The sequence below is a fragment of the Eschrichtius robustus genome, chromosome 1 (assembly GCF_028021215.1).
Source record: "Eschrichtius robustus isolate mEscRob2 chromosome 1, mEscRob2.pri, whole genome shotgun sequence".
Taxonomy (NCBI): domain Eukaryota; kingdom Metazoa; phylum Chordata; class Mammalia; order Artiodactyla; family Eschrichtiidae; genus Eschrichtius; species Eschrichtius robustus.
This window is the reverse complement of record NC_090824.1, coordinates 12,599,700-12,832,656: the sequence shown is the minus strand read 5'-3', so window position 1 is coordinate 12,832,656 and position 232,957 is coordinate 12,599,700. Positions and strand designations below refer to the sequence as shown.

At 37.6% G+C, this 232,957-nt stretch overlaps 1 protein-coding gene and 2 pseudogenes across 1 annotated transcript; 1 reads left to right on the top strand and 2 right to left on the bottom strand.

Annotated features, from left to right (window-relative positions):
• Positions 1-38,064: 38,064 nt before the first annotated feature.
• Positions 38,065-39,440, bottom strand: LOC137771641 (acetyl-CoA acetyltransferase, mitochondrial pseudogene; annotated as a pseudogene).
• A 2-nt stretch (positions 39,441-39,442) lies between these two features.
• Positions 39,443-190,046, bottom strand: CATSPERB (cation channel sperm associated auxiliary subunit beta). Its single transcript, XM_068547781.1, has 30 exons — positions 189,968-190,046; positions 179,670-179,758; positions 177,360-177,500; positions 173,109-173,169; positions 156,927-157,022; positions 144,814-144,963; positions 138,795-138,890; positions 138,537-138,655; positions 137,185-137,217; positions 133,334-133,400; positions 133,000-133,046; positions 132,440-132,592; positions 131,922-131,924; positions 130,915-131,067; positions 123,201-123,345; positions 108,805-108,959; positions 106,480-106,634; positions 92,882-93,072; positions 88,450-88,782; positions 78,549-78,688; positions 76,180-76,377; positions 75,330-75,440; positions 71,918-72,028; positions 65,407-65,542; positions 62,813-62,913; positions 62,036-62,110; positions 56,929-57,087; positions 42,428-42,499; positions 41,698-42,010; positions 39,443-39,558 (listed from the first exon to the last, which is right to left on the bottom strand). Exons 1-30 carry the CDS (start codon positions 190,044-190,046, stop codon positions 39,443-39,445), a joined length of 3,798 nt encoding a protein of 1,265 aa, XP_068403882.1.
• Positions 157,840-158,997, top strand: LOC137761989 (pyruvate dehydrogenase (acetyl-transferring) kinase isozyme 3, mitochondrial pseudogene; annotated as a pseudogene).
• Positions 190,047-232,957: the final 42,911 nt, after the last annotated feature.

Sequence of the window (232,957 nt, the reverse complement as noted above, 5' to 3'; positions counted from 1 at the left end):
GTGTTACCTCCTTTAAACTAAAAACCCTGGAGAGAACAGGGACAAGGATGCTGGATTATGCACTGCCCAACTCCAGAATGCTCCATCCCTATAGATAACCCCCATGTTAGGCCATGAAGATAATGGTGTCTGTATGGGGGGAAGGGCACAGCACCAATGCTGGAACTGTTGAACCCTAATTGTGGTTCAGCCAATAAACTGGTGGCCTAGGATAAGACACTTAACCTCCTTGGGCCTCAGTTTTCTAATTCCGATGAGAAGATCTTTAAGGATACTTCTAGCTTTCAAATTCCATAACTGTGGAGCAATGATGGTAAGAATAATAGAAATTATTAAATTCTCCCCATAAAGGCAATAAAAAAGATGTGGTATGTATGTATGTATGTGTGTGTGTGTATATATATATATATATATATATATATATATATATATATATATATATATATATATATATATATATATATATAGTGGAATACTACTCAGCCATAAAAAAGAATGAAATAATGTCATTTGCAGCAACTTGGATGGACCTAGAGATTATCATACTAAATGAAGTAAGTCAGAAAGAGAAAGACAAATACCATATGATATTTATATGTGTAATCTAAAATATGACACAAATGAACTTACCTATGAAACAGAAACCGACTCAGATATAGAGAACAGACTTGTGTTCGCCAAGGGGGGGGGTGGGGGAGGGATGGACTGGGAGTCTGGGATTAGCAGATGCAAACTATTATGTATAGAATGGATAAAGAACAAGGTCCTACTGTATAACACAAGGGAACTATATTCAATATCCTGTACTAAACCATAATGGAAAGGAATACAAAAAATAATATATAACTGAATCACTTTGCTGTACAGTAGAAATTAATACAATATATAAATCAACTATACTTCAATAAATTTTTAAAAAATTCTCCCCATAAATGCAGATGCTCATATGAGCATACATAAGCATTTTCATGACATTCATGAGCATTTTATTACATAGCACCATGTAATATAAACAGCTGAAAATAATCAGAAAAAACACTCAGCAGAAAAATGTTCCATCAGTCATCCATTTTTGTTCTAAACTATTTTCATAAGTTAGATAAATATTTAATTTGCTATATAATACTTCTGAAAAAAAAGTTAGTTTCTCTTATCCTACCCTCAACATAATGTAATCATGAACAAATCAGAAAATGAAGGTAATTTTAGATAAACCCTGCAGCAACAACAGACTTTGACCAGCTGAGAACTCACTACCACCCACAATTCATTTCTTTAAATATAAAAACTACCTTACAAAATGCTGAATAGCAACTCTTCATGGGTTAACAACAAGCAAAACAAGTGTTAAATTTATTTACAAAAAACAAGTTAAATTGAAAACAAAATTCCCTAAGTCTGTCATTCAATTTGCATGCTTGGGAATCATTTAAGATACTTCTAGGGAATGGAAATCACAATTGGGATTACTATGATTTGTTCCCTGTTCTTTTCATTGTTCAGGATTCTATCCACCTCCCCTCCCCTCACCAAAAAATATTGAAAGAAAGAGGAAGGTAGTTTGTCCTCTCTCTTGAAAAGCTTTTAATATGAATTCCATATGTGTTTATTATTCCTTTCCATCAAAAATTTGATAAAGACAAGCCCTCCCAGAAGTACAGCTGTTGTAGCAAGATAAGCTTTCCTGCTGGAAACCCAACTGGTACTTCATTAACATAGATCTGTAATAAAAGGAGCGAAAATCTGTGATGTTGCTTAATTTTTATTAACCAACCAAGAGCTTTATTCATGTTCAATTGTCAATAAATGTATCAGTCTAGTCCTAGAAATAGTCATTTACGTGTGTGCCCCAGTGAATAATAATATAAGCAGGATAAATAGAAGTCATTATTTTACTAATGATGTATATTAAAATGAACAGGTGGGTAGCTTAAATATTTGGGTACTTTTTACTTTTATTTTTTTAAATTTTATATTTATTTATTTATTGGCTGTGTTGGGTCTTCGTTGCTGCACGCAGGCTTCATCTAGTTGCAGCAAGTGGGGGCTACTCTTCATTGTGGTGCGCGGGCTTCTCATTGTGGTGGCTTCTCTTGTTGTGGAGCAAGAGCTCTAGGTGCGCGGGCTTCAGTAGTTGCGGCACACGGGCTCTAGAGTGCAGGCTCAGTAGTTGTGGCGCACGGGCTTAGTTGCTCCACGGCATGTGGGATCTTCCCAGACCAGGGCTGGAACTCATGTCCCCTGCATTGGCAGGCGGATTCTTAACTACTGGGCCACCAGGGAAGTCCTGGGTACTTTTTAATTTCAAAGCTTCCCCCTTCACTCCAATCCAGGCAATGCCCTGCTACCAGAATTACATATGTTTGATATACGTATCCCTATATACAGTGATATATAACAGGGCTCCCCAACCCCTGGGCCGCAGACCGGTGCTAGAACCGGGCTGCACAGCAGGAGGTGAGTGGTGGGTGAGTGAGTGAAACTTCATCTGCCGCTCCCCATCGCTGGCATGACCGCCTGAACCATCCCCCCCTTCCCCACCCCCGCCCGTGGAAAACCTGTCTTCCATAAAACCAGTCCTTGGTGCCAAAAGGGTTGGGGGCCACTGCTATGGGATATGCTGGAAACTCTTCAGCAGATTACTATTTTGCCTAAAAGTTCAAAGGCTGAAACAGTCAGCATCTCCCTTCATGATCTGTTACTTGCCCCTTGAATTTTAACACCACTCCAGGGATGTTGACTGCTTCTAGTTCCCTAAATATTAGCTTTTGCTTTGTGTCTTAAGCCTTGTGCCTCTGTCTAGAATGTTCTTTCCATCTTGTTTCCTTTTAAATTCTGTATAGGTATCACCTACTCTGTTAGACCTCCCCTGACAGCTCCCATCCCAGACAGCCTTAGCCATCCTCTCTTTTATAACAATCTGTGTCTTTTCAATACTTAAACTATCACCTGTGCACTATTGGTTTATTAACATGCCTGATTCTTCTACTAGCTTGTGAAGCTCCTTGAATGCAGGACTTTCTCTCATTCTTATGTATACTCAATGGTCAAGTACATTGCCTGGAATTTGGTTAATGTTCAGTAGATATTTGTTGAACTGAATGCTAAACTGTCTAATTAGGAAAGTCACCTGGTAATTGAGCACAGATTAGCTACAAGGAAATAAGTGTTAAACTAAGGCAAAGGTCATGTTGAATGAACACAGAAGTTGTGGTAAAATTGATGATTGCAGGGGTCAGAGAAGAGTTTTGTGGAAGAGGCAGCATTGGGATGAGACTTGAAGAGTTTGATGTCAAAAGAATGGGAAAAATAGCATCTGAGGCTGCAGGATTAAGAGAAAAAATATTTATAGCAAGGAGATATGAACATATATGGAAATTCAGGAAACTGTAAGCAGATCAGCATGACTGGGGAGCCCAAACTGAGGGAAAGTAGGAAATTAGGCAGAAAAGGGAGTTTGGGCCAAGATTATGAAAGCCTGAAATGTCATTTGGATATTTGTTTGGATGTAATTCTGAAGATGAATGGAGAGACATGAAAAGTTTCTGGGGCAGAAAAGTGACAGGATAAAAATCTACACTTTGAAAAAACAACTACATTTACAGTAGCATCGAAAAGAATAAAATAGGAATAAACTTAGCCAAGGAGGAGAAAGACTTGTACACTGAAAACTACAAAATATTACTGAAAGAAATTTTAAAATACATAAATAAATGGAAAGATAGCTCATGTTCATTGATTGGAAGACTTAATATTGTTAAGATGACAATACTACCCAAAGCAATCTACAGGTCCAATGCAATCCCTATCAAAATTCTAATGCCTTTCTTGTTGTTGCAGAAATTGAAATATCCATCCTAAAATTCATATGGAAGCTGAAGGGACCCTGAATAGCCAAAATAGTCTTAAGAAAGAATAAAATAGGAGGACTCACACTTCCTTATTTCAAAACTAACTACAAATCTACAGTAATCAAAACAGTGTAGCACTGGCATAAGACAGACATCCAGACCAACAGAATAGAATAGAGAGCCCAGAAATAAGCTCTTGCACGTATGATCAAGTGATTTTCAACAAGGATGCCAAGACCATTCAATGGGGGGGGGGGTGGGTGGGGGGATGGCAGGGTGGGAGACAGTCTTTTCAACAAATGAAGAAGAATGAAGTTGGACATGTAAAAAGATATCCACATGTAAAAAGAATGAAGTTGGACCCTTACCTTACACCATATGCAAAAATTACCTCAAAATAGATCAAAGACTAAACATAAGAGCTAAAACTATGAAACTCCTAGAAAAGACCTTAGGACATGACATTGGATTTGACAATGATTTCTTGGACATCAAAAGCATAGGCAACAAAAGAAAAAATAGATACATCAGACTGAATAAAAATTTAAAACTTTTATGCAAAGGATACTATCAAGAGAGTGAAAAGGCAACCCATAGAATGAAACAAAGTATTTGCAAATCATATCTGATAAGGGATTAATATCTAAAATATGTAAAGAACTCCTACAACTCAGCAACAACAACAACAAAAAACACGCTATAAAAAAAAATGGGCAAGGGTTTGAACAGATGTTTCTCCAAGGAAGATATGTAAATGGCCAATAAGCACATGAAAAGATGCTTAACATCACTAGTCATTAGGGAACTGGAAATCAAAACCACAATCAGACACCACTTCACACACACTAGGAGGGCTGTTGTTGGCCAGGATGTGAAGAAATTGGAACTCTTTTGTGCATTGCTGGTGGAACTATGAAATGGTGCAGCTGCTATGGAAAACAGAATGGCATGTCCTTCAAAAAATTAAACAAAGAATTTACCATATGATCCAGCAATTCTACTTTAGGTATATACCCAAGAGAATTGAAAGCAGGGACTTGAACAACTATTTATACATCCTTGTTTGTTGCAGCATTATTCACAATAGCTGAAAGGTAGAAACAACCCAAAAGTCTATTGACAGATAAATGGATAAACAAAATGTGGTGTACACATACAATGGAATATTATTCAGCCTTAAAAAGGAAAGAAATTTTGTCACGTGCTACAACATAGATGAACCTTGAGGACATCATACTAGGTGAAAGAAACCAAACACAAAAGGACAAATATTGTATGATTCCACTTGTATGAGGTACCCAGAATAGTCAAATTCATAGAGATGGAAAGTAGAGTAGTGGTTACTAGGGGCTGGGGAAGGTGGGAATGGGGAGTTATTGTTTATTGGGTACAGAGTTTCAGTTTCTGATGATGAAGAATTTCTGGAGCTGGATGGTGGTGATGGTTGCACAACAATTAATGTACTTAATGCTACTGTATGCTTAAAAATGATTAAAATAGTAAAATTTTGATACATATATTTTACCACAATAAAAAAAGTCTACAGTTTAGAAGCTGAATTCTGGTGGCACTGCTGAAGATAGATTGAAGAAGGTAAAAACTGGAGTCTGGGAGGCCTGCTTGCAGATTATGTAATAACAATCAGAGTTTCTCAGGAGGGTCTACATCAGCACCAGGGCAGAGTAATGGAAAGAGAAGGGTAGTTACAAGGGCTATTTTAGATGTACAATCAATAGGAGTTAGACACTAACTGAATACTGAGGTGGAGATGAGTTATGGATGATCAAGGTTTCTAGGTCATATGACAATAAGAAGATAGGAAAGGGATTGCAGGAGAAAATTTGATAGGTATTTGTGTCATTTACAAAATATGAAATCAATGTAAATTAAAGGAATATAAAGCAATCATTTGCCCCTTTATCTAGATGCAGCGTGGTCAGCTCTTTCTGTTCTGGTTTATTTGTACTGCCAGCGCTCAGTAACGTGGCTAAGAGCCAGGTTCCAGATTTGGACTGCATTTTGCCACGTTTTGTTCTTTCTATCCCTAAATTTCATGACATCCGAGGTACAGGAGATAAGAGCTTTATCAGATGAGCCTAAATTCTATATTATTTAAATTATGAGATAATCATACATACAGAAAAGTATATAAACATAATATACAGTTTACTGAGTAATAATAAAATGAAAAACTGTACCACCATCTAAAATGATCTCAGAAGTACTCTGTGTCACCTTCCCCCTCCATCTTCCCTCAGGAGGATCACTTGTTCCTTTGCTTTTCTTTTTAGCTTTACCTCCAATGTATGGATTTCTAAGCAATATGCTGTTTAGATTTGAAAACTGAGTAAGAAGCACAAATTTAGCTGTGCACAGAAAGAAGACAAAAGTGCCACTGTTAGACTCAGTCGTTGCTATGGACTAAATGTGTTCCCCCCAAATTCATATGTTGAAGCCCTGACCTCCACGGTGTGACAGTATTTGGAGATGGGGCCTTTGGGAGGTAATTAGGTAGTTAAAGTGAGGCTTTCATGGTGGGATTAGTGCCATTATAAGAAGAGACAAGAGAGAGCTTGCTTTCTCTCTCTGTTCTCTGTCATGTGAGGACACAACCAGACATCTGCAAACCAGAAAGTAGGCTCTCACCAGACAGGGATCTGTTGGCACCTTGATCTTGGACTTCTCAGCCTCCTGAACTGTGAGTAATAAATGTCTGTTGTTGAAGCCACCCAGTCTATAGCATTTTGTTACAGCAGCCCGAGCAGACTAAGGTCATCATAGTCTGCGGGCATTAAATGGATTCAGGTTTCCTGAAAATTCAGAAGGGCCCTTTCGGGGAATTCAGGGAGCAAGGCTGTGAACGAGTCCGGGAAATGAAAGATTTCCATTTGGGGGGCATCTGGTGGGGCTGAGCAGAGGCCAGGCACTGATGCCTGACATGAGCACAGTCATTTTCTGCTCGTAAGTAGACCATGGTCTAGCTCTAGTCCTCCTGTATCTGTGCCCTCTCTTTCTTGTTTTACCCTCTGGTTTTGGTAGACCACATTCTTTGGTAGCTTCTTGAAACAAGTTCATGGGAAGGGAATCTTTTTTGAAACTTTTTCATGTCTGACTCAATATTACTTGAAGGTTTAGTTCAGTATCAAATTCCAAGTTAGAGGTAATTTTCTTTCAGAATTTTGAGTGTTTCACCATTGTCTTCTTGTTTCTGGTGCAACTGTTGCAAAGTCTGGAGCCATTTTGATTCCTAATGCTTTGTATTTTTTTCTCTCTGGAAGCACAACTACATTTTGAGGTAATTTGCTACATAGCAATAGTAACTAGGACATGTATTTGCTTGGGTAATTGATTCTAAGCTCAAAGAGATGGGGGTAGTAGTATATTTTCCAAGGATAGAATAGATGGGATTGAAATAGTTTTGCATGTTTAAACAACTTTCTTCTGATATGCTCCTTATCTCTTATGGAAGAACTCTTTACTTAAGTAGATACAATGACTGTATGAACTGGATTTTTTTTTTTTAAGTTTAATTTTTTTAATTTATTTATGGCTGTGTTGGGTTTTCGTTTCTGTGCGAGGGCTTTCTCTAGTTGTGGCAAGTGGGGTCCACTCTTCATCGCGGTGCGCGGGCCTCTCATTATCGCGGCCTCTCTTGTTGCGGAGCACAGGCTCCAGACGCGCAGGCTCAGCAATTGTGGCTCACGGGCCTAGTTGCTCCGCGGCATGTGGGATCTTCCCAGAACAGGGCTCGAACCCGTGTCCCCTGCACTGGCAGGCAGACTCTCAACCACTGCGCCACCAGGGAAGCCCCTGAAATGGATTTTTGAGCACAGTCTATATCTCAAACATCTGACTCTCGTTCTGAGATTTGATTTGGGAAATATGGATCAGATCTGATTAAACCAACCTTATAGGGACTGTATAGATATTTTATACTATACTGAAATTCTGTGGTATCTTTTTCCCCCCTTAGGTGGTCTCAAAATTTCTGTTTAGTTAAACTTAACTTTTACTTATACTGGTATTATTATTATATTTCTACTTGAAGTTGTCAAAGGAAAAAAATGAAGGGAGTAAATATGATAAAGAATGAGAATAGGACTTTCCTTTGATCAAAGACTAAACGAGAACACTGTGTTTTCTCTGAATGGCAGTTAAGAGTCAGTGTTACTTTCTCAGGCTCTGTGCAGGACTGATTAAAACTGAGAGCCTGGGCTTGCAAGATCAGTGTGGGAAAGGGGAGAGTTGAAGCACAGTTGAAGCTGAGGTGTCTTAGCTAAGGTATCTCAGGAAGCAGAGTCTGAGACAAAGACTTGGGAATGAGTATTTTGTTGGGAAGTGTGATCTCATGGAGAAAAGCAATGAAGAGGGGTACAAGGCAGAAAAGGAGAAGAAGCCAGTATGGGGAGGTGTTAGCCAACATGGCCCCTGCTGTGTGTGGATGATTGCTTGATCCTACAGGGCCATTAGTCTGAGGGGAGAGATGGAAAGCATTTATTCATTAGTTCCCGTGTCGCTCAGTCAAAACTTTACCCCATGGAGTGTTAATTCCACTACACTTCTGGGTTTTGCCTGCATGGGCATAGAGCAGGTCATCATGGCATCCCCACATTATAGCATCAGAGAGGCCCTGGGAGGGAGGTGAGAAGCATATGATACAGGGCTACGGTGAGGCTTGTTAAGTTGCATCTGTGGGAATGTGATGAGTGCCCAAGCAGCACTGGTCACCACAGCAGTGCCTGGAATAAGAGAGAGATGAGTCTGAGAGTATGGGGGCGGGGGGGGGGGGACTAATCTGAAAACATAGTTAATAAGTGGAAGTTTTCATATTGAATCATGGGACCCCTGAGAAGACTTTCCCCCTTTCTAGGCAAAAGGTGGCAGACTTCTCTGCACAATCTGATCATAAAGGGAAAAAATTTTAAAGATGCTAAATCACTGGGTTTCTCAACAAAATGGTCTAGCCAGGTCATTCCACAATGCGTCCACAGTTGACAAACCCAACCCATTCGCATAATTTCCAAACAGCTTTTTAGTTTCTTACTCTTAAATATGAGTAGAGATCTTAGGCCCACAAGAGAAAAGCTCATAACATGTCATACGGATGCCGAAGCAACAAGCAAGCAGGGAAAAGCAACTTGGAGGAAACAGGAACTATTCTTAGAAAAGGAAATTTCTAAAAACCTATTAATATCCTCAGAGATAGAGGATGTGGCACCTATGAAACAAAAATGGGGTGCTTTTAAAAAGGAACATTCAGAGAACAAAGTATAATAACAAAAATGAAAAATTCAATAGATGAGTGGGAAAGAAAAGTTAAGACTATCTCCTGAAAGTAGATCAAAAGAACATGTATAGGAAGAAATGATAAGAAAATCAGAGGAGCTTCCAGAAAGAAGAAAGCCTGAATATTAGGAGTTACAGAGAGAACAGAGAAAATGGAAGGAAAATAATTATTAAAATTATTGATTCAGAAAGATTTACCAGAACTGACAGACATGAGTGTCCAGACTGAAAGGCCCACCATGGTGTCTGACCCATAACGTGCGTATAGAGCAAAACCAAAGCACATCATTACAAAATATCAGAACCCTAGGGACAACAGAAAGATATTTAAGTCTTCCCACACAAAAGAATCAGGAAAAATAATGGCATTAGACGTCTCAACAGCAATACAGCAAACTAGGGAACAATAGAGCAATGCTTTCAAAATTTTGAGGAAAAATGGTTTCTAATATAGAATTCTATACCTAGCCAATCAAGTGGAAAGTAAATAGACACTTGCAGACATGAAAGATCTCAGAAAATTGGCCACCCATATATTTTTTCTCTGGAAGGTACTGCAAGATGTGCCCCACAAAAAGAGGTATTAAACTAATAAAGCGGAATATATGGGAGCCAGGAAACAGAAGATCCAGCAAAGGGAGGTTATGGGGATAAAATAGTAAAAAGTGCAACGAAAACTAAAAGCAGGGGCTTCCCTGGTGGTGCAGTAGTTAAGAGTCCGCCTGCCAATGCAGGGGACATGGGTTCGAGCCCTGGTCCAGGAAGATCCCACATGCCATGGAGCAACTAAGCCAGTGTGCCACAACTACTGAGCCTGCGCTCTAGAGCCCACGAGCCACAACTACTGAGCCCATGTGCTACAACTACTGAAGCCTGCGCACCTAGAGCCCGTGCTCCGCAACAAGAGAAGCCACCACAATGAGAAGCCCGCGCACCACAATGAAGAGTAGCCCCCGCTCGCCACAACTAGAGAAAGCCCGTGTGCAGCAACAAAGACCCAATGCAGCCAAAAATAAAAAATAAATTAAATAAATTTATTTTTAAAAAAATCTTAAAAAAAAAGAAAACTAAAAGCAAGAAAAACGAAAAGATTTTCAGAGAAGGAAAAGAAACACGGCTTAGTTGTGAAAGTGGTTTACATTGTTCAAGTAATGTAAACAGTGAATAATGATCTGACTAAATTTTGATAAAACTATAGTGGGGGCGTGGGAAGAGTGAGCGTTAATGTATGGTGGCCATGGTGGGGGCTCATGAGAAAGCTAAACTCCCTTTTCCAAGGTGGAAAGTTAATAGATTATAACTTTTTAAAAAGTGGCAATAGGGAATTCCCTGGTGGTCCCATGGTTAGCACTCGGCGCTTTCCCTACTGAGGGCCTGGGTTCAATCCCTGGTTAGGGAACTAAGATCCCACAACCTGCGGGTGCGGTCAAAAAAACCACAAAAGTGGCAATAAAAGCAGGTTTTTTAGAAATACAGGGGGTAAATATTCAAACAGCTAAAAGAATTTTATGTGGTTGCCTCTAAGGGAAAAGAAATGGGGAGAATGTTGTCTACAGGGAACTGTTACTTATCATAATATTTGTGGAATTATTTGAATTTTTTGAACTATATGGAGGTACACATTTAATAACAATTCTAACTAAATGAAAAACTTAAAAAGAGCAGGCTAGAGCTAACTCAGGTTGGTGAATGATTTTTTAAAAGCCAGTAACATGTGAAATTACCTGTGAAGTTATTTACTAAATGTCTATTTGGTGGAATCCCCTGTTATTCAATTGTGATTAGTCTAAGAAATATTGCTTTCAAGTTTATTGACAGTGTAAGTGCTTAATCTTCACTCTTAAAATATTAAAGTTCATTTTAAAAATTCATTTTTAATATTTACTTAGTATCCAAAGTATATAGTACAAGTTGTTCTACTTATGGATTCTAGCAGCTATTGTGCAGCATTTAACCACATATAATGACAAGATTATCTATTTGTTTAAAAGTCCACTGTGTGGATTTAAATGATTCTGCTGGAGAATAATGTTTTCCCTGAAAATAATAAAAAACATTCTACATCCTAGGAAATGGCTATCGTAAGTGGCATGAGAAGATGTTTTGGTCAGTGAGAATACTTGGGGATGTATTTAACCAACTGTATTATATTAACCAGATTATGATTACAGGTATAATTATTTAATTCTTTTTTGAGATATGAAGAATTTTTTAAAATTAATTAATTAATTTATTTATGGCTGTGTTGGATCTTCGTTTCTGTGCGAGGGCTTTCTCTAGTTGCAGAGAGCGGGGGCCACTCTTCATCGCGGTGCGCGGGCCTCTCACTATCGCGGCCTCTCGTTGTGGAGCACAGGCTCCAGATGCGCAGGCTCAGCAATTGTGGCTCACGGGCCTAGTCGCTCCGCGGCATGTGGGATCCTCCCAGACCAGGGCTCGAACCCGTGTCCCCTGCATTGGCAGGCAGATTCTCAACCACTGCGCCACCAGGGAAGCCCAGAGATATGAAGAATGCTGAAAGCATAGAGAGCAAAATAATGATGCTACCCACACAATGAAAAGGGAATTTTGTATAACACGCTTACAATTGCATTGAGACCTGGGATGCTGGTATTTACACACTGATGAACTCTATTAGAAAATTTTATGATCTTGGGGGATAAGAATGGCATTTGGCAATTTGAGACTATTGGTTCATAGCTGCTCTAAAACTTAGATTGACTTGAAGTTCAATGTGCTGGTTACTCTCCATCTGGCTGCTCCTCCCCAGCCACATCCATTCTTTACCCTTCCCTTCCCTGCTCTGTGGCCTGGGGGACCAATCTCCATGGAGTTTTTTACCAGGCTCTCTTGCCCTCTGGCTTCTTCCTTCTGGTTGGATTTAGTCCGTAGGAGGAATGGCAAGAGACTGTTGAGGGGGAGGAGATGCGAGGAAAAAGTGAATGTGTTATTTTTTCTCTTGTTTTCTTATTGCCTCATGGCCTCAGTTCTGTCAGGGCCCACATCCCAGGAAAAATGGTTTGTTGCGGATGGAGTACAGAGATATATAGTGGACTGAGATGGTGCTGGAAAACTCAGTTGGACCCAAATCCTGAAGGCCTCTATTTGTTTTGGATTTTATTCTGGAGGGTACAGGGATTTATGAAAGAATTCTAAGTAGAGGAATATTTGTGTTTTCTAAAGATCTGGAAGCATTGTGGAGGAAGGATCAGAGAGAGGAGATACCAAAGGTGGGGGGGGGGATCCTATTTATGAAGTAACTGTCCCAGACCAGACAAGAAATGCCAAATTATAGAATTAAAGCAGTTCTGGTGAGTATAGAGGGGAAGGAATAGATTTCAAGTACTCCTATCACTCCCAGGAAGGAAGGTATGAGTGGAGGCCTGTAGGGAGGCTGGAACTCCCACCTCCACCCAGCAGTAATGAGAAGTACCCCAGCTTGGATGTCAGAGGAGGCCAAGTGGGTACCTGGACTTTTACCTCCACCTGGTAGTAACAAGGCACCACTCCTTCTGTCTCCCGGAGTGCAGTCAGAAAAAAGCAGCCAAAACGAAGGCCTAAAGAATATCCAGAGTCTCATAACATGTTAACCAAAATGTCCCAAATTAAATTGAAAAGTCATTGTCATCCCAAGAACCAGGTAGAGCTCAAATTGAATGAAAAAATACATTCAACAGATGCTAACACCAAGGTGATAGAGATGTTAGAATCATCTGAGAAAGATTATAGAGTAACCATCATAAAAATGCCTGAACTAGCAATTACAAACACACTTGCACAAGTGAAAAAGTAGAAAGTCACCCAATATGAAACAGATCATTGGAATAGCTCTATGATTATTAAGCCCTATGAACTTGTAATTAAAATCTCCTCCAAAAGAAATCTTCAACCCAAGAAACTAGGGGTTCACTGGAAACTTCCTCTCAAGATCCTTAACTTAATCACACCTTTTGGCATGTAAGATAATATTCACCCTTTTGCCATATAAAGTGATATTCATGGGTTCTGGGGATTAGGATGTGGCCATATTTTGAGAGGAGCCACCATTCAGCCTACTACATATAGCCATAGTAATCAAGATGTGTGATACTGATGCAGAAGTAAACGTAAAGATCAATGAAACAGAATAGAAAACCCAGAAACAGATGCACACAAATAAGCTCCACTGATGTTATACAAAAAGAAAGAAAGCCTCTTCAACAAATAGCGCTGGAGATTTAGAACATCCATGAGGGGAGAAAAGAACCTCTCTCCAAGTTTCACACCTTATTAAAAACTAACTCTAAATGGATCCTGTACTTTAAAATGTAAAACTACACAGCTTTTAGCAAAAAAACACAGGAGAAATTATTTGGGACCTAGGAGAAGGGAAAGAATTCTTGGACTCAACTCCGAAATCACAGTTTATAAGAGGAAAAATGGACAAATCAGACTTTATCAAAATTAGAACTTCCTCTGTGACAGATCCTGTTAACAGAATGAAAAGATACGCAACAGACTGGGAGGATTTATTTGCATACCACATCATCTGACAGACGATTTTTTTCTAGAATATACAAAGAATGCTCAAAACTCAACAGTACAACACACACACAATCCACTTAGAAAATGACCAAAGATATGAACAGACATTCACCAAAGAGGATATACAGCTGGCAAATACACGAAAAGATGTTCAACACCATTAGCCATTAGGGAAATGCAAATTAAACCCACAATGAGATATCATGTGCACCTAACAATGACTAAGATTAAAAAATAGTGACAACACCAAATGCTAGTGAGGATGCAGAGAAATAGGATCACTCATATATTACTAGTGAAAATAGTTTGCCATTTTCTTAAAAAACTAAAATGAAGTATGACCCAGAAATTGCACTCCTGGGCATTTATCCCACAGAATTGAAAACTTATGTTCACACAAAACCTGTACACAATTATTTATAGAAGTTTCTTTGTAATAGTTAAAAACTTCAAACAACCCTCATGAACTTTTATGGGTGAATGGTTAAACAAACTATAGTTTAAAAAAAAAACCTCAAATCTGTCTAAAAACCAAGTCATACCTTATTAAAAAATTAACTCAAAATGGATCAGGGACTTAAATGTAAGATGTAAAACTATAAAACTTCTAGCAAAAGACATAGGAGAAAAATCGATAAATTGGACTTCAAAATTAGAAACTTCCATGGTAAACTATGGAATACTATGCAACAATAAAGAGGAATGAACTACGGATACACCCAACAACCTGGATAAATATCCAGAGAATTATGCTGAGTGAAAAAAGCCAAAGGATGCATACCTTATGGTTCCATTCACATAACATTCTTGAAATGATAAAATGATTGAAATGGAAAACAGATCAGTGGTTGCCAGGGGTTGAGGAGGTGGGTGTGTGTGGAGCTGGAAGGAAGTGGGTGTGGTTATAAAGAGCAACAGGAGGCATCCTGTGGTGATGGAAATGTTCTGTATCTTAACTGTATCCATGTCAATATCCCAACTGTGGTATTGCGCTATATATAGTTTTACAAGTTGTTTCCTTAGAGGAAACTGGGTAAAAAGTACTTGGGATCCCTCTGTATTATTTATAATAACTACATGTAAATCCGTAGTGTTCTCAAAATAAAAATTTTAATAATAGTATTATTATGAAGCAAACAACTGTGTAACTACCCTATATAGTTGGCCAGCATCTCAGAAGCCCTCTGCCCGCCTCATCCCATTCAAAATTACTCCTTCCCCTAAAAGTAACCTCTGTTCTGACTTTTTATGGTACTAACCTTCTAGCTTATGTTTATAGTTTTACCACCTAAGTTTGCATCCTCCAAGATAGCAGAGTTTTTCCTGTGTGTTTTTTTTTTTCCTGTTTACTGCATGCTTACTTCCCGGCTTATTTATTTCTGTTTACTTTTTAGTTTTTTCATTCCTTCTATTTTATATGAGTTTACATTGTTGTTCTCTCTCTAACTTCAAGAGATGAATGCTTATCTCATTTATTTGCAGACTTTGTCCTTTTCAAAGGCCAGTATACACTTTTAAGATGAAATGTTTTCCTCTAAATACTGCTTTAGCTGCATCCCCAACCAGGTTTGATATGAAGTATTTTCATTATCACTGTGTTAAAAACATCTTATAAGATCACTATGATTTCTTTTATGATTTCTTTTTTGACTCCCACACAGGGATTAACTTTTATGTTGTTGTTTTGTAATTGATTTCTAATTTAACTGCAGTGTGGTGAGGGAACAGAGTTTGATTAATTACAATCCTTTTAAATTTGCTGAGACTGCTTTATAGCCAGTATATTGTCAATTTTCATAACTTATCTGTATGTGCTTTAGAAGTATTTGTAATATGGTAGTAGTTATGGTCAGTATTTTATATATGACCATTAGGTCAACTTTGCTCATTTTGCCATTCAAATCATATATTCTTACAGATTTTTGTCTGCTGTTCTTTTAATTACTGAGACTTAAAAATCTCCCATTATGCTGGTGGATTCCTCTATTTCTCAGCTTTCACTTTTTTTGAGGTCATCTTATTAAGGGCTTACGCATTTTAACTGGCTATAGCTTCCTGGTTAATTGATCTTTTATTACTGTAAAGTGACTGTCATTAATTTAGTATTGATTCTTGCCTTAAAGTCAATTTCATCTGATATTAATACAGCATGCCAGCTTTCTTACTGTTAACGTTTGCATAGTATATCTATTCACAACCCTGCAAGACATTCTTTTTATTATTTAATACATTTGGAGTTACCCATCTATGTGTTAGCTTTTTACCCTTTATTTTTTCTCCCAACTCGGACTTTCCATCTGGGATCATTTTCTTTTTGCCTAAAAGACACCTTTTAGTAATTTCCTATAGTGAGACTGTGCTCTTGGCAAACTCTCTTAGTTTTTGTCTGAAAAAAATTTTTTTTCCTGATCTCTGGTAGATATTTTTGGTTGCTGTAGAATTCTAGGTTGATGGTTATTTTCTTTTAGATATATTAAAGATATTTTTCCATTGTCTTATGCCTTTTGTTGTTCTGCTGAAGAAATCAGATAATTTCTGATTGCTACTAATGGTTGCCTTTTTGAGGATAATATATTTCATTTTCTCTGGCCACTTTTTAACGCTTTATTTTTTGGTTTTCTTTAGTTTCGCTATTTATTTCACTTTTATTTGTATTGCTTGGGATGTGTTGAGCTTCTTGAGTCAGAACTCCTGTTTTTCATCATTTGCTTGACAACATCAACCATCCTTTCTTCAAGTATTGCCCTCTGCCCTCTTATCCTCCCCTTGGGGGACTCCATCTGATTGTATTTTAGATTTTCATACTGCTTCTTCGAAGTCTACCATATCTTCTGTATTTTCTATCTTTTTGTCTTTCTAATATAGTCTGACATTATTTTCTTTCTACTGGATTGCTTAGTTATAACAACCTATGATCCAGTTAACTAACCCTTTCTTTTCCTAGCTATATCGTCACACTTGTTTCTCATTTATTTAAACTTATTTTGCACAGCTGTTTTATAGTATGTACCTGTTAAATCCAATGCCTGAAGATGCTGTGGGTCTGGTCTGGTTTATTTCTGCTTCCTTTTGCTTATAGTCTGATTTGGGGGGGGGGGTTCTTGTTATTCGTTGGCTACAGTTTGGACATTGTATTTGAAAAATTATTTGTAGAAATAAGTTAAGGCCATGAATTGAGGTGCTTTACTTCAGAGAAGAGTTGCATTTGCCTCTGCCAGATTCCTGGGTTACTACTAATTCAGAATCATTTTAAAGCAAGTTTAAGCCTTGTCAAGACAGGTGATTTGAAAACTGGCCATAATTCTCTGAGGGCTGTTGTACTTCTGGTTCGTCCTGTCTTATTAGACTCCCTGCTAATGTCCTGGGCTTGATTCTGTCCTTCTATCCTGGATAAATGTTTCTCTTCAATTTTGGCCTCATAATTTCTTACTGTATTATATGTTTTCATGCTATGAAGATCTTTAAAAATGTTTTACCCACACTTTTTGTTGTTTTCACCATATAAATTAGCCTTCAATGACAGGATGACATATGGTATCTTCTTTTATCAGTTATATAAAGTTCTTAATAGCTACAAAGTTCTAAAGTTAAAGAATGGGATCTGAAGAAAAAAAATCCACAATTAAAACTTCATTTGATAAGATCAGGAAGCATTATGATTTCTCATCATAGATTAAAACATCTTTGAGTCCAAAATATAATCGTCCTCTCTTGAGTGCTCTTTTAAGTTTCTATTAGTAGAACAAATAAATATAAGCAACAATGGAAGACCAGAAAATTTAAAAGCAGTTGAAGTTCTAGAAACACATCAGAAAGTAGTGTAACTAAGGTAATGTATTAGTTTCCTAGAGCTGCTAAGAACAAATTACCATAAACTGTGTGGCTTAGAACCACAGAAACTCATCTCTTACAGTTCTGGAGGCCAGAAGTCTGGAATCAAGGTGTCAGCAGGGTGGTGCTCCCTCCAGAGGCTCTACCGGAGAGAACCTGTCCCTCGCCTTTTCTAGCTTCTAGTGGCTGCAGGTGTCCCTGGCTTGTGGCCGCCTCAGTCCAATCTCCCTCACGGTCATATGGCTTCCTCCTCTTCTGAGTCTTCTGTGTGTCTATCAAATCTCCCTCTGCCTTTCTCTTATAAGGACACTTGTGATGGCATTAGGGCTCATTCACGTAATCTAGGATAATCTCCCCATCCCTAAATCCTTAACTTAATTACATCTGCAAAGGCTTTTTTTTTCCCCCCACATAAGGTCACATTCACAGGTTCCAGGGATTAAGACATGGATTATCTTTTTAAGGGCCGCCACTGAGCCCACTACAGGTGCTATGATGCAAAACAAAATTAAATATAGCTATTGTGATAAAATCTTGTTAAGATGAATAATAGTTGCTAAGAAATAAATTTGAATATTGCTCCAGGTCAAATTTGGAGTGTCCAAGTTATTCTTTATACTTTTTTCATTCTTCCACCTTCCCTTAGTGTCTCTTACTTAAATCATGACAGTCAGATCCTCCTCTCACATCCAGTTACCTAAAAAAGAGAGTGGTTACATGTGTGTTTGTCTTCCATACAAAAATATCTAAGGCTGCATGGAAACTGGGCATATTAACTCTGAAATGTTAGCAGTGATTGCTCTAGGGAGAACCGGATATGCATTCAGAATACATTGAGTACCCTCCCGTATTACAGACTGCAAGCAACCATCCTTTATGTTTTCTTCTTGCTTCTTTTGGGTGTTTACCAAACTAACATTAGAACCATGTGGGACATGGATTATAGAGTTTCCTCTTTTCCACAGTAGGGATAGAGTTCTAAGGATACGCATACAGTAAGTCCCCTACATATGAACCTAAGAACATTTTATGTACGCAGTTAGTCAAAATGTATACATACTAAAATTCCAATTTTATAGTCATTTCAAAAAGCCTTCAGTCCTTGAGTGCTTTGGCACCAAAGGGGCTCCCTGTAGTGTTTTCTGTTGCATTTCCCATCTGAGCCAGAAGGTGGCGATGGTTCTCATTAGAGTGGTCACCCCTCCGCCCCTTCCTGACCCAGGAAGTTCAGCGTTCTCTTTTGGAATTAGGGAGTCAGCTTTTTGAAAATTCATAATGGCATTCACTTCTTGAATTTTAAAACATTAAATAATATAACAAGCACTAAATGAATGTTGGCTCATTTGATAAACTACATGTGAGATTGCTTGGCAGAGAGCTGCATTTTTAAAAGACATTTGAAATTGGGACTATATGGTTCTAAAGGAAAAGAGATTTCATAGCATTGGACCACTAGTATCAGTTAACGTTCTAGTAATCAACATGCTTCTGATTTCTGCATGCTTAACCTCTTAGGTCGCTTACCAGGAGAAATTTTTGTCCTCTGATTAGAGGTTGCAAACTGCTAATCTGAGGGTCAAATCCAGTTCACTGACCTATTAAGTTTGCCTGAATAGTTTAAAAATTGGGAAAACTTACATAAAAATCTTGATTTCTGACTTCTCTTGAGGGACTGGGAAATCTGACCACATTGCTTACATTCCCACAGGACAACAATGGGTTGGTGATACACAGTAGAAACTAGCTTTGGAGAGGACACCCCAGCTCCAGTCAGCTACTATGTGTACCGTGCCCATCAAGTTTTACTTTTCCTGCTTCCTTATTGATGCCTGGCTCCTGTAGGTCCTTAAGTTTCTGACTGTTCTTAGCAGATCAGTAAGTGCCTTGCTGCCGAGGAGACAGATAACTACATTTTATATAGATGAGCCAGCAGAACAGTTTTTGAAAGTTTGTGTGTGTGTGTTTACTATAACTGCAAGAAAATTAAGTTCCAAACATTCAACAGACTTAAAAAGAAGAAAAATTTCCCTAGGTTATGTGATTTATATCACTTTTGAAGTTCCTTAATTCTTTCATTAGTTAATTTATCTATTATCTATCTATCATCTATATATCTATCTAATTTGTCTTTCTTTTGCTAAAGACATTGGAAAATTTAACTGAAACTAAGAATTAAACCAAACTAATAAAAACTTTACCAAGGCTATTTTTTCTTTCTAAAGTGATTAATAATAATTTTTTTTAACATATTGAACTGTGAACCAAGCAGGCATGTTGCCTGATAGTATTTACTAGAAGCTATTATTTCCACTGTGTAGCTGTGTGTATCATCCCAATAAGTTTTGATTTTTATTTCAAGCACATTCAGATTTCCAACTAACACTTGAATAAATGGTACATACAACACGTCGGCAGCCACTGCTGTGACGAAGAACAACTATTAACGTTACCCTGGCAAGATAATGAAAAACTAACTATGTTTTTAAAAAGTCAACATTATACTCAGTGGCAAAATGCTAGAGCAGAGGCCATAAACTGGTAGCCCTACTACTATATCTGTCCCACACACTGTATTCAAAAATTTTGAATTACCGTAGTTGCAAACACTGAAAATCGCAACACTATAGTGCAGCCTCCACAAGGGGGCGCTTCCAGGACACTTGACTGGGTTAAATGACATGCCTGGCCTTATAGGGCAGTAGAGTTTGTGACCTGTGCTCCAGGTATTCTTTTTCAATTCAGAAATATTACAAGGAGGCTCATTTTCACCATTTCCCCCTATTTTTAAAAAGTATTGGTAATATATGAAGGCATGAAAAAAATACCAAGAAGCAGCTGTTGGAAATGATGAAGCTAAAATGTGACATCATCGTAGGGTATAAAATCCAAATAAATTAGCAAACTATCAGAACTAATCAGTAGATTTAATAAAATGACTGTGAATCGATAAATGTAGCTATTAATAATGCTCTAGTATTTCAGCAAGATAATTTCTCTCTCACCTCATCTTTTTTTTTTAATTGCAGTATAGTTGATTTACAATGTTGTGTTAGTTTCACCTCATCTTTTTAAAAATGTGTGCTAAATACAGTTGGTTCTTGTTATGTCTGGTAGTTAAGTTCTATAAAGTTGCCACGAACTCTGAATTAGTGAATATTGAACCACTGCTTCTAGGGGAAACACAGGGATGGGTTTCCGTGAGCCTCTGGTCACAACATTTTTGTTGACTGATCAATACATGACCTTGCTTTTTGTGTGTTTCTGTTTAAAGACACTTTATTTAATATATAGTGTTGACTCACTAACACTGATCTCACAGCCAACAACACTGTCTCTCAGGGGACTTCCCTGGTGGTGCAGTGGCTAAGACTCCACACTCCCAATGCAGTGGGCCCGGTTTCAATCCCTGGTCAGGGAACTAGATCCTGCATGCTGCAACTAAGAAGTCCGCATGCCACAACAAAGATCCTGTGCGCTGCAACTAAGACCCGGCACAGCCAAAATAAAAAAATTTTTTTTATTAAAAAAAAGGCTGTCACTCATGCCTGTAGGAAGCTTACCTAACACATATTTTCTCTGTAAGGTAATCACAGCCTTGCACTTAGGAACACAAAAGACAGCACTTCTGCTTAGGGCCATTTTAAACAGCAAAATCACCCACAAAAAGCACAAAAATGTGAAAACCATGGCACTAAATAGATTGTGAAAAGGACATTTGTTGACATTTTGAGAGCTGACACAGAAGGCAGAGGGTCACCTTGTTCTGACCTAGCTGGGAAGGTGCACATTCGGTGACTCAAACATTTTCCCCAGTCTGAGCATTTGTGTGTCTGAATGACCTGAAAGTGTTCTAAGTAGTGGTTTGTGGTTACAAATAAATTTTAGTAAGTAAGCAAATTAAAAAATACAGAATCTGCAAACACTGGGGATTGGCTGTATGTAAACTTACAAGCACACACATAATTTTACAGAAATACATATGTACTTTTTTTTAAATGCAGTTTTTCCTTTAGCTTTTTGGTTCCTTCCCCTTCTCATCCTCCTTCCTCTCCTCTATTACGTACTCCTCTATTTTCACCCCTCCCCCAGAGTAATTTATGTTGGTAACTTAATTGACATCATTCCTTCTTTTCCTTATGCTTATTTAATCATATTAAAAAACCGACATGCACATAAACATATATTGTTTTACAAAACTAGAATCTTAAACAAATCAAAACTAGAATATTAAACATTCTTATCTCCATCTTGCTTTTCTTACTCAACAATATCTCATGGAAATTCATCCAAGTCAACCAGTGTGTCTCTAACCCAATCTTTACAATAGCTGTGTCATATTCCATATTCCATAGTTGGGGGGGGTGTATCTATTTCCTTCTTGATAAACATTCACTTTGCTAGAACAAATAAAGCTGCAATAAAATTCATAGGACATATATTCCTTTATTTCTATCAGCTAGGTCATCAGGAAAGGGACTGCTGGCTGTTGTCAGATAATTTTCCAAAAGGTCTCTAACAGCTGACATTTCTATCAGCAGCATATGAGAGTACTCTTAACACACGTCCCTATAAGGAAGAGATGTTATATGTCTTTTTTATTTTTGCCAGGATGCTAGTAAGAGAGTAATCTAACTCATTATCATTTTAGTTTGTATTTCCTTGACTACCACTGGGTTTTTTGTTTGTTTTCATTTGGATTTGCTTATCTGAGGACAACCTAATTTTCCACTGTTCTGTCTAATCCCTTCTTGTTGAAATGTAAGAGTTCCTTATATATCAGAGATCTTAAATTTGTTTTCTAATTTAAAAATATTTTTCCAAATTATTAGACTTTGATTATGGTATTTTTCCTAAACATGATTTTAACTTTAATATAGTCAAAATGTTCAACTTTCCCTTTTTTTTTTTTTTTTTCTTAAACAACAAACTTTAATTATTTACAGTTCTGGAGGCTGGAAAGTCCAGATCAGAGTGCCAGCAGGGTCAAGTTCTGGTGAGAGCACTTTTCCTGAGAAAGAGAAAGTAAGTACTCTTTCTCTCTCTCTCTCATATAAGGGATGTGTCTCTTCTTATAAGGGCACTAATATATAGGGCAGGCCATCAGGAAGGGCAGGCTGGGGCTCTCCTGCACAGTCTAAAGCTGCTATCCAAAGGCAGAATTTCTTTTTCTTCTTCTTTTTTTTTTTTTTAAATTTAATTTAATTTTATTTTCATACAGCAGGTTCTTATTAGCTATCTATTTTATACATACTAGTATATATATATATGTCAATCCCAATCTCCCAGTTCATCCCCAACCCCTCGCTTTCCACCCTAGGTGTCCATATGTTTGTTCTCTACATCTGTGTCTCTATTTCTGCCTTGCAAGCTGGGTCATCCATAACATTTTTCTAGATTCCACATATATACGTTAATATGCAATATTTGTTTTTCTCTTTCTGACTTACTTCACTCTGTATGACACTCTCTAGGTCCATCCACAGCTCTACAAATTACCCAATTTTGTTCCTTTTTATGGCTGAGTAATATTCCATTGTATATATGTACCACATTTTCTTTATCCATTCGTCTGTTGACGGACATTTACATTGCTTCCATGACCTGGCTATTGTAAATAGTGCTGCAGTGAACATTGGGGTGCATGTGTCCTTTTGAATTATGATTTTCTCTGGGTATATGCCCAGTAATGGGATTGCTGGGTCATATGGTACTTGTATTTTTAGTTTTTTAAGGAACCTCCGTACTGTTCTCCATAGTGGCTGTATCAATTTACATTCCCACCAACAGTGCAAGAGGGTTCCCTTTTCTCCACATCCTCTCCAGCATTTATTGCTTGTAGATTTTCTGATGGTGGCCATTCTGACCAGTGTGAGGAGATACCTCATTGTACTTTTGATTTGCATTTCTCTAATAATTAGTGATGTTAAGCAGCTTTTCATGTGGCTCTTGGCCATTTGTATGTCTTCTTTGGAGAACTGTCTATTTAAGTCTTCTGCCCATTTTTGGATTGGGTTCTTTGTTTTTTTAATATTGAGCTGCATGGGCTGTTTATATATTTTGGAGATTAATCCTTTGTCCATTGATTCTTTTGCAAATATTTTCTCTCATTCTGAGGGTTGTCTTTTCATCTTGTTTATAGTTTCCTTTGCTGTGCAAAAACTTTTAAGTTTCATTACGTCCCATTTGTTTATTTTTGTTTTTACTTCCATTATTCTAGGGGGTGGGTCAAAAAAGGTCTTGCTGTGATTTATGTCAAAAAGTGTTCTTCCTACGTTTTCCTCTAAGAGTTTTATAGTGTCCGGTCTTACATTTAGGTCTTTAATCCATTTTGAGTTTATTTTTGTGTATGGTGTGAGGGAGTGTTCTAATTTCATTCTTTCACAAGTAGCTGTCCAGTTTTCCCAGCACCATTTATTGAAGAGACTGTCTTTTCTCCATTGTATATCCTTGCCTCCTTTGTCATAGATTAGTTGACCATAGGTGTGTGGGTTTATCTCTGGGCTTTCTATCCTGTTCCATCGATCCATATTTCTTTTTTTTTTGCCAGTACCATATTGTCTTGATTACTGTAGCTTTGTAGTATAGTCTGAAGTCAGGGAGTCTGATTCCTCCAGCTCTGCTTTTTTCCCTCAAGACTGTTTTGGCTATTAGGAGTCTTTTGTGTCTCCATACAAATTTTAAGACTTTTTGTTCTAGTTCTGTAAAAAATGCCATTGGTAATTTGATAGGGATTGCATTGAATCTGTAGATTGCTTTGGTTGTATAGTCATTTTCACAATATTGATTCTTCCAATCTAAGAACATGGTATATCTCTCCATCTGTTTGTGTCATCTTTGATTTCTTTCATCAGTGTCTTATAGTTTTCTGAGTACAGGTCTTTTACCTTCATAGGTAGGTTTATTCCTAGGTATTTTCTTCTTTTTGTTGCAATGGTGAATGGGATTGTTTCCTTAATTTCTCTTTCTGATCTTTTGTTGTTAGTGTATAGGAATGCAAGAGATTTCTGTGTATCAATTTTGTATCCTGCAACTTTACCAAATTCATTGATTAGCTCTAGTAGTATTCTGGTGGCATCTTTAGGATTCTCTATGTATAGTATCAAGTCATCTGCAAACAGTGACAGTTTTACTTCTTGCTTTCCAATTTGTATTCCTTTCATTTCTTTTTCTTCTCTGATTACTATGTATAGGACTTCCAAAACTATGTTGAATAATAGTGGCAAGAGTGGACATCCTTGTCTTGTTCCTGATGTTAGAGGAAATGGTTTCAGTTTTTCACCATTGAGAATGATGTTTGCTGTGCGTTTGTCATATATGGGTTTATTATTTTGAGGTAGGTTCCCTCTATGCCCACTTTCTGGAGAGTTTTCATCATAAATGTGTGTTGAATTTTGTCAAAAGCTTTTTCTGCATCTATTGAGATGATCATATGGTTTTTATTCTTCAATTTGTTAATATGGTGTATCACATTGATTGATTTGCATACATTTAAGAATCTTTGCATCCCTGGGATAAACCCCACTTGATCATGGTGTATGATCTTTTTAATGTGTTGTTGGATTCTGTTTGCTAGTATTTTGTTGAGGATTTTTCATCTATATTCATCAGTGATATTGGTCTGTAATTTTCTTTTTTTGTAGTATCTTTGTCTGGTTTTGGTAACAAGGTGATGGTGGCCTTGTAGAATAAATTTAGGAGTGTTCCTTCCTCTGCAATTTTTTGGAAGAGTTTGAGAAGGATGGGTGTTAGCTCCTCTCTAAATTTTTGACAGGATTCACCTGTGAAGCCATCTGGTCCTGGACTTTTGTTTGTTGGAAGATTTTTAATCACAGTTTCAATTTCATTACTTGTGATTGGTCTGTTCATATTTTCTATTTCTTCCTGGTTCAGTCTTGGAAGGTTATACCTTTCTAAGAATTTGTCCATTTCTTCCAGGTTATCCATTTTATTGGCATAGAGTTGCTTGTAGTAGTCTCTTAGGATGCTTTGTATTTCTGTGGTGTCCATTGTAACTTCTCCTTTTTCATTTCTAATTTTATTGATTTGAGTCCTCTCCCTCTTTTTCTTGATGAGTCTGGCTAAAGGTTTATCAATTTAGTTTATCTTCTCAAAGAACCAGGTTTTAGTTTTATTGATCTTTGCTACTGTTTTCTTTGTTTCTATTTCCTTTATTTTGGCTCTGATCTTTATGATTACTTTCCTTCTACTAACTTTGGGTTTTGTTTGTTCTTCTTTCTCTAGTTCCTTTAGGTGTAAGGTTAGATTGTTTATTTGAGATTTTTCTTGTTTCTTGAGGTAGGATTGTATTGCTATAAACTTCCCTCTTAGAACTTCTTTTGCCGCATCCCATAGGTTTTGGATCATTGTGTTTTCGTTGTCATGTGTCTCGAGGTATTTTTTGATTTTCTGTTTGATTTCTTCAGTGATCTCTTGGCTATTTAGTAATGTATTGTTTAGCCTCCATGTGTTTGTATATTTTACGTTTTTTCCCCTGTAATTTATTTCTAATCTCATACTGCTGTGGTCGAAAAAGATGCTTGATATTATTTCAGTTTTCTTAAATTTACCGAGGCTTGATTTGTGACCCAAGATGTGATCTATCGTGGAGAATGTTTCATGTGCATTTGAGAAGAAAGTGTAATCTGCTGTTTTTGGATGGAATGTCCTATAAATATCAATTAAATCTATCTGGTCTATTGTGTCATTTAAAGCTTGTGTTTCCTTATTAATTTTCTGTCTGGATGATCTGTCCATTGGTGTAAGTGAGGTGTTAAAGTCCCCCACTATTATTGTGTTACTGTCGATTTCCTCTTTTAGAGCTGTTAGCAGTTGCCTTATATATTGAGGTGCTCCTATGTTGGGTGCATATATATTTATAATTGTTATATCTTCTTCTTGGATTGATCCCTTGATCATTATGTAGTGTCCTTCCTTGTCTCTTGTAACATTCTTTATTTTAAAGTCTATTTTATCTGATATGAGTATTGCTACTCCAGCTTTCTTTTGATTTCCATTTGCATGGAATATCTTTTTCCATCCCCTCACTTTCAGTCTGTATGTGTCCCTAGGTCCGAAGTGGGTCTCTTGTAGACAGCATATATGTGGGTCTTGTTTTTGTATCCATTCAGCAAGCCTGTGTCTTTTGGTTGGAGCATTTAATCCATTCACGTTTAAGGTAATTATCGATATGTATGTTCCTATGACCATTTTCTTAATTGTTTTGTGTTTGTTTTTGTAGGTCCTTTTCTTCTCTTGTGTTTCCCAGTTAGAGAAGTTCCTTTAGCATTTGTTGTAGAGCTGGTTTGGTGGTGCTGAATTCTCTTAGCTTTTGCTTGTCTGTAAAGCTTTTGATTTTTCCATCAAATCTGAATGAGATCCTTGCCAGGTAGTCTTGGTTGTAGCTTCTTCCCTTTCATCACTTTAAATATATCATGCCACCCCCTTCTGGCTTGTAGAATTTCTGCTGAGAAATCAGCTGTTAACCTTATGGGAGTTCCCTTGTATGTTATTTGTCATTTTTCCCTTGTTGCTTTTAATAATTTTTCTTTGTCTTTAATTTTTGTCAAATTAATTAAACAAACATGCTGAGATTTCTATGTATCTCGGCGTGTTTATCCTTGGATTTATCCTGCTTGGGACTCTGCGCTTCCTGGACTTGGGTGGCTATTTCCTTTCCCATGTTAGGGAAGTTTTCAACTATAATCTCTTCAAATATTTTCTCGGGTCCTTTCTCTCTCTCTTCTCCTTCTGGGACCCCTATAATGCGAATGTTGTTGCGGTTAATGATGTCCCAGAGGTCTCTTAGGCTGTCTTCATTTCTTTTCATTCTTTTTTCTTTATTCTGTTCCATGGCAGTGAATTCCACCATTCTGTCTTCCAGGTCACTTATCCATTCTTCTGCCTCAGTTATTCTGCTATTGATTCCTTCTAGTGTATTTTCCATTTCAGTTATTGTATTGCTCATCTCTGTTTGTTTGTTCTGTAATTCTTCTACGTCTTTGCTAAACATTTCTTGCTTCTTCTTGATCTTTGTCTCCATTCTTTTTCCGAGGTCCTGGATCATCTTCACTATCATTATTCTGAATTCTTTTTCTGGAAGGCTGCCTATCTCCACTTCATTCAGTTGTTTTTCTGGGGTTTTATCTTGTTCCTTCATCTGGTACATAGTTCTCTACCTTTTCATTTTGTCTATCTGTCTGTGAATGTGTTTTTCGTTCCGCAGGCTTCAGGACTGTAGTTCTTCTTGCTTCTGCTGTCTGCCCTCTGTTGGATGAGGCTATCTAAGAGGCTTGTGCATGCTTCCTGATGGGAGGGACTGGTGGTTGGTAGAGCTGGGTGTTGCTCTGGTGGGCAGAGCTCAGTAGAACTTTAATCCACTTGTCTGCTAATGGGTGGGGCTGAATTCCCTCTCCATTGGTTGTTTGGCCTGAGGCAACCCAGCACTGGAGCCTATAGGCTCTTTGGTGGGGCTAGTGGTGGACTCCGGAGGGCTCAAGCTAAGGAGTACTTCCCAGAACTTCTGCTGCCAGTGTCTTTGTCCCCATGGTGAGCCACAGCCGCCCCCCCCCGACTCTGCAGGAGACCCTCTAACACTAGCAGGTAGGTCTGGTTCAGTCTCCTATGGGGTCACTGCTCCTTCCCCCTGGGTCCTGATGCACACACTACTTTGTGTGTGCCCTTTAATAGTGGAATCTCTGTTTCTCCCAGTCCTGTCGAATAGCAATCAAATTCCACTAGCCTTCAAAGTCTGATTCTCTGGGAATTCCTCCTCCTGTTGTCAGACCCCCCAGGTTGGGAAGCCTGATGTGGGGCTCAGAACCTTCACTCCAGTGGGTGGATGTCTGTGGTATAATTGTTCTCCAGTTTGTGAGTCACCCACCCAGCAGTTATGGGATTTGATTTTATTGTGATTGCGCCCCTCCTACTGTCTCATTGCAGCTTCTCCTTTGTCTTTGGATGTGGGGTATCTTTTTTTGTGAGTTCCAGTGTCTTCCTTTCGATGATTGTTCAGCAGTTAGTTGTGATTCCGGTGCTCTTGCAAGAGGGAGTGAGCGCACGTCCTTCTACTCCACCATCTTGAACCAATCCTCGACATTTTAAAATTACGTTTTCCCAGTCAAGAACATGATGCCTCTTTCCATTTGTTCAAACATTATTTGATGGCTCTCAAAGAGGTTTTAGTTTCCTTCATGTAGATCCCAGTCTTGTTAAATTTATTTCCAAGTACTTGACAGATGTTGCTGCTATTATGAATGGAAAAATTCCATTTCTTTTCCTAGGAAATTATTATTAAAATAGAGAAAGGTTATTGACTTTATTACTTATAGGCCACCTTATGAAATTTATTAACACTAATGCATTTTCTTATTAGAATCTTTTAGGCTTCCTTGGTATAATATAATATCATCAGCAAATAGATGGTTTTTATCTCTGCTTTTCCAGTGTTAAACCAGTCATTTCATTTCTTCACCCTACTCTTCTTGCTGTAACTTCCAAAACAACGTTGAGTATTATGGTAGTAGCATGTAGTCCTGTTTTGTTCCTGATGGTTTTGAACACCCAGTGAATGTTTGCTGAGAATCAGGCAGTGTCCTAGGGCCTGAGAGTACTCTGGGGAATAAAACAAAAGTCTCTGGACACATGGTGTTTACATTCTAGAAGGGGGTCCATGGAGGGACTTTGAGTACCTTTGTTCCACAAATGTTTGTTCATGTTTCTGATTTTCATCTTGTGGCTTTAGTGTTTTGCCATTTAAAGACATTATTTGCTATTGATTTTTCATAACGATTCATTCCTATTTTTTAAAAGGAAGAGCTGCCAAATTTTATCAAATGCTTTTTAAGGATGAAATGATATAATTATTTAATTTTTCTCTTTTTAACTTGTTGATGGATCTGTAATGAAATATATTGATTAGCTTCCTGATACTGAATTATCCCTGCATTCCTGGAAGATACGACTTGGTCATGTTGTACTATTCATTTATTATACTACTGGATTCTATTTACTAATATTTTATTTGAAATTTTGCATCAACTTTCAAAAGTGCATTTGCTCATTTTTGTTACTAAAGTTATGTAAGCTTTATAAAAAGATCTGAGATTTCCCACCTTTTTCCTACAGTGGGTAAATGTTCAAATAACATTGGAATTATGTTATCTATTCCTAATTGGTTAAATAAATCTCAGGTGTTAATTAATCCTCTGATTCTGGTCTTATTTCAGTGGTAGCCATTGGCCTTTTGGGCACTTTAAGCTCATTCTAGCTCCAGTGGCTCAGGCGCTTTCCTTCTATTTGTGAGCGTTACCAAATTGGTCCAGAGCTTCCATAAGTTACCTATCATGATAGAGGAAATCTTAAAAGTCTCCTCTGCAAATATTGGTGGGGATGCTTCAGCTCTCATACTGAACAGGTAATCTCAATTTGTCCCATCTGCCAGAAACACAATCCTGTTAAAAAGGTAAAGGTGGGGCAAGGATGCCAGCCAGCTCCCTCAGGCCCCTTTCTCCATTGGCAAATGGATTTTGTCAAACTCCCATGGTCTCATGGGTACAAATATGTTCTAACCATAGTCTGCATTCTAAAAATAATGCTTGGAAGCTTTGTCCTGCAAATAGGCTACTGCCACAGCTTGAGCTAAATTGCTGCTAGAATTTTTCCCACCTGGGGAATCCCTCTGTTCCTCTCTAGTGACAGAGGAACTCACCACATTGCTGAGTAGTTCCACTCCCACAAAAACGGCAGTGTCCTTACCATCCTTAATCTGCAAAAGAAAAAAGAATGAGCCAACGGAACACTCAAGTTAGTCAAATGCTGAGGAACTCAACCTAACTTGACCCGAAGTCTTGCCATTAACCCTGATAATACTTTGATTCTCACTTTCCTCTCAACATTGAGTATCCCTTTATGAAATAATTACTGGCAGGCCCATGAAGATTCCTTACCCTTGTTGGACCATAGGAGGTTCAAATATGATCCAGACTGGTATTCTTAAATACTGCCAAGGTCTCATTCAATACACTCATATTTATTACTGATAGTTCAAGTGTACCTTTCCCCCAGACCTCCCACCTCAGCCCTTACATGATCTTCATGTTGAAGACCTGGTCTTCTGGAAAAAAATACCATCAAAAGACCAATCTTGAACCCAGGTGGAAGGAACCTTATACTGTCTTCTTAACCAGTTGTACTGCTGCAAAACTATAAGGAATACAACCTTTCATGTTTTAATATCTTAACAATACAAGTCTTATTTTGAAGTTAGGAAAATTCACCCTAGCAGCAGACCTTAAACTGAGGGTCCTTGAGAGCTCCCAGAAGCAGATGATGACATGAGACAAACTGCTTTCTCATGAATTTTGGAACAAGCAGATGGCACCACAATGGGGTCAGCTTCCACCCACAATGCTGGAACACAATTGCCTGGGATTCCCCTATCCAGTGCTCTCCATGTTCCTCCTTTGTATCCTTCTCATCATTCTGTAATTTTTCTATTGTCCATTAGTTTCAGAACTTCCTGAGCCATGTCTTCCCTATTCCTTCCCATTTCTGGCCTCCTTACCATTTCCTTCTCTATTCCTCATTTATCTACGGACATGCAGGGTCCCCAATTGTTTCACGTTTGCTCCCACAAACCTCTCTGACCTCTACATCATAAGCAAGAACATGTGAGATGCTAACCAAAAAATTCACTGCATTGCCTCCACAATCCTGACCCCATCCTTGAAGGATCTCCACACCAGTTTCCTGGAATCCACTAGACTGGTTCTCGCTGGCCTTGGGTCTTGGTTTTACTCCTTATCATAGCCTCTAATGATCGATCTTCTGCTTTCTTTTATAAGTATCCTAATTAAGTGCTTTTTCTTCAGAACACTTTCTCAGCTTCAGACCACCATCAGAGCTCAACAGATGATTAAGCTAGTGCTCCAAGGGGAGTGCCAACAAGAAACTACTGACTCCATGGACAATTTCACTTAGCCTTGACCAAAACCCATGGAAATTACTGAGATTGTTCTAAGACAGATTGTTCTAAGACAGATGATGTTTGTATGGAGCACTGACCAGGCCAAATACAGACCTTTCCCCTTTTGCCTGAATCTGATGAGGCCAGATACTGACCCTCCAATTTCCCATTCTCTGTCTCATGATTGATTTCCTAAGATTAAAATTATTTGTCCTCTGAAACTAGCTAACCACAGAGAAAACCATTTCCTCTTCACATAATTGACTGAGACTTCTGCTGGAAAAACAACCCCAAGTATAAATCACCCCTTCTGCAACTTGTTTACTCCTCACCATAAAAGTCTAAGGCAGAATCACCCTGCAGAGACATTCTGATCTTTGGATCTTCGATGCTCCCCCTATTGCCTGAAAACAACCTATCTCCTTACTTGACTGACTTCTGTCTTTGATATAAATCACACTAAAAGTGAACAGACAATAGAGTAGTAGGGCAAAATCAAATGGACCAAGAAACAGAAATCAATCTCTGTTATGTGTAAATTTGATATATGATAAATAAGGTACCACCAAGGAATGGCAAAAAAAATTTTTTTATTCGATGGTAGTGGGCAAATTAGCTCACTACATGGAGAAAAGTAAAGAAAATAAAGTTGAACCTTTAACTTATATTAAATAAAAAGGGTGGGTCTCAGACTGAAGTCCTAAATTCAAAAGGTAAATTTAAAAATCTAATTGAAGAAAATGTAGGAGAATATCCATGTGAACTAGAAGTGTGGGGAAATTTCCTAACCAAGACTCAAATAATGAATAAATTTGACTGCATCAAAATTAAAAATTTCTGATAAACAATGTAACCATTTGGCAAAATTAACAGAGACATGACAAACCAGGAGATGTTTGCAAATCTATAACTAACCAGGGATTATATCAAGGACAATTGATTTTAGATTATGATTTGTAGACCATTACTGAGTGATAAATTCAACTGAGAGAACTGCAAGCATAATTTAAAAAAATAAAGTAGGAAAGAATAGAAAATATCAGAGTGCATAACAAGTATTAGGAGAAAATACTCATCAGCCTTTTGTTTACATCATGTAAATGAAAATGTAAAATTAAAAATGCACATATATACAATAGTGTGTATTTGTTGGGAATATATATATTCACATATATAGTACATTAATACATATTAATAATTAATCATATATTTAATTATATAGACTTAATAGACACTTATATAATTATATATTACTGATATAATCAATATATACTCTAATTAATTAATAATATATTGATATATAACATGTATACTCATATATGCATGTATGTATGTATGTACATAAGTATATACGTATACTTATAAGATTATAAATATACATCTTATATATTAATATATTAATGTATTATATATTATATATAATGTGTGTTGGTTGTGATGTAACATATACTTCTTACTGTTGATTATGATCAAAACAGTGAAACACTCAATATTTAAGGGGCTCAAGCAAATCACTGAGAAAAAGATAATGATACTCAACAGAAAATTGGGCAAAGTATATGAACAGGCAATAAATAGAGAGGGAAGCCTGAACAGCTAACGAGTATATGAAGAGATTCTCAAACTTACTAGTAATCAGGGAGATATATTTTAAAACTATAGACACCATGTTACACCCATCAGAATGGCAAAAATAAAAAAGATGTCTGCTATTAAGTGTTGGAGAAGATGGGGTATATGGGAACTCTTGCAGTTTTGACGAAAGTATAAACTGGTAAGGTCATTCTAAAAATAATCATCTGGAGGTCCTTAGAGACATTAAGAATGTGAATTCTCTTTGACCCAGCAAATCCACTTCAAGGGCTATATGTGATGGATATCTCCACTCATGCCCTTAGGATGGCACGTACTGGGGTGCTTCTTATGGTGGTGTTTATGGTTGGGGAAGTTGGAGGAAATCTAGGTTTTATCATTAGGGAAATGGATACCTGAAATGTGGTCAATGCACACTTATAACATGAATTACAATCCACTAGTTGGGAGCAACAGACTTGTCTCCAAACAAAGGCTGATTACTTAAGAAAAACACAAAATATGAAAAGTATCTTTTCATAATATGGTTAAATATATTTGTCTTTTATAAAATTAATACAAGCTCATTGTAAAGTTTATAAAACATAAAAAGTAGAAACAGCTAGTATTCTCTTACCCAGAGTATAACCACTATTAATTTTGTGGTCTATAGTCTCAATTTTTATGTCTTAAATAAAAGTTGCATTGTATTGCATATTTGAGTCTATAGTATGTAGTATTTTATAATTTTTTTATTTCCTTAACTCTGTATTAAATGAGTTTATGATGTGATTTTTTCCTTAAAAACCTGACTTTGTTGCATTCTGCCATATGGACATATCAAAGCAAATCTAACCAATTTCCTATTGTACATTTAAGTGGTTTCTAACTGATTACTATTATAAACAACCCTGCAGTGAACACCCTCTAATAGAGGCTGACATTTGGCTCATAGGCATTGGTATAAGAAAAGTGGATGTTTACAAGCAGCAACTCTTCTGATTTAATAGATGTTCATGCTAGCTGGCGATCCTATACTACCAGTGGTTGAATATCACCCCTGCTTCTACCTAATTCTTAGTGTTTAGTTAATGTTGTTTCATTAGGATAAATTCATTGAAGTGGAACTGCTGAGACAAACAGTATGAATATATTGCCAACTTACCTTCCGGTAAGATTCTACCAGGTTAGACTCAGACAGCCATTCTCATTAACACTAGGTATTATTATGTTTTCGATCTTTACCAATTTCTTGTTACATTTTAATGTTAAGATCCTGTACATCTCAGCACTTCAGTAACTCCAAATGATTATTTCCTCAAATGGCAAAGTCCAGATCACTCTCCTTTGCCACACTGTCTTTCACTCTGAAAAAAAGTCTGACAAGTTAAACACCTTATATCCAAAGTGTTCTGTTCCCTGTTGCTCCTTTAGAACTAAATAAACTTTTAAAACAATTATCATTTCCTTCAGCATTTGAGAGATTTTTTTTAATTTATTTTATTGAAGTATAGTTGATTTCTCATGTTGTGGAAAGATTATTTAATTATACGCCTCAAAACAAATTTTTAAAATTTGCTCATAGGTTAAATATTATTTTCTGAGGGAACTCTTGCCTAGCGCACAAGCACTGGTTTAGCTCACCTCTCAGGGTCTGGTGGGGGACAGGGGTTGACTTTCTATGTAGGCACATGTTAGAGGTAGTTGGACCAATGAGGATTCTCTCACTGTGTAATCATTGGCCTAACATAGCTCCATTCCAGGGCCTTTGAGCAAGGGTGCCATCAGCCTGCTGCCCAATTCTTATAAAAATAAGAGGCATTTCTCTAAAGGACTGACTGATTGTCCATTGTTATAGATCCTCTGATTTTAACCTTGGATTAAGCATACATTCAGAGAGTTACTCTATTTTTTCTTTTCTTCTGATTTTCTCACATTAAAAAATCTTTGGAAACCAGACAGTATCCTTCTGAAACTAATTTTTTTTGGGTGGATCCCAAATTGTCATTTGTATAATTTTTTTTAGATTCCACAAATAGGTGATATCATATGATATTTGTCTGTCTCTGTCTCACTTACTTCACTTAATATGATAATCTCTAGGTCCATCCATGTTGCTGCAAATGGCATTATTTCATTCTCTTTTATGGCTGAGTAATATTCCATGGTATGTATACATACCACAACTTTTTTATTCATTCATCTGTTGATGGACATTTAGGTTGCTTGCACGTCTTCTTGCCTATTGTAAGTAGTTCTGCAATGAACACTGGGCTGTGTGTACCTTTTCAAATTATGGTTTTCTCCAGATATATGCCCAGGAGTGGGATTGCAGGATCATATGGTAGCTGTATTTTTAGTTTTTTAAGGAATCTCCATACTGTTCTCTATAGTGGCTGCACCAATTTACATTCCCACCAACAGTGTAGGAAGGTTCCTATTGGTTTTGTTTCTTTTTTTTTTTTTCTACTGGTTTTCTTTAACAAAGGACACATCATAAAAGGGTTTATAATCTTAATAGCACCTGTTTATAGACAATAGTAAAAGTAAATGAATCAGATTGCACGTATTACTCTTTTGTTCTGTATAAAGTGGGTGGGGAAAGGACATATTTTGATAAAAAGTGACCTAGAGAGCCATGATGAAGGTCAGCATTGCTATGAATGGGAGGGCTTCTAACTCCATTTGTCTTTTTATTTCTAGGAAGGTTAACAGTGCCCAAACATTATTCAAAATCTAACCATAATCTGGAAAAAAATACCATAGGGAGAAAGCAAAAACAATGACAATAACTTACTCTTTTCGTGTGTCAGTACCCTTCCTTCTTCACATTCAAGACTCAGCTCATATGCACACCATTCCCTGGTAAGTATAGATAGGGGAAGGCCTTTCCCTTACCTAAGCTCTTGGCTAATTTTATTGACTTGAAATCCTCCTTTCCTTTTAACTTATGCAATTTCCTTATGATGGCATCATATCTGAATATTTTGGTTAAACTTATGTTTTTCCCTCACAGTAGATTCCAGGTTCTATAAGGGAAGAGAACACACTTCCAGCATCTTTATAGCCCTAACAGCCAACACGTGGCCTGGTACACAGAACATACTAAATAAACAAATTAAGAATCACTAAACGAATGAATGGATATGTGTGAATAAGTAGTTATCAACACCCTCAAGTTAGGAAAGAAAACAAAAGGAAAATTATTTTACAAAATTAAAACTATCAGAATCCCAAAGTTTTGTTGCTTCATGATGTATATGCTATTTCTAAACTCCAAAATGAAAGAAAATGAGCACTTCAACCCTGAAATAGATATTACTGTATTAGGGAAAAAGAGAAGTATTTTTAGTATGGAATAAAAATAAAATTAAAGACAGAAGTATTACAAATAAACATATCTGTTCTAATATAAAACAGGGGTTCAACCAAGGGACAAAATGTCACTACCGTCACTGAGGGAAAAAGAACTATTCGAGTCCTTATAAAGGTCTATACAGATTAGTGAGTGTCCAGAGCAGTGCGTGACACTCAATAAATATTTGTCAAATAAGTGAATAATATCAAATCAAGAAAGTCAATATAATGGGAATAAATGACCAAACTGATAGTTGAAGAAGAAAGCAGTAAGCTAGGGGATCAAGAGAAGAAACGTTCCTAGAAGGCACTGCAGTAGAAAATGGGGATTAAAAAAACAGTACTTAGTAAAATTAAAAATAAATCAATCCAGGAAGTTGTGTAAAGTAGAAAGAAGAGTGAAGCCTAGTGAGGCCTACCATCGATATTTTATTGGTGAGCTTATAAAATCTTAATGGAACAGATAATCCATACCTTAAATGAACACTTCCATAAAAGAGGGAAAACTGCCAAACTCATTTTATGACTGAACTGCTTTTATGCCAAAACTAGATACAGACAGTACCAGAAAAGAAAATAATAGGTTCATTTCACTTACATTTATAGTTGTGAAAATCCAGAATAAAATATTAGCTAGCCAGACTCAACAGTGTGTTAGCAATCAAGGAATGCAAGAAGGGTTCAAGTGAGGTCAAATTGCAAGTCTACAAGGCAGAAAGACTGGTCATAATTTTTCCTCTGCCAGAAAAGAACTTTTCCATTAGAAAAATAAACCTTTTCTTCAACATGCCCAAGAGACTAGTCAGCATAATTAACTAGCAACCTCTCCAAGGCCAGAGAGGAGGCTTCCCTCATTATAAATACTGAGATCCTGAGGATCACTAGCTTTCTACTAAATACACTAGTGTATTCACTACGTCCTGAATTGAAGAGGGGGAAAATGTTTTGCCAGTCTAGAAAGGAGAGTGCTGGTTGCCACAAACTGGATAAGGTTAGCTATGATCAAAACAAAGGGCCTTGGGCTTCCCTCGTGGCGCAGTGGTTGAGAATCTGCCTGCCAATGCAGGGGACACGGGTTCGAGCCCCGGTCTGGGAAGATCCCACATGCCACGGAGCAACTAGGCCCGTGAGCCACAACTACTGAGCCTGCGCGTCTGGAGCCTGTGCTCTGCAACAAGAGAGGCTGCGATAGTGAGAGGCCCGCGCACCGCGATGAAGAGTGGCCCCCGCTTGCCGCAACTAGAGGAAGCCCTGGCACAGAAACGGAGACCCAACACAGCCAAAAATAAATAATAAATAAATAATAAATTAATTTAAAAAAACAAAAAAAAACAAAGGGCCTTAATGTCATTACTGCTATGACCCTAAAGTTTTACCATTATGCTAAAAATTTAAGTGTCCCTACATACTAAGTACTTATCTATGTTCCCTATGGTTTTTTAAAAAATGTAAATTAAGATTTATTCTCTAAAATGGAAGCTTCTAGCTACTTATAAGTCACTAATATTGCACAATGGTATTTTAAGCAGTATAGCTTTATAACAAAAATGTGTTCAAGATTATAAAAACTGTAAAGTAGAAGAAAAAATTATTTTGTAATCTCAACAGGTTTTAGGATTTGATCTTTTTATCTTATTTTTTAAAAAGAGTTGAAAATAATAAAAAGTGAAACAGATTATTTTCATACAAGCTGACCCAGGGTAATCAGTCACCCTGATTACAGCAGGCCTTTCTGGCTACATAGGGTTGTTGCCTTAGACAACAGAAGTTGTCTACAGCTTTTGGATCAGCATGGCAGAAGCACCTCCTCCTCCGCTGCAAATGCTGGCAAGACCATATTCTCCTTGCTTCAAGGCATGAGCCAAATGGACGACAATCCTGACTCCACACATCCCAACTGGATGTCCAAGAGAAATAGCTCCTCCATTGATATTCACTTTGGGGGGATCAATCTCTAGCATTTTAATGTTTACTAGTACGACTACACTAAAGGCTTCCTTTATTTCCCACATTGTAATACCTTTTTTTCAATCCTGCATCTTTAAGAACCTTAGGTACAGCATATGCAGGTGCAATTGGAAAATCAATAGGTTCTACAGCAGCATCAGCAAATGCTGCTATTCTTGCCAGTGGTTTAACATTGAGCCTCTTGGTTGCATCTGCAGTCATCAGAACCATAGCAGCTGCTCCATCATTCAGTGTGCCGGCATTGGGAGCTGTTACTGTACCATTTTCTTTTTGGAAAACCGTCTTCAGCTTTGGAACTCTGCTAAAGTCAACATGTTTACATTCTTCATCTTCTTTCACCACTACATCTGGTTTACCTTTTACTGTAATTGTGACAGGAACAACTTCACTTCCAAATTTTCCAGCTTCTCAGGCTGCTTTACTTCTGGTATAGGAGTTAACAGCATACGTATCCTGTTCATCTCGTGCAATATTCAGCTTCTTTGCAGTATTTTCAGCACAGTTGCCCATAGGAATTTTACTGTAGACATCAGTTAGCCCATCTTTTACAATCAAATCTTCAAGCTTTACCCCACCATATGGCGTTGCTCCTCTGTTTATTACGTAGGGAACATTGGACATGCTCTCCATCCCACCTGCCACCACCACATCCTGATGTCCACACATAAGATTCTGAGAGGCCATCATGATGGCTTTCAGTCCTGAGACACAAACTTTACAGTTTACAGTGGTACATGGAGTAGAAATATGTAAGCCTGCACCCAGTACTGCTTGCCTTGTAGGGGCTTGTCCTCCACCTCCTTGTAGGACATGAGCCACGTATGCTTCTTTCACTGCTTCTTTTGGAAACCCTGCCTTTTCAATGGCTCCCTGAATTGCAATGGAACCAAGCTCAGTGGCTGGCAGAGAGGAAAGGCTGCCTAGAAAGGACCCAATGGGCGTTCTTGTAGCACTTACTATGACCACTTCATTCAAAGTGGGTTTTGATCATAACTTCGTACCACATATCTTCTTTCCTGCATCCGCCTCCGAAGCAGGGGTCTGCGCCCGCGGGCGCCACCGCGCAGAAGGGCCGCCAGCACAGCCATGGTCACCAAGCGCGGGGCGGAGAGTTACCAGCGGAGAGATGTGGTCGCGCGCGGCGGGTCCCTGATCCCGCTTCCTCTATGGTTTTAAAGGTGTTCCAGTGATGCTTATATCTTTTACCTGGAATGATGTGTGTAACAAAAAAAAAATTATGCATGAGAACAGCCCTGTTTAGAATATGGAATGAACTAAAATTTATTCATAAAAATGAACTAAGAGGGCTTCCCTGGTGGCGCAGTGGTTGAGAATCTGCCTGCTAATGCAGGGGACACCGGTTCGAGCCCTGGTCTGGGAAGATCCCACATGCCACGGAGCGGCTGGGCCCGTGAGCCACAACTACTGAGCCTGCGCGTCTGGAGCCTGTGCCCCGCAACGGGAGGGGCCGCGATAGTGAAAGGCCCGCGCACCGCGATGAAGAGCGGTCCCCGCACCGCGATGAAGAGTGGCCCCCACTTGCCGCAACTAGAGAAAGCCCTCGCACGAACCGAAGACCCAACACAGCCAAAAATAAAATAAATAAATAAATAAAGTAGCTATAAAAAAAAAAAATTAAAAAAAAAAAAAAAAAAAAATGAACTAAGAAACTCCTCGAAGGCAATGACTGTGACTGACTTCTTCAGTTTTCCCTCCAGATACCAAACTAGTGCTGGATGCACAAATGAGTGATTAGTACTTGTTAAAATTGATTTCAGTTTGAGGGCAAATTTGAATATTTTCTATGAGTAGGACAGCAGCCACTTTATTAAGAGGTTTAAATGTATGGGTCCTACTAAAAATGTTGAAGTCAAGGCCTTCCACCTCAACTGAAAGCTGGAAGATATAGCAGCAATCTAACAGATGCTGGAGTATAAATTTTTTTTATTGACATGGAAAAAGTACAAGATCATTGCAAATAGAGCCTGCATTCATTTATTCCCACAATCACTCCTTTCAAAGCCATTCAGTTCAGTTATGCTGGGCTGGTGGGACTATACACACACAGAAAAAGAGGCATAGAAGGGTCCTCACAAGGTTGTTTACATTTATAATAGGAGCAGGGGACAGCTCCTATTTCTGTTTTCATTGTTAGAAAAGCTTAGATCATTTGGCATCTTTTTTCAGACATGCAAACTGAGAGTAAATAATGTTTTTTAATAAAAAATTTTTATTGAGTTATAATTAACTTACCACATTAAATTAGTTTCAGGTGTATAACATAGTGATTCTATATTTTTATACATTATGAAATGATCAGTGCAATAAGACCAGTTGCCATCTGTCACCATACAAAGTTGTTACAACATTATTGACTATATTCCCTGTGCTGTATTTTACATCCCCATGACTTATTTATTTTAGAGCTGGAAGTCTGTACCTCTTAACCCTCTTCACCTATTTCGTTTGCTGCCCTCCAGCCCCTCCCCTCTGGCAACCACTAGTTTGTTCTCTGTAACTATGAGTCTGTTTCTGTTTTGTTTTGTTTGTTTGTTTATTTATTTTTTTAAGATTCCACGTGTAAGCGAAATCATATGGTATTTGTTTTTCTCTGACTTATTTCATTTAGCATAATACCCTCTAGATCCATCCACGTTGTCACAAATGACAAGATTTCATTCTTTTTTAGGGCTTACTAGTATTTCAGTGTGTGTGTGTATCACATGTTCTTCATCCCTTCATCTACTGATGGATGCTTAGGTTGATTCCATATCTTGGCTATTGTAAATAATGGTGCAATGAACATAGGGGTACATATATCTTTTCTAATTAGTGTTTTCATTTTCTTCAAATAAGTAGCAGAAATGGAATTGCTGGATTGTACAGTAGTTCTATTTTTAGTTTTTTGAGGAATCTGCATACTATTTTCCACAGTGGCTGCACAATTTACATTCCCACCAACAGTGCACAAGCGTTCCCTTAAGAGATTCAAATCCATACACAGCCTCAAATATTTTGCACACATCCTACCATGCTCTCCTGTACTACACAAGGCTGCTCAATGTTCATTTCCTTGAATTTCTTTCTTCTACACCTTTGTTACTGTTGTTTCTTCTGCCTGCATTCTGCTCTGTTTTTGACCTCTCAAAACCTTTATCATCCTTCAAGATTCAATTCAAACATCACTGAACTGTTTCTTCCTCTCTGCTGCAATAACACCTCCTTTTCACTTTGTTACTACGTTGAGCACAAGTGTCTTATAAGAAATTACTTTTTGGAGGGCAGAGTCAAGATGTCGTACTAGGAGATGCGGGATTCGCGTCTCCTCACAACTAGGGCACCTACCAGGCACCGGTGGGGGACCACGGACACCTAAGGGGGCAGGAGGAGCCGCCAGTGACCGGGTAGGATGTGGGGTGTGAGGGGGAGTGAAAGGGGAGGAGAAGTGGAGGCGGGACGGGTCTGGTGGCCCTGAGGGGCGGCTGGGGGACGGGAAGGGATCCCACGCCCGAAGGGGGAAACTGGGGAACCGTTGGGAGGGCAGAGGATCAAAAGGGAGCGTAGCCAGGTTTCTGCTGCCCACTTGGGCCCCCAGGAACCTGCTGAGATCCTGGGCCTGATCCTCTGCCCGCCTAGGCTCCCTCCAGCCACGTGGGTCCTGAGGGAGTGGGAGGGAGGAGAGAGGGAGCAAAAGTAAAGGCCGGACCTCCGGGACCTGCACCCCTGAGGGGTGGCTGGGGGAGGGGAGGAGTTCCTACACCCAGAGGGATCCACCCATGGTTAGGGGTCCAGTGGCGATGGGGGAGAACCTGGGGGAGACGGTAGGGGAGGGGCACAAAGGAACGGAAGGGAACGGGACCAGTGCTTTCCCTGTCCACTTAGGCACCGGGGAGCCTGTTGGGCTCCTGGGCCTAATCCTCTGCCCTCAGAGCCTCCCTCCTGCCATGCAGATCCCAAGCCCTGCCCCTACACCCCCAACTCAGGGCCCCACCTCTACACTCGGAGACCCCCTCTGAGATGCCCTCCAACACAATAGGCCTAAACCCCGCCCACACACCCTCATACAGGGCCTTACCTCCAAACTCCGGAACTCCACACTCCAGAGGTCCTCCTTTCCAACTGCTGCCTCTCCCCTTCTGCGCAGGTCCTAAGCAGAGGCCCCGCCCCATGCTTGAACGTCACCCGCCTAGGCCCCGCCCCACGTGCAAATGTCACTCCCCCACCCGCCTAGGTCCCACCCCACCCTAAACCCCGCCGCTGCCTAAGTTCCACCCCCGCCTAAATTCCGCCCCCATAGCCAAGGCTTTTTTTTTTTCTTTTTTCCTCTTTTAGATTGGGCTTCTGTTTTACCTTGTTGATTCATTGTTGTTGATTCTTTTACATTTTTATTTTCCTAATAAATCTTGTATTTTTCTAATTTTATTTTATTCTTTATACTTTGTTAGTGATCTCTCCTTTTGGCTTGTTCCCCCCCAACCCCCGCTTTTTTTTTTTCTTTTTCCTGTTGTGGTTTTATTTTACCTTGCTGCAGTTGTTTCAATTATAGTTTTATTTTTCCTAATTTTTTTTTTTTAATCTTTCTAATTTTATTTTGTTTTTTATTCTTTGGTATTATACTGTTCCTTTTTTTCTTTCTTCCTTTTATTTATTTATTTATTTTTAACAGCACCATGAAGCTTGCAGGATCTTGGTTCCCAGGCCAGAGGTCAGACCCGAGCTCCTGTGGTGGGAGCTCTGAGTCCAAACTGCTGGACTAACAGAGAACCTCAGACCAGGGAATATCAATCGGAGTGGGGCCTCCCAGAGGTCCTCATCTCAACACCAAGACCCAGCTCTATCCAACTGCCTGCAAACTCCAGTGCTGGATGTCTCAGGCCAAACAACCAGTAAGACAGGAATACAGCACCACCCATCAAAAAAAAAAAGAAAAAAAAACTGAAATGACAAAAAAAAATGTTACAGACGAGGGAGCAAGGTAAAAACCTACAGGACCAAATAAGATGAAATAGGCAACCTACCTGAAAAAGAATTCAGAATAAGGATAGTAACCATGATCCAAAATCTCAGAAACAAAATGGAGAAAATACAAGAAACATTTAACGAGGATCTAGAAGAACTAAAGAGCAAACAAACAATGATGAACAACACAACTACTGAAATTAAAAATACTCTAGAAGGAATCAATAACACAATAACTGAGGCAGAAGAACGGATAAGTGAGCTGGAAGATAAAATGGTGGAAATAACTTCCAGGGAGCAGAATAAAGAAAAAAGAATGAAAAGCATTGAGGACAGTCTCAGAGACCTCTGAGACAACATTAAACATTCAAATTATAGGGGTCCCAAAAGAAGAGGAGAAAAAGAAAGGGTCCGAGAAAATATTTGAAGAGATTATAGTTGAAAACTTCCCTAACATGGGAAAGGAAATAGTCAATCAAGTCCAGGAAGCACAGAGAGTCCCATACAGGATAAAACCAAAGAGAAACACACCAAGACACATATTAATCAAACAATCAAAAATTAAATACAAGGAAAAAATATTAAAAGCAGCAGGGAAAAGCAACAAATAACATACAACGGAATCCCCATAAAGTTAACAGCTGATTTTTCAGCAGAAACTCTGCAAGCCAGAAGGGAGTGGCAGGACATATTTAAAGTGATGAAAGGGAAAAACCTACAACCAAGATTACTCTACCCAGCAAGGATCTCATTCAGATTCAATGGAGAAATTAAAACCTTTACAGGTAAGCAAAAGCTAAGAGAATTCAGCACCACCAAACAAGCTTTACAACAAATGCTAAAGGAACTTCTCTAGGCAGGAAACACAAGAGAAGGAAAAGACCTACAAAAACAAACCCGAAACAATTAAGAAAATGGTCATAGGAACATACATATCAATAATTACCTGAAATGTAAATGGACTAAATGCTCCAACCAAAAGACATAGACTGGCTGAACGGATACAAAAACAAGACCTGTACATATGCTACCTACAGTAGACTCACTTCAGACCTAGGGACACATACAGACTGAAAGTGAGGGGATGGAAAAAGATATTCCATGCAAATGGAAATCAAAAGAAAGATGGAGCAGCAATTCTCACATCAGACAAAATAGACTTTAAAATAAAGACTATTACAAGAGACAAAGAAGGACACTACATAATGATCAAGGGATCAATCCAAGAAGAAGATATAACAATTGTAAATATTTATGCACCCAACATAGGAGCACCTCAATACATAAGGCAAATGCTAACAGCCATAAAAGGGGACATCGACAGTAACACAATAATAGTAGGGGACTTTAACATCCCACTTTCACCAATGGACAGATCATCCAGACAGAAAATAAATAAGGAAACACAAGCTTTAAATGACACATTAAACAAGATGGACTTAATTGATATTTATAGGACATTCCATCCAAAAACAACAGGATACACTTTCTTCTCAAGTGCTCATGGAACATTCTCCAGGATAGATCATATCTTGGGTCACAAATCAAACCTTGGTAAATTTAAGAAAATTGAAATCATATCAAGTATCTTTTCTGACCACAACACTATGAGACTAGATATCAATTACAGGAAAAAATAAACTGTAAAAAGTACAAACACATGGAAGCTAAACAATACGCTACTAAATAACCAAGAGATCACTGAATAAATCAAAGAGGAAATTAAAAAATACCTAGAAACAAATGACAATGAAAACACGATGACCCAAAACCTATGGGATGCAGCAAAAGCAGTTCTAAGAGGGAAGTTTATAGCAATACAATCCTACCTCAGGAAACAAGAAACATCTCAAATAAACAACCTAACCTTACACCTAAAGCAATTAGAAAAAGAAGTACAAAAAACCCCCAAAGTTAGTAGAAGGAAAGAAATCATAAACATCAGATCAGAAATAAATGAAAAAGAAATGAAGGAAACAATAGCAAAGATCAATAAAACTAAAAGCTGGTTCTTTGAGAAGATAAACAGAAATGATAAACCATTAGCCAGACACCAAGAAAAAAAGGGAGAAGACTCAAATCAACAGAATTAGAAATGAAAAAGGAGAAGTAACAACTGACACTGCAGAAATACAAAGCATCCTAAGAGATTACTACAAGCAACTATATGCCAATAAAATGGAAAACCTGGAAGAAATGGACAAATTCCTAGAAAAGCACAACCTTCTGAACTGAACCAGGAAGAAATAGAAAATATGAACAGACCAATCACAATCACTGAAATTGAAACTGAGATTAAAAATCTTCCAACAAACAAAAGCCAAGGACCACATGGCTTCACAGGCAAATTCTATCAAACATTTAGAGAAGAGCTAACACCTATCCATCTCAAACTCTTCCAAAATATAGCAGAGGAAGGAACACTCCCAAACTCATTCTACAAGGCCCCCATCACCGTGATACCCAAACCAGACAAAGATGTCACAAAGAAAGAAAACTACAGGCCAATATATCTGATGAACATAGATGCAAAAATCCTCCACAAAATACTAGCAAACAGAATCCAACAGCACATTAAAAGGATCATACACCATGAATAAGTGGGGTTTATCCCAGGAATGCAAGGATTCTTCAATATATGCAAATCAATCAGTGTGATACACCATATTAACAAATTGAAGGATAAAAACCATATGATAATCGCAATAGATGCAGAAAAAGCTTCTGACAAAATTCAACACCAATTTATGATAAAAACTCTCCAGAAAGTGGGCATAGAGGGAACTTTCCCCAACATAATAAAGGCCATATATGACAAACCCACAGCCAACATCATTCTCAATGGTGAAAAACTGAAACCATTTCCTCTAAGATCAGGAACAAGACAACGTTGCCCACTCTCACCACTATTACTCAACATAGTTTTGGAAGTTTTAGCCACAGCAGTCAGAGAAGAAAAAGAAATAAAAGGAATCCAAATCAGAAAAGAAGTAAAACTGTCACTGTTTGCAGATGACATGATACTATACATAGAGAATCCTAAAGATGTTACCAGAAAACTACTGCAGCTAATCAATGAATTTGGTAGAGTAGCAGGATACAAAATTAATGCACAGAAATCTCTTGCATTCCTATACACTAATGATGAAATATCTGAAAGAGATATTAAGGAAACGCTCCCATTTACCATTGCAACAAAAAGAATAAAATATCTAGGAATAAACCTACCTAAGTAGAGAAAAGACCTGTATGCAGAAAACTATAAGACACTGATGAAAGAAATTAAAGATGATATAAACAGATGGAGAGATATACTATGTTCTTGGATTGGAAGATTCAACATTGTAAAAATGACTATACTACCCAAAGTAATCTACAGATTCAATGCAATCCCTATCAAATTACCAATGGCATTTTTCACAGAACTAGAGCAAAAAATTGCACAATTTGTATGGAAACACAAAAGACCCTGAATAGCCAAAGCAATCTTGAGAGAGAAAAACAGAGCTGGAGGAATCAGGCTCCCTGACTTCAGACTATACTACAAAGCTACAGTAATCAAGACAGTATGGTACTGGCACAAAAACAGAAATATAGACCAATGGAACAGGATAGAAAGCCCAGAGATAAATCCACACACCTATGGTCACCGTATCTTTGATAAAGGAGGTAAGAGTATACAATGGAGAAAAGACAGCCTCTTCAATAAGTGGTGCTGGGAAACCTGGACAGCTACATGTAAAAGAATGAAATTAGAACACTTCCTAACACCATACAAAAAATAAACTCAAAATGGCTTAAAGACCTAAATGTAAGGCCAGACACTATCAAACTCTTAGAGGAAAACATAGGCAGAACACTATGACATAAATCACAGCAAGATCGTTTTTGACCCACCTCCTAGAGAAATGGAAATAAAAACAAAAATAAACAAATGGGACCTAATGAAACGTAAAAGCTTTTGCACAGCAAAGGAAACCATAAACAAGACCAAAAGACAACCCTCAGAATGGGAGAAAATATTTACAAACGAAGCAACTGACAAAGGATTAATCTCCAAAATATACAATTAGCTCATGCAGCTCAATAACAAAAAAACAAACAACCCAATCCAAAAATGGGCAGAAGACCTAAACAGACATTTCTCCAAAGAAGATACACAGATTGCCAACAAACACATAAAAAGATGCTCAACATCACTAATCATTAGATGCAATCATTAAATGCAAATCAAAACTACAACAGGGTATCACCTCACACGGATCAGAATGGCCATCATCAAAAAGTCTACAAACAATAAACGCTGGCGAGGGTGTGGAGAAAAGGGAACCCTCTTGTGCTGTTGGTGGGAATGTAAATTGATATAGCCACTATGGAGAACAGTATGGAGGTTCCTTAAAAAACTAAAAATAGAACTACCATATGACCCAGCAATCCCACTACTGGCATATACCCTGAGAAAACCATAATTCAAAAAGAGTCATGTACCACAATGTTCATTGCAGCTCTATCTACAATAGCCAGGACATGGAAGCAACCTAAGTGTCCATCGACAGATGAATGGATAAAGAAGATGTGGCACATATACACAATGGAATATTACTCAGCCATAAAAAGAAACAAAATTGAATTATTTGTAGTGAGGTGGATCGACCTAGAGTAGGGTAGGAAAAGTTAAATAACTAGAGAGAAGAGTACACCATATTTATCCTTAAATAAGGGAGAGATTTTAAAGTACATATAAACAAGAGACAGTTATTGCTATTAATATGTCTAATTCAAGTTAACAAAAAATAACCTTTACAATTACAGTTTCAGAATTACAGATTATGTTACTAAAACTGACAGAGTGAAAAGACATGGGCTTTTAGAACAAGGCAATCTTTTGTGAATTTTAGCTCTGCAAAATACAGGCTGAGGACCTTAGGAAAAATAGTTAACTTTATTCTAGTAAAGATTCAAGCTAACAGATATTTTTTTGAAAACATCTTACTTGTGTCTGTAACATAAGTGGTGTACAGTAAATGTTAGTCCTTGTCATTTACATTTTATAATGTTATGTAGTTTTCAAAGCATTATCGTATGTATTCTAATCTTGTATCCTTATCCTAACACTATGAGTACTAGCAGGTAATATTATCCCCAGGTCAGATAACTAATAAGTAGGAGAGCTAGTTAAAGGGATTAGAACCTATATTTTCTACTTCTAACAGTACTGCTTTCACTATACCGTGATATGATTCAGAATAAAAGGATGGAAGCTGTAGTAAAATGCCCTCATTTTATAGACGATGGGCTAGAGACCCAGAAAGTGATTGCTCAAAACATGTAGCTAGTTAGTGGCAGAACTAGATTAGAACCAATGGGTAAAGCGTTAACAAAATTCTTTCATGAGGTTAACAAAAACCTTCTGCATGAGCATTTGAACTCCTGTTAACTTTCTAACTCTGTTTCCTTGGTAACCTGCTCAATAAGATGTGTTAACTGTGTTATTAGACAGTGTTGCTTATGGTAAAAATGATTCCTTACTGGTAAGCTGCATCCAGGCTGTGAGAACTATAAATACCTGATATCCTTGGGCTTCCCTCAGTGTGGTGACTCTAGTCACCTGGAAGATATGCCTATAAAGTTGTCACAAGCAATATTGCTCCTCTAGGAAGTGGGGCTTCTAAGGCAGGGCAGCTCCACTCCCCCTGATGTGAGTCATTAGGCAGTAAGCTCTTCTTCGTGTTACCTTCCATTTAGGCACCAATTACTTTCTATACTGGGTATGCTTAATGTACACTTTTACACACACACACACACACACACACACACAACGTAAAAGACTAAGAAAACATACCAAAATTTTAAGTGGTATAATTTTAAGTTTTCTTCCTCATACTTTTGTTTTCTAAATTTCCCAGTTACTACTCTTAAAATCAAAAAGACTAAAAAGAAACACTCCCTTATAATTTTATACAGATCATGTATGATCTTCAAACCCTCTTCCTTTGAATCTTCTCTTTGTATTCATCTGTTTTTTCACTTTTCAACAAATATTTGAGTGCTTACTTTGTGCCTGTGGGATGTAGGTATAGTGCTACTTTATCTGAACTTCTCTCATAGAAAGACGCTCTTGTATCGTCTTTATGTTCTCCTGTTCACGCCTGAGTTTGATAATAAAGGGGTTTTACTCTTCAGTCACTTATTGAACGCTGACCATGTATTAGTCACTATACTGGACAGGCATTAAAAAGAAATGTGACAGAAAATTAGCACCATACCTAGTGCAGAGGATAAAGTATGTAAATAGCAGAACCAGGTTAATAGGGGTGATGACCTAGAAATGTGCACAGTGTTATGCTACTCAAAGGAAAGAAAAACTCATTACCAAAGAAAGTTGGGAGAGAATTTCTAAGTAGAGGAGATATTTCAACTGGGCCTTGAATGATGGGTCAAATGATCGTGGATGAAAAAGGAGGAGGCTGGCAGGGAGGAGGAGGCTGGCAAGAGGCTCTGTGGGGCGAGCTGGGGGTGGTAGGGAGGGCTCCCAACTCCAAGACAGGCAGAGATTCTAATAACACTGGCTGGCATCTACCACCAAAGGCATGGAGGGGGCCGATGGGGTTGGAGCACACATGCTTGTTTGGAGGTGGCAGGAGTGTTTGCTGACCCTTCCAGCCTTGTCCAGTCACCCACCAATCCCAGCTCTTTTCCCTTCCTTTCCATCTGAATTGCATTGCAATTTGCCCAGTGCCCCCATGTTTCAGTCACTGACACTCACCATGCTCAGTCATCCTCTCTGTTCTCCATAGGCTGCAACCAAGTTTTTGTTCCTCACCAATTGGAGGGATTGCCAAGCTAATCAATGGTTTTTCCTTTTCTGGGAATGGTGCATGACCCTGTCCCTGGCCATGGCTGATTAATCTAGGGATAACCATCTGATTTAGACACCTTCAGCCAGTCAGGTTCCTGCTGAGGACTTTTAACCTGAATCAGAGACCCGAGATGGAAGTTGTAGGTGTGTGTATTTGTGGTGAGTTTAGTCACCTGATGGTAGCATGTCAGAAGGTCAGTCAAGAACTCCTGCTGCTGTGGCCTGGAGCTGCCTGGGTTAGTTCAGGGTCATGGACCCCCTGAGTGTGACATGAGATGGGGTTGGGCAGGAGGAGGGGGTGGATATTAGTTGACCACTGAAAGAGGCATGTTGGAACTTAGGTTAGGATGTTTGCTTCTAGTGGTGCTGAGAGACTCAAATCCCAATAATATTGATATAGACAAAACAGTCTTCCTCAGAACTGTCTTGTGACCCTTCTGAATGAAGCTCTCATGGCTGTGGCCAAAAGTTGAGACAATGAAAACCCAGTTTAGAACTGATTTTGAGGATTTCCGAAGTAGATTGCCAGTTGAGTTCACAGCCCAAGTAGATTTCTTTAATGAACATCAAAGTGGCAGATTACAATTCCACAGATGACTACAATGATCCTCTCAACCCTTAGGTTCTTTTGTCATGTCGCCTTGCCACTCAAAAGAGGTGGAGTTTATTTCTCCTGCCTTTGAATCTGAGCTGGCCCTGGGACCACCTTGACCAATAGAATGAAGCAGAGTTGATATTCTGAGATTTTGAAGTCCTAGTATTAAAGAAAACCTGGCAGTTCTCACCTTTGTGTTCTGGGGGAAGCCAACCGCCATGTAAGAAATCCAATCACCATGATACTACAAGTCTGTGAGTAGGAAGACAGATGCCTCCTGGACAGACCCCAGCTGCTCCAGCCAGCCCAGTGGAGGAGCCAGACATGTGAGTTAGGAAGCCATCTTGGACGTTCCAGCCCCAGCATACAAAGGAACCTCAACTTCTTCCTTTGGAGGAGGGTGCTTTCTGATAAGTCTGCTGCATTGGTGGCCTTCAGTGAACCTCATCTCTCGATATGCACGATCATGCACAGTCCTCCTCCCTTAAATCTGGGCTAGGCTGGTGACTTGCTTTAGCCAATAGAATGTGGATGGTGTTGTACCACTACTAGGCCTAAGTGTGGCAGCTTCCCCTTTTGCATTTTTAGGAGCCCTGAGCTGCCATGTAAGAGGTCCTGCTACCCTGGTAGAGAAGCTACATAGAGAGGCCATGTGGAAAAGGGAGAGGCCCTGAGACTACCTGGAGAGAGAAAGAAGCTCAGAAATCAGGTGCCCAGCTGAGCCCAGCCCCCAGCCAACGTGCCAGCTGAAGGATGTGCAAGAGGGACCATTGGCAAGACCAGCAGAGTCACCCAGCCAAGTCCAGCCCAGGCTACCATCTTGAACAAATAAAATGGTTGCTGTTTTTAGTCACTAAATTGTGGAGTTGGTTACACAGCAATAGATGATCAAAGCAATGAGGTAAGAGTGAGATCTTAATACTTGACGTCTAGAATGAGAGTAGTAACCATCCCTGTCCTGCCGGTGTTGGGCTTGGCCATGTGATTTGATCTCATAATGGAATATGAGCAGACGTGATGTACATCCCTCACGGGCTTCAGATAGTTCAGATGGTTTGGCTGGGTCTCTTGTGTCTGGACCTGTGCCATTAGAAGAGCTGCCCTGGTGGGCCCTGCTCTTTAGCCTGTGTTCCAGAATGACTGACATGTGGGGCAGATCTAGCGGGTGCAGAACCAGCAGAGCCGATCCAGAGACCGGTGAGCAAGAAACAGATGCTTGTTGTCACAAGCCACTGAGAGTTGGGGTTTGAGGGTTGACACTGCTGTAAAAACTGACTAATATGCTCGGCCAACCAAGTATCATCTAAATTCTTCCCTCAGTGAAATCTTTGCCACTTCCTGATGTGCCTCCCTTTGTAGACGAAATCTCAAAATCCGTCCTTTTGTCAAATGGTGGATTCTGACTCAAGCAGGAGAGTGTTAAGCATAATCAGAATAGAAAAGAGTTACACCATAGAATTGCCAATTATAGAATGTGTTCATTTCATTGTTAAAACTCCAAGGAAATTTTTATGGACGAGGACTTTTGAAATGTTTGACCAAAGATTGAAGAATATAATATGTGATCATTCTCAATTCATTGTCATAGTGATACTGTATTTGATATGCTAGCTAAGGCTGCTGGCTGGGGTTCTAAGGGACTGGACTGACTAATGCAAATCTGGCCCAATACCTGCACCACGCTAGGTGACACTGAAAGGCCAGAAAGCACCTGACCCAGCAGAGAGAGAAGAGTTCAAAGACTGACAGCACCCAGAAGTCTCTCTCCCCTTTCTTGTCATTAGGGGCAGATTGATAAGAGAAGCATCTGAACCTTTTAAGATGTGCTCCCTGTCTTTCCCTGTATAATAGCTAACACTTCCACAGCACTTTCTAGGGTCGAGGCTCTGTTCTAAGCACGTTACATATATTAACTCCTTCAATTCCCAAGGAATCAAATGAGGCAAGTAACAACTATTATATTGGCAAAGAAACTGAGACACAGAGAAATTAAATAACTTTCTCAAGATGACACAGTTGGAAACTGGATCCCTGATACTGATAGAAATGAGAGGTGCCTAAGATGACTACACCCTGTGTGCTCATTATAGTGACAGCAGAGTGGGCACAGTAATCATGGTACAGAGACAACCATGAAGGGCCCTGGCATATTGCTCCATGTCAAGCACAGGCCTTCCCCTGGCTGGGTAGCAGTACACTGTTACTATTCTGCCAGTCTGGCTCTGTGTCCCAGTCTAGTGGGGAGCAAGGTGATCACTTCATTATGCAATAGGACATTATGTTGCAAGGACCTGAAGAGCATAAAGAAACAACTTCCTAAGACATCTTGGTAAGATTCATGTGTGATGAGATAGAAGATCAAAGTTGATAAGAATATGCTGTAGCAAAGTTTGGATTAATTCAGTATTATGGAGCCTGTGAGGATCTCCCATTCCAAAGTAAAGAACAGGCCAGAGCACCACGCATTCCCTACCACGAAGACAAACAACATCTGGAAATGTGAGGCCGTACATACCGCATACCATTTAGAATTCCTGCTCTAATAATTTTGGTTCAAAAATGGACAGGTTTGAGTGGGCCCTAGCCCAATTCAGGCTGCAGTACAAATTGGTTACTCTTCTCTCATGACCCAGCAGACCTGTGAACAAATTTAAGCCTTGTTTGTGTCAAGAACTGTGAAGGATCTGAGGTTTTTATCCTACTTGTTAACTAATGAGGTAGTTCTGGGAATGCTGGGTGAGGACAGAAGACACCTGAGACAAAACAAAGGACTGTTTATTACCTTCAACAACAGCAGTAGCCAGAGTATTAGCATCTTTGCAGCACCCTGAGCCCCAGGGCAACACAAAGTGGGCCAGATGACACGTGCACATATGGTGAGTTGCATTACCTGAAAGGAACCCTGAACTTAGGGAACTAGGATCTTTTTTTTTTGGCTGCGTTGGGTCTTCATTGCGGTATGCGGGCTTCTCAGTGCGGTGGCTTCTCTTGTTGCAGAGCATGGGCTCGAGGCATGCGGGCTTCAGTAGTTGTGGCATGAGGGCTCAGTAGTTGTGGCTTGCGGGCTCTAGAGTGCAGGCTCAGTAGTTGTGGCACACAGGCTTAGTTGCTCCGTGGAATGTAGGATCTTCCCAGACCAGGGCTCGAACCTGTGTCCCCTGCATTGGCAGGCGGACTCTTAACCACTGCGTCACCAGGGAAGCCCTATTCAGAATTTTCCAATCAGAAAATCTGGAAAGAAGTTACTCTAATTTCCACATATATTTAAGTGCTGTGTTATAATCAAACATTTAAAATTTTAATTACCCATAGGGAGACACAATAATCTTTTCAGCACGTTGGGACTCTAAACAGTTTAATCCCTCACAATTTGCCTCTGGCCCTATCCTCAACTCACTTCATAAAAAGAAGTGAGGCAATGTTTGGGGGATTTTTTGCATTACTGTTCTGGGGATTTACAGGATGTTTTGGGGATTAATTGCATTACTGTTACTCTCTCATCCAGAAACAGGTGGTCTTATGATATAAGGAAGCCTATTGAACGTTCATGCACAGTGGTCTCTTGGACACTGCGATTTCTCTGGCTGGATGAAATATGTGTTCCATGTTGGAAATCCCCAGTATACAGGGATGTTTGCTAGCTAGAACACATTAATCTGGGAAATAAGGGGTGGAGAGTGAATGGTTATTTTTAGATTTCACTTAATAAACCTACCAAAATTTTTGTTTTTTTGTGTTCTAAACTTTGAGCTCTGATAATCAAGTGGCCTATCTCACCAATGTAGAAATACCAGTGAAAGCAATAATGATCCCACTGAATTGGAAACCAAGACAGCCATGTAGCCATTTTTGGTTCCTGGTGTATTAGGAAAACAGGCACAAAAGAGGATAATCAACCTTACTGAGGAAAAATAGAGATGCTATAACACACTGAGGACCAAGATTAATTGGGTGGATCCAAGGCCACAAACTTCTACTACCGAGGATAACCCCGGATATCCTTGGTAAACTTCAATGGATAAAATCAATGGAAAAAAATCAATGGAAAAAATAAAAATCAATGGAAAGTAACTTACAGAGTAATAGATATCTGATTACCAAAGGGCAGATTTACCAAAGGCTTGGATCCTTCACAAATGAAGACATTTCATTCTGCTGGGCAAAGGATCCTAATCAGGCGAGGTGCTGTTCAGAGGCAGGGCAGCACATGGAATGTGTGGTGGAGAGAGAAATCTAATGCCAGCTTTAGTGTTAGTTACAGGGTCATAAACAATTCACATTTCTTGACTTTTGCTAAAGTTTAATAATCATCACCATTTCCTCCTTTTCAACCGAAATTAAGAGAAATTGATAGCACCTAGAGATTCTGGACTCCCAAGAACAGTGGCTCTGTGACGTTACTTCTGGACCCCATCATTAGATATGACCTTGGATGGTGTTTTTTGGGGGAAGAGGTGAATGAATTTGTGGTTACATGTAGAATGAATTATCTTAGCAGGGGCATCTTTGAACACACAGGAAGACAGATGTGTACATGGCATGCATCTACATGCTCAAATAGCCAAAAGATGACATGTATAGACCACAGTACAGAATCTTAGGTTAAATAACTTTCCCAAGATCACACAGCTAGTAGGTGATGGAGCTAGATAAAAACCAGGCTGTAAGACATTAATACTAGGGGCAAATGCGTGTGGGTTATACGAGAACCCTCTGTACCACCTTCACAACTTTTCGGTAAATCTTGAACTATTCTAAAAAGACAGTTTATTAAAAGAAGAAACACAGGTTGTTAGACTCTGGAGCTTACACTTTTAACTTCTGTGCCATGTTTTATCTCTAGAGCCCTGGCCCAAGTGATGTTCTGAGGTGTTGACAAACTCCTGTTTTCCTAGGTCTCCAGAATGGTTCTCATTCCTCCCCATGGACAAGAACTGATTGTCCAGATTTTGCTTTGATTTTCTGGCTTTATCTAGTATCTGGCTTTTCTAGTATCCTTCCAATAAATGTCCCTTTTTATTATAATTAGACAAAATGGCTTTCTATCACTTACAACCTAACAACAACAGCTAACACTTAGAGTATTCACAGAGCCAGGCACTGTTCTGATTACTTTGCATGTATTAATTCATTTGACCCTCACAACAGCCCTATTAGGTAGGTATTAATATTATCCCCATTTTAGAGGTGAAAACACTTAGGCACACAGAAATTAAATAATTTGCTCAGGTCACACATCTAGGAAGTGGCAAACCTGGGACGTCTGGCTCCGGAGTCTAACTGTTGGATCTACCTTGCCCACTATCCTCTCAAAAGAACTTTCATGATACACAGGTACGGCCACGGTTTACAGTTCTCAGAGCTGGGCTCTCCTGGACCGGATGCCTAGCCTCTCCCTATGTTGTCAAGAGCAGATGCGGCTCCTCCTGAGCTTTTCCAGGAGGGTGTCACTCTCTGATCTCCAAATGCATTGGCCATCTTCTGACTACCTGGGGGCAGGTGCTCTGAGAGTACACAGAGGTGAATCTTTTGGAATTCTACATGTTGCATGTAGTTTTGTAAATAAGTACCTCACCCAGACCCCGTGTTCGTCCAACCCCACGATGGGGTCACAATTCATTCTCTTTAGGTGTTACAATCTGGTTTTGAAGTTGCCTCAAGAAACCCAAATGGTTTCATCTTTAATTTCCATGAGGCTCTGAAAGCACACATGGACAGGAGCCTCCTTTATCACCTATCTTTCCCAGGCAGGATTGCATTCTACTCATATTCCAATCTGAAAAGGGCAAGGCCCAGAATGGGCTCCAGTCAACAAAAGCTGAAAAATACAGAAAACCCATTCCACACAGAGATGGTTATCATTTTGTATTTTTCTAAAAACCTCAAGGAAAATCCTCTATTATAAGTGTTGACATAAGAAATTTTCCATGTATTCAAAATAAGAGAATGGAATGGTAAACATGTTGACAAATAGCAATTTGAGTTAACATGGTAATTCTATAGTATTTTAGCTAGTTTTTACATTAACATTTAAATATATTTTTTTCTAGGAGTTGTCTAATGAAACTAGGAAATAAAGAGAAAATTATGATTACCATTTGTTCACTATTCAGATTTTCAGTTGATGAGCCAGCTAATTAGCAGTAATATTTGTTGAATTCACATTGTTTGTCCTCATCAATTTTTTGCATGTATCCCATGGGTGGATGTTACGTATTTGGAACATAAATGCTATAAAAATTAATCCCCCTAGCAGTACAGCTGCTGCGAGGGCAATAAGTGTGTGTCCTGGAAATGGCAGAGGGGCTTCGTCAACATAAATCTGCAACAGAAAAAGCAAAGTCTTTAAGCTTTCTGAACCCAGTAATTCAAAACGCTGAACTTGACATGATTCCCACAGTGGTGGAGACATTGTTAGTCATTTAGCAACATTCCGTCCAGACTGATATAGATATTTAGCTTCCACAAAGCTTACAGTCTCTTGACAATTTGACACGTGGTGAATTTCCACATGATACACAGGGAATAGGAATTCGATTTATATCCTATTCCTTTATCCTATGTCTTTAGTGGCAGAGGCGGGCAGATAGAACACTTACACAGCAGGAAAACATTCTGTGTTCAGTTACAGAGGAACAGGTAAAGTGCTGTGGGAACATGCTTAGAAGTGCCTAACTGCTTAGCGTTATCAGGTAATGTGCTTCCTGAGCTGGGTCTTGAAGAATAAGAGAAGAAGGAGAAGGTACATTCAAGGTAGAGGGAATAAGCATGGGCTCTTCCAAACTATCCTCTCTTTAGAAATCCTCTGTACAAGTGCTGACATTGGGAAATTTCTGTAGATTCAAAATGTTTCCTCTGCCTGAATGGCTAATTAATAAAAACAAGTTCCTGGAGGGGAGACAGGATCATTGACAGAGGCACAGAGTCGTCTTTTTCTCTGAGACTAGAGGCAAAGATGGGTGCCATAGATGTTATAAGTAGAAGTGGGGGCATATGGAGAATAAGGTGGTTCAAGCTTATGTTTTCCCAGTGAAGTAGGAAGGAAGATCATCTTTGGAGGTAGAAGAAAGTAGAGATGAATGAAAACAGGATGGCAGGAATGTGGGAAAATGCCAGGACAAGATAAAGGATTAAAAAGCTGCTTTAGGGTATAGATCAAGTTAAAGGTATCTCCATCCTCCCAGTGACCTAAGGATGTATCTGGTTTTTAAGAAACAGTCCCATAAGCTATGAATTCTTTTATAATTTCTCTCACGTTCATTCTTTCTATTCCACTTTTGTTACTGCTATTGTGAGTTTTAATACCTCACTTTGTATAAATAAGCTCCCCTAACAGCTTTCCATGCTGTCAATCCATGTTGACATAATAACATTGCCAGATTAATCTTTATAAAACATCAGTCTGTCTATAAAAATTTTTTTTAAACAAAGAGAGATTGCTTCATTTGTGACGAGAAGAATCTTGACTATATAGAACTGGTACCAGAAATGGAGTATTGTAAGCAACAGAATTTAGAAGGTGGATCTGGCCAAGTGGTGTGGAAAGCAGTGAGAAACTGTGCTTTCCAATCTGGGAAGATAATTATCTTCACGGTAATGGACCAGCTGGTTTAACCATGTCCTATTGTACTTGGAGGCTCAGACAATGTGCCCAATGCTACTGGAATTATTGGGGATTTGATAGACAAATATTACATATTGGATATGATATGCTACTTGTGGTTTTCAATATGGTGCTACAAGATACCAAAAATCTTTCTTTTAAAGGTGGCCCATCAGAGGAGGTTGGATAATTAGCTTTGTAAGAATGATCTAGTCTGTTTGTGGTAAATGAGAGAGACAATTGTGCGCTACCTGTAATCTCAAAACTGAATTTTCTTTTCTATGCTAAAGTTAGGAAGAGCCAGAGGAAACCACCCATTGTAATCATAATCTATCTTTTTCTCTGTTCTGCTTCCTCAGTGTTGGATAACTCCCTCCATAGTCCCAACAGTCCTTATGGCTGACAGTAGCTCCTGGGGCTGCAAACTTCCTTGTTCAATGTCATTAAGAAAGAGCAAGTCCATGTCCCAGCACTTTGAGCAAAAGTCCTGTGATTCACTCTGACTGGGCAGGCGTAGGATCATGTGCTCATCCCTGAACACCCCTTTTCAAAAATGTTTAATAGTTTCTCATTGTTGACAGGAATGTTCCAAAGTTCTCATTCGGACATTCAAGGTCTCCCACAATGGGACCCTAACCTACCCACTTTCTTATATATAACCTTACATTCCAGCCAAATGGATCTACTATTGAAGAGATTGCTTTATGACTTCCTATATCTGTATCTTTGCTGCTGTTATTCTTTCCACCCAGAATGCCTTCCTTACCCATTTCTGCCTAAAACAAAATTTCAGTCACCTTATCAGAAAATATAAAAATTTCACGAGCTTAAGTCGTCTATTATATTTCTAAGAGTAGAAACCTCTATCACCTGTGAATCCTGCGTTCTCCAGCTAAACTGCTATCTCTAAAGTTCTTGAAAACAGTTTTTTCTTAAATGTTTCCCTCCCAATCTTCTATGATTATCTAAATATTCCATGCCATGTCTAAAAAAAGAGTTGAACCCCAGAATCATAAAAGAGTATGTTCTAGACACAATGTCTTTTTATCATCAAAATACTTCAATTTGTGCTTCTTTAACGCAAAGAATTCACTTAACCAGAGTGCAGTTATCAAAACCAGGATATTAACTCTGAGACAACGCTATTATCTAATCTCCAGATTTTACTCAAATTTTATCAATGATTCCAATAATGTCCTTTAGAATGAGAGAAAATCCAAGATCATGCTTTGCATTCCATTGTTTCAGGATACTTGCAAAAGTAGATTTCAGGAACCTTTGTCTTTTTCTATTGTTTCTTAATGATTCTCTTCCTTTATTAACTATGCAATCACTTCCTATTTTTCTTGTATTCATTTTCGTGGTTCTTCCTTCATTCCTGAAGCTTTGTTTCTCTCTGTTGACACTTCTTTTTAGCCTGAAGAACTTCCTTAGGCATTTTTTCAAAGAAGTTCTGCCTACAGTGGATTATCTTATTTTTCCTTCATCTGAAAATGACCTTTATTTCCCCCTCATTCCTCAAGGATATTTTCACTAGCTATAGAGTTCTGGGTTGACAGTCCTTCTTCCCTACACTACAACTGTCACCAGTACATTAAGGATGTTGTACAACTTTCTTCTTCTGTGGTTTCTGATGAGAAATCAGCAGTCATTCAAATTGTTGTTCACTTACATGTAGTGTTTTTCTCTGGCTGTTTTTCTTTGTCTTTGATTTTTAGTAGTTTGATTATGATTTAGGCATTCAGGTGTAGTGTTTAGGCATGATTTTTTTTAAGTTCACTTGTTTGGGATTCATTAAGCTTCTTGAATTTGTCAATTTTGTGTTCACCAAATTTAGGACATTTTCAGCCTTAATTTCTTCAGCTTTTTCTTCTTTTTTTTCCCTGTACTAATCTCTTTTTTCCTCTCCTTCATGGACTCTGGTGACATAAATGTTAGACCTTTTGATACTGTCGCATAGATCCTTGAGGCTATTCTTTTTAAAATCTTTTTTCTTCAGGGTGAATTTTTACTGATTTATTTTCAAATTCACTGATTCTTTTCTCTGCAATACCCATTCTGCTATTGAGTCCATCCAGTGATTTTAAAATTTTAAATATTTGTATTTTTCAGTTCTAAAATTTCCATTGGGTTTTTTTTTTTTAAATAGCTTCTATTTCTCTGCTGAGAATTTCTTCCTTTCCCTTTCCATTCATTTCAAAAGTGCTTGCCTTTACCTAGAGCATGGTTATAATAGCTGGTTTAAAATATCTGTCTTGATAATTCCATTTGCTATCATTTGCTGATTGTCTTTTCTTTCCCTGAATTGCTTATATTTTCTTAATTCTTGGTATACTGAGTAACTTTGGATTGTATCCTGGATATTTAAGATATTATGTTTAGAGACTTTGGGTCCTGTTAAAAATTCTCTGGAAAATGTTGAATTTTTTGTCTGTTTCAGCAGTCAATCACACTGGTTGCATTCAGATCACAAGTAATGCCTTACTGTCTGTGGGTATGGCTCCAATGTCTGCTCAGTTTTCAAAAAAAGCCTTAGCTATGCTATCATGTCTTCCTGTCTCCTTTGCCACTTAGGGGAACTTAAGTGGGTGTTTATATTGTCGTTTTATTTTGAAGCCTTTGCTAAGCTTCTTTAGGTGTGTTCTACTCATGTGCTGCTTGGTACTTGCACTAGTACATATACACAATTAGGAATCTCCTCCTCCAGCTCTCTTCTCTTAGGGATTTCCCCCACACTCTCTACTCCTAGAGGCCCTTTTCCTTAGTCCTCTGGGAAGAAAGCTGGGATTCATTAGAGTTTTAGCCTTCTGTACTACTGTGCTGTTCCATGAAACTGGGGCTGACCTTGGGACAAAGAGATGAGAAAAAAGAGAGAAAAATAATGGGGATTTTCTCTCATGCTCCTCATATGACAGATGCTTCTTTTCCTAGATCTAGTGGGATGGATTTTTTCTCAGGGTCTTAGATGTCTGCATTGCTGCCATGGCACCCATCACCACAGTTGTGCAGATTCATTACTGAGGCAGGGCCAGGATAGAAAAAGGAAAAAAGAGAGAGTAAGAGATTTTGTTTTTGATAATGTGGTACCAGTATTTGACAATGAATGAGCCATTAATCAATTTAATCAAATCCTTATTCCTTCCCACCCGCCACAGGCAGCAGATATCATTACATGAATAAACAAAAATGAGTCATTGAACATCATAGGATGATTTGGAGAGACTGATTTTGGTTTCCAATTCTTTTGGATCTTGACGGCTTTGGGAGTATTTAAGACTCTACCGTTACAATGCAAATAACCAAAGGGAGGGTAATACTGGAAACTAAAGTGTTACAGACATAGGTCTCTGTGGGGAGTTGGCGGGGTGGGGGGTTGTGTCAGAAAACCAAGCTAAATATGGAAGGTGGAGAGGGAACAAAAACAAATACAGGCACTTATTAAAATTTTCCCAGCATTAACTGGTCTTGCAACCTATCAAGGGCCCTAACTTCAGCACTGCTGATAATGTCACCACCAGTCTCCAGGGTCCCCCATCTCCAGGTCTTGTCTATCATACAAATTCTGCCATTTTTTTCTCTTAAGTATCTCCTGGACGGATGCCTGTCATATTACATCCCCAGCCATCACTCCCTTGGATACCACTGGATACCTGTGCCTTCACTATACCTGAAATTCTTCACCTAAGTTACAAAACGAGACCCCCGGAACAACAGACACTCTGAAGTGAAAGAGCTCAGAGCCCTGTGGAAGAAACACACCAGGCATTAGCAACATTGACATGTATGTTCCTTTAAGTAAAAATATACACTGGGGCCACTTTCCCTACAGATTCTGCATAGAAAAATTCCAACCTCTTTTCTAAGGTTCTTGGGCATATACTTCATGTATCAAAATAAAAATGGAGGGAGAAGGACAAGAGTTAGAAACAGAGGGATTCGATAGCTGACACTTTTTTCTTTTTGAATGAGGAAACAGAAACATAAAATCTAACATGGCCTTGATGAGTACTTTGGGCTAATCCACATATTCATGGTTTTGAGATGTCCCCTAACTTTTATTGGCTTTCACAACAATCACCTAGATTATGTCAACTTGATGTGTTCTTAGGGGCAGCTGAACCCAGAAGACATGTGTCTGTACATCTCCAGGTGAAGAATACTGAGCCCATTTCCCCCTAACTTTTGGAAACACCTTTTCTGCTCCACCTTGATAATCTATTAGTCTTGCATTTTAGCTCAAAAAATGGTAAGTTAATGTTAAATTCAACATTCAGATATCTTTAGAAATATTATAATAGCATCACGGGAAATGGAGGAAAAATAAACTCCAAATAGCGATGCTCTTTCCACCATTCACGGATACCTATCCTTTAAAACTAAAACCAAAGACATACAGGTTTTATGTAAACTCAAAACAGGAAAAATAAAAATGCTGTCAACTTACCTTTATACTTAGGTTGAGGCCTAAAGGATTATACACTGGAGCATGAAGAATCGATTCTAAGTAGTCCTTCATTTTTTTTACATTTTCTGGCACAGTGTGTTCTAAAATTACACAAAGTATATTTTAAGCACATGTATGCTATTTTCGCATTCTGTGTAAAGCTTCTTAAATACAGTAAGGTACAATGAAAGATTCCACTCCACAACATGGCTAAATTATACATAATTTTAGTTCTGCTTGACTCTGTGGAGAATATATTTAGAGGAAATTAGGCCTAGCATCTGACACTGCATCTTCTCAGGGGCATCGTCAAGAAGGATGACCTCTTACCACCCTAGTTCAGGCTGACCTTTCTTTCCTGCCCTATGCTTATGACTATCCTGACCTGCAGATATTTTGGGTATTTGGCAATGAGATAATTTCAGGACTACCTTAGCAGTTGGTAAATGATTTCCAGTAAGGTAGCAGAGAAGTTCCACAATAAGACCACTTAAATCTTTTCTGAAAGAAGTGATCAGTTACTCCTATCTTCTTGTAATTCTCTCTAAAACCACACATGTAGTGTGGGGGTTAGAAATGGCAGTGGTGTAAAGGTACATGGGATCTAGAGGGGTAAAAAAAAAGCTCCGACTGTAGCGTTTGCCAATTTTCAGGGTGTGAATTTTTTAATTGAAGTATAGTTGATTTACAATGTTATGTTAGTTTCTGGTATATAGCAAAGTAATTCAGTTATATATATATATATTTATATATATAAATAATTTTTCATATTCTTCTCTAAGTTATTATAGGATATTGAGTATAGTTCCCTGTGCTATACAGTAGGACTTGTTATTTATTTATTTAGTTTGTATACAGTAGTGTGTATCTGCTAATCTCAAACTCCTAATTTATCCCTCTCCCACCTCCTTTCCCCTTTGGTGACCATAAATTTGTTTTCTATGTCTGTGAGTCTGTTTCTGTTTTGTAAATAAGTTCATTTGTGTCATATTCTAGATTCCACACATAAGTGATATCATATGATATTTGTCTTTTTCTTACTTCGCTTAGTATGATAATCTCTAGGTCCATCCACATTGCTGCAAATGGCATTATTTCATTCTTTTTTATAGCTGAGTAATATTCCATTGTGTGTGTGTATGTATATATGTATGTGTGTGTGTGTGTGTGTGTGTGTATATATATATATATATATATATATATATATATATATATATATATATATATGTCACATCTTCTTCATCCGTCCGTGGACATTTAGCTTGCTTCCATGTCTTGGCTATTGCAAATAGTGCTGCTATGAAAATAGGGGTGCATGTATCTTTTTGAATTATAGTTTTGTTGGGTTACATGCCCAGGAGTGGGATTGCTGGGTCATATGGTAGTTCTAGTTTTAGGTTTTTGAGGAACCTCCATACTGTTCTCCATAGTGGCTGCACCAATTTTCATTCCCATCAACAGTGTAGGAGGGTTCCCTTTTCTCCATACAGGATGTGAATATCATCATGGCTAATTTTAAGCAATGAATGGTTTAACAACCAGTATGCCATATGCTTGAATATTTAACAATCAGTGCTCAAAAAGAGCAGGCTCCAGCACACCACAGAAAATGAGGATGTTAGTTAAAGCAAAATATTTACTAATTCTCTTTGCTCAATTTTTCAATTCAAAAATGCATATGTTGGGCAGAGTAAGACTCTTACTGAATACCAAATGTCTGGATGTTTGATAACATTTGGAAATTTCATTTAACTCTATCTATTGATCTATCAATCTATCTACCTATTTATCTCCTTAAAAGTACACATTCGTGAACAAACACAAATGTGCAACAAAAAATTATATATTTGAGGTAAAACTGAATTGTGGTAGATTTCATTTTACTTATTTAGAAATACTTCTGCATCCTTTCAATTATTTTACCATAAAATATTTAAGAAACTTTTCTCATATAATTAGAAGATAGATCTTATAGATAATGTGGCAACACGTTTTATATCTTCCTTCATAACATTGCAAAAGCAATGAAAGGAGACACCAGACCAACGTGTAGCACAAATTCAATCATTTTTGCTGCTAATCTACATAATGGCTCTGAGTCCAGGTCACTGGAAGTGATGATGAAATAAGTGTGAGACACACAGACATAGAAAACAAACTTATGGTTACCAAAGGGGAAGCAGGTGGAGAGGGGATAAATTAGAAGGTGGGGATTAACATATACACAGTACTATATATAAAATAGGTAACCAACAAGGACCTACTGTATAGCACAGGGAACTCTACTCAATACTTTTTAACAACTTATAAGGGAAAAGAATCTGAAAAAGAATATATATATGTATGTATAACTGAATCACTGTGCTGTACACCTGAAACTAACATGATATTGTAAATCACCTATACGTCAAAAAAAAAAAAAAAAGAAGTGTGAGATGATAGAAGCAGCGTGAACAGCAACATGACAACTGATTCGACTTCTTTTCCAAAGAACTCTCGGCTATCTTTTGTGTAAACAGTTTTGTAAACCACTTCTCTACATAATAACAATAGTACGCATAGCTGTAATAATTGTAGAAGAAAGCAAACCTTACTTAGGTTCCAGTTTTCCCTGTTATTCACTTCAGTCACAGTAACCAGGTATGGAGTTTCCACTGGGATATGTCCATCCTCACTGTAAATTTTCAAAGAAATTGGATATTGTGTAACTGGAAACTTAAAACGAGGAACCTAAAATGCAAATGCCAAGAATGAATGTAAATTTGGAAAATTCAATACTAACTCTTCATTTCCTGGTAAAGAATGAATAGATGTATTCCCAAGAATTTGTCTATTCTATATGAAATGTGCTTCTGAGGGTTTCTGCCTTCTCAGAGTATAAAAAAAAAAAATCTGTCTTATAGTAGAATCACTGTGAACTCCAAAAGTAGTGCACAAAGACTGTGGTAACAAAACTCATGACTTTCTGTCGGCCTTTTTTCACAGGAATTTGCTATTATGGTATCCACACTTTTTCGGCCAACCCATATACCCTAAGATACTGCATGAACTGGGTCTTGCCCAAATCCCTTAACGGCCCTCTCCCTGCCAGTCATGATCTTTTTATTTTTTAATTTAATTTAATTTTATTTATTATTTTAGACAGCAGGTTCTTATTAGTCATCCATTTTATACACATCAGTGTATACATGTCAATCCCAATCTCCCAATTCATCCCACCATCACCACCGCCCCTTGCCACTTTCCCCCCTTGGTGTCCATACTTTTGTTCTCTACATCTGTGTCTCAATTTCTGCCCTACAAACCGGTTCATCTGTGCCATTCTTCTAGGTTCCACATATATGCGTTAATATACGATATTTGTTTTTCTTTCTGACTTACTTCACTCTGTATGAAAGTCTCTAGATCCATCCACGTCTCTATAAATGACCCAATTTCATTCCTTTTTATGGCTGAGTAATATTTCAATGTATATATGTACCACAACTTCTTTATCCATTCGTCTGTCGACAGGCATTTAGGTTGCTTCCATGTCCTGGCTATTGTAAATAGTGCTGCAGTGAACGTTGCGGTGCATGTGTCTTTTTGAATTATGGTTTTCTCTGGGTATATGCCCAGTAGTGGGATTGCTGGGTCAATATGGTAATTCTATTTTTAGTTTTTTAAGGAACCTCCATACTGTTCTCCATAGTGGCTGTATCAATTTACATTCCCACCAACAGTGCAAGAGAGTTCCCTTTTCTCCACACCCTCTCCAGCATTTGTTGTTTGTAGATTTTCTGATGATGTCCATTCTAACTGGTGTGAGGTGATACCTCATTGTAGTTTTGATTTGCATTTCTCTAATAATTAGTGATGTTGAGCTTTTCATGTGCTTCTTGGCCATCTGTATGTCTTCTTTGGAGAAATGTCTATTTAGGTCTTCTGCTCATTTTTGGATTGGGTTGTTTGTTTCTTTAATATTGAGCTGCATGAGCTGTTTATATATTTAGGAGATTAATCCTTTGTCCGTTGATTCATTTGCAAATATTTTCTCGGATTCTGAGGGGTGTCTTTTCGTCTTGTTTATGGTTTCCTTTGCTGTGCAAAAGCTTTTAAGTTTCATTAGATCCCATTTGTTTATTTTTGTTTTTATTTCCATTACTCTAGGAGGTGGATCAAAAAATATCTTGCTGTGATTTATGTCAAAGAGTGTTCTTCCTATGTTTTCCTCTAAGAGTTTTATAGTGTTCGGACTTACATTTAGGTCTCTAATCCATTTTGAGTTTATTTTTGTGTATGGTGTGAGGGAGTGTTCTAATTTCATTCTTTTACTTGTAGCTGTCCAGTTTTCCCAGCACCACTTATTGAAGAGACTGTCTTTTCTCCATTGTATATCCTTGCCTCCTTTGTCATAGATTAGTTGACCACAGGTGCTTGGGTTTATCTCTGGGCTTTCTATCTTGTTCCATTGATCTATATTTCTGTTTTTGTGCCAGTGCCATATTGTCTTGATTACTGTAGCTTTGTAGTATAGTCTGAAGTCAGAGACTCTGATTCCTCCAGCTCCGCTTTTTTCCCTCAAGACTGCTTTGGCTATTCAGGGTCTTTCGTGTCTCCATACAAATTTTAAGATTTTTTGTTCTAGTTCTGTAAAAAATGCCATTGGTAATTTGATAGGGATTGCATTGAATCTGTAGATTGCTTTGGGTAGTAGAGTCATTTTCACAATATTGATTCTTCCAATCTAAGAACATGGTATATCTCTCCATCTGTTTGTATCATCTTTAATTTCTTTCATCAGTGTCTTATAGTTTTCTGCATACAAGTCTTTTGTTTCCCTAGGTAGGTTTATTCCTAGGTATTTTATTCTTTTTGTTGCAGTGGTAAATGGGAGTGTTCCCTTAATTTCTCTTTCAGATTTTTCATCATTAGTATATAGGAATGCAAGAGATTTCTGTGCATTAATTTTGTATCCTGCAACTTTACCAAATTCATTGATTAGCTCTGGTAGTTTTCTGGTGGCATCTTTAGGATTCTCTATGTATAGTATCATGTCATCTGCAAACAGTGACAGTTTTACTTCTTCTTTTCCAATTTGTATTCCTTTTATTTCTTTTTCTTCTCTGATTGCCGAGGCTAGGACTTCTAAAACTATGTTGAATAATAGTGGTGAGCGTGGACATCTTTTTCTTGTTCCTGATCTTAGAGGAAATGCTTGCAATTTTTCACCATTGAGAATGATGTTTGCTGTGGGTTTGTCATATATGGCCTTTATTATGTTGAGGCAGGTTCCCTCTATGCCTACTTTCTGGAGAGTTTTTTTTTTTTTTTTAACATAAATGGGTGTTGAATTTTGTCAAAAGCTTTTTCTGCATCTATTGAGATGATCATATGGGTTTTATTCTTCAATTTGTTAATATGGTGTATCACATTGATTGATTTGCATATATTGAAGAATCCTTGCATCCCTGGGATAAATCCCACTTGATCATGGTGTATGATCCTTTCAATGTGTTGTTGGATTCTGTTTGCTAGTATTTTGTTGAGGATATTTGCATCTATATTCATCAGTGATATTGGTCTGTAATTTTCTTTTTTTGTAGTATCTTTGTCTGATTTTGGTATCAGGGTGATGGTGGCCTCATAGAATGAGTTTGGGAGTGTTCCTTCCTCTGCAATTTTTTGGAAGAGTTTGAGAAGGATGGGTGTTAGCTCTTCTCTAAATGTTTGATAGAATTCACCTGTGAAGCCATCTGGTCCTGGACTTTTGTTTGTTGGAAGATTTTTAATCACAGTTTCAATTTCATTACTTGTAACTGGTCTGTTCATATTTTCTATTTCTTCCTGGTTCAGTCTTGACAGGTTATACCTTTCTAAGAATTTGTCCATTTCTTCCAGGTTGTCCATTTTATTGGCATAGAGTTGCTTGTAGTAGTCTCTTAGAATGCTTTGTATTTCTGTGGTGCCTGTTGTAACTTCTCCTTTTTCATCTCTAATTTTATTGATTTGAGTCCTCTCCCTCTTTTTCTTGATGAGTCTGGCTAATGGTTTATCAATTTTGTTTATCTTCTCAAAGAAGCAGCTTTTAGTTTTATTGATCTTTGCTATTGTTTTCTTTGTTTCTATTTCATTTATTTCTGCTCTGATCTTTATGATTTCTTTCCTTCTGCTAACTTTGGGTTTTGTTTGTTCTTCTTTCTCTAGTTCCTTTAGGTGTAAGGTTAGATTGTTTACTTGAGATTTTTCTTGTTTCTTGAGGTAGGCTTGTAGAGCTATAATCTTCCCTCTTAGAACTGCTTTTGCCGCATCCCATAGGTTTTGGAATGTCGTGTTTTCATTGTCACTTGTCACTAGGTATTTTTTGATTTCCTCTTTGATTTCTTCAGTGATCTCTTGGTTATTTAGTAACGTATTGTTTAGCCTCCATGTGTTTGTGTATTTTCCGTTTTTTCCCCTGTAATTGATTTCTGATCTCATAGCATTGTGGTCAGAAAAGATGCTTGATATGACTTCAATTTTCTTAAATTTACTCAGGCTTGATTTGTGACCCAAGATGTGATCTATCCTGGAGAATGTTCTGTGCGCACTTGAGAAGAACGTGTAATCTGCTGTTTTGAGATGGAATGTCCTATAAATATCGATTAAATCTATCTGGTCTATTGTGTCATTTAAAGCTTGTGTTTCCTTAGTAATTTTCTGTTTGGATGATCTGTCCATTGGTGTAGGTGAGGTGTTAAAATCCCCCACTATTATTGTGTTACTGCTGTTTTCCTCTTTTAGAGCTGTTAGCAGTTGCCTTACGTATTGAGGTGCTCCTATGTTGGGTGCATATATATTTATAATTGTTATATCTTCTTCTTCTTCAATTGATCCCTTTATCATTATGTAGTGTCCTTCCTTGTCTCTTGTAACATTCTTCATTTTAAAGTATGTTTTATCTGATATGAGAATTGCTACTCCAGCTTTCTTTTGATTTCCATCTGCATGGAATATCTTTTTCCATCCCCCTCACTTTCAGTCTGTATGTGTCCCTAGGTCTGAAGTGGGTCTCTTGTAGACAGCATATAGATGGGTATTGTTTTTGTATCCATTCAGCAAGCCTGTGTCTTTTGGTTGGAGCATTTAATCCATTCACGTTTAAGGTAATTATCAATATGTATGTTCCTATGACCATTTTATTAATTGTTTTGTGTTTGTTTTTGCAGGTCCTTTTCTTCTCTTGTGTTTCCCACTTAGAGAAGTTCCTTTAGCGTTTGTTGTAGAGCTGGTCTGGTGGTGCTGAATTCTCTTAGCTTTTGCTTGTCTGTAAAGCTTTTGATTTCTCCATCAAATCTGAATGAGATCCTTGCCGAGTAGAGTAATCTTGGTTTTAGGTTCTTCCCTTTCATCACTTTAAGTATATCATGCCACTCCCTTCTGGCTTGTAGAGTTTCTGCTGAGCAATCAGCTGTTAACCTTATGGGCATTCCCTTGTATGTTATTTGTCGTTTTTCCCTTGCTGCTTTCAATAATTTTTCTTTGTCTTTAATTTTTGCCAATTTGATTACTATGTGTCTCGGAGTGTTTCTCCTTGGGTTTATCCTGTATGGGACCTGCTGTGCTTCCTGGACTTGGGTGGCTATTTCCTTTCCCATGTTAGGGAAGTTTTTGACTATAATCTCTTCAAATATTTTCTCGGGTCCTTTCTCTCTCTCTTCACCTTCTGGGACCCCTATAATGCAACTATTGTTGTGTTTAATGTTGTCCCAGAGGTCTCTTAGGCTGTCTTCATTTCTTTTCATTCTTTTCTCTTTATTCTGTTCCATGGCAGTGAATTCCACCATTCTGTCTTCCAGGTCACTTATCCGTTCTTCTGCCTCAGTTATTCTGCTATTGATTCCTTCTAGTGTAGTTTTCATTTCAGTTATTGTATTGGTCATCTCTGTTTGTTTGTTCTTTAATTCTTCTAGGTCTTTGTTAAACATTTCTTGCATCTTCTTGATCTTTGCCTCCATTGTTTTTCCGAGGTCCTGGATCATCTTCACTATCATTATTCTGAATTCTTTTTCTGGAAGGTTGCCTATCTCCACTTCATTTAGTTGTTTTTCTGGGGTTTTATCTCGTTCCTTCATCTGGTACATAGCCCTCTGTCTTTTCATCTTGTCTATCTTTCTGTGAATGTGGTTTTTGTTCCACAGGTTGCAGGATTGTAGTTCTTCTTGCTTTTGCTGGCTGCTCTCCCAGTCATGATCTTTCAACCACACTCATTAAACTCAGGCTCTGGAGTTCAAATCTAGCTCCATCACATATTAATGATGTGGTCTTTGGCAAATTACCAGGCTTCTCTGTGCCTCAAATGAAATGAGACAAGTTATGGAGAAGCCTTAGAGCAGTACATGGTAGACAGTAAATGCTCAAGAAATACTGGAATTCAGCAAGGGTGGAGTTGTGGAGGTATACAATAGCAACCCTCATAGTTTATTGACTGCTGACTCTATGCCCAATATTATAGTAAGCGATTTTATCTTTGTATAAAGTAATTTAAAATAATGCCATATACAGTCCAACAAGGCCTTTGAAATAGATCTACTTGAAAGTTATACAAAGTGCACAGGTAAGTCAGCTAATGCAGATACCAACATCAACTTGATATATGTCTGAATGTTTGGAGCCTAACAGAATGAAGTATTTGACACAGAACCCATTCTCTTAACCAACATATTATACTGTCTTCTATTTTGTCACTAGTACCTTGAGCTTTAAGTTCTATGTTCTCAGAACCTGATACACGTTTGATAGTCAATACTTTTTTAAATGAATCAATATTCACCATAATCTAGTGTAACGTTTGACAGGTTATACATTGTTTTCATATAGATATAAGCATGTGTGTGTGTGTATCTTTATAAGAACCTGTGAAATGAACAAGGCAATGCAGATATTATTCTATTCTACAGATGAGGTTAATTACCATGTCTGGGGACATTTAAATTCAAATATTTTTAGCTCTATGTCATATTTAATTCTATGTCATAATAAAACAGTATTTCTATGTCTTAGTTTTCATGTTTAACCAAAATGTGCATTTCAAAATCTTATTAATATGAAAATACTCTGTCTTCAGGAAATTAAAGATTATCTTACCTTTTCTCTGCAGTCTGAGAAAGCAACAGCATGTGAAAACTTCTGATTATTTGTGCAATTACACTCCTCCCGAGTAGACACATTTGCACACTGTTTGAATTTACCAGATTTCTGCAAATAGAATTAAAATAGGTTGATGTGCTTTTTTTGGTGGCAGGATTTCTGCAAACTGAGTAAATGTGCAATAAATATTTGTTGCCTGAATGAATAAAATCCCTGAGAAGTTAAAAAGGGAAAAAATCCATTAATAACAAGGTAAAAGCACAGTATTTCTGAATTTTGTCTCCTTGCTTGGAATGAACCCAAGTATCACTCAGCTGCTTGCCAGTTTACCTCAGGGCCATTGATAGTCAACATGCATGGGACCCAGAAAGCCTGTGTCTTTCTGAATGCAGTAATTAAGATGCCCACCTCCATCGCTGGCATGGAAACTGAGACCTAAAAGAACAGACTTGATATGATGGGCTGCCGACTATGGATACTCTCCAAACCTACTATTTTGTACTTATCTCTCCTCATAGCAGTCACTAAGGCTGTTTAAAATCTCCACTATAACCATCCACTTGTCATTCATTTTTTCATTTGATCACTCTTGCTAGAGATTGGTTTATTCGTTTTTTCAAAGAACTGGCTTTTGATTTTGATAATCAACTCTATTTCTAAAAACGTTATTCTTCTTTCTACTTCTTTTAAGATTACCATTCTCGTCCTCATTGCTTCTTTTTTTCTTCTTTTTATTGAGATAACATTTAGCATTTTCAAATGTACAATGCAGTGGGTTTTAGTATACTCACAATGTTATTCAGTCATCACCACTATCTAATTTCAGAACTAATTTGCTGCTTAGTTAGGTTCATTCAGCTCTTCCAATCTTTTGAGCTGTTTCACGATTACATTTTAAATTTCTGACATCTTTTTTTTGTGTGTGATGTCTGTCTCCAATTTTTTTTTCATGGTTGCAATATGACTGAAACTGTTCTGAAATAATTATTTTGCTTATTCTAAAGTTTGCTTGTATTTATGATACTGTTTTCCAAGGCATGAGTTTTTTAGTTGTTTAGATTTATGCTTCTTTTTTATTGTGGAAGTTTTCTTCAAATATTTGGTGTTTTACAGTTGTCTGCTTATCCTTGGAGAGTCTAACTGCCAACTCTGTATCTGGAATGACATCACACATGATTGCCTAGTAAGGGGATGATGCCAGCATAACAAGAAGTCACAGTGTTGGTTCAGATGTACTTTTTTCCCAGCCGTTATATTTTGAGGTGATCAGAGGCAGAATTACATAAATTTTGAGCAGTCTGCTCCACTAGATGATGCTATTTAATTTGTGTAACTTTTAAAGCTTATTCTCCCCCATTAAAGATCCACGAAGATGTCATGTTTATCTTGTTCACTGTTGTCTCCCCAGAGAATATCTGTTTGTACAGTGTCTGATAACTCTGGAAATGCTGAAATTAACATTTGTTGAATGTATAAAAGGTGCCCCCCCCAAAACCTGTTATTTACTTATGTGTAAATTAGATACATTTCCTATTCAACTCCCAAGAAACTCCAGAAGAAAAAAAAAATCCAAACGAAGGATTTCCATGTAAATATATTAAACTCATATTTCAATAGAGGAGGCTTGCATCTAGTGACATAACAGACTTTATCTTTGGAAGAAACTGCAACTGAAGAATTCAGTATTTGAGTTGCTCATTGCCTGGAGCAGAGCTGCTTACCCTGAAATCCAAGATTCAACAAGAAGTCAACCTCGTGTGTGTGTGTGTCTGTAATCATATGTGTATAAATGTGTATTATTTGTTTGTTGAACAATTTTTAAGCACTCCCTATGTCGGGCACTTTTCTGGGTACTAAAGATATTGTAGAGAATAAAATAGATTAAAAAAAACCCCAAAATAACCCTGCTTTATGTAGCTTACCTTTTAATGAAATACAATAAATAAATGGGTAAAATATTTAAAATTGTAAAAGTGCAGTGAAGAAAAATAAGGCAAGGAAGGGGGACAGGAGTGGGCATCAGTGGAGGTGGAGGTTACAATTCTAAATAGAGTGGCCAAGGAAGGTCTGACAATGATGGTGACATTTAAGCAAAAATCTGAAGATGGTGATGGAATGCGCTATGTGATATCTGGCACATTCCAGACAGAGGAAATTTTTGAAACTTAAAGACCCTGAGGTGGAAATAGGTCTGGTATACTTGAAGAACAGCAAGGAGGCCAATGTGTGCAGAACAGAGTGACCTGCGGGAAATCAGGTCAGATGTGAAGCCAAGGCTGAACCACAGAGGACCTTATAAACCATTGTAAGAATTTGGCTTTTACTCTGAATGAGATGGGAAGATGATGAAGAATTTTGAATAAAAGAAACAACCATTTTCTGTCTTTGTGTGTGTGTGTATGGTCATGAATGCATATGAATGTCTGCTTGTCCATATGTATATGCAGTTAGGTGCGTTTTTCTCGAGAGAGATGTTACAGGTATCTGTGAGGTTTCCTTGGGAAGCCACCCCATGATGTACTTTTCTTTTTTTAAAAAAAGTATTTATTTATTTATTTATTTTGGCTGCACTGGGTCTTTATTGCGGCACGCGGGATCTTTAGTTACATACGCATGTGGGCTTCTTAGTTGCGGCATGCATGCAGGACCTAGTTCCCCTGATTAGGGATCAAACCCAGGCCCCCTGCATTGGGAGCTTGGAGTCTTAACCACTGGACCACCAGGGAAGTCCTGATGTATTTTTCTTTTGAGTCTAGTGGTTTCTCTCTGTTCTACCTTGCTCACCCTGACTCCAGAGAGGCAGAGTGCTGCTGGGGTTTGGTTATGTTCTAGGCGGATCCTCGGCAGTTCAAATGAGTCTATGTTGGAGCAAACACTCTTCTCTCCTTTTGGACATCATTCCTTTCACAGAGCTGTGAGATGGGTCTGAGGCCCCTTTCATTTAAAAAACGATGTTCTCACTCTACCTATGCTCTTTGAAATTCAAATGGGAGCTAGGGAGAGGTCAAGGGGAAAAAGTCCATTTAGACCTCTTGGTTCCAAAACTGTATCCAGGAGTAGCAGTAAGAGAAGAAAAGGCTAAAGAAGTAGTAGGAGGAACAGGGATAGCAGTATTATTATTATTATTATTATTATTATTATTAGTAGTAGTAGTAGTAGTAGTAGTAGTAGTAATAGTAGTAGTAGTAGTAATGAGGGAGGAGGAGAGGGAAGGGGAGGGGGAGGAGATGGAGCGGGGAGGGGGAGAGGGAAGGTGAGGAGGAGAAAAAGTAGTGATGTTATCAGGGCGGATTATGATTAATGCACCTTCTCATTTAATCTCCACAGCTAGGTCTGTCCATCTGTAATTTTACTGAATGATTTCTTGAATTCAAATGAATACTAGTATATCTACAGAAAAAATATTTACCTTTGACTTGTGAAATAGATTTCTTGGTATGGGTTTGCTAGGATCTGCATGATAAAAATTATCTGTAAGTGGAATAGCTATTCCCATATTAGAGGGAGGCCTGTAGTTTATCTGAAAATGATTAAACAAAGTTAGTGTAAAGTTCATTATTATTTACTAAGTCTTTCATTTAAAAATCTTGATTTTCTAGAAAAGCATTCAAAACAAATATTTCACTTTCAGCTCCTGGTATTTAAGTAAATTTCTCTTTCTCCAGCACTCCCTCAACCCATGGTAATACAACTTGGACCGTGTAAATAAGTGAAAAAAGTTTTAGAACCTAAAGTAGCTGTCATAAAGTCAATGCAATAAAGTTTAAACACCTTATAAAGAGGCTTAGTGACATATTTAGTAAATAATTCTTCAAGTTTGGTTATTTTTTTGTCACAAAGAAAATTATAAGTAATAAGTTAACAAAGATATTTTTAAAAGAGTCACAGAGTCTGACAAGGCAAAAATTAAAATTGTTATTACATTGAAATGGGACCTGTAAGATATATCAGCTCAGGATGAGAATGAGTCAACTTAAGGGCAAATAACTGTATATATTGTGAAAGCCCAAGATTATGCCACCATAATATAGCATAAAACGTGATATTAATAATGATAAGACTAAGTTACCAAGAAAAATCATTATTTCAGAAAGTTCTCACATTTTAGTCATCATATCCTCCAAATGACATGAGGATTGAAAAATAACTGGGTTGTTTTGAGCATTTCAGGAAAGAAATGCTAAGACCGAATGGCCAGCCGATCATACAAAAGTAATCTATCACTGGTACCCTTCAAACAATCTGCTTAGGTTTCTTACTGGCAAAACTTTGATCATATTAAAACCCTGACTGTCCATGTGAACTCCACTGATCCAGTCCTCCAATGGGATAATTTCACTAGGAATGTGATGCATAGACTTGAGATAACTACAGCTGCTTTTCAACGTTGGCACGAATGTTGTAACAAGACACTCAGTCGATGCTCCCCAGACAATAAACGCCAGTGAAGTTGAACCCTGGAAATATCCAAATAAATGAAGGTTATTTAAAGTAACTGTTATCGGCTGAACTGTGTCTACTCCATATGTTGAAGTCTTAACCTCCAGTATCTCAGAATGTGATTGTATTTGGAGATAAGGCCTTTAAAGAGGCAAAAGTTAAGATGAGATCATTAGGGTAGGCTCTAATCCAATGTGATGAGTGTCATGTAACAACAGGAAATTTGAAAACAGACACACACAGAGGGAAGACCATGTGAAGACACAGGGAGAAGACAGCCATCTGCAGACCAAGGAGAGAGGCCTTAGAAGAAACCAACCCTGCCAATGCCTTGATCTTGGCTTCTAGCCTTTGGAACTGTGAGAAAATAAATTTCTGTTGTTTAAGCCACTCAGTCCATAGTATTTTGTTATGGCAGCCCTGGCAAACTAGCACAGTACCCAAGTAAAGAATACAGAAAATAAAAATGAAAAGAAATAGAAAAAGAATGATAATAGAAAACAGAAATAGAGTCATAAGTTTGATCATAACGATCTGTTTGAGGACAAATCTTAACAGAAGACATATTCTTTTCCAGGAAGAAATACATTCCAATCTAATTGCCTGTGGGTGACATTTGGAAATGAGCAAGGATCAAGTGTTTATTATTAAATAAACACTATTATTGGATGTAGTTGGATGTAAATCCAACTTAGAATGGCAAGGCTTCCCTCATTCATTGATGAGCATTGACATTTGCTTGGATAATACAAGTAAAATAACTTCCATTGGTATACATTTTGAAAAGAAGATACTCACTTAGCAATCACTGTATTTCACAAAGATATGTTTTTAGTAGAAATTTATGTACAAAAACCATATTTGAACCTTGCATGATATTAAACATTAACAAAATTTGATAAATTCTGTTTGAAATTTTTAAGTACTTCTTGAAATTAAAAAATGTAGAAATACTAATAATTATACTGATGTAGTAGACTCTAGTAGTTTTTCCCCCATCTCTATACTCTGTAAGCCATTAAAAATAATCTATTTTTAATGAATTTTTGCTAAAACACATTGAACCAGAATCTAAGCAGGGTTCTACTAATAAAGGAAATTTGGGGTGGGAGGAGGGGGGTGGCACAAGTTCAATAAGAAATAAGGAAGTAAACAGAAAAATCTAGAGTACTGGAGATTCTACAACATAACTGACTCAATTGCTACAATTCAATGGCAGGGGAAGAAAATGGAGTCATACCTACCTTAAACTAAAAGAAACTTAAGAGATTAATAAATAACCACATACTGTGTGACTCTTGTTTGGATCCCAATTCTAACAAACCAACCCTAAACTTTTTTTTTTTTGAGAAAATTGGGGGAATTTGATTATGGACTGGGTTTTATAGGATACCAAAAAAAAATTCGTTTAAAAAATTTCAGGGATGATAAGGGCATTCTTGTTATGTGAGAGATAATACACATATTTTTTGGAGATATGTATGGAAGCATATAGGAGTGAAATGACATAATGTCTGCTATTCATTTAAAAGTATGTCAGAATATAAACCAAAAAAAATTAAATAGAGATGATAAAACAGAAGTATCAAAACCTTGACTATTGTTTAATTTGAGAAATAGGTATATGGAAATTCTTCTTTTGTCTATATCTGAAAATTTTCATGATAAACAGATGGTAGAATTTGCAGAAAAATATTTGACATAAAAGGATTAAACTATATAATTAAGTGGAAGGAGCAAATTTTTAAAAATGTATATACAATGCTCTCCCAGTTTTAGGGGGAAAAAAAGGAAAATACTATAAATTCATAGTGATTGAGCATTTTCTATGTGCCAGACATTGTTTTAGATGGCCTAACTGAATTATCACATTTAATTCTCAAAACAATCCTATGAGGTAGGTATTATTAGTATCACTTCCATTTTATAGATGAGGAAACTTAGAGTAAAGTAACTTTCCTAAGCTCACAAAAACAGTACCAGCAGTGAAAACTAACTCAGGTAGTCTTTTCCAGAGCTCACTTTTTAAATCTCTATCACATACAGCATTTTCGTAATTCCCAAAATGTTAAAAGTGTTTAGTCATCCTTGATAGGTAGGATTATGCATGATTTTTCCTTTTTCTTAGCTTATATTCTAAATTTTCTATAATCAATAGATATTTTTTAATAATTAAAGAAAAACTTACTTGACGTAAAGTTTTGCTGGCTGCAGAAATTTCCATTAGATAACTATCAGTGCCATCAAAATAGCCTTCAACTTTAACTTCCAACAAATTTGGGTTTCCAATGACTACTTTCAGTAGTGGGATTTCAAGTGTTTGAACACCTTTGGAAACAAAGCCAAGAGTGAACATGAAATCATGAAAATTTTAAGCAATTTCATAATGACTGGCTGATCAGAATTCTAGAACATCTACAGAATCTATTTATACAGAGTTATCTTTAATGGTTCTTAGAAAAATTTAACTTTGCAAATACTTTCTCCTAATCTTTTTCAAAGAAATATTGCTCCCCTCCACCCCTCATTCCTCAGCCAGGTTCTCGAAGGCAGTCACTTGGATAGTCTTGGTCACACTGAGTTGGCTAACTCAGTAGAGAAACTGAGAATACACGCTCAATTTAAAGGGCTGTCAATCAGTTGCTGCCAAGAGAAAAACCCTAGGCAGTTAACACAATATGTCATTAGGCCACTTCCTGCCTTCAGGGCCCCTGTTTGCAATCTCTCCATACTGAGAAATTTAATGGAAAGAGAGATTTGAAAGACCATGTAATCTAACTGCCATCTTTGCTAATTAGTAAATCAGAGCTGAGTAGTAAATAAGTTGCCTCAAGTCTCAGCTCTAGCAGTTTCCCTTAAATCAAAGTGATCTGGCCAGTGCTTCCTAAACTATAACTGGGGATTTTGTTAGAATGCCAATTCTGACTTAACAGTTCTGAGGAGGGGGCTGAGATTCCACATCCTGTCCCCTTCATACCTTTATTGAGGTATACTGACAAATAAAATTGTATATTTTTAAAGTGTATAATGTGGAGATTTGTTGTACTTATACATTGTGAAATGATTACCACAATTAAGTTAATTAATACAGCCACCACCTCACATTGTGTGTGTGTGTGTGTGTGTGTGTGTGTGTGTGTGGTGGGAACACTTAAGATCTACTCTTTTAGCAAATTTCAACTATACAGTACAGTATTATTAACTATAGCTATCGTGCTATGTATTATATCCCCAAGACATTTATTTTATAACTGGAAGTTTGTACTCTTTGACCAACATCTGCCCATTTTCTCCATCCCCCAGCCCCTGGCAACCAGCACTCTATTTCTATGAGTTAGGCATTTTTTTTTTTAAGATTCCACATATGAGTGAGATCACACACTACTTGTCTTTCTCTGGCTTATTTCACTCAGCATAATGTCTTCCAGGTTCATCCATGTTGTTCATCCTTCTTTTTTATGGCTGTATAATATTTCTTTGTGCATATATACCACATTTCTTTATCCATTCATCTGTTGAAGGACCCTTACATTGTTTCCATACCTGGGCTATTGTGAGTAATGCTGCAATGAAAGTGGGAGTACAGATACCTCTTCAAGATACTGATTTTGTTTCCTTTAGATATATACCGAGAAGTGGGATTGTTAGATCATATGGTAGCTCTATTGTTAACTTTTTTGAGAAACTTCCATACTATTTTTCATAGTGACTGAACAAATTTATATTCCTACCAAGAGTGCAAAAGGGTTCCCTTTACTCCACATCCTCACCAGCACTTAACTATCTCTTGTCTATTTGATAACAGCCATTCTAACAGGTGTGAGGTGATATCTCATTATAGTTTGTTTGTTTGTTTTTCTTTTTTAAACATCTTTATTGGAGTATAATTGCTTTACAATGGTGTGTTAGTTTCTGCTTTATAACAAAGTGAATCAGTTATACATATACATATGTTCCCATATCTCTTCCCTCTTGCGTCTCCCTCCCTCCCACCCTCCCTATCCCACCCCTCTAGGTGATCACAAAGCACCGAGCTGATCTCCCTGTGCTATGCGGCTGCTTCCCACTAGCTATCTATTTTACATTTGGTAGTGTATATATGTCCATGCCACTCTCTCGCCCTGTCACATCTTACCCCTCCCCCTCCCCATATCCTCAACTCCATTCTCTAGTAGATCTGTGTCTTTATTCCCGTCTTGACACTAGGCTCTTCATGACCTTATTTTTTTTCTTTTTTCCTTAGATTCCATATATATGTGTTAGCATATTGTATTTGTTTTTCTCTTTCTGACTTACTTCACTCTGTATGACAGACTTTAACTCCATCCACCTCACTACAAATACCTCCATTTCGTTTCTTTTTATGGCTGAGTAATATTCCATTGTATATATGTGCCACATCTTCTTTATCCATTCATCCGATGATGGACACTTAGGTTGCTTCCATGTCCTGGCTATTGTAAATAGAGCTGCAGTGAATATTTTGGTACATGACTCTTTTTGAATTATGGTTTTCTCAGGGTATATGTCCAGTAGTGGGATTGCTGGGTCATATGGTAGTTCTATTTTTAGTTTTTTAAGGAACCTCCATACTGTTCTCCATAGTGACTGTATCAATTTACATTCCCACCAACAGTGCAAGAGGGTTCCCTTTTCTCCACACCCTCTCCAGCATTTATTGTTTGTAGATTTTTTGATGATGGCCATTCTGACTGGTGTGAGATGATATCTCATTGTAGTTTTGATTTGCATTTCTCTAATGATTAATGATGTTGAGCATTCTTTCATGTGTCTGTTGGCAATCTGTATATCTTCTTTGGAGAAATGTCTGTTTAGGTCTTCTGCCCATTTTTGGATTGGGTTGTTTGTTTTTTTGTTATTGAGCTGCATGAGCTGCTTGTAAATCTTGGAGATTAATCCTTTGTCAGTTGCTTCATTTGCAAATATTTTCTCTCATTCTGAGGGTTGTCTTTTGGTCTTGTTTATGGTTTCCTTTGCTGTGCAAAAGATTTTAAGTTTCATTAGGTCCCATTTGTTTATTTGTGTTTTTATTTCCATTTCTCTAGGAATTGGGTCAAAAAGGATCTTGCTGTGATTTATGTCATAGAGTGTTCTGCCTATGTTTTCCTCTAAGAGTTTGATAGTGTCTGGACTTACATTTAGGTCTTTAATCCATTTTGAGTTTATTTTTGTGTATGGTGTTAGGGAGTGTTCTAATTTCATTCTTTTACATGTACCTGTCCAGTTTTCTCAGCACCACTTATTGAAGAGGCTGTCTTTTCTCCACTGTATATGCTTGCCTCCTTTATCAAAGATAAGTTGACCATATGTGCGTGGGTTTATCTCTGGGCTTTCTATCCTGTTCCATTGATCTATGTTTCTGTTTTTGTGCCAGTATCATACTGTCTTGATTACTGTAGCTTTGTAATATAGTCTGAAGACAGGGAGCCTGATTCCTCCAGCTCTGTTTTTCTTTCTCAAGATTGCTTTGGCTATTCCAGGTCTTTTGAGTTTCCATACAAATTGTGAAATTTTTTGTTCTAGTTCTGTGAAAAATGCCATTGGTAGTTTGAAAGGGATTGCATTGAATCTATAGATTGCTTTGGGTAGTATAGTCATTTTCACAATGTTGATTCTTCCAATCCAAGAACATGGTATATCTCTCCATCTATTTGTATCATCTTTATTTTCTTTCATCAGTGTCTTATAATTTTCTGCATACAGGTCTTTTGTCTCCTCAGGTAGGTTTATTCCTAGATATTTTATTCTTTTTGTCGCAATGGTAAATGGGAGTGTTTTCTTAATTTCAGTTTCAGATTTTTCATCATTAGTGTATAGGAATGCAAGAGATTTCTGCGCAAATCAATCAACGTGACACATCATATTAACAAATTGAAGGAGAAAAACCATATGATCATCTCAATAGATGCAGAGAAAGCTTTTGACAAAATTCAACACCCATTTATGATAAAAGCCCTGCAGAAAGTAGGCATAGAGGGAACTTTCCTCAACACAATAAAGGCCATATATGACAAACCCACAGCCAACATTGTCCTCAATGGTGAAAAACTGAAACCATTTCCACTAAGATCAGGAACAAGACAAGGTTGCCCACTCTCACCACTATTATTCAACATAGTTTTGGAAGTGTTAGCCACAGCAATCAGAAAAGAAAAAGAAATAAAAGGAATCCAAATCAGAAAAGAAGAAGTAAAGCTGTCACTGTTTGCGGATGACATGATACTATACATATAGAATCCTAAAGATGCTACCAGAAAACAACTAGAACTAATCAATGAATTTGGTAAAGTAGCAGGATACAAAATTAATGCTCATTATAGTTTTGATTTGCATTTCCCTGATGATTAGTGATATTGAACACCTTTCCATATACCTGTTGGCCATTTGCATATCTTTGGAGAAATGTCTATTCAGGTCCTTAACACATTTTTAATTGGATTATTTGTTTGTTTGCTATTGAGCTGTATGAGTTCCTTTTATATTATAGATACTAACCCCTTATCAGATATATGGTTTGCAAATATTTTCTCCCACTCTATATGTTGCCTTTTCTTTTTTTTTTAACGTTTTTATTGGAGTATAATTGCTTTACAATGGTGTGTTAATTTCTGCTTTATAACAAAGTGAATCAGTTATACATATACATATATCCCATATCTCTTCCCTCTTGCTTCTCCCTCCCTCCCACCCTCCCTATCCTTCTAGCTGGTCACAAAGCACTGAGCTGATCTCCCTGTGCTATGCAACTGCTTCCCACTAGCTATCTATTTTACATTTGGTAGTGTTTATATGTCCATATATATACTACCACTCTCTCACTTTGTCCCAGCTTACCCTTCTCCCTCCCCGTGTCCTCAAGTCCATTCTCTAGTAGGTCTGTGTCTTTATTCCCGTCTTGCCCCTAGGTTCTTCATGAACTTTTTTTTTTTTAGATTCCATATATATGTGTTAGCATACAGTATTTGTTTTTCTCTTTCTGACTTACTTCACTTTGTATGACAGACTCTAGGTCCATCCACCTCACTACAAATAATTCAATTTCGTTTCTTTTTATGGCTGAGTAATATTCCATTGTATATATGTGCCACATCTTCTTTTTTTTTTTTTTTTAAACATCTTTATTGAAGTATAATTGCTTCACAATGGTGTGTTAGTTTCTGCTTTATAACAAAGTGAATCAGCTACACATATACACACGTTCCCATATCTCCTCCCTCCCGCATCTCTCTCCCTCCCACCCTCCCCATCCCACCCCCCCAGGCGGTCACAAAGCACCGAGCTGATCTCCCTGTGCTATGTGGCTGCTTCCCACTAGCTATCTATTTTACATTTGGTAGTGTATATATGTCCATGACACTCTCTCACCCTGTCACATCTCACCCCTCCCCCTCCCCATATCCTCAAGTCCATTCTTTAGTAGGTCTGTGTCTTTATTCTCATCTTGCCACTAGGTTCTTCATGACCTTTTTTTTCCCCTTAGATTCCATATATATGTGTTAGCATACTGTATTTGTTTTTCTCTTTCTGACTTACTTCACTCTGTATGACAGACTCTAACTCCATCCACCTCATTACAAATACCTCCATTTCATTTCTTTTTATGGCTGAGTAATATTCCATTGTATATGTGTGCCACATCTTCTTTATCCATTCATCCGATGATGGACACTTAGGTTGCTTCCATGTCCTGGCTATTGTAAATAGAGCTGCAATGAACATTTTGGTACATGACTCTTTTTGAATTATGGTTTTCTCAGGGTATATGCCCAGTAGTGGGATTGCTGGGTCATATGGTAGTTCTATTTTTAGTTTTTTAAGGAACCTCCATACTGTTCTCCATAGTGGCTGTATCAATTTACATTCCCACCAACAGTGCAAGAGAGTTCCCTTTTCTCCACACCCTCTCCAGCATTTATTGTTTGTAGATTTTTTGATGATGGCCATTCTGACCGGTGTGAGATGATACCTCATTGTAGTTTTGATTTGCATTTCTCTAATGATTAATGATGTTGAGCATTCTTTCATGTGTCTGTTGGCCATCTGCATATCTTCTCTGGAGAAATGTCTATTTAGGTCTTCTGCCCATTTTTGGATTGGGTTGTTTGTTTTTTTTGTTATTGAGCTGCATGAGCTGCTTGTAAATCTTGGAGATTAATCCTTTGTCAGTTGCTTCATTTGCAAATATTTTCTCCCATTCTGAGGGTTGTCTTTTGGTCTTGTTTATGGTTTCCTTTGCTGTGCAAAAGATTTTAAGTTTCATTAGGTCCCATTTGTTTATTTGTGTTTTTATTTCCATTTCTCTAGGAGTTGGGTCAAAAAGGATCTTGCTGTGATTTATGTCATAGAGTGTTCTGCCTATGTTTTCCTCTAAGAGTTTGATAGTGTCTGGACTTACATTTAGGTCTTTAATCCATTTTGAGTTTATTTTTGTGTATGGTGTTAGGGAGTGTTCTAATTTCATTCTTTTATATGTAGCTGTCCAGTTTTCCCAGCACCACTTATTGAAGATTGCCTTCTCATTTTGTTTTTTGTTTCCTTTGCTGTGCAAAAGTTTTTTAGTTTGATATAGTTCCATTTGTTTACTTTTGCTTTTATTTCCTTTGCTTGTGGTATCACATCCAAAAAGAATCATTGCCAAGACCAATGTCAAGGGGGTTTTTCCTTTATGTTTTTTTTTTTCTAGGATTTTTATGGTTTCAAGTCTTACATTTAAGTCTTTAATCCATTTTGAATTAATTTTTGTGAGTGGTGTAAGTTAGGGGTCCAGTTTTATTCTTTTGCACATGGTTGTCCAGTTTTCCCAACACCATTTATTGAAGAGACTATTCTTTCCCCATTGGCTCCCTTGTCAAAACTTAGTTGACTGTGTATGCATGGGTTTATTTCTGGGATCTCTACTCTGTTCCATTGGTTTATATGTCTGTTTTTATGACATTACCATAATGTTTTGGTTAATATAGCTTTGTAATAGAGTTTGAAATTAAGAAGTGTGCTTCCTCCAGCTTTGTTCTTTCTCAACATTGCTTTGGCTACTCAGGGTCTTTAATGTGAATACACCACATTAACAGAACGAAAGATAAAAATTATTATCTCAACAGATATAGAAAAAGCATTTGACAAAATTCAACATCCATTCATGAATAAAACTCTCAACAAATTAGGTTTAGAAGGAATGTCCTTCAACACAATATAGGCCATATGTGACAAGTCCATAGCTAACATCAGACTCATACTTATCATACTCAAGCTTAAAGCTTTTCCTCTAAGATGAAGAACAAGACAAGGATGTTCCCTCTCACCACTTCTACTCAACACAGTACTGGAAGACTTACCCAGAGCAATTAGGAAAGAAAAAAAGGCATCCAAATCAGAAGGGAAGAAGTAAAATTGTGTCTGTTTGCAGATGACAGAATATTATATTTAGAAAACCCTAACGGCTCTACCAAAACACTGTTAGAATAAAAAGTTTCAGCAAAGTTGCAGGATAAAAAATCAATGCAGGGCTTCCCTGGTGGCGCAGTGGTTGAGAATCTGCCTGCCAATGCAGGGGACACGGGTTCGAGCCCTGGTCTGGGAAGATCCCACGTGCCGCAGAGCAACTGGGCCCGTGAGCCACAGCTACTGAGCCTGCGCGTCTGGAGCCTGTGCTCCGCAACAAGAGAGGCCGCGATAGTGAGAGGCCCGCGCACCGCGATGAAGAGTGGCCCCCGCTTGCCACAACTAGAGAAAGCCCTCGCACAGAAACGAAGACCCAACACAGCCATAAAATAAATAAAAATAAATAAAAATTAAAAAAAAAATCAATGCAGAAAAATCAGTTGTGTTTCTATACACTAGCAATGAAGTAGCTGAAAGAGAAATTAAGAAAACGACCCCATTTATAGCACCATCAAAAAGAACAAAGTATTAGGAATAAATGTAACCAAGGAGGTGAAAGACATGTGCACTGAAAACTATGACACCAGTGAAAGAAACTGAAGATGACACAAATAAGCTGAAAGACATCTCATGTTCATGAATTGGAAGAATTAATACTGTTAAAGTGTCCATACCACCTAAAGCAATCTACAGATTGATTGTAATTCCTATCAAAATTCCATTGTCATTTTTCGCAGAAATACAAAAGAAAACCCTAAAATTTGTATGCAACCACCAAAGACTGTGCATTTCTTACAAGCACCCAGGTGATGCCAATGAAGCTGGTCCAGGGACCACATCTTGAATAGCATGGACTAGGTTTTTCTTCAAAGAGGCAACTGAGTTGATTTGCTGATTATTATTTGTTTCTTCAAACTGAACAAGTTTAAAATATAACAAATTAGTTGTTAAATACAATTAAAGCTAAAATAGTTAGAACATTTGGGATTTGTACTGGAATACAGAGAAATAACAAAGGAACAGAATTTTTAAAACCCAGAAATGGTCAAAATAATAGGTAAGTTGCATTGTTTTTAAAAATCAGTGAAGAAAAAATACATTATTCAATAAGTGATGTTGGAACAACTACCTAACCACCTGTAATACACCAAAACAAAGTGTAGATAAATTAAATAATTAGATGGAAAGTTAAAGCCATAAAATTAAAACCCTAAAATTACTTGAAGGAAATATGGACAATTAGTCATATAATCAAAGAGAAAGTTCTAAGGGTTTCAGAAAGAAGTTTTTTCAGAATATTTAGTCCACAATACTGACGGAAATAGAAATACATGTCTCCAATTTTTTTCAAAGCCTATAATTTTCATTTTTATAAATTGCACTTGGTTATGTTTTTCAAATAAGCTTTTTTTTTAAAATAGTGTTTTGTCCTTTCATTATGGTTCATATGCTTTCTTTTATCTCTTTAAGAGTTTTACATATTTTATACTTTACAATTGTTTTTATAGTGTCTTTCTGATTTTTCCATTAACTCAAGATTAAAACTTTGTTTCCTATGCTTGTTGAGCTTCTCTTATGTTGGGTCATTTCCTTACATGGTTTTAAAATTCTTTTCCTCAATTTATGTTCATGAAGATTGATTTTTCTGTGGAATTCCAAGTTACCTTGTTTATGAAAGTATTCCTACAGAGGGTTTTGTGCTTCCTTATGCTGGGACCCAGGCATTGTAATGATGTCTCAGTTTGGGATTCTTGTATTTGGTGGGTAGCGTCTAGGTGTTACACAGTCTTGGAGTTTGGGTTTTTTACAAGAAATTCTTTGAGTCCCGTGGAGATGACAATCTCCCTACCTCTTTCTTTGAGTTGTTGGGTAGTGTTTTCCTTATCCTCTCTTCACCCTTCATGATTTGATGGTTCCAGCTTTACTTAATGTTCTCATTTCCAACTTCCTACCACAAGGTAGAAATGTCTAAAGGTCTACATCTTCTACCAATGCTTGGGCATTAAAATTCATCCCACTGCCTATATGGCCCATGTCTGAGCCTCAAAACCTTCCAGGAGCCACATATTAGCTAATTTTTTCGACTTTGAGTTCCCTTTTCATTTCTGGTGACAGGATTTTCTATTTTCCCTCCCCTTCCTTCCATATTTTCCCCTCAATTTCTAGCTCAGTAATTTACTAAAATTTTTTGTTTTATTTCTTTCCAATATGCCATTTCCCCATCATTTTTAGTAAGTTTTATATTAGTTTTGTAATAAATAAATACCTTGAAAAATGGAGAAAAGTATAGAATTCTATTTAAAAGTCTTTTTTTTTTTTTGGCTTAAAAAAAATACTTGAAATGATTATAACACCACCAAGGTAATTATAATGTTTTCTATTCAGAGGGCAGCAAAAACCTAAACTAAAATCCTGTGTCTATTTGGGCTGATAATTTAAGCTTATTTATAAAATAAGGATTATAATCTAGCCTTTTAGGGTTGTTATAAACATTAAATTTTAAAATGAATTAAAAAATCATTTAATACAGAGCTTTGCATAAGTGCTCAATAATTAGAACTAATACTGTTATTGGTAGAATGCCACCTACTACAGAAACCAAAGATAAAGGAAATATCAAAGAGTATATTTTACATTCAAGAAAAGCAATAACATCTCCTTTTGATATTTCCCAATAAAAATAAACTTACCTTTTGTATTAGGTATGACTTTAATTTTTAAAGCATGAGATTTCCCCAGATCAATGTATTTCAGGACATTGAGGGATAGTGAATCATCATGTTGTTGAAACCAGTAATTACATGGTTTTGAATGTATGTTCCATGTTCGTCCATCCCTTTGTCCAAAGTTGTATAAGAACCAGGAGCCTTTTAGAAAGGTCATATTGTGGGGTACTGTTTCAGGCATGGTAGCGATAGCTAAAGCATTCTCATTATCTAAAATCCTTGTGATCAGGAAGCTGCTGTAACCAGGAATCACCACAGTCTTTTCTATATCCGAATCTTGAAATGAGGAAGTAACACCTGAAGCTAAAACAGGAATGATTTGGTATAAAATAAAACAGCCAATGTTCTGCAAGCAATACTGGTGGACATAACTGAGGAATACACTAGTTGAGTTTTTAAATTATGGTCTTAACTAGAGGATACATTTGCCAGATTTCAGGTTATAATTCAAATTATTTTGTAGAAAGTGTATTGCAAATATGCCAAGCACAGTTTTTACTGTGAAACTAGTTCTATAAAATTCTCAGCAGAAAAAAACCACATAGGGCTAAGTAATTATAAGAAATCTGATTTCTTTACCATAGAACTGGTAAGAGCCTTAATAACCCAGAGTCTTTACTGTGATTTTATAAGAGAAGGATAATGTAGCTAGTGTTTTCCCTAGGGCCTAAAGGTCTGCCTATTACATAGCAGATGCTCAATAAATATTTGTTGAATAAATGAATAATTGATTGCTTAAGAAGAGCATGAAGATTTAGAAGAAAAGAGGCTTGAGGGCAGGACCATAAGGAACACCATCATGTAAAAATGGGAAGGAAAAAAAAACTCCACAAAGGAGACAAAGAAGAAATGATTGGAGAAAATCCATCAGAGAGGATATGAGGGAAGCCAAAAGATGGCTGTTTGAAGGAGAGGGAAGTCATCATTTTAAATGTTTTTGAAACATGTCAACAATGATACTCACCTCGTTCTGAAAAAATAAGTAGAAGTAGTCAGAAGAGAATCTCATAGTTCCCTTTATTATGCACACACGCTCTAATTTTTCCCATTTCAACAAACCAACAAAAATCCTTTCCTACAATCCCTCCAACTACCACATCATCTCTCTCCTCCCCTTCATTGTGAAATTCCCTGAAAGGGCTGCCTTTATTCACTATCTTCAATTCCTCGCCTCTCATAAGTTTTTAAACCTAACCCAATCAGACTTTTGTCTACATGACTCCACCCAACAACAGCTTTTATCAAGGTTACCAATGACTTGACACAGATCCACTGGGCAGTTTTCTCTCCTCACCTTACCTCACCTCTTGGCAGCATGTAGCACAGCATCATTCCCTCCTTCTTGAAGTACCTTCTTCACTTGGTTTCTGAGACACACTCTCTTAGTTCTTCTCCTAGCAGACCATCTGGTCTTCCTGTTCTCTGACCACTAACTGTTGGACCTCAGACTTTTTCGTTTCTGTACCTACATTAGCTTTCCCAGTGATCTCATCTGATCTCATAGCATTAACTATCATATATGCTGACCACTTGATTCCCCCCCCCCCTTTTTGAGATATAATTGATATATAACATTAGTTTCAGGTGTACAACACAATTCGATATTTGTACATATTGCAAAATAATAACCACAAAAATCTAGCTAACGTCCGTCACCACACACAGTTACAACTTTTTTTCTTGTGAGGAAAACTTTTAAGATCTACTCTCTTAACAACTTTGAAATATACAACACAGTGTTAGCTATAGTCACCATGTTTTACATTACATTCCTATGACTTATTTATTTTATAATTACAAGTTTATATCTTTTGATCCCTTCACCGAACCCCCACCTCTGGCAACTACCAATCTATTCTGAGTTTATTTATTTGTTGTTTGCTTGTTTTTAGATTTCACATATAAGTGACGTCATACAGTATTTGTCTTTCTCTGTCTGACTTATCTCACAATAATGCCCTCAAAATTCATCCATGTTGTTGCAAGTGGCAAGATTTCCTCCTTTTTTATGGTTGAATAATATTTTACTCTCTCTCTCTCTCTCTCTCTCTCTATATATATATATATATATATACACACAAACTCAATTTTCTTTATCCATTCATCTATCAATGGACACAGGTTGCTTCTATATCTTGGCTACTGTAAATAATGCTGCAATGAACAAGGGGGAGTATATATCTTTTCAAGTTAGCATGCTCATTTTCTTTGGATAAATACTCAGATGTGGAACTGCTTGATCATATGGTAGTTCTATTTCTAATTTTTTGAGGAACCTTTATGTTGTCTTCCATAGTGACTGCACCAATTTACATTCCCACCAACAGTGCACAAGGATTCCCTTTTCTACACATCCTCCCCAACAATTTTTATTGTCTGTCTTTTTTTAAAAATATTTATTTATTTGGTTGCACTGAGTCTTAGTTGCAGCTCCAGGGTTCCTTAGTTGTGGCTCACCAGCTCCTTAGATGTGGCATGGGGGCTCCTTACTTGTGGCATGTGAACTCGTAGTTGCAGCATGCATGTGGGCTCTAGTTCCCTGACCAGGGATCGAACCTGGGCCCCCTGCATCGGGAGCACAGGGTCTTATCCACTGCACCACCAGGGAAGGCGAAGGTATGTATTTACTGGTGGATAAATACATACCTGCACCAAAGAACGTATATGTTAACATGTTAAGGCTGAATACATACCACCTTATATATTAAGGTGGATAGGTATGTACTTATTGGCAGTTTGTTAATTGTTTCCTAGGTGTTTTATACTTTCTCTGTTCCTTTCTTCTTTTGCTCTCTTTCTTTGTGATTTGATGATTTTCTGTGGTTATCTGTAGTGGCTTAGATTCCTGTTTATTTTGTGTATCTGCTATAGGTTTTTGCTTTGTGGTTACCACTGGGCTTACATAAAACAACTTATATTTATAATAGTCTATTTTAAGTTGATAACAACTTAAGTTTGAATGCATTCTAGGGCTCTACATTTCTACCCCCCCAATTTATGTTTTTGATATCACAATTTACATATTTTTATCTTGTGTACCCATTAACTAATCATTGTAGGTAGTTTTTTTTACTACCTTTGTCTTTAACTTTCATACTAGCTTTATAAGTGATTAACTACCACATTTACAACATAAGATTATTCTAAATTTTACTATATATTTGCCTTTACCAGTGAAATTTATACTTTCACATATTTTCCTGTTACTGATTAGCTCTCTTTTGTTTCACCTTAAAGAAATTCCTGTAACATTTCATGTAAAGCCAGTCTAGGATGATGAACTCGTTTGGTTTTTGCTTGTCTGGAAAACTCTTTATCTCTCCTTCAATTCTCCATGACAACGTTGCTGGTAGATAGATATACTTGGTTGGCAATTTTTTTCTTTCAGCACTTCGACTATATCATGTCATTCCCTTCTGATGTGCAAAGTTTCGGTTGAAAAATCTGCTGATAGTCTTATGGGGGGGTTCTACTGTAGGTAACAAGTTATTTTTCTCTTGCCACTTTTAAGATTCTCTTCTTGTCTTTAACTTTTGACACTTTAATTATAATGTGTCTTGGTGTGGGTCTCCCTGGGTTCATCTTATTTGGAACTCTATAGGCTTCCTGGATCTGGATGTCTGTTTCTTTCCCCAGGTTATAGAAGTTTTCAGCCATTATTTGTTCAAATAATTTTTCTGCTCCTTTCTCTCTCCTCCTTCTGACTGCTCAAATGTATTTCTCCAGTCCAGAGGTCTTTCCTGAACTCCAGACTTGTCTTTCTATATATCTACCTTATTTTTCCACTTGGATGAGTAACAGACATCTTACATTTAATATGATCTCTCACCTGATTATTGCAATAGCCTCTTAACTGATTTCTCTGCTTTCTTTCTTGCCCTCTCTCTGTCACATGCCCAGTCTGTTCTCAACAGAACAGCTAGTTCAATCATGTCACTTTCTGCTCAAAACACTCCAAAGGCTCATTTACTCAGAGTAAAACCCAAATCCTTGCAATAAACTATGCTAACTTTTGCTATGTATCTATCATATAATCCTTTGAAATAGAAATATGCTACATGACAGTGATTCAAAATTATTTCATTATGTAGGGTAAAGTCTGGACTTCTTGACTTTTCTCACTGTTCCTGAGCACGGTTTAAGACAAAATAACATCATATTATAGAAATAAATGATAGGTGTTACTATTGATGAAATATCAATGAAGTGATAGCTAGGTTTCATTATATTAGAAATAAAGAATTCCTCCAGGAATCTAAGTATATGTAGACTTCTGTAGATTACCAATTGGACTAAATTTTGAAATCTGTTGTTCTATAAAAGAGCATGAACACTCTTCCCAAAAGATAATTTCGCATTTTCCCCAGCCATCAGAGAGATATATTACTACACGTACTTTGTAATTGAAGACTAAGCTTATAGGAGAAATTTCCAGCTTGATTAATGGAAAGGGAACTAGACAAACAAGAGCTTTCATGCACTTCCTCTATTCCAAAAGGGTCTATAATTTCTGCAATAACTGACGACAAAAATCCTTCAGGAGTGTTATGTTGCAATATCTTTCTTATGTAAGCTGTTCCAGTTTTCCTAAAAACAAACCAACAAACATCATGCAACTTGGGTGAAACAGTGGCTTAAATTAGCAAGTTCATAACCGTATAATTTATAAATAAAATTTACCACAAATGGCTAACAAATGAATATTTGAGTAACATTTGTTCAACCTCATTAGTAATCAATGAAATGTCAATTACAGCAATGGGATATGATTTTACACCTATCAAATTATGAAAGGTTTTTAAAAGACAGTGTTTAATAGTGGTAAGAATTTAGTGGAGATAGGCACTAATGGGATTGTAAACTGGTACAAGATTCCTAGAAAGCAATTTGACATTATGCATTAAGAGCTCTAATATTATTTTTTTCACCCTCTGATTCCATAAATCTACTGATAGGGCTCTATCCTAAGGAAAGAACTTGAAACCCAGAAGGGGAGAAAAGCTTTCCATACAAAGATGTTCATCACAGCATTATGATAAGAGCTAGAAATAAAAATGCCAACAATAGGAAAATTAAGTAAATGATAATATCTGATCTACCTAGGCAAAATACATCTATTAAAATGCTACTTACAAAGAGTTTTTTAATTACCTAAGGAAAGTGGTCACATTATAATGTCAAAATGAAAGAAGCATAGTGAAGAATGTTGAAATGCATGTTGAAAAGGACTAATCAGTAATTCATCAAGGTGTTAACAGTCATGATTTCAATTGTCTTCTTTATATTTGCCTGTCTTTTAGGAAATTTCTACAGTGAGCATGTGCTTTATAATCAAGAAAAACAACCTATTTTTGAAACGTTAAGCTAAGATATCCATGTGCAAAAAATATATCTACACAGAGACCTTACACCCTTCACAAACAATTTAACTCAAAATAAATTACAGACTTAAACATAAAATGCAAAACTCTAAAACTCCTAGAAGAGAACATAGGAGAAAACCTAGATGAACTTGGGTATGGCGATGACTTTTTAGATACAACACTAAGGACACAATCCATGAAAGAAAAAAACTGACGAGCCATACTTTATTAAATTAAACACTTCTGCTCTGTGAAAGACACTGTCAAGAGAATTAGAAGACAAGCCATAGACTGGGAGAAAATAGTTGTGAAAAACATATCTGACAAAGGACTGTTATCCAAAATGAACTGTAGGGGAGGAATAAAACTTCTTTTTCCTCTGCCCTCTTAGGTTCTGTGCCTGGGACCCTAGAAATTAAACTGATGAAAGCCAGATTAACAATAAAAAATGAACACTTTATTAATGTGTGTCATGCTTACACAGGGGAGACACCTCAGTGATGAGTAACTCAAAGGGGTGGTTAGAACCTGGAGCTTGTCTAGCATTTAAATAAAGAACAATAAGTTTGTGGAGAAGTGACAAGATAAAGAAAAAGGGGCTAAGGCTTTTAGGGGTGGCAAACAGTGGAAAAGTAAATATATGGGAGAAACTATTGGAAGATAAGGGCTGTTTTTAGTAATCCTTGTTATGCAGATTCCTCTCAGTGTCTCTGGACTGGTAAGAGTCTCCAGTTGTCTCTGGTGATTAGGAATCATCCTGCCTTTCTTGGTAGAGAGGTGGAGGGCAAGGGATTTTTTCATATGTCTGCTTCTTCTTAATTGCCTTAGGCTAAAAATAATCTTTATGCCAAAGAGGTATATTTTGGATTGCCATATGCCAATCCCCTACAATACAAACAACTCTTAAAACTCAACAGTAAGGGGCTTCTCTGGTGGTGCAGTGGTTGAGAGTCTTCCTGCCAGTGCAGGGGACACGGGTTCGGGCCCTGGTCTGGGAAGATCCCACATGCCGCGGAGCAACTGGGCCTGTGAGCCACAACTACTGAGCCTGCGCATCTGGAGCCTGTGCTCCGCAACAAGAGAGGCCGCGATAGTGAGAGGCCCGCGCACCGCGATGAAGAGTGGTCCCCGCTCGCCGCAACTAGAGAAAGCCCTCGCACGGAAACGAAGACCCAACACAGCCAAAAATAAATAAATAAATAAATAAATTTAAAAAATAAACAAAAAAAACCTCAACAGTAAGAAAAGAAACAGCCCAGTTAAAAAGTGGGCAAAAGGTCTAAATAGACACCTCACTGAAGAAAACATGCAGATGGCAAATAAACATATGAAAAGATGCTTATATGCATCATATATCATCAGGAAATGCAAATTAAAGCAACAACGAGATACCACTGTATGCTTATTAGGATGGCAAAAGCCCAAAGTATTGACAACACCAAATATTGGTGAGGGTGTAGAGCAACAGGAGCAACTCTCATTTATTGCTGGTGGGAATGCAAAATGGTACAGGCACTTTGAAAGCCACTTACCATATGATCCAGCAATCAAATTCCTTGGTATCTATTCAAATGAGTTAAACACAAAACCTGAACAAGGATGTTTATGGCACCATTATTCAAAATTGCCCAAACTTGGAAGCAACCAAGACGTCCTTCAGTAGGTGAATGGACAAAAAAAACTGTGGTACATCCAGACAATGGAATGTCATTCAGTGGTAAACAGAAATGAGTTATCAAGTCGTGAAAAGACATGAAGGAAGCTGAAATGCATATTACTAAGTGAAAGAAGCCAATCTGAAAAGCTACACACTGTGTGATTCCAACTATATGACATTCTGAAAAAGGCAAAACTATGGAGACAGTATAGATGTCAGGGGTTAGTGGGGACGGAGGGATGAATAGGCAGAGCAGAGAGGACTTCTGGGAAGTGAAAGTATTCCGTATGATATTAATAGTATAAGGTGGATACATGTCATTACATAATTGTCAAAAGCCATAGAATGTACAACACCAAGAGTGAACCCTAATGTAAACTATGGGCTTCAGGTGACTGATGATGTGTCAATACAGGTTCATGGATTGTAACAAATGTACCTACATTATACTATAGTATAGTGTCCTACACTATGGTGTAGGACATCAATAGTGAGGGAGGTATGTATGTGTGGAGAGGGGGTATATGGGAACTCTACTTTCTGATCAGTTTTGCTATGATCCTAAAACTGCTCTTAAAAAATAAAGTTTATTACCGTAATTTAAAACAATTAACCTCTTTGTATCTGAAGTCATTGACCAATAGCCAGGCTATTACTGAACCTGTCTTCCCACTTCTCCCACCACTGGCGAGGTAAATGAGCCTCTTGTACTCAAGTGTCTAGGATGGCTCTTGGGGGTGATCAAGCTCCAGTCTTCCAGGAGAGGTAAGAAGTCAGCTTTTAAAGGAGGGAATGGGGTTTGGGCAATGACGGATGGGCTTAAAATTAGGAGTCAGGGAGTTCCTGAGGTGGAAAGGAATATCTGTTGAGGGGGGAAAACACTGCAAAAAGACAATCACCATCAAACTTAACTGCCTGTAACGCTAAGCTCCCATTCCAGTACTCATGCTGTTTCCCCAGCCCACTGCCCTCACCCCATGCTAATGAAGCTGCTTTAATCAAGGTTACTACAGCCTGGAATGTTGCCACATCCAAAGGTCACCTCACTTCTTCGTTCTTATTTTACTCAGTCTCTCAGCCGCATGGGTCACAGTGGTCCACTCCATACTTTCCAAAACACCCACCTCCCTTGGCTTATAGTATCCCACATTTCCCTGGTTTTTCTTCTATCTCACTGGCTGCTCCATCTTCGTTTTCTTGGCTGGGGCCTCCTCTTCTGCCTAATCTCTCTTCCTGAAGTGCCCAAGGCCTTTTCTTCTCTACAGACATCCATTTATACAGGAACAACTGCCAAATGCAGAGCTCCTGCTCTGACTTTGTGTGCTATGCATTAGTACATCCATGCAACTGCCAACTTCACATCTTCACTTGGGTACCTAACAGGCATTTCAAAGTTAATATTTCTAATATGGAACTCTCACTCACCCTGCCTAACTCTGCATTCCTCATCTCATGAAATGACAGCATGATCTACCTAGCTGCAAACCAAAAACCTAGATAGTTCTTGATTGCTCTCTTGCTAATACCCACACCAGGCAATCTGTCATCAAATCCTGTCTTTTCTCAAGTGCACCTGCTTCAACCACCTTCATTTCTCACCTGTATTACTTCAATAGCTTTCCAAGGGGCCTGGAAACTTTGACTTCTCATTCTGTCCTATACTTTTCACAGCAGAGTGATCTTTTCGAAAATAAAAATAATTTCACTCTCCTATGTAAAACTCTCCAATGGCTTCCCCTGGCACCAAGAATAACACGTAAACTCCTCATGCAGCCTACAATGCCTTATATGATCTGGCACTTACCTACCTCCTCGCTCACCTTCCACCACACCATCTCACTCTGCACCATCCACACCAGCCTCCTTCCTGTTTATTAAATACACCCACATATTTTCTTGCCTCACTGCATTTACACTTGCAGTTTCTTTTGCCTGGAAAGCTCTTTGCTCTTTGTTCTCAGCTGTTTGCTTATCCTTCTCACTCCCTCTGTCACCATGTTTACTTTCTTCATAGCATGTATTAGATCTAAAACTATTTTGTTTTTTGCTTACCTGTTTATCATCTGTCTCTCTTCATTAGAATGTCACCTCCATGCGGGCAAGGACCTTGTCTATCTTATTCACCACTATATTCCCAGTCTTAGCATAAGACTTGATGTGAAATCGTCACTCAATAATATTCATGGAATTAACAAATAGCTTTACCAAAACTTTGTGTAAATGTTGATGATGTTTTCTTTCTGAGCAATTTAGTAGAATTATTGACATTAAGTTATCACTTTTAGGATTTTGTGGAGATTCTCAAAAACAATTGACCTTGTTATGAAATGAGAGAAGTTCCTTCTCAATACTTCACCATTTGTGGAACGCCTATACTTCCCATTATCAAGCAGATACAGTTTTTTTACCTGTGGGTATATAATCAATTCCCACTGTGGAAAGGATTTTGATTCAGTATCCAACATCTCGTAGGTAGTGCCCCCAAAATCCAAAATCCTTGCTAATGTTCTGAATCCCTTGTGTTCCATCATCGAATCTTTCTTTAAACCATTTTTAAAAATTGAAGTATAGTTAATTTACAATGTTGTGTTAATTTCAGGGGGGTACAGCAAAGTAATTCAGTTATATATATATATATATATATACTTTCACCTTCTTTTCCATCATAGGTTATTACAAGATATTGAATATAGTTTCTTGTGCAATACAGTAGGTTCTTGTTGTTTGTCTGTTTCCATCATCTAACCTCAGTTCCTCTTATTCCTCAAATTCTCTTTTGAATTCCAAGCCTACTGTTTGTCATTTCCACACTGCATGATTCCTCACCCAACAGTCTGTCTACCACAAGTACCTGTCTTCTTAAGCACAATATGAGAACCTCAGCTTCCCTCACAATAATAAGACAAGATGTGGCTGGATGTGGCAGACAGAAGACAAGCATAGATGTGTTTTATAAAGCAAAGAGCCAGGCAATAGAGTAAAGGAATGGAAATTACTCTGGATCCATTGTCCTGTTGAGTCTACCTCCCAAATATCTCTCAAATCAATCCATTCCTCTCCATTTCTACTATCAACATCTTAGACTGAAACATGAAAAATTTTAGCCTATACTATTGTGAAATCCTTCTAACTGATCTCAGTGCATCCACAGTTGTTACCCTCTACTTCCTTCTCCCCATCTCAGCAGAGTGGTATTCTAAACAAAAGCTAGGCCATTTGAGATAAATGGGAGTTTATGAGTTTAAAGAAGGCAGGAGTAATGGTGTGTTGTGCATTTCATCTCTCATCTCCATTCTACCCTACATGGAGAAGAAGAAAGGGCTTCTCCTCATGATATGTCAAGGAGGGCTTCCAGGGGACCACTTTATAACTTGAAATATGCCTTCTGAGGTTTGAGGGACATAGGGACCAGAGTTGGACTTATCCTGAGAAATATAAGGAGTGGAGACAAATCAGACACCTAGAGTTTAAAGTTACATATGTGGTGGGAAAGGGAGAAAAACGTCAATACATTTTAGATTTTAAGTTAACACACATGTGAAAATCTTAGATAACACTAAAAAAAAGAAAGGAGTATGAAAGTCCCAATCCAGTAAAAGAAAATAAAATGGAAGAGGGGAAAAAAAGAACCTTAAAGTGAGGTAAACAAAGAGAACAAAAAAGGAAACATAAAAAAAGTAGGACAAATAGCACAAAAGAAGATGGTACGAATAAAGTCAAATACATTGGGTTGGCCAAAAAGTTCACTTGGGTTTTTCCATAACTCTCCAATTAAAAGACAGAGATTGGCTAAAAAAAGCCCACAAAACCTATATATGTCTTTCATGAGAGATACATAAGGAAGGTGGCAGTAAAAGGATCAAAATCATATACTAGACAAATATTACCCAAAGAAGGCTAGTGCAACTATATGAATAACAGATTAAAAACAACAAAAACAACAAAAATAAAACAAAAACTATGGTAACAACAAAAAGATAATCTGATTAAAAAGTGAGCAAAGGACTTAATTAGACATTTCTACAAAGAAGATATACAGATGGCCAATAAGCACATTAAAAGATGCTCAACATCACTAATAATTAGAGAAACAGAAATCAAAACCACAAGATATCATTAGGAATGGCTATTATAAAATAAAAGAATAGAGAATAACAAATGTTGGCAAAGATGTGGAGAAATTAGAACCCTTGTACATTGTTGGTGGGAATACAAAATGGTGCAGCTGCTGTGGAAAATGGAATGGAGTTTCCTCAAAATATTAAACATAGAATTACCATATGATATAGCAATTCCACTTCTTGGTATACCCAAAATAACTGAAAGTATGGTCTCGGAGAGATAGCTGTACACCCATGTTCATAGCGACATTATTCAGAATAGCCAAAAAGTGGAAGCAACCCATGCTCATCGATAGAGGAATGGAGGGGCTTCCCTGGTGGCGCAGTGGTTGAGAATCTGCCTGCTAAAGCAGGGGACATGGGTTCGAGCCCTGGTCTGGGAAGATCCCACATGCCGTGGAGCAACTAGGCCCGTGAGCCACAGCTACTGAGCCTGCGCGTCTGGAGCCTGTGCTCCGCAACAAGAGAGGCCGCGATAGTGAGAGGCCCGCGCACTGCGATGAAGAGTGGCCCCCACTCGCCGCAACTAGAGAAAGCCCTCGTACAGAAACGAAGACCCAACACAGCCAAAAATAAATAAATAAATAAAAACATGTTAATTCATTAAAAAAAAAAAAATAGAGGAATGGATAAGCAAAATGTGGCATATGCATACAACAGAATATTATTGTCTTAAAAATGAAGGAAATTCTGTCACATGCTATAACATGGATGAACTTTAAGGACAGTACGCTAATTGAAATAAGCCAGTCTCAAAAGATATATACTGTATGATTCCACCTATGTAACTGATCTAGGTGTATCCACAACTGTTCATAGTCAAATTCACAGAGACAGAAAGTAGAACAGAGGTTGCCAGAGGCTGTGGGGAGAGGGGAATGGGGAATGAACAGTTTAGTGGGTAGGAAGATGAGATAGTTCTGGAGATGGATAGTGGCAATGGTTGCACAACCATGTGAATATACTTAATGTCACAGAACTGCACTCTTAAAAATGGTTAAAATGGTAAATTTTATGTTATGTATATTTTACTACAGCCAAAGTACTATAATGCAAAAAAGCATTATAAATATAAAAATAATAATTAAATACCAATAAAATGTTCAACTCATCAAGAAGATGTAACAATTCTAAACTTAAATGTATCAAAAACAGCCTCAAAATATATAAGGCAAAATTGACAGAACTACAAAAGAAACTAACAAATTCAATATCACATCAGAAAAGTTTAACATAACTCAATAATTGATAGATCACACAGAAAAAAAATCAGTAAGGATACAGAAGATTGAAAAATCACAATTAACAAGATTAATCTAACAAATACTAACATTGCACTCAACAATGTACGAAATGTATAAACATAGATAATACACAATGACCAAGATAGGTTTACTCCATGACTTCAAGTCTGGTTCAGCATTAAATCCATAATATAATTTACAACATTAAGTAAAAAGTTAAAGGAAACAAATCTATAGATATGCTCAATAGATATAGAAGAAACATTTAAAAACAAAAATAAAACACCTCTTGGGCTTCCCTGGTGGCGCAGTGGTTGAGAATCTGCCTGCCAATGCAGGGGACACGGGTTCGAGCCCTAGACTGGGAAGATCCCACATGCCGTGGAGCAACCAGGCCCGTGAGCCACAATTACTGAGACTGCGCGTCTGGAGCCTGTGCTCCGCAACAAGAGAGGCCACGATAGTGAGAGGCCCACGCACCGCGATGAAGAGTGGCCCCCGCTTGCCGCAACTGGAGAAAGCCCTCATACAGAAACGAAGACCCAACACAGCCATAAATAAATAAAATAAATAAATAAATAAATAAAAATTTTAAAAAAATAAAATAAAATAAAACACCTCTTAAACTGAGAAAAAGATAACTGTCTATAAGTGAAAAAGAGTTTTAAAAATTTATGGAAAGGACAATACGTGATGGTGAAATGTTTAAAACATTCTTTTAAAAAGTCAGGAACAAGGAAGCCCACTGTTATGGTCTGAATGTTTGTATCCCTCTAAAATTCCTGTGTTGAAAACCTAAAGCCCAAAGTGATGGTATTCGGAGGTGAGGCTTTTGGGAGGCAATTTAGGTCATGAGGGTGAAGGCTTTGTGAATCAGTTTAGTACCCTTATAAAAGGGGCTCCAGAGCAATCCCCTGCCCCCTTCAACTATGCAAGGACAGGGCAAGAAGTTGGCAGTCTACAACCAGAAGAGAGCCTGCACAGAACCCAACCATGCTGGCACCCTAATCTTAGGCTTCCAGTCTTCAGAACTATGAGAAATACATTTCTGTTGTTTATAAGCCACCCAGCCTTTGATATTTGATTATAGCGGCCTGAACGGACTGACACCAACTATCTTCATTTCTATTTAATGAGCTCCTAGATACTGTGACAGAAAAACAAAAATGTATAATATGCTAAGAAATGTTAAAGAAACAAATTATTTGCAGGTGATGTGATTATCTGCTTAGAAAAATATTTACCTCTACTCAGAAAATCCAAAAGAATATATAGAAAAAGTGCTGGAATCATCAAAAGAATGTAGCAAATTTGAAATATTTAAGATTGCTGCACGAGGGCTTCCCTGGAGACACAGCGGTTGAGAGTCCTCCTGCCAATGCAGGGGACACGGGTTCGAGCCCTGGTCCGGGAAGATACCACATGCCGCGGAGCAACTAAGCCCGTATGCCACAACTACTGAGCCCGCGTGCTGCAACTACTAAAGCCCGCACGCCTAGAGCCCGTGCTCTCCAAGAGAAGCCACCACAATGAGAAGCCTGCGCACCACAATGAAGAGTACCCCTGCTCACCGCAATCAGAGAAAGCCCGTGCGCAGCAACGAACACCCAGTGCAGCCAAAAATAAATAAACAAAATAATTAAAAAAAAAAAAAGATTGTTACACAAAAGTCAATTACAAGACATCCGCTTTTGCTTTCAATGCAGAAGGAAGCAACCCAACAAGAAACAAAACAGATAAATCACTAAGTCATCATTTTCCTTAAGCCATCAGATAAGTAAAGTCACAAGATAACCAACTAACCTGAAATCCAAGGGCATAAGCCATTCCGAGGAGAATCTGAACACAGGAACAGTCTCACTTATGGAAGAGCATGAGAGGGAGAAACAGTGCTGGCCACAAAAGAAGCAAGTAAGAAATAGCTAAAATTGTAAACAACTGTCAAAGGTCAAGTATGTGCTGGTATGTGAGTCTGGAAATGCTGGGGCACCTTTCAAAATGGAGTCTGCACTCACTTGCAAGCTCCTTCCCATGGGTTTCCCTGGACGCTCAGGAGAGAGACTGGGGCAGGGAATAGACCAGAGAGTCCCTGCTGGTGGTGCAGGCGTCATGGGAGTGCGGGAGCGGTCACTGTGGAGGGTGGTTGGGGAGGATGGGAGCAAGCATCACTCGCTTCCCTGAACCTTCTTCCATAAGAAGCAAAAGCCTTAAGCTACAGGAGGTTGGGCATTCAACACTTGCACACAGGCCTCAAAAGAGGTGATCCATGCTGGGGGGAAGTGCTTGGAGGGTGCTGGCACTGAAGCCCTGGCTCCTTCCCTCCCTCTTTTCCCCTACGCAGCAGAAGCTTGAAGCTACTGAGAGAGAGGAAGCAAAGCCACCCATCACTGGGACACAGGCAAAGACACATTATGGATAAGGGAAGCTAAAATAATAACTCTCTATCCTTATGGAGAGTCAGGGAGCTGTCTTGGGCCTAAAATTCTAGGAGAACAAACAGAGTTATCTTGCTGCAAGAAGAATCAGGAATCTCCACCTAAGATCTAACTGCAGGTACAAGGCAGAATTTGGCTGCAAGAGGTAATTTTTATTAACAGGTTGTTATGCTTTTTTTTCTTAATGGAACTTGACAAGCTGAATCTAACATTTAAATGCAAGAACAAAGGCCAAGAAAATCCAAGAGGGGGTGCTATTCATAGGAGTTACCTGGTATTGTGATCTAGGGAAGGGCAAATACAGCAATGAAGGAGAAGAGAGACCGAGACAGATTGATGTACATGTGGAACTAGGATATATCACGGGGGTGACACTGCAGATCAGGGGCAAAGACGGGTCTTATTTGCACAATTGGTTATCTATATATATAAAAAAAGAAAGAAATCAGATTCCCACTTCATACTACACTCGACATCAACTCTAGACAGATTAAAAACTTAAAAATACAAAGCAAAAGTTAAAAACTACAAGACAAAATAGGAGAATAGCTAAATAGATTGTGGTATATTCATATGAGTGAATACAGACACATACATCAATACCAAATCATTTTTAAAGCATATGGGGTAATTTAAAAAGCATAAGGTTGTATGAAAAAGGCAAGTCACAGGAAAAGGTATACATTGCTAAGTAATACATCTGGCAAAACTAAACAATATATTTTGATACACATATATGTTAAAGCTATAGAGAAACATTTCTTAAAATGTTTACACAAAATTCAAGATAATGTTTATTTCTGAGGAGGCAGAGTGTTGAGGCAGGGAAGAGGCAGCAGAGAGAAGGAAAGCTACACAGAAGCACAGCTGGAAGGGTGCAGGGGCCCCAAAAGAGTGGAAGACTTCCAGAGGCCCAGAGGTGATGGGGGCAGTTGTCTCCAGGGAGAAGTGTCACCCCCATCAGCAGACCTCTTGCCCCTTTATCTCACCTCCATTTTCTCACCCAAACTCCGGAAGGGGCTGGAAACCATCAGCTATGAGGGAGGGGGGATATGAATCTAAAAATAATAAGAATGAGGAAATTCTCCACCTCCCCACATTCCAGGCTCCCCAGGCTGGGTCCGGCTAAAACTGGGGCTGGAAAACAAACTTAAATTGGATAAGGGTTTGAAGTTTCTTAAAACACTGGGCAGGAATGGAGTCATGTGGTAATTGACAGACTTAGACTTTTTTAAGCTAAGGAAATATTTATTTACTCTCTAAGGGAAAATCTATGGGACTTGCTGATACTTCATCTAGAGGCAGAAAGGAAATAGGTCCACAGAGGTGGTCTGAAGAGACAGGAGGAAAAAAAAGTTGATATCCAGCTGATTCAGTAAACAAATTATACATAATTCATCTGGTTATTCACCTAATTTGAAGCCTTCAATGCTTCCCCCTTCCTTAGAATAACATCCACATTCCCTACTGGGACTCAAAAGGCCCCACCTGACCTGGTCTCGAATGACTTTTCTCCTTGGTTCACAACACTGAAGTCACTCTGGTTTTTCTTGGGTTTCTCAAGCACACATCATGCTCCTTTTGGCCTGGGGGCCTTTTCCACGCTGTGCTCTCAGGCTGGAACCTTCCCCCCACCCTATCCCCTTCCTTCATCCTCATTTTCCTGATCTCATCATAAGCGTCACTGCCTCTGGGAAACCTTCCAAGATCCTCCAAATAAGGGCTCAACCCCCAGGAACTCACTCTCTTAATGCTCCATGCTCCTCTGTTGCAGACTTACATCAACGGTAATTACACAACTGTCCATGTCCTGTGCTAGAATACAAGTTCCGGGAGTACATGGGTTTGAACGTCTTCCTCACTCTCCATCACAGCACCTTCCAGAGTGCCTTGCATGCAGTAAGTGTTAAATAACTATTTGTGGAAGAGAAGAATGAAGGGCTCACCCTGCTTCACCTCCTGACTATCTAGATATCTGCCTTTGGCCCACAGCTGACCTCATAACTTCCGGCTCCGACATCCTTGACCTTCCTGCTTGAAGTCCCACTTGCTTCCAGTTCCCTGATCCTGGCTCTTTGCTCCCATTTCCTTCCTCGGAGATTTTCATTCTCTAGTTTCTGTGCAAGTGGAGCACAGTTATTGAATTTGATCTCAGAACATGCTATGCTGGTTTTCAAATATTCTGATCCTTTAGAGAATTATCATATGCTTTTAAAAATAATTAGGATATAAGAAATTGATATTAACGTTGAGATGATGTTAATCATATGTTAATTTTAAAGAGTGATTCTCTATGTTTTCTACAAGGACATACCTATGTAAACATGCACTAACTGATCTGGAATATCACACATCCAAAAGCCATCAAAAACAAATAGTTCTAGGTGATCACAGATACTTTTCTCAGAGGCTGAAGCTTCTACAGTCTTTGTGGAAGAAAACCCTAATGCCAGCATTTGCTATATTATGTTTGATTCTTGTCCCCATCTCTACCTCTGAGTGAGCTGTCCCGTAGAGCTGGAGTTGTTGGCTATGGGACAAGATCCGAGTTGACAGCCGAATGCATGTATAATAGATTTCAACCTGGTGGAACAGGGCTCACCACTTTGGAGATAGGTGAGTTTCTGGTAATCTGAAACTGTTTCTTTTCTGGTTGTTAGATGTGGGGGTGAGGGGTTATAGAATTTGTATTGTTTTTCAAAGAAAGATTTTAGGCCTTAAAGGCAGTTTTCAGGGTCCCTGGCTCTTGCCAACATCTTCAAAGTAAGCATTCCTCAGAACTCTGCATACCTTGCCATGCAGTATTTCATGCAGAATGGCCTCCTCTACGTTAGATGTGCTTGTCTTTAGGACATATGACAACTGCCATGGGAGTGAACTCAGAGGATAAGCAGTATCCAGTGTAGCCCAGACATTTTTGATACTCAGGACGACAAACATACATTTCTTTAGCTTGGCCAGATGGTGCTGATATAACTGGCCCCATGTTTCTCAAACTGGGGCATTGTGCAAGGCACCTTAGAGTCTATAAGTAAATGTATTTGGCCTTGCGAGGTGTCCAAAAAAGACTTACTCTCCTTGACTAGGAAAATTACTCCAAAAGATAGGCTCAAAATTTAGAATATCAATACTGGTGTGCAATCTAAGTAAAATGTGAAGATAATCAGTACCTACCTGGAGTGTATCAATTTTCCAAGGTGAATGTCGTTGAATTTCTTGGTGTATATACTTTCCTTCGGTTCATTCTCGGGCACATATGCATAAAAGATCATTTCATTTAAGGTGATATACTGTGGAGCAAGGACAGTCTCAAAGCCCATGTCAGGAGCCTGGAACACGAAAAAAGAAAATATTGAATTTAAATGAGCTTATATTTCCATTATGACAAAATGAAAATAAGATTTGCTTCCAGTTCACATCAAAACAATACTGCTTTGCTTATCAATAGGAGGAATATTTCAACACATTCTGTCTGAATATCTACGCATGTGCAAGGGAAAACACACTTTTCTGTTGAGGAGGAGAAGAAATTCTGAGAAGTAAAGTTCAGTTTAAGATTCCCGTGAAGAAGGCTGCAGTGGGAGATGTGAATGTCTTGCCTTGTGTGTGGGGGAGGAGTCTGGAGGTGCAGATTCTAGAACTCAGTTCCTATTTGGAGTTTTCTATAAGCGAGGGGCAGGGAAGAACCTCTCGTCACTTGAGAGCTGCCCCCCACCCCAATCTCACGCTGGTGACTCTGCACAGCTGCCGCTGAGTCCCCAACACTGGTGGTTCACAAGGCTTTCCCTCACTGTCAACACGGGCACCTTTGGACCAGATTTCTGACCCGCAGGTCTTCTTTCCAACACACCCTTCTCTGATCCTGATCTTGTCCAGATTTGGGAACTTGCAGGGGTGAGAAGACAGGTAGGGACCAGCCCCCAAGGGGATGCTGGAGTTGCCCTTGATGCTATGACAGGAGGAGGGGTGGTAGATGGTACAGACTGGTTGGGACGCCACCATCAAGTAGTGCCTTCCAGACCCATTTTCTGTCATGCCTTTTCCTCTGGCCTCTAAAAGTTGGGAACCCACAGAGAAGAAAGAGTGGGAAACAGATGCCAGGAGAATACATGTGGGACTGAACAGATGGCTTAAGGAGTCTTGAAAATTACTGACAATGCTTTAAGAGTTCTGCATGACATTCTAGCCGGGGAGTGCCAAGAACATCCCATGAAAAGAATGTGCAAGTCCAGGGAAAGGCAGCAGAATGACTGAAAGCATAGGCCTTGGAACTTGCTGCCTGATTTGATGTCTGATTCCAGTGACTAACCAGTGATGTGTGTAATTTGGGGTGAATTATTTAGCCTCCCTGCACTTCACTTTCCTTATGGGTAAAATGAGGGTAAATAATTGTTATAAAGATTAAGTGCTCATGACAGTGCCTGGCACCTAGTCAGAGCCAAATAAGGTCTAGGGATCATTTGTATCCAGAGACAGTACATGTATAGTTTGTTTTGGGAGAGGGAGGTCGTAATATTGAGTGTAAGTTCCTTGAACTCACTCGCCCTGAGTATAAAAACCCCCACTGGCTTTTGATTTTAATAATTTAAACTTTCACATAAGAGAACTAAGACATTTCCTACAAATTGTGAAGTTAGTGAAAACTGGGGTAACTGCTTTTATGGTTAGTGCTACCTTCCCGCTCGCGTGGTTTGATTTATTTCTATGCAGAGCCACACAACAGAAGGGCAAATAAATACACAAGGAGTCACGTAATGGCATCTTACTGTCACTAGAAAGTTCCACTTTACTCTCTACAAATATCTTGTACAGACAGGGAAGTTAAAACACCATGTTCTGAACCGCAGTTAAAACTAGAGTCATCCTTGAGTCCTCCTTTATTCTGTTTCCTTTAAGCCAAAGGGCAGGTTTTATTAAGTCCCAGTCAAAAAATCTGTTTGATTCTTTGCTGATACACTGATGAAAATTCATTATTAATTATTATTAATTCATGATTATGTGCCCCGTGATGAGTTCTTAGGCATATATACCTTCATAAGTGGCACATTATACATTAAAATTATTAGAAAAATCTGCATGAAGTATCTTTTGTGACACACATAACGCCTTTCTCTGTTAGCATTAGAAAAGGAAGAAACAAGGGGGGGCAGGGTTAATATGAAAGAAGAAAGGTCAAACATTGGGAAAAAACAGAACTCATGTTTCTTCAAGGTCAACCTTGAGAGGCAGAGAGTCAAACCCACCATGGACCTGGGTTGGATCTAGCTTAGAATATCTGGTGGCTTGCTGTGAAGACATTTATATGAAAATATTCTGGGTGGATGTAAATCTATATAGCTCTGTATGTGACTTGAAAGATTTTGGAGATGTTCCCTGATATATGGAGGTTTTTCCTTTAGTTAAATAGAGCAAAGAGCATTAATAAGAGTTTGTAAGGAAAACACTTTCCCATTTCCACTTAAAACAAGACAAACTGTTTCAATGCATTATATCACTGACCTGTCCAAAAATACCTTTAGAATTTCCAAAGGCAGCAAGTGACCCACCAGCTTCAAAATGATCCGGAGTCAGTTTATGTATGAATCCCATGTGGTCATAATATAATGTGAAAATTTTATCAGAAATAGATCCAATTTTACTATATCTTCCTAACCCTGTTAGGAAAGAAACAGACATCTCTTGATATTGGTACGATACAACTAGAGAACTTTATAAACTATACCTTATGAAAACTCTATTTAAACTAAGAGGTGGGAGAAGGGCTCTGAGACTCCAGAATTAGCAAAATTCATGTTAGTCTTTGGTAAGTCCCTGGAAAGTCTTTTTCAAGCTCCATTTCATTACAGAACCTGTTCGCTGAAGTAGGTGAAGGACAGAGTGAGGGGGTGTCTAGAGGTATAGAGGAAAAGAGGTTAGCTCCTCTGGCAGTGGGTTCTCTTCCTAACACTGAAATCAGACTCCTGAGTAGGTAGAAGGCAGTGAGAAAATAACCCTTGGGGAGGCAAGGGGGAATTATCAGTAGAGACCACTGGGTCATTAGCTATACTAGGATTAATATGTTGAACCAAACTTGGTGTTTTGCGTTTCTCTTGTGTCTTAGGGCAACACGTTGAGAGGAACTGGCAGTCATCTGGTGATGCAGCAACATTCACTGAACCAAACACTGATCCAGACAAAGAAAGCATCCTCTCCCCTGTATGGAGGATGGAGACAGAGTGAACGCTGAGGTCTCAGGATGAGAAAGGTTGATTTCCACATCCCGCTCCCCACCAAGCTCCCTAATCCTCCCTAGTTTCTCCTGTCCTGACCCCTAAACACTGGAGTGCCCCAGGACTCAGTTCTTAGATATCTTCTACCATTATCTCTGGAGATCTCATCCAGTTCCAGGATTTTATTTTATTTTTTAAAATTAATTTTTATTGGAGTATAGTTGCTTTACAACGTTGTATTAGTTTCTGCTGTACAGCAAAGTGAATCAGCTATACATATACATATATCCCCTCTTTTCTGGATTTCCTTCCCATTTAGGTCGCCACAGAGCACTGAGTAGAGTTCCCTGTGCTATACAGGAGGTTCTCATTAGTTATCTATTCTATATGTAGTAGTATATATATGTCAATCCCAATTTCCCAATTCATCCCACCTCCCCTTCCCCCCTTGGTATCCATACATTTGTTTTCTATCTCTGTGTCTCTATTTCTGCTTTCAGGATTTTAAATCCATTTTTATGTGGATGATTCCCAAATTTAAACCTCCCATCTCATTCTCTTCCCTGAACTCCAGACTTATCTAACTGCCTAATGACATCTCCATATGCATGTCAGCCAAGCATCTCACACGGAACTCATCCCAAACTGAACTCCCAATCCTCTCATAAACCTCCTCCATCCTCAGCCTTCCTCATTCCCAGTAAGGGCAACTGTGTTATTCCTGCTCCTCAGTCCAAAAACCATACAGCCGTTCTTAATTCCTCTCTTCCTCTCACACCCTGTATCTAATCCATCAGCAAATCCTACTGACTTTAGCCTCAAAATACATATAGAACCCAGTCACTTCTCACCACAATCACTCTGGACAAGCCAATATATATATTTATTTATTGTGAGATTTAGAACGAGGAATTAGCTCATGCAATTACAGAGGCTGAGAAGTTCTATGATCTGCTGTCTGTAAGGTAGAGAACCAAAGGCCCAACACCAGGGGAGCTGATGGTGTAACTCCCAGTTGAAGCCCAAAGGCCTGAGAACTGGGCTTGTGGGGTGGGAGGGCCAGAGAAGACCGATGATGTCCGAGCTCAAGCTGGCGGGCAAGAAGCAAAAGGGGTGAATTCCTCTTGCCTCCACCTTTTTGTTCTACTTAGGCCCTCAAGAGACTGGATGATGTCCACCCATACTGAGGAGGACAGTCTATGGATTCAAATGTTAATCTCATTCAGATACACCCTCACAGACACACACAGAAATAATGTTTAATCTGGGCACCCCTTGGCCCAGTCAAGTTGACACATAAAATTAACCATTACAGTTGTTAAGGTTCAATATGCCATATTTCATCTATAACCATAAGATACACTTTTTTTTTTCCTTCACATTTTAACATCTTGGAAATGGAGATATTTTATAATTGATCTGTCTTATAATCATTGTCCACTAGGTGGCACTCACGCCATAATGGTCAATTGGCTACACATGTACGTATTATACTCTGTCTCCGCTATTTATACTGTCATCACTTTCCTGAATCACTGGTATAATACATGTTGAGTTTTAATGCTGCTTAAAATGCCTTAAAATATTACATTATAATCTGGTATTGAAACAAAATTATTATGGGTTCAGCAAGAGAGAAAAACAAAGCAGGGCATAGATTTATCAATAAAGCAAAAGTAGCTAAAGAATTACCACACTGCCACATTTTCTTGTAGAACAATCACCAAGTATTTTATAAGACCTAAGAACAAAGAAACCTACAAGTAGATGAAATTACATTATGTTTTACTATGGAGATGCACATGAAATTATTGCCTTATCACACAGAATGCTGGGGAAATGTCAGCACAATCCATGCATCATCCACGATCACTGTTAAAACACTGTGTTAAAGTTTAATTGGAAGAGTTTTTCCTTTCTTTGTGTTAATAGAACAAAGTGTATCTTACACTCAATGAAGCTCACATTTGATGAAATATGTTTACAACATTCTTCTGTTGGTTTTGCATATGAACAACTAGTTGAGTTGGTTCTTAGGTAATATTTTTCTCTGAAAGTTCTTTAAAAGAATATGTGATGTTCATTGTTGCAGCAGAAAAATCCAAGGCTGGCTTGATTTTTTGATGTGCTTTAAAAAATTTTTTTTTTTTTGGCTGCGTTTGATCTTCATTGCTGTGCGCGGGCTTTCTATAGTTGCGGCGAGCGGAGGCTACTCTTTGTTGTGGTGTGCGGGCTTCTCATTGTGGTGGCTTCTCTTGTTGCAGAGCATGGGCTCAGTAGTTGTGGCTCACGGGCTCTAGAGCATACGGGTTTCAGTAGTTGTGGCGCACAGGCTCTAGATCACAGGCTCAGTAGTTGTGGCACACGGGCTTAGTTGCTCAGCGGCATGTGGGATCTTCCCAGGCCAGGGCTCAAACCCATGTTCCCTGCATTGGCAGGTGGATTCTTAACCACTGTGCCACCAGGGAAGTCCCTGGCTTTACATTTTCTATTTCAAATAATTCAGAAGTGTTTTTGCTTTTATTATTGGTTTTGCTTTTAGTTAAAAAAATTAATGTTTTATCAATTTTGGTTTCCTTTATTCTTCCTATTTTCAGTATTTATTCATCCATTCATTCATATCAGAGGGCTACAATGTGCCAGGAAGAGAAATACAGAGCCACCACCTTTGTTCATCACTGAAGATCCCTACCACTTGCAATTTCTCAATCTTTAGCATCTATATTTGTCATCCGAGATTCTTTCTAATTATCTATTCATTCTATATGTGGACATGTTTCTATAGTTTATATCTATAATTTGTAATAATTTATATTGCCAATTTAGTTTCGTTTTCGGAGGTATTAAATATTTTTACTATTTTCAAAGTAATCCTGCTTAGTCTATTTTGACTTCTGTTTCATAATATGTGTTTATTCTCTATTTGCCCATTCCCCTGGATACATTCTCAGACTTCCTCTTCCCTATTCGGTGCACTGAAAGGCTCACCTCTATGTATTTCAATACTTCCACTCTTTTTCCAACTGGCTTCTGAATGGGTTTGGCCAGTGAAGGGCACTAGCAGGAGATAAGAACAAGGGAAGGAAAGAGAAGTTTGTCTATCTGTCTATCTATCAATCTATCTATCATCTATTTATTTGCATTACCCCTTTAACTAAAGGGACTGTAATGGCTTTCTTCCATTGCTAGTCTCTGGATATTTTAATATTATTATTGGTTCCTTTAACTCTGTCCACCATTCTGCAAATAATTCCCTTATAAAGGCTCTTCAGGTGAAACACTTGAGTGGTATTAGGTTCTTGCCAGGATTATTACTGATACAGTATTTTTTTTTTTTTTTTGCCAGACATGTCCCTAGAAACAGTAGCAAAGTGGGATTCTGGGACTGAGTTGCTTATACATTTAAGGAATGCAAAGATGACTTCTTATGCCTGGCAGATATTGTGAACTGGCAATCCATACCAAGCAAGGGCAACACAATTACTCAAATTATATTGGATGGAGTAGGTCTGTGGAGGGCAAGACTTTAGGTGATCAAATGGGGTGGCTGTGCTTGATTATAATAACGATCATGGTTTTTAGCATGACTTATTGGATGTATTAGAAAGCTTACCAAAAACAACAACAATAACAACAACAAATATCTTGAATATCCAGCTCAAGGCCAGAGTAGAGAACCTGACAGCTGTATGGGGAAAAAGGAACCTTACCTCACCACACACAAAATTAGAAATTTTAAACAGACCTATATAAGCAATCTAAAACAATTAATCTCCTAGAAGAAAACAGGAGAATATCTTCATAAGTTTGGGATAGACAAAGATTTCTTAAACAGGATATAAGAAGCAAGAAGCACTAACTATAAAGAAAAGGCTGAGAAATTGATCTTTTAAAAATTAATAATTTTGGACTTCCCTGGTGGCGCGGTGGTTGGGAGTCTGCCTGCTGGTGCAGGGGACACGGGTTTAAGCCCTGGTCTGGGAAGATTCCACATGCTGCGGAGCAGCTTGGCCCATGTGCTGCAACTACTGAGCCTGCACTCTAGAGCCCGGGAGCCACAACTACTGAGCCTGCATGACACAACTACTGAAGCCCGCACGCCTAGAGCCCATGCTTCACAACAAGAGAAGCCACCGCAATGAGAAGCCCACGCACCACAATGAAGAGTAGCCCCCGCTTGATGCAACTAGAGAAAAGCCCATGTAGCCACGGAGACCCAATGCAGCCAAAAATAAATAAATAAATTTATTTTTTAAAAAATTAATAACTTTGTTCATCCAAAGACACCATGAAAAGAATAAAAATTACAAGCCACTAATTGGGAAAAGACGTTTGCAAATTATATTTCTAAAAAAGGCCTCATATCCATAATACATTAAAAACTCATAGAAATCAATAAGAAAAAAGGCAATCCAATAAAACTTGATTAAAAAGACTTGGAGAGATAATTTACAAAAAAGATACAAAGATTGGCCAATGAGGGACTTCCCTGGTGGCGTAGTGGTTGAGAATCCGCCTGCCAATACAGGGGACACGGGTTCGATCCCTGGTCCGGGAAGATCCCACATGCTGTGAGCAACTAAGCCTGTGTGCCACAACTACTGAGCCTGTACTCTAGAGCCCGTGAGCCACAACTACTGAGCCCACGTGCCACAACTACTGAAGACTTCACACCCTAGAGCCCGAGAGCTGCAACTACTGAAGCTTGCGTGTTGCAACTACTGAAGCCCCCACGCCTAGAGCCCATGCTCTGCAACAAGAGAAGCCACTGCAATGAGAAGCCCGAGCACCGCAACGAAGAGTAGCCCCCACTTGCCACAACTAGAGAAAGCCCACACATAGCAACGAAGACCCAATGCAGACAAAAAATAAATAAAATTTAAAAAAAAAGATTGGCCAGTGAACATGTGAAAATGTGCTCAACATTATTATTCATGGAAACTAAATCTTCAGTGAGATACCATTACATGCTCACCATAATGGCTAACTATTAAAAAGACAATACTAAGTGTTGACCAGAAGAGGGAGCAACTGGAATTCCTTCATATTGCTGGTGGGACAGTAAATTGATAAAATCATGTTGGAAAAATGTTGGCAGCACTTAATATTTTTTCTCACAAAAAGCTAAACAAACATATACTTTATGATGTAGTAATTCCATTCCGACATTTATACCCAACAGAAACGAAAGCGCTGTCTAGCAAAAGACTTATACAAGAATGTTCATAACTGCTTTATTCATAATAGGCTCCAAATGGAAGCAACTCAAATACCTACCAGCAGTGGAATGGATAAATAAATTGTTGTATATTCAGACCATGGAGGACCACGCAGCAGTGAAAAAGAGCAAATTACTAATACTTGTGACAATATGGAGGAATCTCAAAGTCATAATATTGACTGGAAAAAGTCAGACATAAAATATATACCACATAATTCTATTTATATGAAGTTCACAACCAGACAAAACTAATCTATGGTATTAGAAGTCAGGATAATGGCTACCCTTAGAGGTATACTGACAAGAAAGGGCATGTGGAACCCTTCCAGAGTACTGGGAATGTTCCATAGCTTGCTCTACTTTCCAACCCCTCCCAATGATACCAATAGTTATTTCTGTTTATTTCACAGTCACAGGATGCCTGATTGTCAGAATTCTAAATGCTACTACTGCACACCTGCTGTCTCAACAAATGATTCAGACAAATTAACCACAAGATTAACCTTGATACCAACATAAATTGAACAAAATTTTATTGACAGAAACTAGAATAAATAAACATTGTGGGGAAGATCTGAGGGAATAGAATCAGAATTTTGTGCTCTCTCCTTATCCTTGAATAAGGAAGGACCATTGAGGAGATTTTATGATGGTAAAACTGTCCCTGCTGGCGAGCATCAAGGACACAGGATCGAGGCCTTAGAAACCATGCTTTATGAAGTCATATCAGAAACCTTTAGAAAGCTTGTTGTTTAGAATCATATCATAGACTTACAAGATCAGAAGAACCTGGTTTTAAGCTTGGACAGTCAAGAATGCTGGCAATGTTAAAAACAAAGAAACAAACAAAAACCCCCAGACTCATTCTTGTCTTGGAGACAATTAGTACATTTCCTACTCTGGTTATACCTAATCAGGTATCTCCAAGTTTACCCCAATCTCCAAACTTACCCAATGATCTATAAAAGTGTACTTGAACATTGGGAGATCTACCTTTGGGGAGACTGTATTTCTTTTTTTTTTTTTAAACCTTTATTGGAATATAATTGCTTTACAATGTTGTGTTAGTTCCTGCTGTACAACAAAGTGAATCAGCTATATGTATACATACATCCCCATATCCCCTCCCTTGTGAGCCTCCCTCCCACCCTCCCCACCCCACCGCTCTAGGTCATCACAAAGCATCGAGCTGATCTCCCTGTGCTATGCAGTAGCTTCCTACTAGGGGAAGGGGAAGCTGGGATGAAGTGAGAAAATAGCATTGACATATATACACTACCAAATGTAAAATGGATGGCTAGTAGGAGACTAGTATTGAAGGTAGATCTTCCTTGTCTATTAAGTTATTGAATTTCAGCATTGTTTTTTTTTTTACAATTGGTAGTTTTATTATCTCATGAACACCTGAAAAAATGAACCTTAAAATGTATGAAAATATAAACCTCTCTGAAGAAAACATTAAGAGTAAAGCTTCATGTTCATGAATTAGGCAATGGTTTCTTAGATAAGACAGCAAAATCACAAACAACAAAAGGAAAAAGAGATTGGACTTGATGAAAATTTAAAACGTTTGTGCCACAAAAAACACCATCAGGAACGTAAAAAACCCATAGAATGAGAGAAAATACATGCAAATCATATATCTCTTAAGGGACTTACATTCAGAATATATAAAGTACTTTTATAACTCATGAATAAAAAAACAATTAACTCAATTTTAAATGGGCAAAGGATTTGAATAAGTATTTCTCCAAAGAAGATATATTAGTGGCCAATAAACACATGGAAAGATTCTTAATATCATTAGTCATTAGAGAAATGCAAATCAAAACCATGAGATACAGTTTCCCATCCACTACAGTAACTAAAATTTTAAAAAGACAGATAATAATAAGTGTTGGTGAGGATGTAGAGAAATAATCCTCATACATTGCTGGTGGGAATGTAAAATGGTACAGCCATAGTTTGACAGTTCTTCAAAATGTTAAACATAGAGTTACCATATGACCTAGCAATGAGAATCCTAAGTATATACCCAAAAGAACTGAAAGCATATGTCTACACAGAACTTGTACACAGATGTTCATAATAGTATTATTCATAATAGCCAAAAAAGTGTAAAAAACATCAAATGTCCATCAACCCAAATATCCTGATGAATGGATAAACAAAATGTGCCAAATCCATACAATAAAATATTATTCATCCATAAAAAGGAATGAAGTACTGATATACGCTACAACATGGATGAAACTTGAAGACATTATATTAAATCAATAAGTCAGTCACAAAAGGACAAATACTGTATGATTCTACTTATATGGGGTATCTAGAGTGGTCAGATTCAGAGAGAGAGAAAGTAGTTGCCTGGGACTGGAGGGAAGAGAGAATGGTGAGTTATTGTTTAATGGCTATGGAGTTTAAGTTTAGAAAGATGGAAACATTCTGGAGGGAGATGGATGGTGATGATGGTTGCACAACAATGTGAATATACCTAATGCTACTGAGCCATACCCTTAAAAGAAATTAAAATGTTAAAGTCTGTGTTGTGTATATTTTAACAAATAAATAAATTGGAGTAAACAAAACCACCAGCAGGAATCAAGAAAAAAAAAAAAAAAGAACCATATTATGCCAAAATGTAGAAAAGTATGAGCTAAGGAAAGGAAGAGAAAATTCTGATGTAACAGGTCACACTACTCTATGTCTAACCCTTTAAAGCAATATAGAGAGAAGGAAGGTAAATCAACAAAATCCTGAGGACTCTCAGTAATATCCTCCTAAGGAGACAGAGGTTGACAGAGGATGAGATGGTTTCCAAAGGAAAAGTAAAGGGAAAAACCAGCCCTCTTAAGTGAAGTCAGGTTCACCACCTTCCAAGGTCCTTTACTGAGTTGAGAGAATGAATCAAGTGCTACCTAGATGAGGTGAAGCAAACAGTCTCAAGAATAATTTACCCACATTGCATCAGAGCAAATTGAAGATCTACTAGTGTTGCACACTTTAGTGATGAACCAGAGAAAAAGAGGAGGAGGAGGAATAGAAGGAGGAGAAGATGTGAGGGAGGAAAGGGGTAAAGAAGAAGGTAGAATAGGGGAGGGAAGGGGACAGGAAAAGGCAGAATAGGAAGGTACTGATAGCATATAAGAGATATAAAGAATCCAGTCAGACAAAACATATCCCAAGATAAGGTAAAATTTCCTCTGTGTTTTGCATCAAAAGACTTTAATGAATTAATAGATTCAACAAGACAAGATCTCAAAGCCTCAATAACTGAATGACAACATGAAAAGGCAGATCACAGAGATAAAGAAATAAATTGAAAGCCATGTCCCTTTATCATTCTAGGCTCCAAGACAGGTTGACAAAATTTAACTGTGTTGGAAGGGGGGAGGCATCTGTCAATAAGGTCAATCAGTATGAATTTTTCCTTTCAACTGTGCAAACTGAGAGGAGCTATGTAGGCTTGATCAATGACATCACAAAATTACCAAACCAAGTAAATGGAGAGCCATATATCATTTACCCAACTCCACCTCTTACAAGCTGTGTGACTTTATTTTTTTTTTATTTTTATAAATTTATTTATTTATTTATTTATGGCTGCATTGGGTCTTCATTGCTGCGCATGGGCTTTCTCTAGTTGCGGTGAGCGGGGGCTACTCTTCATTGCAGTGTGCGGGTTTCTCACTGCGGTGGTTTCCCGTTGCAGAGCACGGGCTCTAGGCACATGGGCTTCAGTAGTTGTGGCTCGTGGGCTCTAGAGCACAGGCTCAGTAGTTGTGGCACACAAGCTTAGTTGCTCCGTGACATGTGGGATCTTCCTGGACCAGGGCTCGAACCCATGTCCCCTGCATTGGCAAGCAGATTCTTAACCACTGCACCACCAGGGAAGCCCAAGCTGTGTGAGTTTAATCATATCAATTTAAACTGTAAAAGTAATTTAACATTACCTATTTCAACTTGGTTGTTGTGAATATTAAATGAGATGATATTTGTAACATGCTGAGTACAACTATAGTAGCTCACTGAGTGGGAGCTATTATTATTTGTCTTTGGGGAGAGTAAAAAAAAATCACTGAAACTGTAAATGAGAATAAAGCATGATGTTTCAGAGTCCCCCTGCTTTAGGGTTGTTCATAGGATCCTATTTTTGTGGATCCTAAAAATCCATCATCACCACCCCACCCCCTGCCAGAGGATTCTGGGAAGATGGTAGAGTGGGATGCACTAGGAATCTCTCTCCCCACCTGGACAAAAATTGCACTGGAAGAATCTATCTGATGTAATTGTTTGGGAACTCTGGAGTCTATTGGAGGCTTGCAACTTCCCGAGGAAGACTTGGGTAGTAAATTGCGGTTAATTTCAGCCCTTAGCACAGTAGAAGCTACCCACCCCCCCCCCTCTAGCCTCAGGGCAGGCAGTTATGCATGTGTTCCTGGAGCAGTTGCACACAGCTTGCAGGAGCCAGTGTGGGCAAAAAGGACCTTGTCCTCCAAATATTGGGGATCTGTGCTCTGTTTGCTGATTGCAGCTTCTTATCACAGAGGTGCAGACAAAAAGGAGGGTGGCCATTCTTGTTGCACCTCTTTCAGTGTTGTAAGTCCACTCCCCACTGGCTGAAATGACTTCCAGGGAATTTAAAGGTCTGGGCCCTTCCCCCTTATCTACCCCTTCATTTGTCTCTTTTTTCCCTTTTGGGAACGAGACATTAAAGACTAGGACATTTGAGGTATTATCAAAAAGACAAGAGGTAACAAGTGTTGGTGAAGATGTGGAGAAAAGAGAACACTGTTGGTGGGCATGTAAATTGGTGCAGCCACTGTGGAAAACAGTGTGAAGACTCCACAAAAATTAAAAATAAAACTACCATATGATCCAGTGATTCAACTTTTGGGTATATATCCAAAGGAAATGAAATCACTATCTCAAAGAGATATCTGCATCCCCATTTTCATTGCAGCATTATTCAGAATAATCAAGACAGAAAAACAACCTAAGTGTTCACCAACAGATGAATGGATAAAGAAAATGTGGTATATATACACAATAGAATATTATTTGGCCATTAAAAAGACGGAAACCCTGCCATTTGCAACAATGGATGAAACAGAGGGTATTATGCTAAGTGAAATAAGTCAGAGAAAGACAAATACTGTATGACCTCACTTATATGTAGAATCCATAAAAAAGTCAAACTAATAGAAATTGAGAGCAGAATGGTGGTTGCCAGGGGTGTGGTGGCAGGGGAATGGGGAGGGGGTAATTGGTAAAGGTGGTTGAAGGGGACAAATTTCCAATTATAAGATGAATAAGTTCTCAGGATACAACATACAGTACAGTGACATAGTTAACAGTACTATACATATATTTGAAAGTTGCTAGGAGGGTAAGTCTAAAAAGTTCTCATCATACATATACCTGTAATGTACAGCATGGTTACTATAGTTATAATACTGTATTACATATGTGAAAGTTGCTCAGAGAGTAGATCTTAAAGTTCTCATGACAAGAAAAAAAAATTCGTAACTATGTATGGTAATGGATGTTAACTAGACTTATTGTGGTAATCATTTTGCAATGTCTACAAATATAAAATCATTATGTTGTATACCTAAAACTAATATAACGTTATATGTCAATTATACCTCAATTAAAATTGTTAAAACAAAAACCAAGAAATTTCTCAAATCAACAATTTAACTTTAAAACTTAAGGAACTAGAAAAAGAGGAACAAAGTAAACCAAAAGCTAGCAAGGAAAAAAGGAAATAATAAAGATTAGAGCAGAGATAAATGGAATAGAGAGTCGAAAAACAAGAAAGAAAATCAATAAAATCAAAAGTTGATTCTTTGAAAAGGTCAATAAACCTTTACCTAGATGAACTGAGAAAAAAAGAAAGACGACTCAAATTACTAAAATCAGAAGTGAAAGTGAGAACATTACTGCTACTTCTACAGAAGTAGAAAGGATTATAAGAGAGTATTATAAACAACTGTACACCAGTAAATTGGATAAGCTAAATAAAATGGAAAAATTCCTAGGAAAAAAAACCTACAAGACTAAGTAAATCATGAAGAAATAGAAAATCTGAATAGACCTAAAACTAGTAAGGAGATTGAATTAGTAATAAAAAAATCTCTCAACAAAGAAAAGCCCTGGACCTGACGGCTTCACTGGTGAATTCAACAAAACATTTAAAGAAGAGCTAATACTGATCCTTCTCAAACTTTTCCAAAAAATTGAAAAGGAGGGAACATTTCCCAACTCATTTCATGAGGCCAGTATTATCCTGATACCAAAGCCAAACAAAAACACTATCAAAAAAGAAAAAAGAAAACTGTAGACCAATATCCTTGATGAGTAATGATGCAAAAATCCTCAACAAAATACTAGCACACAGAATTCAGCAGCACATTAAAAGGATTATTCACTATGACTAAGTAGGGTTTATTCCTGGAATGCAAGGAACATTGAATGCAAACAACATATGAAAACTGATCAATGTAATATACCACATTAACAGAATGAAAGAAAAGAACCCACAACATCATCTTAACTGATACAAAAGAGCATTTGACAAAATTCAACATACTTTCATGATAAAACACTCAACAGACTAGAAATAGAAAAAAACTGTGGGGGGGTGAGCGGGATGAATTGGGAGATTGGGATTGAGATATATACACTATTGATACTACGTATAAAATAGATAACTAATGAGAACCTACTGTATAGCACAGGGAACTCTACTCAGTGCTCTGTGGTGACCTAAATGAGAAGGAAATCCAAAAGAAAAGGGGGTATATGTATATGTATAGCTGATTCACTTTGCTGTACAGTGTAAACTAACACAATATTGTAAAGCAACTATACTCCAATAAAAATTATAAAAAAAAAGAAGAAAACTACCTAAACATAATGAAAACCATATATGAGAAACCCACAGTGAACATTATACTCAAGGGTGAAAGACTTAAAGCTTTTCCTCTAAGATCAGGAACAAGGCAAGGAAGCCCACTCTCACCACTTCTATTCAATATAGTACTGGAAGTTCTAGCCAGAGCCATTAAGCAAGAGAAAGAAGTTAAAAGCATCAGAATTGAAAAGAAAGTAGTAAAATCATCTCTGTTCACAGATGATGTGATCTTATATGTAGAAATCCCTAAAGCTTCTACCAAAAAAAAAAAAAGACCTATTAGAACTAATAATGGAATTCAGCAACGTAGCAGGATATAAAATCATCACTCAAAAATCAGTTGCATTTCTGTACACTAACATGAATAATTAGAAGACAAAATTAGGAAAACAATTCCATTTACAATAGCATCAAAAAACTACTTAAGAAATAACCAAATTAGTTAAGGGTAACCCACAGAATGGGAGAAAATATTTGCAAATCATATATCTGACAAGGGATTAACATGCAGAATAAGTAGAAAACTCCTAAAACTCAACAATAAAAACAAGCAATCTGATTAACAAACAGGTAAAGGACTTCAAAAGACATTTCTCCAAAGAAGATATAAAAATGGTCAATAAGGACATAAAAAGATGCTCAACATCACTAATAATTAGGGAAATGCAATCAAAACTATAATGAAAAACCACTTCACATCCATTAGGATGATTACTATCAAAAGACCAGAAAATAACAAGGGTTGGCAATGATGTGGAGAAACTGGAACTCTTTTGCACTGGGGGTCAGAATGTAAAATGGTACAGTGCTGTGTAAAACAGTATTGCAGTTCCTCAAAAAATTAAAAATAGAATTATCATACGATCCAGCGATCCCACTTCTGAGTATATACCCAAAAGAAATAAAAGCAGGTCTCAAAGATATATCTGTATAGCCATGTTCATAGCAACACTATTCACAATAGCTAAAACATGGAAGCAACCCAACTGTCCACTGATGTATGAATGGACAAGCAAAATGTCATATATACCATACAACTGAATATTATTCAGCCTTAATGATGAAGAAAACTCTGACATACGCTATTACATGGATGACCCTTGAGGACATTATGCTAAGTGAAATAATCTAGTCACAAAGGACAAACACTGTATGATTCCACTTATATGAGGTACCAAAGTAGTCAAAGTCATAGAGACAGAAAGTAGAATGGTAGCTGTGAGAGGCTGTGGGGAAGAGAGGAGTGGGGATTTATTTTTTAAAGGGTATAGAGTTTCAAGATGAAAAGAGTTATGGAGACGGATGTTGGAGATGCTTGCAGAATATTTGCATGTATTTAATACCACTGAACTATACACTTAAAAATGGTTAAGATGGTAAATTTTGTTATGTTTCTTTTTATTACAGTAAAAAATTTTTTAAAATCCATCACCCCTAATAGGTCTGTGACCTTAGGATTAGTTCATTAATATGGCAGATTTTAAAATAAATCTTCTAATCCCTGGCTCACAGGTAGTGCTTATACCAATAAAAGTGAATTCCTCACCTGCCTTTGTCAAGTAAACCTTTCCACTTCGGGAAACAAAAGTAATATCTGAAGTATAAAAACTATGATAAGTATTCTTTATGATATCATCATCAAAGTCAGCTATAAATTCAAAGGTGTTGCCGCCATCAATTGAAAGCCATACCTAAGGGAATAAAAAGATAATACCTCACTAAAGAGCTGCCATGTAACAGTCATCAGTTACCTAATCTTCCTACATAAGAAAAGTCATGAACCATGACCATGCTCCCACATCCTTCACACACACACACACACACACACACACACACACACACACACACACACACACAGACCTACAGACAGACTCCTTACCTACTTGGTCAACCGTCTATTTCCTTCCTAGAGTTTGTGCAAAAGTGTACGTGGCAGTCTTCAGTTTTAAACAGTATGCATTGTGAATGTACCAAAGAACAAAGTTATTCCATCATCTCCCAACTGGGCCTCCTCCTATCAACCGATTTGATACATACTGGATGTATTTGGATATGGAGGAGAGTGTTTATCCATATTAAAATGAGACTTCTGTGCTGAATTCCTTTATTAGTTCTAATCAGGTTTTTTTGTTTTTGTTTTGTTTGTTTTGTAGAATCTTCAGAGTTTTCTACATACAAGATCATATCATCTGTGCATAGAGATAATTTTACTTCTTCCTTTTATATGCAGATACTTTTAAATTTCTTTTTCTTGTCTAATAGCTCTGGTTAGAACTTCCAGTACTATATTGAATAGAAGTGGTGAGAGTGGGCTTCCTTGCCTTGTTTCTGATCTTAGAGGAAAAGCTTTAAGTCTTTCACCATCAAGCATAATGCTCACTGTGGGTTTCTCATATATGGTTTTCATTATGTTTAGGTAGTTTTCTTCTATTTCTAGCCTGTTAAGTGTTTTTATCTTGAAAGTATGCTGAATTTTGTCAAATGCTCTTTTGTATCAATTGAGATGATGCTGTGATTTTTTTTTCTTTCATTCTGTTAATGTGGTGTATTATTACATTGATCAGTTTCATATGTTGAACCATCTCTGTGTTCTAGGAACAAATCCCACATGGTCACGGTATGTATAATCCTTTTAATGTGCTGTTGAATTCAGTTTCCTAGTATTTGGTTGAGAATTTTTGCATCAGTGTTTTCTAGGGATTTGGTCTCTAGTTTTCCTTTCTTGTAGTATCCTTGTCTGGCTTTGGTATCAGGATAATGGTGGCATCATAGAATGACCTTGGAAGTGTTCCTTCCTCTTCATTTTTTTTGGTATGAGTTTGAGGAGGATTGGTGTTAATTCTTCTTTAAATATAATATTTGGAACAACTCACCAATGAAGCCATCCCGTCTTGGGCTTTTCTTTGTTGGGAGGTTTGATTACTGATTCAATCTCCTAACTAGTTATTGGTCTGTTCAGATTTCCTATGCCTTCACAATTTAAGAATTAGGAGGTTGTATGTTTCTAGGAATTTACCCATTTCTTCTAGGTTATCCAGTTTGTTAGCATACAACTGTTCATAATATTCTCATATCCTCCTTATTTCTGTGGCATCAATTGTAATGTCCCCTCTTTCAATTTTAGTTGTCTTCTTTTTCTTAGTTAATCTAGCTAAGGCCCGTCAATAAAGCAGCTCAATTTCATTGCTTTTTTTCCTATTTTTCTATTCGTGATTACATTTATCTCTTCTCTAGTCTTTATTATTTCCTTCCATCTGCTAGCTTTGGTTTGGTGGGTCTTTTTTTCTAGTTCCTTAAGTCGTAAAATTAGGTTGTTAATTTGAGATTTTTCTTTTTAATATGTGTTTATAGCTATAAACTTCCCTGTTAGTACTGTTATTGCTGCATCCCGTAAGTTTTTTTTCACAGATTATTTTTTATTTTTCATTGAAGTATAGTTGATTTACAATATCATGTTAGTTTCAGGTGTACAGCACAGCGATTCAGTTATATATATATATATTCTTCAGATTCTCTTTCCTTATAGGTTATTACAAAACACTGGGTATAGTTCCATGTGCTAGACAGTAAGTCCTTGTTTATCTGTTTTATATATAGTAGTGTATATGTGTTAACCCCAACCTCTTAATTTATCCCTCTCCTCACCCCCTTTTCCCCTTTGGTAACCATAAATTTGTTTTCTATGTCTGTGAGTCTCTTTCTGTTTTTGAAATAAGTTCACTTGTATCCTTTTTTTTTTTTTTTTTTTCAGATTCCACATGTAAGCGATATTATATGATATTTATCTTTCTCTGTCTGGCTTACTTCATCTAGTATGATAATCTCTAGGTTGATCCATGTTACTGCAAATGGCATTATTTAATTATTTTTTATGGCGGAGTAGTATTCTATTGTGTATATATACACCACATCTTCTTTATTCATTCATTTACCTGTTGGTGGAAATTTAGGTTGCTTCCATGTCTCAGCTATTGTAAATAGTGCTGCAATATGTCTTGTTTTCATTTTAACTTTCTCAAGGTATTTTCTGATTTCCCTTATGACTACCTCTTTGACTCACTGGTTGTTTAAGAATGTGTTAATTTCCACATACTTGTGGATTTTCCAGTTTTCCTTCTATTGACTTCTAGTTTCATTCCACTGTGATTGGAAAATATACTTTGTATAATTTCAATCTTTTAAAATGTGTTGAGACTTGTTTTGTGGCTTCACATATGATCTATCCTAGAGAATGTTCTGTGTGTATTTGAGAAGAATTTATTCTGCAGTTGCTGGGTGCAGTATTCTGATTACATCGGTTAGGTGCAATTGGTCTACAGTGTTGTTCAAGTCTTCTGTTTCCTTATTTATCTTCTGTCTGGTTGTTCTATCCATTATTGAAAGTGGAGTATGAAGTCTCTTATGATTATGTTGCTATCGATTTCTCCCTTCATTCTTTCAAAGTTTGCTTCATATTTATATTTCAAAGTTTGCTCTGATGTTTCATGCATAAATATTTATAATGGTTATATCTTCTTGGTGAATTGACCTTTTATTCTTATATAATGTCTTTGTTTCTTGCAATGATTTCTGACTTAAAGTCTATTTTGTATGATTACAAAATAGTATAGCCATCCCTGATCTTTTGGATAACATTTGCATGAAATATTTTTTCAATCTTTTCGTTTTCAGCCTATGTCCTCAGATCTAAAGTGAGTCTCTTGTAGACAGACTATAATTGCATCCTGTTTTTTTTTTTAAATCCATTCAGCTAATTTGTCTTTTGATTGGGATATTTAGTCTATTTAAATGTAAAATAATTACTGACAGGAAAGGATTTACTATTACCATTTTATTTATTGTTTCATATGTCTTGTAGCTTTTTGTCCCTCCTTTCCTCTCTTACTGTCTTCCTTTGTGTTTTTTGTTTTTTTTTTTGTAGTGACATTCTTTCATTTCCTTCTTGTGTTCTTGTGTATATATTCCACATATATATTTTTCTTTGTAGTTACCACTGCAATTACATAAAATATTATATTCTATTTTTAATCTGATAACAACTTAACTTCAACTGTATACAAAATCACCTCCTATACAGCTCCACCCCCACACTTTATGTTATTGATGTCATAAATTACATGCTTTTATATTATATACTTGTTAACATATCTATAGTTTTAAAAATATTTTTCTCATGTAAATCCTATACAAGAATTAAAAGTGAACTTATGCACCAAAATAACATTAATACAAGTTACTGTATTTGTCCAAGTTTTTATATTATTGCAAAACTTTTTATTTTCATGTGACTTCATGTTGCTATCTAGCATCCTTTAGTTTTGTCTTGCAGGACTCTCTTCAGCATTTTTTTTGCAGAGCAGGTATAGTTGTAATGAACTCCTTCAGCTTTAGTTTATCTGGGAAAAATCTTAATTTCCCCTTCATTTTTGAATGACAGTTTACCAAATACAGTATTCTTGATTGACAGTTTTTTGGGGTTTTTTTTCCCTTTCAGCACTTTGAATATATCATCCCACTCCCTTCTGGCTTGCACTGCTTCTGCTGAGAAATCCACTGATAATTTTATGAAAGTTCCCTTGTATGTGACAAAGTCACTTTTCTCTTGCTGCTTACAAGATTCTGTCTTTGACTTTTGACAGTTTGATTATAATGTGTTTCAGTGTTGGTCTCTTTGGACTTATTCTGATTGGAATTTCTTTAATGTGTATGTCCATTTTCCCCCTCAAATTTGAGAAGTGTTTGACCATTATTTCTTTAAATAAGCTCTGTGTCCCTTTCTCTCTCTTTCTTCACCTTCTGGGACTCCCATAATGCATATGTAGGTCCATTTGATAGTATCTGTAAATTCCTGAGGTTCTCTTCACTTTTCTTCATTCTTTTTTCTTTTTGCTCCTCTGACTTGATGATTTCAAATAACCTCTCTTCAATTTGCTGATTCCTTCTTCTGCTTGATCTTGTCTGCTGTTAAACTTGTCTAGTGAGTTTTTCAGTTCAGTTACTGTATTTTTCAGTTCTGGAATTTCTGTTTGACCTTTTAAAATGATTTCTATCTCTTTTTGATATTCTCATTTTGTCCATGCATTATTTTCCTTATTTCTCTTAGTTATCTGTGTTCTTGTCTGACTCTTTGAGCACCTTTATGACAGTGGTTTTCAATTCTTTGTCAGGCATCTCATAGATCTGCATTTCTTTAGGGTCATTTTCTGGAGTTTTATTTTGTTCCTTTGATTGGATCATGTATGCCTGTTTCTTTGTATGCCTTCTGATGTTGCTGTTGTTGTTTTGAGACTTGGGCATCAGATAAAGCAACCACATTTCCAGTTTTTATGGACTGGCTTTATGCAGACCTCTACCAATCTGCCCAGTTAGAGATTCTAGGACCTCTGAAATCTTTTCTGAGGATGTGCCTTCTCTGGCTTGTTCTGTGCTTTTAGTTGTCTCAAATTCCCTAAACTGCTTATCCCTGCTTTTTCTCAGAAGCCCATAGCTCTTGCTGCCGCTGGCATCTGCCTGCAGAACTGCAATTCTAATGTGCTGCAGTGATCATATCTGTTTTCAGCAGTTTCCAAACAAGGCTACCAGTTCCATCGGTGCTTTCAGTCAAGTGAGACAGATTCCAGTCTGTCAGGCAGCCCCTGGTCTTGCCAGAACATTGGATGCACTGTTAGCTCTTTTGTTTCTGTCCTGAGGGAGGATCCTTGGTGTGGGAAGTTTCCTTCAAGTTGTGCTGCACTAAGTCAAATAGGAGGAGAGGCATGGATGTATGTGCAAAATGTTGCAAGTTTTTCTATCCCTTTTGCTGGAATCCCTTCTTGGTTTTAGCTTGGTTTGGGTGCTGTAGCTTCTCAACAGGCCTGTAGAGTCCTTGCAAAGGTATGCTGGTTTGTATATTGCTATCTTTGTGGTTCTGGGGGAAAGTGAGGGTCTGAAACTTCCTAGCCTGTCATCTTGTCAATATTACTCCCCCTTTTCAGCAGCTTCCAAACAATGCTGCATGTCGCATCAGTGTTCTGAGTTAGGCTAGACAGAAACCAGTCCCTTGAGCAGCCCCCAGACAAGCCAGAATGTTGGACACAAGGCCCACTCTTCTGTCTCTATTCCAAGGGAGGATCCCTGGTGTGGGAGGTTTCTTCCTGGTTGTGCCATGCTAAATTGAATGGGGGCAGGACAGATGGGCACACACTGCAAATTTTCCCACCCCTTTGTAGAATCCTTTTTTGGTTTTATGTTGGTCTGAGTGCTGTAGCTTCTCAACTGGTCTCTAAAGTTCTTGTAAAGGTACTCTGATCTGTATATTGTTGCTAACTCAGTGCCTCTGTGGAAGAGCAATGGCCTGAAGCTTCTTAGTCTGCCATCTTGCTGATCCAGAATTCTTCTTTTTAATGAAGGTGAAGTTCTCTTTTCTTTTATGGTTATTGGTTTTTTAGTCTTGTTTTAAAATGATTTCCCACACTGAGTTCAGAAAGATATTCATTTTTTTCCCTCTAAAAGTTTTGATATTTAAATTAGTAATCTGTCAGGACTTGAGCTTGATGTATGTTGCAATGTGGGGATATATTTCAACAGTTTCCATATGTATAACCAAACTTCCCATCCCATTTTGAGCAGTCTCTTATTTCCCCCTGTGATGTCACTTTGGCCTCTATCAATATTCTAGATTTGCATGGGTCTACTTGTGGGCTATTTTATCCCGTTGGTCAATTTGTCTACTCCTGGGCCAAAACTGCATTACCAAAATTATTACAACTTTTAAAATAGTGTTAATGTCTGGTAATACAAGTCCCTCCCCTTTATTCTTCTTCAGAAGTGTCTTGGTTACTCTTGGTCTTTTGTTTTTCCATGTATAATTATTTTTTTTCTTTTTGCTTTACTTAAAAAAATTTTTAATTGAGGTATAATTTACATATACCATATATATTTTAGAGTCAACTTAAACTCCACAACAAATCTTGGGATCTTGATTAGAGTTGTATTAGATCTACAGATTAATTTAAGGAAGAATTGATATTAATAGTCAAGTTTTCTTGTCCACAAGCATGTTTATGTTCATTTCTTTATAAAGTTTTAAATGTCCTTCAGTGAAGTTTATAATTTTCTACATATAGGTCTTAGAAATCTTAGATTTATTCTTAGGTACTTTATAGTTTTTGTTTGTGTATTTCTGTTTTGTTTTGCTTTGTTTCTGCTATTGTAAATAGTGTCTTAAAAATTATGTTTTCAAATTTATTGTTGATCGTGTGCAGAAATGAGATTGACTTTACCTCCTGCCTAGTTTAACTTTAACTCCCATCTTGTTTTAGTAATTTGTATGTATCTTTTAGATTTTCTATAAAGACAATCAGATCTTCTGCAAGTAAATAGATTTTGTTTGCTACTTTTTAATATTCATGCCTTTGATTTCTTAATTTTTTTTCTTTGTCTTATTGCATTCCCCTCTGTATACTTTTTCACTTCTTAATAATTTCTTGGTAGAACTCCAAGAAACTGTTGTATTGTGGTTAATACAAACCCCTGCCTTTTCCACAGTTGAATGTGGAAAAGAACATTTGATAATGCTGAACTGGTCACATGTTGAATTCATGAGCACAAAGCTCAAGCAATCATATTGGATTACCTTAGTCAATTCATTCTCCCATCTTCCTAGGCAACTATTTTACTCTGTTCTCTCCTTCCTCAACCCCTCAACAATCCTCCTCCATCCTCACTAGTAAACAATAACTTTGATTTTTGTTGAGAAAATAGAAGATAAATTCCCACACCTTCCATTACCATAGCTACCCACCTGCCTACCAGCTTTTGAACCCGAAAATCCTTCCTTCCTCCCGTTACTATAGAACAACTGTCTGTGCTCCTAAGGCCAATCTCTCCACTAGTTCATAGACCTCATCTCCTCTCACCTCTTTAGAAATGTCACTCTAGCAATTTCTTTTCTCTCTTTCCTGCATCGTCAGCTTTTCCTCTCTACCAAATAAGTCCCATAAGCACACAACGTAATTCCTCCTATCTTTAAAAAAACTCTTCTTTTGACCTTTCTTTCTTCAAACACTGCTACAATTCCGTGCTCCACTTTTCAGCAAAACTTTGCAAAAGATTTGTTTGTATTCACTGTCACTAATTCCTCTCCTCTCATTCTCTCTTCATCAGGCTTTCCACCTCCCTGACCATCAGAGTGACTCTGTTCTTTACTTGATGTATAATCACTCAGCATAGAACAAGTGAATGATTTACATCTATACTAGAGTGTGAAGTTTCATACACACCTGATTACCATAAGCATACAGAAAATGGCTTCGTGGGTGGAATATCATTCCAACAGGAGAAGAAAATGATGAAGGAAATAAGAAAAGTGGAAATTTTTGTATTAATCTTGGTTTGTTGTTTTTTAGGATCCTCACAGAGACAGTGGTTTTTTTCTAGAAATAGATAAACAAAGCAGAAGCAATTCATAAGATTTTTTCCACCAATAGTACTAGTCTATGTTACAATTTTTAGAGTTTCCTGTTACTTGGATTTGGATTAAGATAGGCACAAAACCATTAACACAGCATAGAATTGGAAGGATTAGCAACTACTGGTATCCCTTTACTCTGCGTCCCCCCACCATATATGTCCATTTTATAGATGTTGAACATGAAGTAAAGGAGATTAAATAATTTTCCCATTTATTATTTAATAATAATAATTTAATTAATAATAATTTAATTATTATTATTAAATAATAAATGTCATGGGGGGATTTATTGTAGAATCATTACTGAACTCAACAGACTCCAAGGCCCATGCTCATAACTATAATGTCAAACTACTTTTTAAAAGTGTGGATGCCTAGGCCACACTCCAATTCTGTCAGATCATGATTTTGAAGGGGATCAGAATACGCACCTCCAAGGCATGCCACTTTGGTATAAAGATTATTTTAAGCTGAAGATATTTGAGATTCAAGAGATGCAGACAAAATCCTTCCATTATCTGACTAAAAGCAGCAACTTCTGGGATAAAAGGCTGCCATTAATTCCTCTTCAGAGCAGATCTACTCCCAGAAGGCAGAATGTGAACAAAACCTACCCCAAATCCCTTCCCAGGGGAGTTTTATGGCCCTGAAGGAGCCGGAAAGACCACGCATACCTGTACAAACAAACATCACAAACTTCCTTATCTCCTGTTTGTTCTCCTGTAAACCATTATCTTTTCATTTGTTTTCCCTTAAGTACCTTTCTCGATCAACCCCTTAAACTATTAAGATGGCATATAACCTCCAAATTTTAACTACCTTTTGAATTATTCATCACTGACTTTCACCCACACGTATGTGCACTGCATGCATAAATAAATTGTTTTCTTTTCTCCTGTTAATCTGTCTTTTGTCAGTTTAATTTGCAGGGCCCCAAAAGTTGAACATAAGAGGGTAGAGGAGAATTATTTTTTTTCTCCCCTAAAATCATGAGGGTAGGGCTAGTTCCACTTTTTGTTCATTTAAACTAACCATTTTACAGACACTTAAATTTATATAGACCAAACTCAGCTTACATTCTCCTGAAGAATAAGCAAAGAAGCATTAATACACAAACAGCGCTGTATTTTCCATTTTCATCAAACTGAATGACAATAAGAGGCAAGACATCTATAAAGTATCAAACTATATTGTTAACCATAAATAATTTCACTGTAGCCAATTTTATCACCTTCTATTGTCAAAGATAAAAAGAACTTGGAAATAAGTTTTGCAAAGGTAAATTTTCACTACTGTGGTGTCAAGAGCAATCACCTCTGGGCTATAAGGCCTACCTGGTTATGGAAGAGGTAGACTCCAGAACTCTGTTCTTGGTCAACAAGAAATGTTACCACAGTTGAAAGAATAGTTTTCATTCCTTTTGAAATGGGGGGTAAGCAAGGTAACCATTCAAGAAATGGTTCTTTACTATAAAAACAAGAGCTTGCCTACAAAAAGAGAAAGGAAAAGTTAATGCCATTCTTGAACTATAAAAGTCCTAATTAGTTCTTGTAGGCAAATAAACTAATGAACAACACTAATTGTGTTGTCATGACTGGCCACAAATAATAGTGATATATCTTTAATGCCTGTGCTTCTCTTCTGGGGGATATGAGTCCAGAAAACACTGCAAAGCATCCCTTTCTGGCATGAATTGTTTTTCTAGAACCACTGTGTGGGTCTAGATCTAACATAATTAGGTAATTACCATTAAATCTAAGTACAGGCACCACTGGGAGCAAAGAATGATTGTTAAGCTTTTGAGTCTATAGAATTGCCATTTTTTAGATTAATAACAACCTATGAAATCATGAACAATAAAATTTCTTACTTTTTAAAATATTTAATACCATACCTCACTTAGGGTCCTGTTTCTCTCAAAGGTGATAGTAACATAATCAACTATAAAATATAAAGGTACAGAAATTATAAGTAGCATCTATATTTTTAAACGTATCACTAATTAAATGATACAATCATTTACAGTACAATCTTCTTGCACTTACAACAGGGCATGCCTATTGTATCAGATTTAAACTAATTTCCTCCCCAGTTTTAGGCCATTAACTTATACAAAACAAACCTATCTTTATATTTAATTCTGTTTTTATTTTATTTCATTTTATCTAATCTATATATGCTAGCTATGTTGAAAAAAGCTTATTAATAGTTCTTTAACTAAAATTTACCTTCAAAATGTTCTCTGTTAGCAAAACATCTTTCATTATACCACAGTTTTCCTTTGATGTAGTCAACCTACATAAATAAACAAAAATGTCATTTAGGCAATATGTAGCCTTAAGATGTAAAAATAGAAAAACTTATAAGAAATTTTAAAAGTTCAATAGTTCAGGAATGTGAGGCAAATAAAAGAAGAAAAACTGTATGCCAGCAAAATGAAAGTTCGTGGAATGAGGACAAGAAACAAGAATATGCTTTTTGAACAACACACAAAAAAGGAATAAAAAGAAATTTCGCATGATTGGCATATGTTAATGGAAGACGCTACTCTCTATGAGCTGTCTTTCCGAGGCTCTCAGGAGCTGCTGGTCTTTCATTACAGTTAAAATGGGTCACATGCTTATCTTTTATTCTCCTTCAGCTGCAGCTAGGTTTAAGGAGACTTCCCAGAGGCCTGACAGCAGCAAGAAGCAATAAGAAAAAAAGCCACAAAAATACAGGTTTTGAAAAATTGGTCATATGGGAGAAGCTTCCAAGAAGGTGAGATTATATATGTTGGATATGAATTATATGCAAGAATTTGAGATGGTTTTGTAATAGGTGTCAATGAAAAAATGTTGCCTGCCATATCAGTAAACAAAGGATGTTGCAGCCATCAAGCCACTACAGCCACTCCAATGGTGAGCCCTGAGGGAACTCAGGACAGAGACAAATGAGCTGCCCACTGCCAAGCCCTCAGTCACTGCAGCCACCCCCCAAGGATGCACCCTGAGGAGACTCAGGATGACAAAGCACAGGATACTGGCCCCAGATAGCTGAGGTGCACATCAAAGGAATGATTTCAGGGAGCCCAGACTCTTGCATCTTCCTGTACGTAGAAAAAGGACTAAATTCCTTAACTTGAGATATCTGGTTTTCTTTCATTAACAGTAATCTTTTGATGTTCCGACTACCTGGTCTTTGTTGCAAAAACTCCTAAATATCCTCCTCCTCCCTTACCTCTTAGGAGCAGTCTCTCAGAGCTATCTGAGAGTCTGTGTCCCAGGCTTATGTCCTCAGTTTTGTCCACTGAATAAAACATAACTCAACTTTTAGGTTGTGTATTTTTTTTTTTTTAGTCAACATAGGAAGATTCTGACTCTCATATTATTGTTGAGACAAAAGGAAGACCTTCTTACATTTTTAAAGACCAGTAATAAAATCTGCATAATCTGTGCATTAAAAGCCTTTAAAATGTTCTAAAATAGATTGTGGTGATGCTTGCACAACTCTGTGAATATACTAAAGGCCATTGAATTGTACACTTTAAGTGGGTGAATTTTATGCTATGTGAATTATATCTTGATAAAACCGCTGAACAAACAAAAAAGCCTTTTAAAATGGAGTGGACAATAATTTATTTGAATTTCAACCTATGGTTTTATATCAAATGAGCCTTTTGAGTTCTCATATAAATTTTCAGTTTTTCAGGATGCCATAATTATCATGATTATATCTGGGCAATTAGTATAGAATCTTTATCGGGCCCTGATTCCTTTTTTACTCTTTAGATTCCTTCTTTTTTTTTTTTCCTACCTGGAATAAAACTCGTAACAGTCCAGTGAATATCCTTGGGGATAATTTAATCTGATCAGGCTGACTTTATTCCAAGGATGAGCTCACGCCCCAGGCCTGATTTAGAGTCACAAAGATGGGTCAGGAATACACACAGGATCCAACTCAGGTTAATGAGTCGGCCCTGAGGCTTGCTAGAACCACGGAGAAAGAGATACTTTATTCCTGTGGGGAGTGCTAAACTGATGGCACATAAACCTGGTGGCTATTCTTCCTGACAATCGGAGAAAACCCACTGAGAATGAAGCTAATGTAGAGGAAAGCAGACTCAAATGCTGAGAAGACAGGGTCGGACGGACATCTGTTAGGCACTAAATCCAGTCATGTCTGGAAGCTGGATTTATTCACTCCTTGAATTCCCTGTTCACATGAGCCAACAACTTCCTCTCCTTCGCTAAAATCAGTTTTAGTTTGGTTTCTGTCATTTGCCTTCAGAAGTTTCTGACTATCTGTTTGGGGAGAAAACCCAGCTTTTTTTTTTTTTAAAGTTGCTACTTTGATTCGTGAACCAGGCCGAGGTTTTTCTTATGTAATGTTATTTAATCACTTCACCTCTAAGAGGTAGATATTGTCATGCCCATTTTAAAATGAAGAAATTGAGGCCCAGAGAGGTATATGACTGCTCAAAGTTCCATGCTGCATGGCTACTAAGCTTGTCCAAGACTGGACTCCTGTCCGTCTTCATTTATTCACTCATGGATTCTGCAAATATTTATTGAGACAGCCTATCTACAAGGCAGCCTAATAATAGCATACAATAGTAAATAGGATAGTTATTGACATGAAACCTAAAGTCTGATGAGGTTAGTCCAAGTATCCATCAATAGGAGACAGGCTAAGTAAACTCTGGTTAAGTTCACACAATGGAATATTTGCAGCTATAAGAAAAAAGAAGGGCAGGCTTAGGTCTGGTAAAAAGCACAAACAAGGTTCCTGCCTCACTTACAGCTTACATTTCTAGTTCTGTCTTTATTTCTGGCATCCCACTCCTTCACGGGAGTCTCTGGATAGTAAGCTCTCCTGATGCCTTATCTGTGACAATTTCTTTTCTTCACCCTCATTCTTGAATGATATAGTTTAGCTAGGTTTGGAACTCTCTCTTGACAGTTTTCCCCCTTGTTCTTTCTGATGTAAATCAGTTTTGCCTACCTGGCCTTCCCAGTTCTCAGCCTCACATTTCTTCCAATCAGTACAGCAAGAAGTCAGTTCCTTTTGTTTCCTGAGAAATAAGTGCCCCTTTGCTTTAGACGGTCTGAGTGAGTGTGCGTGTGTATGCACAGGTGAGTGTGTGCCCACAGGCCTGTATGAGGACAGAATGGGGAGGAGACATGGCAAAAGGCTAGAAATGCTCATAATTTTGTTGTGCTTTCCAAACTACAGCATGCTTATATGTTGATGGGAATGACTTAGTTGAATCTCAGAACTTGACCTTGTAACAGAGGGGAGGTAACTGATGGAACAAAATCCAGAATCAGAGCTGTAGAATCAGAGTTTACATGGTACTTGTATCAAATTAGAAGGAGCGCCCCGGGACTTCCCTGGTGGCACAGTGGTTAAGAAACCGCCTGCCAAGGCAGGGGACACAGGTTCGACCCCTGGTGCAGGAAGATCCCACATGCTGCTGTGGAGCAACTAAGCCCGCTTTCCACAACTACTGAAGCCCGCATACCTAGATCCCATGCTCCAGAACAAAAGAAGCCACCGCGTGAGAAGCCCGCGCACCGCAACGAAGAGTAGCCCCCGCCCCGCTCGCCGCAACTAGAGAAAGCCCGCACACAGCAACGAAGACTCAGTGCAGCCAAAGATAAATAAATAAAATAAATTTATAAAAAATGAAAAAGAAAGAGTGCCCCTTTCTCCAGGTAGGCACAGACCCACACGGGGGTGGGGGGTAAGCGGACTGGCGAGTCAAGTGTTAGCCATATTTCGGCTCTCACTATCTTTTCAACTGGGTGTCCTTGTGCAGAACGCACTGAACAACCACAGCAATCCTGGACAGAACATATAAAGATGGGGTGGGGACCACCTCAGAGACAAAGAAGGGGCATTTCCTCCTTTGAAACAGAAGGGGATATCATTGCTTAATGGTTATTGGAAATACGTGTTTTTAGTTCAAACTGTAAATAATATTATAGTATCAGCAATAATAATCTATATTATGAATTCTTGTCTTGCACCTCATCTCTTAGGTCACTAAGGAAACACATATCTTTTAACCAACCCTTGGAAACTAAAAGCTTCTTACCCTTTCGAAACCACAAAAGTCTGCCCTTGAGAACTAGAAGAAAGAAAAAAAGGAATTTTAATCTTTGCTTGTAAATCAGAAGGCATAATAAAACAGCAATTTAAATTATACTAAAGGAGATGATTTTTTTACATCCCAGCAGTTAGGAGTATCAAACACTAAAACCAGCTTCTTAAGTAGTTTGCACCGTGTCTTGGAGATTTCCCCCTCAGTCTTTGCCTTGTTTCACCATTTGATTAATTTATTTATACTTTAACTTAATTCCAGAAAGGATCTGAGACCAAAACCCCACCTTTTAATGATTTAAATGGAGGAGTTAGGAAGTGTATAGGAAGAAACTAGGTCGGCCACCGACTGGGGTTTAGGAAGGCACATCCTTATCCCACTATTTTCTCCACGGCCACTCTGTCTTCTGCCCAGCCCAGTACAGCCCCTAGACCAGGTCCTCAGGATGTACAGCCCACACCTAATTCTCTGTGCTTTGACCTCAGGTCACGCTCCTGGCTGTTTCAACTCTCTTCTTTAGCAACCACATGATAAGCACATAAAAGGCCAGATCTATTAGCTGTCTGAGCAACAAATGATACTTTCTTAGAGATAATGAGGAAGAAGGAAGGTTGTGAATATTCGAAAACCTGAAAAAAGGTAATAATTACCATGTATAAGAAATAACTATTTCTTAACCAATACAATCATCCCTTCTACACTTCCCCAATCTTTTCTCCTACTGTTCCTAAGTCTTTATTACTGTTCTTATTTCTGTTGAGGTAATTTTGAGAGCTATTTATTAACATATTTAAGAACTGATTTCCCTTCTCTCAATCCCAAAACTTACTTTTAATTACTTTATTTATTTATTTATTAATGTCTCTTTTCAATGCTTTATTTTGGAGCAGATGGGAGTGACAAAGCAGAAGCTGAGGAAGCACTTTAAAACAAAAAACATGGTGTCGAAGCTTTGATATAGCCATTTAAGAATAAAAAGAAAAAACTCATCAGAAGGACATAATTTTAATTTATGTTATTTTGTAATACTATATCTGGCTTTTTGTACCTTAAAGCATTTTGGGAACATATATGACTATTTATAAGTATATAGGGTATTTTCTATATGAATTATTTGAAACGTCTCATAAATTTGTATAGCAATAAAGCTAGCACCATTTCCAAATGATATATTCAACACTATAAGGCAAAGGGAAAAGTCACTATATTACGCTTTTACGTTTTTTAAAAGGAAGAAGCATTTTAGTTCTAAGATACACCACACATAACTCAAGTATCCACTATTTCTACTTTATGTCACAGAAGATATTTAAGGTTAATTATTAGTTACAGAGCAATTCACCTACCATTAAGACAGAGGAGGATGGATAGCGAAGATCTCCACTTATAAAAAGACCCAAAGAGGTGAGGATAACTAAAAAATGATTTGTTAAAACCATATCCACCATGGAAAGCTCTGTGTGTTCTAAAGGAAGAAATCATACCATGGGTTAAAAAGTAAGGAAAAAGTGACGTCCTCAGCAAAGCAAAGACATTTCATAAATATCCATCAAGTGTTGATGTAAAGGAAATGCTGAAGATGAAGGCACTGTTAGAGGAATTACCTTCTCCAACTTGGGAATAGACCATGTCTGTCAGGTTATACCACGTGGTATCATCATAATTCCAAAATCCAGAAAAGCTGAGGCCTATGTAAACACCTACCATGAGAGAAAAGGGAAATTAAGGCAACACAACTTTGCAAAGTGAGTAACCAGCTCCTAAGGTGCTAGGTCTTTAGTGGGCAGAGCCTGCATCTGCCCCACCTTCCAGCCCACTCTCCACCCCTGCCTCAACTCCCCTCCCTCAGTTTGAATCGCACTTCCCCCACCACTGGAAGATAAAGTAACCTGGGTTACACCACAGGAGTTTAGCCAACCATCTAATTATTGAGGATTTTGTTTTGTATTGAAGGGGATCAGAATATGCCACCCCCAGAATATGGCACTTTGGCATAAAGATTATTTTGAGCTGGAGGCAACTGAGAATCAACTGATGCAGGAAGAGTTCTGTGCCTCCCCTTGCCTGCCTAAAAGCAGGGCATTTTCTAACCACCTCACTCTGTATCAGGAAGAGAAGAGAGAGCAATCTTATCACCAGAGACAGGGAGTTGACACCAAGATGAGTTTGCATAAACAGACTTTACTAAAATAACTCTTATCTCCCATTAGTCCACCCACATATTTCCTTGTCACTTCTCCACAATTTCTTGTCCTTTGAGGCCTAGACACCTTTCCTTTGTTAAGATGGTATATAAGCCCCCAAGTTTAACCACTTCTTTGAATTTCTTTTCTGTGAACTCTCGTGAATATAAATATTAACAAAAACTGCATGTCTTTTCTCCTGCTAATGTCTTGGTTAATTTGTAGGCCCCCAATCATAACCTAAGAGGGTACAGGAAGAGCTTTTCCTCCCTGAAATATCCTTCTAAGCAAAAATATGTTCCTATTTCAAGAATACAATTATAGTCAACAGTACAAAAACTCCAAAGAAGAAAATTAAAATGTGAACCCCAAGAGGGAAGAAAGTATGTTTGATTTACTTATAAAGTGATTTACTTTAATATTTGTGATTTTAAAAATAGAAAAAAAAAACTGTTAATATGAGAATATTAAACCTATTAAAACTTATGAGAACTTATTAAAAGGAGACTGAGCATGTTGGAAATACTGAAAGCGCTTTGCTCCTTGATCTCACCTTTCCTTGGCCATAGCTAGGAATGCTTAGAGTCTTTTGTGTTTTATTTATTTTTTAAATTCTTATCTATTTATTTTTTTTAATATTTGTTCTTTGGTTTTATTTATTTGGCTGTGCCGCCCACACAGCACGCGGGATCTTAGTTCCCCTACCAGGGATCCAACCCACGCTCCCTACAGTGGAAGCGTGGAGTCTTAACCACTGGACTGCCAGGGAAGTCCCGAGTCTTTTGTGTTTTAAATGCAGGACATTAATCTGAAGTCTAGTCAACAGGCATAACTATGGGGGCGGTGGAGGGTAGAGGGAGCCTGAAGAGAGCTGATAATCCAAGGCACATGCTTTGTTTCCAAAAGAAGAATGTAGGATCACTCGTATTGTGAAGTGTGTGTTTTAACTCCCAGCTCTTTTCTGTGTAGGGAAAGATGTAGAAGGAAATGTTATCATCATCCACTTTTTCCAGAAAGAGGGAAGCTAAAGACAAGCTTGTGCCTTTCTAAGCATGAAATCTAGTCCTGCAGATAACACTACACTATATTCTAAGTGGGGATGATTATAGGTATCCAGCATATCACATGACCGGACTCCTGCAAAGTCTAGAAATATTTAATGGAGAAGTAAGCAGTAAAATAAATGCTTTATTCTGGTTGATATTTTAGCCTGAAATTAAGTTATAGGCCACTCTCTATGACACACTGGCCACAATTGCATCCCAGGGTTACAGAAGCTGATGTAAACCACTGCAAAGATTTTGGATTTTATTCTAATAGGCAAAGGGAAGCCACTGGAATGTCTGAAGCAGGAAAATGATGTGATTTGTTTTACACTTGAGATCACTGTGGTGGCTGTATGGAGGGTGAGTTGTACCGGGTTTAGAAACAGGGAGACCACTTAAGAGGCTGTGAATTAGTCTCGTGGAAAACCAATGCTGACTTGACAAAGATTTTAGCAGAGGAGAGAAGTGGCCACACTGAGGATAGACACTGGATGTGGCATCGTCCTGGAATGCCATCAGAGTAAGAACAGTCAAGAGTGTACGCTAGATTTTAGTTTTGAGTAATTGGATATGAATTGGGATGAAGAATACTGGAGGAGAACAGTTTTAGAGGGAGATGAATCAAGAGTTCTGGCTTAGACTTGTTATAGCTGAGATGCTCATTAGACATCAAGAGGAATTGTCAAACAGACAACTCAATATAGGAATTTAGTTTCAAGGAAGCAGTCAGCACCAGAAATACAAATTCAGGGATCATTAGCCTGAAGGTGGCATTATTACCAGAGGACTGGATTGAGTTTGCCAGAGAGAATCTGGTTACATAAGGAAGGAGAGTCGAGGACAAAGCCCCATTTCATCGACACTTTAGGGGTCATAACAAAAGAGCAGGCTTAGAAAACTAAGGAGTGATCAGTGAGGTAAGATAAATGTAACTGAAGGTGGTGTCAAGAACCCAAGAGAATAAAGTGTTTTGAGGAGAAATAAAGTGGTTAACTGTGTCAAATTCTGCTGGGAGGGAAAGTAGAATGAGGATAAAGAATTGGCTGTTGGAATCAGCTACGTGGAGATCATGGGTGATCTTGGGAAGAATTGTTTCAGAACAGTGATGGCAACAATCCGATATGCAGTGAAATGAAGATAAAATGGGAGGTGGAAAATGTAGCACCACCTACAATAAATTCTTCCCATACATTTTGTCTGAAGCAGAACAGAGGGATGAGGGATAGTGGTAATGTGAGATAAATGAAGATTTTGGCTAAGATGGGGGATTTTAGGGTATGTTTGTATGCTAATGCATCTAATCCAGTAAAGAGGGAAAGCACGATGATACAGGAGAGAAAGGTGAGAACTGCGGGACAGATGCAGGAGCAAGGTTCTCCAGATGACGGGGGAGAATGGGATGCAGGATGTGAGGGGTGAGGGGTGGCCTTTGGTAGCAGCAGAGACACTTCTTACGATGCAACAGGCAAGAAGGCAAAGCACGCAAGTACAAAGGCAAGTAGGGTGGCAGACACGCACAAGAGCGATGATGGAGTGCCTTGCGATCAGTCTTAGTCGTCTACATCAAGTATTAAAGGCACAGCTGAGACCGGAGAAGGAAAGGAGGTGAGGTAGAGTGTTTGAGGAGTGGGAAGAGGTGTGACAAGGCCATTTTGCAGAGTGGGAAAATAAACATACCAGAGAAGAGAGATAGGATTTCTGGGCAGTGCTGAGTACCCACTTGGGACTTGTGATCTTGAATTTATAGTGAGACCACTTGGTGGAATTTTAAAGTGAGACTGGTGTGCAACTTTTTTCTAGTAATATTCTGCTATTCCAGTGGCGTAGAGGTGGTTTTAAGGAGAGGTGGGATTGTGCAGGAAAGGAAGAAAGAGAAGGGCAAAGAAGTTACAGAAGTATTTATAAGGAGAGACTATGAAAATTATGGTGAAAAAGTTAAGGACGTTGAGGAGTGAAAAAAGTGGTAGAAACAACATATTGAAGTCTCCATGAAATCAAAGAAATGTCAGAGTGTGAGTACTAGGGTAGACTGAAAGAATAGAAGGTAGTGGGCAGAGTGTGAGATGGTTGTAGTGGAGATTTTGGAGACAGTAACAACATCAGAGACAACAAGGTCAAGAAAATGACCACAGAAGTAAGATGTGGGAAAGATCATTGGAGGAGAGGAGGCCTTGAAAGCATGGGTCCATATGGGTGGTGAAATCCCCAAACATAGTGACAAAAATAAGGTGGAGAGGAAGGCAGGGGTCCAGACGCTAAACTCATCAATGAGTGTGAGTGATGGGAAGGTCATCATAGTCTGCCAACCAAGAAGAGTTAGAGGGAGTAAAGTCTGAGTTCAAAGGAACTGGGCATTCTGAATGAAAAGACAGGAGTAATTATTAATAAGTAGCCCTTAAGGAACAAGGGCAATGACCCTTGAGACTCAGGCATGTGACATGCGAGAGGGCCGCAGGGGAAAGAATGTTAACTGGGAGTGGCCAGATTACTCTTTACAGCAAGAAAGTTAAGGGACCATTCTGAGAAAAGATTAGTAGTACAGGGGAATTTGCTGATGACAGACCACAAATTCCAATGAATGGATTTGGGTAGATGGAGAGGGACAGAAGTTTGGGTGAATTTAAAGGAAGTCCAGAAGAGTATGTGGGATAGAGTAACCATAAGTGACCTGGAGGCTTAGGTTTCTGGTGGTGACATAGAACTGGGGTGAGAGGCATGATGGCGTTAGGAGTGTCATAGAGGAGAAAGGTGGGTAATAAGTCGAAACTGGAACACATGGGGCTCCTGGATACCTGTTCCCACCATTAACTCCATGTGGGATGAAACGCGGTGGGTGGACAAACCAGGGCCTCACAAAGAAACCGCTAGTTAAGCTTGATACTGTGGGAACTTATTTTCTGCTTCAGCACAGTGGGGGCCAGCTGGGGGAAAAGGTGGTTTCATCTAAAAACAGGTTTCCAAACTGTTTCTTTTCTTGAGACGTTGAAGTGATCGGGTGAGTGAGACCTCAAGGAGTCGAGACTGCCCCGTCTCTCCTATGACTCTCAGGGGTGTGGCAGGATGCAGAGACTGGCTCTTTTCCTGTGACTCACAAAAGTAAGGCAGGTTTGGACAGAGAGGAGGAGGGGGCCCTAGCCTGGCATCCGTGGAACAAAGGTAGAAAAGGAGTTTCCATCTGGTTGAGAGAAAGGAAAAAGAGACACAGGTTCTCTAAACTAATTCAGCACAAGCAGGCACTCCAAGCTAGAGGTGTCTAAAAGACTGCAAGACATTAGGAATTCAAAGAAATCTGGGGCAAGGCTATCTGTCTATTCCTATACAAGTGCATACTGCTTGAATCTATTACTTTAAAATAAGTCATGGTAGGCAACCTATTGTGCTTTTTATTCTTCTTTAAAATTATGTTTGTTATTCATGTTGCTTTATTCTCCCACCTGAATTTTGGGATTGGCTTATCAATTTCCACACACACAAAATACTGCTGTAATTTTTCTTGGACTTGCATCAAACTGATTGATAAACTTGGAGAGAATTAACATCTTTACAATACCAGAAGTTCCTGTTCATGAACATAAAATATCTTTTTTAGTCTTTTTTTTATAGCCTTCATTAAAGTTTTATAATTTCTATACAACAGGCCTTGCAAGTCGTTTTTTGTTTATTTCTAGGTCCCTATTGGGGTTTATTACTTTCTGAATAGGATTTTAAAAATTATAATCTTTAATTAGTCTTTGGTGGAGTGGTTTTTATATATTGTTAATATGTTCCTCAATTCCATAGCACTCCCATATTTGTTCCGATAGTTTGTCTGTTGATTCTTTTGGATTTTTATATAGATACACATATAATCTATGAGTAATAAAATTTTGTTTCTTATCTTTTAATTCTTTTTTTCCCTCATATTTATTAGATTTGGGGACTAGGAGGTCATCAATGACCTAAGAAAAACAAACTAGAACAAGATGATTAGTAATTGAAATGTGTAAGGATGCTATTAAATATTACAACAGTAACTGAAAAACACATGTGTAACAAATAAAATAATGTGATACCTTAGAACAACTTTACCTATTCACATATGGCAGGCATAGAAGATGGATTAGAAATGCAGTGAATAATCTCTGGGAGGGAGGAACATATTAACAGAGGGCAGAGTATCAAGGAAATTTGGAGAGACACTAAAGTCACTAGTAACATGCCAAAAGTCACAGAGAAAAAAGTTTATCACACTAGCAAGTAGACAAGGGAAAGTGATGAAGAGTAAGTTCTTAGGTGTTTTTAGGAGACATTTTCACTCCACTACGCCTATGTGTTTAACTTGTACTGCCAGTTAAACATCACTGTAATAAAATACAAAACACCACCTCCAAATTTGAATAAAGCCGCAAACTTACCATCAAGTGTTGTGTTCATAATGAAGCCAAGTAACACTACATCATTAGCACATGGGCACTTTGTCGTTTTGAGATCTACCACATGTGGATATAATTTACCGATGTCGTTTTTTGTCATTACAGTCCCAAGTTTCCACTGAAGAATAGGTTCTGTGGAAATCAAGTTTTGGTGTTTAAGTTGTGGCAGCACTCTTGAAAATAGAACATTACTGTTTTCTTTTTTGTTTTTGTCTTTAAAAAGTTTCTTTTTTAATTTTTATAAATTGAAATATAGTTGATTTACAATGTTGTGTTAATTACTGCTGTACAGCAAAGTGACTAAGTTATACATATACATACATTCTTTTTCATATTCTTTTCCATTATGGTTTATCACAGGCTATTGAATATAGTTCTCTGTGCTATACAGTAGGACCTTGTTGTTTATCCATTCTAGATATATCAGTTTGCATCTAGATATATCAGTTTGCATCTGCTAATCCCAAACTCCCAATCCGTCCCTCTCCCACCCTCCTCCCCCTTGGCAACCAGAAGTCTATTCTCTATGTCCGTGATTCCGTTTCTTAGATAGGTTCATTTGTGTCATACTTTAGGTTCCACATATAAGTGATATCATATGATATTTGTCTTTCTCTGTCGGACTTACTTCACTTAGTACGATAATCTCTAGTTGCATCCATGTTGCTGTAAATGGCATTATTTCGTTCTTTTTTACGGCTGAGTGATATTCCATTGTATATATGTACCACATCTTCTTTATCTGTACATCTGTCAATGGATATTTAGGTTGTTTCCATGTCTTGGCTATTGTGAATAGTGTTGCTATGAACACAGGGGTGCGTGTACCTTTTTGAATTATGGTTTTGTCTGGATATATGCCCAGTAGTGGGACTGCTGAATCATATGGTAATTCTATTTTTAGTTTTCTGAGGAACTCCCATACTGTTTTCCACAGTGGCTGCACCAACTTACATTCCCACCAACAGTGTAGGAGGGTTCCCTTTTCTCCACACCCTCACCAGCATTTGTTATTCATAGACTTTTTAATGATGGCCATTCTGACCCACGTGAGGTGACACCTCATTGTAGTTTTGATTTGCATTTCTCTGATAATTCATAACTGCTTTCTTTTATGGGTTTCAAAGGCACTATGTGAAGGAACTGTTCCATTGTTTTAAAAAATGGGTGTATTACCTCACTTTTCATCAGTTAAAAGTAGGTTGTCGATTCTTATTTTCCAGAGTAGGAGGAATGAAGTCTAATTTCCTTGAAGGGGGCCTGGCAAGGTCATACTGCAGAAGAGCAGGTGAGGTGGGAGATACTGCTTTGAACATCTTTGGAAAATACAATTGGCCACAGGATCTATCCCTAGAAATGGAGTTGCTGGATCACAGGGTTTGCACATTTATAGCACAGAGAATAACTTCTGCTTTGAGAGGCCACACATTTACTTTCTGTTCACTTTCCCAATCCCATAGAGAGCAGGAGATATATATATAAATAAGAATAAATCTAGAAAAGCAATAGGGAACAGGGAAAGTTGTCATCAGTGGCCAAGACACTTAGAAGGATTTCTGGAAGATACAAAGGAGTTAGGGAGGGACAAACAGGAAAAACTAATCAGAGGTAGGACATCTCCAACCCTTCAGTGCAGCAATCTACTCTTAGATATACAAAGGGTTGGAGCTGGATAAAGTCAAATTTTAAAGCATGAGAAATGGGAGGATTTTTTTTTTTTCTGAAAAAATGAAAAAAGAGAACGCAAAAAGTAAGCCAGGACAGTTTGACAGATTACTGCTGTCCGAATTTCAAAAATAGTCAAAGCACTTTTAAGAATAGATACAATCACTCTGTAGCTGTTTACATTTCTGCATTGTGAATCTCCTCCATCTCCTCATCAAACTTTCAATAAAATCTGCTACAAAACCAAAGACTTTAGGTGATATATGCTTCACTTTGTGCAAAGCAAGAAAAGGAGCTAAGTTTCCATCTGGGTTGACATAGTGTAGCACGGCGACAGCCAAGAAGAAGAAGAGACACAATTTATAACCAAACTAATTCACTCTGAAATTCATAGAAATCTGGGGTAAGGCAGTTGACTTTCCAGGGTATAGCATATGTGTACAATTAATGACCAGATCTTAGAGGACAGGGAGATTTGGCTTGTATCTGGGACATGATTGCACTGAATGGAAAATGCCTCTTTACCCATGTGGTCTATTTTAAACGTTTTAAGAATGAGGGAGTGATCAAAAGTCTTGACTGCTGAGAAGGTAGAAAGGAGATGGAAAAGTGACCAATGTGAAGGTGACTGGTGATTGTGATTAAGAGCAATTTTAGTGGAGTAGTCTGGACTCCGGATCAGAGATGAGGAAGTAGGGACAATATTTTTCAACATCTCATTTGAGTTAGGTAATGAAGAAAGATTCCCAACTGTAACTCTAAACTTAATGTTTGATTGCCACTTCCCAATGTTTTCTCCTCACGTCTTCAGCATCTCAGAAAATGATACCACCATCCACTTGATTGTTCAAGTAAGAAATCTAGGATTCATCCTTAATATCTGTGTCCTTCATCCCCAGTCCACCCGGAGGTCATATCAGCTCTACTTCCAAACTGTATCCTGAAGACTCTGACTTCTCACCATCTCCACTGCTCGTCCCACAGCCCAAGTACCCCAGACCATCTCCTGCGTGGACTGTGGTGACAGCTGCCAACCAATTTCCTTTATTCCATTCTTGTCCTCCTTCCTCGACAGTCAGTTCTCTACACAGCAGCCAAAGTGATCTTTTTCACACAGGATAAGTAGGAAATTATCACTTTCCTGCTTAAAATACTCCAGTGGCTTTTCATTATAATTAGCATAAAATCCACACACTTTACTGTGGTCTCTGCCAGTCTCTCTACACTCACCCCACACCACTCTGTCATTTACTGTGCCCCAACGACACTGGCCTCCTCTCTGCAGCTGCAACCTTTAAGAATTATTCATTCTCCACGGTGGCCGCACCGATTTACATTCCCACCAACAGTGCACAAGGGTCCCTTTTCTCCATAGCCTTGCCAACACTTGTTACGTCTTGACTCTACAATAATAGTCATTCTGACAGGTGTGAGGTGAGAGCTCACTGTAGTTCTGAGTTGCATTTCCCTGATGATCAGTGAGGTTGAGCATCTTTTCATGTGCCTCTTGGCCATCTGCATGTCTTCTTTGGAAAAATGTCTATTCAGTTCTTCTGCCCATTTTTAAAATCAGGTTTTTCATTTTTTATGTTGAGCTGTATGAGTTCTTTGTATACTTTGGATGTTAATGCCTTATCAGATATATCATTTGCAAATATCTTCTCCCATTCAGTAGGCTTTTGGTTTTGTTGATAATTTCCTTCGCTGTGCAAAAGCCTTTTACAATAGCTGATGCAGTCCCATTCGTTTTTGGCTTCGGTTTCCCTTGTGTGAGGAGAAAGATCCAAAAAAATACTGCTACAAGTGATGTCAAAGACTGTACTGCCTACGTTTTCCTCTAGGAGTTTTATGGTTTCAGGTCTTACATTTAAGTCTTTAATCCATTTTCAGTTATTTTTGTATAAGGTGTGAGAAATTAGTCCAGTTTGATTCTTTTGCCTGTAGCTTTCCAATTTTCCCAAAACTAATTATTGATGAAGCTGTCTTCTCTCCCACCATACATTCTTGCCTCCTTTTTTGTACGGTAGATGCACTGAACGCATAAGTGTGGATTCATTTCTGGACTCTTGATTCTGTTCCATTGATCTATGTGTCTGATTTTTAAGTCAGTACCACAGTTTTAGTTACTATAGCTTTACAGTACAACAATTTAAAATCAAGGCGCATGATACCTCTAGCATCTTCTCAAGATTGTTTTAATGCGGAAATATGTATACATATAGCTGATTCACTTTGTGATACAGCAGAAACTAACACAACATTGTAAAGCAATTATACTCCAATAAAGATGTTTAAAAATAAAAGATTGTTTGGGCTATTCAGGGTCTTTTGTGTTTCCATATATATTTTTAAATTACTTGTTCTACTTCTGTGAAAAATGCCATTAGTATTTTTTTTAAACATCTTTATTGGAGTATGATTACTTTACAATGTGTGTTAGTTTCTGCTGTATAACAAAGTGAATCAGCTGTACATATACATATATCCCAATATGTCCTCCCTCTTGCATCTCCCTCCCACACTCCCCATCCCACCTCTCTAGGTGGTCAGAAAACACCGAGCTGTTCTCCCTGTGAATGCGGCTGCTTCCCACTAGCTATCTATTTTACATTTGGTAGTGTATATATGTCCATGACACTCTTCTCACTTTATCCCAGGTTACCCTTCCCCCTCGCCGTGTCCTCAAGTCCATTCTCTACATTGGCGTCTTTATTCCTGTCCTGCCCCTAGGTTCTTCAGAACCAATTTTTTTTTTTTTTTTAGATTCCATATATATGTGTTACCATATGGTATTTGATTTTCTCTTTTTGACTTACTTAACTCTGTATGACACACTCTGGGTCCACCACCTCACTATAAATAACTCAATTTCATTTCTTTTTATGGCTGAGTAATATTCCATTGTATATACGTGCCACATCTTCTTTATCCATTCATCTGTTGATGGACACTTAGGTTGCTTCCATGTCCTGGCTATTGTAAATAGAGCTGCAATGAACATTGTGGGACATGACTCTTTTTGAATTATGGTTTTCTCAGGGTATATACCCAGTAGTGGGATTGCTAGGTCATATGGTAGTTCTATTTTTAGTTTTTTAAGGAACCTCCATACTGTTCTCCATAGTGGCTGTATCAATTTACATTCCTACCAACAGTGCAAGAGGGTTCCCTTTTCTCCACACCCTCTCCAGCATTTATTGTTTGTAGATTTTTTGATGATGGCCATTCTGACTGGCGTGAGGTGATACCTCATTGTAGTTTTCATTTGCGTTTCTCTAATGATTAGTGATATTGAGAATCCTTTCATGTGTTTGTCGGCAATCTGTGTATCTTATTTGGAGAAATGTCGATTTAGGTCTTCTGCCCATTTTTGGATTGGGTTTTTTTTTTAATATTGAGCTGCATGAGATGCTTGTATACTTCGGTCATTACTTTGTTTGCAAATATTTTCCCCCATCTGAGGATTGTCTTTTCATCTTGTTTATGGTTTCCTTTGCTGTGCAAAAGATTTTAAGTTTCATTAGGTCCATTTGTTTATTTTCGTTTTTATTTCCATTTCTCTAGGAGGTGGGTCAAAAAGGATCTTGCTGTGATTTATGTCATACAGTGTTCTGCCTATGTTTTCCTCTAAGAGTTTTACAGTGTCTGGCCTTACATTTAGGTCTTTAAGCCATTTTTGAGTTTATTTTTGTGCATGGTGTTAGGGAGTGTTCTAATTTCATTCTTTTACATGTAGCTGTCCAGTTTTCCCAGCACCACTTATTGAAGAGGCTGTCTTTTCTCCATTGTATATTCTTGCCTCCTTTATCAAAAATAAGGTGACCATGGGTGCGTGGGTTTATCTCTGGGCTTTCTATCTTGTTCCATTGATCTATATTTCTGTTTCATTCCAGTACTATACTGTCTTGATTACTGTAGCTTTGTAGTATAGTCTGAAGTCAGGGAGCCTGATTCCTCCAGCTCCATCTTTCTTTCTCAAGATTGCTTTTGCTATTCGGAGTCTTTTGTGTTTCCATACAAATTGTGCAATTTTTTGTTCTAGTTCTGTGAAAAATGCCATTGGTAGTTTGACAGGGATTGCACTGACTCTGTAGATTACTTTGGGTAGTATAGTCATTTTCACAATGTTGATTCTTCCAATCCAAGAACATGGTATATCTCTCCATCTGTTTGTATCATCTTTAATTTCTTTCATCAGTGTCTTACAGTTTTTTGCATACAGCTCTTTTGTCTCCTTAGGTAGGTTTATTCCTAGATATTTTATTCTTTTTGTTGCAGTGGTAAATGGGAGTGCTTCCTTAATTTCTCTTTCAGATTTTTCATCATTAGTGTATAGGAATGCAAGAGATTTCTGTGCATTAATTTTGTATCCTGCTACTCTACGAAAATCACTGATTAGCTCTAGTAGTTTTCTGGTAGCATCTTTAGGATTCTCTATGTACAGTATCATGTCATCTGCAAACAGTGACAGTTCTTCTTTTCCGATCTGGATTCCTTCTATTTCTTTTTCTTCTCTGATTGCTGTGGCTAAAACTTCCAAAACTACGTTGAATAATAGTGGTGAGAGTGGGCAACCTTGTCTTGTTCCTGATCTTAGTGGAAATGGTTTCAGTTGTTCACCATTGAGAACAATGTTGGCTGTGGGTTTGTCATATATGGCCTTTATTATGTTGAGATAAGTTCCCTCTATGCCTACTTTCTGGAGAACTTTTATCATAACTGGGTGTTGAATTTTGTCAAAAGCTTTTTCTGCACCTATTGAGATGGTCATATGGTTTTTATCCTTCAGTTTGTTAATATGGTTTATCACATTGATTGATTTGCATATTTTGAAGAATCCTGGCATTCCTGGGATACACCCCACTTGATCATGGTGTATGATCCTTTTAATGTGCTGCTGGATTTTGTTTGCTAAAATTTTGTTGAGGATTTTTGCATTTATGTTCATCAGTGATATTGGCCTGTAGTTTTCTTTCTTTGTGACATCTTTGTCTGGTTTTGGTATCAAGGTGATGGTGGCCTTGTAGAATGAGTTTGGGAGTGTTCCTTCCTCTGCTATACCTTGGAAGAGTTTGAGAAGGATAGGTGTTAGCTCTTCTCTAAATGTTTGATAGAATTCACCTGGTCCTGGGTTTTTGTTTGTTGGAAGATTTTTTAATCAGTTTCAATTTCAGTGCTTATGATTGATCTGTTCATATTTTCTATTTCTTCCTGGTTCAGTCTCGGAAGGTTGTGCTTTTCTGAGAATTTGTCCATTTCTTCCAGATTGTCCGTTTTACTAGCAAATAGTTGCTTGTAGTAATCTCTCATGATCCTTTGTATTTCTCCAGTGTCAGTTGTTACTTCTCCTTTTTCATTTCTAATTCTGTTGATTTGAGTCTTCTCCCTTTTTTCTTGATGAGTCTGGCTAATGGTTTATCACTTTTGTTTAACTTCTCAAAGAACCAGCTTTTAGTTTATTGATCTTTACTATCATTTACTTCATTTCTTTTTCATTTATTTCTGATCTGATCTTTATGACTTCTTTCTTCTTGCTAACTTTGGGGTTTTTTTGTTCTTCTTTCTCTAATTGCTTTAGATGTAAGGTTAGATTGCTTGTTTAAGAATTTCCCTGTTTCTTGAGGTAGGATTGTATTGCTATAAACTTCCCTCTTAGAGCTGCTTTTGCTGCATCCCATAGGTTTTCGGTTGTCGTGTTTTCATTGTCATTTGTTTCTAGGTATTTTTTTATTTCCTCTTTGATTTCTTCAGTGATCTCTTGGTTATTTAGTAGTGTATTGTTTAGCCTACACGTGTTTGTATTTTTTACAGATTTTTTTTCCTGTAATTGATGTCTATTCTCATAGCATTGTGGTCAGAAAAGTTACTTGATACAATTTCAATTTTCTTAAATTTACCAAGGCTTGACTTGTGACCCAAGATATGATCTATCCTGAAGAATGTTCCATGAGCACTTGAGAAGAAAGTGTATTCTATTGTTTTTTCATAGAATGTCCTACAAATATCAATTAAGTCCATCTTGTTTAATGTATCATTTAAAGCTTGGGTTTCCTTATTTATTTTCATTTAGGATGATCTGTCCATTGGTGAAAGTGGGGTGTTGAAAGTCCCCTACTATGATTGTGTTCATGTCAATTTCCCCTTTTATGGCTGTTAGCATTTGCCTTATTTACTGAGGTGCTCCTATGTCGGGTGCATAAATATTTACAATTGTTATATCTTCTTCTTGGATTGATCTCTTGATCATTATGTAGTGTCCTTCTTTGTCTCCTGTAATAGTCTTTGTTTTAAAGTCCATTTTGTCAGATATGAGAATTGCTACTCCAGTTTTCTTTTGATTTCCATTTGCATGGAATATCTTTTTCCATCCCCTCACTTTCAGTCTGTATGTGTCGCTAGGTCTGAAGTGGGTCTCTCGTAGACAGCATATATACGGGTCTTGTTTTTGTATCCATTCAGCCAGTCTATGTCTTTTGGTTGGAGCATTTAATCCATTTACATTTAAGGTAATTATCGATATATATGTTCCTATTACCATTTTCTTAATTGTTTTGGGTTTGTTATTGTAGTTCTTTTCCTTCTCTTGTGTTTCCTGCCTAGAGAAGTTCCTTTAGCATTTGTTGTAAAGCTGGTTTGGTGATGCTGAATTCTTAGCTTTTGCTTGTCTGTAAAGGTTTTAATTTTCTGTCTAATCTGAATAAGATCCTTGCTGGGTAGAATAATCTTGGTTGTAGGTTTTTCCCTTTCATCACTTTAAATATGTCCTGCCACCCCCTTTTGGCTTGCAGCATTTCTGCTGAAAGATCAGTTGTTAACGTTATGGGGATTCCCTTGTATGTTATTTGTTGTTTTTCCCTTGCTGCTTTTAATATTTTTTCTTTGTATTTAATTTTTGATAGTTTGATTAATATGTGTCTTGGAGTGTTTCTCCTTGGATTTATCCTGTATGGGACTCTCTGCACTTCCTGGATTTGATTGACTATTTCCTTTCCCATATTAGGGAAGTTTTCAACTATAATCTCTTCAAATATTTTCTCAGTCCCTTTTTTTTTTCTCTTCTTCTGGGACCCCTATAATTCAAATGTTGGTGCGTTTAATGTTGTCCCAGAGGTCTCTGAGACTGTCCTCAATTCTTTTCATTCTTTTTTCTTTATACTGGTCTGTGGTAGTTATTTCCACTATTTTATCTTCCTGGTCACTTATCCATTCTTCTGTCTCAGTTATTCTGCTATTGATTCCTTCTAGAGAATTTTTAATTTCATTTATTGGGTTGCTCATCATTGTTTGTTTGCTCCTTAGTTCTTCTAGATCCTTGTTAAACGTTTCTCGTATTTTTTCCATTCTATTTCCAAGATTTTGGATCATCTTTACTATCATTACTCTGAATTCTTTTTCAGGTAGGTTGCCTATTTCCTCTTTGTTTTTTCTGGTGGGTTTTTACCTTGCTCCTTCATCTGCTGTGTATTTCTCTGTCTTCTCATTTTGCTTAACTTACTGTGTTTGGGGTCTCCTTTTCGCAGGCTGCAGGTTTGTAGTTCCTGTTGTTTTTGGTGTCTGCCCCCAGTGGGTAAGGTTGGTTCAGGGGGTTGTGTAGGCTTTCTGGTGGAGGGGACTGGTGCCTGTGTTCTGGTGCATGAGGTTGCATCTTGTCTTTCTGGTGGGAAGGACCAAGTCCAGTGGTGTGTTTTGGGGTGTCTGTGAACTTATTATGATTTTAGGCAGTCTCTATGCTAATGGGTGACGTTGTGTTCCTGTCTTGCTAGTTGTTTGGCATAGGGTGTCCAGCACTGTAGCTTGCTGGTTATTGAGTGGAGCTGGGTCTTAGCGTTGAGATGGAGATCTCTAGGAGAGCTTTCACCGTTTGATATTACGTGGGGCTGCGAGGTCTCTGGTGGACCAATGTCCTGAACTCGGCTCTCCCACCTCAGAGGCTCAGGCCTGACACCCAGCCGGAGGACCAAGACCCTGTCAACCACATGGCTCAGAAGAAAAGGGAGAAAAAAAAGAGACAGACAGAAAGAAAGAAAAATAAAATGAAGTTATTAAGATAAAAAATTTTAAAAATATTGTTAAAAATAAAAAAATTTTAAAGTAATAAAAGAAAAGAGAGAGCAACCAAACCAAAAAACTAATCCACCAGTGATAACAAGTGCTAAAAACTATACAAAAACAAACAAACAACAACAAAACAGACAGAACCCTAGGACAAATGGTAAAAGCAAAGCTATACAGACAAAAATCACACAAAGAAGCATACACATACACACTCAGCCAAAGAGAAAAAGAAAAAAAAATATATATATATATAAAAGGAAGAGAGCAACCAAATCAATGAAAAAATCTACCAATAAGCTCTAAATACTAAACTAAGATAAACATAAAACCAGAAACAAATTAGATGAAGAAAGCAAACCCCAAGTCTACAGTTTCTCCCAAAGTCCACTGCCTCAATTTTGGGATGATTCGTTGTCTATTCAGGTATTCCACAGACGCAGGGTATATGAAGTTGTGGAGATTTAATCTGCTGCTCCTGTGGCTGCTGGGAGAAATTTCCCTTTCTCTTCTTTGTTTGCACAGCTCCTGGGGTTCAGCTTTGGATTTGGCCCCGCCTCTGTGTGTAGGTCGTCTGAGGGCATCTGTTCCCCACCCAGACAGGACAGGGTTAAAATAGCAGCTGATTAGGGGGCTCCGCTCACTCAGGCTTGGGGGAGGGAGAGGTATGGAATGTGGGGCGAGCCTGTGGCGGGAGAGGCTGGCATGACATTGTAACAGCCTGAGGCATGCCATGTGTTCTTACTCCTCCTCTGTCTTGAAGTTCCCCCACACCATTACTATTTTGACAGTGATTGCATTGAATCTGTAGATTGCTTTGGGCAGTATGGTCATTTTAACAACGTTAATTCTCGTGTTTTTGATTTTTTTAAATCCATTCAGCCACTATGTTTTCATTGGAGCATTTAGTCCATTTGCATTTAAAGCAAAATTATTGATATGTATATACTTATTACAATTTTGTTCATTGTTTTCTGGTTTGTTTTGGTTTTTTTTCTTTTTTCTGTTCCTCTCTTCTTCTTTTGCTCTCTCCCCTTGTGCCTGATGACTATCTTTAGTATTATGTTTGGATTCATTTCTCTTTTTTGTTTATCCATCATAGGTATTTGGTTTGTGGGTACCATGAGGTTCATATATAACAACCTACGTACATGATTATTTACATGATAATATACATGATTATTTTAAGTTGATGATCTCTTAAGTGAGTCTGACCCAGACTCTTTTCAAATTACTGCCTCGCACTGAGACTCAGAGCATGTGAGATTTGGTGTGTGCCCTTTAAGAGCAGAGTCTCTGTTTCTCACAGCTCTCTGGCTCTCCCACACACAAGCCCCACTAGCCGTCAAAGCCAGATGTTCTGGGGGCTTGTCTTCCCAGTGCAGGACCCCTGGTCTAGGGAGCCTAATGTGAGGTTTGGACCCCTTGCTCCTTAGGGAGGACCTCTGAAAGTGTGATTATCCTCTCATTTGTGGGTTGCCTACCTGGGGATGTTGGTCTTGACTATACAGTGTCTCTACCCCTCCCACTCATCATATTTTGGTTCCTTCTTTATTTGCTTAGTTGTGGGAAATCTTTTCTGCTAGTCTTCTGGTCATTCTCATAGATAGTTGCTCTGTAAATATTTGTAATTTTGGTGTGCCTATGGAAGGAGGTGAGCTCAGGGTCTTCCTACTTCACCATCTTGGCCCTGAATCATCATTATTTTCTTAAAGCTACCCAGGTGTTACTTTCCATAAGATGAAATATTTATTTTTACTCTGGCTTCTACATACCACCATATCAAAGTGGGTGCAAAAGAATAAAAGTAAAAAGGGAAGGTGAGGAAAATGAAAATAAATACAAACTCCAGGACAGCGGATTTTTTCTATATACTATGGCTGACCCAAAAATTGGGCTATAGATCAGACAATTGAAAAAGAAAAGCTAGTCAGTTATATTCCTCAGTGCTCATAACCTTAAAATAACCAATTTTTTTATGAAGAAATACAAATATTCTTACTAAGACTGAGCAAAACTTTTTGCTTGATGGTCGTCATAAAGTAGACTGTGATGCAATAAACAATATCTTCTATAACATCTTTATAGAAGATGCAAAAACTAACTCTATAAAGCCATTGTTTATGATGACCCCCCAATATGGCTACAGAAAACATATATTTCCATATTTCTATAGCACTCTTTGCAGAGCTCTATTAACAATTACCCATGTATATTTAATTCTTTGCCTCATCAGATTGTAAGCCCTTCAAGAGTCATGATCATCTCTTATTTATCTATCTCTAGCACTTAGCACAGAGTCTGGCATATCATAGCTTACAAGGTTTGTTGAAAGAATATTACAAATTTTCACTTCACTTTTATCTACTGGCATTTACCTCGAATACTATCCAACAGTGTTCCTTCAGTAGTATAAATATTTAATCCATGTTGCAAAGTGATCCTTACTAACCATTCTTCTACAGCTGCAATATCTGTTTGAAAACAAAAGGCAAACAATCAGCTATTTTTTTGTATGTCATGTTGGTGAAATTTTAGACTATATGAACATTACCAACCACAATTACCTTTTATTTCCCAATCATTTTGATTGCTTTATATATGTTTTCCCAGCAAACATTTTGATGATAAAATAAGGAAAAAAGAATTATGAAGTGATCTTACCAACACAGCAATGAACCCAGATAATAGTATTTTAGATTATAATTTTTCTCTGAGAGCTCTTGTAGCTTGGTAAGAAGCAAACTGTTACACTTCAGGTGAAGTGGTATAATATGTTTTGAAAGTAGACCATGATTAACTAAAATATTTAGTATATCAGGAATTCCCTGGTGGTCCAGTGGTTAGGACTCTGTGTTTTCACTGCCCAGGGCACAGGTTCAATCTCTGGTCAGGGAACTAAGATCCCACAAACTGTGTGGCATGGCCAAAAATAAATAAATAAAATAAAATAAATAAAATAAAATAAATAGTATAAACCCTAGGGCCAACACCAAAAATTTTTTTTAAAGAATAATAAACCAATAGTTGAGACAAAACAGAATCATAAAAAATAATTAATATGGATGAAGACAGAAAAAGAAAAGTAAAACAGAAGAGATAGAATAGAAAGAACCCTAATGGTAGATTTCAGTACAACCATACTAAAAATTGTGTTAAATGTAAACGGCCTAAAAATACTAATTAAAAGACAGATTTCCAGATTAGATGTGAAAATCAAGACTGAAAGATATGCTAACTCTAAGACACCCACTTTAAATACAAAAGCATAACTGAGTTAAAAGTTAAAGAATGGGTGGGCCTGGGGAAGCCAAGGTGATGAACTCAGCCTGGGTGCTGCAGCAGTTGTACCCATAAGTCGAGGCTGAAACCAGGGTGTGCTCACGAAGAACACACCTGACCCGAACAGCTCAGCTGCACAAGCCCTCATGTCCATCCAGGCCTCTAGGTGGATCTGTGCACCACCCTGGCGAGGATATGGCTCTTCTAGTGGCTGCTTAAACAGCTGGTAAACAAGTAGATCAAGTGCTATTTATGCTTCTTGCTGTCACTGCTCTTTATCAAGCAATTCATGGATTGAGGGAAAGATAATGGTGTGAGAAAATATCCTATATGTTTCTACAAAAGGAGCTTCCTGCACAACTGGCCAACACAATGAGAGAAGTCAATCTTCTGATGGGTAACTTAACTGGCCTTCAGTGTGACTGGTTCAAAGTTGGTATATGCATAGCTTTCTTGAACTTCTGAAACATGAAAATAAGAGCCCTGAGAATCCACAGGTCTTGTATAACTTTCTACAAGTCTTGATAAAAATCACAAATAGAAACAACAATGTGGTTCCTATAATGGTACATGGAGTGATTGAATATAAGGGAAAGTATGGGTTTCATCAGCAGTAATAGCCAATATTTTCTGGATTGGTTTTATACCAACTGTATCTCTTTCCACATGCATATTAACCAGCACACACTTCTGTTTGGTGGTGATACTAATCCTGCTCATCCTAAACACACAGGAAATATTAATCCCACCTGTAATGTGGCTCATACAGTGAAAGATGTATATGAGCAGCCAAGAGACTGTGTGAACAGTGTCAACTGGTAGACCCACAGCTGGAAGTTGAAGAGGTCAATGCCAAAGCTCCAGGCAAACCTATTCAGGTAGTTTATGTGACCTCATATCTGTTTCATATGCTATTTAACAACTCAGTGAGAACAAGAATAGAACTGCACCAAGAGTTACAGAAAAGAGGGCTATCTGGCTGTTAAAACCTTTGTTACTTTGGGTTAAGAAGACACATCCATTAGATCAGTGACTAAGGTGATGGTACCTATTCTGAAAAATAGCACCATAGTTATTCCACTGATCGAATGTTTATTTTCTCTATATCAGCTGGACATTTTCCATGGAGTCCTTCCTACAGCTACTCCTGTTCTTCCATTAAACTAGTAACTTGAGTAATTTTTCATTGTACCTTGCTGCAGTGTGGTTAGTGCCTGACATAGAAGAGTGCAGTCTCCCTATGGTTCTTGTAGCCTCATACCCTCCACCTCATTATTATAGAGTTGAGTGTCCACAGTCTCTTCAGGATTCTGAACTTCTTCCCCATTCCAGACACAGCAGATACCTACTGTTGCTCTTTGTGACCAAGTACCATGCTTATCTCAGACTACAAATTAGGGCCCAAGGTATTTGGAAGTTAAAGACATCAGTTGAATCTACCTTGATAAGTCAGTAGGCCAAGGTCCTTCCTCCCTTATATGCATCTCTCCTCCAATCTCTGGTTTAGATTTATGCCTTCCTCCCCCATTGTGAGGCATCTGTACTTCTGTGTTAGATTGCACTCATTGATGCACTGATTTTACTTTAAAATTCACTTGTGTACCTCTATTCTGTTGATTAATGTGTTCTAAAAGTTGTCTTGGGGAAAAAAGGTAAAAGAATGAAAAAATATATCTTATGCAAATACTAATCAAAAGAAAGGTGGAGATTAACCAAGATGGCAGAGTAGAAGGACGTGCTCTCACTCCCTCTTGCGAGAGCACCAGAATCACAACTGGCTGCTGGACAATCATTGACAGGAAGACACTGGACTTCACCAAGGAGGATACCCCACGTCCAAGGACAGAGGAGAAGCCACAGTGAGACGGTAGGAGGGGCGCAATCAGAGTAAAATCAAATCCCATAACTGCTGGGTGGGTGGCTCACAGACTGGTGAACACTTATACCACAGAAGTCCACCCACTGGAGTGAAGGTTCTGAGCCCCACGTCAGGCTTCCCAACCAGGGGGTCCGGCTACGGGAGGAGGAATTCCTAGAGAATCAGACTTTGAAGCCTAGTGGGAATTGATTGCAGGACTTTGACAGGACTGGGGGAAACAGAGACCCCACTCTTGCAGGGCACACACAAAGTAATGTGTGCATCGGGACCCAGGGGAAGGAGCAGTGACCCTGGGGGAGACTGAACCAGACCTACCTGCTGGTGTTGGGGGGTCTCCTGCAGAGGCGAGTGGTGGCACTGTTTCACCGTGGGGATAAGGACACTGGCAGCAGAGGTTCTGGGAAGTTCTCCTTGGCGTGAGCCCTCCCAGAGTCTGCCATTAACCCCACCAAAGAGCACGGGTAGGCTCCAGTGTTGGGTTGCCTCAGGCAAAACAACCAACAGGGAGGGAACCCAGCCCCACCCATCAACAGTCAAGTGGATTAAGGTTTTACTGAGCTCTGACCGCCACAGCAACAGGGAGGGAACCCAGCCCCACCCATCAAGAGTCAAGTGGATTAAAGTTTTACTGAGCTCTGACCGCCACAGCAACAGTCAGCTCTACCCACCACCAGAGCCTCCCATCAAGCCTCTTAGATAGCCTCAACCACCAGAGGGCAGACAACAGAAGCAAGAAAAACTACAATCCTGCAGCCTGTGGACGAAAAACCACAGTTACAGAAAGATAGACAAGATGAAAAGGCAGAGGGCTATGTACCAGATGAAGGAACAAGAAAAAACCCCAGAAAAACAACTAAATGAAGTGGAGATAGGCAACCTTCCAGAAAAAGAATTCAGAATAATGATAGTGAAGATGATCCAGGACCTCGGAATAAGAATGGAGGCAAAGATTGAGAAGATGCAAGAAATGATTAACAAAGACCTAGAAGAATTAAAGAACAAACAAACAGAGATGACCAATACAATAACTGAAATGAAAACTACACTAGAAGGAATCAATAGCAGAATAACTGAGGCAGAAGAACAGATAAGTGACCTGGAAGACAGAATGGTGGAATTCACTGCTGCAGAACAGGCTAAAGAAAAAAGAATGAAAAGAAATGAAGACAGCCTAAGAGACCTCTGGGACAACATTAAACGCAACAACATTCGCATTATAGGGGTCCCAGAAGGAGAAGAGAGAGAGAAAGGACCAGAGAAAATATTTGAAGAGATTATAGTCAAAAACTTCCCTAACATGGGAAAGGAAATAGCCACCCAAGTCCAGGAAGCGCAGAGAGTCCCATACAGAATAAACCCAAGGAGAAACACGCCGAGACACATAGTAATCAAAGTGGCAAAAATTAAAGACAAAGAAAAATTATTGAAAGCAGCAAGGGAAAAACGCCAAATAACATACAAGGGAACTCCCATAAGGTTAACAGCTGATTTCTCAGCAGAAACTCTGCAAGCCAGAAGGGAGTGGCATGATATACTTAAAGTGATGAAAGGGAAGAACCTACAACCAAGATTACTCTACCCGGCAAGGATCTCATTTAGATTTGATGGAGAAATCAAAAGCTTTACAGACAAGCAAAAGCTAAGAGAATTCAGCACCACCAAACCAGCTCTACAACAAATGCTAAAGGAACTTCTCTAAGTGGGAATCACAAGAGAAGAAAAGGACCTACAAAAACAAACCCAAAACAATTAAGAAAATGGTCATAGGAACATACATATCGATAATTACCTTAAACGTGAATGGATTAAATGCCCCAACCAAAAGACATAGACTGGCTGAATGGATACAAAAACAAGACCCATATATATGCTGTCTACAAGAGACCCACTTTAGACCTAGGGACACATACAGACTGAAAGTGAGGGGATGGAAAAAGATATTCCATGCAAATGGAAATCGAAAGAAAGCTGGAGTAGCTATACTCATATCAGATAAAATAGACTTTAAAATAAAGAATGTTACAAGAGACAAGGAAGGACACTACATAATGATCCAGGGATCAATCCAAGAAGAAGATATAACAATTATAAATATATATGCACCCAACATAGGAGCACCTCAATACATAAGGCAACTGCTAACAGCTATAAAAGAGGAAATCGACAGTAACACAATATAGTGGGGGACTTTAACACTTCACTTACACCAATGGACAGATCATCCAAAATGAAAATAAATAAGGAAACAGAAGCTTTAAATGACACAATAGACCAGATAGATTTAATTGATATATATAGGGCATTCCATCCAAAAACAGCAGATTACACGTTCTTCTCAAGTGCGCACGGAACATTCTCCAGGATAGATCACATCTTGGGTCACAAATCAAGCCTCAGTAAATTTAAGAAAATTGAAATCATATCAAGCATCTTTTCTGACCACAACGCTATGAGATTAGAAATGAATTACAGGGAAAAAAACGTAAAAAAGACAAACACATGGAGGCTAAACAATACGTTACTAAATAGCCAAGAGATCACTGAAGAAATCAAAGAGGAAATAAAAAAATACTTAGAGACAAATGACAATGAAAACACGACGACCCAAAACCTATGGGATGCAGCAAAAGCGGTTGTAAGAGGGAAGTTTATAGCTATACAAGCCTACCTCAAGAAACAAGAAAAATCTCAAGTAAACAATCTAACCTTACACCTAAAGAAACTAGAGAAAGAAGAACAAACAAAACCCAAAGTTAGCAGAAGGAAAGAAATCATAAAGATCAGAGCAGAAATAAATGAAATAGAAACAAAGAAAACAATAGCAAAGATCAATAAAACTAAAAGTTGGTTCTTTGAGAAGATAAACAAAATTGATAAGCCATTAGCCAGACTCATCAAGAAAAAGAGGGAGAGGACTCAAATCAATAAAATCAGAAATGAAAAAGGAGAAGTTACAACAGACACCGCAGAAACACAAAGCATCCTAAGAGACTACTACAAGCAACTTTATGCCAATAAAATGGACAACCTGGAAGAAATGGACAAATTCTTAGAAAGGTATAACCTTCCAAGACTGAATCAGGAAGAAACAGAAAATATGAACAGACCAATCACAAGTAATGAAATTGAAACTGTGATTAAAAATCTTCCAACAAACAAAAGTCCAGGACCAGATGGCTTCACAGGTGAATTCTATCAAACATTTAGAGAAGAGCTAACACCCATCCTTCTCAAACTCTTCCAAAAGATTGCAGAGGAAGGAACACTCCCAAACTCATTCTATGAGGCCACCATCACCCTGATACCAAAACCAGACAAAGACACTACAAAAAAAGAAAATTACAGACCAATATCACTGATGAATATAGATGCAAAAATCCTCAACAAAATACTAGCAAACAGAATCCAACAACACATTAAAAGGATCATACACCATGATCAAGTGGGATTTATCCCAGGGATGCAAGGATTCTTCAATATACGCAAATCAATCAATGTGATACACCATATTAACAAATTGAAGAATAAAAACCATATGATCATCTCAATAGATGCAGAAAAAGCTTTTGACAAAATTCAACACCCATTTCTGATAAAAACTCTCCAGAAAGTGGGCATAGAGGGAACCTACCTCAACATAATAAAGGCCATATATGACAAACCCACAGCAAACATCATTCTCAATGGCGAAAAGCTGAAAGCATTTCCTCTAAGATCAGGAACGAGACAAGGATGTCCACTCTCACCACTATTATTCAACATAGTTCTGGAAGTCCTAGCCACGGCAATCAGAGAAGAAAAAGAAATAAAAGGAATACAAATTGGAAAAGAAGAAGTAAAACTGTCACTGTTTGCGGATGACATGATACTATACATAGAGAATCCTAAAACTGCCACCAGAAAACTGCTAGAGCTAATTAATGAATATGGTAAAGTTGCAGGATACAAAGTTAATGCACAGAAATCTCTTGCATTCCTATACACTAATGATGAAAAATCTGAAAGAGAAATTATGGAAACACTCCCATTTACCATTGCAACAAAAAGAATAAAATACCTAGGAATAAACCTACCTAGGGAGACAAAAGACCTGTATGCAGAAAACTATAAGACACTGATGAAAGAAATTAAAGATGATACCAACAGATGGAGAGATATACCATGTTCTTGGATTGGAAGAATCAACATTGTGAAAATGAGTATACTACCCAAAGCAATCTACAGATTCAATGCAATCCCTATCAAATTACCAATGGCATTTTTTACGGAGCTAGAACAAATCATCTTAAAATTTGTATGGAGACACAAAAGTCCCCGAATAGCCAAAGCAGTCTTGAGGCAAAAAAATGGAGCTGGAGGAATCAGACTCCCTGACTTCAGACTATACTACAAAGCTACAGTAATCAAGACAATATGGTACTGGCACAAAAACAGAAACATAGATCAATGGAACAAGATAGAAAGCCCAGAGATTAACCCACGCACCTATGGTCAACTAATCTATGACAAAGGAGGCAAAGATATACAATGGAGAAAGGACAGTCTCTTCAATAAGTGGTGCTGGGAAAACTGGACAGCTACATGTAAAAGAATGAAATTAGAATACTCCCTAACACCATACACAAAAATAAACTCAAAATGGATTAGAGACCTAAATATAAGACTGGACACTATAAAACTCTTAGAGGAAAACATAGGAAGAACACTCTTTGACATAAATCACAGCAAGATCTTTTTTGATCCACCTCCTAGAGAAATGGAAATAAAAACAAAAATAAACAAGTGGGACCTAATGAAACTTCAAAGCTTTTGCACAGCAAAGGAAACCATAAACAAGACGAAAAGACAACCCTCAGAATGGGAGAAAATATTTGCAAATGAATCAACGGACAAAGGATTAATCTCCAAAATATATAAACAGCTCATGCAGCTCAACATCAAAGAAACAAACACCCCAATCCAAAAATGGGCAGAAGACCTAAATAGACATTTCTCCAAAGAAGACATACAGACGGCCACGAAGCACATGAAAAGATGCTCAACATCACTAATTATTAGAGAAATGCAAATCAAAACTACAATGAGGTATCACCTCACTCCTGTTAGAATGGGCATCATCAGAAAATCTACAAACAACAAATGCTGGAGAGGGTGTGGAGAAAAGGGAACCCTCTTGCACTGTTGGTGGGAATGTAAATTCATACAGCCACTATGGAGAACAATATGGAGGTTCCTTAAAAAACTAAAAATAGAATTACCATATGACCCAGCAATCCCACTACTGGGCATATACCCAGAGAAAACCGTAATTCAAAAAGACACATGCACCCGAATGTTCATTGCAGCACTATTTACAATAGCCAGGTCATGGAAGCAACCTAAATGCCCATCAGCAGACGAATGGATAAAGAAGTTGTGGTACATATATACAATGGAATATTACTCAGCCATAAAAAGGAACGAAATTGAGTCATTTGTTGAGACGTGGATGGATCTAGAGACTGTCATACAGAGTGAAGTAAGTCAGAAAGAGAAAAACAAATATCGTATATTAATGCATGTATGTGGAACCTAGAAAAATGGTACAGATGAGCCAGTTTGCAGGGCAGAAGTTGAGACACAGATGTAGAGAATGGACATATGGACACCAAGGGGGGAAAACTGCGGTGAGGTGGGGATGGTGGTGTGCTGAATTGGGCGATTGGGATTGACATGTATACACTGATGTGTATAAAATTGATGCCTAATAAGAACCTGCAGTATAAAAAAACAAACAAAACAATTAATACTAAACTTTCATTGGGTTTTTTGTATGGAAATATGATAATATAAATGTTTCAGACATTACATGAAATTTCTAAAAATCTTATATTTGTATATGTATGGAAATATGTATGGAAATATGTTAATATAAATGTTTCAGACATTACATGAAATTTCTAAAAATCTTATATTTGTATTTGTATGGAAATATGTATGGAAATATGTTAATATAAATGTTTCAGACATTAAAAAAAAAAAAAAGAAAGGTGTAATGGCTATATCAGTATCTGACAAAGGAGACTTCAGATCAAGGGAATATCAAGAATAAAGAGGAAAAATACAAATGATAAAGGGATCAATTCACTGAAAAGGTATGACAGCCCTAAATGTGCACATGCCTAACAGAGCTTCCAAATACATGAATCAAAAGCTGATAAAACTGGGGATTTCCCTGGAGGTCTAGTGGTTAGGATTCCGGGCTTTCACTGCAGTGGCCCAGGTTCAATACCTGGTCTGGGAAATGAGATCCCACAAGCTGTGCAGCACGGCCAAAAAAAAAAAAAAACCTAATAAAACTAAAAGGAGAAATAAACAAATCAACAATTATAGTTGGATATTTCAACACTCCTCTCTAAGTAACTGAGTAGTGAGTGAGGATATAGAAAAGCTGAATAACACTATCAACCAACTGACCCAATCAACACTGATAGAGCACTCCAGTGAAAAACAGCAAAGTAAGTATTTTTTTCAAGTGCCCAGGGAAGATTCACCAAACAGGCCATAAAAACCATCTCAACAAATGATCATACAAAATATGTTCTCAGAACATGATAGAATTAATCTAGAAAAATCAGTAACAGAAAGGTACCTGGAAAATTCCCAGATATATGGACATTTTACAACACACTTCTAAATAACCACCGGTCAAAGAGAAAGTGGCATGGGGAATTAGAAAATATTCTGAAAGAAAATGAAAACACATAAAAATTTATGAGATGCAGATAAAGCAGTGCTAAAGAGAAATATATAGTAGTAAAATATTTATATTAAAAAAGATCTCAAATCAATTATCTGAAGCAGGGATTAAAAGATAGTACTGCCTTATAAAGTGTCAAATAGTAAATATTTGGGGTTTTGTGGGCCATATGGTCTCTGTCTCAACACTTCAACTCTGCCATGGTAGCCAACAAGCAGCTATAGAAAACATAAATACATGAGCACAGCTGTGTTCCAATAAAACTTATTTACAAAAACAGGCAGCAGACCAAATTTGGTCTGCAAACTGTAGTTTGCCACCCCCTGATCTAAAGGTCCCCGACTTAGGAAACTAGAAAAAAAGGAGCAAATGAATCCCAAAGGAAGTAGAAGGATGAAACAGTGAAATCAACGAAATGAAGAACAGAAAAACAATAGTCACAATCAATGAAATCTAACGATGCTTCTTTGAAAGGATCAATAATGTTGATGAACTTCCGCCAGATGAATCAAGAAGGAAATAAAGATGCAAATATCAATAACCAATATTAGAGATGAAATAGGGCACATCACTATAGACCCTTTAAGGTTAATAAAAGAATGTCACAAAAACGCTTTAGTTACAAATTCAACAATTTAGATGAAATGGACAAGTTCCTTGAAAGATACAAACTGCCGAACCTCACTTCAGAAAAAACAGAAAACTTGAATATTCCCATATCTATTAAGGAAACAGAATTTGTAGTTAAAATCCTTCCCACAAAGAATACTCCACGCCCAGAAAACTCCACTGGTGAATCCCACCAAACATTTAGTGAAAAAAATGATATCAATTCTACAAAAATTCTTCCATAATATAGGAGGGAACTCTTCTCAACTCATATTTATTTATGTATTTCCCTTTTTAGAAATGAGGTTTATTTCAAAGCAATTTAGATCGAAAAGCCTACATACCTACTTTGTCCTCTGACCAGGTTTACCTACCAGTCAGGATTTCAAAAACCGCAGGCAAACCAAACACCTGTGAGATTCTGGGCAGTGCCCACCTTCCTTTCATTTTGGCAATTAAACCAGGACTCCCTTTGAAAGAAGCTTCTGTGCAAAACGCCGTATTTCCTAGAATGAGGCTCATTGTTTTTCCACCTTGAATTCACCCACTTAAAAAGCAGACCCAGAAACCCAAGCTTTTACAACTCAGTCCCAATATCACCACATAAATCACTTTCATTCTAGCAATTGTACAATTAATAGCCCCAAAATTTCCTTTAACAGAGGGCTTCAAGGCAAGGCAAAATTTCTCGTAACACCCCTGTCTGCATCTGCCAACTGTTTTCCGTGGGAATCACTCTCAAAGTCCTGGAGACGACCCCACCTGGCAATCAGAGCCGGATCCCACCGGGGAGGAATGTAGACAAAGGGCTCCTTGCTGGTCCCAGCACTGCTGTCAGACCCAGAAACAATGAACTTGCTCTGTACTCATAAACACTGTCCAATAAAAAGGCTACCATAAAACTCAGAAGCTAAATTTTCTGCTCAGATTCCTGGATAAAAACGATTTTTAAAAATCTGTGTAATTCAGACCAAAAGATGATTATTTAAAAGAAAATCAAGAAATAGAAACAACTTTCTAGTAAAAGCTTGTTGGAAGACGGATTCCAATACGATAAAAACGATCTAGATAAGTCCTTTTGTCTATGGGGAATGCAGTGTTATCAGCCCCTTACACAAGCCCTCCTGATACTCCTTATAGACAGCATTTCAGTTCAGAAATCAAAGTGGAAATACCTTTGAAAGGAAAACAGTGATGTGGCTGGAAAACCACGTGCATCTTGGCAAACGTTTTCCTACCCACCATGAGCCTGGGTTTTCTGATAAGGTCACTGGCTTGGCTTTCCCGTCAAAAACATTCTTGAAGTCGTAGGGAACAGAGGAATGGAGACTTGGTGTCTGAGCGCGTGTCTTCCGGGTTCCATAACTGGGGCTCAAGAGCCAACAGCAGGATCCTGTGGGACTCATGGAAGGTTCCCCAGGGTGATGAAGATTCTAAAGTTTCTTAAGCTCAGTATGAACTCAAGTCTGGTATCACCTGTGCTGGGCTCCCTCAACTCCTGCCCAAAGCCCTGTGCGCCCTTGGGTTTCAGCTTAAAGCTGAGCACCGCCCCCAGCGTTCATCATTAGCAACAGCTGAGCAATTCATTTGATAAAGATAGCATTACCAGATACCGAAACGAGATAAAGATATTACAAGAAAATAAAACTCCAGACTGATAACCCCAAGAACCCACTAGCCAAATGAGTCCAGCAATACACAAAAAGGATAATGCATCGTAACTAAGAGTTGTTTATCCTAGGATTGCAAGGCTGGTTGAGAATTCAAAACCGAATCAATGGAATTCTTCATATAATGGGATGAAAGAAGAAAATCCTTATAATCATCTCAATAGACGCAGGAAGAGCATTTAACAGAATTCAACACCAATTCTTGAACTCAGCAAACTAGGAATAGAAGGGAACTTCCTTAACCTGATAAAGGGCATCTGCAAAATACCTACAGATAACATCATACTTAATGAGGAAAGGCTGAATATTCTCTCCCTAAAGTTGGAAACAAGGCAGAGATGTCCTCTCTCACCATTCCTATTCAACATTGTACTGGAGATCCCAATGGCACAATAAGGCAAAGATAAACAAGTAAGTAAGTACGTAAGTAAAGACATATATAAATAAATAAAATGAATCATATTAGAATGGAAGAAATATATAAAATTATCTCTATTTCTAGATGGATGTTTATCCATGTAGAAAATCCCAAAGAATATATAAAAGACTATTAGAACTAATAAGTGAATTTAACAAAGTTGAAAGATACAAAGTCAATCTACAAAAATCAATTACATATTTACATATTATTAATGAACAATTGGAAATTAAAATATTAAAAATAACCATTTAAAGTAATACCAAACCCATGAAATACTTAGATATAAATTTCTTAAAGTATATGCAAGATCTCTATGCTGAAAACAACAAAACCCTGATGAAATAAATCAGAGGAGATGTAAATAAATGGAGAGATATACTGTGTCCATGGATTGGAAGACTCAATATTGTTAAGACGTCAATTCCCCCTAAACTAATCTATAGATTCAATGCAATTCTAATTGAGATAAAAAAAAATCACAGCAGAATTTTTTGTAGAACTAAACAAATTGATTGTAAAATTTACATGGAGAGACAAAAGAACTAAAAGAACAAAAGAAAAAGATCAAAGTTGAAGGGTTAATATTACTCATTATAAGCTTATTATTTATAAAGCTAAAGTAATCAAGTGTGGTATTGGTAAAGGATAGAGAGCCCAGAAATAGCAACTCACTGGACACAAAATAGCTTTTACAACAAAGGTGGTGGAATAATTGGATATCCATATTTCCCCCAAATTACCCTCAGTCCATATAATGTATAAAAACTAACTTAAATTCAGTCATAGACCTAAATACAAAACCTAGAACCATAAACTTCTAGAAGTAAATATAGGAGAACCTTTTTGTGGGTTAGGCAAAGATTTCTTAGATATGATGCCGAAAGTACAATCCATAAAATAAAAAACTGATAAATTAGACTTCATCGAAATTAAAAACTCTGATCTACAAAGGACATTCTTAAGAGATTAAAAATACAAGCCATAGACTGAGAGAAAATATTTATAAATCATATATCTGATAAAGGAGTTGTATCCAGAACATACAATGAACTTGCAAAAGATTTGAATAGATAATTCACCAAATGGCAAATAAGCACAAAAAAGGTTGTTCATTGTCATTAGTTATTAGGGAAATGCAAATTAAAACCATAATTAAATGTCACTCTACACCTATTAGAATGGCTAAATTAAATACATACATATTTATACATATTAAAATATATTTATATATAAGTATACATATATACATATTGTATGAATATACATATATGTATAAATGTATATGTATACATGTATGCAAACATACACACACACTTATATATACTAAGTGCTGGCATGGATCCAGATAACCTGGTGGTGAGAATGCAAAATGATACTGCTACTTTGGAAAATAGTTTGATAATTTCTTACACAGTTAAACTTACACTTACCATATGACACAGTAATCCTACTATCTGGTGTTAGCCAAATGCAACAAAAATTTGTGTTCACCACAAGAATCTGTATGAGAATGCCTATAGCAGCTTTATTCATAATTGCCAAAAACTGAAAAAATTCAAATGCCCTGCAACAAAATAAACTATGGTATATCCATACAGTGGAATACTACCCAGTAAGAAAACAAAAAAAACTACAACATAGTGAATCTCAAATGAATTATGCTAAGTGAAAGCAGCCAGACTCAAAAGACTACATATTTGATGATTCCATTTATATGGCTCTGGAATAAACGAAACAATAGGAACAGAAAACAGATCCATGGTTCGTGGGGCTCAGGAGACAGAGAGTTGAATACTGGTGGGGTAATGTTATTGGATGATGGAACTGTTCTAAATCTTGATTCATGATTACACAATTGTATACATCTGTGAAAACTTATAGAGCTAGGCACTAAAAACGGTATATTTTACTGAATGTAAATTATACCTTATTTTAAAATGAAAAAGAGAACAAATTGTGAAGTATAAATTAAGGAGGAACTCTTTTTACCTTCAACAGTTCTATGTAGTTCAAACTTCAAACTGCCTTCACCACTTTCTAGCTATCACCAAATCTCCATATGGCTCCATAGGCCTCAGTTAAATCATTCGAAAATGGAGCTAACAATAGTAACTAACACATATTGAGTAATAAATGAATTTAGTTAGGTAAAGTGTTTAGAGTCGTGCTGAAAATATAAGAATTCAGTAAATGCTACCGGCAAGTTCTACTACTACTATGATGATTATTTTGCTACCTTTGTTGTTGATGTTACATAAACTACCCTTCCCAAGATTTTACAGATACATAATACTCAAATTCATGGTATGGCAGCAAATAAGATATGATTAAGGAGTAAAAAGTGAATGAGCAAATATGGTCTCCTTCCCCCTGAAGATTTTCTTTCCTGATTTCTAGCATATTACTAACATTAGACCATTCTCTCCTATTACATTATAAGCTCAAATATATTTCTTTTTACTCAATCCAGAAGTTGTATCAAGATAGGCAGAGATCATTTGGTCTCTTTCCATAAAATACTTAAGTTTTCAGATCACCTTTTTTCTTGCCTGGGTGATCTTAGAATCAATGCATTTCTGAAATTAAATTTTATAAACAGAAGAAATGAAAATAACAAGTGATCTTCACTTCTTCGATTGTCAAACTAATGTCAATATTAGGCCAAGCAGCTAGAACAATCCATCATTAGGCTGTACTCCCTTTTTTTTTTTTTAAGGAGTACAATTTTCAGGATGAATTCCTTGAAAAAAAAATCACAAAAAGTTCTGATAGATTAATTTGAAAAAACTGAGATGAATAAAGGATAAAAATAGTGATATAATCCATGTTAGCTGTTATAATACTGGGGCTTCTTCTGCAGTCTTTTATCTTTGATGCTTCCTTATATAGAGTCTTTTCTATCCTTTCTGCCTTGTTCTCGCTTTCCCCCTGCCATTTACTCTGTAGGACACACAATTTGGTTCGTCCTTTAACTTTCCCATACTTAGAGGGGTTTGCCTGTATGATCCCCCCATCCCACTGTCCCAATTCCTCATCACCTGCTACATTTGATTGGCACACAAGTGGGTGCAGGATCAATTCTAGGCCAATTGAAGATACTCTCCTGGGGATTTGGAATTGGGCTGGTCCCTAGGAAATATGTATAAAACTTTGACAGCAGTGAGGCAGCTTTAGGAAACTAGTCTGCATAAAAGGAAAAATAAATATAGATGTACAGAAAATATAGATAAGAGAAACGGTGAAAATATTCCCTGGGTTCTTGAAGGTTCTCCATTTCTTACTTCTAATTCCTTCTTATAATCTGGCTTCATTTTTGTCTTTGGGTTCCACAACAAAAAGAAATTTACTCTTTTTCCTTTAGTGAGGTCAGGACGGTTTCTATTTCTTGCACCTACCATATTAGAATAATATACCCTTTATCATTTTTAAACTATGGGTCTGTATCTCATGCCTGAAGATCTACTAGCTCAGTCCACTAGCTCAATACTCACACCTTCTGGAATTTGACTTTCCTGCTCTTTCCTTCTTGGTATTTACAGTAGTATATAAACTAGGCTGCCACATAGCACTTAATAGTAGACCCAATGGTAAACTAATACACTACATACTACATTTTAAAATTAATGATTCCATTTCATTAAAATTAATTGGTACCTGACTTTCTCAATATTATGAATTTCAAGTTCTAGAAAATGAGTTTACTTTAACTAAAGAATAATATAAATGCTATGTATGTCAGAACCATCTATCTATAATATAACTGCCAGGTAAAATACAGGAAGCCCAGTTAAGTTTGAATTTCAGATGAATCACTAGTTTTTAGTAAGTATGTATGTCCCAAATACCACAGGAGACATTAACATGAGATAACATAATTTTTTAACATAATAAATGGTTTTTATTTGATAAATTTGGCAATCCAGACCCATGTGTAAAATAGTGAATTCAGATCATTCTTACCTGTATTTTTTGTAATGTTTTCTCTGGGAATATCAATCAACCAATAAACTCGATCACTGAACTTGAATAAAGAAGACATCAGAAAACAGTGTTTTACAATGTTAATAGCAACACTTACTTTGGCATATTCTACCCTATATTTTAAAAACTAAAATTAAACAAAAACATCCAATGTATATGTCCTTTACCCAGCAATTTCACTCTTGCGAATTTATCCTGCATTATACTCACATATGTGTGAAATGAAATGTGTTCAAGGATATTTTTCATCATTGTTTGTGATAGTAGAAGATTGGAAATAACTAAAGTATTCATCAGTTATGTGTAAGAATATAGCCACGAAATGCAATATCATACAGCCAAGTTCAGACAGCACAAAGCTGAAGCATTACTGGCTTGATGTGTCAGAGGACAGAACCTGCTGCTGACAGAAAATTTAGGAATTTAAGAGGAAAATCCCAGGCACAAGGGAGCTTTAAAAATAATAATCTAAGAGTTAAATATAAACTCTTTCCATATCCTTGGGCAACACAAGTGCAGGGGAGATCCTCAGAAGGCCATATGAAAAAAAAAAAGTCAGCAGTGGAAGTTAGTAGAACTGAGCAGAGATATCAGCTGCTGAAACAATAGGTAAGACATTTTGCAATTTGTGCCAGGGCAATTAATAGCCTTTTAGACCACCACCAACAAAAACATCAGCAAATTCTTGTAAGAAAATAGCAGAATCCAGAGTTGTTACAGCTTATTATCTTCAATGTCCACTTTTCTCCCAAAAATGACAAGACATGGAAAGAAACAGGAACATGTAACAGATATTCAGGGAAAAGAAGATAAACCATAAACTGACTCAGAATGAGTTCAGATACAGATGAAGACTTCAAAGCAGTTATTACAAATATGTAAATGGATTTAAGGAAAATGTGTTAATGAGGGAATGGGTAGGAAATCCAGCCCCGAAATGAAAAATACAACAATAAAACCAAATGGAAATAGTGAGGCTGAAAAGTATAACTGAAATAAAATTTTTACTAGATGCGTTCAATAGATTGGAGATGGCAAAAGAAAGAATAAATGAACTTAGGGCTTCCCTAGTGGCATAGTGGTTAAGAATCCGCCTGCCAATGCAGGGGACATGGGTTCAAGACCTGGTCCGGGAAGATCCCACATGCCACGGAGCAACTAAGCCCGTGCGCCACAACTATTGAGCCTGCGCTCTAGAGCCTGTGTGCCACAACTACTGAGGCTGGATGCCACAACTACTGAAGCCTGCGTGCCTAGAGCCCATGCTCCGCAACAAGAGAAGCCACCACAGTGAGAAGCCCACGCACCACAATGAAGAGTAGCCCCTGCTTGCCGCAACCAGAGAAAGCCTGCGCACAGCAACAAAGACCCAACGCAGCCAAAAATAAATAAATAAAATAAATAAATTTATTTTAAAAAAAGAAAGAATAAGTGAACTTAGATATATAACAATTGAAATTATTCAATTTGAAAAAGGCAGAAAATGATTCAAGAAAAGTAAATGGAGCTGTAGAGATCTGTGGGTCAATAAAACATGTTCCAAAATGTGCCTAATTGGAGTCCCAGGCAGGAAAAGAGACAGAGAAAGGGGTAGAACATTTCTTTGCAGAAATAGTGGCTGAAGACTTTCCAAATTTGGTAAACTTACAATCCAAGTAGCCCAGAGAACCTGTCAGGGTAAATACAAAGAGAACATCTTAAAAGCACCCAGAGAAAAATAACACATTACATACAGGGGACAATAATAAAATTAATAGCTGACTTCTCATTCAGAAACAATGGTATCAGGTGACATATTCAAAATGCAGAATGACATATTCAAAATGCTGAAAGCAAATGAAGTCACCCAACAATTCTATATCTGACAAAACAATCATTCAAAAATTAAGGTGACCACTAAAAAACTACTAGAATTTATGAATGAGTTCAGCAAGTTCAGGATATAAGATAAATATACAAAAATTAATTGTATTTTTTATACACTTGCAAAGAACACTCTGGAAATGAGAATAAGAAAGCAATTCTCTTTACAACAGCATCAAAAAGAATAAAATATTAGAAATAAATTTAACAAAAGAAGTGCAAAACTTATACTCTGAAAACTACAAAAAAGTGTTGAAAGAAATTCAAGAAAATGTAAATAAATGGAAAGACAACCCATATTCATGGATTGGAAGATTATTAAAATGGTGATACTCCCAAAACTGATCTACAGATTCAACACAATCCCTATTAGAATCGCAGCTGGTTTCTTTGTAAAAATTGACAAGTTTATCCTAAAATTCATATGGAAACTAGTGAAATTTATATGGAGACTAGCAAAAACAGTCTTGAAAAAGAAGAACAAAGTTGGAGGACTCATTGTTCTCAATTTCAAAACTTACTACAAAGCAGCAGTAACAAAACAACATGGTACTGGAATAAGGGCAGATGTATAGATCAAAGCAATAGACTTGAGAACCCAGAAATAAACCCTCACATTTAGAGTTGATTGATTTTCAGCAAAAGTGGCAAAACAATTCAGTAGGGAAACAGTAATAGTATTTTCATCAGATGGTGCTAGGATAGCTGGATATCCACATACAAAATAATGAATGTGGACCCCCCTACCCCACACCACACACAAAATTCAACTCAAAATATATCAAAGACCTAAATGTAAAAGGTAAAACTATGAACCTCTCAGAAGAAAACATAGGGGTAAATCTCCATTCCTTTGGATTAGGCAATGGTTTCCTATTTATGACACCAAAAGAATAAGCAACAAAAGAAAAAATAGATACCTAAGACTTCATCAAAAACATTTTTGTGCATCAAAAGACAGTACCATGAAAGTAAAAAATCAACCCATAGAATAGAAGAAAATATTTGCAAGTCATTTGTCTGATAAGGGACTTGAATTGAGAATGTATAAAGAACTTTTACAACTCAACAATAAAAAGACAACCCAATTAATAATCTACATAGATATCTTCACAAAGAAGATATTCAAGTGGCCAATAAACACTGTTGAGCAATGAAAAGATGCTCAACATCATTAATCATCAGGGAAATGCAAATCAAAATATAATGAGATAGCACTTCACACCCACTGGGATGGCTATAACAAAACAAAACAAAACAAAAAACAGAAAATAACAAGTGTTGGTGAGAATGTGGAAATTTGAACCTGAATACACTGATGATGGGTATGTAAAAGAGTCCAACCACTGTGGAAAACAGTCTGGCAGTTCCTCAAAAAGTTAAATATAGAGTTACCCTATGACCTAGCAATTCCATTTTCTAGTTATATACAGAAGAGAAATAAAAAAACAAAATTTCCACACAAAAACTGTACACAAAAGTTTCTGGCAGCATTATTCATAATAGCCAAAAAGTGGAAAAAACCCAAATGTTCATCAACTGATGAATGGATAAACAAAATATGGTACCAAAACAGTGGGATATTATTTGGCAATAAAAAGAAATGAAGTACTGATACATACTATCACATGGATGAACCTTGAAAACATTATTCTAACTGAAAGAAGCCAGTCACAAAAGACTGCATATTATATGACTTCATTTACATGAAATGTTCAGAATAAGCAAATCTACAGAGACAGAAAGTAGATTAGTGGTTGCTTAAGACTGGGGAGTAGAAGGTAGAATGCGGAGTGATTGTCAATGGGTATGGGCTGTCTTTTGGAAGTGATGAAAGTGTTCTAAAATTAGATAGTAGTGATGGTTGCACTCTATGAATATACTAAAAACCATTTAATTGTACACTTTAAATAGGCAAATTGCATGGTATGTAAATTATATCTTAATGAAGTTGTTACCACCACCCCCCCCCCCCAACAAAAAGGTGAAATAAAGACATTTTCAAGGGGAAAAAACTTCCAGAGAATTAATTGCCAGCAGACCTGCACTGTAAGAAATGCTAAAAGTTCTTTATGCTGAAGAAATATGACACTGGATGGCAATTTATGCCTACAGAAAGAATGAGGAGCAGTGGAAATAGTAAATATGTGAATAAAAAGTAAAAAAAAAAACCCACATGAATCTTTTTCTTTTCTTCTCTTAATTTCTTTAAAAAAATGACTTTAAAAAGTATAACAATGTATTATTGGGTTTAAATCACATACAGATGTAATATTACTGGACTAGCTGTTTTTAAAATCACATGCTAAAAGGAAGAGTATTCTTCTTGTTAATAACAAACCACAGAATAAAATAAAATGTAATTACCAAGGTTAAATTAAAGTGAAAGATGCCCGTATATGTACTATTTATGATTCCCAAGCTTGGAGCAAGTCCTCCTGATGTGAACACGCTTAGAAATTCCTTTGAAGTAAGCTCAATTTCAGATTGGAAAAAACACTGGATTTTCTTTAGGAAAGAGAAAAACACAAGTAGTGACAATTTGATGGTGAGAAGCATATTTTACATTAATTTGAAAGTGAGGAGAAATCTATGAAAAGTAGATGCTGCTGAAGATTGCTATCTCTAGTAATTCCAGTCTTTAACTTGGGAAAAAAAATCTATTTTGAAAAGTACACTTTCAGAACCCATCAGCCTATTATGCTAGTGTCATCATAGGTTTCAATTCATCCTATAATAATCTTTTCTGTCATAGAAATGGTCATAGAGTTATTATGTTTAACAAACATAGACTCAAAGTCACATGCTATCATATGTAGAAATTCCTATTTTATTAAAATCATTATTTTGTGTCTAAATAAAAAAGCAAATGTATAAAGCAAAACTCATTTTACTGCATTTTTATTGAATATTTCCCAGTTTTGAGAAGGTATATGAAAAGGTAGCAATCACAAATGGTGGATTTCCCTGAAAACCAATATGAAAAAGAAGAGCTTCATCTCACTTAGTTCTCCTAGTAGTTAAGATCACTCTGGGCAAGTTACCTATCTGAATTTCAGTTTCCCTATCTATAAAATGGGGAAACATATTCATTCCAAAGATATTTACTGACCCCTTACCATGAATCAGGCAGTGTTATAGGTGCTGGTAAAACAGAATTGAACAAAACAGGCAAAAATCCCTGACCTAATGGAACTTATTTTCTAATGGGGCTTGGCAGGGAGATAAACCCAAACCCTTTTCCTTTGTCTTACACTTCTCCACAATTTATTGCACTTTGTTAAGATGTTATACAAGCTCCCAATTCTAAGGATCCCTTTGAGTTACTCATTGTTGAGTTCTCCCATGGGTATGTGCATTGCATGTATAAATAAACTCTGCTTTTTTTTGTTTTGTTTGTTTGTTGTTTGTTTTTGTTTTTTAGGGTTTTTTGGCTGTGCCGTGAGGCTTGCAGGATCTTAGTTCTCAGACCAGGGACTCAACCTGGGTCACGGCAGTGAAAGCGCCGAGTCCTAACCACTGGACTGCCAGGGAATTCCCAAACTTCATTTTTATCTCCTGCTTAATCTGTCTTTTGTCAGTTTGTTTTACAGGCTCCAGCCACTGAACCTAAGAGGGGAGGTTCAGTACTCCCCTATAGTACTTATCTTACAGAAGATTAAATGTCATAAGGAACATAAAACATTTTGAAAAATGCCTGACAAACACTTTATAAATGCTAGCTATTATTTCTACTACTATTTCTTCTAGAACTACCACATCACAACTATCCAAAAAGTAGATTATACTTCTCTTTCAAAAGGACAAAACTGAGGATCAGAGAGGTTAGGTAACCTGCCCTAGGGCACACATACCATATACCGCAGAGCCAAAATTTGACCCCAGCTCTGTAGGTCTCTCTTCCTCTAGAGCCCATTCCTTTCCCAAAATATTTAATCACAAATGGGAAAGACACGTGTGACTCAAAGGGCTTGCACTTCACAATAGTTGTAAATAAAAAACTAAATATACGTTTGGCATATTAAGAAGGAACAGGGAACTAAGTCAAAACAGACTTTAGGATAAATGTATTTGTCCTCATGGGGTGTTTTTCTTTGTTTTGTTATATTTATCATAGATTTTTAGACAATCTGTGCAATTTTTATTAATTTATGTTTTTGTTAGCATTTGTTGCATGACTATCTTAACAGTACATTTTATTTTGTTGTGTTTTTAAAAATTTTGGCATTATTTGAATCAAAGGAGTCAAATAATCCCTTACCCAAAATGACACCTGCAATGTGGTACTTGTTATAAAAGGGAAAGATTCTTTCCCAAGGTCATGTGAGGTAACGTTCTTTCTCTAACAGGCTACAGCTGTCAAACTTCAAATGGACAGATCAGAACCATAAAAAATGAAGATCATTACAGCCAATCTTTTAAAAAAAGGGATGGAGGCATCTTAAAAAAAAAAAAAAAAAAGCAAACCACCCAGGGTGTTCAATGGCTAAATGAAATATTTTACTTGATCCAAGTGGAAAGAATTAGAAAGGATAGAAAGGATTATTTGTATCAAATTTCACCTCCCCAGTCTGAAAATAGTAGAAGGTATTTGAAAAGAGTACAGTGCTACTGGTTTCACCTATGCACTTAAAAGAAATATGAGGGGTTGTAGCACATGCTATTAGTGGACCTTACCAAGTCATCAGAGGAAAGATACAACTTGATTATTTCATTCTTTTGGGGGAACCCTTGGCTAGCACAAGCAAAGCGTTTCTCCGTATCACCTAAATAATACAAACATATATATATTTTTAGGTCACTAATGAAGAATTTCCATTAAAAGAACCATATTTTTTAAACAGAAAATATTTTTTAAAGTATAAGAATTATAATTGTATATTTTAAATTCACATCACTCTAGATAAAGTTTAAATCTTCCACTTTATTTTTTCATTTTAAAGATACAATGTCAGGACACTAAAAAGGAAGGTTTGACTGAGCAGTAAAATAAAATATAACACGTGCTAGGCTATGATACAAATTTTCAGAGGTGGCCAAAAACCAGTTCTTCACTCTTAAACTCCTCAACCATGGTGAACATATAAAAGGGACAGAAGTTGGAGATTGGAGAGTGAATTTATGTTTTGATAGAAAGCTACTGATATGAAGGTGACTCTTCTCCCCAAAGGGTGGGAGTGTTGGGAGAAAGATCCCTCCTTCTTATCTTGTTCTAAAGTGAGTCTCTCTGGGAATTCCCTGGCAGTCCAGTGGTTAGGACTCTGCGCTTCCACTGCAGGGGGTATGGGTTCGCTCCCTGGTCAGGGAACTAAGATCCAGCATGCTGTGGCATGGCCAAATAAAATAAAATAAAACAGAGTCTCTCATAGACAGCATAGAGTTGGATCATGTGTGAGTATTTGTTTTTGTTTTTGTTTTTTTTTTTGATCATGTGTTTTTACCCATTCTGCCAATCTCCCAGTTTTGATTGGGAAATTTAATCCATTTGTAGTTAAAGTGATTACTGATAAGGAGAGACTTACTTCTATCATTTTGCTATTAGTTTTCTATATACCTTATAACTTTTTTGTCCTTCATTACTGCATTACTGCCTTCTTTTGTATTTAGTTGATTTTTTTTTGTAGTGAAACATGTAAATTCCTTTCATGTATATTTTATAGCTATTTCCTTTGTGATTACCATGGGGATTACATTTAACATCCTAATGGTGTACTACCCTAATTTGAATTTATAGCAGCTTAACTCCAATAACATAGAAAAACTCTGCTCCTTTAAAGCTCCATCCCCACCCCTTTCAGTTGTTGATATCATAAAATTATATCTTTAAATACTGTGTGCCCCCAAAACATGAACTAATAATTCTTTTGAATGCGTTAGTCTCTTAAGATATGTAGAAAACAAGATTTGGAGTTACAAACCAAAATTACAATGACAGTAACTTTTGCACTAATCATTTTTTTCTTTAGATGTATTAGTCTCTTAAATCATGTAGAAGATGAAAAGTGGAGTTACAATCCATTGTTACAATATAATTACCCACATATTTACCTTTATTTCTCCCTATGGCTTCAAGTGACTGTCTAGTGTCCTTTCATTTCCCCTTGCAGGACTCCCTTGAGCCTTTTTTACATGGCAAATCTAGTGGTAACAAACTCCCTCACCTTTTGTTTATCTGGGAATGCCTTAATTTCTTCCTCACTCTTGAGGACAGTTTTCCCAGATATAGGATTCTTGGCTGACTGGTTTTTCTTTTAGCAATTTGAATATATCAGTCCACTGCCTTCTGGACTCCAAAGTTTCTGATAAGAAATCTGCTTATTATCTAATTGAGGATTCTTTGTGTGTGGTTATTCACTTCTCTCTTGCTGCTTTCAAGATTCTCTCTTTATCTCTGGCTTTTGAAAGTTTGATTATAATGTGTCTTGGTGTAGGTCTCTGTCAGTTCATCTGACTTGGAGTTTGCTTAGCTTCCTGGATATATATATATTATACATATTTATGCCTTTCATCAAATTTAGGAAGTTTTTAGCCATTATTTCTTCAAATAGTTTCTCTGCTCCTTTCTCTCTCTCTTCTGCTGTTACTCCCACAATGTGTGTGTTGGTCCACTTGACAGTTTCCCAGAGGTCTCTTACACTCTACACTTTTCTTCAACCTTTTTTCTTTCTGTTCCTGAGACTTGATAATTACAATTGTCTTATCTTCAAATTGCTGATTTTTTTCTTCTGCCTGCTGAAATCTGCCTTTGAATCCCTCTAGTGAGTTTTTCATTTCAGTGATTGTACTTCTCAGCCCCTGCATTTCTTCTTGGTTTCGTTTCAGGTTTTCTATTTCTTTATTGATACTTCCATTTTGCTCATACATTTTCTTGACCTTCTCCACATCTTCTTTGGTTTTGGGAGCAACTTTAACATGGTTGTTTTAAAGTCTTTGTCTAGTAGATGTGCCATCCAATCTTTTTTCAGGATAATTTCTGGTGGTTTATTTTTTTCCTTTAATGGGCCATACTTTCCTGTTTCTTTGTATGTCTTATAATTTTCTGTTGAAAACTGGACAGTTGAATCTAATAGTGTGGTAACTCTGGAAATTAGATTCTCCTCATTCCCCAGGATTTGCTTTTTTTTGTTACTGTTTTTGTCTTTTGGGTTTTTAAAAAATTGTTGTAGGCTGTCTCTGTATCAAGGATCAACCTCAGGTGTAAATTTAAGGTCTTCTTAGGTCTTTTATGAGCCTGTGTCATTTTTCCCTGGGCATGTGTGGTCACTTTGTAATTTATCCCCTTAAATGCAGTTTTTTTTGTTTTTGTTTTTTTTGATAGTCTTTAATGTCTGGCTCCCAAAGAGGAAAAAAATGAAAAATGAAAAAGGGGGTAAAAAGGGCACTGGCCCTTTAAGTCCCTTGAAAATCTGTTCAGCTGAGGGAGAGGAGCTTGCAACAATGAGGGGAGGTACAACAACAATGGCTGCCTGCCTCTTTGTCTGCACCTCTGTGATCAGAAGCAGCAATCAGCAATCAGAGTACAGATCCTCAATATTTGGAAGACAGGGTCCTTTTTGCCCACCCTAGCTTCTGCAAGCTGTGTGTGACTGCTCCAGGAACACGTGCACAGCTGCATGCCATGAGGCTGAGGGTGGGGGATGGGTAGTTTCTACAGTGATAAGAGTTGACAATGACTGAAATTAACTGCAACTCACTGTCCAAGCCTTCCCCTAGAAGTTGTAAGCCTTCAGCAGCCTCCAGAGTTCCAAAAAAGTTACATCAGACAGATTCGGCCAGTGCAGTTGCTGTCCAGTTGGGGAGGCAGATGTCTTGTGCTTCTCACTCTGCCGTCTTCCCAGAATCCTCTATCCCTTCTCCTTATCTTGAGTTTGAGGAAAGACGCTGTGATGGGACCACTCATCAATGTCATATGTATTCCTCTAATCTGGGGTATAAATTCAGACTCCTTGGAAAAAGGCAGGACTTGATTTGATGAAGAGGATAGGCCCTATCCCTTGCTAGACCTGCATAGCTATTTTCACAAGAATCCTGCTAAGTCATCTTAGAGAGAAACCCCCCCATCCTTTTTAAAAAATTTATTTATTTAATTTAATTAATTAATTTATTTATTGTGGTTGCATTGGGTCTTTTGTTGCTGCACACGGGCTTTCTCTAGTTGCGGTGAGCAGGGGCTACTCCTCATTGCCGTGTGCAAGCTTCTCATTGTGGTGGCTTCTCTTGTTGCAGGCTTCAGTAGTTGTGGCTCACAGGCTCTAGAGCACAGGCTCAGTAGCTGTGGCGCACAGGCTTAGCTGCTCCGCAGCATGTGGGATCTTCCCAGACCAGGGCTCGAACCCGTGTCCCCTGCATTGGAAGGCGGATTCTTAACCACTGCACCACCAGGGAAGCCCCCACCCCATCCTTGATATCTAACCACTCTCAATATCTACTCAAATTCTTCATCCCCTACCATCCACCCAGATGGTCATGCTGGTCTGCCCTCAGCAAGAATACTGTTTGGTTAGCTGAGCAAGAATCCTCCCTACTCTTGATGTCTCCTCTTAGTAATTTTCCATCCAAAGACACAATTTCCCCCACAATGAACCTGCTCCTTGGCTATAAATTCCCACTTGCCTATGTTGTATTTGGAATTGAGACTAGTTCTACACTGAGATCCTTTTTCCTCAATTGCAATAGTCCCTGAATAAATTGTAGTTTTACAGCTTTAAATATTGTCCAGCTCTGGTTTTCTTTGGCACAGTGAAGTTGAAGCCAGATACTGCGAAAGTACTGAAGGACATCAGAGGTAAGGCTAGATGAAGGGTAACTACAAACATCTTTTGTAACAAACATGGGTTTTGGTGGTATACAATGGCAAAGTACTTTTTAAAAAACTGTCTAAAGATGAGTTAGGGATGTTTTTATATTACTTTTTAAAAAGTGTTTTAAATTTTCTGACCTTTTTTTTTTAACATCTTTATTCGAGTATAATTGCTTTACATTGTTGCGTTAGTTGTTGCTGTATAACAAAGTGAATCAGCTATACCTATACATATATCCCTGTATCCCCTCCCTCTTGCATCTCCCTCCCACCCTCCCTATCCCACCCCTCAAGTTGGTCACAAAGCACCAAGCTGATCTCCCTGTGCTATGCGGCTGCTTCCCACTAGCTATTTTACATTTGGTAGTGTATATATGTCAATGTCACTCTCTCACTTCGTCTCAGCTTACCTTTCCCCCTCCCCGTGTCCTCAAGTCCATTCTCTATGTCTGCGTCTTTATTCCTGTCCTGCCCCTAGGTTCTTCAGAACCTTTTTTTTTTTTTTTTTAGATTCCATATATATGTGTTAGCATACGGTATCTGTGTTTCTCTTTCTGACTTCCTTCACTCCTCTGTATGACAGACTATATTCCATTGACAGTAATATTCCATTGTATATATGTGCCACATCTTCTTTATCCATTCATCTGTCGATGGACACTTAGGTTGCTTCCATGTCCTGGCTATTGTAAATAGAGCTGCAGTGAACATTGTGGTACATGACTCTTTTTGAATTAAGGTTTTCTGAGGGTATATGCCCAGTAGTGGGATTGCTAGGTCATGTGGTAGTTCCATTTTTAGTTTTTAAAGGAACCTCCATACTGTTCTCCATAGTGGCTGTATCAATTTACATTCCCACCAACAGTGCAAGAGGGTTCCCTTTTCTCCATACCCTCTCCAGGATTTATTGTTTGTAGATTTTTTGATGATGGCCATTCTGACCGGTGCGAGGGGATACCTCATTGTAGTTTTGATTTGTATTTCTCTAATGATTAGTGATGTTGAGCATCCTTTCATGTGTTTGTTGGCAATCTGTATATCTTCTTTGGAAAAATGTCAATTTAGGTCTTCTGCCCATTTTTGGATTGGGTTCTTTGTTTTTTGGATATTGAGTTGCATGAGCTGCTTGTATATTTTGGAGATTAATCCTTTGTCAGTTGCTTCATTTGCAAATATTTTCTCCCATTCTGAGGGTTGTCTTTTGGTCTTGTTTATGGTTTTCTTTGCTGTGCAAAAGATTTTAAGTTTCATTAGGTCTCAGTTGTTTATTTTTGTTTTTATTTCCATTTCTCTAGGAGGTGGGTCAAAAAGGATCTTGCTGTGATTTATGTCATAGAGTGTTCTGCTTATGTTTTCTTCTAAGAATTTTACAGTGTCTGGCCTTACATTTAGGTCTTTAATCAATTTTGAGTTTATTTTTGTGTATGGTGTTAGGGAGTGTTCTAATTTCATTCTTTTACATGTAGCTGTCCAGTTTTCCCAGCACCACTTATTGAAGACACTGTCTTTTCTCCATTGTATATCCTTGCCTATTTTGTCATAGATTAGTTGACCATAGGTGTGTGGGAATATCTCTGGGCTTTCTATCCTGTTCCATTGATCTATATGTCTGTTTTTGTGCCAGTACCATACTGTCTTGATTACTGTAGTTTTGTAGTATAGTCTGAAGTCAGGGAGCCTGAATCCTCCAGCTCCATCTTTCTTTCTCAAGATTGCTTTGGCTATTTAGGGTCTTTTGTGTTTCCATACAAATTGTGCAATTTTTTTTCTAGTTCTGTGAAAAATGCCATTGGTAGTTTGATAGGGATTGCATTGAATCTGTAGATTGCTTTGGGTAGTATAGTCATTTCCACAATGTTGATTCTTCCAATCCAAGAACATGGTATATCTCTCCATCTGTTGGTATCATCTTTAATTTCTTTCATCAGTGTCTTATAGTTTTCTGCATACAGCTCTTTTGTCTCCTTAGGTAGGTTTATTCCTAGATATTTTATTCTTTTTGTTGCAATGGTAAATGGGAGTGTTTCCTTAATTTCTCTTTCAGATTTTTCATCATTAGTGTATAGGAATGCAAGAGGTTTCTGTGCATTAATTTTGTATCCTGCTACTTTACCAAATTCATTGATTATCTGCAGTAGTTTTCTGGTGGCATCTTTAGGATTCTCTATGTATAGTATCATGTCATCTGCAAATAGTGACAGTTTTACTTCTTCTTTTCTGATTTGGATTCCTTTTATTTCTTTTTCTTCTCTGACTGCTGTGGCTAAAACTTCCAAAACTATGTTGAGTAATAGTGGTGAGAGTGGGCAACGTTGTCTTGTTCCTAATCTTAGAGGAAACGGTTTCAGTTTTTCACCATTGAGAATGATGTTGGCTGTGGGTTTGTCATATATGGCCTTTATTATATTGAGGTAAGTTCCCTCTATTCCTACTTTCTGGAGATTTTTTATCATAAATGGGTGTTGAATTTTGTCAAAAGCTTTTTCTGCATCTATTGAGATGATCATACGGTTTTGATCCTTCAATTTGTTAATATGGTGCATCACATTGATTGATTTGCATATATTGAAGAATCCTTGCATTCCTGGGATAAACCCCACTTGATCATGGTGTATGATTCTTTTAATGTGCTGCTGGATTCTGTTTGCTAGTATTTTGTTGAGGAGTTTTGCATCTATGTTCATCAGTGATATTGTCCTATAGTTTTCTTTTTTTGTAACATCTCTGTCCGGTTTTGGTATCAGGGTGATGGTGGCCTCGTAGAATGAATTTGGGAGTGTTCCTCCCTCTGCTATATTTTGTAAGAGTTTGAGAAGTATAGGTGTTAGCTCTTCTCTAAATGTTTGATAGAATTCACCTGTGAGTCCATCTGGTCCTGGGTTTTTGTTTGTTGGAAGATTTTTAATCACAGTCTCAATTTCAGTGCTTGCGATTGGTCTGTTCATATTTTCTGTTTCTTCATGGTTCATTCTCAGAAGGTTGTGCTTTTCTGAGAATTTGTCCATTTCTTCCAGGTTGTCCATTTTACTGGCAAATAGTTGCTTGTAGTAATCTCTCATGATCCTTTGTATTTCTGGAGTGTCAGTTGTTACTTCTCTTTTTTCATTTCTAATTCTGTTGATTTGAGTCTTCTCCCTTTTTTTCTTGATGAGTCTGGCTAATGGTTTATCAATTTTGTTTATCTTCTCAAAGAACCAGCTTTTAGTTTATTGATCTTTGCTATCGTTTCCTTCATTTCTTTTTCATTTATTTCTGATCTGATCTTTATGACTTCTTTCCTTCTACTAACTTTGGGTTTTTTTCGTTCTTCTTTCTCTAATTGCTTTAGGTATAAGGTTAGTTTGTTTATTTGAGATGTTTCTTGTTTCTTGAGGTAGGATTGTATTGCTCTAAACTTCCCTCTTAGAACTGCTTTTGCTGCATCCCATAGGTTTTGGGCCATCGTGTTTTTATTGTCATTTGTTTCTAGGTATCTTTTGATTTCTTCTTTGATTTCTTCAGTGATCTCTTGGTTATTTAGTAGCGTATTGTTTAGCCTCCATGTGTCTGTATTTTGTACAGATGTTTTCCTGTAATTGATATCTAGTCTCCTAGCATTGTGGTCGGAAAAGATACTTGATATGATTTCATTTTTCTTAAATTTACCAAGGCTTGATTTGTGACCCAAGATATGATCTATCCTGGAGAATGTTCCATGAGCACTTCAGAAGAAAGTGTATTCTTTTGTTTTTGGATGGATTGTCCTATAAATATCAATTAAGTCCATCTTGTTTAACATATCATTTAAAGCTTGTGTTTCCTTATTTATTTTCATTTTGGTTGATCTGTTCATTGGTGAAAGTGGGGTGTTAAAGTCCCCTACTATTATTGTGTTACTGTCAATTTCCCCTTTTATGCCTGTTAGCATTTGCCTTATGTATTGAGGTGCTCCTATGCTGAGTGCATAAATATTTACAATTGTTATATCTTCTTCTTGGGTTGATCCCTTGATCATTATGTAGTGTCCTTCTTTGTCTCTTGTAATAGTCTTTATTTTAAAGTCTATTTTTTCTGATATGACAATTTCTACTCCAGCTTTTTTGATTTCCATTTATCTTTTTGAAATGCCAAATTGCTGTCAGGAATATGCTGACAGATAGTTTCAAAAAGTAAATCAGGACTCAGTCTGTCCTTCCAAACTGAAGGTTCATTTGAACAATGAACATTAAATTAAATACCTTAAAAATTGCATGCTGTGGAGAGAGCATTTTGAATATAGGCAGCTGGAAATGTTTACATTAGTATGTGATTTTGTTACTGGAAATCTCATAAATATATCATCTATAATTACTGTCATATCTGCAATACTTTAGAAACTTGAAAATGGAATTTTTTTTACTTGATTTAAATATTTCAAATGAATTTCAATGAAGTTTGGAACTATTTGCTTAAAATGGAAAAAAGTTGACTGACATACAGAAAGCTGGAAGCTTACTAAAATTTTATCAATAAAAACCTTTACAAAGTTGATAGATGGGGTTGAAAAATGAGTATCATGATTTATTCATTAAGCCAACATGCATTTATCCCATTTAGATATATAAAAATTTGCGAGATATATTTTTAATATAATAGCTAATTAAAGTCAAATACCAAAATAAATTGAATTAGAGCCAGATATTCAAATCTCTATAAACTTTGACTCCAAGATTTCAAAAACTATATTTACATCACATTTTCTCACCAAAAATCTTAAAATTTCAAAGAATTTTATGATGTTGATCAGTACACTTTATAATAATTTTAAAAGATTATTTCATCCTTTTTCATCCCCTTTTAATTTCTGGGTTTTGTGTAGGTTTACAAGGTACACAATATAGTAGTACAGTAGTACAAGTACATAATTTAAAAATAAATAGAAAATATTGGAGAACCAAGCTTATACTTTTTTTTTTTTTTTCAACTGATGCAGTGCATGACCAAAAAACTGACTTCATGGCTGAAGATCTGGTGTAAGCTACTGTCATGGTCTTCTGTCTGTTCTCTCTGCCTCCCAACTTTCCCTCCACCAATCTACTTTACATAATGCTGCCATATTAATCTTCCTAAATTGTAGCTTTGAGATGTTACTCCCCTAACCAGTCATCTTAAATGACTTTCCAGTGAATATAGACTAAAGCCCAAATTCCTTAGCTTGGCATTCAAGTACCTCTATAATATAAGCCAGTTTCCTATCTTTCCAAAATATTTTACTTCTTCTATTCCTTCTTTCAAGTCAGAATGAACTATTTACTGCTCCCATCATGTTCTGTGGTTGTCTACCTCCACGACTTTATTCATCACTTACCTGATGTTGTCTTTGTAGGATGCTCTTCCCCATGCATGTACAGACATTTGGGGGACACATATGGGTTGATATCTTTCATACAGTGTTTTCTCTGACTCACTCCATCCCCTGCCCCAGTTGGAAGTACATTCTCCCTTCTCTGAAATCTCATAAGTTTGCTGGTGACTATCCAATCTTCGGTTATGTCCATACTTGTGTAATATATTCTCTAGCGGAATATAGGAACTAGAACTGGCTCATCCCAGAACTCACCCAATTCTGCAACACACCCATGTGTAGAAGAGAGCCTGAGTCTCTCCATCCACTCAGTCAACAATTTTTTGACCATCGACTATGTTCTGGTAGATCCAGTTCAGGATACTACAGAATCTATACAATCTGCACAAATGGAGGTGGATTTGTCTTATTCCTTTTGCAAAGTTTTACACCATGAAAGTCCTATTGGGCAATTTAATCCATGTATTAATTTCAGAAAATTCTCAGTCTATTAGCCTATAATTCAGTTTACAATTCATCCTACATGCAACCATTTATGGAGGAAAAATGAAAAAGTTCTTTCCAAATAATTCAAGTTTTGCAAATATAAAATGTTCCTTAAAATTTAAATATTCTATGACTTATAAGTAATGAAATACTATAACAAAAGAAAAGTCCTGATATAAACAATGATATTATTAGAAACCTCTGGACCAGAGTACAATAGATAATACTGGGGAAAAACTGGAAGATAAGGTAAAGAAGAAGTACTAAAAGAAAAATAGTTTAACTGTTAGTGAGGAAGGGATATAAAGGGGAAGTCTTGAGAAGATTTTTCTCTATTTTAGAGAGTAAAAAGAGTCTGAAACTTACCTTTATTATATGTTATTCCTGATGAAAAATCAAAAATGTTCAAAAGTAAAATCATAACATATAAAAGTGGCAATTCCATCTGTTGGAAGAAAAAAGAATTATTTCCATTCAATTACTCTGAAGATATTTTTTAGTTCCTTTTGCTATAAACAATGGCATAGTAAAGAAATCATCTCTTCTTTGAATTAAAAATATTTCTCATTATGTGACAAAAGCGGACAACAATTGACTAAGCTCTACACTTACTCCTTAACTGGTATTAAATATATTTATAAATATAATTATTGCAAACTAAAGAGCTCTGGCTCAGAGTTTTCTGCAACTGTTAGAAAGGGATGATCAATTCTACATCTGTGTAAAACACAACCTGACTTGACAAAGACTCAGGATGGTACAGTTGTACCTTGATCTGAGACTGTGACAGCATTGCTCTTGGGAGACACAATCCATGTGAGTCCTGAGCATCCCTGCACATCCTTGCTGTGTGCCAGGAATGCAAGGCCCTTTTCTCAGAGTTGTGTTTGCAGCAAGCAACCTTGAGGCATGAGGTAACATCCTCTGGACAAGCACAGGCTTGTTTCCATGGTGAATCTCCCAACTCCGTGTTCTTCTCCTGTAATGCACACCACTATGTGTGTTAGCAAGCGTCTGTCATGGGCTGAATTGTTCCCCTCTCCCAAATTCATATGCTGAAGTCCTAACCCCCAGTATATCAGAGTGTGGTCATATTTGGAGATAGGGTCTTTACAGAAGTAATTAAGTTAAAATGAAATCATTAGGGTAGGCCCTAATCCAGTATAACTGGTGTCTTTATAAGAAGGCGAAATTTGGACACACTCTTGTACAGGTAGAAGATGATATGAAGACACAGGGAGAAGGTAGCCGTTTACAAGCCAAGGACAGAGGCCTGGAACAGATCCTTCCCTCGTGGCTCTCAGAGGGAACTAGCTCTGCTAACATCTTGATGTTGAAACTGAGCAGGATCCTTTGGTACCCTCTCACTTCGTTCGGGACTCTCTGTGCCCCGCATCTCTTGAAGTAAAAGAGGTTTCTCCTGATGTCTTCAGGTTTCTCCCGAGTCTAAAAAGGCTGGCTAAGGAGTTAATGATTAGGAAAATGTGAACATATAATAATAAAGAATAACTGCTGGGCCAGGAAAGTAAACTGGTAACAATTTAAACAAAAGATCAGCCATATAGCAGAGTCACAGGACCTTTAGTTCGTCCATGAAGGACATAGATAACAATGTCTGAAGCACATTCCTAAGTTGTTTTTACAGAAACTAGACTCCCACCAGATGGAAACAGCTGACCACAAGCGCGTAGACCCCAGACCAATTGGGATCAGAAAGTTGATGATGTTGACTCTGGAAACATCACCCTGTTACCTCACTGCCAATCAATCAGAAGAATGTCCACGAACTGATCAGGCACCCTGCAACCCACATCCTTAATGGTGCCTTTAAAAACCCTTCCCTGAAAGCCATCAGGTAGTTCAGGTCTTTTGAGTACTAGCTGCACATTCTCCTTTCTTGGCACCCTGCAATAAACGTACTTTCCTTCACCACAACCCGGTGTCAGATTGGCTTTGCTGCACATCAGGGAAACCGACCCAAATCCAGGTTCGGGATAATCTCAGATTTCTAAACTCCAGAGCTGTGAGACAATAAATTTCTGTTGCTTAAACCACTCAGTGTGTGGTACCTTGTTAGCCCTAGTAAACTAATACAGCATGAGACTCCATGGGACTAGGGTGGGAGGAGGGAGGGAGGAAGGGGACATGGGGAACTGGAGTGAGCATCATGTTGACAGTGACTACTGCTTTTCTGTGAGTGATAAAGTCCTACATCTCTGACCCAGGAGTCTGTATCTTTTGCCAGCACCCAAGAAACAGTAACAGACTGACTTGCCAGCTATAGGAAGAGTAAAATCCAGATCCTTTGGGGTTCCTGACAACTGCTGAGTAAATTAAATTTAACTGATGTTTTTCTTGCCTCAAAATTGATTTGTTTGATTCAATACATTTAACTGACAGTAGAAAGCTCAACATTTGTTGGATTTTGAATTCCTCACCCTTATCACATGGTTAGGGGAGAACTGTTTTTTAAGTGCATTTTTTAGTCATCTAAGAAAACAACTTGCTTTCACAAGGTAAGAGGAAATAAATGGTCCATCAAAATTACATCTGCACAGTGCTATGCTCAATTTTATTTTTGGTATAAGAATGAATTTAACATTAAATGGAGAAGTTACCAGAGACAAACTTTGAAAATAGTGCCCTTACCAGGAAAATCTTGTATTATTTTGCTAAACATTCAAATTAAATGACATAACACCATTATTGGAACCCATAAGCTTTCCTCATCCCTGAAATACTGTCTGAAATGTATTATATTCCAGGACCCCAGTTTGGATGACCTCTTAATAAGTTATCTTCAAAGTTGTTCCAATTCAGTTCTCCAAGTAAATATAAGAAGATCTCTAATTTCATTTAAGTGGATTTGACTGTATCTGTCTTTGAGTCAAGAACTAAAAACTTACTTTGAAAGGCTTTTAAATGCTTTCATTAAGGAAAGGAAACCCGAGAGAGCATATTTACGGGCAAGACAGCCAAGGAGTGATCTTTGAACTCTCCATGGCTTTGTGCTAGCTGCACATTCCCTTACTCTAATAATTCAGCCCATATATATAAATTCATATTTACAGCCTATATATATACTTATATATATATAAGTTTTTTAAAATTTAGAGATGAAATGTACTTTACTTTAGAGTTGACATATGAGACATTAAGTAACATGTCCAAAGTCCGTTACTGGCTAGTTACAGAGCTGGGCTTAGAACCAAGGTCTCCTGATTGAATTGATCTAGTCAGCATACAAAGATGCCACAAAATGAAAATTTAAAAACTTATTCCACATTACATACTTGAGTAGATTTGACCTCTCACCAAAACTGCTAAATTTGTTCACCATAATTCTGCTTCATACATACATTAGTCTCATTCTTCTCCTTCTTCAATATTATGACTTTTCTCAATTTGGTACTACCTTCTTTCAACAATTATCTCATGGTTAGAGAAAAGGCACAGACTTTGGCCTAAGATCAGCTCTGCCCACTGAGATGTTTGATCTTTGGAAAGTTACTTAACTTCTTCAAGTTTACTTTCTATTCAGTAAAATGGGATAACAATTCACAGGGTTGTTGTGAGAATTAAATGAATAATATACTAAAACATCTAACAGCTAGCTACTTTACACAAACTAAGCACTTGATAAATATTAGCTCTGAATCCATATCTTTATACATTGAAGCAACTTCTTTATCTTCATCACACTCTCCTACGCATCCTTAACAGTCAAATTATCCCCACTTATTATTCCCATTTAATGCTTATGAGTTTCATGTAACGGTCAGATATAGGTCATATATCTGGGTATTTTCTATTCTCTGGCATCAAATAAATATTGGGAATTGTCCCAAAGGAGGAACCTACCGGTTCACTTGTAGTTACTCTATTATCATGGAAGAGTGATTACACTGTAAATTCATACTATAGTAGGGCCCTTATTTCTTACTGTAATTCCCTCTTAGTGGGATGCCCAACCAGTTGCACTTTTCTTTTTTATATTTTCCCAAGCTTTCTTCCATACAGGCTGAGAAAGAAGACCCAAAACTGGGAGCTGAGTTTTCACAGTTTACTGGTTTAGTAGTCCACTTAACTTTGGTAACAGCCAATCAGCTGCTACCAAGTACAGAAGCATGCTTAGAAAAATCTAAAGGACAGGCAGTTGGAATTTCCAATTAACTGCCTCTTCAAAGAGCACCAAAGATCATTTTCTGTGTTCACATCAGTGTCCTGAAGGAAGAGTGGGACTTAAAAGAATAAAGACCTTATTGATAGGGTAAGCAAGAAAAGTAAATACACAAAGCAAAAAGATAGGAATGAGCTACTTGTGCATGGGAATCAGTAAGACCAAATGATATGCCAATCTGTTCTTCAGGTTCATTCTTGTGTAAATGTCCTTGGTGGGGTTGATTATACCCACTCAGGCTGCCTTTGACTAGTGGGCTGAGACTGAATCTTTCTTACTTAGCACCCTAACTAGTCATCAAGGTCACAGAGGCTAAGAAATAATTTTTTAAATGATGATAATAAAACCTGCTTTACATTCATGTTTTCCTTCAGAAGTTCCTTCACATGGCCATGTAGAATCTGCTTATACCCATATCATGAAAGATAGCTGGTATCTGGGTTATCTATTCTATCTATTCTAAAGAGCCCATGTAAGAAAAACTTTCTCTCACCTTTTCTGGTGACTTTAACTGAAAGAAAAAAGTTACTCCTCAACCTGCAACAATGTGCAAAACTCAACAAAATCTCTCTCCCAATAAAGACTCATTCCTCCCCTATTAAGGGTAAGGATCTGCTTTCAGTCAGTTACTGCTGAATTACATTTTGATTTGAAGGAAAGCTCCCATAGCAGAGCTTTTATCTGTAACAGTGGAATGAAAATGTTCTTCTCCCTGGAAAACAAGACAGGCACGGGGCATCTAGTTAGGACATTTGGGGACAAGGAAGGGGGCTCACTGGAAGGATGACTTTGACTTTTTCTGTAATTTTTCTCTGACTATAAAAGTGCTCATTGTGCAAAACTTGAAAAATACAAACAGGTATAGAGAAATTAATTACCCATAAACCCACAATCAGATATAACCACTATTAACACTTTGACCTATTTCTACAATCTGTTCCCTACACATTTACGTGTTTCATGTAGGATCCTTCTGTATATAGCTTCAGATATAGCTTTCAGTCATTGTTATTCTGACCATTTTCTCATGTAATTCAACTTAAAAATTTTTTTTTCACAATTACATATCTAAAATAACTACAATTTATTTAAACATAAGTCATTCAGTTGTTTCCAGTGTTTTCCTGTTATGAATAGTATAACTGAATAATCCTGAACAAAAATCTTTCCCTGCATTTAAAAATATTTCTTTAGGATATAAACATATTTAAGATTCTTGGTATATGTTGGAAAATTGCTTTCCAGAAAATGGAGTGTTTGGGGCTTCCCTGGTGGAGCAGCAGTTAAGAATCTGCCTGCCAATGCAGGGGACACGGGTTCGAGCCCTGGTCTGGGAAGATCCCACATGCCGCGGAGCAACTAAGCCTGTGCATGACAACTACTGAGCCTGCGCTCTAGAGCCCGCAAGCCACAACTACTGAGCCCGTGAGCCGCGACTGCTGAAGCCCGCGTGCCCTTGAGCCCGTGCTCCGCAACAGGAGAAGCCACCACAATGAGAAGCCCACACACCTCAACGAAGAGTAGCCCCCCACTCACCCCAACTACAGAAAGCCTGTGTGCAGCAACGAAGACCCAACACAGCCAAAAATTAATTAATTAATTAATTAAAAGAAAAAAAAAAGAAATGCCTGTGGGACATACAGTTTAAAAAAATGCAGTGTTGAGAATTAGATATAATCTGTAATAGTCTGATAGACAAAAAAGTATCTCATTGTTTTACTTTTTAAAATATTGGTACAATTTAATATTTAAGATATGCTTGTTAGCCATTTTGTCTTCTATAAATTATCTGGACATATTCTTGACCATTTTCTGTTGGAATTTTAGTGTTTTGCTTGTGAAATGGTAAAAGAATTTCTTGCAATATTTACAATGAATATTAAACCCAATTAGTCACTTAATTTTGTTTACAATGGGCTTTGATTCATAGTAATTCAAATCTAATGCAATCAAATTTATCAGTATTCTCCTTTGTTTCTGTTGCCTTATGGTTTCAAAGTCTACTCCCATCCAGAGACATACTTTTCTTATGCTTTTTGTGACCCCCTAGATGGGTGGGATAGGGAGGGTGGGAGGGAGATACAAGAGGGAGGGGATATGGGGATATATGTATACATATAGCTGATTCACTTTGTTATACAGCAGAAACTAACACAACATTGTAAAGCAATTATACTCCAATAAAGATGTTAAAGAAAAAATTTAAAGACTCAAAAGGTTCAAAGAATAAAATAACAAGGACATTTTGATCACCCCAGATTCACATTACTACCAGTTTAAAAAAATTATTATGGGATATTCCAACATTAGAAAAAGATTCCAAACAAAAGAAAAAGAAAGACTGTACAATCAGCCTCTCTGTATCCATCATCTAGCTTCAGTCTTGTTTCATCAATACACACGCCCATTTATCATCCTCCTTCAGGATAATCTTGAAGATATCCTAGACATTTATACATATTTCAGTATATATTTCTAAGAGAAAATGACATTTTAAATTTATTATTTATTTATTTATTCATTCATTTATGGCTGTGTCAGGTCTTAGCTGCGGCACATGGGATCTTCGTTGACGCATGTGGGATCTTTCATTGCAGTGTGCAGGCTTCTCTCTAGTTGTGGCGTGCTCATTTTCTCTTCTTTACTTGTGGCATGCAGGCTCCAGGACATGTGGGTTCTTTAGCTGTGGTGTGCGGGTTCCAGAGTGCATGGGCTCTGTAGTTAGAGGAACAGAGGCTCTCCAGTTGAGGCACACAAGCTCAGTAGTTGTGGCACACGGGCTTAGTTGCCCCACAGCATGTGGGATCTTAGTTCCCTGACCAGGGATCAAACCTGTGTCCCCAGCATTGTAAGGTGGATACTTTACCCCTGGACAACCAGGGAAGTCCCAAAATGCCATTTTTAAAATAAAACAAAACCACAATACTGGACTTCCTTGGTGGCGCAGTGGTTAAGAATCTGCCTGCCAGTGCAGGGGACATGGGAAGTGCAGCAACGAAGACCCAACGCAGCCAAAAATAAATAAATTAATAAAAAACAAAAAAACCACAATACCATATCATGCCTTAAAGTAATAATGATTCCTGGATATCCACCCAGTGACTGTTTTCATTTCTTCAGTATACCATTCTTAAATTTTTTTATAGTTTGTATGAATCAAGATCCAATAGGGTTCATCTCTGCAATTGGTTGATATATTTTTGAAATTTTTAAATCCACAGATAACTCTCCTTTTTACCCCCATTTTCTCTTTTTCCTTCCAACTTATTAGTTGAAGAAGTAGTTTGTTTTAATGTTTTCCTCTGGATTTTGCTGATTGCATCATCGTGGTATCTTTTACACCATAAGTTTATCTCATTTGTCCTGTAAATTGCTAAGTAGATTTAAATGCTTGATCAGATTCAGGTTAATTTTTTTGGCAGGGACACTTCATAGGTGGTGTTGAGTACGTCTAACAGGAGGTACATAATGACTGGTTCTCTCTTTCCATGATACATCAGCAATCATTTATTGCCTAGATCTGTTAAATTCATTGGAGGTTGCAAGATGGTGATATTTTATCATTCATTCTTTATTCATTCACTGGAATACTTCTATAAAGATAAAATTTCCTTCACCAACTATTTTGGTTACCCAGAGGTATATTTCCTAAGGAAAGGCAAAATAAATGCTTCATTCTTTTCCTTCACTTACCAGTTTTGATTCCCTAGCGTTGGTTCCCTAGAATTGGTTTTCTGGCATCCTCATAGAAGCAGCCAATAAGATTTGTTTTAAAGTATCATTATGAACTCATAGCTTTCTGTTTAAATATATTTCAGTGTTTATATCTGTTACAGTTACTATCCTTACTGATGCTCAAAGTGTCCAATTTTTGGCAGGTATGGTCTTCTTAAAGTTGGCTCCTGAGTCCTTTTGACATGGCTCTACTTGAGTCTTTGATTGCTTGCTTTCTTCCTTTCTTCTAGGACAAAATATTACAGGCTCACTTTATACATTTCTGTCCCAAACATGGAATCAGTCATTTCTGTATGGAATTCTGATTCCTTTTACTGGGAAATGGTATTTAGAAACCATAATTTGGGAGCTAGGCCAGTCTTTAAAAAAAAAAAAAAAATATATATATATATATATATATATATATATATATATATATATATATATATATATATATAAACTTTATGGAAGATACATTGTGGCTACTCAAAACTGTATTTCTCCACATATTCACCAAAAAAAAAAAATCACATAAATAAAGAGGAGAATTAATAAAACAACCCTAGAGCAACCATTGCACAGAGATTACTAAGAATTTCAATTTACATAAAAGTAGAAAAATAAACATCTAAACCCAGCAGGATCAAATCCAGAGTCCACACCAGAGCAAAGTGGGGTAGAGATTGTGTGGAAAAGAACAGAGGTTCACAGGAGTATAGCAGTGGTCGGATACAGGTGAAATCCTCTCTAATAGAGTTCTACCTGAGAAAAGAAATACTGAGAAAAGGTTTGAGAACTGGTGGATTAGAACACTCGCTTGAAAATCTCCTTGCAGTTTTAGGAAGGCAGCATTCAGAAGAAGGGGTAGCCTCTGAATGCGGAGGAATTTCTCAGATGTTTGATGGTGAAGAGAAAAAAGAAAGGAAACAATGGGAATTAAAGATCTTACAGAAACAAAAGAGAACCACAAAATCGGGCAACACGCTGACCCCACCCCCAAAAGTTTCCATCTACTTAAAAATTCAACTTTCCTTTAGCAACAGAAGAGGATGCTTTTGAATTAAGAAACCTAGGTAGAACCAATGGCATTTTCCACAGAATTAGAACAAATAATTCTAAAATTTGTATAGAAACACAAAAGACCTCGAATAGTCAAAACTATCTTGAGAAAGAAGAACAAAGCTGGAGATATCATGCTCCCTGATTTTAAACCACACTACAAAGCTATAGTAATCAAAATGGTGTGGTACTCGCACAAAAACAGACAGATGGATCAATGGAACAGAACAGAGAGCCCAGAAATAAACTCACACTTATATGGTCAATTTAATCTACAACAAAGGAGGTAAGAATACATAATGGGGAAAAGACAGCTTCTTCATAATTGGTGTTGGGAAAACTGGACAGCTACATGCAAAAGAATGAAACTGGACTACACTCTCACACTGTAAAAAAAAAACAAACAAAAAAAAACACACAAAAAAAACCTCAAAATGGATTAAAGACTTAAATGTAAGACCTGAAACAATCAATCTCCTAGAAGAAAACATAGGCAGTATGCTCTTTGATATTGGCCTTAGCAATATGTTTTTGGATCTGTCTCCTTATGCAAGGGAAACAAAAACAAAAATAAACAAATTGGACTACATCAAACTAAAAAGTTTTTGCACAACAAAGTAAACTATCAACAAAAGGAAAAGGCTGCCTACTGAATGGAGAAGATGTTTGCAAACAATATACTTGATGAGGGGTTAATATCCAAAGTATACAAAGAACTTTTACACAACTCAACATAAAAAGACAAACAACCCAATTAAAAAATGTGCAGAGGACCTGACTAGACATTTTCCAAAAAAGACATACAGATGGCCAACAGGAATATCAAAAGATGCTCAATCCCTAATCATCATGGAAATAAAAATCAAAACCACAGTGAGATATTACCTCACACCTGTCAGAATTGCTTTTATCAGGGACTTCCCTGGCATTCCAGTAGTTAAGACTCCACTCTTCCAATGCAGGGGGCGTGGGTTCGATCCCTGGTCAGGGAACTAAGATCTCACATGCTGCATGGCACAGCCAAAAAAAAAAGAAAGAAAAAATTGCTATTATCAAAAAAACAACAAATAACAAATATTGGCAAGAGTGTAGAGAAAAGGGGACCCTCGTGCATTGTTGGTGGGAATGTATTAAACTGGTGCAATCACTATGGAAAACAATATGGTAGTTCCTTAAAAAATTAAAAATAAAACTATCATACAACCAAACAATTTCACTTCTGGATATTTATATGAAGAAAATGTAAACAACTAATTCAAAAAGATACTTGTACCCCTATGTTTACTGCAGCACTATTTACAATAGCTAAGATATAGAAGCAACCTAAGTGTCCATCAACAGATGAATGAATAAAGAAGATGTGGTGTGTATATAAATATGTACAATGGAATATTACTCAGCCATAAAAAGAAAGAAATCTTTCCATGTGCGACGACACGAATGGACCTAGAGGGGATTTTGCTAAGTGAAGTAAGTCAGACAGAGAAAGACAAGTACCATATGATTTCACTTATATGTCAGTTTATATGGAATGTGGAATCTAAAAAACAAAACAAATGAACAAGCATAACAAAAGAGTCCTAGACACAGAGAACAAATTGGTGGTTGCCTGAGGGGAGGGGAGTGGTGGTATGAATAAAATAGGTAAGGGAGATTAAGAGGTACAAACTTCCAGCTACAAAATAAATGAGTCACAGGGATGAAATGTACAGCACAGGGAAATAGTCAATTATATTGTAATATCTTTGAATGGTGACAGACGGTAACTGGATATATCATGGTGATCATTCTGTAATGTATAGAAATATTGAACCACCGTGTTATATACCTGGAACTAACATGATATTATGAGTCAATTACACTTCAATTAAAAAAATATGTAGACACTGAAATAATGTATTAAAATGCTAATGATAGTTATCTCTGGGGGGTGGGTTATAGGTGATTGTTGATTTTTACTTTATGCTTTTATGTATTTCTAGTTGTCTGCAATGAATGTGTGCTTGTAAAATTAGAAAGAAAACCAATAAATGTCACTACAAAATGTTTTTTAAATTTAAAAAAAAAGGAAAGAATTGAGAAACCAAATTTCATTAAAAGTAAAGTTTTCTGCTATGTGAAAGGCACTGTCAAGAGAAAAAAAAACATGGAGTGAAAGAAAAAAAATACTGGGTTGGCCAAAAAGTTCATTTGGGGTTTTCCGTAACATCTTACAGAAAAACCCAAATGAATTTTTTGGCCAACCCAATATTTGCAAAAGACACATCTGATAAAGGACTGTTATCTAAAACATACAAAGAGCCCTTAAAACTCAATAATAAGAAAACAGCCCGATTAAAAAACGGGCCACAAATCTTAACAGACACCTCATGAAAGAAGATATATAGATGGCATATAAGTATATGAAAACATGCTCCACATCAAATGTCATCAGAGAAATGCAAGTCAAAACAATGAAATACCATTTCACACCTATTGGAATGACCAAAATTTGGAGCACTGACAGCACCAATGCTGTGAGTATGCAAAATGGTACAGCCACTTGGAAGACAGTTTGGTGAGGGTTTTTTTTTTTAATTTTTATTTATTTATCTTTTTATTTTTGGCTGCGTTGGGTCTTCATTGCTGTGCACGGGCTTTCTCTAGTTGCATTGAGTGGGGGTTACTCTTCATTGCAGCGTGTGCGCTTCTCATTGTGGTGGTCTCTCTTGTTGTGGAGCACGGGCTCTAGGCACACGGGCTTCAGTAGTTCTGGCTTGAGGGCTCTAGAGCGCTGGCTCAGTAGTTGTGGCGCACAGGCTTAGTTGCTCTGCAGCATGTGGGATCTTCCCAGACCAGGGCTTGAACCCGTGTCCCCTGCGCTGGCAGGCAGATTCTTGACAGTGATGCCACCAGGTAAGTCCTTGGTGAGTTTTTAACAAACCTAAACATACTCTTACCATATGATCCAGCAATTGCACTCCTTGGTATTTACTCTAAGGAGCTGAAAACTTAAGTTCACACAAATACTTGCACACAGATGTTCACAGCAGCTTTATTCATAATTGCCAAAACTTGGAAGTAACCAAGATGTCCTTCAGTTGGTGAATGAATAACTAAACCGTGGTACATCCAGACAATGAAATGTTATTCAGCGCTAAAAAGAAATGAGCTTTTTACATGGAGGAAACTTAAATGCATATTGCTTAGTGAAAAAAGTCAATCTGAAAAGGCTACTTATTTTATGATTCCAACTATATGACATTCTGGAAAAGGCAAAACTATGAAGACAATAAAAATATCAGTAGTTGGGCTTCCCTGGTGGTGCAATGGTTAAGAATCTTCCTGCCCACATATATACAATGGAATATTACTCAGCCATAAAAAGAAACGAAATTGAGGTATTTGTACTGAGGTGGCTGGACCTAGAGTCTGTCATACAGAGTGAAGTAAGTCAGAAAGAGAAAAACAAATACCATATGCTAACACACATATATGGAATCTAACAAAAAAAAAAAACAGTTTTGATGAACCTAGGGGCAGGACAGGAATAAAGACACAGAGGTAGAGAATGGACTTGAGGACACAGGGAGGGGGAAGGGTAAGCTGGGACGAAGTGAGAAAGTAGCACTGACATATATACACTACCAAATGTAAAATAGATAGCTAGTGGGAAGCAGCTGCATGGCACAGGGAGATCATCTCGGTGCTTTGCAACCACCTAGAGGGGTGGGATGGGGAGGGTGGGAGGGAGATGCAAGAGGGAGGGGATACGGGGATATATGTATGCATATAGCTGATTCACTTCGTTATACAGCAGAAACAAACACAACACTGTAGAGCAATTATACTCCAATAAAGATGTTAAAAAAAAAAAAAAGAATCTGCCTGCCAATGCAGGGGACACGGGTTCGAGCCCTGGTCCAGGAAGATCCCACATGCCATGGAGCAACTGAGCCTGTGTGCCACAACTACTGAAGCCCACGCACCTAGAGCCTGTGCTCTGTAACAAGAAGCCACTGCAGTGAGAAGCCCGTGCACCACAACAAGGAGTAGCCCCCGCTCGCTGCAACTAGAGAAAGGCCGTGTGCAGCAACAAAGACCCAATGCAGCCAAAAAAAAAAAAAATCAGTAGTTGACAGGAGTTGGCAGTGGGGAGGAAGGTGTCAATAGGCAGAGCACAGAGGATTTTGGCGATAGTGAAAAATACTGTGTATGATATGATAATCATGAATACGTGCCATTTTACATTTGTCCACACCTATAGAATGTTCAACACCAAGAGTGAACCCTAAGGTAAACTATGGACTTTGGGTGATTATGATATGTTGATGTAGGTTCATTAGTCGTAACACATGTACCACTCTGGTGGAGGATTTTGATAATAGGGGAGGCTATGCATGTGTCAGGGTAGGAAGTATATGGGAAATTCCTGTACCTTCCTCTCAATTTTGCTGTAAAACCTAAAACTGCTCTAAAAATTTTTTTCTAAAACTTTGAAAAAAAAAATAAAAGAATCACATGGGAAAAAAAGGGACAGAGATACTCAAACCTTGCTCCCTACCTGCTGGCTTGTACAAAAAACATATGACATTTCAAAATGAACACAAAATAGCAGGAAATATCCATGCAAAGCTATAAGATAGAAATGTGAATTGAAATATTTCAGCGGAAAAGAATATTCTCTCTGCCCCAAACAAAAAACAAACAGAAAAACTATAAAACAGAAAAAACTGTAACACAACACTCTAACCTGAATTAAAATGTTGAAACAAGGATTAGCACATTGAAACAAAAATTACCTTAGGTAATAACTTCTAAATTCTAAATTTAGAAGACAAATTCAGCACAAATTCTAAATTTAGAAGACAAATTCAGCAATTTCTTTTGATTCAGAAATCAAAAGAAAGCTGGAGTAGCAATACTCATATCAGATAAAACAGACTTTAAAAGAAAGAATGTTACAAGAGACAAGGAAGGACACTACATAATGATCAAGGGATCAATCCAAGAAGATATAACAATTATAAATATATATGCACCCAATACAGGAGCACCTCAATACATAAGGCAACTGCTAACAGCTATAAAAGAGGAAGTCGACAGTAACACAATAATAGTGGGGCACTTTAACACCTCACTTACACCAGTGGACAGATCATCCAAACAGAGAATTACCAAGGAAACACAAGCATTAAATGACACAATAGACCAGATAGATTTAATCGATATTTATAGGACATTCCATCACAAAACAGCAGATTACACTTTCTTCTCAAGTGCGCACGGAACATTCTCCAGGATAGATCACATCTTGGGTCACAAATCGAGCCTCAGTAAATTTAAGAAAATTGAAGTCATATCAAGCATCTTTTCTGACCACAACGCTATGAGGTTAGAAATCAATTACAGGGAAAAAAAACCAGAAAATACATAAACACATGGAGGCTAAACAATATGTTACTAAATAACCAAGAGATCACTGAAGAAATCAAAGAAGAAGTCAAAAAATACCTAGAGACAAATGACAATGAAAACACGACGTTCCAAAACCTATGGGATGTGGCAAAAGCAGTTCTAAGAGGGAAGTTTATAGCTCTACAAGCCTACCTCAAGAAACAAGAAAAATCTCAAATAAACAATCTAACCTTACACCTAAAGGAACTAGAGAAAGAAGAACAAACAAAACCCAAAGTTAGCAGAAGAAATCATAAAGATCAGAGCAGAAATAAATGAAATAGAAACAAAGAAAACAATAGCAAAGATCAATAAAACTAAAAGCTGCTTCTTTGAGAAGATAAACAAAATTGATAAACCGTTAGCCAGACTCATCAAGAAAAAGAGGGAGAGGACTCAAATCAATAAAATTAGAGATGAAAAAGGAGAAGTTACAACAGGCACCACAGAAATACAAAGCATCCTAAGAGACTACTACAAGCAACTCTATGCCAATAAAATGGACAACCTGGAAGAAATGGACAAATTCTTAGAAAGGTATAACCTTCCAAGACTGAACCAGGAAGAAATAGGAAATATGAACAGACCAATCACAAGTAATGAAATTGAAACTGTGATTAAAAATCTTCCAACAAACAAAAGTCCAGGACCAGATGGCTTCACAGGCGAATTCTATCAAACATTTAGAGAAGAGCTAACACCCATCCTTCTCAAACTCTTCCAAAATATAGCAGAGGAAGGAACACTCCCAAACTCATTCTGTGAGGCCACCATCTCCCTGATACCAAAACCAGGCAAAGATACTACAAAAAAAGAAAATTACAGACCAATATCATTGATGAATATAGATGCAAAAATCCTCAACAAAATACTAGCAAATTGAATCCAACAACACATTGAAAGGATCATACACCATGATCAAGTGGGATTTATCCCGGGGATGCAAGGATTCTTCAATATATGCAAATCAATCAATGTGATAAATCATATTAACAAATTGAAGAATAAAAACCATATAACCATCTCAATAGATGCAGAAAAAGCTTTTGACAAAATTCAGCACCCATTTATGATAAAAACTCTCCAGAAAGTGGGCAGAGGGAACCTACCTCAACATACTAAAGGCCATGTATGACAAACCCACAGCAAACATCATTCTCAATGGTGAAAAAAGCATTTCCTCTAAGATCAGGAACAAGACAAGGATGTCCACTCTCACCACTATTATTCAACATAGTTCTGGAAGTCCTAGCCACAGCAATCAGAGAAAAAAAAGAAAGAAAAGGAATACAAATTGGAAAAGAAGAAAAACTGTCACTGTTTGCAGATGACATGATACTATACATAGAGAATCCTAAAGATGTCACCAGAAAACTACTTGAGCTAATCAATGAATTTGGTAAAGTTGAAGGATACAAAATTAATGCACAGAAATCTCTTGCACTCCTATACACTAATGATGAAAAATCTGAAAGAGAAATTATGGAAACACTCCCATTTACCATTGCAACAAAAAGAATAGAATACCTAGGAATAAACCTACCTAGGGAGACAAAAGACCTGTATGCAGGAAACTATAAGACACTGATGAAAGAAATTAAAGATGATACCAACAGATGGAGAGATATACCATGTTCTTGGATTGGAAGAATCGATATTGTGAAAATGAGTATACTACCCAAAGCAATCTACAGATTCAATGCAATCCCTATCAAATTACCAATGGCATTTTTTACAGAACTAGAAAAAAAATCTTAAAATTTGTATGGAGACACAAAAGACCCCGAATAGCCAAAGCAGTCTTGAGGGAAAAAAACGGAGCTGGAGGAATCAGAGTCCCTGACTTCAGACTGTACTACAAAGCTACAGTAATCAAGACAATATGCTACTGGCACAAGCACAGAAATATAGATCAATCGAACAGGATAGAAAGCCCAGAGATAAACCCACGCACCTATGGTCAACTAATCTATGACAAAAGATGCAAGGATATACAATGGAGAAAAGACAGTCTCTTCAATAAGTGGTGCTGGGAAAACTGGACAGCTACATGTAAAAGAATGAAATTAGAACACTCCCTAACACCATACACAAAAATAAACTCAAAATTGATTAGAGACCTAAATGTAAGACCAGACACTATAAAACTCTTAGAGGAAAACATAGGAAGAAAACTCTTTGACATAAATCACAGCAAGATCTTTTTTGACCCACCTCCTAGAGTAATGGAAATAAAAACAAAAATAAACAAATGGGATCTAATGAACCTTAAAAGCTTTTGCACAGCAAAGGAAACTACAAGCAAGATGAAAAGACAACCCTCAGAATGGGAGAAAATATTTGCAAAGGAATCAACGGACAAAGAATTAATCTCCAAAATATATAAATAGCACATGCAGCCCAATATTAAAAAAACAAAGAACTCAATCCAAAAATGGGCAGAAGACCTAAATAGACATTTCTCCAAAGAGGACAAACAGATGGCCAAGAAGCACATAAAAAGATGCTCAACATCACTAATTATTAGTGAAACGCAAATCAAAACTACAATGAGGTATCACCTCACACCAGTCAGAATGGCCATCATCAGAAAATCTACAAACAACAAATGATGGAGAGGGTGTGGAGAAAAGGAAACCCTCTTGCACTGTTGGTGGGAATGTAAATTCATACAGTCACTATGGAGAACAGTATGGAGGTTCCTTAAAAAACTAAAAATAGAATTACCATATGACCCAGCAATCCCACTACTGGGCATATACCCTGAGAAAACCATAATTCAAAAAGACACATGCACCCCAATGTTCATTGCAGCACTCTTTACGATAGCCAGGTCATGGAAGCAACCTAAATGCCCATCGTCAGATGAATGGAAAAAGAAGATGTGGTACATATATACAATGGAATATTACTCAGCCATAGAAAGGAACAAAATTGGATCATTTGTAGAGACATGGATGAATCTAGAGACTGTCATACAGAGTGAAGTAAGTTAGAAAGAGAAAAACAAATATTGTATATTAATGCATATATGTGGAACCTAGAAGAATGGCACAGATGAACTGGTTTGCAGGGCAGAAGTTGAGACACAGATGTAGAGAACAAACGTATGGACACCAAGGGGGGAAAGCGGCGGGGGGTGGGGGTGGTGGTGGGATGAATTGGGAGACTGGGATTGACATGTATACACTGATGTGTATAAAATTGATACCTAATAAGAACCTGCAGTATAAAAAAACAAAAAAAAACAACAAAAAAGAAAGAACCTGCTGTATAAAAAAATGAATAAAATTCAAAAAAAACCCCAAAGAATAAATGGATAAAGGAGATGTGGTATGTATTATATTTATATATATATATATATATATATATATACACACACACACACACACACACACACACGTGCATGCATGCATGCACACACACACACACAATGGAATATTATTCAGCCATGAGAAATAAGGATATCCTGCCATTTGCAGTAACATGGATGGACCTTCAGGACATTATGCTAAGTGAGATCAGTCAGACAGAAAAAGATAAATACTGTATCATAACACATATATGTGGAATCTAAAAAAGCCAAAAACTCATAAAAACAGAGTAAAACGGTGATTACCAGGGAATGGAGTGGGAGGAGGGATAGGAAAGATGTTAAGGGTACAAACTTGCAATGAGCAGTAAATAAGCCCTAAAGATCTAATGCACAGTACTGTAAGTATAGACAGTATTGTATTATAATCATCAACTTGCTGAGAGACTAAATCTAAATTATTCCAGCCACTAAAAAGAAATGGTAATTATGTGACATGATGGAGATGCTAATTACACTATAATGGCCATCATATTACTATATATAAATGTATCCAGTCAACATTTTGTACATCTTAAATTTATACAGTGTTATATGTCACATATTATTTCAATTAAAAAAAAATTTTAAAACATCTATTCCATTACTCTTTGATAATAATAGCTTTTTTTTATGGATAAAGAAGATGTGGCACATATATACAATGGAATATTACTCAGCCATAAAAAGAAAGGAAATTGAGTTATTTGTAGTGAGGTGGATGGACCTAGAGTCTGTCATACAGAGTGAAGTCAGTCAGAAAGAGAAAAACAAATACCGTAGGCTAATGCATATATATGGAGTCTAAAATAGCTTTTTTACTTTGGGGAACTTACCCTATCTCTATAGTCTGGTGGGACTGCTAATCAAGACTCCCTGCCTTGACATAGAAAACAAACTTACGGTTACCAAAGGGAAAAGGTTGGGGGAGGGATAAATTAGGAGTGTGGGATTAACATATACACACTACTATATATTAAATAGACAACCAACAGGACCTACTGTATAGCACAGGGAACTATACTCAATATTATGTAAAACCTATGAGGGAAAGGAATCTGAAAAAGAAAAAAAATATATATATATAACCAAATCACTTTGCTGTACATGTGAAACTAACACACCATTGTAAAGCAGCTATACTTTTTTTAAAAAAGTAAAAAAAACAAAAAACCCTGCTTTCTTTCCATAGCCAGCTGGAATAATTAAGATCTAGCCTCTTAGCAAGCATGAGCACGTGCCTCAAGTCAGGACAAACAGGTGCTCCTTTCCTGGAGCAGGAATCATGAGCAGAACGACAAAAAGACTGGTGATGGTGGGAGTCCATTCTTGAGGCAGGTTCCAAACCAGATTGATAGGCACTTTTTGTATAATCCTCTCTGGAGCTGCCTAATCTTTATCTTTTCTAATCCTGGTTCCTCAGCCTTTGAGTCAGTGAGCACCCTCTTATCCTTCAAAAAAATTCCTTTTTGATTAAGTTACAAGTCTATTTATACTGTAGGATCTAATTGATACAACTAGGACCAGAAAGAAAACTTGAAGATATTAAAGGCACATTATTCTCTTGTTAATAACAACAAAATGAAAGGGAATAAGAAAGTCTAGAAGAATCAAAATGCTCTACAATAAAGCAATGTTCCAAATCATAATAAAAGATGACACTTCTTAAAGCTAGGGTGCTTTACTTTTCTGTTTTTTAAAAATCAGTTATATATGCATATATATGTATATATATATACATATATGCACAAATAGTTCTACAAGGCTTATTGCAAAAATACAGTAGTTCTTGTATCCTCCACTCCATTTTCTCCACCCAGAGACAATCACTTTCAATCTTTTGTTGTTTTGCTTTGTTTTGTGTTCATTTTAGGCATTATCTACTGGCTTTCCACTCTGCAAGAGACGATTTGGCTCTCTTCTCCTCCACTCTTCCAACACATATGAACCCTTTCTATTCCTCCATTATCCAACTATCTTTTGATCTGTTCATTTAATTTTCTTTCCACTCCTATTTCCTATCTGTCTTTTTAATTTTATGAGTTTTCTAAATTTTGTCTTCCAAGGCCTTTATATTAATTTTTTTTACAATTCCTATAGTACTTTTATTTTCTAATAATTGTTTTACTCTCAGAATTTTCCTTTCCATAGATTCTATTCTTATTTCATTTATGTAACATTCTCTCTTTTCTGAGGCTATCAATGATAGGGTGTGTGTGTGTTTGTTTGTTGTATAATCTCTTTGCATAGCTAGATTCCTCCAAGTCATTTTTTTTTCTTTTAATTTTTTCTGGTCTAAGTCTTTCAATTTTGAGACTTTCCCAGCATTCTTCATGATCCTTGGTTGTTTTCTCAGATTTAAAAGCCGGTACTAAGAAGTTTACTTGAAGTTCTGGATCCAAGAGAATGGCCTATCGACTGTGAAAAGAGGTAAGAAAGAGTAGCGTATTCTGGAGAAGCTGTTTCATTTGGGAACAATCTCAATGTTTTTAGCTCTTTTCTCTTTGGCTTCTCAAATTTCCCCTGGTCTTCCCATCTTCTTTCTAAAGAGTACAAGCCTGGCTGCTAGCCCTCTGGGGTGTCAGTATTTAGTATTTAAGCATTCATCTCCCCCTTTCTCAAATTGATTTCGATCAGTCCAGCAACCCTCTGCTTTACCCTCTCCCAAGAATAAACCTCCAGCCACTGGCTGGGTGGGAAAGGGCAGCTGCTAGGGTACAGAATACTGAGGATCTAAAAACTCCTTCCATGGGTATTTAAACAATCCTACTTTTAGCCCCACTTTCATCTCCAGTTCAAGAGGTACTTGTTGCTACAAGTCCTGAGCCCTTTGGGGGTTCTGCAGTACAAACCCCATTGCTTCCAATCTTGCCTCCATGCCAGTTTAGGATTTAGCTTTCCTAGGTCTGCTAATTCAGTTACCATTTATCTATCTGCTTTGCAGCTTTCTAAATTTTGTTCCTACAGTCATTTCTCCAGTTCTCTCTGTCCCTATGGGTCTATGCCACTTTGGAAATCCCTTTAGTGTTCAGTTTGGTAGGAGTGAGAGTAAATATGTGTGTTCAAAACCAATAAATAGCAATCCTAAATGTGCCATGAATTTAAAGAATTGAAGGAGGGTGGTAAAAAAGAAATCCACTTGATTTTGATGATAGGCACATTCTTTTTTAAAATTTAGGTAGTTTCAGGTGTACAACATGATAATTTGATTTGTGTATACTGTATTGTGAAATGATCCCAATAAGTTTAGTTAACATCCATCTAGGAACATTCTCTTTGATGGGCTAGAGGTTATGACATTGGACCCACTGGACCCAGGACTGGAACAGTATTTACACAATCATTGTGGCTGACATAACCTAAGGTGACCCACAAAGATTCATTTTTTTGTATAATCCCCTCTCCCTGAGTGTAGGCAGGACCCATGACTTGCTTCTAACCCATAGGATATGGCAAAGATGATATGTCACTCCTCTGATTAGGTTACATTATATGACAAAGGTGATGGTATGCCACTCCCAGGATGATGGTTCATTATGTAAGAAGACTGAGCAGGCTGGAGGGATCTTCCTGCTGGCTTTGAAGAAGCGAATAGCCATGTTGGGAGTTGCTTATGGAGAGGGCCATGCAGCAGGGAACTGCAGGCAGCCATTAGGAACTGAGGGTGGCCCCAGGTAGTGAGAAGCAAGGGCCCTCAATTATACAACCACAAGGAAAGACATTCTGCCAACAATCTGAGCTAAGATGAAAATTCTTCCCCAGTTGAGCCTCCAGATGAAAAATCAGCCCAGCCAATACCTTGATTGCAGCCCTATGATATTCTAAACAGAGAACCAGCTAACTTGTGTCTGGACTCCTCACCCATGGAAACTGTGAGGTAATAAATGTGTGTTGTTTTAGGCCACTAAGTCTGTGGTGCTTTGTTACACAGCAGTGGAGAATTAGTACAGGTCACAACAAGGATTTCATTGACCTGCAAGTAGAGATTGCTACCCAGCCACTCCAGGTTCTTCTGCCTCCGAATCAACAGATGAAGAAGGAGGTTAGTCTACTGGCTGGGGTGATTGATCTTGACTACCAAGCAGAAATCAGGTTGGTCCTACAAAAAGGGAGCAAGCAGGGGTATGTATGGCTTACAGGAGAATCCCCCAGAGCATCTTTTAGCACTTTCATGTCCTGTGATTAGAGTCAGTGGAAAACTACAACAACCCAATTCAGGCAGGATGGCTAATAGGCCAGACCCTTCAGGAATGAAGGTAGGGTCACCCCACCAGGCAAAAAAGTACAGTCAGCTGAGATGCTTGCTGAGGGCAAAGGAGATATGGAATGAGTGAAGAAGGTAGTTATACATACCAACAATGACCGCATGACCAGTTATAGAAACAAAGATGATAATAGTCATAAGTATTTCCTAATATGAATATGTTTGTCTATATATGTGTAAATATGTATTTACATATACAAATATACATATCCAAGTATTATATATATATCCAAATATTTTTGTGCTTTCCCTCTCTCATCCCCTCATCATCTAGCATGTGTTAATCATAGTTAATTTTACATCTCAGTACTTAAGTTACAGCATAGCAAAGGAGAAGAGTGCAATCACTGAAGGACTCTGTCCTCTTCTGGGGGAAAGGTTAGCCTGTTTCAGTTGTGCTGGGCAGAACTGCATTATGTGAGGCAGAAATATGACTCTGTTATGTCTTTATTTGGACATTAAGTATGATTTAAGCAAATGTGTATGAGAGCCAAGTGGACAAGGGGTAGACTGTGATGGCTTTGTGATGTGTCAGCTTGGCTACATTCCTTGGAATTCTTTCTACCACGTTTCTAGTTAGGTTGGGCTACAAGGGATATTTTCTCACGAGCTGGAGGACAAACAGAAAGCCACAGCCATTTTGTAGAGTCCATGTACCTTCTCCCAGTTATTCAACCACTAATCTAGGTACTGCTGTGAAGGGATTTTGCAGGTGCCAAAGACCCTAACCGAAACGGGAGATTATCCTGGATTGACCTAACTTAATCAATTCAGAGGCTTCAAGCTTCAGCTCTCGCTCCTGGGCTCCAGGCTGCTTGCGATCTTCCCTTTCTGACTGCCTGCCCTACAGACGTCAGGCTTGCTTGGCCAGCCCTCCACATTTGCATAAACCACTTCCTCATAATAAACAAACTAGTGTGTGTGTGTGTGTGTGTGCGCACACATTCACATATATGTCTCTATTTATACAAAGACACATGGTAGATAGATGATAGACGGACAGACAGAGAGGTAATCTCCTTCTGGTTCTGCTTCTCTGGCTGAACTCCAATACAATAATAATAAATGCTACTGACCGGTTTCTGACGTTTAAACTGAACTTTTTGAAAAAGCATAGGTTGGCAAATCAAAAAATAGAGGAATCATCATATTTTATAAAGTTATACAGGATAATCATTGGACGAACACAGGAACTATGAGAAAAGATGTCTCTGGAGAGGGGGACTAAGGCAAGAACTGACTGGAGCCTGAAACTATTGCTTTTCATCATTATTTCTTTGGTGCTACTTTGTTACCACATATTTGTGTATCTTTAAATAAAAGAAAGCAACATTTGGACAGCTTTTTAAAAATATATGAAAAAAAAGAAAAAGTAGAAAAAAAAAAAAAGAAAAAAGGACTTCTCTGGTGGTCCAGTGGTTAAGACTCCATGCTTCCACTGCAGGGACACGGGTTTGATCCCTGGTCAGGGAACTAAGATCCCACATGCTGTGCGGTATGGCAAAAAAAAAAAAAAAAAAAAAAAAAAATCTCTGTGTGTGTGTGTGTGTATAAAATTTTCCTCCCCAATGGAGACAATATAGATTAGTAAAGAGAAGGGACTCTGCAATTAGATTTCTTGGACTCTTATTCCTATGGTCTTTGTTAACTGTGCTACTTTGAAAAGGTTACTTACCCCTCTAACCCTCAGGTTCCATCTCTGAAAAACGGGGATAATACTACTACTTATCTCACATAGTATGTGTGTGTATTCATATATACTTTTGCTTTTCCTTGTAAAGTAGCTTCCTATACACCCTGTTATGTTCTATACTTTGGCACCTAACAATGCATCTTGAAGCTCTTTCCTTATAGCTGCCCTATTCCTTGTTAATGGCTGTTTCTTATTCCATCGTGTGGATGTACCATAATTTATATAACCAGCTACCTATGATAGACATTGCAGTTGTTTCCAATCTTTTTCTATTGTAAAGAATATTCTCATCCACATGTCATTTCACACATGTATAAATATGGCTATAAGTTTCTGGGAATGAAATTGTTGGCTTAAAGAAAAAGTGCTTTTAAAATTATACTATTATCAAATCGTCCATCACTGTTGATGTGGAAATTAATATTCACTCTTACCAACAGCACGTGAGGGCCAGTTCTCCACACCCTCGCTGACCACAAGCTATTTTGTCCCAGAAAATACCATGTTGTCACTGTAGTTGCATTTCCCATAGTATATACTTTCTTTTTTCTGAGGTTTTGCCCATTTATCTGGAATGTTGATCTCTTTCTTACTGATTTGTAAGCATTCTTATATGTTAAGCAAATTAGCCCTTTGTCTATGAGGTGAATTACAAAGAATTTCCTCCATCTGTCCTTTGCCTTTTGACTTTTTTATGGTGACATGATTTTTTTGTAGTTAAATAAATGGATTTTCTCTTTTATCTTGTGGTAATTTATGGTTTCATTTTTTAACATGACTTCTTTGATTCATCTGGAAATCATTTGGGTATAGTCTGTGAAGTAGAGATCCAACTTTTTTTTTTCAGATGGCTACTCAGTTGTCCCAACACCATTTACTGAATAATCCTCTTTTCCTCCACCGTTTTGAAATAAAACCTTCATATAATTGCTGAATATACTTTGGGTCTGTTTCTGGGTTTTCTAGTCTGTTTTTGAATTGTTGATTCACAAAGGTACCAGTATCTCATTGTTTTTATTATTGCAGAATAAGTTTTTATATTTAGTACAGTTAGTGCCCTTTCATTCATCTCTTTTCAGAACTTTCCTGGTACAGTAAGCCCCCTACATATGAACGAGTTCCATTCCGATAGTGCATTTGTAAGTCCAATTTGTTCGTAAGTCCAACAAAGTTAGCCTAGGTACCCAACTAACACAATTGGCTATATAGTACTGTACTGTAATAGGTTTATAGTACTTTTCACACAAATAATACATAAAAAACAAACACAAAAAATAAAGAAAACAGTTTTAACCTTACAGTATAGTACCCTGAAAAGTACAGTAGTACAACAGCTGGCATACAGGGGCTGGCATCGAGTGGCAAGAAGAGTTACTGAGTGGAGGAGGGAGAAGGGGTGGGAGACGGTAGAGCTGAAGGATCATCAGCAACAGGAGATGGAGGGCTAGCTGCACTTTCACTCACTCACATCCTGGGCTTGAAATAAAGATACTGCACTACTGTACTCTATACAGTACTGTAAAGTACACAAAAGCACAACCACTTGCAGAGGATGCACACACATGACAATGTATGCCAGACACGTGAACTAACTTACGAGACTGGACATGCGAACACACGTTCTCATCTTTGAATGTTCATAACTTGAAGGTTCATATGTAGGGGACTTACTGGGATTGTTACTTCTTAATTTTTCCACATGATTTTTAGAATAAGCTTGTCCAGTTCCAAACAAAACAACAACAACAAAAACACCCTCCTGAGGTTAGTCAGATTAACTTATGGAGAATCGATATGATGATGATATTGAACTTTCCTATCTAAATGTGGTGATACTTTTACATTTCCTGCACACTGGCTCCTGGGGGGCTTTCACTTTCCACAGCCAGCACCTGTGTCTCTGTCTGAGGGCTGCTCTCAGGCTGCCAAAGACCACTTTGCCTGATAGCCTGAGGTTCCTGGGAATTCATACCTCCTCAGGGGCAACCCTTAAACCAGTGGTCCTCAGCTGGGGGCAATTCTGACCTCCAGGGGTCAAACTGTCTAGAGACAGTTTTTGTTGACACTACTGGGTAGGGAAGGGGTTGTCACTACTGGCACGTAGCAAGTAGAAGCCAGGGATGCTGCTGGACACCTACACTGCATAGGACAGACTCCTGCAACAAAGAACAAAGAACTATCAGAAACTTCACCTTAAACAATGACTGATTGGCAGGGAAGTATAAACACTCCAGTTCTCTTGGACCTGATTTGGATACTTCTGAGGTATGACCTATGCTGTCTCCAGAGCACTCCTGCGAGACTGAACTAGAATTACCTCCTTGGCCTTATACATATCAAAAACAAACTTATGGTTACCAAAGGGGAAACATAGACAGGACGGATAAATCAGGAGCTTGGGATGAACACACACACACTACTAAATATAAGACAGATAACCAACAAGGACCTACCGTATAGCACAGGGAACTCTACCCAATATTCTGTGATAACCTATATGAGAAAAGAATCTTAAAAAAGAATGAATATATGTATATGTATAACTGCATCACTTAGCTGTACACCTGAAACTAACACAAAAATCAACTAAACTCCAATAAATCAACTATACTCCAATAAAATTTAAAAATATTTTTAAAATTATCCCCTTGGAAGTTTGCCTGCTATTGTATCCTTGTTTGGTTTCCTTCTCTTCCCTGCCCACTTCCCCACTGCCCTACCAACCTTTCCACAGAATATTTCCTGATAAACCATTTACGCAAGTCTTCATCTCAGGGTTACTTTGGGAAAACAACTCAAAACAATATGTACAAGTTGTAAGGATAACTACAGATTTTATGTACACACTGTGGGGTAGGTTACTAAATGGTTGGCTCTGCCCTAACAGAACCCATGTAGTTGGACATGCCCATAAGTAGAGAGTTAGCGTATGTTAAAGCCAAACCAGGAAAGCATGGTATGGGGTATGGTAGGAAAAGACACTGAGAAGTTAGGAAACTTAAGGCATTCCTGATTGTTAGACTTTATTAGACGAGGCAATGTGTTATTGAAGGAAACTATAGCATAGTCTCTAAATACATCCCTAAAAATAGCATAGACTATAGCTGCTTTTCTGTTTAAGATTTGGATGGGCTTATTCAAAACAGATCTTGAAATGTTATGTGGCAGAACTAAGCACCTATCCAAGAAGTTAGACAGAGGAGAGCTGGGGCCTGAATCTCAGCAAGTTGGACATTATTCTGAAGAATCAACTCTCAGTCACATATTGGGATTTAAATATTCTGTGATTATGCATCCCTCTCCCCTGCAACCACCAAAGAAACCTCCCTCAAGTGTCCACTAACCTGTGGATACAACCTTGGGGGCTGAGTTTTCTCCTCTAAACATTTTCCTAGAGTGAAAAAGTTTCCCCGAATCGTACATAGGTAAGAGTTAGAGAAGACTAATTATTCTATAGCTGGCTTATCTGAGTTGATAAAAATTTAAGTGTACAACACATTTGCTTACGAATCCGGGTCTATTCATGTGACAGGTGGTACGATGACGCCAACTTTGACTTGACATTCCTGTTGGCCCAAACCTCTCACGCCCTTTTTAAACAAACAGCTGGCAGTAAAATCCAACATATTGTATAACTAGCCAATGTTACATATTGCTCAGAAAACTCTACACTCCCAACAGGAAGTTCCAGGAATGAAAGGGTTTCTCAGTTTCATTATTAGTTAGGTGTCTTATTCCAGTCACCACAATAGGTAGGATACAATGAACACATTCATTGCTGGGTTGTTTATTTCTTTGAAAGTGATTTAAGGAACAAACTTAAAATTTTTGAAGTAGGTCTGACATAATGAATTCTTTCTCATCTTTGAAATAATATACTGAAATACGCATCAGAAAAGCTTCTAAGGTGCTTAAATTTTTGGAAGACTAGCTGCTGTCAATTGCAAGGTAGGGTGACAGTTGAGAAGGAGCCCAAAGTTTTCACTTGGCTCCGAAGGTGGGTGTCCTGCACCCTGCACTTCACCTAAGTCTTGCCCATCAGGAGTCAGGCAAGGAGAGGCATACTGATCTCATTAGAAGGGCCTAGATTCCGTCTACCACAATAACACCACAAGGCACTCTGACCACCTGCTGTCAATGGCCGAACCAATACATGTTTAACAGAAAGGCAGAGTTTTGACTTTTCAGATCTAAGGTCTCAAAGCTGAGACTTTACTCTCAATAATACAACTGCCCATGTTTTAGCCAGCAGCAAAGCAAACATTTAAAGCTGTGATTTACACTGCTTACAGTTACTAAATGCAAAATTTAAAAAACGAAATAGCAATGATTTTTTAACCCAAATTACCATAACCTTTCATCTCATGGGGACACTATATACCATCAGAGAGAATGGAATGAACATTTGAGATTCAACTCTAAATTTTCCAGTATGTTTTACAAAATGCACTTATTCTTAAAGGCAGGGAGGCAACTGAGGGTACTAATTCAAATGAAGGCTATTTTACTGCCACTTGGGGTATTTAAGAAATAATAATAAACGTAAAAACTAGATTTCCTTTATTCACAGTTTGACTTGTCAATATTTGATGTAAAAACAACAAGAAGTCAAGGCAAAGGACAAGCTTATAGTAAGTTATGTTTCCTTTCCAGTCATGTCAAAATAATTCCATTTCATTACTCAGAAAGGGACAGAGCTTCCCTGGTGGTGCAGTGGTTAAGAATCCGCCTGTCAGTGCAGGGGACACAGGTTTGAGCCCTGGTCCAGGAAGATGCCACATGCCACGGAGCAACTAAGCCCGTGCGCCACATCTACTGAGCCCGCGTGCCACGACTACTGAAGCCCGCGCGCCTAGAGCCCATGCTCCACAACAAGAGAAGCCAGCGCAATGAAAAGCCCGAGCACTGCAATGAAGAGTAGCCCCCGCTCGTGCAACTAGAGAAAGCCTGCGCGCAGCAACGAAGACCCAACCCAGTCAAAAAATAAATAAAATTAAAAAAAGAAAAAAAAAGAAGGGTCAAGGAAGGGAATGAATGTAATTCAACTAGGTAGATCTCTAATTGGTTAAATCAATGCTATTTAAAACATGCATATTAGAGGAACAGCTCCTAGTGGCAAACATTTGAGCAACATCTCTACCTTGGCTGCTTTAAAAACTTTATCAATAACTAAGGCACAAAGATATAACAAAATGATTATTAAATTTTGAATTATACAAAGACATAGGCTTATTACCTGGATAATATTTGGTATCTCAGTATTTCTTCTTCTACAACTAAAATGGGCAGTAACTTATGTTATAAAGTTGTTATATATTCTAAAATGATTTTAGCCAAAATATGGCATTTAACACATTACCTGGGGATGTAACAAGTACTTGATGTTTGTTGAGTCAAAGATCACTAGACTAGACATCAGGTAACATGAATACTTGATTCAGCTCTGTCACAAATTAGCTGATAAATCTATGCAACATTTACTTTATATCCCAGTCTTTTTTCATAAAATGTTCACTTTGTCTCTAAGGTTCTATGATTCTAAGATCAATCAGATGGGCTAAGTAGCTATTAATATATTAAAATAGGAATAATAATTTGAAAATACACACCTCATGTTAAATGTCATCAATTACTATAAAATAGGATTGGAAGAGGAGGAAGGAAATTGGCCTAAGACAGTGGTTTTACTGCAAATCCAAAGAGTGATAAAATGGGGTAAAATGACCGAAATCCTGGGTCACAGTAATAGAAGTATAGCAGCTAGACCACAGAAGGGAATAATCTTTTTGCAAGTGCTATGAGCTGGTCAGATCATATCTAGAACATTTAGTATAACTGCAAACCAGAAAAGCTGCAATTTCTTAATTTTATAAAGTAAATTATTTCTAATGTTTCTTCAAAAGCAAAAGCTGCATAGCATTGATAATTATTAATTCAGGCATCCAGGGCCCTAAACCCAAACTTGGGTTTGGGTGAGAAGAGGCAAGGTGTGATGGTGAATTTTATGTGTCAACTTGGAAGGTGTTTGTGGATTAGATTAACATTTAAATTGGTGGACTCTGGGTAAAGTAGACTGCCCTCCTTAATGTGGGTGGGCTTCACCAATCTGTTGAAGGCCTGAATAGAATGAAAAGACCAAGCTCTCTGAGCAAGAGGGAATTCTCCAGCAGAGTGACTTTCAGACCTCATCTGGGTCCTTGCCTACTGGCCTTTGGACTGGAACTGCACCATCTTCTCTCCTGGGGCTCGAGCCTGCCTGCCTGCACTGCAGATTTTGGATTTCTCAGCCTCCAAAATTGTGTGAGCCAATTGCTTACAATTTGTGTGTGTGTGCGCATATGTATGTGTGTGTACATATTTTGAAATTATTAAATATATTAATTACATTAAATATATAATTATATATTTTATTATAAATTATATTAATTTATAATGATAAATTATTATGAATATATATTTCTATATCTCCATATCCTATTGGTTCTTTTTCTCTAGAGAACCCTAAAGCAGAAGGTTTCCTGAGAAAATGATTCTGAAACACTCACAATATGTAGAAATTAGGTAGGTGAAGTGGGAAAGAAAGCGGAAGGCACTGACTAAAATGTTTTAGGCAAAGGAAAACAACATGAGCATAGCTCCAAAGGGCAAGAATGTATATGAGACACCCACATAGAAAGCCCTAGACCTAAGCTAACGATACCGGGTATTGAGATTTTATCAGAGTCTGTCTCTTATTCTGTATCCTGAGAAAAGGAGAAATAAGTATTCCCAAGGACCATAGATTTACATATCATCAAATTACTTCTCTTTTTCTCAGGACTATTTCAAGAGACTTCTGGCATGTAATTTATCTCTGTTAGTTATTATTAACTATTGCTATTTAACTTGAATCAGATTCAATTTGGAAGACATCCAACCATTAATGGTCATTCAGTTACACAAAAATCAGTTGAGCACTTCTTCCCACCACTTTCTCATAGACATACATGTGAGGCAGTAATATAAACACACACTGAAAAAATTAAAAGTTAAAAATTTAAATGACTGGCACACAGATTTAATTATAAAAAAGAAAAAAATACAGAAATACAGTTTTCTCTGGAACCCACATATAATCGATACCCTGTACACATAGTTGATTTGAAAGCTACATTTACTTAGTTTTAAGTCATCTATCTGCATAAGATAAAGCATTTCTCATGTGCTTATAATTTTCTTTGGGTATGAATATGAACTTCTTCAAATGGACATGATTACACTTATGACCAATTGGCTTGGTGATGCTAAGTGATGTTTTATTCCTGTTTTTTCCTCCATGCTTGGAAACTAGAACTTTGTTTCTACGTATTTGTTTCCTCATTATCACTCCACCTCTATGACGAAATTATTTGGAATCTTAGCAGATATAGTCTTTTCCATAAATGTAAGCTTCCAGATGTTTTTTATAAGTACGCTATAGTAACCCTCCTCCCTTCAAAAAATTTTATTGATGGTTTCTGTAACTGTGACCATATCCTAGAGACAGTAAGCAGAAAGGTTAATCTCAGATTAAGTAAATTCCTCAGTAGCTTAGCTCTAAGGACTTGTAACTTCTCTAGCAAATAATGCTGTGTATACTAAACTGCTGATGACTACCCTGCCATGCTGGTTAATGCTGTGGATGATAAATTGCTTTCCAGTAACTTTCATCCCGCAAAACGGGTAAAGACAGCACTGAGTGAAAGAATCTCTTTCCTTAAAATTTAAGTAACATCATAAACTAATGTTCTCAAGAAACTTGCAGAAAATAGTGTGACGTGCAGGGAATCTCAGTAAATCTTTAAAACATAATACCAATGTAACACTACATTTCTTTAGCTCTACACCATACTTGGCATGAAAAAACTGTTTCTCATCATTTTCTTCCTAAGGCAGAAAAATGATAGAACATTGTCACTTTCAGATAAGTAAACTAAGATGCCAGATAGTATCAAAAGTACACTTCTCACACTTTCAAATGACCCTGCAATAAAAACAGAAATCTTGCTAGTGAGTGTGAGGCACATACAAAGACAGAGACAGCTGTTTTATAACATTTTCCCTATATCTATGGAAAACAGATCACTATTTGGAAACAATAGTGATCCAAATCCCAAATCCCAAACTGACATATCATTGGGATGCAGGTATGAGGATGCTGATAACCTGAGATGTTCTTTGACTAGCTGGAGAGGAATTCTGCACTGATAAATTTCTTTTACCTTCCTTGTGCTGTGAAGCCTCCCAACCAAGTATAATATAAACCCTGTCTAGTCTCCTTACCATTTGAATGACAGTGCCGTATTTTCCTTCATATTTCATTTAGTGCTTTAAATTACCCCAGCTAATGCAGTAACAAATGAATCAAAAAACAACTTTCTCAAAAATGAAGAAAAGTGTTTTTGAAAGGAGGAGGTAATTAACTGTCAATTGCTTCAAGTGCTATTGATAGAATAAAAACTGCAAACCTAGAGACTTCATTTATCTATTACCAAACATATATTTATATATTATCAAAAGAGTGGGGGGAATTTCTAAAACTGCGCTTTGGATGACCTGGGTAGGCCTGGGAGACATCGTAAAATGTAATTATATTATAACTTAGCAAGCTGAAACCTCATCAATTAAATGATAACTTGCCTGGCCAAAGACTGTAAATAGGTGGGGATCATTAGAATGAATTACAGAAAAAGGGAAAATCAAAGAGGCAGAATAAACCGTGCGAGTCCTATACTCTCCAGGAGAAAGACACTAAATATGGGCATCAGACAGTAAGGATTTTCAGCAGTCTCCTGTTTGGGGCAGGATGTTAAACCGGCCACACCAGAACCTGGAATATACCTCTGTCTACAATCTGCTTCCCTTTGCTTTGATTTCATGCTCTCCCAACAATTATCTGGTTTCTAAAATTCAATTCTGTAGGTGCCTCGACACAAAACAGAGGTGGATTGCGAAAGCACACATAAATATTTCTGTCACTGGAAGGGACTATCCTCCCTTAATAAATTAATAAACTGGTACTGTAGTTTGTACATCAGACTTTGGAAAGTTTTGTTAGCTAAGCCAATTCCTCTAATTTATTAGTCTTCTGAGAGAATGAACATTCAAGCCTCACACAACTGTGGGTCCAGATGCTGCACTCAGAGACTTCAATCGGGTGAAGCTGTCCTGAGCAGTCCTGGTCTCCCCAGGTTATTCCCACCTCCCTTCTCAAACAACAACCAAGTTTATCTACTGTCTTATGGCAAGCAACAGCAATCACACCAGGCCCTGAAAAGAGTTATTTTTACTTTTCAAAGTAATAATTTGAGGAATTAAATCAATGTTTTCCAAATGTGGCCCAAAGATCAAAACATTAATACCTTCCAACACTCTTTTAAAAAAATTTAAAAAACATATTTTAAAATAAAATATGTGTACCTAGTTTATTTTCCTCATTCCTAGGCCATGAAAAATACTTACACCACAATGTTAATAAGGAACAAGTAATTGAGAACTTTGAAAAGACACGTTACATTTTAACGTGTGACTTGCCTGAAGATAAAACTACATAGCCTAGGATTTGGCAATGTTTCTTAGATATGACACCAAAGGCACAGGCAACAAAAGTAAAAATAGGCAAATTGGACTTCATAAAAATTATTTAATTTTGCGCATCAAAAGACAATATCAACAGAGTAAAAAGGCAGCCCACAGGGTTGGAGGATACATTTGCAACTCATACCTCTGATAGGGTATTGATATCCAGAACATTTCGAGAACTCCTAAAACTCAACAGCAACAACAACAAACCCCCAATTCAAACAAGGGCAAAGGACTTGAATAGACATGTCCAAAGGTACACAAATAGCCAATAAGGACATGAAAAGATGCTCAACAGTACTACTCATTAGGGAAATGCAAACCAACACTACAGTGAGATACCACCTCACATCACTTAGGATGGCTACCATCAAAAAACAAAAATAAAAACACAAAACGCAAAAAAACAGAAAATAGCAAGTATTCGTGAGGATGTGGAGAAACCGGAACCCTTGTTGTCCCCATCCTGTTGGTGGGAATGTAAAATGGTACAGTAGCTATTGGAAAACAGTATGGTGGTTCCTCAAAAAATTTAAAACAGAATTACCATGATTCAGCAATTCCATTTCTGAGTATATACACAAAAGAATTGAAAGCAGCGTCTCGAAGAGATATTTGTACACCCATGCTTGTAGCAACATTATTCACAATAGCTAAAATATGGAAGAACCAAGTGTCCATTTTTGGATGAATGAATAAGCAAAATGTCATATATACATGGAATGCACTATTATTCAGCCTTAATAAGGAAGGAAATTCTGACTTATGCTATCACATGGATGAAACTTGAGGGCCAAGTGAGATAAGTGAGTCACAAAGAGACAAATGCTGTATGATTCCACTTACATGAGAGACCTAGAGCAGTTAAAAGCATAGGAACATAAAGTAGAATGGTGGTTTCCAGGGGCTAGGGGGAGGAAGGAATGGGGAGTTATTATTTAAAGGATATAGAGTTTAGGTTTTGCAAGATGGAGGTATGGAGATGGATGGTGGTGATGGCTGCAGAATATTATGTATATACTTCTGAACTATACACTTAAAAATGGTTAAGATGGTAAATTTTATATCTATTTTACCATAATTATAAAAACTGAAAAAAACCCCCACAAAACTACATAGCCTAGGTATGTGTATGAATTTCACTATGGTCCACCTACTTCAATAATTCTATAATAGGTATAGCAAATTCACCTAGAGGTTTTTTTTTCCCTGCCAAGATTCACAACCTGGATGCAAATTATTGCCACTGTGACTCACTGTTACTGATGAGGTGTGTTATTAAACCCCTCAGGTATGCTGGGGAAGAAAAAAAGTGAAAAACTATTATCTTGTTTCATATACCCAGGTAATATCATTAGGAAAAAAAATTTTTAATTCTGTCAGCTTTCAAGAAAGAACCAGGAATAGGAACCCCCAGAGCATTTATTATCTCCACAGCAGAGACAGAATGCTAGACACAGGGAGCAACTCATGCCTCTTAGAACTGTATACTCTGAGCCAAAAAACAATGACATCATTCCAAACATTTTCCTGTTTTGTTGTTTCTGCAACTTACTTTCTTCTGGACTAGGAAAAGGAAAACTTTTCCCCTTTGTTATTTCTCAAGCTTAGTGTTTTCTGGACTGGGAAAAGAAACAAACTTGACTGTGATCAAATCTGTCATAATGTTTCCATCACTCTTCCAGCCCTGTTGGAATCATTTATTCCCCTCACTTTCAAGAAAACAGATGTCATTTTTCTAATTCTACAAGATAAAGGACATGTGTGTTGCGTGCATGGACACACACACACTTTATGGCAAATCCTACCACTTAATGTTACTTTCTTGACCCTTGATAACACTATTTCCCTGAAAAAGCCCCCTGTCTTTAGCCCACTCTTCCTTTTGCCTTGTCCATGTTTCAAAAAATTAAAAATATCTTTAAGAAAAAAAATAAAATGTTTTTAGAAAAGACTACTTTTTCAATGTCCCAGAGAAGAAACTGTGCTTAGTTAATAAACAATCTAGTTTTAACATTTTAAGAAAATGTTTCTGATGCCTTTTGCCTCTCCTTCCTTTGTTTTCCAGTCTTAAAAGACAGAAAATAATTAACATATGTGACTACATTGGGGAGTATAAGTATGAATACACACACACATACACACACGGAGAAAGTACATGCAGAAAACTGAGCATCCTTTCTCTTTGGCTTTCCCAGATACTCTAAAAATAATCTCTTACAGTACAAAGACATCCATTGTCTTTTTTGGTTAAAGTCAATTAAAAAAAAAAAACACATTTAGAAAATCAACCTCAAGGCTTCCCTGGTGGCGCAGTGGTTAAGAATTCACCTGCCAATGCAGGGGACATGGGTTCGAGCCCTGGTCCGGGAGGATCCCACATGCCACGGAGCAACTAAGCCCATGCGCCACAACTACTGAGCCTGCGCTTTGGAGCCCGCGAGCCACAACTGCTGAGCCCGCGTCCCACAACTGCTGAAGCCCACGCATCTAGAGCCTGTGCTCCGCAACAAGAGAAGCCACCACAATGAGAAGCCCACGCACCGCAACAAAGAGTAGCCCCCGCTCGCCACAACTAGAGAAAGCCCGTGTGCAGCAACAAAGACCCAATGCAGCCAAAAATAAATAAATAAATTTATTTTAAAAAAAAAAAGAAAGAAAGAGAAAATCAGCCTCATCTCTACTATCTTTTAAAGCCAGGAAAACCCAAATATACAAGTAACCCAGATAAAAACTCATTTGCAAGTGGGTTGTTCTTACAATAACCACAGTACTTCCCTAGGTTAAGAATTCTGAGGTAATTCTTTTCAAATGGTCACTTGATATATACGTACATCCTGTTTTAGCTCAGAGTAGCTCAAGGAAAATAATACCTCCAAATGTACTTCTTTTGAAAAAAACCCCCAGATAACTCATCAATATATTACGAACATGAGCATTTGAAGTAACCTAAGACAGAAGGAAATTAAATGATGACAATTAGTATATGAAAGAGTCATATGGAAGGAAGACCAGGAACAGATTTTCTGATCTTGTATTTGCTCATTCATTGACTGAAATCCATCAAATTTTACTCAGAAATACTATTGTGTGTTCTGATATATTCATTATAATATGAGCTTTATGAGGGCAGTTATTGTTTATTAGGTGTATTCCCAGCATCTAAAAATGAGTGGCACAAGGTAGTTATCCAACAAATATTTGTTGAATAAACATCCCTATGTTCTAGGTAGGTGGGAATTTACACTAGAGGACTCTTCAGGTCTTGTCCAGACACAAGAGTCAATGATTTTATTACCATTGACCAAATTAGTTTTCAGATTTTCTATGAAGAGAGCAAAAACTGAGCATGAGTTTTGGTAAACAGCAGAGATGGGGGAGAGAAGGAGGAAGGAGGGGAGTGAGGAAAGGAGGAAAGGGAAGGATAGTATAAGAATTCTGTATACATTTCTCTGAAGGAAATCTAAATTATGACAAGGTGTCTTATGTAAAAAGAAAAAGTGTATAGTATTAGGAAGTGTACAGTATTAGGCACCTTGCTGAGAGATCACTATACGACTACATCATTATGAGTAAGAAAATATTACCCACCTTCCTTATCCCCAGACTTACTATCTGTGAGGACATGTCCTTAATACTGAGCTGTATATACGGTTAGGTTTACTTCTCTGAACAGCCTCTTCTCTGAATCCCTTTCTTAAATTCTATCAGAAAAGGTCTTCAAAATTCTCATTCTGTCCTTCGAGGATTAGTACTGTGACCTAACCAATCTTTTACTCAGGTTCTTTTCTACAGAAGACTTATGAATGCTGTTTAGGCTGGTAAATAACTTATTTACATCTTACAGGAAAATTTCAAAGCTGGACACAATCTATGTAGCCTTCCTATTTTATACAGGAACCAAACTTAACTGCTTCCCTGCAAAAAAAAAAAATTTTTTTTAAAATAAACTAATACAATTTTTGTGCTTGGTAATGATACATAGTAAGCTGTTAACATGCAACAATAACATAAAATCTGATGAATACTCAGCAACTCACGAAATTTAGCATCAATTATGTTATAAATACTGCTCAGAATTTCAGAAATTATTTTCTTTCTAGGCCTATTTTTCCTAGGCTGTAACTCATAGTGTGAGGTTATCATATTTCTCTTTTCTATAATTAAGAAATACATCAACAAATTTTAAAAGTAAATGTACTAATAGTGTATAATCCAGCATTATCTCTCTCCACAGGAAGATACTGGCCTTCAGCTATCACTTCACTGAGCAATATAACATGACTCAGTGTGCTCATTCATTTTTTTGTTTATTCACTGTTATATCCCTAACACCCAAAATACTGCCTATCAGTTGAATGAATGAACAAATATTTACTATGTATCCATTATGTGCCAGGAACTGTGCTAGCCTCAGGAATGCAACAATAAACAGGACTCTGCTTTTGTGGAAACTGCAGTGTAGAAGAGACAATAAACAAAAATTATGCAATTATTTAATCACAACTATGATAAAAGCTATAAAGGAAAATTATATATGAAAATAGGACCTAACATTGCCTAAGATGTAAAAAATGGCTTTTCTGAGGAACAGACATTTAAGCTAGCACCTAAAAAAACAATAGGATCTGGCAAAGGGAAGACCAAAGAAGAAAACTATGCCACATGGATGAAAAAACATGTGCAAAGATCCTGAGGAAACTAGGTGAATACTGTCTTCCAAGAACGTAAAACAGACCAGTGGGAATAGTTCAAGATGAGGCTGGAACGGAAGGCAGAGCTCAGACTACGCAGGGCCTTATAAACTATGTGAAGGATTTTGGACTTCACACCAAGAGCAATGGGAACGAAGGAGTGACAATCATATTTGCGTTTTAAAAATACCACTCTGGCTGCTGGGTGGAGAATGTATTAGAGGGAAACAAGAGGGAGACTGATTATGGGGAAAGTACAATACTACAGGTGGAAGATGACAAGGTAAGTTACAGTAGAGATGGAGAAGTGGGTGCATTCAAGATCTACTTATGATGTACATTTCTGAATAGGGTGATTGATTGACTATGGAAGATGAGAGAGGAGTTCCAAGTTGATTTCTAGGTTTCTGGGATGACCAACCAGGTGGATGTTAGTTCATTTTACTTAGATGGGGAGCAATGGAGGCCAGATTTGTGGTAGGAATGGGAAATCAAAAGCTGTGTTTGGGATAATGTTCAGGAAAAGATGTCCACATTAGTCAAATGATAGTGAAGCTCGTTAGCAAGATTTGTATACAAGCATAAATTTGGCAGCCTTTAGCGAGTAGACAGCATTTGCAGCCATGGGAATAGATAAGATTGCCCTGAGAGATAATGTAGAAGGAGAAGAGAGGATGGTCTAGGACTGAGTACTAAAGAGTTCCCAATTTTTAAAGTGCATGAAGATGAGCCAACAGAGAACAAAGAAAAGGATAGTCTAGAAAGGTAGTAAGACAACACACAAAGCTTGAAAGCTAAGGGAAGAAATGGTTTCAAGGAGGAAGAGCTCTATTGTTAAGAAAACTGAGTAATAAAGAATAGCTGAAAAGCACTTAAAGCTTCAGCATGAGGTTCAGTGGCATGGCAAGGATGGAAGAATGAAGAAAACAGGCTAAGAACAGAGCAGTTAGAAATTACCTATGAAGAGGAGACCAAATAAACCAGAATCTAGAATAGGGTGGGAGTTCTAGGAATTTCTTAAAAGAAGGAAATAGGCCACAGAGAGGCCTGAAGTGTAGGTGACCTAACATACTATGCTGAGAAACTAATGCTCCTACTCATTAATTACACTTAAGTTCTTAATAATTACTCAGGAATTTGTTGGGATTATTTTCTACCGGTTACAATACTTGTTAAGCAAGCAGAAATGAAGGTTTTAGCTGGGAAATAGCCTGGTGAGAGGAGGAAAGTGAAGAAAGAATAAAATTTCCTGTGATAATGAAAACAGAGCTTCTGGGAATCTTCACAGGCCACATGTAGACTCATTCATAGTAGTATGGCCCAGGGGGATCCCAGGGGATCTGGGAAGACAGATCCACACCATGAGCATGCCACATTGTCCTTGCTTTATATAATGTTTCCATAGGTTCCTTCATCAATACAGAAACTTGACCTCCACGATGATGTCTGCTGGGTTCTTTACAATGAACTTATCACCAACCTATTTTGAGATAGTCATGCATGCACCAAGGAGCTTTGAATGATGATAGGAAGACTCCAGTAGAGGACAGGATCAAGGAATAGGAGAGAATAGGCATATTAAAAGGAATGAGATTCCTGAAAAAGCAGAGTATTGGATTCAGAATTCACAAGAAAGAACTGACTTTCTAACATAACCAAGGATGGATACAAGTAAGAATAATATGGATATGACAGTGGGATGGTGAAGGAATGCCTGACACTGTTTTTTTGTGTGAAGCATGAAATAATATATTCTATTACTAAGAGTAAAGACAGGAGTAGGTGGGTTGAAGATTAGAAGAGGGTGGAAGGAAGTACAAACTTTTTCACAGTAAGTCAGCTGATAAAAGAAATGAACTAAGATTGCTAGTTTGGCAGAGTCAGTGATCACGAATTCACAGTGCTGCCAAATCTGCCTGGTTTCGTGTGTTTCAGATCAGAGATTTAAACCTTTCCTAATTCCTTCGGCTGTATTTAATTATTTCTTTAGTTGAGCCTCTAAAGCATTTTGTCCATACCTCAAATCCTGCTTCTTATTGCAATCCTGCTTTATATTGTTTTATTTCCCTAAATTAAACCCCAGCGTAAAGAGCATCTTTGTGTCCCTGAAAGCACCTAGAACAGTTCTTTGCATGAAGTACTATATAGATATTTTTGTATTTATTAAATATACAAAAATGACTCATTTTAAAATGTTTTTAATTTAGTCCATACATTGTATAATCAAGAAAGATTAACGATCTAGAATTTAATTTAAACTAAGAGACAACTCAGAGCCACAGTCAACCAAATTTCTCTCTGTTAAAATATATCTAGTTCTACGATTAAGGACAAATCTATTTTATCCTCCTGCCTCAGAAACTAAAGAATGGTGACCTAGAAAACAACTTCCACATCATGAGAAAATGAAAACCATCATATTCTAAAAGACATATCTCATTCAGTGATTTATCCCAGCATGGAATCAGGTATATTTTAGCCATTTGAGAATACATACAGACCTTTCTTTCTAGACATCTACTGCTATTATCAGAGTCCTATGGTTTAATATAGTTATATAGTTGCTATAGTTATATGATTTAATTTAGTTATCGATTTTAATAAAATACTGTTATTTTAGAGATCAGACTTTTTATACATGAAAAGGTTTAAAAATCTGTAACTACTAAGTTAAAAAATTTTTCCACGAGGAAATTACTGAAAATGTAGGCAGCATTCATCTTCAAATAATTCATCACCCATAAAATATAATCTAATTTTATAGAGCTACATTAATTCTTGTAAACAAATAAACAGAAACCTCAATAAAAGAGTTAGAAGACGAGAAGGGGGCGCTCTCATGCCCTGCAATGCTAGCAGAGCCCAACATGAAGGAAGACTCCTCTTCTTTCCTGGCAAGGACTCAGCCAATGAAAAGCCATGGACTCTTTGTTTATGGTAGCCCTCCCAACTTCCTTTTCCTCTCTGTAAGTGTTCTCCTTTGCTGGCAGGCTGCGACTTGCACATGACTCACCATGTAGCCAACCCCAAGTTGCAATCTTCTGCTGATCCCAAATAAATCCATCTTTCCTAGAGAAATATCTGGCAGTTTTGAATAAAAAATGCTGTTTGTCATATCAGTAAACAAAGGACACTGCCATCAAGCTGCCCCAGACAGTGAGCCCTGAGGGAACCCAGGACAGAGACAAATGGGCTGCACCTGCAACGGTGCACCCAGAGAGAACTCAGGATGGGAAAGCACGGGATACTGGCCCCAGAGAGCTGAGGTGCACATCAGAGGCATGAATTCAATGAGCCCAGACTCTTGCATCTTCTCACACACAGAAAAGTACTAAACTCCTTGAGATGCCTGGTTTTCTTTGGTTAACGGTAGACTTTTCATGTCCTGACTACCTGGTCTTCTCTGCAACAACCCCTATATACCCTGGCTCCTCCCTTACCTCTTCGGGGCAGTCCCTCGGAACTATCTGAGAGGCTGTCTTCTGGGCTTGAAATCCTCAGAAAACCACTGAATAAAACATAATTCTCAACTTTTATGTTGTGTATGTTTTTTCAGTCAACACAGTCTATTTATTTCAGGTCAACACTCTTTAATACCTTTTTAAGTCTTAAATCTGTATTTCAAAATGGACAGGTACTTCATATATATCCACTTTTCATAATTCTTTTCTCAGTGTTTTGGCCAGAACTTCAGGCATTTGAAATTTATTGTTGAACAAGAATTACAACTAACATACCAGAAGAACACTAGGAGGTATCTGCCACAGTTAATTTTATGTGTCAGCTTGATTGGCCAGGGAGCCCAGATTAAACATTACTTCTGGGTGTGTCTGTGAGGGTATTTCCGGATGAGATTAGCACTTGCATCAACGTGGGTGGGCATCTTTTAATCTGTTGAGGGCCTGAAAAGAACAAAAGGCAGAGGAAAGAGGATTTGCCCTTTTTTTTTTTTCCTGCCTCATTGCTTGAGCTGGGACTTCTCATCCCATCTTCTCCTGACCTCAGACTGGGATTTATACTATTGGTTCCTCTGGTTCTCAAGCCTGTGGACTTGGACTGAATTATACCACTGGCTTTCCTGGGTCTCCAGCTTGCATGGCAGATTGTGGGATTTCTCAGCTTCCATAAACATAAGCCAATTCCTCATAATTAAAAGAAAACTTATATCTCCCTCCCTACCTATCTATCTTCTATTGGTGCCATTTCTCTGGAAACCCTAATACAGTTGACCCTTGAACAACACAGGTTTGAACTGCACAGGTCCACTTACGTGCAGATTTTTTTCAGTGAGTACATTCGCCAGTACCACATAATGCAAGGTTAGTTGAATCTGTGAATTCAGAACCACAGGGGGCCAAATGTAAAGTTATACTCAAGTTTCAACGGCGTGGGGGGTGGTACCCCTAAGCCCCGTGTTTTTCAAGGGTCATCTGTGAACATTCTCACAACTACTGTAGATACAGACGTTTTATCTGGAACTTCCTTCAATACACCCTACCAATCAACAAAAGTAAACATACAGCTTTGAAATATCCATTACTGCCATAACATAAAGAGTTGAAATTTATTGCAAATTTCTGAAATCCTTCATAAAGAAACAATTATTTGATTAAACAAACAGTGGAAACTTTTGTTGGGAAATATAGTTTCTGTACATTAGTATCAGAGAAATTCACATAACTGTGTTCAAACAGAAGATCAGTTTAGGTTATTTTCAGACCACAATTATGTAACTTACGTCAAAATCCCACTGGTTCCCTCTGAACAGTCTGATAAGAGCTTACCTGATATACTTCAGTGGTAAGTTCTCTAGTTCTGCTAAAAAATCATACAAAACCAAACAAAAGCCAAACAGAGATGTTATGTTTTGATATGGATTGCAGCTATTTAATTGTATTAATCTGAAGACTTATAAATAAATACACTGTTAGGGATTAGCACTGTGCAAACTATCAGCTATCAGTGTGAGCTCTCCATGGCTTTCTCTGGTTACCAAGTATCATTTTGGTTCTCTCACTGTTATAAGTGGGTAAAGGTCAAGAAATGCCAAGTAAGTACAAAGAGAAGTGATATTTTTGCATAGTATCTCATTTTTTATTACCAGTTTCTAATGTTTTTCTCATAACATGAGTAGCTATTAGGAAACAATAAGAATATCACCTGTATTCAGTACCTCTTCATCTGAAAAAGGCTTAAGTAAACACTAATTAAAATATCTGGGATCTTAGTTGTCAACACTTCTCTAACTGAAGTCTTTTAAATAAAAAGGTTTTCTTTTAATTTTTTTATTTACCTAGGATTCTAAGGCATACAAGAAACCAAGAAGTCATACCTTTCCTTCAAATTATACATTACACACATATT

What these genes read in the sequence shown, in the direction of transcription:
- CATSPERB (XM_068547781.1), bottom strand. Translation starts at nt 190,046, where the DNA reads ATGGAATTGCCACTTTTATATGTTATGATTTTACTTTTGAACATTTTT. An exon ending in CTATTCCCAAGTTGGAGAAG is followed by an intron (nt 138,656 to 138,794) that starts GTAATTCCTCTA and finishes TTCTTCCTTTAG; the next exon opens with AACACACAGAGCTTTCCATG. An exon ending in CCAGCAAAACTTTACGTCAA is followed by an intron (nt 76,378 to 78,548) that starts GTAAGTTTTTCT and finishes GGATATTTCCAG; the next exon opens with GGTTCAACTTCACTGGCGTT.